Consider the following 286,703-nt stretch of genomic DNA (forward strand, 5'->3'; position numbering starts at 1 on the left):
TTGTTTATTTATTTAGGCTTATTAGCATTTTAGATGTAACAGAGCCGGATTTTAATCGTGTACATGTCACATATTTCGTCGTATCTATAAATAGCACATTACACAGTTGCCATTTTTAGGCATAAGGTATTCCTTCTGTTCTTCCATTGTTCAGTTAGACCACCGGCGTAACGTTCTAGGAATTTCAATCAACCCGGGTGGACTCCACAGCTTCGAAATACCCGCAATTGGGCGCGAAAAGCAACAACAAAACGGTTTCATACAACAAAAACTTCAAAACCAAAAGAGAACTGCATGAGACTGAAGAAAAATATTAAAACTTGCAGCTTGCAGAAGCTTTCAAAGCTTCCATTAGTACATAAATTCTCTTCAAAGAGGTCAAAAAAAATCCGTCATTTTTTTTCCCCAAAACATGTATGAAAGCAGCTCATTTCAACCATCATGTCGGTGCACTGACACTCTACCATCTCACAATCTCCGGTTCCTGGTTTATAACCAATCTCAACGTGAGGGTATCTTTCCTGACGCCTGGAAGCTTGCGTCGATAACTTCTTCCTACAAGAAAGGCAGCTTTCGTAAACTACTGTCCGATACCTATTTTAAACTGTCCAGCGAAAGTGCCCAAGCATTTACTTCATAGTGCACTGTATCCAATTGCACAGCCTGTGATTTCGGAGTTCCAACACGGCCTAATTTAAAAATTCATGGCAACCTCGTACCTTATAGCATATGATCAACAGAATCGAGTGGCGGCAACACATAGATACTATGTAGGTCGATTTATCCAAAGTTTTTGACGAAGTACCCCCACGATCTGCTATTCTTAAAATGGATCAACCTGGCTTATTATCCTGGATCATAAACTTGCTGTCTTCTTACCTATCATCTCGCAAAGCTTTTGTCAAGATCTGAATCCAATGAGCTTATGATTCCATCTGAGGTGCCACAATGAAGCATTCTTGGTCCTCTGATTTCTATATTATTTATTAACGATATGTGCGATAGCTTATGTTCGGATAAAACATATGCGGATGATTTTCAAATTTTCCGAGTGGTACAATCAACTCTTGACCGCTGCATACTGGTGCAAGCTGACATTGAGCGGTTAACTCTGTTGCCAGGAAAATACGAGATCTCTTAAAAAGTATCGCGACTTTCGAATTTACGCGGGTACTCGATTCTAGATTTTTGTGGCATTATGTTGGTACTCATGCTGATAAGTACGGCTATTTTGAATGTTCAGTTAATTTTTGACAACTGCTGTTCTTACACATGTTTTGGTTCATCTTCGATTTTTGCCTATTGGCTATCTATCTATATATCTATCTCCCTTCTAGAGTTTCAGCTTCATTTATTAATTTATTCTCAAGTTGGACTATGCAAAAAATTCATCCGGATCGCGTTAAACGACAAACGTGTTAAACAATATGTAAAGGGTAATCCATTAGCGACTTGCCAGTTTTGTTCTTTAAAACGTTAGTCAAAATCAACATTTTCATCATGGTTAAATACACGAACGAGCAACGCTTGATTATTAAAAAAATATTTCAAAATAATCAAAAAATTTAAAATTTACTACCGAATACCACTATAATACAAAATTACTACCGAATACTACGTAATAATCGTCCCAGCCGGCAGGCTATGCATAGGTTAGTGACCAAATTTGAGTCACCATTTTCGCAGTTGGATGTTCTCGTGCCAACGAGAAGCCGCCCTGCACGAAGCAACGAAAATATTATAGTCTCAAGTGAATCCATCCGAAATGACCCAAATCAGTCAATTGTACGGCGTTATCAAGAATTGGGCATCTCCCAATCCTCATTGTGGCGTATTTTGCGGGAAGTTTTTAGGCTACATTCTTACAAGATTAAATTGACTCAACAACTAAAGCCACTTGATCATATGATGCGCCGAAACTTCTCTGATTGGCCTCTGGCGAATCTTAAATATGCGTTGTTGGTCAGATGCAATCCCACATAAGCTTCAAGAAACACTATTGCATCCGCAAACAATTACTGTTTGGTGTGGTTTTCATGCCGGAGGAGTTATTGGGCCGTATTTCTTCGTCGATGAGAACGACCGTCATGTATGTAAATGAAATTTTGAAAGAATTAAAAAGAGTACACAGTGATATATTTTTTCCGAATTTATTAACTTTTAACATAGATTATACTATCCTTACTGCTAACACGTACAAAATATTATATGAGAAAATCCGACTGAGGGAAAGGAACATTTGGTTTTTACTTGCCAAACCAAAGCTGATCGATTGAAACTCCACAACACTACGTCATCACCGAGCTTTGTGACAACAATTCGACACTGTGGAATATAGATGCTTTCTGAGGTTGTGAGCAATGGCCATCTTTTACTCGGTTCTGCTGCGATTGATGGTGGTTCTCCGGTGTAGTAATATTACGCTCCACTTGGGCCGGGGCATATGCTTCGTCAGCCGAAAAAGATGAATCCGAACGTCCCGAAGGAGACAAAGATGGAGACTTCGCATTGTTTTTCTTGTACGGTCCCCTTTGTCTCCGGGGTTCTTTCTTGTTCACAGGCTGGCCCATCAGACCGGGTAGAAGTGATTCCTCCAAAATTTTTGCCTGCTGGTTCAATACGTACAACGCCGGAGTCAGTTGATAATCCATTGTGCTGTATGGCTGGGCCGGTGCCATCGATGCGGCAATTTGTAAAACTGCTTGGTAATTTTGATACAACGGATTGTTGATATACATCGGTTGACTGCCGTGCCGTAAACTCATCGCATAACTGTGTTGTTGCGACTGATAATAGTCCTGGAGTGGGTCACTTTGACCAGGCAGATATACCATTCCTTGGGCATACATTTTTCACACTTGTTTTCTAAGTTGACTAATATGATGTAACTGGAATGATATCTTGAAGTGTACTGATCAGACTGCTTTAGTGTAGGACTTTTTATACCAGACCGCCCAAGCTACATAGCTCCCAAAGCTACTGCCTGTCCTAGAGCAGATGGGGGCTCTCCAATGAAAATAAAAAGTACTACCTCTACGACTATCACAGGTAGCGGGACTATAATATCGCATCAGTGAAAGTATATTTGATGCATTGTAATTTCAGTAAATATGAACAATTTTTTTTAGAATGTTTTTAACACATTCACACATTCGTATCGAATATGTGTCCATTCAGTAGATACTTACAGAGCTCATTAGTTTAAATAATCCAAAAAGCCAAAAGGCTTTGAACCCGAATGATCGTATTTGATGTGAAAAATGGTGTTCTTTCCAGCGATGCCCGAAAAAATCAAAGCTGTCGACCACCATATCGATATCGAAAATCAAATCCCTGGTGAACATTCCAGTGTGCGAGAAGATGATTCACAAGGTTTTGCCTGCCCGTCCCAACATAACTAGACCAAAAATGAACCGGAAACCAAATCCTATCCAATGCATAAACAGAATCATTGCACGTCAGTTCCAAATGGTATGGTTTTTTCCATTTTTTTTCAACTGGCAATCGTTCCGTTTTCTCTTCTCAAACTTCCCTAATTTTTTTCCAACGAAAATAAACTCAATTCGACCTCTCCGACGGTTTCACACGATGCTGACGAGATCTACGGTTGAAACTGGAGAACGTTATTACGACGGACATCACTAATGCTTGGTTTTGTTCTACAGGCAAGTTTGAATTCGCGTTTACATCTTAAACTCATCAGTTTCAGATTGTGAAAAGCTGCTCGACTCCATTTATAAACTTTGGGACAAAATACAGCCCCGAAAATCGATTTCAATAAATTATTAGTAATCAAAACATAATCATTGAATTGAATATTGGGCCATGTATCGATTATTAAAGTTAGTGCGGCTATAGGAAATAGCCTATTAGTTTCATGAATTTGTCAATGGAAGCAACCAACAACAGCTTCAACAACTAGTGGGTCTCAATTGTTTTTTTTAATGTCTTATAATAACAAGCTCAATTTAAATCCCAGATGCAATATACCTGAAGTGTGTCTGCTACTATAAAAAATGGTCGTATTATACTGATAGTTGACTCGATATGTAAAAAAAATATTATCTTATCTTTCGTTCCATAGCAGATGATCTATGCTTTCGATTTGATTAGCGTGTTCACAAATAAATAAATTTACGAATGATAGCTGAGAAACAGAGAGAAGAAATTTGAAATTTCTTCTAATTTTCCAAATATTCCCAAATTAGTTTTCCCGAATGACGTAATGGATAGAATTCTCTAGATCTCGAAATTAGATACTGTTTTCCGTTCTCAGTGGTTATTGTATTACTCACAGGTACACATCGCCAAATCAAACAAGCAAATAAATTAAATTTAATACCCAAATGAAGCAGTTTAAGGCGTAATCTTCGAAGCGACGAGCGGACACAAGTAGGATTATCCTAGATCTTGCAAAGGCAGACAATATTTACATGAAGAATTAACTTTTTAAACCAAAAGACGGTGTTTCCATAGCTGCGTGCTCAATTTAGTCCTGTCGGTGCGCATCCTATGCTGAAAACGCCCCCCTTTTTATTCAAGTACTACTCGCCCGTTGGCTGTGGCAGGTAAATCTCGTACGGAAATGTTGAGGTACCATAAATAATGCAATAAAAGGGTGACTTATATGGGTAGATAGAATCTAGAGCGACGGGTATATTAAATTAGGGGGAAACATTTTGTGATGGTGACTTCTCATGCGTTTATTAACATCAACCAAGATAGTAAACTAATATATATTATACCTGATGTATGAAATCTAATATATCCGACTTCGAGTTTTAGTTCACCCTGAATGAAAAAAAAAATCCGGTATAAGTGAAGTGAAATTTATCGCCGTTTTGTTTGATGTTGCGTATGGTTTTTGCCGCATTATCCTGCTTAATGAATCTGAGATTCACCCGAGGTCACAAAGTATATAGTCAGTCTTCAGGTTTATGGAGATCTTATTGCCGCATTATCCTCCTTAATGAATCTGAGATTCACCCGAGGTCACAAAATATATAGTCAGTCTCCAGGATTATGGAGATCTTATGCCGTTGCATACGGGTATATCCAGAAAAATCAACGTATGATAAATCACGAACTATGCGGACACGAATTTCACCCGGTTGCCCTTGAACAGACGTTCGGCGGTCAACAATTCGATAACACTTGAGAAATTCGTGACACAGTTACATCGTACCTCAAAAAGTTGGACGCTACGCACTTCGCGCTCGGAATAGAAAAATTCATGCCACGCTATGAAAAATGCCTCGAACGTTGCGGCGATTATGTAGAAAAATAGAAAATAAAACATAGATTACGAAAATCACCTTGTTTTTTGTCCTAACTTTATTTTTCCGCGATTTCTGAGGCAGTGAAAATTATTTTTTGAACGACCCTCGTACAATAAATCACCAAATTTAAAGTTTATTCGGATTATTTCAAAAAAGTTCTCTCGGTTGCCATTATGGAGGAATAAACGCACGATAAATCAAGAGATATATAGTCGGTACATTTTGTTATAGAAGACTATCTGACTCGGCAAACTTCGTCCCGCCAAAATTTTTTTTTTGTTATCAATACCTTCAGAAATTCACATTTTTTTACTATGAGCAAGTTCATGGGTCCAATCGCAGAACTGTTCATTGATTGATCTTCTATTTATCTTGGTTGAATTTACTTTTCACTATAAAATTCCTAGTATTTCTAACAAATCTCATCATTATAATATCAGATTATTTTCAGACACAATTTTCGTTCAAGATTTTTCAACCACTTGCAAATAACATGTTTCTTCGTTACATGGAATAAATGTTTTATACAGAAAATATGATAGAATAAAGACAGCCCTAAATCGGACAATTCCTTCCCCGAGTTCTGCTTTTATCAACACATCTGGCAATCCTTTTTTTGGTATGGTTAGAAGAAGATATGGAGTGCGTTTCATCACATTAAAATCCATTTCCAGTTTCGAACAAAGATCAATTTCGCTAGCGCAAACATCAAATGGAGTAACAGCACTTGTCACTATGTAATTGTAGAACATATGGGAATTTAATTTTCCCTTTTTCCCTTTTTCCTTCAGAATTTTCCGAAAATTTTCAATTGTCATGTTTGGCTGGAATATTTTTGGTTGAAATATGTGTAATATCTTTATTGGACCCCCTCTCCATTCCAGAGAGGGAGGGGTGTCGTACCATTATAGAAACGTTTCTCATACCCAAAAACCCTCACATCCCAAATTGTGCTTGATTAGCTTTAGAGTTATGCAGAAATTTGTGTTTCATTTGTATGGCAGCCCCCCCTTAGAGAGCGGGAGGAGTTCTAACCATCATAGAAATATTTATTGCACCCTAAAACCTCATTATGCCGAATTTGGTTTCATTTGCTTGATTAATTCTCGAGTAATGCAGAAATTTGTGTTTCATTTGTATGGCAACCTACCCCCCTCCCCCCCCTTAGAGAGGGAGGTATAGAGTCTAACCAACATAGAAACATTTATTGCACCCTAAAACCTCCAGATGCATAATTTGGTTGCATTTGTTTGATTAATTCTCGAGTAATTCTAGAAATTTTTGTTTCATTTGTATGGTAGCCCCCCCCTTAGAGAGGGGGGAGGAGCCTCAAACTATCACGAAAACCTTCCCCCAAAAACCCCTACATACCAATTTTCATGTTGATCAGTTAGATCAGTTAGTAGTTTCCGAGTCCATAAGAATCAGATAGACAGACAGAAATCCATTTATATATATATATAGATTTCTCCCGGTTGATGATTTGAAAACCATATCTGGTAGTTTGAAGCTTGATATAATGATTAAATATAATTGATTGAGAGAAAACAAGTGTAGCTCAGTGTACAATGTGTTTTTTTATTCATTTTTCATCTAGGCCGTATTGGTTCAGAAATATTAAGCAATTTGCTTAGATGGTACAAATTGCCCCCACTTACCCTACATATTGGTTATCTTTCTGAGGATGGCATAATGACATATGCGGAATTGCACAGAATGCTGTCAAAGAAATCTAGCATTCCTGCTCACCGACGAATACTTACCAAATTTGTATAATACAGATCTGTAGGTGAAGAAAAATACGAATTACTGTGTATTCGCGCAGCTTATTACAGTGCAAGAAGTTCATTAAGCAGACAAGAAATTTGGGATAAACTTTACAATATCGACAGTCTGTCAAGATCTAACATTTTCCAACAATGAGACCGTTACAATACGAAGGGACGCCATCATCGCCAACGAAACGTAGCAGTGACCTTAGCGATCAAAGGGCGAACTTGGCAGTAGAATTAAACACTTTATATCAGATCGATAACGGCATTTGCAAAATAGATTTTGACCGCTTGATTAGGCAGAGACTGGACGGAATCGATCGGTCTGTGCTACCGTTGGCCAAGTCCAAAAGTTCAATTCTTCCTAGCGACATTATCTGCAGATTCGATTTTGATCAATTGATCAAGGAAAGATTAACCAAAAGTGCCCCTCCAAAGATGTGCAGTGGAAAACGACAGGAATGGAAGTTTTCCATCTTCGAAAGCGTTGAAGCGATGGCAAAGAGTTCACAATCGGACACTTTTTGACCCACAGTTATTTCTATGATATGTTCGAAATGTCATCTTTTTCATATTGGATTGAACGACTTGTAATTAAATGTTAATATTACCGAATATAGGACAGAATGGAATAATTTGTTGTATTCACTTGAAATCTTGTTTACTGAACATTTTTATTCTCAATATCCAATCGCAGTACAATGTTCAATGCCTCTGAGCTCGAAGTACTAAAGATGGATATTTCTGTTTTCCAAGAATTTATATCAATTAGACCAATTTGATCTCGCGAGATGGCTATATTCTAAGAGCTGGCATTACTTCTTCAGTAAATCTTTACATCAATTAATTCGCCTTACTTCTCTACCCATACAACAGTCTTGTCCAGGTACGTAGTTTACCTGACACGAACCGAATATAACGGCACATTTGTTTTGCCCGAATAACATACGTCGGTTGCAAACGAATTATAAAAAAATCATAAAAATCCAAGATATTAAGTAGTGGGCGTCAATTTCACGAAAGTCTACGAAAACAAACCATAAAATATGTTGCCACCAAAGTATTGCAAAGATGAGTTTTTTACGGTTCGGACTGATGAATGTGAGGGGGCGGTTTGTTTACGAAAATTATCATTGGAATTGAAAAAGTTCTTCGCTTTCTTTTGTTTCTGTTTTATGAGACATTTTATGACACAGTGAAACGTTTGATTGCTTAGAGCCGTTACCTGCGAAGCTGTCCTTTGGGGGACTACCAGATTTTACAATACGAAAATTGGATCGGTTTTCCAGATATGCTTTATGGTGAGACTCAGACGAAAAACAAGACAAAAAAGGCAATAGAATGCAAAACATTTAGACATTCAAAAGACACCTAGAGGCAGAATGAATATATTTTTAGCAATACATTATTGTTATTAATATGAAAACTATGAATTGTGTCCGTGATTTATATCGGTATTTCGGCCAATTTCGTTATTACCATGTTTTGATACGACTTTCAGTTATTTTGCTAAGGTCAGTCAATATTTCAACACCCTATAGTCAATATCTCATCAATGCACGTGCTGCTGCATTGTCATTGAAACATTTAAATTCGCCGTTTTGTAAGGGATTGTTTCGAAAATCCGAACTTTGTTTGCTTGTTGACGTAGGACTACGTCTAACCGGAAGATATAAGGGGTGAAATGGAAATCCAGGCACTGAACAAGTAGGAAAAAATGCAAGATTTGGAACGCTTATAACTCGAGCATTTCTCCATAGATCGCAAAGGTTTTTGCATCAATTGATAGGAAATATATCTACGCATCTATCATAACGAATAACATTTTATTTTTCTTGAGATAAATAATTGAATAATTGTGAAATATCAAGCATTGTCAAAATGCACTATGTGCCCATTTTTGATTGGTCCATTTTGTGCTCCTCAAATCGTACCGACCAAAACGGGCAACCAGAACAGCAGCGAAATAGAATGAAGCACGATTGGAAAGGAAAAAGAAAAAAATGAACGAAACGTTGGTCGCAGTCTCACACATGCGTAATTCTCGAGCCAGCCAGTCAGCTTAAAAATCCCCGCTCCGCTGCCGTAACGATCATTCTCATTCAAACCGTACACCACATCGGTTCGCATCACAACACATCAACAAACCAACCCAAGCAGCCATGTCTGGACATGGTAAAGGAGGAAAAGTGAAGGGAAAGGCAAAATCCGGCTCGAACCGTGTTGATCTGGAGTTCCCCGCAAGAGTAGCTAGGCCGAGCGCGTTAGTACCAGTGCACCAGTCCACCTAGCCGGCGTTATATAGTTTCGGCCGCCGAAGTGATCGAGTTGGCTGGTAGAGCTGCTCGCGACGATAAGAAAAACCGCATTCAGAACAGAACACATCAAGACAACAACAGGCAGTTGCAGCGAGTGGCGAGTGGCAAACGCAATCGCAAAACGGCATCAGGTAGCAGAAGAAAAAAGTTTGTTCTTTATACAAACTGCTGTGGTGGCTAATCCAGAACAAGGCGGCATCGAGGGCGTTCGAAATGGTTTTTTTCAAAACCACGAGTACTAAGTTTTCTAAATTGGAACCATTCCATAAAACAAGGCGCTCTTCAGGGCCATTAAACCTTCCAAAAAGAGTTTAGGAGATACAGTTCAATGCTTTCTAAAACATTATCCAAAATAATAATAAAACACAAATTGATTTTTTCATAATTTGTTTGCCAGGATCTGATGAGTATGTGAATTTGGCAGTTGTTCTGAGCTTATTGATAGTTGGGGACTTTCCTGATTATTCAATTTTCACCAATTCTTAAATTGTTTCCAGATTGAAAGTACAGTAATTTACAATTAGTTCGACATTTAGCTAATTGGACGGACATGTAATGCGACTTATTTATTTGGACATTTTTGTAAACATAGAGATCCAAATTATGACCCCAAATTGAAAGTCGACACTGTACCACTGTCATCGTAAATATTCAATTACAGGTTGAAATCGCCTCCAATGCGACACTGAGTGGCGCTTCGGCACGTCGCATTGAATGTAATTTACTGTAAAATATGTCACAAGCTGGATGGGAAGAAATTTTCCAACTGTGAAAGCTGTGGCGAGTGGCAAATGCAATCGCTAAACAGAAAGGTTTAGCCGAACAAGATGGGGATATCGAGTGATAACAAAACAATAAACTCTTTAGATTGAAGATAATTATGTGATCCTGAAAAGGACCCTTTTTAGCCTGCATGTGAATCCAACGAGCGAACAAATCGTAATGAATGTATTTTTTTGCCATCGCTCCCTTTTAACGCTCATTCGTTCGTCTCGTTGGACTCGCCCCTCTGGCTGAGTCTGCCGATTTGTCTCTATCCTGTGAGTGTGTACCGCTAGAGTATAAAACACGCGGACCCCAAAAAAATATCTTATTTTCTTTCAAACCGTAAACCCGTGAGGTTGTACGGCATCGGCATCGTGGACGTAACAAAGGAGGACAAGTTAAGGGAAAGGCAAAGTCTCATTCGAACCGTGCAGGTCTCCAGTTCCCTGTTGGTCGCATTCACTGATTGCTCCGCAAGGGTAACTAGGCCGAACGGATTGGTGCCGGAGCACCAGTATACCTAACAGCGATTATAGAGTTTCGGCCGTCGGAGTGCTCGAGTATATAGTGCTCACGACAATCAGAAAACCCGCATCAAGAACAGAGCAGCTTCGGTTCGGCGCTCATCAAGGCAACAATTAGTTTCAGTGAGTGGCAAAGTGTTTCTCCGGCACGTCGCATTAAATGTAATTTACTGAACCACTTGTCCCAAGCTGGATGGGAAGAAATTTTCCAACTGTGGAAGCTGTGGCGAGTGGCAAACGCAATAGCTAAGCAGGAAGGTATAACCAAACAAGATGGGAAATCGAGTGATAACAAAAACACAACACCAAAGGTTCTTTTCAGAACCATCAACATATTCATAAAGAGTAAACAGTAAACTAATCCATTTTTCAGGTAGATAGGTAGGTATTCACGTATTCAAAATAAAACAATATATTTAACAAAAGCTGTCCCCTTTGTATTGTCCTACGTCACTCCGGTTATGTCCCCGACATTACCCACCCGTCTTTTTTTAACTTGTTTTCGGTGCATTGCATTAGTATTCTTCCGCTAGCCCATTCTCTATGGAGAAGGTCGAAACTACAAACTCGAGCAAACGTTCATTCCCGTTGTGCCGTGTTGTGTTGTGCCTACCTCAAGGCGATTCGCTTGGAAATATCGATGATCATGGAAAAAAATGTGCCAAGTGTAGTCGAGCAATTAACCCCTTGCTCCAACATACTTAGACAGTTACCAGGTATGCTATAAGGGCCCTCTCATTAGATTAGTAAATAGCGTGCAGAATTGTCTATATTTATATGGAATTTTTAGAATTTTTGTAAATTAATGAAAAACGGATTTCTATTTATTCCTAAGAAGTCTTATAGTTGATTTAAAAATATAAGTCTTACGCGATTGCATATATTTTTCTCTGTATATTTACATTGGAAAATATGGTTTCTATCAGCCATGGTCCGAAAAATCAACTTTTCCCCATTTTCCAAAAATCACTGTTTTCAAAAACTCATGGCTTTAAAACTACTGAGCCGATTCAGATGATCGATATATCAAACATATAGCAACTTGTTACTAAAATGTCCACGCTTGTCCACGTGGACACGTAAAATAATTATTTTTATTAATACATTCACATCTTTTAAAAAAAATAGTAGAATTCTGTTCTACGTTTTTATGGACTGTGCTCGGGAAGTGCCAACTGTCAGTGGGGAACATCACGGGGCTGGTTAAAGCGCCTAAGAGTGCTGCCCGGGGGAGCATCCACTTTTTCCTCATATCAGCGAAGGAATGAAATATGTATTCTCGAAGTAACACGCGTAAACTGTGAGCGATCGAATTATAATTCGGTAGTAGAGGACTATTCATTTCAATTTCACACCAAATTAATCGGCCACAGAATTACATGGCTGGCTATGAACCTTTATCGTAATGTCCAGGCAATATGCATATTTTATTATTTATTATGAAATAAATAAATTATCTTCAAACATTGACGCTGTCAGACATACCATTCGGTTATACTAGTTACCGATTTTTTTAGGTCGACATTTTTAAATGATCGCCCTTATTCTAGAATCAGATTGAATCAAAATTACTGGCACGAAACGTAATTTTGCATTCTGAAATCCGAGGCGTCGTTTTCGTCAATGTAAATCAAGGTATTCGACAACGTATTCATCGTTCAGTTAGTTTCATGCTTGAAGATTGTTTTGGAACAGAATCTAATTGGTAAGGATGTCCTAAAGCTTCAATTTGAGCGAATCCAGATATTCAAAAATTAATGCAAGCTAGCCTCACTTACTCACATTACAAATAATTAAATTACGCAGTGGATCGTAGGAGCAAACGGAGTAAGCATCTTCGGTGCTTGCATGGCGATTTTGTGCATGATTCACCGAAACCGTTTCAAATCATTTTTACAAACCGAGGAATTATTTCCCATATCCCAATATTCATACTGTAACTTATCAAGAAGACTACGCACATCCAAAGAGGAAGAAAACGAATTACCGTTGGAGAAATACTGTTCAAATAACTTATCCAGGAAGTCCGATCAGGAATAATTTCCGAATCAAGATTTCAATAAAGCATCTTCGTCAGTGATACATTAAAAAATGCCTTAGTTCTAAAGCTTCGAGTCTAGCGAGTTCAGACGCTCAAAAATTTCTACAAGACGTCTCCCTAAAATTTGCAAGGAAATATTTTTTACCTTGAGGCTTCCAAGACAATTCAACCTTCTCCTTCAATTGTAAAACACAGATGAGTACCAGCGCACGGTAGATTAGAGAAAGGAGGGCATTGAACCTTGGATCATTTCTTTAAACGATTGTTATTATTGCAATTAGCAACTCAAGGCATTGTAACGCTTACCGACAACGCAGACGTTTGCATCAGAATGTAGGACATCGGAAAAAGAAGATTCTCATTTAAACATATTCAAAGACTGTAGAGGCTGAGTAGATGGAAGAAGGGAGGTGAGATGGGAAAAATATTATTAACAGCTAGCCGTTACTATTATTGGAACGTTATTTTAAAAAATCTACATATTCCGCATAAAACCCAAAAAATCTGTAATCTGTATCTACAGATTCTTGGTTTCAAAAAATCTTAGAAAATTGTAGAAATACAGATTATTTTATAAGGTTACCATGGTGAGACAGCGCTTCAGACATACAAACAGAGCAAGCTGAAAACCCGTTTAAAAAAAGTGTTTTCATAAGAAAAGCGCACAAATATAATTCGCCAATTCCACGATTCAACGACGGTGGTCCACTTAGGTTTCCACAAAACATGGCGGAAAATACAAAACCACTTCTTTTGCTCAAAATTGAAGGAGAAAGTTGAGCACTTCGTGAAGAAATGCAACATTTGTAAAGCATGAAAGGCTTCAAAGGTGCGAATGATGCCGCAAATGGGAAAGCTTAAACCAGCGAAAACACCATGGGAACTCATCTCTGTCGATTTTATGGGTCCCTTCACACGTTCTAGGCGGTGAAACACTGTAATATTAGTGGATCACCAAATACGCTATCACACATCCCATGCGCAGCGTTGACTCAGGACTTTCTGGAGAAGGTGTTCTACCCATAGGCAGCCCAGGATTTGCGCTTATCGACCATTCGGTAGATCCTGGAATTCCATGAGAAATCTAAGCAAATATACAATATACGCAAAAGCGTCAAATCATTCAAGATAATCGATTTGGTAAGGCGGCGTTCCTTCAAGCAATCTTCAAAGACGAACCAGTTCAACTACAAGTTAGATGCAAAATTCATTCCAGCCACGGTAAAAGAACGGTAACGGGATCGAATTAAAGAGACTTTAAACTCAGAGAGTTCATTCGTCTCTGGTAAAAGAAACAGTCGGCACAAACTTATATATCTTAGAAGACATCGTAAGTGGTAAAAGGAAATATATATCGCATCAAGGCCGACTAAAACTCTATAAAGTTATTTCGACAGGCAAGGCCTGTCAACTAAGAGCTATATGCTCACAAAAACAAAATTTCGTCTAGGTGTGGTGAGCAACCACAATTTAGAATTTTACCTTCCCGCCAACACAAAATTGGAAGGAACCCCAGCAGCACAGTGAAACCTCGTTAACAATGCACTCAACCATCCGACATCGCTGTAGCCTAATAGCGTAGAAAATCATGTTCAGAGAAATGTCGAACTCAGGGAATATAATACGAACGACAACGGCCCCTTCGCAAGCATTCTCAGATGCAGCGTCATTTTCTAACATGTTCCGGAGTGAACGGAGACCAGGACCACGACCTTGAGTACATATTACAATACGTTCCTATACGTTCTATACTTTCCACCATTGGGATCCGCATTTTTCAACGAAACATCACTAGTGACAATGCAACGACGAGGTCCATCACACCACCTGTGGATCAATCGAGACTCCAGCATCAGCGCTGCTCCTGGAAACCCTGAATCGCGTTTCAACGTCAAGGTTTGGGCTTGCCGTTCACAAAGCGTGAGAAATTGCACCTTGTTGAACTGGAAGCGAGTCGCAGGGAAATCTTGCCCTTGCTGCACGAAGCTGCTTGCCCATAAGAAGCTGAACTCTGCCGAATCAAACCAAACACTAAAAACATCTACATTGGTCTAGTCGTGCAAAAGAGAAATGGGTTTTTGTTGATATCTGCCGTCAACGATCGGTCCACTCGCTAACAACGAACTGTCGAACTCGCTGACAACTAACTGTCCACCCGCTAGAATTCGACAGAATAAAGTTAAATAAGAATATTATATTAAGCCAAAATTAAGTCAAGCGGGAAAATCATTGGTGAAGTTATCTTGGTACGAGTCGGTCGATCATGAGTGCAAAAAGTTATATATCTGCCTCTAAGCTTGAGGCCGTCCAATTTAGAAGAACTAGTTGAGTTTTTAGCGAGAACTAGCAAGTTTTTGCGAGTCGCACTGGCTGGTGGCGGCATTTTTTATTAGTGTGGTTCCGAAAAAGCGCCGGAAACCGTCCGGATAATTCCTCTCAGGTGGAATCGAGCAACGAAACTTTCCTCCAGGACAGCGGACGCGGTTTTGCACAGCGTATGACAGTTGAGCGCGGTGTGAATGCATATACGTGTGTTTTGTTCAATTTTGAAAGAACCACGTGAAACAAAGCATGAAACAAGACGAGAACCGAGATAGACGGAAAATTCACATAACTGAAGATAAACAATGCGTTCAGGTTGAAGCAAACAACTTGATTCGTTCTATAACTCGCAAACAGATCGGACACGTTTTGCAATCGAGACTTACGGCCAAATAAACCACTAGGTGGTGACCGATTGGAGATAGAAGCAGATCAGCATGTCGATGGTGCTCATCCTATCCTTTTAATGAATCCCAGTTGCTGTAATGAATTAAACATTATTTTGTCAATCAACATCATCGACACTCAGGTACACAAATCCTCCCAGTTTGCTTGTAACGATTTCATCATGCTCCTTTATTTTATAGTCCGCGTTGGGGAAATCTAAAACCACAGCTTCCTGAGCTTGCTCTGGATTAGATCTTTTGCAAAAGCAACATTTTCGCGGTTATGGCAAAGCCTTGACACCAAATTGCAAAATTAATTGAGTATGATTCAATTATTGAATCCAATATTGCATGAAATCAACCATTAAATTCTCACATAGAATCGAGAAATATAGGTTTGTATACAAGATACAAGAACAAGCACTCAAGTTTCGAACCGCGAATCATCTTTCCTCGAGATGAACATTCAGATCTGCCTATGAAGGTTCATTATTATTTTGTTGGTTTTACTATAAGACTCGAGATGCCAGGTAATTTTTGACGTAGGATTACGTCTTTCGGCAACATATTGGGGTACAAATTGAAAAATGAAAATCGATCGCATCGTGAAAAATGTCCAATTTCAAACGCTTGTTACTCATTCATTTCATGATGGATTGATGAGATTTTTGCATCAAACGATTACGGCACTCCATAACATTTTTTTACATTGAATAAAATAGTATATATCATATAACTAACTATCGAACAATTGAAAAAATTCAACCCCTATCCAAACAGAGATACCCAGTCCTGATTGGTCGAAATTGACGTCATTTCTTTCGCCCGATTCGTTCTCTCACCGGCAAGCTGCATGGTAATCGAGTAGGAGGCGTCTACTTCACACATACCAAATGATATAAAAGGAAGGAGCATTCGTGGATCTCATTCATTCTTACAACGGACGTGGAACAGACAACAACAAGTGGAGAGCAGCAGCAGTGAAAGCGGCTAATATTATTATTGTCTTTATTATTTATTCATCATTTGACATCAAGGTCTTTATGAAACTTACTACATAAATTAAAATGGACACGCGGAAAATAAACGTTGACGAAATGTACAAGTAGACACATTAAAATCAAACAAATTGTATGCTACATGAAGACGTCTACAAACAAAATTAATTGGATCGTGTGAGCCATATCGGGTATTCCTGCGTGTAGCTTGGATAATTTGCCTAGATCGCAGAACTAGTTCAGGTGCATATATGCGCATGCGACCCAGTAGCTCAGAACTGTCAATTTCAGACCGTAGGATCTTCGCTCCGAATACAGCTTGATTGATAGCACGCCGAATTTGAAGGGGTTCAATATGCAATATAAAGGCGAGCATAGAAGTTGAGCGGTCAAAATGCGAGCTGTGTCTCACATCGAGCTTCTATGGCAGCATAAGCAGCGGCAAACAGTAGCAACGGTTGTTGAAACCGGTCTACTACTAGTGGCAGCAGCAAGTATCACGAGCGGATCGTTTCAGGCACGCTCTCTCCGTCAGAAGTGCGAGAACATTTCTTGGCATCGTGAAAGTGCAGTATCGAATCTGGGCGGCCAACAATTGAGCTGTGTCTCACATAAGTGGCAGTAGCAGCAGCGGCGGCGGTAAACATCGAGGCTGAACCTCAACAATCGAGCTGTGTCTCGCATCGGTCCACTACTGTTGGCAACAACAAACATCATGAGTTTCAGGCATGCTCTCTTTCTCTACTGCTGCTGCTGCTGCTACTCAGTCAGATTTCTCATTCTTGTTGGACGCTCAGATCGATAAACATATGTGTTTCTAGTGTGCATTGCTGGTACTCCTGTTCACATCAACCAATACAATTGGATGCGGTTATGAAGGTAAAGGAGACAAAGGATCCGGTTGAGGAAGAGTGTATCGCAAGGTTCCACATGACAACATCCAGTGTATCAAACCCGCTATCCGTTGTTTAGCTCACCGTGATGGTGTCAACGAAACCCTTGCAAACCGACGCACAGAAGCCGAAGATGCCAAAGCCAAGGAAAGCTGCAGCGACTCCGAAAAAACTACCGTTGCCAAAAAGTTAACAACTGCTACATCTGACTGAAACCTCACATTAGCACGCAGCAGATTCCGTACAACCCATTTAACCATTCCAGTCCTTTTCAGGACTTTCGATATTGCTTTGAAACGAAAGAGTTTAATTTATTGTTTTCCACTTATCATAAAAATGATATAAAACTACGATCAAAAATACTGTTTACTTTTACATTTTCTTTGATCATGTGCAACTAACAGGAAACTTATCACGTCAGAAACATACTTTCCATCAACCAACCTGACTGGATGCGGTAAGGGAGGCGAATGACATATGTATGCATATATATATAGCGAAACGGCTCCGGTCATGCCTCAAGGAATTTTCTAAAATAATATTTTGCCGATGCCTTTGCGCGAACTACACGGGCGAGTAGCACCATAATAGCAAATCAAATGTCGAAGTTCGTGATATGGGTGCGTTCATCGCTATTCGGTTCGGCGTCGGTTTAACCCTTTCATTACGGCAGTGTGCTCCGCCGAAATGCTACCCCTGTACGGAGCACTGCGCCGAAAAGTATACACATCGCGCTGGTGTGATCGAAGAGCAGTATGAATTTCATGTCATCTAAAGACGACGCTCGTACACAGCTCGTCGCGCGGATGTCGTCTATAGACGACGCTCGTAACGGAAGGGTTAACCATCAATAACTATGCTTGGCAACATTGACATCTGGCAATTTTCATATAAGATTAGTCCCCCGCATGTTAAAAGTGGTTTTTCATGTACATAAAAGCGCAGCGTAGTATGTCAACTGCTTCCCGGTTAGAAAATAAATGATCGTTAGAAAATAAATGAGCGACCCGTCCAATTTCAAACGCTTATTGCTCATTCGTTTCATGATGGATTGATGAGATGTTTGCATCATACGTTGTCGGCACTCCATAATAATTTTTCACATTGAATAAAATAATATATATCATGTAACTAACAATCGAACAATTAAAACATCTCAACCACTATCCAAACAGAAGATACCTAGGCCTGATTGATCGAAATTGATGTCATTTCTTTTTCGCGCCCGATTCGTTCGTTCACCGGCAAGCTGCATGACAATCGAGTAGGAAGCGCCTACTTCACACATACCAAATGATATAAAAGGATGGAGCGTGCGTGGATTTTATTCATTTTTATAACGGACGTGGAACGGACAACAGTGGAGAGCAGCAGCAGTGGACGCGGCTAATATATAGACGAGCATCGAAGCTGTGTGGTCAATAGGCTAGCTGTGCCTCACATCAAGCTTCTATGGCAGTATAAGCAGCGGCAAACTACTACTACTCTACTAGAGGCAGCAGCAAGCATCGCGAGCGAAGCATTTCGGGCACGCTCTCTCCATCAGAAGTGCGAGCACACGCTTCTTGGAATCGTGAAAGTGCAGCAGAGCATCGAATCTGAGCGGCCAACAATTGAGCTGTGTCTCATATCGAACTTGAGTGGCAGTAGCAGCAGCAGCGGCGGTAAACATCTAGGCCTAACATCATGTTCTCTCTTTCTGCTGATGCTGCTGCTCAGTCAGATTTCTCATTTTGTTCGACGCTCAGATCGGTAAACATATATGTTTTTAGTGTTTTAAGTGTGGTCACATCAGATCAGCATCAACCAACATGACTTCATGCGGCAAGGAAGGCAAAGGAGGATCGAAGCGTATCGCAAGGTTCTACATAACAATATCCAGTGTATCAAACTCGCTATTCGCCGTTTAGCTCGACGTGATGGTGTCAACGAAAACCACCAAAATAAAAACAGAAATACGCAGCAGCGGCTCCGAAAAAGCTACCGCTGCCAAAAAAAACAACATAAGTGAATTGTTGTTTTTGTTGCTCCATAAAGTTTTACGCGAGTAAATATGTCGGAATATATGTTCACGCAATATGAGCGCCAATCTCGTAAACGTGCCTCGGAGCTGAAACAACTTTCTATCACTGATACCGAAAGCTCGATTGTAACACTGGTGAAATAAACAAAAAATACTCAACAACCAAACCAAACCCTTTTCAGGGCCATCAGATCATTATCAAAGAGTTTAACAATATATTTTTTCAAACATCCAAAATCAGCATGCGACAGATAGCCTAACGTAATCCTACGTCAACTATGCGGTCGTGTCTCGGACACAACCTTCTGTGACTTTTTTTTTTGTCTGTATTATAGTGATTTTCAACTCATTTGGCTGGTTCGTCACTTTATACTTCCATTTTTAGAAGAATGTCGGGAGTGAGAATTGAACTCGTGACCTTTAGCGTGAGAGGCATGGATGTTACCACTACGCCAGATCGCCTCCACAGAGTGTGTGTATGTATTGCCGCGACTAAGTAAAAGTTTATAGATCGTTCATGCACATTTTGCAAGTCTGATTAAATAATCCTTGGTTTCGTTCAAAGAAAACATTCTCTGAATAGAAAGAAGCTTTCTATTTTTTTTTTGCGTGCTTGTTGGCAATTAAAGTATGGGGAGCCGATTGCATAGCGGGCGACGTCGTACAAATGCTGACCAAAAAAATAAATACCCAAAAATTAGTTTTAGATGCAACCTTCAGCGGCACACAGCAGAATCAGCAGAGAAATTTCAGCGGCTAAAACACACCGTTAATTTCTCGATTTTATCACAAACTGAATGAAGGAAAAACTAAAAGCTACACTTACACTGCACTACTTATGCTATGTGTGCATGCGATTGCATCATCCTTTTTTCTCCTCTTCTCCGCTCGTTTTATAGCTCGGGTCGCGATCGTCGCGAACAAGCAGTATTGGCCAATTGTATTCAAAGATCCAGCCAAAATTGTTGCTCCCGTGGTCGAGTGGTTAGCGTCACGCCTAACATGTCACTGCTGAATAATTCAATTTTAGTACTTGTTCAAATAGCTAATAATAGCGAATGTTACATGAATTCAATATATAAATTGATGCGTGCACTAAATAATGATATCAAATGTGAAAAACTCTCATATCAATCGATGTTTATTTTGTTCAGAACAGAAAAAGAGGTTTATTTTATTTGCCCAATATTTTAGACGAAGCACCCATTGTCATGAAAGGAAAGCATTTTTTCCATGTCGACATACCAACACACCACGCGTTGAGTGGTGGTGGTGTGGTGTCCGATTCGCTTCTTCTACTCTACGCACTGCCGGTACTTGGGGTGAAAATGCAAGAGAAACTGTACACCATGTTCGAACATCATGTGAAACATTGGGATTAAACATCGTATGTCCAAACATACCACGAATACAAACATGTCACATTTTCTAACATAGGTACGAAAAAATCATGTTTGTACTCAAACACAAAACTGTGAATAGCAGCGTGGACATGTTTATTCCGGACGCAGTGTTTTTTGTGAAACATGGAAGACTGGGAAAAACCTTATTTTATATATAAAAATTATTTTCAGATACAATTTTTGAAGGGGTTATTTTACCACACAAAACAAAAGTTTTGAACAATTATTTGACATGGAGGAGTCAATTTTCATTCATAATTTCTTTTTGAAAGATATTCATACTACCTGAAAACCCATTATTATCATTGACGCTTCACTAAGTTCGAAGTTCATTTCGTTTTCACCATGAAGTGTATACGGGAATAAGACCTACTGGCAAAGAATAAATACAAGAAAAGTGAACTGTTTGAGAATGAAATGAATAAAAGAATGAAAGGAATGCGTCACTTTTCAAATCTTATTTTGTTTTCACGAAAATAATGATTTTTTTTATCACACTTCATTTTCTTTTACAGATATCACCAGAAATATTCGAAGAAAAAAAGCACTGACCACTCCCACAAATACGTTTCAATTACCCAGAGAATGACGTTTCTTGTTTTTTTCCTTCGTACGGAATTGAGGAAAAAAGAGGAAGTGGGTTATATCTATGGTATAACCGCAAGGGTGACGTAGGACTATCGTTGATTTAGAGATCATTTGTTTGAAGTTGAATCTAAATTTATTCTGAATGAATGAATAAATGAATATTTGGGAGACTTCGAAAACGAGAGCGTTACGTTGGAGGCACAAGGTTTTATGCATCCAATATAGGATACGAAAAACCTTGTTCTGAAGAATAATCTTCAGAAGCTAACCTGCTAACTGTACTTGATTGACAAATCACAAACCCAAATGTATTATATGGATATTTTATGGATAGAAAACATTAAAATAAACTCTTTCTCATGAATGTAATTTTAAATTCCCAGAGGAACTGGCAGATTATTTTCAGTAACGATTAGATATTTCCACATTTTCCTCGATACTGGAAGCCCACCAGTGGTTAATACTAACTCGATAACCACCTGTTAATAGTACTTGATTGAAAAATATTTGGTCACAGTGTTACATGAATAGAAAACATTCAAATAAACTCTTTCACATGAATGTATTTTTAAATTCCCAGAGGAACTGGCTGATTATTTCCCAGCAATGATTAGATCTTTCCGGAACTTTCTCGATGCTGAATGGCATCCAAACGGAAAGAATTCTGCGCGTGTATGTGTCGATCCTTCGCCGTCCACCTCCTCCAGCACGTTAGGCAACGATGTTGTCTTGTCGATGTCCTCACGAAAAATGAATGTGTCTCACCACCAGAATATCGCTTAAGTATGCTTTTTGTGTGTGATTGAATCGAGAGAAGGTGTGGTTTACGATGGCAATTTGGAAGGCAAACTAGAGGGGAATGAACTCTCTGAGCTCGGAACTTTCGGCGACTGAGCAATAATCGATTGCGGGCGCATACAATATTGGATACGGAAATATCCTACTGATGGGGAAGAATAATCTTCTGAAGCTATCCTGTTAATTGCGATTGATTGAAAAACCACAAAACCAAATGTATTTGATCACAGTGTTACATGGATAGAAAACATTCAATTAAACTCTTTCACATGAATATATTTCGAAAATTCCCAAAGGAACTGGCAGATTATTTTCAGTAACGATTAGATATTTCCACATTTTCCTCGATACTGGAAGCCCACCAGTGGTTAATGCCAACTCGATAACCACCTGTTAATAGCACTTGATTGAAACATATTTGGTCACAGTGTTACATGAATAGAAAACATTCAATTAAACTCTTTCACATGAATATATTTTGAAAATTCCCAAAGGAACTGGCAGATTATTTTCAGTAACGATTAGATATTTCCACATTTTCCTCGATACTGGAAGCCCACCAGTGGTTAATGCCAACTCGATAACTACCTGTTAATAGCACTTGATTGAAACATATTTGGTCACAGTGTTACATGAATAGAAAACATTCAATTAAACTCTTTCACATGAATATAATTTGAAAATTCCCAGAGGAACTGGCAGATTATTTTCAGTAACGATTAGATATTTCCACATTTTCCTCGATACTGGACGCCCACCAGTGGTTAATGCCAACTCGATAACCACCTGTTAATAGCCGTGCGTGTATGTGTGTGTAGCGATGTCTTCCCAGGGAACCGTTTGTGGCATCACTCTCCTCCTGATAGATTCCCTTCTGGCCTAGGGTGCACAAACAGGCTCTTGGTGACACCGTTCATCCGCGCTTTCATGATAAATAAAGAGCTTCACCGCAACAGCGACAACATGCTCCAATCGCTGAATCGCTGAGAACTGAGTGGATTTCCGAGCGCCGCTCGCTTATATACCGATTGGTAATTTCAATAGCCTGTTTTGAAAGCAATTTTAAGACTATTGAAACAAGTTTTTGGATCAAAAAGTAACAAGTAGTGTTTATGAAGTGTTTATCATACCATTTCGTTCAGTTGTTTAGGAGCTATTAACGCTCAAAATCTCGGTCTCCGGCGTAACGCTTTCGTTTTCGAAACTTTGATTTTACACCCCGGTATAGAAATGAAAGACGTAGTCCTACGTCAAAAAAGATTCTACTTGTTTCCTCGATCACTGCGAAGCACTACGTTAATTTGAAAATTGTTGCTGATAGAGTCTTCTTTAGAGCCTAGGATGCTAGAAAACGCGCCCTTTTAGCCGGTATTCGCGAGATGCCGATGTGAGCCGGTGGATGGGAGACACTTGTTACCGCAGCGGCAGCACGAAATGATGGTCGGTGATGCTCCTTTTCAACTGATCGGAAAATTAGAATAGGTTAGCCTGCATAAAGGTTGTTCAATAGTATAAAGTGGAAAACTTTTTTGTAAACTCTCTATTTTATTTTCCCCAGTTGACAAAAATTTCAACGTTCCTAAAATATTTAATATCAAATAAATGGAAATTTCATTATAGCTTAGCATTAATAGAACTTCTGTGAACAACATCATGCCACCAATCGGATCGTTCAAAAGTTCCAGGCGCCTGTGTTATCGCTGATTCCATGTGTTTGTAGGCCTCACCATCGCTCATACCGAGTGGTGAATTCAGCACAAAATCTGGCGGTGCAATCGCGTCCACCAAAGCGACTGCATCATCTTTTATCAACGGCAACAGATCGAGAACACCTTGCTGTAACAACTTAAGGGCCGCTGGTGTATGAGTGAAGTATCCACCTTGATAGAAGATTCCCACGTGTTTCAACACAATATTGGCGCCATAAAGCGATATCAAACGCATGATAGCGATCTTTTCGGGTCCTTCTTCCAGATTTCTCATGAATTTCTCAGCGGTGAACAGAAGGAGTCGCTAAAAATAAGACCTTTCGTCATTTGAAGCAGATGATACATATGTTTCTTATATTGTACGATAAAACGATGTGATTTCCAGACAACAAAACTATGTAGAGTTGAACTATATAAGTGTAAGCCCTTCAACGTCAGTCCTTCACAGTACAATATTGTACGAAGGATCATGAACTGTTTCTCTAATTATGAACATATATAATTGAATATTACACTTACCTCTCCGTAAGCTATAGATAGAGTCCTTGCGTAGAATGTTTGCATTTCGTTTCTGACTTCAAAGGGCGAATGGCCTTTCTGTTTCAAATACATAGCTTTTTTGTGGGATTCTTCTAGAAGATATGTAACCAGCCAATTCAATGCATTCAGCAAACCTAAAAAACACATCAAGAGTTTAAAGACGTACACATAATACATCATAAATATTCGATATACCATTAACTTCCACTGCATCGTTTTCTGTTTGCCATTTTGCTTTGGAGTTGTAAATTTGGTCAAAATGCTGAAGAAAACTCGCTGTCCCTAAAGGTGATGCTTCGGAAAACTTCTCGTAACCTACAGATCGGATATTCAGTAACCAATTTGAGGTCTGCTGTACGAGCACATTGTTTTCTCCCTCGTAAGTGCAATTGGGATCATTGTCGTTACGAAGGTCTCCGAGTGTGGACAACTTCAGATAACCATGCCCACCGCAAGCTTCTCGACATTCCTGAATCCCATCTCGTGCGGCCCAGGTACAAATTGGTTTGGCGGCGGATGACAGAGCGTGTATTTCCATTCCAACATGCTCCACTCGTTCTCCCATTAGTGTTTTAAGAAACACATCGCCGTAAATTTTAGCAAGCCATAAATTAAATATTTTCATGGTGAAACCTGTTGCAAGGTGCGGCAATAATCGAAACTGTTGCGACTGATATTCCAACACTGCCAATTCCGCAGAGTCCTCATCAGGGCCAAACTGTTTACGACTAGCTGAATATCGGATGGCAATACATATTGCCTTAGTCAAATACATATTAGCAATACCTGCGAATACACTTACTGGTTATTTGTTTGTTTTAAATACAGAAAACCTACCGCAGATTCCGACTCGTCCACCAGAAAGCGCTCCAAGCGAAGCTCCAAATCGTTTATTTTCATTCTTGTATGGAGAAACGAATATACCATCGTCATTGACATCGCCAGTTCGTGCCAATAAATAATCTTTCGATATACGGTAATGTCTGAATATGACAAACCCATTGTCTACACCATGTAATCCAGCTTTCTCGCCGAGGTCGCCAACAATAACACCTGGATACGGTATCAAAGTTTTTGGATCTCTGACTGGAACTACGAATGCATTCAATCCATGATGCTTCCCATCCTCAGTATACAGTTGAGCATAGCAAATCATATGGGTACAAGTTTTACCCAAATTTCCAACCCAGCATTTCGCAGCTTCGAAATCAGGACTGTTCAGTACATATTCCTTTGTTTTCCTATCATAAGTAGCGATGGTGCGCATTCCCTTCGCATTGCTTCCGTGAGATATCTCCGTTAATCCAAATGATCCAAGAATTTCCCCACGTTGGCTTTGCTCTATGAGATGCGTCAGACGACCAACGTCTAGTGCCTGTATCACGGATGGAAACATACCAAACCCAAGCGAAAATTTGACTGCAAAACTGGGCTCATACGCCATCAATACGTGATTGAAGAACGCCATGAAATCAGGTCGCTCCAGCAGTTTTTCGATGCCGAAGAGGTTTGCCTTCTGGATCACGTACATTCGTTTGGTTGCCAAATGACGACACTCGTCCATCGATAGTGTTCTGTTGGGTCGTTCAAACACGGGATGATTTTGTAAAAAATCCCACGTTTCATACTGTAGCTTGAGAGAAGCTTCATCGTTCAACGAAAGTTTCACTTTTCGCCAATCGATTTGTGTACGTTGTCGATATGTAGCCAATGGACCTCTGGCGGGTAGATCGGGAAAGTATTGCTTATTGCTCAGAAGTTTGGTATGTTCTGAAGGCCTGTAATAGAATTGTGCGATATAAACAAACTCGTTCATCTGGTATTGTAAATAGTTGATGTATATCTTTGAACAAGGATGAACGATGTTCGAGTAGAAAAGCGTTGGATCAGGCGAAGCAGGACTTAGCGAACGTTCGTGAAGCACGAAATCAGACAAGGACAACCATGGATCATCTTTGGGGTCTACTAAGCGCTACTAAGCGAACAATCATGAGCTCAGGGCCCTCAACTGACCATCTTTGTGTGTTATTCCACCTACTACGTCCACTCAACAATCATCATGTGTCGGTAATCCCTGTCCCTTACCGCTCACATTACGGACTGCTGCATCGGTAATTGGTGCTGTTTATAACACAACAATGGAAGCCTCATATCAATAGTCCCGCTGTGTACATAGTCCAACTGTGAACATTCGAACAATAGGAATATTCTTACGCCGAAAAAGGCGACATGTGTTGTGTATCGATAGAATAAGAATATTCTTACGCCTAAATGGCTACTGTGTAATACACTGCGTTTCACGACTATAGAACCACTCATTTTTTCTGGGTTTCCAGAGATATGTAAGAAGTCGGTTAAATTGAAGTATATCGTGTAGAACACAATACCTATCTTCATTTATGAGACTGGCCATTTCAACTTTATTGTTGTGTTCAGGCACGAGACATTGAAAAAACTAAAATTCAGTGTTTCATAACTGTAGAACCAGATGGAAAAACACCTCACTCCTTTACTAAATAAACGTCAATTTAACATGAATTACGATAAGTTTCTAATTCGTAGGTCATCTTTAGTTCTTAATCAGTTCAAATAACCCATTCGGGGTGGTTTTGACCAAGTTATTGCCACGTAATCAAAGCTAAACCACGTTTTAATTTAATAATGACATATATTTAATCCCTACAGATCTTATAAAAGCAGTCTTTCTCTTTGCTTTCTGCCGCCAGACTAAAGGTTTTCTTTTACAATTTTTTGCCAGATCGCGATGGAGTCCTTCTCACCAGACTGTTCAGTGACGTCGTACAAAGGGGGCAGTGATGCTGCGTTGAAGATGCTCTCATTTAATTTTTTTAATGTGATTTCATAGTCTACGGTGGCCTGTCGTGCATTTTATCGGCATAATCTCGAAAATTGTAACAAAGTTGCGCTATGTTGTAGTGTGTATCTCGTTCTACGCAGAGGGTACTGCTCGTTCAAGCTCTTCAAATCACTCATATTGCTTGTAAGCTGCATCTACTATTCGTCCGATCACTCCTCATAAGTTCTGGACAGGGTTTTGATTTGGTAAACAAGCTGACCAGTCTAGAATCTGAAGCCCCTATTCATTAAACCATGCCATTACTTTCTGGATTTTACGAATTGATGTCAACTTATCCAATTATTACGGTGTTTCGATGCAAAATCAGAAGTAAATGATTCTGAGGTACTTCGTTGGACTTCTGACGGTGTTGTGACGGTTCGGTGACGGTTCGTGTTGACGGTAAGCTTTCTCAAAAAGGGATTGTTTAGATTCCGAATTTTCCGACCTTCCTTTAGAGTTTTCCGAAAATTTTCCGATTTTTCTCTCCATAACATTGACCTACGGGCAGAAACGAATACTTAAAATAAATGTGGCTCAAATCAGACGACTCCTTCTTCCGGTTTCGCACTTAGCAACACATTTGGCCTTATATTTTTATTTATATGGATAGATAGATAGTTAGGTAGAAGATATTGGAGTGCGGTAATTCTCCTGAAAATCCATTTCTACTTTCAAACAAAGATCAATTTCAGAATAGCGCAAACATCGAATGGACCGACAACACTTATCATGAAAATTCATTCGTAACATAACTCAAACACGAAAAAAAAAATCCTCTATGGTTTCGACATATGTTATGTGAAAAATCTTCAGCTTTTCAGAATAAATATAACAAAATATATCACCCTTTATCCCGAGACTATGAAATATAAAACAATAAAAAACGAATACAATCAATAATAACGAGAACAGAATTCTAATTTTCTGCAGGTGTATTTTTTCAAAAAAGACCAGCTTTGATATGTCGATGATCTGAATCGGTCTAGTACTTTAAACGTTATGAATTTTTGAAGAAAGTCATTTTTGGAAGAAAAAAAAAGAGGAAAAAGTAGAATTTTCGGACAACCCCAAAATGGAAATGGTCACCCTACTGAAAAAATAAAAAATTACGGGTTTAATGTTTTGCGGTAAGGAACAAAACTACCACTTTTCACGAAAATCTGAGAACCACTTTATCGGGTTGCAAAGGAATGGCTGTATAAATATATAGACAGAAGATATAGGAGTGCGATATTTCACCTGAAAATCCATTTCTACATTCAAACAAAGATCAATTTCAATAGCGCAAATATCGAATGGACCAACAACGCTTACCATGGTTTAATTTTAAAACATATGAGAAATCAATTTTCAAATTTTCCGACCTTCCTTCAGAGCTTTCCGATTTTTCTCTCCATAACATCGATCTACGGGCAGAGACGAATACATCAAAATAAATATGGCTTAAATTGGACGATTCCTTCTTCGGGTTTCGCACTTAGCAACACATTTGGCCTTCCGTTTTTATTTATATAAATTGTCTGCCCGATTCTAATGTTCTTCTTCTTCTTCTTTTTAAATGGCCCTAACATTCCCAGGGGATCTTCGCCTTCTCAACATAGTATTACTTGCGTCATTTTTAGAGATATTTAGTTGGGATTACTATGTCAAATAACACGCCTTAAATGCATTCTGGGTGACAAGTTCTAGAATACGCGTGACCACAGTGCAAGACGGAGGAAATTTCTTTGACGAAAAATTCCCCCGACCAGAACGGGAATCGAACCCGAACCCCCGGCATGTTCGGTGTAACGCTAACCACTCGGCCACGGGAGCACTATATTGTACAAGTGATTCCCGTTAAGTGCGCTTTTGCTCTTTTGTTGCGGACTCAATGTGTTAAAAATATCTGCCCCATCGTTGATCGCAAATTTTTAATTAATTTTAGCTCTGATAAGCCTCTCCTCATGATGCACCAGAAACGTACACGGTTGGAAACAGTTTCAAATTTTCTGTAAAATTTGGAACCGATTTATGGATAATTGATAAATCATGATAAATTGTAACACATCCAATGCAATCTCGTTAATGACATCATTAGAATTAAATACAGCGGCCTTCACATAACTACGGAGTCCTGGTATCTCAAGCAAAGGCTGCCTTTCCGAAGCTTCGTGGTTGCCAGTTTTTCAGATTGACTTTTTCAGTTCGCTGTCAGGTACTCATAATATGTGTCAAGCTTGAATTGTTTCAAAAATTTCAGATTCTTCTTTAGGCAATTTTGACTCTTCTTGTAATTCCCGATGAAAATGATCAATGTACTCCAACATCCCCTCTTTCATCATTGGACCGGGTCCGGAAGATCTTTCGCCTGGTTTGCTAATTTCATCCTATCTAGCTATCTAGAAGTATCATAGGAATTCTTCTTTCAGTAGCAAATTTTTAATTAATGGATTTTAATAAAACCTTCTTAATGGCCATTTCGACCAGACTGTTCCTTTCAACAGCGAGAAGAATTACCAGTTTATTGAGTCTGGTCACAACATTACTCAGAGATGTTCCTTTGATTTGCAAATATTATGCGCTAGATGTACTTCATGTGGTACAATGCATCAGAAGTACAGATAACACAGAAATAGTTAATCATAAACTTCTGATAGGAGGGGCCGTGCATTTTTTTTATTTGAGTCGCACAATACTCCAGTGGCTGTGATCACCATCACTCCATCGAGTTTGCGACAATCTTATACAATAATACTAGCTAACCCGGCAAACGTTGTTCTGCCATATAAATTATTCCAAAAGAATAAGTTGTTGAATAAAAAATACCTAATTAACGGTCTTCAAAAATTGATCCAATGTGATCCAAGATAAAGAACGAATGAAACGATTTGAATGAAAATGTATTTGGTGTTAAAGTTGGCGGAAATATTTTGTTGTGCATATTTGTGTTTGGCTTATCGAAGAATAGAGCGCTCAGAAGTCTGTGTCATCGGCTAGCTTTACAATAAATAAATAACACTGTTTATTTTTCCTACTAAAGCACAGTGAATTCGAATTTCTACGTGGATACCATCAAAATCGTCAAATTCGTAATAACTATGCCAATCAATGATAGCAAAGTTGAGATTATGCTTCGAAATTGAACTCATGAATTTAATACAGATTTCGATACAGATTTTCTGAGAAAAAACTAAAATAAAAAGATTTTTTGAGACCAAAAATACAGATTTTTCTATGGCAACCCTGTTCGCAAGTGAATGTATTCTTCCTCACGTCGCTTCTTTTTATTGTGTCGTAGGAATCATAGTCGTTTGCTCTCTATATTTGCGTATATGTTGACTATGGATTATTGGCGAACCATCATACAACACTCATAAAAATCCATCAAGCGCCTGTTTCACCGATTTATGGATAATTGATAAATCATGATAAATTGTAACACATCCAATGCAATCTCGTTAATGACATCATTAGAATTAAATACAGCGGCCTCATAAAAATCCATCAAGCGCCTGTGAGGTGCAGGAAAGTCCTATCCCTCGCAGTTGACAGTATAACAGTGATGCTGATATTATATCCTGGCAGTACTAGTGAGCCATACATTGGGCATAATTTCCTCGCACACAGACAGCTATCGAGTCGGTAAGTCATACTCAATATTTACTCCCTGTGTCGGGTGATTTCACTGTAGGTTTATACTGACGACATTGAGGAACCTTTTACAGGAGATATAGGAATGCTTCACATTGGCGATCCTGCCGGTATATATTTAAATATGCAGTGAAATCACCCGACATAGAGAAAAGTAATTAAAAAACAGGAAGTGGGTTATATCTATGGTATAACCGCAAGGGTGACGTAGGACTATCGTTGATTTAGAGATCATTTGATTGAAGTTGAATCTAAATCCATTCTGAATGAATGAATATTTGGGAGACTTCGAAAACGAGAGCGTTACGTTGAAGGCACAAGGTTTTATGCATCCAATATAGGATACGAAACACCTTGTTCTGAAGAATAATCTTCAGAAGCTAACCTGCTAACTGTACTTGATTGACAAATCACAAACCCAAATGTATTATATGGATATTTTATGGATAGAAAACATTAAAATAAACTCTTTCGCTTGAATGTAATTTTCAATTCCAAGGGGAACTGGCAGATTATTTTCCAGCAACGATTAGATATTTCCACATTTTCCTCGATACTGGAAGCCCACCAGTGGTTAATACTAACTCGATAACCACCTGTTAATAGTGCTTGATTGAAAAATATTTGGTCACAGTGTTACATGGATAGAAAACATTCAAATAAACTCTTTCCCATGAATGTATTTTTGAATTCCCAGAGGAACTGGCAGATTATTTTCCAGCAATGATTAGATCTTTCCGGAACTTTCTCGATGCTGAATGGCATCCAAACGGAAAGAATTCTGCGCGTGTATGTGTCGATCCTTCGCCGTCCACCTCCTCCAGCACGTTAGGCAACGATGTTGTCTTGTCGATGTCCTCACGAAAAATGAATGTGTCTCACCACCAGAATATCGCTTAAGTATGCTTTTTGTGTGTGATTGAATCGAGAGAAGGTGTGGTTTACGATGGCAATTTGGAAGGCAAACTAGAGGGGAATGAACTCTCTGAGCTCGGAACTTTCGGCGACAGAGCAAGAATCGATTGCGGGCGCATACAATATTGGATACGGAAATATTCTACTGATGGGGAAGAATAATCTTCAGAAGCTATCCTGTTAATTGCGATTGATTGAAAAATCACAAAACCAAATGTATTTGGTCACAGTGTTACATGGATAGAAAACATTCAAATAAACTCTTTCACATGAATGTATTTTTAAATTCCCAGAGGAACTGGCAGATTATTTTTAGTAACGATTAGATATTTCCACATTTTCCTCGATACTGGAAGCCCATCAGTGGTTAATACTAACTCGATAACCACCTGTTAATAGTACTTGATTGAAAAATATTTGGTCACAGTGTTACATGAATAGAAAACATTCAAATAAACTCTTTCACATGAATGTATTTTTAAATTCCCAGAGGAACTGGCTGATTATTTCCCAGCAATGATTAGATCTTTCCGGAACTTTCTCGATGCTGAATGGCATCCAAAGGTGCACAAACAGGCTCTTGGTGACACCGTTCATCCGCGCTTTCATGATAAATGAAGAGCTTCACCACAACAGCGACAACATGCTCCAATCGCTGTTCAATTAGACAGTGGATTTCTGAGCGGCGCTCGCTTATATACCAATTGGTGATTTCAATAGCCTGTTTTGAAAGCAATTTTAAGACTATTGAAACAAGTTTTTGGATCAAAAAGTAACAAGTATAAAACGCGTAGACATTTTATCTTTCGAATGAAGTGTTAATCATACCATTTCGTTCAGCTGTTTAGGAGCTATTAACGCTCAAAATCTCGGTCTCCGGCGTAACGCTTTCGTTTTCGAAACTTTGATTTTACACCCCGGTATAGAAATGAAAGACGTAGTCCTACGTCAAAAAAAGTGGCGCGTCGGGACAACCGCCAGAGGTACTGCGTGTTGGAATTACCGCTTGGAAAATAGGCGATTTGGGACAACCGCTTGGAAAAATGGCGCGTCGGGACAACCGCCTAAAAAAATTGCGTGTTGGGATAACCGCTTGGAAGTGGCGTATCGGGACAACTGCCTAAAAACTGCATGTTGAGATAACCGCTTGGAAAAGACGTGTCGGGACAACCGTCTAAAAAAGCTGCGTGTTGGGACAACCGCTTCCGCAAAAGAATGGTGGCGGAGCAGCCACCCAATGTCGGCGAGTTGAAATGGCTGCAGAAGTGATAATGCGAGTTGGGTTGATAGCATAGACTAAATGCTCGTTCAGTAGCCAGGGAATCAAGATGATTCGTAGGACAACGCTTGAGGTGGCACATGCCGAGCATCCTTTGATATGGAAACTGCAAAGCATTTTTTCGTTTGCGAGTATGGTGACCTGACATGGCTGCAGATTCTGATCTATCGGTGAAGTCATGTGAGACTGGTGCCATAAATAGAAGACCGGAGGAATCAACTCCAATGCAATGGATATTCGCCCATGAAACGGTTTGAGATACGATTGTGCTCAATTTCATGGTCCATATGTGAGATATTGCGGCGTCCTGGTAGTAGTTGTTATCGACTACAGATCGAGGTGTGCGAGAGCCTACCCCATAAGGTCTAATTGTTGAAAATACGAAAAAGGTTCTGGATGCGATGCCTGGCAGAGAAGGGTTTTCCGAAAGCGATAAAGTCCGACAATGGTCCGCCATTTGATGGTGAGTAATATGAAAGTTAATGTCGTGAAAGAGGCATTCAGGCAAAAGTTAGAGTTAGTCGAAAATTTTATTGGAAATTGCGGAAACAATGTCAACCGCATCGTTAATCGGGAACAATTAAAATAATGAGCTGCATGCTGCAGTACAGGTGCATGATGCTGCTACCAACTCAATCACCAGAGTTTTCTACAGAGAAAGAAATGCGAGAAGGAAGATCCAACGAGATTTGCCTCTATTAGACAGTGGAGGAGTATATGGTCACTTTAATGGTCGACTGCCGATCTGAAACTAAGGGAAGTTCCTGATTTGACACCAAACGTTACATTGTGGAGAGCATTGTATACCGTTTCATTATTGATAATCAGCTGGATGCACCTAAAATAGAAGTGTTGTTCATTTCTGTTTCCATTTCTTTTTAAGATAGCTGGAAGTATGTATCTTCTCCCGTTAATAACGTGGATATTTGTTCCGGTTTGCAGCGTATGAAGAAACTACGGATATTTCAGTTGCTATTTCCTGGTAGGTTTTTCTGTAAGCGAGTATTTATAATTTAAAATTCAGTGGAAATGGATGATAAAGGAACAAGAAAAGAATAAACAACACAGAACAGTTGCGTGTTATTGAGTGCGTACGGTACTTTCTTATAACTATTGAGTGCGTGCAGTACTTGCTAATATCTAGCCCAAGGCGCCTAGAAGTATGTCCTAAGGTGGGCCAACTTGCTAAAACCACTCTTCAGCCATCTTGGAAGTCTACTGTGTTTTGTTTGTAAACAAAACACAATACGCTAGTCCTGAAGCTCGCTCCTGATCAGTTTGTCTCTTACGTCAGCATTATCGAACTGCTTTTATAGAGAACAGAGAGTTTGCCGTCATTTTTCGTTCCTTTACTATAGAACATATGTTGCTAGTAACAAAACACCTATCTAAACTATAAACCGTATTGCAAATGCTACGCAAATGATAAGAATGAAATCATAGATAGAGTATGCAGATCAGTATGGACCGTGGGGATCGTAATTAGATAAAATGCACGCAGCAGTAGATTTTTTTTAATCCGTTTACACTGTTTGAAGTATTCTATATCGTTGATTGGAAAAAATAAAATACATTGAAATGACAAATCATGACACAAAAAAAAGGAAAATAACATAAAAAGAATAAGGGAGAAGGAAGATGTGAGGTGCAGGAAAGTCCTATCCCTCGCAGTTGACAGTATAACAGTGATGTTGATATTATATCCTGGCGACACTAGTGAGCCATACATTGGGCATAATTTCCTCGCACACAGACAGCTATCGAGTCGGTAAGTCATATTAATATTTACTCCCTGTGTCGGGTGATTTCACTGTAGGTTTATACTGACGAAAAAGGTTCCTCAATGGAGATATAGGAATGCTTCACAGCGCCCTCTCTTATTTGCTTCGTCTCCTCTCACCACATGTTTATAAATATTAATTCAGAATGAGCAATGATTTTCATAAAGTTCGATGTATCTGTGATGGGATCTCGTTGTTTAATGTTAATGCAATATCCGTGATGTCCCTACAGAGCGGCCGTGATTTTTGGTTAACAAAATTTATTTTGACTTACACTGTAGTCCCACATATTGCCATTGCTTGTTACTCAGAATACATTCAAGGCGTGTTTCATGGCATATAAATCTCAACTAAGTACTAATAAAACCGACACGACCCAGCAATACTACGCTGAGACGGCGAACGCTAGGAACGTTAGGAATTGAAGAAAAAGATGGAGAGCATCATATGACAGATGCGTGTCAACGATGGACTCTAGATTATTGCTTCCTCGTCGAACCGCAATTTCTCCGGTCGCTGTGCATTTGCCTATCTTGATCCCATCAATATCTTCAACATTGAATGAAAGTTCCATGGAGCGGACGTAGCGTCATATGTTATTTAACAACGTAACGTAAAATTTGAACACAATATTTTTTTCAGAGCATTTTTTTCTGCATAGGACCACCCTAATCGATATTTAATATACTGTAATCGGTACCCTAGCGGCATCATATATAGTTTACGACCTTTTCTCATGCCTACGAAGTTTTTTAAGCATAATTTCATACAAATCGGTCGGACCGTTTCGGAGGAGTTCGACCACGAACATCGTGACACGAGAATTTCATATACATAGATTCTTTCGTTTGAGGTCTCTTTTTGATGTTCGATACTCAAATCATCAAGGCAAGCTTATTCAATCCTCCGTACATCCGAAATATCTTTTCCGTGATATAAAAAACAGAAAGTGGGTTATATCTATGGTATAACCGCAATGGTGACGTAGCACTATCGTTGATTCAGTGATCCTTTGTTTGAAGTTGAATCTGAATCCATGCTGAATGAATGAATAAATGAATATTTGGGGAAAACGAGAGCGTTACGTTGGAAGTACAAGGTTTTATGCATCCAATATTGGATACGAAAATATCCTACTGATGGGGAAGAATAATCTTCAGAAGCTATCCTGTTAATTGCGATTGATTGAAAAATCACAAAACCAAATGTATTTGGTCACAGTGTTACATGGATAGAAAACATTCAAATAAACTCTTTCACATGAATGTATTTTTAAATTCCCAGAGGAACTGGCAGATTATTTTCAGTAACGATTAGAAATTTGCACATTTTCCTCGATACTGGAAGCCCACCAGTGGTTAATGCTAACTCGATAACCATCTGTTAATAGCACTTGATTGAAACATATTTGGTCACAGTGTTACATGGATAGAAAACATTCAAATAAACTCTTTCACATGAATGTATTTTTAAATTCCCAAAGGAACTGGCAGATTATTTTCCGGATCAGCATCCTCAGCAACGATGTTGTCTTGTCGATATCCTCACGAAAAATGAATGCGTCTCACCACCAGAATATCGCTTAAGTATGCTTTTTGTGCGGGATTGAATCGAGAGAAGGCGTGGTTTACGATGGCAATTTGGAAGGCAAACTAGAGGGGAATGAACTCTCTGAGCTCGGAACTTTCGGCGACTGAGCAATAATCGATTGCGGGCGCATACAATATTGGATACGGAAATATCCTACTGATGGGGAAGAATAATCTTCAGAAGCTATCCTGTTAATTGCGATTGATTGAAAAATCACAAAACCAAATGTATTTTGTCACAGTGTTACATGGATAGAAAACATTAAAATAAACTCTTTCTCATGAAGTATTTTTAAATTCCCAGAGGAACTGGCATTCGTTCGATAACTCGCAAGTAGATCGGATAGGTTTTCGAAACGATCCAACAAAGGTGTTTTTTCCACAGCGAATCAGACTGTGTTTTTTTTTCATCGGTTGCGCTTGCGAGTAGAGCGAAGCTCAAAGTGGTGCGCGACCGAGACGCAGAGGATACAATTCAGACAGATTTATCACACACGCCACACAGCAGCGGCAAGTATAAGTTTATTTTTCTTTTGTCCTCCTATCATTCCTTCTACCATCTGTGCTCGATTTACACCATTGTTCATCTGTGTGTTTACCAAATCGGCAAACGTTGGCATTACGGGTGTCTATTTTTTCTTGGTTACATTACCGTTGAAATTTTATTGGACCTTTTTTTCATTTTAGAATTTTATATAAATAAAATAAATTAATATATTATCCGCAGCATAACCTTATAATATATATATTTTTTTTTACTTATTCATTTAGATAATTATTATATTCTGTTCATATCGAACAGTTGGCCGATTTTTCTAATATGGCTGAGGGCGGAAAGGACCCCCCGTTGACGCAATTGAATATTTCTGATACCGAACCTCCTCCTGAAGAGCAGGATGAAGCAGAAATTGAGGTAGAAAATTCTGTTTACGAAGTTGATAGTTCCGAAGATGAGGAAATCGACGAGAAACAGGATTTTCGTCCTAAAGAATACCCTGAAGGCTCCAAAGGCCCATTCATTGTGTACTTTAGACGAAAATCCAAACCTCTCAATGTCATTCGTATCTCGAAGGAACTAACTCAACATTTTTATGACGTTACCGAAATTACACGGATGGGGCCAGACAAACTACGAGTTGTCGTCTCAAGCAGGACCCAAGCGAACAAAATAACGCGCTGCGACCTCTTTGCGATTGAGTATCGTGTATACGTACCCTGTTGCAACGTCGAAATAGACGGCGTAATAACCGAAAAGGGTTTGACCCGAAAAGCGATAATCGATGGTGTCGGTCGCTTCAAGAACTCCACACTAAAAACTGTGAAGATTCTTGCATGCGATCGACTGAAATCTGTGTCACATAAAAATGACAAAAGAATTCTCAATCGGACAAACTCTTTTCGTGTAACTTTTGAGAGTTCCGCCCTTCCAAATTACGTTGCAAAAGGGGCACTTCGTTTAACTGTTCGATTGTTTGTACCCCGGGTAATGAAATGCAACAAATGTATGCAACTCGGTCACACGGCCGCCTATTGTTGCAATAAAAAACGTTGCGCAGATTGTGGAGAGAGTCACGATGAGAATCCTTGCGCGAAAGAGCACAAGTGTCTTCATTGCGGCGGGACTCCTCATGATCTTATTCAATGCCCGGTGTACAAACAACGAGGGGAAAAACTCAAGCGTTCCTTAAAGGAACGTTCCAAGCGGACTTTTGCAGAAATGCTTAAGAGTTCCGTGCCAACGACACAGGACAATCCCTACTCCATTCTGCAGAACGACGAGCCTGTTGCTGACGCTCCCAATGCCGGATGTTCCGGTACATCGCAGGGTGCCATCAGGAAAAGAAAAATTACTTCTTTTCCATCACTCCCCAGAAAGAATACCGAAACTTCCCAAGTTGGAATGAAGCCTCGAACTAAACGTGCTGAGAATAGGCCGAAGCAAGTACCTCCCGGTTTACGTGGTCATGCTACCAACCAGGGGTCCTCAGCACTTCCCGGAACAACAACGAACACGTCTGTTCCATTTTCGCGGTCGAAGCAACAGCCACTACCTGGCCTGCTTGCGCTTTCAGACCTTGTGGATAACATTTTAAATGCTTTAAATATAAATGATCCTCTTAAAAGCATAGTATTATGTTTGCTTCCGGTTGTGAGAACATTTTTGAAAGAAAAATGTGGTTTTTTAGCAGCGTTCATTTCCCTCGATGCCTAATTCAGCGCAAGAGGTCAAGGATTTGACCACTGTCATACAGTGGAATTGCAGAAGCATCATCCCTAAACTAGACCAATTTAAATTTTTAGTTCACAGTTCTAACTGTGATGTATTTTCTCTCTGTGAAACATGGCTTTGTTCAGCCGACGAGCTGAATTTTCACGATTTCAACATTATTCGCCTAGATCGTAACGACTCGTTTGGTGGCGTACTATTGGGGATCAAAAAACGTCACTCCTTCTATAGAGTCACTATCCCATCGATTACAGGCATTGAAGTTGTCGCTTGCCAGATACAAATCAATGGCAAAGAACTCTGCATTGCTTCGATATATATTCCTCCCAGGACTACTGTAGGCCGCCATCAGTTCTTTGATATTATCGAGGCATTGCCGGAGCCGCGGTTAATCTTAGGTGACTTCAACTCCCATGGAACAGCATGGGGGTCACTCTACGATGACAACCGTGCCACGTTGATTTATGATCTGTGCGACAACTTCAACATGACAGTTTTAAATACTGGGGAAGCAACTAGGATAGCCAACCCTCCTGCACGGGCAAGCATGCTAGACATATCTCTCTGCTCTTCTTCATTATCCCTGGATTGCACATGGAAGGTAATCCAAGATCCCCACGGTAGTGATCACCTACCAATATTTTTTTTTTTTTTTTGACGTAGGACTACGTCTAACCGGAAGATATAGGGGGTGAAATGGAAATCTAGGCACTGAACAAGTAGGAAAAAATGCAAGATTTGGAACGCTTATAATTCGAGCATTTCTCAATAGATCGCAAATGTTTTTGCATCAATTGATAGGAAGTATATCTACGCATCTATCATAACGAATAACATTTCATTTTTCTTGAGATAAATAATTGAATAATTGTGAAAATATCAAGCATTGTCAAAATGCACTATGTGCCCATTTTTGATTGGTCCATTTTGTGCTCCTCAAATCGTACCGACCAAAACGGGCAACCAGAGCAGCAGCGAAATAGAATGAAGCACGATTGGAAAGGAAAAAGAAAAAAATGAACGAAACATTGGTCGCAGTCTCACACATGCGTAATTCTCGAGCCAGCCACTCAGCTTAAAAATCCCCGCTCCGCTGCCGTAACGATCATTCTCATTCAAACCGTACACCACATCGGTTCGCATCACAACACATCAACAAACCAACCCAAGCAGCCATGTCTGGACATGGTAAAGGAGGAAAAGTGAAGGGAAAGGCAAAATCCCGCTCGAACCGTGTTGATCTGGAGATCCCCGCAAGGGTAGCTAGGCCGAGCGCGTTAGTACCAGTGCAGCAGTCCACCTAGCCGGCATTATATAGTTTCGGCCGCCGAAGTGATCGAGTTTGCTGGCAAAGCTGCTCGCGACGATAAGAAAACCCGCATTCGGAACAGAACACATTCGGTTCGGTGGACATCAAGACAACAGGCAGCTGCAGCGAGTGGCGAGTGGCAAACGCAATCGCAAAACGGCATCAGGTAGCAGAAGAAAAAAGTTTGTTCTTTATACAAACTGCTTTGGTGGCAAATCCAGAACAAGGCGGCATCGAGGGCGTTCGAAATGGTTTTTTTCAAAACCACGAGTACTAAGTTTTCTAAATTGGAACCATTCCATAAAACAAGGCGCTTTTCACGGCCATTAAACTTTCCAAAAAAGAGTTTAGGAAATACAGTTCAATGCTTTCTAAAACATTATCCAAAATAATAATAAAACACAAATTGATTTTTTCATAATTCGTTTGCCAGGATATGATGAGTATGTGAATTTGGCAGTTGTTCTGAGCTTATTGATTTTCACCAATTCTAAATTGCAACTAGATTGAAAGTACAGTAATTTACACTTATCTCGACATTTAGCTAATTGGACGGACTAAATATGTCGTATATTTAGTTGGAAATTTTTGTAAACATAGAGTTCGGGGTCCAAATTATGACCCCACATTGAAAGTTGACACTGTACCACTTGTCATCGCAAATGTTCAATTACAGGTTAAAATTACCTCCAATCCGATACTGAGTGGTGGTAATGCGACGTGCCATTGAATGTAATTTACTGTAAAATATGTCACATACTGGATGGGAAGGACCCTTTTTAGTCTGCATGTGAATCCAACGAGCGAACAAATCGTAATGAATGTATTTTTTTTGCCATCGCTCCATTTTAACGCTCATTCGTTCGTCTCGTTGGACTCGCCCCTCTGGCTGAGTCTGCCGATTTGTCTCTATCCTGTGAGTGTGTACCGCTAGAGTATAAAACACGCGGACCCCAAAAAAATATTTTATTTTCTTTCAAACCGTAAACCCGTGTGGTTGTACGGCATCGGCATCGTGGACGTAACAAAGGAGGACAAGTTAAGGGAAAGGCAAAGTCTCACTCGAACCGTGCAGGTCTCCAATTCCCTGTTGGTCGCATTCACTGATTGCTCCGCAAGGATAACTAGGCCGAACGGATTGATGCCGGAGCACCAATATACCTAACAGCGATTATAGAGTTTCGGCCGTCGGAGTGCTCGAGTTGGCTTGCAAAACTGCTCACGACAATCAGAAAACCCGCATCAAGAACAGAGCAGCTTCGGTTCGGCGCTCATCAAGGCAACAATTAGTTTCAGTGAGTGGCAAAGTGCTTCTCCGGCACGTCGCATTAAATGTAATTTACTGAACAACATGTCACAAGCTGGATGGGAAGAAATTTTCCAACTGTGAAAGCTGTGGCGAGTGGCAAACGCAATAGCTAAACAGGAAGGTTTAACCGAACAAGATGGGAATATCGAGTGATAACAAAAACACAACACCAAAGGTTCTTTTCAGAACCATCAACATATTCATAAAGAGTAAACAGTAAACTAATCCATTTTTCAGGTAGATAGGTAGGTATTCACGTAGGAGAAGAAAATAAAACAATATATTTAAAATATATATTTAACAAAAGCTGTCCCCTTTGTATAGTCCTACGTCACTCCGGTTATGTCCCCGACATTACCCATCCGTCTTTTTTTATTAAATCGTTTATTTTTACAGGCTCAGTTACATAAGTTTAAAGGAGCCAAACTCCTGACTGTATTGTTACAAGTATATATAAACATTTTTCCTTAATTCTAATGTTAATGGTGTAGAAAACCGATTACTCGCGGTCTACTCGAGTTTAGAAGGGTGACATATTTTCTTCAGGAAAAGGAAGGGATAAAAGGATATGTTGACAATGTTCACTCTCACATTCACACTCACATTCATTACACTCAATTCTAAAGCCTATCTTATATCTAAAATGTTTTTACAGTTCACCTTATTCTATTGTTAATAAGAAGGGATTTGATTTCTCGCGAAGAAAAAGGAAAAGGAGAATATAAGGATATAAGGATAATCAGACACGAAGATCGATAACTTTTAGGAAGACATATATTTGGGACATGTAATCAAGGTCTAAACCAGCCAACACATCTCTCACCGGCACATTGGGCTGCCTTCCTCTAGCCCGAAGAGAGTTTTCTAAATTCGATCTGGCAACAAGATACTCCTCGCAAGACCAAACAACGTGTTCGACGTCGTGGTAACCTTGGCCGCAGGCACAGATATTGCTGTCGGCAAGATCAAAACGAAAGAGTAGCGCGTTTAACGAACAGTGATTGGACATGAGTCGGGAGAAGGTGCGAATAAAGTCCCGACTCAAGTCCAGACTTTTGAACCATGGTTTGAGGCTAACCTTAGGGATAATTGAGTGGAGCCACCGGCCCAATTCATCTTCGTTCCATTTGCGTTGCCAGTTAACGATGGTATTTTTACGAACTAAAGAATAAAATTCATTGAAGGCGATTTGACGCTGATAAATTTCGCCTTCAATTGCACCTACCTTTGCTAATGAGTCAGCCCTCTCATTACCCGGAATTGAGCAATGTGAAGGGACCCAGACAAAGGTAATGACATAACAGCGTCTGGATAAAGCACTCAAAATTTCTCGTATTCTCTCAAGGAAGTACGGCGAGTGCTTTTCCGGCCTCACTGAACGGATAGCTTCGACAGAGCTAAGACTATCTGTTACAATGTAATAGTGTTCAACAGGTCGTGAGGCGACGCTGTCCAGCGCCCAGTGTATTGCTGCCAATTCAGCAATATACACTGAGCAAGGATACTGAAGACTGTGTGAGGTGCTAAAAAAATTGTTGAACACTCCAAATCCTGTGGACTCATTCATAGAGGACCCATCAGTAAAGTACATATTATCACAATTGACACGCCCATACTTTGCTTCGAAAATCGTAGGAACGATCCCCGATCGATGATAATCTGGAATTCCATGGATATCCTGCTTCATGGACAGATCAAAATGTACAGAGGAATTGATGTAGTCAGGAAAACAAACACGGTTGGGAATATACGAAGAAGGATCAACCTGCATGGAGACGAATTCATGATATGAGCTCATGAATCCAGAATGAAAATTTAGCTCGATCAGCTGCTCAAAATTTCCGATCACCAATGGGTTCATAACCTTACACCGGATGAGGAACCGAAGAGATAATAAATTGAAGCGATCTTTTAGTGGGAGTAGGCCTGCCAAAACCTCGAGACTCATGGTATGCGTTGAGGGCATACATCCCAACGCAATACGGAGACAAAGATACTGAATTCGCTCGAGTTTAATGAGGTGTGTTTTGGCAGCTGATTGAAAACAGAAACTGCCATACTCCATCACTGAGAGAATAGTTGTTCGATACAACATTATAAGATCTTCGGGATGGGCTCCCCACCAGGTGCCGGTAATTGTACGGAGAAAGTTTATTCTTTGTTGACATTTTTTACTCAGATACCTAATATGGGCCCCCCAAGTACATTTGGAGTCGAACCATACCCCAAGATACTTGAATGACATAGCATGAGTGATCGGTTTACCCAAAAGTTGAAGCTTTGGTTTTGCTGGTCTATGCTTCCTAGAAAAAACCACCATCTCTGTTTTCTCCGTGGAGAATTCGATCCCTAGCCCAATGGCCCAGGTTGAAAAATTGTTCAAGGTATCTTGTAAGGGTTCTTGCAGGTCGGATTCGTTTGATCCTACGACAGACACCACTCCATCATCTGCAAGTTGTCTTAGGCTGCAATTTTGTGTAAGGCAATTGTCGATGTCGCTTACATAGAAGTTGTACAAAAGGGGGCTTAAACATGAGCCCTGGGGGAGGCCCATGTAAGAGAACCGACTTACTGCCGAATCTCCGTGAGAAAAGTTCAAATGTTTCTCACAAAGCAAGTTATATAACATATTATTCAATAGAGGCGGCAGACCCCGAAAGTGTAATTTGTCTGACAAAACCTCTATTGAAACAGAATCAAAGGCCCCCTTTATGTCCAAGAATACTGAAGCCATTTGTTTTTTTCCGGCGTAAGCCATTTGAATTTCTGAAGAAAGCAACGCAAGACAATCATTCGTCCCCTTGCCCCTGCGGAACCCATATTGTGTATCTGAGAGTAAGCCATTCGTTTCAACCCAACGATCAAGGCGAAACAAGATCATTTTCTCCAACAATTTCCGTATACAAGACAGCATTGCTATTGGGCGGTACGAATTGAAGTCGGACGCGGGTTTTCCGGGTTTTTTAATAGCTATAACTCGTACTTGTCTCCAATCATCTGGAACAATATTATGCTCCATAAACCGATTGAATAAATTCAACAAGCGATGTTTCGCCACATCAGGGAGGTTTTTCAGCAAGTTGAACTTAATTCTATCCGATCCCGGCGCAGAATTGTTACATGAAAGGAGAGCAAGAGAGAATTCTACCATCGAAAACTCGGAATCAAGATCGCACCTATCTTGTGAAATATCTCGAACAATTTTTTGTACAGGAACGGAATCGGGACAAACCTTCCGTGCAAAATTTAAAATCCATCGATGTGAATATTCCTCGCTTTCATTCGTTGAAGAGCGATTTCTCATGTTTCGAGCCACTTTCCATAATTTTTTCATTGACGTTTCTCGTGACAGACCTCCCACGAAATTTCGCCAATAAGCACGTTTTTTCCCTTTGATCAAGTTTTTAAATTGATTTTCAAGGGATAAATACGTTTGAAAATTCTTAATGGTTCCACTTTTCCGAAAAGCTTTAAATGCATTCGATTTATCCTGATAAAGCTTGGAACATTGGCTATCCCACCATGGATTGGGAGGCCTTCGACGAATAGTGGAACCTGGGATGGGTTTCGTTTGAGCGCGAACCGCGCTGTCATAGATCAAACGAGAAAGGAAGTTATACTCCTCCAATGGAGGTAAACCATCTTTGGAATTGATGGCTAGAGCAATCGCGTCCGCATATTTTTTCCAGTCAATGTGTCTTGTGAGGTCATATGCCATGTTTATAGATTCAGAAGAATTCGACCCAATGGTGATGGAAATTTCGATTGGCAAGTGATCACTACCGTTGGGATCCTGGATTACATTCCACTTGCAATCTAACGATAGTGAATTCGAGCAAAGCGAGAGGTCAAGAGCACTTGGGTTAGCAGGAGGTTTAGGTACACGTGTTGTTTCCCCAGTGTTCAAAACGGTCATATTGAAGCTGTTACAAAGGTCATATATCAACGATGAACGATTGTCGTCGTACTGTTCCCCCCAGGCAGTTCCGTGAGAGTTGAAGTCTCCCAAGATCAATCGTGGCTCAGGAAGGAGTGAGCACATGTCAACAAGTTGCTTGCGGCTAACCGCAGATCTCGGAGGCCAATACAGGCTGACTATACAAAGGTCTTTGCCTCTGATGTTTGCATGACAGGCAACAGCTTCGATCCCTCCAATAGGTGGAAGGTCAATTCTAAAAAAAGAGTGACACTTATTGATCCCCAATAGTACCCCTCCGTATCTGTCATCGCGGTCCAAGCGTATTATATTAAAATCGTGGAAAGAGAGATCATTTTGAGAAGAGAGCCAGGTTTCGGACAGTGCAAAAACATCACAATTGACTTTATGAATTAGAAATTTGAATGTATCCAATTTAGGGGTAAGACTACGACAATTCCACTGTAAAACAGTGATATCTCCGACCTCTCTATTTAAATTAGACATCAAGAGAGATAATCATTGCAAGGAGGGGCCATGTTTGCATCAATTGTTGCAAAATTGTCTTTAATACTGGAAGCATTGAGATGACAATGGTTCTGATGGAGTCGGAAACATTAAAACACTTGAAGATTTGATCCAAAAGGTCAGACAACTTTATAAATCCCGATTGGGAAGTTGAGCTGGACGGAAAAATAGGGACAGTTGGGGTTTTTGATGTCCCCTCGAGTGCTGGGTCGTTCGAAGATGAACTATTCCCACGGAAACCAGGGGGAACCTGATTTTGCTTGTCCGCTGCACTCGATTTTTTAGGCAAGCTAACAGGGGGTATCACCGGAGGGACTTGTCCTTGAACTTTGGGAGTGGTCACATTTTTGCGCCGGGGATTCCCTTTGGAAATAACCGTTGTGCCCCCGCTAGCTGTGTCCGCTTCTATTTCGTCAACTGGCAACGTAGCGAAAACATTATGTGTGTTGATTGGTTGTTGCTCTTGAGCCAGTGGAGAAGCGCCCTTCAAAATTTCCGCAAAAGTGCGCTTCGAGCGTTCCTTCAAAGAGCGCTTCTGTTTATCCCAGCGACTCTTGTAAGTTTCACAAGCTGAGAGCTCATGTGGGGATCCCCCGCAATATGGACATTTATGCTCAGTCGCACTGCAGGATTTCCCCTCATGTTGCTCTCCGCAAGTGGCACAGCGCTCCTTGTTGGCGCAATAATCTGCTGTATGACCAACTGACTTGCATTTGTTGCAAGTCATGGGCTTTGGCACGAAGAGTCGCACTGGAAGCCTTAATTTATCCACCATAACGTAGTCAGGGAGGGCGGAACCAGCAAAAGTTACTCGAAACGAGTCGGACGGCGTGAATTTTTTTTCTTCCCCATTCTGGGAAACTTTTCCTAGTTGCTGGCAGTCCAAAATTTTAATTTGCTTCAAAGGGAGCTGTTTAAATCTGCCATCTCCCTCTTTTATTATTTCGCTCGTCAGACCCGTTTCTGTAATCACCCCCGCAATTTCTACGTTATGGCAGGGCACATATACGCGATATTCTATTACAAAACGATTGTCGACAACAATATCGTTAGCGTGCTTCCGATTAGCCACGACAACACGCAGTTTGTTTGGTCTAGCCTTTCTAATTTCGACCACGGAGGAATAATATCTTGCTAGATCTTTAGAAATTTGAATGACATTTAGAGATTTTCCTTTTGGTTTGGGCCGGAAGAAAACAACCCATGGGCCAGATCCAGGTGAATCTTCTGGATAGACCTTGACACGAGGAGAGGAAACAACTGAGGGGGACGAGGTCGATTGTTGAGCGGGATCAGGAACAGTAGGGCTGGGAGGCAAGTTCGGGAGTTGATCGGAAGCGGGAGCAGGAGATTGAGGGGGTGAAGAGGAAAGGTTTGCAAATTTTCTTGAGGGGGGCTTGTTTAGGTGACTTAACTCTCCCTCTAAAGAGACATCCGAGGGGGGAACGCGTTTAAGCGACTTTCCAGCTCCCGTAGATATGAAGGGGTAGACAGTGGATTCAATCTCCATGTCAACGGTTCCTTCTTCATCTGCCATTTAAAGTGGCAGATGTACACTTTTTAGTTAATTTTTCAATTTTTTGTTTGTTTTTTCTTTCTAAACCTAATAAACTTAACCTAATAAAATTATTGATACTTATAATGCACACCACACCAATGCGGATAATCTCCAACGCGTATCAATCCTTCGGTGCAGCTGAACCGGTGTATCGCACCACAGCACGATAATGGTGTCGATGACGAGAGGCGATAAATTCACCAGCACACAGCACACAGCGCCCGCGCTGCAGGCCTTCTTCCTCCTGCTTGTTGTGTCCGCTTCAATGCAATCCAGCTACAATCTAGGGAATCCCGTTATTGCGCACAATCACTTGACCAGTCACGAGAATAACGGTATCACTTCAACGATACACGATCACGAAATATATGCGTCCGGCGGCTTCGAACTTAGGAAGACGAATGGTACCAATAATTTTATCGATCGCCAATGAATCAAAATCTAGTGAGTCAGTCGATATTGCGTATGACCTCACGAAGAATATTGACTGGAGAAAATTTGCAGAATTAATATCTGAAGCAATCATTTCGATGCATGAACTTCCTCCCCTTGAAGAGTATAATTTTATATCAAGTTTGATTTACGATAGCGCACTTCAAGCTCAAAAGAAACGTGTACCGGCTACCACTTTCCGACGTCGTCCTCCATCACTTTGGTGGGACAAGGAGTGTTCAAAGGTCTACCTTGAAAAATCATCCGCTTTCAAAAAATTCAGGAAAACTGGATCAGTGGAATGGTTTCGAAAGTACCAAGCTCTAGAAGCCAAACTAAAAGGTCTGATTAAAGCAAAAAAGCGTGGATATTGGCGGAAATTCGTCAATGGTTTGTCAAGGGAGACCGCTATGAGTACTCTTTGGAATACGGCTAGGAGAATGCGTGACTGGAACCATACCAAAGAAAATGAGGAATACTCTGACCGTTGGATTTTCAAATTTGCAAGGAAGGTTTGTCCCGATTCTGTTCCTGCACAAAGCGTCGTACGCGATATTTCGCTCCAATGCGATTATGAGAATTTTTCGATGGTGGAATTCTCAATTGCCCTCCTCTCATGTAACAATTCAGCTCCGGGGTCGGACAAGATTAAATTCAACTTGTTGAAGAATCTTCCCGACATGGCAAAACAGCGTTTGCTGAACTTGTTCAACAAGTTTCTGGAGCTGAATATTGTCCCGCATGACTGGAGACAAGTGAGAGTGATAGCCATACGGAAACCCAACAAGCCGGCTTGCGATCACAACTCGTATAGGCCGATTGCAATGTTATCCTGTATTCGCAAATTGTTAGAGAAAATGATTCTACTTCGTTTGGACAAGTGGGTTGAAGCGAATACGCAGTTTGGCTTCCGCCGAGGTAAAGGGACGAATGATTGTCTCGCGCTGCTATCTTCTGAAATCCAAATCGCATTTGCTCGCAAAGAACAAATGACTTCCGTTTTTCTCGATATCAAAGGGGCATTTGATTCAGTTTCCATGGAAATTCTCTCAGAGAAGCTTCATAATCGTGGACTTTCACCAATTCTGAATAATTTCCTGTACAATTTACTGTCAGAAAAGCACATGTTTTTCAATCATGGCAGCTTGAAATCTTCTCGATACAGTTTTATGGGCCTACCGCAAGGCTCCTGCCTAAGCCCCCTCTTGTACAGTTTTTACGTCAATGATATGGATGATTGTCTCACTAGAGACTGCACGCTGAGACAACTTGCAGACGATGGAGTTATTTCCATCATGGGTACTAATCCCGTCGCTCTGCAAAAGTCGTTGCAAGATACCCTGAACAATCTGTTCACGTGGGCCCTCAAGCTGGGTATCGAATTCTCTACGGAGAAAACTGAAATGGTCGTTTTTTCTAGGAAGCACGAACCCGCCCAATTCCAGCTTTACCTATCCGGCAAAACGATCCAACACTCTATGTTTTTCAAATACCTGGGTGTATATTTTGATTCTAAATGTACCTGGGGGAGACACATTGCGTATTTGAAACAGAAATACCAGCAAAGAATCAATTTTCTCCAAACAATAACCGGAACATGGTGGGGCGCCCATCCAGGAGACCTCATTCAGTTGTACAAAACAACGATATTGTCAGTGTTAGAATATGGCAGTTTTTGCTTCCGATCAGCTGCCAGGATTCATATTCTCAAGCTGGAGAGGATACAATATCGTTGCTTGCGTATAGCCATGGGGTGTTTGCATTCGACACATACGATGAGTCTCGAAGTTTTGGCAGGAGTACCCCCGCTTACTCCCTAAGGTCTCGACGAGTGCATGGTTCAAGGGATTGAATGTAGGTCGTGATTTCATTCGCGTGATATCTCGGCTTATGTCCAATCACTACAACCTAAACGCGCATCTCTATCGCATTGGGCTCGCAGCAAACAATCTTTGTGATTGTGGCGATGGCTACCACGACATCGAGCATGTTGTCTGGTCGTGTATCCGGTTCCATGCTGCTCGCTCTCAGCTCTCTAGAGCACTGAGAGCACAAGGCAGAAAATCGGATATCCCCGTCCGGGATATCTTAGGTAGCCGGGATCCTGATCTTCTGCTTCATCTATACCTGTTCCTCAGAAACGCCGATGTCAACGTTTAATGATGTTTCCTTCGTTGTGTCCCCGTTTCATATCCCTCCTATCCGATCGATAAACTTTTACATAGTCGCGGCAATACATACACACACTCTTTACAGATGCACGGGCCGAAGGTTGTGCAGTCCACTGATCATTCAACAAGAGCCAAAGGTTGTACCGCTCATGACAACTCTACACGAACTGATGATTGCGCCGGCTAGTGACCATTCTATCCTGGATTCCTCGAGTCGAGAAAGACACACCACGCTAGATATGGGGTACAGACTAGGGAGCGTTGCTGATTAATGGTCAGCTGCATCCCAATAGGAAGTAGCCCGTGTCGGGCACACGTATAGAGCATCGAAGACTGCAACATACCAATTATGAGAACACTTGTAATACTAACCTCGAGCCAACCGCGAGTAATCGGTTACATATTACTAACATAGTTGTAAGACAAAAATTGTCAAAATATTGGACTCCCGGCCCCGTCAGGCTAACGCCACATGTGCCTTAATAAAAAATATATTTTGGAAAAAAAAAGAGGAACTGGCAGATTATTTTCAGTAACGATTAGATATTTGCAAATTTTCCTCGATACTGGAAGCCCACCAGTGGTTAATGCTAACTCGATAACCATCTGTTAATAGCACTTGATTGAAACATATTTGGTCACAGTGTTACATGGATAGAAAACATTCAAATAAACTCTTTCACATGAATGTATTTTTAAATTCCCAGAGGAACTGGCAGATTATTTTCCGGATCTTTCTTGATGCCGAATGGCATCCAAACGGAAAGAATTCCGCGTGTATGTGTGTGTGTGTGTGTAGCGGCTGCTTCGAGATCTTCCCGGGGAACCGTTTGTGGCATCACTATCCTCCTGATGGATTCATGTATGGCCTAAGGTGCACAAACAGGCTCTTGGTGACACCGTTCATCCGCGCTTTCATGATAAACGAAGAGCTTCATCACAACAGCGACAACATGCTCCAATCGCTGTTCAATTAGAACTGAGTGGATTTCCGAGCGGCGCTTGCTTATATACCGATTGGTGATTTCAATAGCCTGTTTTGAAAGCAATTTTAATACTATTGAAACAAGTTTTTGGATCAAAAAGTAACAAGTATAGAACGCGTAGACATTTTATCGTTCGAATGAAGTGTTTATCATTCCATTTCGTTCAGTTGTTTAGGAGCTATTAACGCTCAAAATCTCGGTCTCCGGCGTAACGCTTTCGTTTTCGAAACTTTGATTTTACACCCCAGTATAGAAATGAAAGACGTAGTCCTACGTCAAAATATCACGGGAACACCTAGTTAACTGCACAAATGTTTGTGAAATCATATTCTACCCCTTGGGTGCATTCACAAGCAAACGATTTTGTATGTAAGTTCAGCACGACAGTAAACGCATCATGTATCATGCATCAACCGCAGCCCAATCGAGACTGAAATTAAATTTCAAGAATCGCTATTAAAATTTTTTTAATAATTTGCTTTCGAAGCAGTTTGAGCTACTGAAACAAGTTTTTATGGGCAATAAGTAAAAAACCCCTCGTAGATCTTTTATCTTTCGTATCATGTTATTTTCATACCACTTCGTTCATCCGTTAGAGAGATATTAACTCTCAAAATTTGTACTCCGAACGTAACCCCTTCGTTCTCGAGACTTTGAATTTACACCCCAGTACAGAACTGAAATATGTAGTATGACGAAATAATTAACATAAAAAACCAAGAAAGATTTCATGGACTTTTCCATAGTGATTTGTTTTGTTAGATAATACCATAAGTAATAACCGGTTACCTTCATTCAAAATCATGATTTTTTTCAATATAATAGACTTGTCATGGTCAGAGAGGGGTGACACCCGGGGCGGACCGCCCGCCTTCGCCTCTCCTACACTACGCCACTGCTTAGAATAGAGATTGTTTTAATTTTTTTGGAATAAATAATCAGCAAAAAACTTTTCGCGAAATTTTCTTGCGCGCATAGTTAGCTAAATGAGTGTGTTATTAATATGCATCAACAGAATAAATGTATTCAAAATATTTTGTAGTGAGAAGTGAGTGCGTAGAATTGTCGAGGAAGTTATCGAAGGAACAGATGACATCGTGGGCAAGCGATGGTTCGAACAACGAAAGGAGTGTTTAGGAGAGCGGTGGCCAACCTGGCCGTGGTCGAGATAGCTGATAAAACCGGAGCTAACGAAGCGGAACCAGAGTTTCGGGCTGAGGTGTAAAGAAATCTACTGATCTGGCCACATGGTTTGGAATGAAAGTAGGTCTAATAGAAATAGACTTCGCTGATAGATAGGAAGAGTTAAGTGAAAGGGGGAATAACAGAATAAAAAAAAGCAAAACGAATACTCGAATACGAATACACTTGAAGAGAAAATAAGTGTTCGTTTTCTGGAATATTATTAGTGGTGAGGGGCGGCAGTAGTACAACTATTGCCAATAAATTTAGGCATAAATAGCACGGTTATACCGGGAGACAAGAGCTGATTACAAAGCGGAAATCAATATTCTAATAACTATAAACTAGATCTGGCTACTGTTTATTCGTGTCGCATAACAGGTCTGTCGAATTAGGGGTATCTTACTGTTACTGATCACGAAACGGCCAACTTAATCTGAATCTAGCTGAAGTCTCGAACTCATAGGTCCCCCGTGCAGGTCGAAAAACATACTCAAAATTTTGCTGGATTTATTAAAGCCATTATTTTATTTATTTACAATGATCCTCCTTTCAAGAGAGATTAGATCTGATACACAACTTTGTTACACCAATAAAACCGACCCATGATTGCAGACCCCTAACCCCGAGCTACACTAATTCTTGCCAAACCCACAAAGTCAAAGGGTCTTATTTCCGTATACACTTTACGGTAAAAAAGAAATGAACAGCACGCCATTGAACTACGTTCTACGAGTTAGGCCAAGGACATAGTAAACGCGGTGCGGTGTGATGCGATGCGATGCGGAGCGATTAATTGCGTGCTATGACATACTGATCGCTTTAGATATCGCGTTTCTTGATGTTTCATTCCACTCCATTCTACATGTAAACAACCCAGCACAAGGATGGCAAATATGATATCATGTCTTCATTTTGTAAACAGTTGAATTGTGAGATCGTTTTTATCTGTGAACATGGTAAATGGAAAACCCCTAACGTAACGTTTTCTTTAAATGCATTATGTGAATTAGAATAAAGTTATATAATTCATCGAACAAAACGAAAATAATAATTCAACACCTCAATCTTTATTTTCGTTCGATGAATCGTCTGGCAACCACCACTTCGCGTTTGCATCGCATTTACTATGGGCCCTATTCCAGAAAACGAGACGAGCAATTCGTCTCGTCTCGTCTCGGTTTCAGTCACTGTCGAGACGAGCAAAATATCCCATTCCAGTACACGAGTTTCATTGAAATGTTTTATTTGGTAGACTGGAGAGGCTTCAGTCAGTTTTTCTCGGTATAATCAGTGATGTCAGATGAGAAGACATGTTTTTGTTTTGAGAAAAACAACAAACAGTTTTAAAATTGATTAATCGATACTCTTTTCTCAGTGTCAAAATATTCAAAAAACATATTTTTCCTCGAGCATTTTGTTATGAATTTATATATATATATATATATATATATATATATATATATATATATATATATATATATATATATATATATATATATATATATATATATATATGTATTTCTAATAAAGTAGTTGTTTTAAATTACTCATTTTCGTTTAATATGTGAAGACCTTTTTCGTGCTGTGTTAATATATTCAAAACAGTCATTTAGTATTCCTGGATATGAGTGTGTAAGTGTAAGTGTGAGTGTGTAAATGTAAACATTGTTGTGTTGTGTTGTTTGGAAGAGGCCCATTTGAAAATCTGTAAAATCTTGCAATTACTGAGTTGAATTTGATGGTTGCAGCTCAAAACTACATTGCTTATGCAATACTAGTTAAGCCGTGGAACAATTTTTGAAGATAAAGACGGAGCAGAAGAATACCGATGCTTTCAATCAACAAGGTGAACAAAGACATCAAACAAACTAGACGATTCGACTGATTCATCGACGAGCGCGGCCAAACGGTCGTCGAGCCAGACGAGCTACTCGTCTGTTTTTAGTCGAGCTCGGCTTCTGGAATATGAAAACAAACGAGACGAGCGCTCGTCTGCTCGTCTCGCTTTCTGGAATAGGGCCCTATGTCAGGTCCGGGCGGTTTGCATTTGATTTCCACAGTCGTAAGCAAAAGGGCTTTCCCGCAAACGATCCCGCGCCCGCACCTGCATCGCATCGCATTCACTATGCCCTCGGCCTAAGTGAAGCGTCGTTTCCTCCGCGAAAACGAAACGCCGACACTTCAGATTGCGATTGGTATCGATCAGTTACAAAATTATTCTATTCTTTGTTTTTAAGAGGCTATAAACTTTGCAGTTCATTAGCCTCTAAATCACAGAACAAACTGAAGATTGTATATTGCAAAAAAAAATCCGAGAGAGAATATCGAGATTAATTGTTTACGGTTGTAAGAATCTCTCACGATTATTTGAAAATGAAGTTCTCACGGAAACATGACAGTTGATTCGTAATTTGTGTTCGATGAAAAACATTATTTAAATGGTTTTCGTTCATGTCGTATCTTATCATTTTTACATACCTATTAATAGTGTTGAAATCAGTCATTTTTCTTGTCCCTTTTTGTTCAGAAGCAGTTGCTGAGCACCGTATCGTTATCAAATGCTTACAATTGTCGACTTTGTTTTGGAAGATTGTTTTCAATATCTTTCTAGATACCAGCGAAAGTTGACTAAACCATACCATACTGATGTTAACAACAATGCCCTAATTATTCTTAATTTTGGTTTATTTTTGAATGATCCAATTAACAGACGATACAAAGACACAATTGAAAGGTCTCATCAACATCAACAGTAGAATCTCGATTAAGCGCGATCGAGTTCCATAGTGATTCTATAGGCCTTGCCAAAATTTGTCAGTGTGTGTGGTAGGCTTTCGCACTTTTGTTTTGATCATGACTTTCACATTATCTGACGACTGACAATATAGATGATAGTTTAATGATTCATGTATTGATAAAACATAGTTTTCATGCTGAAATATCTTCTTTTCTTCATGTTTTTACTATATTTTTAGTCCTTAGTTCTTTTATCAGCGATTTTCGTTACCGCGCTGAATTTCCCATTCAATACCACGGATAATCGAGATTCTACTGTATTTGTGGTTTATAATTGAGAACCTTGGTTTCAAAATAAAATATTAACAACACATATGTTTACACTTTGTTCTTCATGTTGTTAATATATAATAAGGATTTTTTTTGCATTTATATATTCAACATATTCCAACATAACAGATCTGTTAGTTGAAATTAACGTTGTATTAAGAAATCACAACCATATAGTAATTGTTCCAGTAATATTCGCACTTTAAATGTTTGACACTGAGAACCTTATAATTATTCTTCACCGATTTTTGTCAAGTAATGATGATTTACTTTAATCAGTAGCTGTTGTTTGCATTATCACACTGATATTAGCATATTATCCAGGAGAGAGAGAGTCTAATGACACAAAAACGTTCCCTACTTAAGCGGCCGATCAACACCGACTAAGCTACACACAAAAATTGTCGTTCACGTCACACTGAAGTGAACACGCACCATTTGATGTATTTGTTGCATTGATTCATTCGAATTAATGAATGAAAACTTGCTTACAATGTTGCATCATTCATTTCATTCTCAATACTCATTCATTTCAAAGCATGTGGAGGAACTATGCTTGTAGGGGAACTGTGGGTTAGAAGGACAGCGATTGATTTGAATAGTTGACAATGGAATTTTTTATTTGTACCAGCTGACCCGGCGAACTTCGTCCCCTCGTTGATATGAATTCTTTCGAACATTCCCGATTTCTTACTAAGCGAACATTACATGCTTGATACAGAAAAGTAAATTTTGATTCATAATTTTTATTTGCAAAGCGCGTTATTCCACCTGAGAATTTGTCGCCATTTTCGCTTCACACCAACGAAACACGAAGCTTAATTCCGCAAACGTGAAATTCAACTGGTTTAATAAAGATGTCATTGCAGAACATATAAGAATTTTTTTGTTTGAACTTTCCCTCAAAGCTTTTCAAATCGGACGATACCTTTCTCGGGTTTTCCACTTACCAACAAATTTGGCCTTCCATTTTTTTTTTCGTTCGGATAGGAGTGCGTCATTTCGCCTGAAAATCCATTTTCCCTTTCCAACAAAGATCAATTTGTTTAGCGCAAACATCGAATGAACTAAGAATGATGTAATTGTAGAACATATGGAAATTCATTTCAAATTCAAGAGATGAATACAACAACATAAAGGCGGCTCAAATCGGACCATTCCTTTCACGGGTTGTGCACTTACCAACAAATTTGGCCTTCCATTTTTTTTTCGTTCGGATAGGAGTGCGTCATTTCGCCTGAAAATCCATTTTCCCTTTCCAACAAAGATCAATTTGTTTAGCGCAAACATCGAATGAACTAAGAATGATGTAATTGTAGAACATATGGAAATTCATTTCAAATTCAAGAGATGAATACAACAACATAAAGGCGGCTCAAATCGGACCATTCCTTTCACGGGTTGTGCACTTACCAGACATTTGGCCTTGCATTTTCATTAATTTAGATTTAAAATATATTGAAAGGCTTTTGATTCCTCTATATTAGAGTTGAAAGCTTTCATTGAAAAAATTTATTTTGTAGAAGCACCATGATTTTCTTCAAAGCATAGCGTAAACAATAAAACCTTTTGTTGTTTCATCAAACCATTCGAATCATTCAATACTCGTAGGGGACTGTGATATTGTTTTTAAACAAGTATTTAAGAAGTTGAATGTTTTATTGACAAAAAAATCGAATAATCACCAGCGCTTTGCTTCATTAAATACGGAATTCGTTGATATTCAGGTTTTGTAAGCCAAATTCGTGACCAAAAAGAAAGATCCCCCCCCCCCTCTAGGCTGTTTCATGTTTCACCCTGCAGTATCATCACATTTTGTAGCGTTCGAAAATTACGATATTAAGTAGTAAGCTAAGTACACAATTTAGTTTCGATGGAAGTTAGAACGAATACGGCTTATGAATCGTGGTTATCGTTCGTGAAAATTTAGTATTAGCTTATTGTGAGCATATTGGGTTTATACCAATAGACATTTGTGTTTTGCCTTTCTGTTTTCCTCGTTACATTTGTTTCTCATCCCTAATAATTCAATTTCCATCTTAACAACTACATTAAGGTCGTTTTGTTGATATGTTCAGGATTTTACGTTAAGCTTCTGTTTAATTATCTATGATTGGAACAACCAGAATATACTATAAACCAAATTTACGAATGGTACACACATATATAACAATCAATACGATAAAAAAGACACCCCTTTAATTTGATTTTGGTCTACCTACAATCAGTCATTGTTGTTATATTGGTTGTTGAAAAAAGATTGTGGCGGTTTCCCAATAGATGAATTCATCTTTGACTATTGCAAAAAACAGTTCTTCTTTTTGTAACAGTCTCAGTTTAGTGTATTTCAATCGCGATCCAAGATGCTGCTCGAAACTTATTCATAGAAGGAAATGTAAAATAATTCAAATAAAATTAATATGATTACGAGAATGATAAGAACTTTTTCAACTTTTTTCTATGATTCCTCAAATTTTACGAACACGCGCTCGATCACAATCGATTCCGCAGAAACGTTGAGTAAAAGTTGGGAAATTATTCACTTTATAGTCTGAGTGTAATTTTTTAGAATCAACCGATTTTTAACCATAGAACAAAATCCTTGAACCACATTATTTCCGGCGGCGAAAGGCGAAACTATCGTGTGTCATTAGATGAGATTTGCAGTCGTGTGCTCTTTTGTTATTGAATCGGGTATAAAAAAGGAGGTAAATTCATTTTCACACTATCAATCCAACTGGTGAACTGCCCAAATATGCATAGTTGACGTAAACACCGACTCCACTCAATAATGGAAAACCATTTTTTCCTTGTTTTTGAATGAATGATCACGACTGTGAACAATTTATATTTATTATCTATTTAATAAATATTAACGGTCAAAAGTGGGTCGGAGAAGTTTTATGATTTTTGTTATCTCATTTCAACTCATTTTGGGCAGTGAATATTAACATGAAAACGTCACGAACTTTTCCCAACATCCGATATTATGTAAATTCAATTTCAAATCACACAATTCCTCCACGATATCTGATGAAGCCGTTTAATTTTTATCAAAACGATTGACACGGAGTCGAACATTTATTATGACGAGCTACGATTTTTTTTCTGTATGCTGAAATCGACAACAGTAACATTACAATCGTCGATCTTATTGGTTTCTGTTCGCCACTGGCTATAGATTATGTTTGCCACGTCTTAAAATACAATGTACATTGTACAATGAATGAAGGTATAAATCAGATCAACTGGTGGACACTGGATAAAAACGAAGCAAAACTAATCATGTTTAAACATCAAAATGGGTACTAATACTGGTAGAAATGATATTTCTATGTGACGTTTCCAATTCGCTAGAAATGTTTTCTATAAGACAGTTATTTCACCTGTTCCGATCAGACTCTGTGAAATGCTTCGTGATTCAAAAGGGTTGTGGAATTTTGGAAAACTCATTTTTCGGAGTTCGTTACTGGCGCATGTTTTGTGTTGATCGTAAATTCTGAATATATGTTTTTGGAGATCTCGTATTGATTCAGCCGACAGATTGCGTATTCCTGCGAAAAATACAAACTATAGAATCACGATAAGGTTATTAATGATTGATTAGGCTTACCCTATATCCAAACTCAATTTCCTGATACATGTTCACAATAGCCCACAAGCTCCAGAATAAATGGGATGCTAAAGTGAAGCACCGTACTTCACGTTGAACTTCCGCTACATCAGCAGCGCTTGGACAAGGCTCCTCAACACAGCTGGATTTCGTCAAATATGTTTCAATGAACTTTTCCTTGAAATTAGAAAGTGAGAGTGAGAAAAAAAGTTAATTGTGTATCATTCCGAGTAGGTACAGAGTAGGATACAGAGGATGGTCATATAACTCCAATGAAACCAACGAATAAGGTTATCAAAAATTCAACCTTAAAGGGGACCCTTCTCTGGAAAGTCAAACAATAACGGATTTTCGTGACGTGACGTTTAAATTAAAGTTGGGCATTGGGACAATTTGGTGATTAGTCAAGGTATATTTGAAGATGGATTTATTATTTTTTATGTAGGACTGCGTCTTTCATTTCTATACTGGAGTGTAAGTTCAAAGCATTACGCCAACTTGCTCAATGCTAATGGAGTGTAAGTTCAAAGCATTACACTAGGAGTGCAAGGTTTTGAACGTTAATACCTTCTTGCCGGCTGAACGGAGTGGTATGATAATCACTTCAATCGGAAAACAAAATGTCCAAGCTTGTTAATTATTGACCCGGAAACTTGTTCCAAAAGCTTGTAAATTGCTTTGAAAACAGGCTAGTGAAATCACACAAATCTGCGTATAAGCTGGCGCTGATAAAGAACCCTTTAACCAGAGCTGCGATTTGTCGTGAGAATCAAGTGATGGTACTCACACAAAGATAATCAACAAATTTTGTACGACGATTATCTTTGGTGACCATCTCAAAGCCAGTTCAATAGTGTGAGAAGAGTATTATCACAACACTAACACATGGTGAGCTTTTACTTGACAGTAGAAATCCGAGCTCTTTGGTGAGTGTCCTGTTGCTGAAATGTCAGAATAGTGCGACACTCAAAAGTCTAGCTGATGGTTTGGTGTTTGGCGATATTCACAACATTCGCCTCTTTGTGTTCGTTCTTTACGGCCAGGGATGCCAGATGTGAATATACAGTTTCATTTTAAATACAATTTGAAGAATATTGTATTTTCAGGCATGTATTTTCTTTTCATCTTTTCAGATGGCCTTAATGTTTTTAGTGGCACTTCGCCGACTCTACGTAGTATTACACGTGTCATTTGTATTAGTACTTAGTTTGTGGAATGACACGCCTTGATTATCCCCTCTATTGCGGATCCCGATCGGGTTTGAAATTAGCAAAATGATGCATTTTGAAACACGTTCGACTTCGATTTTTTTTACCAAATTTGTTTCTCATCGTTGCAACGATGCTAAATTTGTAGACATATTCGCAATTTTACTGATGTTTGATGTCCTGCCTATCCTGTTGCAGACTTATATTTTCAGTTGCAAGCTGCAGGGATATGGCATTTCTACTCTTTATTTACTCTGGAGGTGATGACATTTACTTTGACAAAGGCCAACACGAAAACAACAAGTCACCAAGTATTTTTGTATACATTATACATCAAATATTTTTATGTACAATGGCTCTCTGGGTTGACCGCTACCGACCGCGCCAGCTATCCAAACTGGACTACCACAAAACGCAAGTTACGCATCTGATCAATCTTTGCTCCCAGGGAGACTTCCCGCATGTTCTACGGCCCTTCCAGGCCAGTAACAAAACTCGCATCATGTGTCTGCTGCGGAAACTTTACCAACCGGGCGCGGAACGGCTACGCAATGAGATAATGAATTTCACAACGCCCTCGAACCGGAAGGTGGAAATCAGGAGCATCAGCAGTAATTACCACATCGAGTTGAATTCATCGGTTGCCGTGATATATAACAGGGTGGTCGTGTCGAATTTGATCAAGCAAATTGATCCCAGTGGGTAGAGGGAATATGAGACTCGTCTTGTCCGAAGTGGATTAGCTGATCAAAGATACCCAGGATGCGCTGAGAAGAACCATTGAAAAGTATTTGTCTACGTGCAGATTGATTTTGTGCGCCAATTCTACTTCGCGGGTTATCCCCGCGGTTAGGAGTCGTTGCTTGAGTAAGAGTGCCGGCTCTATCTTAGGAGGATATTCTTAAAATTTTCTATGTAAGATTGTCATTTGTTTGTTTCTTGAATGTAACAACACTATTTGCATTTCAGCACATTCCTTGAAAATTGTTGAATTTTGCCGGGTACTATGAACACCGGATGCAACAAGGAAGCAAACATATATTCCATCTGGAATTGTTCGTGGCGCAGTTAATGACACGGTATAAGAAGTTTTTCAATAAAGCCTCAATGCAAGTGGATGATTTTTAAGCGATTCTTCGAGATCGCAATTTTCTTTCGTTTTATGAAAAAATTAAATTTTTGTGTTCATCACACGTTTATTAACTAAACTTCAATAGTTCTGGTAATGATTAACACAAAATAAAAAAAAACACGCATTGTCGGTTTTCGATCGGTTCGTTTTCATGATCCGCAAAATAATTATGAAATGGTAAATTTATCAATATACTTAAATACCATTTCATTCAAAAACCATTATGCTGCACCATGTTCATTTGAAAATTATATTTAATGTAATTTTTAAAATCATGACACCATAATATTTTTTATTATATATGTCTGTTCATTTTAACTACAAGAAATAAATATTCGCTCGATTAATCGAATACTGAAAGACAATTGTTCGAATGAATCGAATATTGGCCCCACGATTAATCGATAATCGAATAAACGAATCTAAACAACCGTCGCGATTGTCAAGAATGATTGGAACTGTCTGATCACTCACATTTCTACTACCATCATACGCCACAACCACCGCTCTCGTAACGTAAAGTTGTAAACAGAGCGATCGGCAGTGAGAGGCATTGGAACCAACCGTCATTTGGTTAGGTGTCAGAAACAAAATAGTGAGTATCACTACTGAATATTTGGATATCACGTGCCGTGAGAGGATTTGAGTGACTATGGTCAGCTTTTTTGTGACATTGACGGTGATGGATTGCAGCTCTGCCTTTAACAGTTGAGAACCAGAGCAGAGGGTTCAAAGCCCCTAAGGAGGATGGTTGTAATAGCTGTTATCCATGGTTTTTTGTTAATTTGTTTATTTGTTTAAATTAAAGTTCATCTGACAGCATCGCCTTAATGAAGTAAGATAATTACAAATACAGGTCGGACTCGATTATCCGGAAGTATCAAAAGAAAGGGCTTGATTAGTAGAATGCAGTTATTTATGAAAAATGCAAATCCAAGATGACGGCCACTACAAAATGGCGGATTACATATTTTCTCAGAACCCCATCAATATGGGTATCAAATGAAAGGGCTTGACTAGTAGAACACAGTTATTTATGAAAAATGCAAATCCAAAATGGTCGCCACCGCAAGATGGAGCCATATATATTTTTTTCACAACCCCATCAATATGGGTATCAAATGAAAGGGCTTGACTAGTAGAATACAGTTATTCGTGAAAAATGCAAATCTAAGATGGCGGCCACTACAAAATGGCGGATTACATATTTTCTCACAACCCCATCAATATGGGTATCAAATGAAAAGACTTGACTAGAAGAATACAGTTGTTTATGAAAAATTAAAATCCAAAATGGCCACCACCACAAAATGGCGCCATATATATTTTTTTCACAACCCCTTTAATATGGGTATCAAATGAAAGGGCTTGACTAGTAGAATACAGTTATTTATGAAAAATGCAAATCTATGATGGCGACCACTACAAAATGGCGGATTACCTATTTTCCCAGAACCCTATCAATATGGGTATCAAATGAAAAGGCTTGACTAGTAGAACACAGTTATTTATGAAAAATGTCCAAAAATGTATCAAAAGAAAGTTCTCGACTAGTAGAACATAGCAGATAATTAAAAATCCAATTTCAAGATGCCCGCAGTCCCCAAACAACTAATTACTTTTTGAATGGTTTCATTCAGCTTGACCTGTTTCTATGTATGTTTGAATGTTTGTTGGGTTGTCCCACATTAATAGAAAATTGACCCCGTTCCTGTTGAATGATTGATCTGAAATTTGGAACATACATTTAATTCTACTGTCATTATAAAACTGCGTATTCCATGATCTTGAAAAATTCAATTTGGCCGCCGCAAAAAAATGGCAGAATGGCTTGATTTGGAGAATACACTACACTATGAACAACGTAAATTCGAAAAGGTCGCCGCCACAAAATGGTCGACTATGTATTTTTTGCAATTTGCAATATTGGTGTCAAATGAAATGATTTGACTAATAGAATACAGTACAGGTTGGACTCGATTATATATAGACTAGATTATATGTGATTCGATTATATACAATTTTTGACTCGATTATATTCAGTTTGGATTTTTTTTTTTATATTTGAAATATAGCTTATTTCATGAATAAATGTAACCTTTCAACCTTAAGGTGAAGTTTAAGTGGCTATTACATGTACAGTGGGGTAAAAATCGTGATTTTTGAAAATTTTGCTTGAATTTTCACCAGGAATTGATTATATCTATATTGCAGCCAAATTAAGAAAGATAGAAGTTGTGTGTCAAAGAACAAATTGTGGAGCGGTTAAAGAACTTCATTTTAATTGATAGAAACAATCTAGTTTAATATAAATTTTTAGGATAAAATTAATAATAACACATTAAAAATTATTAACTTTTAAGTGTTTTACTTCCAAACTGTTTTTAAAATTCACTAATTTAGTTGTTCCACTACTATATCCTGTACTAAATTTTCTCATCTTTCAAATGAAACCATCATAATTGTCTTCCGTAGCGTACTTTTTAATGTAGAGCCAGTTTCAAGCAACATAGTCTGAAACCAAAAAAAAGTTCTGTAACTCTGTCATTGTTGAAATTCGAACATATGCGTAGGAGGATTTTTTTCATCAAATATGATCGTCTATCACCTCCTGAGAGAATCTAAATTAATTTTTTTTTCATGTGAGAAAGGTGTTTTCTGACTTTAAGAGGATGAATCAAAAACCAAATTCCTCTTTTATTTTCAAAAAAACGAAAAATACATGCAAAAAAAAAACAAATAAAGAAAAAAAATTGTTTTGACTCGATTATCCGGAGGATTCGATTATACGGAGTGAAAAAAAATCAATACTCCGGATAATCGAGTCCGACCTGTATTGGGTTGGGGAAAAATAAATGTCGTATATTGTCAATATATGGCAACACTTAAACATATCTTGTGTTGTACTTATCGAATCGGGTCATACTATACGGCTATTTAAAGACGAATCTGTGCTACAAGTGTCGTTTTGACAGTGTTGTGATTGTCCTTTTCAGTCTCAAGTTATAGCGCGTCAAATATGGAATCTACCAAGCAAGAAATTCGCCATATTTTACTTTTTACTACCTGCGAGGTAAAACTGCAACGAAGGCGGCCAAAAAAATTCGTGTAGTTTATCGACCGAAAAAATTCGTGTAGTTTATGGACCCGATACTTTTTTTTCATCCAGTTCATTTATTTGTAAGGCTCAATCGCATAAGCTTTGCGGAGCCGCTAATTCAAGGTTTGTTTATACAATGTTTCAACTAATTTCTATGTTTAGTAGGATTCGACTGAATACTCGCGGTTTACTCGAGGTTAAAAGGGCAACATTTTTGTGGGACGGGTCAGGTTGGGGATATGGATATGAGGTATCGTTGTCTCAACCGAGGGTTGCCGCACGCACTGTAGCATTGTGCATAACGACCAGGGATAGCATCTGCTGTTCGACTAGCTGTCGAGGGTGGGCGACGGTGAGATGGGGGGACAAGACAAACAAACTAATAACGAAAAAGAAAAACACAAAAGCATTAAATACTTATACTAGACCGTTTCACAAACATATAGATCAACTGCATATAGCAGATGTCGCGAGTTCCCAACACGTCTCTAACAGGAACATAGGGTTGTCTTCCTTGGACCTCAAGGGCATTCAAAAGGTACTCTCTGGCTGCGTAATTATCCGTACATTGCCAAACTGCGTGATCGATGTCATCGTAACCGTTTCCACACCGACAGACGTTGCTTTGAACAAGATTTATTCTGTGGAGATGCACATCTAGCGAGTAGTGGTTGGACATAAGTCTACTCATTACACGAATGAAGTCACGACTTAAGTCCAAACCTTTGAACCACGCTCTCGAAGAAACCTTTGGAATAATTGAATATAACCAGACTTCCAGTGTCCCAATCGGTTTGCCAACTCAAGAGGGAACTCTGACGCAGTAATTGGAAAAATTCATCGTATGAAATCTGTCTATCAAACAATTCGCCTTCCTGGGCACCCACCTTTGCGAGAGTGTCCGCCTTCTCATTGCCAGGAATTGAGCAATGAGAGGGGACCCAAACAAAGGTTAACTTATAAGATCTTTCGATCAGTGCACTCATCTGCTGTCTCACTTTTGTGAGGAAATAAGATGGGTGCCTACTAGTTTTCATCGACTGGAGAGCCTCAAGCGAACTGAGACTATCCGAGAAAATGAAGTAATGGTCTGCAGGCTTGTTGGAGATCATCCCCAATGCGAAGTCGATTGCTGCCAGCTCAGCAACATAAACGGAACAAGGTTCCTGCAGTTTACGGAAGGCGCTTGAATTTTCATTGAAAACACCGAAGCCAGTGGATCCATTGAGGCGAGACCCATCAGTGAAGTATCTTTTCATGCAATTGACTTTTTGGTACTTTCGGTTAAAAATACGGGGAATGAAAGTTGGTCGAAGCTGATCTGAAATCCCAAGTATTGCTTGTTTCATCGACAGATCGTATTCAATTGAGGAACTGCTGATGGTGAAGTGAGCACGGTCTGGAGTAAACGATGGAAGACAAATATCTGATGAAATATAGTGATGATAAATTCTCATAAACCGAGATTGTATATTTAGATGAAGCATTTTATCAAAGTTTTCAATCACAAGTGTGTTCGTGATACCGCATTTCACCAGTATTCTGAGAGAAAGTTCCCAGAATCGGTTCTGTAGAGGAGTTACTCCTGCTAGAACCTCGAGACTCATGTTATGCGTTGAGTGCATACAGCCGAGAGCTATACGCAGACAATGATATTGAATTCGTTCCAATTTTAGAAGGTGACTTTTAGCTGCTGATGGACCCGATACTGTAACGATTCGCACAGCGCAGCGTTGGTTTGATCGATTATGTGCTGGTGTAGTGGCTTTCGAAGATACACCCCGTACTGGTAGGCCAATCGTCGTGGAAACTGATAAAATCGTTGAAATCATCCAAATAGACCGGCATGTGAGCACTCGTTCGATTGGCCAGGAACTAGGTATAGACCATAAAATCATTTGGAACCATTTGCAGAAGATTGGATTCTAAAAAAAGTTGTATGTATGGGTGCCACACGAGTTGACACAAAAAAATCTTTTAGACCGAATCAACGCCTGCGAGGCACTGCTGAAACGGAACGAACTCGACCCGTTTTTGAAGAAGATGGGGACTGGTGATGAAAAGTGGATCACGTACGACAACCTAAAGCGAAAAAAGTCGTGGTCGAAGCGCGGTGAGCCGGCCCAAACCATCACCAAGCCCGGATTGACGGCCAGGAAGGTTTTGCTGTATGTTTGGTGGGATTGGAAGAGAATTAACCACTATGAGCTGCTCAACTATGGTCAGACCCTCAACTCGGTTCTTTACTGTGAACAGCTTGACCGTTTGCAGCAGGCGATTGACCAGAAGCGGCAAGAAATGATCAATAGGGCACCATCCCTGTGTTGTTTTCCACCAGAACAACGCTCGGCCTCACACATCTTTGATGACCCGCCAGAAGCTACGGGAGCTCGGATGGGATGCCCTATTGCACCCACCGTATACTCCGGACCTGGCTCGAAGTGATTATCATCTTTTCCGGTCCATGCAAAACGCTCTTGGTGATACGAAGTTGGCCTCAAAAGAGGCTTGCGAAAACTGGCTGTCTGAGTTTTTTGCAAATAAGGAGGGTGGGCTTTATAAGGGTGGGATAATGAAATTGCATTCTAAATGACAACAAGTTTGCGAACAAAACGGCGCATATTTGACTTAAATTAGATAATTTTAAGTATGTTAAATAAAGCGTCAAATTTCGATCAGAAATACGACATTTATTTTTCCCCAACCCTATAGTAAAAAAAACACACACACATTAAAACATAACACTAAGCACATCTGAATTCTCTATCCTGTTTCTGAAGCGTAGTGACGTCTCTTCAAAATCGAAAAATTCCTCTACTAACGAAAATGTCCTTATCATTCCCGTAATCGGCTCATGATGACCAAACGTTGAACGATGCGGGAGTGTTTGCAGCAAATACGAGGATAGCAGAATGCGACTGGAAGCGCGAAAGTTCACCATCTGGAGCAAATTAGGTGCATCAATTCCACCAAAAATTAGTTTTGCAACGAAAGTGGCTTGCTGTATACATCTACGTCGCTCAAGCGTATCCAGATGCAGCAATTGACATCTAGTTGTATATGGCGGTAGGTTCCGCGGATCACGCCAAGGCAGATGCCTGAGCGCTCTGCGGATGAAGCATTTGTGAATTCGTTCAATCCTGTTGCTCCACATGTGCTGGTAAGGGTTCCATACTACAGATACTGTTTCCAGAATTGGCCGAACAAGAGAGCTGTAAAGCGACTTCAGGCAGTAGGGATCAGTGAAGTCTCTAGAAATTTTTGAAATAAACCCAAGCTGACGATTGCGTTACTGTACTGTCTACCGAAGATCCACAAAAACCCTGTGGGAATGCGGCCCATCTCCTCAAACATAAGAACGCCCACGGAAAAAATGGCGGGGTGGTTAGTAGAAGAGATGAAGAAATATCCCGTAACCCACGGGAAAAGCGTTAAAAATTCGGTGGATTTTGTCAAACAGCTCGAAGGATTTAAGGTAAGACGCGGGGAAATATTAGTATCGTTAGATGTTGCAGCCCTTTTCCCTAGCGTACCCGTCGTAGAAGCTTTAAAAAGCCTACGCCGACACTTGGAACGAAGTCGTGCGCCACATCATCACATTGAGGCTTACCTTCTTGTTGCCGAAGTGTGTAGAATTTTTTCGCATTCAGGGGGAAAATTTACAAGCAAACGTTTGGTTTGAGCATGGGTAGTAAACTTTCACCTCTTCTGGCGAATATATTCATGTGCGACTTTGAGGTTGAAATTGAAATTGAAAAAGAAGAACTCTTCCCTCGAACATGGAGACGATACGTAGACGACATTTTTGCATCGGTGAAAGAGCGCTACCTAGGCAAAACGCTCGATATGCTGAATTCTCGTCACGATTCGATCACATTTACTTGTGAAAAAGAGGTGGATGGAAAATTACCGTTCCTGGACTTGGAGATTACCAGGAAAGAAGACAACACCCTGAAATTTGAAATCTACCGCAAACCAACTTCCACTGACCGTTTTATAAAGAGCGATTCCAACCATTTTGGTGCGCAAAAACAAGCCGCCTTTCATTCCATGGCACATCGCCTTTACAATGTTCCCATGGAACAAGAAGAGTTTGCGAAATAAAAAGAAAATATTTACAAAGCGGCCAAATGGGTACGGGAAGGAATTTGTGGAAAGGATTCTTCGAAAACACAAACGCAAAAAATACACACTAGACATCACAACACTACAACCGGAGATAGACGACATAAAGAGAATTACTCTGCCAATCTACCCCAAAATAACGAATCCGATCAAAAACACACTTAAAAGACAAGCACTACACATAGTGTATAGCGGACCTTACACCACAGCAGTGGAACTCCATACAATTCACTGACTAAAAAGTGTCCACATTTTCATCTCTTGTTTACGTGAAGAATATAATTTTTGACGTAGGACTACGTCTAACCGGAAGATATAGGGGGTGAAATGGAAATCTAGGCACTGAACAAGTAGGAAAAAATGCAAGATTTGAAACGCTTATAACTTGAGCATTTCTCAATAGATCGCAAAGGTTTTTGCATCAATTGATAGGAAATATATCTACGCATCTATCATAACGAATAACATTTCATTTTTCTTGAGATAAATAATTCAATAATTGTGAAATATCAAGCATTGTCAAAATGCACTATGTGCCCATTTTTGATTGGTCCATTTTGTGCTCCTCAAATCGAACCGACCAAAACGGGCAACCAGAGCAGCAGCGAAATAGAATGAACCACGATTGGAAAGGAAAAAGGAGAAAAAAGAAAGAAACATTGGTCGCAGTCTCACACATGCGTAATTCTCGAGCCAGCCAGTCAGCTTAAAAATCCCCGCTCCGCTGCCGTAACGATCATTCTCATTCGAACCGTACACCACATCGGTTCGCATCACAACACATCAACAAACCAACCCAAGCAGCCATGTCTGGACATGGTATAGGAGGAAAAGTGAAGGGAAAGGCAAAATCCCGCTCGAACCGTGTTGATCTGGAGTTCCCCGCAAGGGTAGCTAGGCGAGCGCGTTAGTATCAGTGCATCAGTCCACCTAGCCGGCGTTATATAGTTTCGGCCGCCGAAGTGGAAAAGCTGCTCGCGACGATAAGAAAACTCGCATTCAGAACAGACCACATTCGGTTCGGTGGACATCAAGACAACAACAGGCAGTTGCAGCGAGTGGCAAACGCAATCGCAAAACGACAGCAGGTAGCGGAAGAAAAAAGTTTGTTCTTTATACAATCTGCTTTGGTGGCAAAACCAGAACAAGGCGGCATCGAGGGCGTTCGAAATGGTTTTTCTTAAAACCACGAGTACTAAGTTTTCTAAATTGGAACCATTCCATAAAACAAGGCGCTTTTCAGGGCCATTAAACCTTCCAAAAAAGAGTTTAGGAAATACAGTTCAATGCTTTCTAAAACATTATCCAAAATAATAATAAAACACAAATTGATTTTTTCATAATTTGTTTGCCAGGATCTGATGAGTATGTAAATTTGGCAGTTGTTCTGAGCTTATTGATTTTCACCAATTCTTAAATTGTTTCTAGATTGAAAGTACAGTAATTTACACTTATCTCGACATTTAGCTAATTGGACGGACCTGTAATGCGACATATTTAGTTGGACATTTTTGTAAACATAGAGTTCGGGGTCCATATTATGACCCCACGTTTAAAGTCGACACTGTATCACTGTCATCGCAAATGATCAATTACAGGTTTAAATTACCTCCAATCCGATACTGAGTGGTGGTAATGCGACGTGCCATTGAATGTAATTTACTGTACAATATGTCACAAGCTGGATGGGAAGAAATTTTCCAACTGTGAAAGCTGTGGCGAGTGGCAAATGCAATCGCTAAACAGAAAGGTTTAGCCGAACAAGATGGGGATATCGAGTAATAACAAAACAATAAACTCTTTAGATTGAAGATAATTTTGTGATCCTGAAAAGGACCCTTTTTAGCCTGCATGTGAATCCAACGAGCGAACAAATCGTAATGAATTTATTTTTGTTTGTTTGTTTCTTTGTTTTTAAGAGGCTTAAAGCTTTGCAGTTCATTCGCCTCTAGCCCAGTGAAGAGCCACAATAAAACCAGCCCAGAGGGGACTGGCGAAAGGGAAACCAACAAAATCACTCATCAGACCTGTCCGCTCGACTCTCGGTTAAAGAAGAAGGTAGGAAGGGATCCTATGCTTCATAAGATATTTAATATATGCTGTAAAGAAAAGTAAAAATTTACTGATCCGAGGACCAAAGCAGTAACGAAGCACAAGTGACCCAGCGAAAGGCGCGTTCCAAAGCCAAAAAACAAAAAGGCCCTTCTCAGGAGGATAGGAAGGAAAGGAGTGGAAAGGATTTGGGTGGGATTAGTGGATTGGGAGGGGGTGGGAGTGGTATGGGAAGGAAAGAGGGGAGGAGTAGGTGTGGGGCGGGGTGATATGAAATGAAATACAGTTTGAATAGATAATAAAATATAGTGGTTTTGAATTTAATGGTATATAGTATAGCTGAAAAATGGAGAGGTTTATTTAATGAATTTATCCTCCTTGGTGAGTGTGGCTGTAGGAATAGGAAGTTCATTAAAGTATAATGTAATGGATAGAAGATAGATGTGGGGATGAAAGTATATATTATATTATTTGTTATTTATTATTATTGAATGCGTGTATATACATGTATGAAAACCTTCCTTCCGACCCGTACATACATGTGTATACACACATAAACACGCATACATGACTGTGAAGTGGCGAACTTTAATAAGCACTTTCCAAGGTATTTAGTATTTCGGTTTAGATTTTACCAAAGAAGTCGGTTTCTTTCAGAAACGCAATTAAATTGGTTTCTTGGGTCTCGTCTCTACTGAGGATATCTCGGAGACTCTGACCTATGTTGTGTCGGACTCGAGCATCTTTGGTATGTTGACATTCAAGTAAAAGATGGCTAACGGAAACCGGAGCTTCGTTGCAAGCACATTGGGGTTTTTCGGCTCTGCAGAACAGTGAGTGGGTGAAGTTAGTGTGCCCAATTCGAAGACGGGTAAGGACTTGCCTTTACCTACTATTGAGGTGGTCATCCCAAGGGAGAGTGGAATTTTTAATTTTATGAAGATGAGTGGGACGGCTGTTTATCCAGCCTATGTCCCAGCTTTCACGGACTTGCTGTTTTACCCAGCGGACAATGTCAGATGGAGGACAGGGCATGTCTGGGGGATCTATTTTGCTGCCCTTGCCGGCCAGTATGTCGGCGGCTGTGTTTCCGCGGATTCCTGAGTGACCAGGAACCCAGCAGAAGGAGATGTTTTTATTTGAAGCAGCCTCTTCTGTTTGCTTAATCCATGGGTGTTTGCTGTTTCCACTTAGAAGATCGTGGAGACAGCTAGCTGAGTCTGAGAATATTGTGGTAGGAAGAAACTCATGGGTGCATTCTTGGGTAGCTATTAAAAGGGCGAAAGCTTCCGCACTGAAGATGGAGCATTGCGGTGGAAGAGAAAAGCTACCAGTGTATCTACTCTCAAAGATTCCACATCCAACTCCATCGGCACTGACTGAACCATCTGTGTATACCTGGTGGTTGATTTGAAAATTGGATGCAACGAGGTTATTGAAGCAGGCTTTGACTTTTGGAGAAGGGTCTCCCGCCCGAACTGCCTTGAGAAGTTCAAGGTTAATGTTCGGCGGTTTGACGTTCCAATTTCTTCCCGTCGCAGATGAACGTTCACATATATCGGGAAGATCTTTGTTCGTGAGATTTTTGAACCATGTTTTAGCCCTATGTATTAATGGGACATTGTGGTCGCTTTCGGGGAGTGACAAGTGACGGATGGCTTTATTGGTGATGGCTTTTGTTACCAGGTGGGTGAAGGGAAGTTGCCCACTTTCTGCCATTACAGCAAGAGTAGGACTGGAGGGAAAAGCGCCAATTGCGAGCCTAATTGCTTTATTGTAAATTGGTTGAATGGTGTTTAACACCCTGTCCCCTCCACGGCTGAAGGTGCCTATTCCGTAAAGGATTTGTGGGACCAACCAAACATTTACAACATTTAGCAACGTCTTTCTATGACCAGAGGCTAGGTTGCCTGCGATAGACTTGATGATGTTCAATTTCTTTCTGGTGGCTATTTTGGTCTTTTGGGAATGTGATAGGAAGTTGAGTTTCTTGTCGAAAGTAACCCCTAGTATTTTCAATGTCCTCATTGTAGGGATCGGGATTTTGTTGAGCTGAAGATAGGTTCTCCTTCTGAGAGCTTTTCCGATATGTATGTGTTTGGATTTCTCCGGGGAAATTTTAAAACCTGTTTTTAGAGCCCAGTTTTGGATGGAGTCTAAGGTTTTTTGAAGTCTCTTTCTCTGAATTAAGCCGAAGCAGCTCGTAGAGATAAGAGTGATGTCATCTGCATAGACTATGACCTTTATATGGTCCGGGATAATCTCGAATAGAGATTGCATGGCAATGTTGAAGAGGGTTGGTGAAAGTGCTGAGCCTTGTGGGAAGCCGTTTTCTGGGATTTTTAGAGAAGATTGGTGGTTGTTAATAACGGTTTTGAAAGACCGGTTTTCTAGAAAACTTTTAACGAAGAGACCTAATCTCCCACGAATCCCCCAGTCGAAAAGGCTTTTCAGCACTGGGTACCTCCATGCCCGATCGAAGGCCTTGGATAAATCCAGGGAAACAATATCAATGTGGTGTAATTTTTCAGTTGCGTCGTCTAGGATTTTTTCGATTGCTACGAGGCAATCTTCTGTACCTTTTCCCGCACGGAAGGCGAATTGTCTGGGATCAATCAGCTTATTTGACTCTAGAAAAGTCGTTAAGCGTCGATTGACCATTTTTTCCAAGACTTTCCCAACACAACTTAGAAGAGTGATGGGGCGGAAATTGTCAAGAAGATGGTTGTTCATGTCTGGTTTCGGGATACAGATCATTAAACCCTCTTTCCAGCAACTGGGGAGGGTTCCACTGTCCCAGACTTTGTTGAGGAGCTTCAGAAGTGCTTTTTTCCCGAGATGGGGTAGATTCTTAAGCATAGGGTAGCTGATGTCATCAGGTCCTGTGGATCCTTGTTTGACTTTGTTCAGTACCCAATCGAGCTCTTTGAGGGAGAGGTTTTTGTTGAAGTCAAATTCCACATCGGTATGAAAATCGATGGGAATTCTTTCGCATTCCGTTTTGTGGGTTAGAAAGGTTTGGTCGTAGTTTTGATTGGAGGAGGCGGAAGCAAAGAAATCTCCAAACGCCTCGGCGATGATTTTCCGGTCATTGGTGTATTGACCGTTAATTAGAAGATTATATTCTTTGCTTCTTTTCTTTCCATGAAGCCTGCCAATCTTACTCCATAAATCCTTTGTTGACGCGTTGGGATTAATTTCGCTGACGAATTTAACCCAACTGTTGTGCTTGGCTGTGTTGATAGCAGTCTTAGCTTCTTTGCGAGCCCTTTGGAACTCTGCAAGCAGAGTGGGTCTCAGTGGGCTGTCCGGATGGGCCTTTCTTAATTTGCGTAGGGCCTTACGTCGACCTTTGATCGCTGCCTTCAGCTCAGGCGACCACCATGGGACACATTTCCTGCCAGGGATGCCACTGGTTCTGGGGATGTGCACCATTGCAACTTCTAGGACAACTTTGGAGAATTCCTCGGCTGTCCAATCTCGTTTAGCGGAGAGGCGGTTTTCAATGTCAAACTGATAGCCAGCCCAGTCAGCGTATTCAAATTTCCATCTTGGCCTTGTTGAAAACTCTGGAGAAGTTTGGCCGAAGGAAGTGAAGATTGGAAAATGATCGCTTCCGCAAGTATCATCGTGGATGTTCCAAGAAAGTTTTGAAGAGAGTTTGTCTGATACTATAGTGAGATGGCTGAAGTAGTACCAGAATAATGGATTCTGGTGTGTTGGCCGTTGTTAAGAAGGAGAAGAGAATGGTCGGATATGAAATCCTCAATGATGGATCCTTTTCGATCGAGGTATGCACCTCCCCAGGCGTATGAGTGGGCGTTGAAATCACCCATAAGCATGATTGGGGCGGGAAGTTGGGCGAACAGATGGTCCAGTTGTCCGTGTAGAGTGTTCGGATCGGAATCATTAGTGATGTAGATGCTAACGACGGTGATTGGAAAGGGGTGTTTAATGCGCACTACCACTGCCTGAAGATCAGTGGTAATGGGAAGAAGATCATGTGGAGTGCCATCTTTGATTGCGATTGCAACTCCGTTTTTTGAGGGGTTGGGACCCTCTTTAAAGTATGTGATGTACTTTGAAATAAAATTTTTATCGAAGTTGTTTGGAGTCATAGTTTCTTGAAGGGCTATGACTGTGGGATTAGAGTTTGAAATAAGCATTTTCAATTCTAGAATATTTCGTCGGATACTTCTGATGTTTCATTGTATCCCGAATTTCTGTGTTGGAGTGAATGTGTTGGTGTTTTTGACTCTAATTCCTAAGTCTTAAATGTGTGTATGTTTGAACTATTCAAGGAGAATTATTTCGATGGTCCTTTACCCTTGGAAAGAGAAGCTTTCTTCGAGGTATTGATGTCGTTCTTGTTTGGTGTAGAGGTATTTGGAGAGTTTGTTGTGTGTGTGTTGTTTTTTGTGGAATGTGCCTTGTTGTTGTTGTTTTTTGTTTGATGTGTGTTGTTGTTGGTGTTGTTGTTTCTTGTTGGTGTGGTAAAGTTGTTATTTGTTGGTGATGTAGTTCTTAGATCGTTTTTTGTTCTTTTCTTGTCTTTGTTAGTTTGGGTTTCATCTTCAGATTTTGGATCTGAATCTGAGGATGAACCTTTCGAAATTTTTCTTTTGTTTTTTTTCAGGCCTTCAGAAGTATCCATTGAAATTACCGATTCACTATCGGATTCGGTTGTTGAACTTTCAGTAGACGATTCTGTCATGGTTGTGTCTATGATTGAGGGGGTGCTTTCGCGACTAGAAGCGGCCGAAACGGCCGAGGCGCAGCTGCATTTGCACTTGCAGCCAGCTACTGGTTCCCGAATGTTGAGCCTGTCTTGCAAGACGCTCGAATAAGTTGGACCATTTTGGGTGTTGGAATTGATTTTTGCTTCTTTGTAAGAGATACCACGATCGATTCTTATTTTTGTTATTTCATTTTCCTTTAGCCATACGGGGCACTTCCTGCTGGAAGAGGAGTGGTTCCCTTGACAATTAATGCATAGTGCTGGTGTATTACACAATTTAAAATCAAAATCTTTGGGGTGCTCTTTGCTGCAATTTCTGCAAAGCGGATTCTCACGCTTGCATCTTTTGCTGGTGTGTCCGAAGTTGAAACATTTGAAGCACTGCATTGGATTCGGATAGTAATTCCGAGTCCCAGCGCGAATGAAACCGAAATAAATGAATTCGGGAACAACAGTTCCACGAAGCGTTATGATTAGTGTAGCTGTGGGGATAATTTCTTCTCCTACCTTTCTGGTGATTCGCTTGACATCGATCACTTTCTGATCGGAAAGCTCTTTCAGCAATTCGGTTTCGGTGATATTAATCACGTCTCTGCATGTAACCACGCATTTGCGTTGGTTTAGGGTGGGGTGGAAAATAATCTCTACAGGTGTGTTGTCAATAAGTTTGTTAATTTGGAGAAGCTTACCTACTGATTCCTCGTCCCTGGTGGTAAGAATATATTGAAGGTTCTTTTTTTCGTCTCTCTGTGGTTTGGCACTGTTGAAGTTACTGAAATTTTTGATTGCCGACGTTAAAGTCTTGCTGACTACGAAGGGGTTGGATGGGAGAGCCTTGTCTCCTGTAGCCCTCAAGAGCAGTATCTGCAGGTTGCCATTCGATGGGTCCGCCCAAAGTGGAGCGGTGGCTTCGGTTGGCTTACCTTCATAGAAGTTTGTAGCCCGGCCTCTCGGAGGCCCTGAGCTACTGGAAGCCATGTTGATTGTCGGCTACACCTTAGGTGTAGCCGGAGAATAGATTTTTCTTTTGCAGAGCACTTTATGAAAAAATTGAATATTGGGCTAATCACTTGCGGATATGTACCAAGAAATTCACACTATTTTTTTGAAAGCACTTATAAGAACCACCAATGTGCTCGAAAGAACGCGAGCGATTCACTATAAAATTTTCGTTTTTAGAATTTTTCTTCACTTCACCGTCAGTATGCGGATATATTTTTAAAATATTATTAATAATTATCACTACCAAAAACTAGTCACTATCACACAGCTTATGCCTTTCGAACGGCTTCCGCCGATCCAGAAAGGGGCGTGATGCCGAAAAAGCGCGCGCTTTTTCCGGCGAACCGGTGAGCACCGCCACCGCAGTGAACGTTTGTTGATATCCTCTTCTGCTATCCTCGGGTTGCGATGCTGAAAATCAATTTGTATTTAGGACTAATCAAGCCTTCAGAAAGGCTGCTCTAAGCATTTGATTAGTTGTGCGAGAAAACTCCTATTTTTCCGTACTCTTTTACAAGGGCGCTAAAAACACGACCGAATCGGTTGAATGTCAGTAGCACCTTGATTTATTTTTTTGCCATCGCTCCCTTTTAACGCTCATTCGTTCGTCTCGTTGGACTCGCCCCTTTGGCTGAGTCTGCCGATTTGTCTCTATCCTGTGAGTGTGTACCGCTAGAGTATAAAACACGCGGACCCCAACAAAATATCTTATTTTCTTTCAAACCGTATACCCGTGTGGTTGTACGGCATCGGCATCGTGGACGTAACAAAGGAGGACAAGTTAAGGGAAAGGCAAAGTCTCACTCGAACCGTGCAGGTCTCCAGTTCCCTGTTGGTCGCATTCACTGATTGCTCCGCAAGGGTAACTAGGTCGAACGGATTGGTGCCGGAGCACCAGTATACCTAACAGCGATTATAGAGTTTCGGCTGTCGGAGTGCTCGAGTTAGCTTGCAAAGCTGCTCACGACAATCAGAAAACCCGCATCAAGAACAGAGCAGCTTCGGTTCGGCGCTCATCAAGGCAACAATTAGTTTCAGTGAGTGGCAAAGTGTTTCTCCGGCACGTCGCATCAAATGTAATTTACTAAACAACATGTCACAAGCTGGATGGGAAGAAATTTTCCAACTGTGAAAGCTGTGGCGAGTGGCAAACGCAATAGCTAAACAGGAAGGTTTAACCGAACAAGATGGGAATATCGAGTGATAACAAAAACACAACACCAAAGGTTCTTTTAAGAACCATCAACATATTCATAAAGAGTAAAAAGTAAACTAACCCATTTTTCAGGTAGATAGGTAGGTATTCACGTAGGAGAAGAAAATAAAACAATATATTTAAAATATATATTTAACAAAAGCTGTCCCCTTTGTATAGTCCTACGTCACTCCGGTTATGTCCCCGACATTACCCACCCGTCTTTTTTCAGGCACACTTGATTTGAGAGTGTATGGATTTCTACCTGTCTTGACGCAAGGTCTTTAATGAAAAATGAGAAGATGGGAAGGTTTATATAAACATGTTTATAATTACATAAGTTTATTCAAATATTAATATTGCCCTTATTTAACTATTCAGTGCAATTTTATCAAAATTTGAAAGAGAAATGAAAAAAGGAATGTTTTTTTTTCAATATTTTTATGAGATTAATCTATTAAAAATCCATGATTACCTTTGCTTTATTATTTACCCCCCATTATTTGTTAATTTTTCCTGCTTTTCGTTCTTTGACCTATCATTTTGAGAGGTTTGAAATTGCGACAAGATAGAAATTTGGTGTGAAAGAGCGAATTGTAGAAAATTAAGTCGCAAATTCTCTAAACTTTATAATTAAAGTTTTTATGTAGTATTTAATTTTTGAGTTTGTTTGAATGACAGATTGAAGTTGATTCATAGAAGAATAAGATTTCATTTGATATTACGATTTTTGAAATCGACTCAATGGTTGTAAAATTATGACGTTTTGGAAGAAATCTTACTTATTTAATCAGCAAAAAGCCCACGTGGCATGTGCTGTACACAAAAATCGTCTCCATTCACATGAATTTTATTTTGACGTAGGACTACGTCTTTCATTTCTATACCGGGGTGTAAAATCAAAGTTTCGAAAACGAAAGCGTTACGCCGGAGACCGAGATTTTGAGCGTTAATAGCTCCTAAACAACTGAACGAAATGGTATGATAAACACTTCATTCGAAAGATAAAATGTCTACGCGTTATATACTTGTTACTTTTTGATCCGAAAACTTGTTTCAATAGTCTTAAAATTGCTTTCAAAACAGGCTATTGAAATCACCAATTGGTATATAAGCGAGCGGCGCTCGGAAATCCACTCAGTTCTAATTGAACAGCGATTGGAGCATGTTGTCGCTGTTGCGGTGAAGCTCTTTATTTATCATGAAAGCGCGGATGAACGGTGTCACCAAGAGCCTGTTTGTGCACCCTAGGCCAGAAGGGAATCTATCAGGAGGAGAGTGATGCCACAAACGGTTCCCTGGGAAGACATCGCTACACACACATTCACGCGCGGCTATTAACAGGTGGTTATCGAGTTGGCATTAACCACTGGTGGGCTTCCAGTATCGAGGAAAATGTGGAAATATCTAATCGTTACTGAAAATAATCTGCCAGTTCCTCTGGGAATTTTCAAAATATATTCATGTGAAAGAGTTTAATTGAATGTTTTCTATCCATGTAACACTGTGACCAAATATGTTTCAATCAAGTGCTATTAACAGGTGGTTATCGAGTTGGTATTAACCACTGGTGGGCTTCCAGTATCGAGGAAAATGTGGAAATAACTAATCGTTACTGAAAATAATCTGCCAGTTCCTTTGGGAATTTTCAAAATATATTCATGTGAAAGAGTTTAATTGAATGTTTTCTATCCATGTAACACTGTGACCAAATATGTTTCAATCAAGTGCTATTAACAGGTGATTATCGAGTTGGCATTAACCACTGGTGGGCTTCCAGTATCGAGGAAAATGTGGAAATATCTAATCGTTACTGAAAATAATCTGCCAGTTCCTTTGGGAATTTTCAAAATATATTCATGTGAAAGAGTTTAATTGAATGTTTTCTATCCATGTAACACTGTGATCAAATACATTTGGTTTTGTGGTTTTTCAATCAATCGCAATTAACAGGATAGCTTCAGAAGATTATTCTTCCCCATCAGTAGGATATTTCCGTATCGAATATTGTATGCGCCCGCAATCGATTATTGCTCAGTCGCCGAAAGTTCCGAGCTCAGAGAGTTCATTCCCCTCTAGTTTGCCTTCCAAATTGCCATCGTAAACCACACCTTCTCTCGGTTCAATCAAACACAAAAAGCATACTTAAGCGATATTCTGGTAGTGAGACACATTCATTTTTCGTGAGGACATCGACAAGACAACATCGTTGCCTAACGTGCTGGAGGAGGTGGACGGCGAAGGATCGACACATACACGCGCAGAACTCTTTCCGTTAGGATGCCATTCAGCATCGAGAAAGTTCCGGAAAGATCTAATCATTGCTGGAAAATAATCTGCCAGATCCTCTGGGAATTTTCAAAATATATTCATGTGAAAGAGTTTAATTGAATGTTTTCTATCCATGTTACACTGTGACCAAATATGTTTCAACCAAGTGCTATTAACAGGTGGTTATCGAGTTGGCATTAACCACTGGTGGGCTTCCAGTATCGAGGAAAATGTGGAAATATCTAATCGTTACTGAAAATAATCTGCCAGTTCCTCTGGGAATTTTCAAAATATATTCATGTGAAAGAGTTTAATTGAATGTTTTCTATCCATGTAACACTGTGACCAAATATGTTTCAATCAAGTGCTATTAACAGGTGGTTATCGAGTTGGCATTAACCACTGGTTTAACCAGTTCCTCTGGGAATTTTCAAAATATATTCATGTGAAAGAGTTTAATTGAATGTTTTCTATCCATGTTACACTGTGACCAAATATGTTTCAATCAAGTGCTATTAACAGGTGGTTATCGAGTTGGCATTAACCACTGGTGGGCTTCCAGTATCGAGGAAAATGTGGAAATATCTAATCGTTACTGAAAATAATCTGCCAGTTCCTTTGGGAATTTTCAAAATATATTCATGTGAAAGAGTTTAATTGAATGTTTTCTATCCATGTAACACTGTGACCAAATACATTTGGTTTTGTGGTTTTTCAATCAATCGCAATTAACAGGATAGCTTCAGAAGATTATTCTTCCCCATCAGTAGGATATTTCCGTATCCAATATTGTATGCGCCCGCAATCGATTATTGCTCAGTCGCCGAAAGTTCCTCAGAGAGTTCATTCCCCTCAGAGAGTTCATTCCCCTCAAGTTTGCCTTCCAAATTGCCATTGTAAACCACACCTTCTCTCGATTCAATCACACACAAAAAGCATACTTAAGCGATATTCTGGTGGTGAGACACATTCATTTTTCGTGAGGACATCGACAAGACAACATCGTTGCCTAACGTGCTGGAGGAGGTGGACGGCGAAGGATCGACACATACACGCGCAGAACTCTTTTCGTTAGGATGCCATTCAGCATCGAGAAAGTTCCGGAAAGATCTAATCATTGCTGGAAAATAATCTGCCAGTTCCTTTGGGAATTTTCAAAATATATTCATGTGAAAGAGTTTAATTGAATGTTTTCTATCCATGTAACACTGTGACCAAATATGTTTCAACCAAGTGCTATTAACAGGTGGTTATCGAGTTGGTATTAACCACTGGTGGGCTTCCAGTATCGAGGAAAATGTGGAAATAACTAATCGTTACTGAAAATAATCTGCCAGTTCCTCTGGGAATTTTCAAAATATATTCATGTGAAAGAGTTTAATTGAATGTTTTCTATCCATGTAACACTGTGACCAAATATGTTTCAATCAAGTGCTATTAACAGGTGGTTATCGAGTTGGCATTAACCACTGGTGGGCTTCCAGTATCGAGGAAAATGTGGAAATAACTAATCGTTACTGAAAATAATCTGCCAGTTCCTCTGGGAATTTTCAAAATATATTCATGTGAAAGAGTTTAATTGAATGTTTTCTATCCATGTAACACTGTGACCAAATATATTTGGTTTTGTGGTTTTTCAATCAATCGCAATTAACAGGATAGCTTCTGAAGATTATTCTTCCCCATCAGTAGGATATTTCCGTATCCAATATTGGATGCATAAAAAAAAGACGGGTGGGTAATGTCGGGGACATAACCGGAGTGACGTAGGACTATACAAAGGGGACAGCTTTTGTTAAATATATATTTTAAATATATTGTTTTATTTTCTTCTTCTACGTGAATACCTACCTATCTACATGAAAAATGGATTAGTTTACTGTTTACTCTTTATGAATATGTTGATGGTTCTGAAAAGAACCTTTGGTGTTGTGTTTTTGTTATCACTCGATATTCTCATCTTGTTCGGTTAAACATTCCTGTTTAGCTGTTGCGTTTACCACTCGCCACAGCTTTCACAGTTGGAAAATTTCTTCCCATCCAGCTTGTGACATATTGTTCAGTAAATTACATTTAATGCGACGTGCCGGAGAAACACTTTGCCACTCACTGAAACTAATTGTTGTCTTGATGAGCGCCGAACCGAAGCTGCTCTGTTCTTGATGCGGGTTTTCTGATTGTCGTGAGCAGCTTTGCAAGCCAACTCGAGCACTCCGACGGCCGAAACTCTATAATCGCTGTTCGGTATACTGGTGCTCCGGCACCAATCCGTTCGGCCTAGTTACCCTTGCGGAGCAATCAGTGAATGCGACCAACAGAGAACTGGAGACCTGCACGGTTCGAGTGAGACTTTGCCTTTCCCTTAACTTGTCCTCCTTTGTTACGTCCACGATGCCAATGCCGTACAACCACACGGGTTTACGGTTTGAAAGAAAATAAGATATTTTTTTGGGGTTCGCGTGTTTTATACTCTAGCGGTACACACTCACAGGATAGAGACAAATCGGCAGACTCAGCCAGAGGGGCGAGTCCAACGAGACGAACGAATGAGCGTTAAAAGGGAGCGATGGCAAAAAAATACATTCATTACGATTTGTTCGCTCGTTGGATTCACATACAGGCTAAAAAGGGTCCTTTTCAGGATCACAAAATTATCTTCAATCTAAAGCGTTTATTGTTTTGTTGTCACTCGATATCCCCATCTTGTTCGGCTAAACCTTCCTGTTTAGCGATCAATTCGGCAGCCGAAACTAACGGCGGCTAGGTGGACTGGTGCACTGGTAATAACGCGCTCGGCCTAGCTACCCTTGCGGAGCAATTGGCGAATACACCTACGGGAAACTACAGTCCAAAATGGTTCGAGCGGAATTTTGCCTTTCCCTCCACTTTTCCTCCTTTGCCATATCCAGACATGGTTGCTTGTGTTAGTTTGTTGATGTGTTGTGATGCGAACCGATGTGGTGTACGGTTTGAATGAGAATGATCGTTACGGCAGCGGAGCGGGGATTTTTAAGCTGACTGGCTGGCTCGAGAATTACGCATGTGTGAGACTGCGACCAATGTTTCGTTCATTTTTTTTTTCTTTTTCCTTTCCAATCGTGCTTCATTCTATTTCGCTGCTGCTCTGGTTGCTCGTTTTGGTCGGTACGATTTGAGGAGCACAAAATGGACCAATCAAAAATGGGCACATAGTGCATTTTGACAATGCTTGATATTTCACAATTATTCAATTATTTATCTCAAGAAAAATGAAATGTTATTCGTTATGATAGATGCGTAGATATATTTCCTATCAATTGATGCAAAAACCTTTGCGATCTATTGAGAAATGCTCGAGTTATAAGCGTTCCAAATCTTGCATTTTTTCCTACTTGTTCAGTGCCTAGATTTCCATTTCACCCCCTATATCTTCCGGTTAGACGTAGTCCTACGTCAAAAAATCACTCGATATACCTATCTTGTTCGGCTAAACCTTCCTGTTTAGCGATTACGTTTGCCACTCGCCACAGCTTTCACAGTTAGAAAATTTCTTCCCATCCAGCTTTGTGACATGTTGTACAGTAAATTACACTTAATGCGACGTGCCGAAGCGCCACTCAGTGTCGCATTGGAGGCGATTTTAACCTGTAATTGAACATTTGCGATGACAGTGGTAGAGTGTCGACTTTCAATGTGGGGTCATAATTTGGACCCCGATTTCTATGTTTACAAAAATGTCCAACTAAATATGTTGCATTACATGTCCGTTCAATTAGCTAAATGTCGAAATAAATGTAAATTACTGTACTTTCAATCTGGAGGCAATTTAAGAATTGGTGAAAATTGAATAATTGCGAAAGTCCACAACCATCAATAAGCTCAGAACAACTGACAAATTCACATACTCATCATATCCTGGCAAACAAATTATGAAAAAATCAATTTATGTTTTATTATTATTTTGGATATTATTTTAGAATGCATGTTATACAACTGTATTTCGTAAACTCTGATAAGCGCCGTGTTTTATGGAATGGTTCCAATTTAGAAAACTTAGTACTCGTGGTTTTGAAAAAAACCATTTCGAACGCCCTTGATGCCGCCTTGTTCTGGATTTGCCACCAAAGCAGTTTGTATAAAGAACAAACTTTTTTCTTCTGCTACCTGCTGCCATTTTGCGATTGCGTTTGCCACTCGCTGCAACAGCCTGTTGTTGTCTTGGTGTCCACGGAACCGATTGTGGTCTGTTCTGAATGCGGGTTTTCTTATCGTCGCGATCCTTGGTTTGGTTTTGGGATCCTTGGTCCTTGGTTTGTTGATGTGATGTGATGCGAAAATATGTGGTGTTAGGTTTGGATGAGAATGATCGTTACGGAATGAAGGAAGGTATTGTATTATAGAGACTTTAAACTTTTTCAGTTCATTCGTCTCTAGCCTTGAGAAAGGCCCTTTGAAAACTCTACTCTACTCTACTCCAGCGCTATCACCTCCACCCTCTTGCCTTGAGAAAGGCACTCGATCCCTCGCCGTCCAGCTCGTCCAGCAACGATGTTGTCAAGTCGGTGTCCACACAAAGAATGATCGTTACGGCAGCGGAGCGGGGATTTTTAAGCTGACTGGCTGACTCGAGAATTACGCATGTGTGAGACTGCGACCAATGTTCCGTTCATTTTTTTCTTTTTCCTCTCCAATCGTGCTTCATTGTATTTCGCTGCTGCTCTGGTTGCCCGTCTTGGTCGGTACGATTTGAGGAGAACAAAATAGACCAATAAAAAATGGGCACATAGTGTATTTGGACAATGCTTGATATTTCACAATTATTCAATTGTTTATCTCAAGAAAAATGAAATGTTATTCATTATGATAGATGCGTAGATATATTTCCTATCAATTGATGCAGAAACCTTTGCGATCTATTGAGAAATGCTCGAGTTATAAGCGTTCCAAATCTTGCATTTTTTCCTACTTGTTCAGTGCCTAGACTTTCATTTCACCCCCTATATCTTCCGGTTAGACGTAGTCCTACGTCAAAACCTTGTGCCTCCAACGTAACGCTCTCGTTTTCGAAGTTCTCCAAATATTCATTCATTCAGAATGAATTCAGATTCAACTTCATACAAATGATCTCTATATCAACGAGAGTCCTACGTCACCCTTGCGGTTATACCATAGATATAACCCACTTCCAGTTTTTTTTTTTCCAATTGTCAACTTTCATTCTAATATCAAGGATCAACATATCATATGTTTCCATTAATCCGCAAACATGCCTAGTAGTAACTTAAAAAAAACAAACTCATAAACGACAAAACGAGTTTTATAGTAGTTTTATAGCGCTTTTTTAGTTGGAGTGCCTTTTAATTGGCAGTTCGCCAGTTGGAGCACGCGTCAATCAAGAAGCAATCATCCGTCATAATCGTATGTCAGTTTTACTCAGTTTTTCAATGCCATTTTTATTGAAGAGTCTTTAAACGTTAAAATCAAAAAATTAAGGCACAGTATAAAAGTATTTAGTTTTGCAGTTTGTTTGACAAATGTATTCGTTTGAAAATATTTATTAATATATATACATATATAAAGTGGATTATATCACATACACTATTCAAGGAAGTTAATGATATTTTCTACCATCAATCCAAATGCAGTAATCTTAATTATTATTATGGCCGCACTAAAAGACATGAAAAACAACAAGAAAAACGCGAACTTTGAAATTTGTGAACTATTGCAGTATTACTGCAGTATTATTGCAGCCATTCCATGCCAAACTGATATAGTGGTTTTCAGATTTTCGTGAAAATTGGTAGCTTGTTTTCTTTATGGTAAAATATTGAACCTGTATTATTTTTTTGTTGGGTCCCAGCAAACATTAAGTCGTATGAATAGCTATAATTGGAGGCGATATACATACAACCAAGACACATTTGTATGATATATGATGCATATAACTAGCATATACACGCAAAAGTGGAGGCTATATACGTATATGCCATATTGTGTACGCATATAAAGCAGTATATAACGATATGCGATGCTTTTTGGACTGATATGCGATTTGATCCGACAATATTACCACTCAATCCATCGATGACATGGAAAATCGTGTTTTTGCATTTTATTCGAGTTTAGATATACATGATCGATATTTTGATTGATATTTTATGCGATTGTGATTTGATACGAATTTATGTAACTTATCATATGCAAAGTTATATGATTTAATGTTTGCTGGGGTGATTCGATTTTTTTCACTTTTTCCCAAAAATGACTTTTATCAAAAACTCATAACTATTGAACCACTAAGCCGATTCAGATAATCGATACATCAAATTGAAGTTAATGAGCTAGTCTTTTTTGGAAAAAATGTCTGTTGGAGCAACCCTAGAATATTAAGAGTTTTCGCAACGAAACTTTCATGATCAAAAAATCCTACAACAGTAATGAACTTATATGTAGTCATCTCACTAGAATCAGCTTGCATCTGCTATAATTAAGCTTCAGATAGGAGAGAAACTGATCTCGATAGAGAGACAGGAATCAATTGAGATGAATCTCTATTTGCACTTAATTCCCATATCTATCAATACGGAAACGAGTAGCGAATAGGCCAAGGAGAACGCTTGAAACGTATCTGTATTCGTAGTCAATCAAATAAAAAGTTTTCTGAAGTATAATTCGTATCGTGTGGTTAAAACAGTGGTGAAAATAGTTTTAGTTCTATCGTAGTTCCTGTCCGACTTTTCAAGTGCGCAAACAGTTCAATTCCCACCGCGGAAACAATGTCAAACTTGCAAGAAATTTGAATTTTTTTCTTGTAATTCTTGATTGTATCCGTTTTTATAGTTTACATGGTTTCGGGACCAACGGCGCTATATTTTTCTATATTTTTTCTTGAAAACTGAGGATTTTTAACTCAAAATTAGATATGTTCTTTTTTTTTGAGTTATAATTTTTTAAAGTTAACCGATAGTTCGGAATATTAATTTCTTCCCCTTTTTCCTATTCTCAAAAAATTTAAATTAAAGCCTAGAATTTTTTGGAAAAATATTGCACTTGCGAAAAAAATTAATTTTGTTTTCGTGATTAATAATCGTATCTGTTTTTTTATAAATAAAAAAATTTTTTTTTGCAAGTGTGAAATTATTGACTTGAATTAACTATGTCGATTATCTGAATCGGTTCAGTAGATCAAAAGTTATGAATTTTTGAAAAACGTAATTTTTGGAAAAAAGGAGAAACATGATTTTTTGAACCATCGGTTAAATTTGAAAAATCATAATTTAAAAACGAAGAAGGACACATTTTTGGATATGTTATCTAAAAAATCCTCAGCTTTCGAGAAAAAATATAAAAAAATGTAGCGCCCTTGAATGAAAACTATAAAGAACAATTACGAACAATAATTGGCATGGAATATATATAGTATATAGTTTGGTGTTAATTTCCCCGGCAGCTAAAAAGCTGTTTACTAAAAACTAACTGACGTTAACGTTTCATTACCTTGTAAATTCTAGATACAATACCAACAGAGGGTATTTAAAAAAATGGCTTTTTACGGGGTGTGTTCGAAACTGAAAAAAAATAAATTTATTCAGAAATCATATTTTTAAGTTGTTTTTTAAGCGTACATACATTATTTAGTCGTATAATTATTGTATCATTCAATTTATTCCGATGAGAATGCTTTAAAATATTTCAACTGATGCTCTTACCACATTTAAATTTTTTTTCAATGTTCAGTTTCTATGGCGAAGCTTCATTCGTAAATTACACATTTGTCATCATTGGTGAAATACGACCATAAATGTTGTTATGAATAGAACAGCAAGTTATGATTACAATACATATGGGTTTATTTTGATAATGCATTATACATAAGCCGATAAAAATGCATTATAATATTTGTTCACAGCGTTTCAGCGTGTATATGTATATTTTATTCAATTTTCAGTTCATAATTTCTATCCCATTCGCCGTGTTTATCATGATGATGCTAACATTATATACGAACCTCCCACCTTATATATGATGTCTCCCACCCTCTTAGAGACATCTTAACAATATGTTCAATTTTTAGAGCGTAAACCATCTGTCAATTTTTTCACTGTTTACATTTTCTTGCCACAAATCGTTGCCACTTTTTTCTCTCAAGTTCCACTTCTCTTCTCTGCTTACACGGTCAACTTTATTGACAATATGATGACATTTGAGAGCATAATGACAGCTGAACATGGCCGACGACGCAGATATCCGGATTTTCTGATTTTCGAGCATCAATATCGTGACATTTCATATGGATGCATGATGTTGACGTTTTACCTCACGGACTTCCAGACTGAGTTGCCAGATATGCAAGCGCACATTTAATTTTTGTTAGGTTTTTTTGCGATTGCAATTAAAATTTATAAACTACTGAAATTGTAGGAATCATAAATGGAAGCTTTTGGTTTGGAAAACCGATACTTTGAATAGCAAAATACGGTACTTTTCACGATACAAATCAAAACTTCAAAGTAAACTGACAATGTGATGGTGAGAGAGTGGATGAAACTTAACAACGTTTTAGAAATTTTTTAACGTTGAACTCGGTCATTCTTTGCGCTAGTGAGCGGGTTGTGTGTTTCTTCACACTCCGCTATAAAATTTGGAGAATGAGAAGATCTGGGAAAATCACAGATGAAAAAGCATCATGTGTTAATTCAAGCTACAGTAGAATCCCGATTATCCGCGGAATAGTCGGGCAAACTCATCGCGATTAGCGAAAATCGCGGATGACCCATTAAAAGACAAAAAAAAATGCAAACACGAAAAGAGATGTTTCAACATAAAAACTATGTTCTATCAATACAGAAATCAATCAACTATCCATCTATAAGGTCGTGTACACCAGTGGCTAAATAATGTAAAAGCCATGACCACAACAAAAGAGCATGGGCCTACCACTCACTAACAAATTCCGGAAAGGCCTATTGATTTACTATGGAACTCGCAGTCACGAATAATCCACAGGGCGGATCACCCGCTCGCGGATAATCGGGGTTCTACTGTCATAGTCTCATTTATGGAATAAAAACATTTGCTTGCAGATAAAATAACTTGCATATATTTTCGCAAACTAAAATAATCTGGCATCTCTGAAACTGAAAAGAACAGTCTGTATTTGTGAAACGAGTATTATGATGTATTTTTGAGAAGAAAACCCGAATTCAAAAGTGTAAATTATGAATGAAAATTAACTTTTACGAATCAAATTGGTATTCTATGTGAATACAAATCACTTTTTTTCTGCAAGTGGTGAGAAAATCCCATACAAAAATTATGTCTGAAATTGACGTTATATTATAATAATACATTTTAGTAGGAATATCTGAAAATTCAGGGGAAATAGGTTAAGTTAAGGTTAGGACTACGCGCTTCAACTAATTAAATAATACCAAGTAGATATTTTCATTCAAATTTTACCAATTGAGAATTGCATTTAGCCATTTAGTTTGGATCCCAAACTCAAATGTCGCCAGTAGGCATCGTGGATATTTTCGTTGTCTCGGGTTGAGGGCGATATTGACCGTGTAAGGTGGAAAAATATTGATTGAGGTTAGATCAGATGTTGAAAGCCTAGCTGTCACGATATTGAAGACACTTATTGTCAATCCGGTTGATCGTGTAAGGTGCCCATATAAAAGCGAGAATACCCTTCGTGATTTGCTATGTAACCTGAAGGACAAGATTTCTCCCGATGATCAATCCGGGATTTATGAAATACCGTGCGGAGATTACCCTGCTGTATACATCGGGCAAACTCGTCGAAAAATTAAGGTACGCATAAGGGAGCATAGAACGGCAGTAGATAACAGCAAACCAAATGACTCAGCAGTAGCGGTACACACTCAGCAGTAGCGGTACACACCACCAGCTTTGACCACAACGTCTATTGGACGAAAGCAATGCTGATAAAATACGTCCGAAAGTCAACACAACTTAACGCATGGGAATCAATGTTCATCAGCAGATCCCAGAAGCTGCTGATGAATGAAGATGATCCTTCCATCACATCATGTAACTTAACGCTTCAACCTTCGGACGACTACACAACACGCACGAAAACAACGAATAATCAGTCGGACATTGTCCCGTAGATGGGCAGCTTCGCGCCCGAAACCGATCGACATTTAAGGTAATTTTTGAACCGTTTGAATAATAAAGACGCGTCCACATTACGCCAATCGGCCTTGGCTGCCCGGTAAAGCCGACTAAATGTGGACGCACCGCCCGGGTTTACCGACGTGCCAAGTGGGTCCGGACGTAACAAGTGGGTCCGGTTCGAGAAAGTCGAACCAAAACAAAACGAAGTGGAAGTAAATTAGCGTTGACGACATAGTGCTTCGTGTGTTCGTGACGGCTTCGTGCATCCGATGGGACTGTGCAACTCACCTTCTCGAGCGTTGATCCAAGAATGAGGAGATGTGGAGGAAAGTCGCTCACGAGAGTGTGTGTGCGCGAGGACGAGTTCGGCTCGATGTGTGTGTTAAGACATTGTCCGTTCTGCCGCTGTTTGCTCACACGATAGCAACGGGGGACAAGTTCTGAATTAAGTTCTATTTGCACTTTTACTCTATATGCCACACATCTCCCTCTCTCTCAAAAAAAATGATGTAAATAAACGAATCCAAATAAAAGGATTCCTATCCCCCATTTTTGCAGTCACTGAAGTGTCTTACCCTATCTTACCGCTATACGACTTTGCACCGTTTTTTCGGTTCGTTTGCAAATTAGGTGGTGTAATTAGTGGTGATGTAATTGTATGAGTCCACAATTTGCAATTCGCCTTTTTGACATTTGACAGTAAACAGCGAGAGGAAGGATGAAAATAAAAACAACACGGGTTGTAAGTATGTAATGAGCCTGATTCTCGAATACACTTCACGAATTGTTCAGTGAGTAAATTATTCTGTTGTACAGCTACAGAACTTCAATTGACCCCGAACATCAGCCGTGTAAAACGATACATTCCGTTTTCTGTGAGAAAGGTTGTAAGATCCCTTGATTCTTCGCTTAGTTCCAGATGATAGAACGCATTTTCCAGGTCCAATTTCGTGAAATATTTTGCGCCATGAAGTTTAACTCGCATTTCATCTACCAGGGGCAGCCTGAAATACTCTCGGTTTATGGCCTTGTTTGGCGCCCTCATGTTAACCACGAGACGGAAGTCTGACTTGCCTTTCGTCACGGCAGACACGCCACTTATCCAGAGCGGCGCTCTCGATACTTTCTCGATTATCCCGTTTTCTTCCATCTCATGTAATCGGTTGCGGGCGGCCTCCCTAAAGGCTGCTGGGACATTATAATATGCGTTCTTTGTCGGGGGGTTCGACTTATTCACGCTAAATATGACTTGCACTCCAGACATCTTAGGGAAGTTATTACTATTTACGCTTTCAGTGTTGTTAACAGTTTTGCCCACATGCAAGAGCTTCAAATCATGAGCAGTGGAACGGCCTAGCAGCGATCTCGCACTGGCAGGAACGACATGGAATGTAGCATTTACCGATGGTTTTGTTGTTCCTGGTACTTCGATTGTGGCTTTGAATGTGCATTCTATCAACATTGGTTTAGAGGAAGCATAGGCATGTAGATTTTGCTGAGGTTGTTGGGCGATGTGAAGTTTCGCCAGGCCCATGTCGTATTCTCGTTTTAAGTGTAGCCAATTAATACCACCAATGACGTTAACGTCGGCTCCAGAGTCGATAAGGAAGCCAATAGGATTTGTGAATCCTACACTGCAACCGACTATTGCTTCCTCCAAACTGAGGGCACTTATATTCTGCTATTTGTTGACGATGCGTTCTTCGCTTGAGGATTCGATTTCGAGGGGCTTTATGATCTGCTGAACAGTACGTCCTGTTCGACAAGCGACTGCAAAGTGTCCTCGTTTACCACACTTATCGCACGTTCTGGATAAGGCGGGACACTGCGGATTCCAATGAAAAGCGTTGCTGCATCTTGGGCAACGTGACCGACGACCTCGTGTTGGCGGGAATGATTGGTTCTCTCTCGATTGCAGTTTGAAATTGCGTTTTTCTCTTGACGGGTTCGACCGACGGTCTGATATTCGTTCAATAAACGTGTTTGTTCGCCGATATTTAGCGTTTGAGTACACATGATCTTGGAAAGTGTTCAATCTCTTCCGATCAGCTCCATATCTCTGTCCTATCTGTAGTATGCTATTATCGAGTGCATGGTCAGTCGTTTCTGCGTCGTATGCTACCTTTCGAGTAGCTGATTGCACGATAAAATTTGTGTCATATCCATAAGTACGTGCTATGTGAATGTGAACCCTGAGTGCTTGAGCTCTGATGGCTAATGTTCCAGTTCTGTTCAGCTTCAGTATGCACTGGCTGTGAAGGATTGATACTGGAAACAGGATGTTGTAATAGTGCGATAGCTTTGGATAGGTCGACTAGCACTTTCTCGATTCCAGATTATACTCGCTATGGAGATCCTCATTATCTTCCATCGATCGAACATATTCACCGTTGTTTGCCATTTTTTTGCAGCTTTTCGGATGATTTGTTTTGGAGATTTCGAAAAAAATTTTTTTGCCTGTAATTTCTGACACAATTTATAATCACTGATAGATTGCTAAAGCTATTCAGTATTATTAATAATGATGTATTTGTTCCATAACAACAAACAGAAAAAAAATGAGTTTCTGCATTTTTCTCGCTTTGCATTATTAGGTAGCAAATTTACGTTTTTTGAAATGGCCTCGTTTTTTTACGATTGAAGCAGATTCGCATTTTTGCAATGGCGTCATTTCGAAGCGATTGAACCAAGTTTTTCAACACTTCAAAAAATGTCGTCTTTTTGAAACGACTCTAGCAGATTTCTTTTTGACATCAGGAAAAAATAGCATCGTTTCGAAACGATTAAGCAAGCATTCTCAACATTTTAGAAATGGCGTCGTTTTGAAACGACTCTAGCAGATTTATTTTAGCATAACACATAAAAATTAGCATCGTTTTGAAACGATCTGAGCGGCAGCAGTTTAACCTTCAGGTTTGGCAATGCATAATTACGCGGTTATCCCAATCCGCTTGCTAAATGTGACTTTTATTCACAAATTTATGAGCTTGCGCATGAAGATTCCGTTCGCTTTAAAATAATTAAATGGCAGGATCGCCAAATGTGCAACTCACCTTCTCGAGCGTTGATCCAAGAATGAGGAGATGTGGAGGAAAGTCGCTCACGAGAGTGTGTGTGCGCGAGGACGAGTTCGGCTCGATGTGTGTGTTAAGACATTGTCCGTTCTGCCGCTGTTTGCGCACACGATAGCAACGGGGGACAAGTTCTGAATTAAGTTCTATTTACACTTTTACTCTATATGCCACGCAGGGACTTCGGCTTCGTGCACCCGATGGGGCGTCCACGTTACATAACGAACCGAATATGCCGCCTGGTACAGGCCGATCGGCATCATTCGGCATAATGTGCCTTAATAACAATAAGTGTTTGTTTTGTCTCGCGTTGCGTCTTATAGCGAATTCGTTTTTAAAACTGAGTCAGTGCCACACTGACTCTGTAATAAAAAAACGTTTTCAGTTTCACGAATGCGGTGGTTTGTTGGTGTGCGTTATATAGTCTGATTTGTTTATATTTGCGAGGACAAATGTACAGCGTCGACGTCTGGTGGCGATATTAGTGCTTGGGAGGTAAATTATTCTCTATCAGATCAGAAGGGCCAAGTGCAGTGTAAAAATATAAAAGTTTGAATGACAACTTTTACTTCATATTGTTTGTTTACCTAACACATGTAGTCCTGACACTCACTTAGCCATTTGTGGATGCATTTCCTGTTTGTTCCACAAATAATTACTATTATAATATAAAATCATCGTTAGACACAGTTTTCGTTCAATGTTTCTGCGATATCGAAAAAAAAACCTCTTATTTCATCACATGAAATAAATATTCGATACGTTAAAGTAAATTTTCATTCATAATTTTGATTTTGAAAGCAGGTTTATTCCACCTGAATATCCATCTTTATTTTCGCTTCCCAATGAAAGCACACGTAGCTCAATGCCGTCTACTCGAATATACTCTTCAGAATCAGAATTCAGAATTCAGAATTCAGAATCAGAATCAGAATCTGAATTGGATTACGATTCCAATAATACAAAAGCAAAAGCAGCAGGTTTTCCATCTTCATAGTTTTTATTTTTAGATTTTCCAAAACAATACTCGGAACTTGACAGTTCAGTATAGTTGTATTGGTGAACTCGAGTGCCAACCCGTGAAACATCTCAGTGCGAAACTAACAGCTTTCGGGGCGAACCAGTGCGACACTGAGTGCGAAACTGAGTGAATAAAAAAACGTTTTGACAGCAGTTAGTGCGGCACTGAGGTTGAAACTGAACAAAAACGAATTCGCTATTAGTGAATGACTGACGATTGGCTTTAGTTATCAGCGCAGAACGGTGTGCATCGAAAGTGAATTTAGGGTCGAGCACTGCGCGTCGTATATAATTGGCTGTCTTTTTCGAAAGAAGCTCATGATCACACATTTAGTGATGCTGATGGTATGTTTATTCAGGCGGCACCAACACAGGAACTGGTCAAGCAAGCTCTGCAACCGATGGCAATCCTCAAGAGCTTTGATATAGTTTTAAGTCGTCTGCGTAAATCGATACACAACCGGATGCTAGAATAAGCGATACATCATTATAAAAGATCGCGAACAGCAGCGGTCCTAGATTGCTGCCTTGCAGAACTCCAGAAGAAACAGCAAACGGAGATGAGGTGTGAGCCTGAAGTTTGACACCGAGCGTTCTTCCAGAGAGGTATGTTTTCTCAGTAGAATCCGGTGGTCAATTCGATCGAAAGCGGCTTTTATGTCGGTGTAGATAGCATCAACTTAAGCACGTTTCTCTAGGCGGTTGATACAAAACGATGAAAACTCGAGGAGATTGGTGCTAACCGAGCGTCCTGGGCCCTCAACATAGTTTCCTTCGAGGGCAATACACTTGGTATGGCGAGTTTCAAACACTTCGATTCCCTTTCTGTAGTACGAAACGTCTAAGTCTTCGAAATATGCTTGTCAGCCACTTTTCAAAATGCCTATTGGACTCAGGAATAATGGTAATGGATCCTCGTTTCATCCATTATCACAAAACGTCGATTACGCTTCAATAAAGACAAACCGGTTGTTGAATCATCAACGCGCCGCTGTTCTTGGTCCACGGTCAGCAAACGCGACACCTGTCACGCGGATAGTTATTTCATGTCCAAAATGTATCCCACTCGTTCTCAGTTTAAATCCACTAATCACTGATAAACTGTTGTTATCGATGGATCAGAAATGGAATAACATTTCATCAACCACTGCATTGATTGTTCAGGAGTTTTTCTATCAAAAACAATGTTTGATGAAAATACGATATTTATCTTTTTCCATTTTCTATACGAATGCTCAGGCAGTGACACTTAAACAACTGTAGTTTGTGAACAAATAAACGAAATGTCATGAAACTTCACACATAAGTTAGTGACAGATGAACCTCTCTTCTTAAATCTTGCTCATTTTTAGTGGCGCCATCTGTTGAAAAAATCCCGGGATTTTTCAGCCCATGTAGTCGATTACACTGGATTATTTTTTCGTGCGATTTTGGGAAGATAAATTCTGCGAGTGGGATATTGGTTGCGACGAGCGCGCGCCAATGAAGCGAAAATTTTTTTTATGCCATTTTTTACGCGATTTGATCGGAATTACGCGATCCGTTATTTTTCGATCATCCAGAGTAAATACTCCTTCTTATGTGATCAAACTATAATAATAATGTAGCGTTGAGCTTCTAAATAAATGTTTTCCCCCAAGATTTGTTTATTTCTGTTGGACTTCCTGTAATTTTTTTCAACTCAATTTATGATTTATGTGGAACGAGAATACTTGACTATAGAATGATATCTACATGACTATTTTGCGTACCTGTTGCTCTACAGATGGATACCGTTCTGGTTGATGGTGAAAATAAGGCGATCTCGAGTTGGTATAATCAAAGGTCCATTCAAGAAAGTGATTCGCTATGTCGAAGCCACGGTAATTATAGGCACAGTATTCGAAATCGATTATCATAAGCTCGGGTTCTCCCTCACTCGGCTGGTCCGAAATTGCTTGAGAATTACCGCTGAGTACCGAATCTCTTGTGTTGTCGAACTCGTTTTCAATGTTATCGTCCAACAAACGTTTCCTGTAAGAATTGAAGAAGAAATATTATGTTTAAACTATTTGTATGAATAATACACAAATGAAGTTCTGCCAAAATCAGTCAATTGTGCTGACCTGTTTGTGCACCTCTTTTATCACAATTTAATTTTTGAAAATGGTCCAGAAAACAACATTGACTGGATGTCCCTTCCACCTGAGATGATGATGTTATTTGTGATTTAATGAAATGGCCAACTGTTAATCAATGAAACACTGGAATCTCTGGTAGAATGTGTTGAAATAATCCAAATTCGCCGTTTGCTGGAACTCTTGAAGCTTGTCAATCTTCACGATCGAGAATAATTGTGTTCAATCATTTTTGATGATGTAGAAACACAACAAGATGAATGGCTATACTAGATTTATTAGCGTTTACCTTACCATTGGTTAAATTGGGTATTACAATTTATTGCAATTTTTGTACTAACCTGGGGTTTTTATTACAATCAACATCGCCACTTTCGTGATCGTTTCTCGCAGCAAAGGAACCGTTTGTGTTGCAGCTGTGAGGATCGCTATTCCTGTCAGTGGAATTTGAAATTAGAATAGATCTAAAATGAGAACCTAATTGCGCGGATTCGTCAAATTGATCCAGGGTACTGAAAATTTGGAGTAGCAAGTTAGCTCGGACTTACGGGTGCGAACAAGCGTGAGTGTGAAATAACGCAACGTGTACATACCAGTAACTATCGACGACATTCGAAGCGGGGAAATCTTCCATTAGCAAAATGTTACCTTCCTGTAGATCGTTGTGTGAAAATACAACCGGATGTTCATCATTCACAATTATTGATTTGAGCCAGTCCACTTCAGCTCGTAAGTCTAGCCTTGTGATAATGTCATCACAATTTTTACCGGTACGTTTACCCTCGAGTGTTTTCAACGTAGTTTCGGCGCTCTTCAACCAACGATTCATCGTGTTCCATAACCAATCTGGCTCTTTAGATACTGGAATATCTAAACTATGAATGGCTGCCATTTTCTCAGCAATCCTCGTGGAAATTTTGGTATCACTCAATTCAGCAGTCAGCAAAGCACGAGCCTAAAATTAAACAAAAACTATCACTATTGTTCTGAGTTTTATATGATTACAACATACGGGTATATACTGTTCAATTCTGCCGCCAGGAAAGATACCATGAAGCTTCGGTCCCAATTTTCGTTCGCTGAGGAGCGTAAATACGACAGATTCCGTAAGCATAGTTTCCAAAGCATGTTCGCCATGCGTTTGCCCATAAATGCGGAGCAAAACCTACAATTATCGAGTGTATATTGTGTATTGTTAGACATGAAAGTGATTTTTTGTATAATGTATAAGTTGTGTTACGTGATCCAAATTGATTTCTAGTAGAAAGTATTATTGTTTTCCTTTGCAAAAACTCAACAAATAGATGAGCGCGCATAAGTTTCTATAAGATGATAAATTTGACAAATGCATTTGGCATTTGTGTTCTGAAATTTGTTGGAACATGAATACACTCATTTACTAATTTAATTCAAGAGATTACATTAGTAGAAAAAGAAATAAAGTCACCAAGTTCATCTCATACACTGATTTAAAAAAATCAATATTGACGTTCGATTTTTATATTTTTTCTCAAAAATTAATTGCCTACTCCAGTATGTGTGAGTAATTTATATGAACATATTTACCAATAAATTAATATTTATATAATTTTACATCTATTTGTTTTGTTTAATTTTGATGAGAAAATGATGCCGCTTAACCCACGGCTGCCAGACTTCCAGATTGTCCTGGAATCTATGATAAAGCAGCCAGATACCCTCACCTTCCTTTGTCTAGTTCACCTTCCTTTGTCTAGGCACTTCTGCCGCTCTTCAATTATCAACAGTAGCAAACAATGTCAAACATCGAACATGGAAAAAATTCGACTGAAATATTTAAGGTAACCTTACTGTGTACCATGTTACCATGTGGTTCGAGAAACAGACCAAAAAATATTTTAGGCATTCAATAACTGAATATTTGCTTGTCGTGTTTTGTGTCGGATATATTTGACCAGTACACGTTGATCAAATTTTATCGGTCAAAAAGAGTGAAATATTTGGCTTCGGCCAAACAGTGCATGAGCCCCTTAGCGGTAAAGTTCTCGCCACAACTACCCGTGGTGGTGAATGGCATTCCCGAAATTAAGGAAACTTATCCCAAAAAATTACTGCACGCCGAAGAGAGTGGTTTAGTGCACATGTCTGCAACCATCAAGTTTAAGTATAATGCGTCGATATATGATAAGAGGAGTCGCGATCGCACAGGCATCGGTGCAGACGTATTCTCTTTTGTTCCGCGCTCTGTTTTATTTAGCTCGCTATAGTTCGACAAGAACGAACGTGTTCGCGATTTGTGTTGACATTTGAAATTAGTTTTTCGGTTCGAATTTTGTGAAATGTGAAGTGTACAAATTAAAATTTAATCCGAGTGCTTCACCATAGCAGGAATTTACTATAATCAAAGTCAAATCACCGTCCATTCCCCGTATTTGTGTTGTACACGGCCAGTGTTTTTCGGAGACGAATTCTCCTACCTTTCAAAGCCATGTTTTCTAGTAATTCGACAGCGGGAGAACATAAAAAGAAAATGTGTGATGGTATTTTATTTATTCCATCGAAGAGTGTGACTGTGGGTAAATTTGTGTACATACTCAGAGAAAGCGCAGTGAGAGAAGCGCAACTCTCCCGGGTTAAATGTATTGTTGTGGTGTTAATTAGTCGAGAAACACATACGATATGCAAGTGAGGCCAACGTTTCTCTCCGCCTTTAGAAGCGCATCTGTGTGTGCAGTAATGCTTTTTTTCCAGCCGTATGGCACCCGCCATGTTTTTGATGCCAACATCTCACACGTCAGAAGTATTTGTTTTCTTCAAAACAGCGATCCGCGTTGACGGCAGTGAGCTTCGTTTACTAGTTTAGGGGAGCGTCAAAGAACAGCTGATTTTCAGTCGGAGTGAACGTTTTCAAAATTAAAATTATGAATGAAAATTAGCTTTCCCATACCAAATTAGTATTCTGTTTAAATTAAAAACATTATAGAATATGGCAGTTTTTGCTTCCGATCAGCTGCCAGGATTCATATTCTCAAGCTGGAGAGAATACAATATCGTTGCTTGCGTATAGCCATGGGGTGTTTGCATTCGACACATACGATGAGTCTCGAAGTTTTGGCAGGAGTACCCCCGCTTACTCTTCGGTTCACAGAATTATCCTACAGATTTCTCATCCGTTGCAAGATCATGAATCCATTGGTGATTGATAACTTCGAAAATCTACTCCAACTGACTCCTCATTCAAGTTTTATGTCTTCATACCATGAGTACCTTACACACGACGTGCACCCTTCACCAGGCATCTCCAACCAAGTTTGCTTCCCATACTTTTGCAATTCCTCTGTCAATTTTGATCTGTCCATGCGACAAAAGATCCATGGAATCCCAGATCATCTACGCTCCGATTACATTCCGGAGATATTTTCGGCAGAATATGGGAAAGTTAGATCTGATAAAATGTTCTTTACTGACGGTTCATGCATAAACGGGTCCACTGGCTTCGGCATCTTCAATGAAAATTCCAGTGCCTCTTTCAAACTCAAAGATCCTTGTTCCGTGTATGTCGCTGAACTGGGTGCGATATATTACGCATTAGGGATCATTGAAACATTGCCCATCGACCACTATTTTATTTTTTCAGACAGTCTCAGCTCAATAGAGGCAATCCGCTCAATGAAAGTTGATAAACGCTCATCTTATTTCCTAACAAGAATAAGACATCTATTGAGTGTTTTGGTCGAAAAATTATTCAAGATTACCTTAGCATGGGTTCCCTCTCATTGCTCGATTCCGGGGAATGAGAAAGCGGACTCGCTAGCTAAGGTGGGCGCTTCAGAAGGCACACTTTTTGAAAGGCAAATTACTTATAACGATTTTTTTCACATTCCTCGTCAGGACACACTCGTTAGTTGGCAGCGCATGTGGAGTGAAGATGAGTTCGGTCGTTGGTTACACACGATTATCCCTAAGGTTTCGACGAAAGCTTGGTTTAAGGGATTGAATGTAGGTCGTGATTTCATTCGCGTGATATCTCGGCTTATGTCCAATCACTACAACCTAAACGCGCATCTCTATCGAATTGGGCTCGCAGCAAACAATCTTTGTGATTGTGGCGATGGCTACCACGACATCGAGCATATTGTCTGGTCGTGTATCCGGTTCCATGCTGCTCGCTCTCAGCTCTCTAGAGCACTGAGAGCAAAAGGCAGACAATCGGATATCCCCGTCCGGGATATCTTAGGTAGCCGTGATCCTGATCTTCTGCTTCATCTATACCTGTTCCTCAGGAACGCCGATGTCAACGTTTAATGATTTTTCCTTCGTTGTGTCCCTGTTTCGTATCCCTCCTATTCGATCTATAAACTTTTACTTAGTCGCGGCAATACATGTGTATGTATTACACTCTTTACAGATACACGGGCCAAAGGTTGTGCAGTCCACTGATGATTCAACAAAAGCCAAAGGTTGTACCGCTCATGACAACTCTACACGAGCTGATGATTGCGCCGGCTAGTGACCATTCTATCCTGGATTCCTCGAGAAGACGCACCACGCTAGATATGGGGTACAGACTAGGGGGGCGTTGCTGATTAATGGTCAGCTGCATCCCAATAGGAAGTATCCCGTGTCGGGCACAGGTACAGATCATTGAAGACAGCAACATCACAATTACGAAAACACTTGTAATACTAACCTCGAGCCAACCGCGAGTAATCGGTTACATATTACTAACATAGTTATAAGGCAAACATTGTCGAAATATTGAACTCCCGGCCCCGTCAGGTTGACGCCATATGAGCCTTAATAAAAAAATATATATTTTGGATAAAAAAAAAAAAAAAAAATAAAAAGGTTCTCAAATGGGGATCAACATAGGGTAGGAGCCTGCCTGTTGGTCTCAAATGTTCCTATCTCACGCCTCCACGAAGATCATATGACGACATTTTTAGATCGGGCGTGAACTGGAAACACACACCTGGTCTTGGCTCCGAGAACGGGTGTCGAAAGTGGCTAAGTGAGGGGGTGCGAGCGAGTCAGAGCGCTATATCTCTCCCGGGGAAGGCCTCCCGGGTCATGGAGGCCTTGCCAACCCGCTGTCTCCCGGGCAAAGGAGATACACCCAGAAAATGGAGCTACGTTCACGAAGAGTAATTAGAATGCGATCACCCGAGGAGGGTCCCCGAACTGGAGCTGGTCCTGGAACGGGCGTAAGAGCGAGCGGCCAGCGGCTGGAGGGCGATGTGCAAGAGCGGGCCACCAGCCGGGTTCAACCCGAAGAGCTACCGCCACACGGAAACAGCAGCCATCGACATCACCCAAGAAACGCTGCGCCTACGAGACGTGTTGCGACTGCCAGACGACAGTCGTCCACACTTGTGGGTACCACTAGGCGCCGGATCATGTGGACACACGAAATGAATGAATTCGTGATCCGCGCCTATTACATCTGCACTGCTTTGGAGACGGACATGAGCGGTCGCCCTCGAATACTAACAATGTTCGAGGAAGCGTATCCAGAGTTCGTCGGGAGGCTTGATCAGAACGCGATGAACGCGAGGCGTAGAGCGATAGTACGCAACAACATGCTCTCCCAAACGCAAATCGACGAGATCAAGCAGCAGGTGCAGAGAGAAATAAGCTCCAGGAACAACAGAGCAAGCGATGTGTCGAGACGAAGTTCAGTACGGCTGAGCAATTCATTCGCGAGTGGGGCACGCGAATCAGCACCAGTGGAGGCCACAGTACTACAACCCCCTGAGCCGGAAGACCCACAGCCAGATCAACAACTACTACGCGATCTGGTCTTCCACTACGACGAGGCGATCTCACAGTTCCGCGACACAGACCCATTGTCGCGCCCCAGGATCCCGAAGTTGCAGCATTCCCGCAGGCTGACAAGTGCAGTAAAGCTCATGAACGAGCACGTTCTTCCGCTGCACTTGGTTGATGCTGAGAACATGGAGGAGCTGCAACTGAAAGTTTACTGTGCTGCTGTGGCGACCGCCAAAAGTTTAGGATACCGTATTAGGCCAAGAGGCGGACTGCTCCAACATCTCCGTGAAAGGCGTGAGCCTCCATGGCGAAGGAGATTGGAGCAACGGATCCTAAACAAGCGCGCCGCAATTGGAAGACTGATGGCGTACAAAAGAGGCAACAGATCGGCGAAATTATGTCGCCAAGTTGCTGTGATCGTGCGGCCTACTGAACTTCGCCAGCTGGGAGCTCACCAGCTGACGGAAAAACTCGACACACTGGTACAGCAATTGAGCGTCCTAACTAAACGGCTGAAACGTTACTCTGACTCTGCAAAGCGCCAGGAACAAAATCGGATGTTCAGAGATAACGAAAAAGCGTTCTACGACCACATTAGCGACGAGAAGCCCGACTACCGCGAAGGTTTGCCAGATATTAGCGATGTGACGAACTTCTGGGCTGGTATTTGGGAGACCCCAGTACAACATCGCGACGGGCAAATGTGGTTAAGACGGGAGGAGGAGAGTTGTGGTGAAATTGGAGAGATGCCAGCTATCATCGTCGAAGAGAACGATGTCCGCGAAGCCTCGCGGTACCTGAGGAACTGGGCAGCACCGGGCCCCGATGGTGTTCAGAACTTCTGGCACATGAAGCTGACCGTCGCACATCAAAAGATAGCTGAGTGCTTCAACAAGGTGCTACGTGACCCACACAACCTCCCTGAATTCGCCACCCGTGGCGTCACATTCCTCCTCCCGAAAGACAGCAACACATTGAACCCATCAAAGTACAGGCCGATAACGTGCCTATCGAGTCTGTACAAGATATTAAGCAGCATCATAACCGCCAAAGTTTCTGCCCACTGCGAACAACACCATATCATCGCAGAAGAGCAGAAAGGATGCAGGAAAAATACGCATGGCTGCAAAGACCAGGCCATCATCGACGCAGCCATAGTCGGCCAGGCGGTATATAACCAGCGGAACCTAAGTATGGCCTACATCGATTACAGGAAGGCTTATGACTCCATACCTCACTCGTTTCTCGTCCGGGTATTGGAGCTATACAAGATTGATCCCGTCGTCGTTAGGTTCCTGCAGCATGCGATGAGGCAGTGGAGCACGTCTCTGCACCTCAGTGATGGGGAAAATGTGTTGCAGTCTAGAACGCTGCAGATAAAGAGGGGGATATTCCAAGGCGACTCTTTCAGCCCGCTTTGGTTTTGTCTGGCACTGAACCCCCTCAGTAGGACGCTCAATAGAAACGGTCATGGCTATAAAATAAGGTATGGCGACGGCGCCCACGAAGAAGTGACCCATACCTTCTACATGGATGATCTCAAGGTCTACGCTGATTCACGTCAGCGTCTAGGTGTAGCTATCCGGGTTGTCGAAGACATAAGCAGGGACATCTGCATGGAGTTCGGCCTCGACAAGTGCCGCTGTGTCCATCTGCTGAAAGGGCAGCTTACCGAATCCGGAGGTTACGAGGTCTATGACGGCGAGTTCATAAGAGACATGGTTCGTGGCGAATCCTATAAATATCTTGGATTCCGACAGCTCACCGGGATTCGCCACTCCGACATCAAGACGGAGCTGCGAGACAAGTTCTTGAGTCGAGTGAACTGTGTCCTGAGGACTTTCCTCAACGCGGGGAACAAGGTACGCGCGATCAACACATTCGCGGTTCCCCTACTGACCTTCAGTTTTGGTGTAGTCAAATGGAGCAAAACTAACCTAGAGGACCTTGAGAGGAGGATGAGGAAAGCATTCAAAGAGGCCGGAATGCACCATCCTCAATCGGCACTGGAGAGAGTTTCACTGCCACGCAAAGAAGGGGGACTTGGAATAGTCGACATATCTGCACTGTGTGTTGCCCAGGTACGACAACTGCGCGAGTACTTCGCAGAACGCGCCAACCAAAACGCGCTATACCGGGCTGTCTGCGCCGCCGACAGAGGATACAGCGCTCTGCACTTGGCGCAAGCGGAGTACCAACTCAACTGCAATCTGCAGACAGTGGAGGAGAAGATTGCAGCTTGGAAGCAGAAGGCAGTGCATGGTGCCCACCCCCATCAACTGGACCGGCCACACGTCGACAAGGCCGCATCTAATCTGTGGCTAACGCGTGGTGAACTCTCTTCAGTAGTAGAAGCCGACATGATAGCCATCCAGGACAGGATAATGCCGACGAGAAACTGCAGGCGGTACGTCTGGCATCAAGACGTTGATGACATTTGCCGGATGTGCCATCAACCAGGTGAAAACATAGAGCACATTATGGGAGGCTGTCCCGTTTTGGCCAACGCAGCCTACACCGAGCGCCACAACAACGTGGCCCGTATTGTTCATCGACAACTGGCGCTCCAATGTGCTCTACTGGAAGACAACGTACCAAACTACCGGTACCTGCCTGCACCTGTCCTGGAAAATGACCGTTTCAAGCTGTACTGGGATCGCACTGTTCTGACCGACCTCTCGATCCACCACAACCGCCCAGATATAATGGTTTACGACAAGAGCGACCGCAAAGTCACCATCATCGATGTCGCTATTCCACTGAACCAGAATCTGGAGGAGACCCACGGTCGCAAAATCTGCAAGTACCGACCATTGGCCTTGGAGCTCAAGGAACTGTGGGGGCTAAGGGAGGTCCCAAGAATTGTTCCAGTCGTTCTCTCTGGAACTGGAATTGTCCCGAAGACACTTCTGGAAGCGCTAAAGGTGTTGAACATGGAGAAGGAATTGGCCGGCATCCAAAAGTCGGTCATCCTTAGCACCTGCGCGATTGTCCGACAATTTCTCGGTCAGGACTGAAACAGCACGAGCATGCAGATACGTGCATTCCGCAGAGCCTAGTCCCCCTTTGGCATTCAGAAGCCCGGGGGCAGGTGAAAATTCTGGCTAGGTTCGCCTAGTTAAGAAGTGAGATAAGTCTGCCAATAAAAAACATTTTTGTTTGCAGGTGGGGAAAAAGTCTCATACGAAAATTGTTTATGAAGACAACTTTATATTATAAAGAAAAAAATTAGCAACAATGTTGGAATTGTATGACCATATGGTTGAATGAAAGTCAGAAATTCGTAATTAAATAACATAATGTGAAAATTTTCATTCAAATTTAAAATTTGAAAACCGGCTTCGTGTCTTCTAATCTGGTAGAGATTACACTAACGATTTTGGGACCCAAATTATTACTCTAACTTGAAGTCGCCACCAGACGTCGACGTTATCGCGAATTGACAATTTACCACCATCTGACATATCGTGATGTCGATGATGAACTTTTACAGCAGAGGGATAGTGAGATAGGCGGTGACGGTAGGTAGAGTGAGATAGCGATAATCGTGTCATACACCTGTTTTTTTCTGAGCGCAAGAGTGTGAAGTAGGAACATTTGAATGAGCGTCTACAGGAGCGACATGGTGCAGCAACACGATAAGTAAGAAAACATTTGTTTTCTTTAGCACCTGCATCTTTTTTTGTTTGTATGGATGATTTCTTTTTCTTAATAACAATGCAGGCTCGATGATGGTTTGCTGTCCCAGAGGAAGTGCGCAACGTGCTTCCGGAATATACAACGCGATTTCGCATCGATGTAAAATAGAGAGCGTGTTCTCTATGCAAATTGTGCAGATATATGTATTTATGTTCTGTTTTTCTTTGTTACAAGTGCACACCAGAGCTGCCATATTTATATCTGTATTTCTACAGATTATTCAGACCTTTTAGAACCAATAATCTGTGATTACAGATTTTTTGGATTTTCCATTACTTTTCTAGTGAAGTTTTTGCATAACCTCACACATGAATTTTTTTTGTTATAGTCTTGGCTATAAAATAAACATCAAAGTGCTATATATTCGTTCTAAGTTTCGTATTTATGTGTGTACTGTAGACTGTGTTGTTTTTTGTAGATATTCGTGTAGGTATGTATGGTGTATTGAGAACCCTCGTTACTCGGTTACCTTCTCAGGTTTCCATAAATAATATTCCGCCGTCGCGATTGATATTTGATACAAAGATCGCGCGATGAATAAGGGAATATATCACCGGTCCGTTGATTTTGGGAGAGTTCTTTCGGCTACCTTTTCAGGTACCCTACAGTTAATTCTCCATCGTCGCCATTGAATTTGCCCATCGACCACTATTTTATTTTTTCAGACAGTCTCAGCTCAATAGAGGCAATCCGCTCAATGAAAGTTGATAAACGCTCATCTTATTTCCTAACAAGAATAAGACATCTATTGAGTGTTTTGGTCGAAAAATTATTCAAGATTACCTTAGCATGGGTTCCCTCTCATTGCTCGATTCCGGGGAATGAGAAAGCGGACTCGCTAGCTAAGGTGGGCGCTTCAGAAGGCACACTTTTTGAAAGGCAAATTACTTATAACGATTTTTTTCACATTCCTCGTCAGGACACACTCGTTAGTTGGCAGCGCATGTGGAGTGAAGATGAGTTCGGTCGTTGGTTACACACGATTATCCCTAAGGTTTCGACGAAAGCTTGGTTTAAGGGATTGAATGTAGGTCGTGATTTCATTCGCGTGATATCTCGGCTTATGTCCAATCACTACAACCTAAACGCGCATCTCTATCGAATTGGGCTCGCAGCAAACAATCTTTGTGATTGTGGCGATGGCTACCACGACATCGAGCATATTGTCTGGTCGTGTATCCGGTTCCATGCTGCTCGCTCTCAGCTCTCTAGAGCACTGAGAGCAAAAGGCAGACAATCGGATATCCCCGTCCGGGATATCTTAGGTAGCCTTAGATACACCTGTTTTTTTCTGAGCGCAAGAGTGTGAAGTAGGAACATTTGAATGAGCGTCTACAGGAGCGACATGGTGCAGCAACACGATAAGTAAGAAAACATTTGTTTTCTTTAGCACCTGCATCTTTTTTTGTTTGTATGGATGATTTCTTTTTCTTCATAACAATGCAGGCTCGATGATGGTTTGCTGTCCCAGAGGAAGTGCGCAACGTGCTTCCGGAATATACAACGAGATTTCGCATCGATGTAAAATAGAGAGCGTGTTCTCTATGCAAATTGTTCAGATATATGTATTTATGTTCTGTTTTTCTTTGTTACAAGTGCACACCAGAGCTGCCATATTTATATCTGTATTTCTACAGATTATTCAGACCTTTTAGAACCAATAATCTGTGATTACAGATTTTTTGGATTTTCCATTACTTTTCTAGTGAAGTTTTTGCATAACCTCACACATGAATTTTTTTTGTTATAGTCTTGGCTATAAAATAAACATCAAAGTGCTATATATTCGTTCTAAGTTTCGTATTTATGTGTGTACTGTAGACTGTGTTGTTTTTTGTAGATATTCGTGTAGGTATGTATGGTGTATTGAGAACCCTCGTTACTCGGTTACCTTCTCAGGTTTCCATAAATAATATTCCGCCGTCGCGATTGATATTTGATACAAAGATCGCGCGATGAATAAGGGAATATATCACCGGTCCGTTGATTTTGGGAGAGTTCTTTCGGCTACCTTTTCAGGTACCCTACAGTTAATTCTCCATCGTCGCCATTGAATTTCGATCAAAAGTACGTGCGATAAATAACATTATATAGCCGGTCCAATTATTCTACAGGTTTTTCTTCTCAGGTTATCTAAAAAATGAATGTTCTGTGTTATAACACGATAGATTTTCGTTTTGTCGAGTTGTAGTTCGCGTTTACATAATCACATCATGCATCCGAGCTTCATCGTCGGTGATTTATTGCCTTTGATTTGTTGGTGGTTCTAGGAATTCCAAAACTGACTGATGCTGTCCTGATGGACATGCCGTTATCCACTGTCACTTTAGCCATATTCAGCTTATCCAACATCCATCTCCGTAGTCGTAAGGTAGTCGGAAGGGAGGGTCTTCGTAGCCTAATTGGTTGCGTGTCCGCTACTAAGCGAACAATCATGTGCTTATAACTCAGGGCCCTCAACTGGCCATTTTTATGTGTTATTCTCGCTACTACGTCCATGCATCAATCATCACTTGTTGTATTACCGCTTTTACCCCGTCGAAAATGGTCCGTCTTCCCCTCAGAGCATCTTTTGCATTATTTTGCACTTTACACTCATTTTATATTATATTTTACATACCTTTTCACGCAGGTAGAACCAGAACAATCTACTGAAGGATTGGGATACTGGCAACTAACGGAATATACAGTTTTTGCTGGAGAAATCCTTATTTCGGTTACCTTGAAAATTAGATCGCTTGCAACCGAAATAGACGAAAACATTGTTTTGTTTACAATTTTGATATTTCGTGCGCTCAAGTGTTGCAAGGAGTTTCGAAATGACAAAAATATGATATCAATGTTTCTTGAGTATCATATTTGCCAAAATACTGAGGATTTCTTATAAAACTAGAAGTGGTCCGTCTTACTCCGCCGGAAGGTCTTACCTCGTCTTCCCCTACCAGCTAATTTTTCGTTACATACCATGTTATACTTCTGACAGACATACAGCTGTACTAGTCTATCACCATGTACAGAGCTAAAACCGACCAGTTTCACGGTTGTACATGGTTCCAGCATGTCAATTCAGCAACAAAATCAGCGCCATAGACGGATAGTGGTGGGTAGCATAAACATACCGAATCGAAACATTTGGTAAACATTTTTTTATTGACTGTCTCTTGAGTCAACAATGTACCACACTCGCTAAAGCTCGGTTGGACCTTGCTGAAGGGTCGTATCCTATGTTTCAAACTAACCGGGCAATCAGTGAAACACAGGTTTACGTGCGAGACATCTCTGCTTCCGACGACGGGTCGGCGGTGAACTCGGATCGCGTCATCTTGGCAGTTTGGGCCGCCTCGATTCCTTATGCTCGTTAAATGGGGCCCCCATAACATTAACATCAGAATAAATCTAGAAATAGAAATTAGGCTTTTTCTGTGATACACATGTTGTTTTCCCCGCGTCCCACTATTTGTAGGTAAATTTGTTGAACTTGTATATATACTATGAATAGAAAAACCGATAAGGTGTTAAGTGAAGCCACCAAGTCAATTCATCTTCATTCCACTTGCGCTCGCAAGGGTAAAAATGCTATGGTCAAGCAAACTATGTGTGACTGCGGAAAAAAATTGCAACCGTTTATTACAACTGCTTAGATGAACATTGAAAAGTACATCAAGGAGTGTTTACAAAAATGACTTGAAATGAGGATCCCTTTGTCCAGATTTAGAATCTTGCATTACGCGGAAGTGATATACTTCAAAATGTAGTTTTCATTTCAAAGGATATGAATACTCCTAATTGTCCGCAAATTCGACCAATTGGGCATTGCCAGTGGCACATATTAGGAAACATGTCTCTCAACGGAAATCATTAGATCGGAAATCAATTCGAAAAGTAAGGGAACTTCGGGGGAATATGGTCACCCTAAGAAACATGCCCATTTTCTGTATCTCTTCGAAAATGTTGTAGCTCAACTTATTGTAGTTCAAGATAGTAAGCGGTTTTTACTATGTAAATTGAACATATCACGCTATAAGGGATAGATTTATGCATGTTTTCTTAGCCAAATTTGTTAAAATCATTATTGAAATAGTAGGTACATGTATGAAATGAGAACAGAACATTGTCAGTAGTAATCCTCCACTGACCATTTTGACCCCCAAACAACGAAATGCGAAATATACGAAGTAATCGCTGAAATTGAACAAACAGTCGTCCAAACTATTGATTTGTCGAAAATATCAGGTCAAATAAACTAAATTTCACTAGAAATTTCTTAGATTCGAAGAACATCAAACTACGGCCGAATGGCTACCGAGAGAGCGATTTTTGTTTTTATTTATACACTCGACAAAAAAAATTAGAGGAACAGTGTGCGAAGTCGGATATTTTAAATGATTTTTGACATGCTGTAACTTCGAGAAAAATCAATACATATCGATGAGATGTGCATCATTTTGAAGCTACAACTTTCAGGTATTAGAATATTTTACGTGCATTTTTTTATCTAGGTCTGTGTAGGTGTAGTGGGCAACAATATCGGGAAGAAATGAAAAATCGATTTTTCTTTGTTTTTTCAAGAATATTCTGGACTAATACATTTTTTTTTGCTAACCAACTCAACAGCAAATCCAATTAACCTTATCAACCAGCTTTTATTTGGTTCTAAGAACGTTCCTATAGGACTTTCTGTGTGTTCTTTATGCAATTTGGTTGGTTCAGGTCAGTCACGGAGAGCAACTACGAATTGTACAGTCTACCCAAGCTCAAGCTCTAAGAACGTTCCTATAGGACCTTCCCACACATAGATATTTCAGTTTGAATGAAAAATTACCCCTTTGTTTTTGATGATGAATAATTAGATAAACAACCATCGCACCACAAATCGAAAGGCAGTTTTGAAAACTGTGATAATATCTACACAAGGATAATTTGTTACTTTGCCGAAAAAAAAATATTTAAATTTTTTGCATCGATTTCAAAAAAGCGCCAAAAACAGGATTTTGATAGTACTTAACAAAATCCACTGTAATTCTGCAAATATCGCTGTAAGCTCTAATGTTTGCAGGCAAATTTTTAGCCTAGTGTATTTCCTAAACAACCGTGAACGTTTCATATTTATACGCTCAGCAGTTTTTTCTAGCCGATTTTTTCAAAATTTGGAGTAAATTAGAGGAGCGTTTAATCGCAAAACATATCAGAAGTACAAAATCCTCTCAGAATGAACGATTCGTAACTTTCGTCTTTATGAGTTTATGGTGATACGTAATACAGGGTCTTGCAGATTAAACGCTCACGCAAAAAAATCGAATGGCTCCTTATAAAAATTTATTTTTTCGCTCCGTCAATGGTAACACTGCATTCCCCACTTCGGTACGATAATATTCGGTTACTCGTTCAGTCTGATCGAATGGTTTTTAGTGTCAAGATGTACAATTTACAAGAACGTGGTGGAATCGTATTACTCGAGCAACCGAAACCTTTACAAAACTTTGTCCTCTTTTGGTAAGAATTTCATTTTTTGTCGTCGATTACTTCCTCTGGGGGTACGTGAAGGACCGTTGCTATTTTAATAAGCCATAAAATTTGGAGGAACTTTAAAAAGAAGTAACACGGATTTTCAACAGCAAAACGGGTTATCGAAAAAAAAGGGGTGGTCACATCCAAAATGTCCTAAAATAAGCTTTATTTTCTTTTTTTTTTTCAAATAAAAATCGGTTCACTGAATTTTTTAATTGTAGAAATTATAAAAATTTGTAGCGTGAGCGTTCAATCTGAAAGACCCTGTATAACAAAGAAAAATCCGTGTTGTGCTCATGTCGTATAGCATACTCTATTGCGGCGTAATGTTGCCACTCAACGTTACATAGTTATTTAGAAAATGACACATTCCGGAAGTCGTGACAGGTACATATGAAGAGGAACAAAACAACTACATTATCGTTAGTGATTCACGTTCACTTTCAATGGACGACGAAATGGTGAAAATAGTTTACAATGAAATCTTGTACTGATATCTTACCTCTTTCGGTTGATGTATATTAGGACAGCTGCCCTTCCGAGGCCGTTTGGAGTTATTACCATTAAATGCAGGTTTTGCCGAACCGCTGTCATGATTGTCTGGCAGGCTAACATAATAAAGAAAGTTTGAAAGGCCTCCACTGATTCGCTTTAGCTGTAATTGGTCTGCGGGGATAGTTTTCCAGGCGCCAGTCAGGTAATCACGACAAATTCTAGCTGCAACATCACGCATTTCAGTCGGTGTTTTAGACGCCTATAAAAATTAAACTATCAGATAAGGCGGCCGGTCATATTTTCGCAAATGCATTTTTACTGATCGTATAAAACTATTAGTTGTAGAATCGCTCTCTACGTACTATGTCTAGTGTAACAAACAGCAAATTAATAACAATCACTTGTTAAAATATCCGCACTCAAATATCTGTTCAACAGCAACTCACTATGTGCTTTTCCGTGCCGTCTTGCCACGAAAATACTTTGCAAGGTTCAAAAATCGATACGGACCTGTTGTTATTTTACCGGAACGCAAAACAGTATTGTAATTATATAAAATCGAACGACACAATGTGACGACTTCATCTTCTTTTATGTTATCATTGACCTTCATTTGGTGCGAAAATGATAGGAAACATGTGTATTAATAAGTTACACGTAGGCGCTATTAATATACCACTATCTGCTTTGTTCCAAATAAGCATTAGCATTGTCATTAGAACACATTATCAAACCAGTTCAACTTATCACAATCACAATGAGTGTCATTATATAATTTAGATCTGCATTTTCGCGAGTAATAATAAACATACTATCATTACTTATCTCTGTGGAATGTTTTCTGCCATTCAATAATTTGCAAATGCTTATATAATGCTGATATAGAGAAGCAAACGTTGTTTTTAGAAATTATCATTCGCTCTAAATCATCCGTCAGAAACCATCAATAACTTATTCCGAAACATTTGTTTTTCGAATCGAATATTCGAAGAACAGGTTAGGGGCTGCGGATTATTCATGACAGTGAGTTCCATAGTAAATCTAAAGACCTTTCCGGAATTTGTCAGTGAGTGGTAGTCTTATGCTCTTTTTTGACATGGCTTTAACATTATTTGGCCACTGGTGTAAACGACCTTATCGATGAATAGTTGAATGATTCCTGTATTGATGAAACATAGTTTTCATTCTGAAACATCTTTTTTTTTCATTTCATTTTATTCGCGGTGAGTTTGCCCGACTATTCCGCGGATAATCGGGGTTCTACTGTAATAGTATCTGTTTCTTCTCAATTCTTTGAACAACTTTGGGGAACAACAATCCGTGCAGTTATTTGCATTGTTGTTTGTTTTCTTCCAAATTCCATTTACGTTGTTATCACGTTATATTACATTATATTTACGTTATAGCAAAACATAACATATGAATCTAATCTCGGACACTTTCTGTCACAAACCAACGCATGCTGGCTGAACTGTTTGAGTTTTCAAACAGTTATCAAACAGCTTTGTTATTGGAATTCAGTTATTGGAAATCATTGAAGAATACTGAATCTCGAAAGAAGACAGCAGTAGCATGAACATCGATGTTGATATTATCATGCCTTTGATGATATAAACATGTTGTGTTGTGTTATGTGGTTTTGGTGAGTTCAACTCCAAAATTGACAATCAAAATAATAAACGAAAGTGAGTGCCTAACATCTGATTCCGTGCACTTAGCTGATCTACAAATACATCATTCCATTAAGACCAGTTTACTATTGCAAAATCTTTCCTCGTCTGAGCTCAAAAATTAAGTCCCAGCGTTTCATCTACCAATGATCTTTCATCGTTCGACTTCATGAATCTTGGGAAATATTGAGATGCTTGGAATAATCATGCCGACTTTGAAGAAAAAACGAGAGTAAAATAGTTCAGACACACATTTATTCGATTCTATGTGTACTGTTTTTTTTCACAATTATTCGTCATCCTACACGCAACTTGTAAAATCCATCGTCGCAGAACTTTCTTTGGGCATTTCAATGAGTCCCTCAAACATTTCTTTTTGGAGACCTAATCAAATGATAATCAGAAGATGCAAAATTTATTCTAGAAGATGCAAACGATGCAAACGTTTATTCTAGATCGCCGATTGATTCATTCTCTATCGCATAAATCAATAAAAATCATAAATTTTGGTTTTACTATTTTTAAAAACATCGGGAAATGTAAGGAAAAAAAACCTTTTAAACAGCATTTTTCCTTAAAACGGACGCCATTTTGTTAAAAAGCATGTTTTTGACTTATCCGAGGTTCATTGTTCTTTTTTTTTTAGATAACCGGAAGGGCTGGAATCGTGTATTGCACGACCTTTTTTTGAACCCCTTCACTTCATCTACTTGTAACTATTTTAATTATGATTTTTTTCCGTCCAATTTTTGTTTTATTGTTAACAGATAATAAAACAATAATGACATAATGGATAGTGAAAATATTCTTGGTTTTATTTTTTCGGAGCTCGACAATACTTCCGAAATTCGTGCCCCTACGCTAGAATACCCACCTTAAATGTAAAATTTCCTATAAAATAATTGTGAAAACTACTACCCCACACCTTTGAGGATCAAAACACTGGGTAGCATCGAGCGACATCGGAGTGACAGCGAGAGTTCCGGAAAAAATAGGCCGTCGAGAAATAGGAAATGGAGAGAAAGAAGAGGAACAGCGGAAATTAAAAACGATTGAGAAAAGCGAAATCGGAAAGAGTTGTAAATAAGGAGGAACAGAAAACTGGAAGGAAGTGGTAAAAAGTAGAAAGCACGGAAGATCTTGTATGTGAGATTGGAGGCGCACCAGGTAATCTCATTGTCCAAGGCGCGCAACCACTTTTCGACCATACCATATTCCACTGAGCATCCATATTCAACAGTGACCAGCACCAATTTCGAAAGGTGCAAGGTACGTGACATCCTTCTCTTTCTACTGTCAGCAAGAAGACCAACGGGCCTCTACAAGTGATATCCGACGCCGCATCGATACTAACCCATGTTAAGAAAAAATGTATACACAGTATAACACCGATTATCCTCGTAATAGTATAGCAACTTTACCACGGATAACGCAATAAAGGACTAAAAACCAACGCGAAAAAAAGATATTTCATCATGAAAACTATGTTTTATCAATACAGAAATCATTTAACTATCCATCTGTAAGGTTGCGATATCTGTGATCAGATAATGTGAAAGCCATGACCAACAAGGGAGATCAAGAACCTACCACTAAGATAGTTTTTTAGAATAATTATAAAACTCGATTCAGTGGACAATCCACACTCCGGATCATTCACTCGCGGATAATGGGAGTTCTACTATACATCCATACAACCAACCTCTCTTCAATTCATACCATTTAAAAAGGCGAATTTAGGTTTACCTTTCGAGAAAATACGGATTGTAGGTTGGAGGCCGACCCTGAGAATCTTTACATATAAAAGAAGGATTTTCCCACGTACGTGTAAAATATCATCACGGGAGAACGGCTGATCTGATCTGCGTCATCCGTATATTTTGCGAGTTCATCTTCACCCAAATTACAATGATAGATTACCTTAGAAAATATTTGAGAAGATCAGAAAAATTCGGAAAAATTGACTACGCATATTTTTATATAAAAGAAGGATTTTCCCACATTCGTGTAAAATACCATTACGGGAGAACGACTGATCAGATCTGCGTCATCCGTATATTTTGCGAGTTTATCTTCACCTAAATCACAATGATAGATTACTTTGAAAAATATTTAAGGTGATTAGAAAAAATTGACTATGCATTCCTTCATACATAAAGAAAGATGTTTATAATAAAAAGGGAAAATTCGGAAATAAGAGGTACGCAGTGTTTCGCCGTGAAAATCATCATTTGGATCAATTTTACAGATCCGAACCATTACATCCAAACACTCTTGAAATATATTCGTTATTTTTTGCTAACCAAAAATATTCTCCAAAAATAAATTGTATGGTAGAACAACGTTTGCCGGGTCAGCTAGTATAAAATAAAAGGGGTGAGGATGAAGTCGCAGAAAGTTTCAAGATCCAAGCAAAGAACCCGGGCTAGAAATTGGAAACTCGGGACAAAGAATTAGCAGTCTCTCAACTTCCCTGCAAGTTTCCGAAATTCTTTCGGGCATATTATGAGCCCTCAATTTCATCATCATAGTGTGCAGGTATGATGGGACGATTCGATGGTGCGATCACTCTAAGGTGATTATATCATCTACCAGAGATTTCTAGATTTGGTTCGATGGTCGGTACTTCTCAGACACCATCAACGCAGAACATATTGTGGCACTGACGTCGATTCAGACCATTACCTGGTGATGGCCAAACTGGGTTCTAAGCTGTCAGTCGTCAATGACATAATACATCAACGCTCATCGTGATACCACCTAAGATGATTGATGAATATTCAATTAAATAAATATGTAAATAAATTGAATGTTTCTCTCCTCAATGAATACAGGAGTATACTGATGGCAAGAATTAACAGCACAGCAGAGACTTTCAACATCGTGAGTATCAGAGTGTATCAGGCGTGCCCCAAAGAAGCAACGTTGGACTGCTACTCTTCTCGATTTACTACAATGATGTTTGCCCCCAGGATGCGGAATCGTGTACGCTGAGGACCTCAAAATATTCCTTAGTTGCTGTTCGATGATTTTGTTAGTAAGTAAATTAAAAAAAGTAAATAACCAACTCTTAGTTCTATCAACCTGAGTAAACAGCAAGCAAATGAACGTTAGAGTGATCCTATGACTGACATATTATGCCGTATAATAAAGAGATTATATTGAAAACAATAAGTATTTCAAAGAAGCACCATGAATTCGTAAAAGCATCCTGATAGGTGAATAGTTCCCCTAATGTGTTTTGCCAATATCACCTCTGGCATTCAAGTACAAACACACTCGGACCGAAATGGCATGCCGTCTCGTCGGAGGGATGGAAACGCATGCGTAAATGCCATATGATGGAGTGAATGCAATTCGGCAAGTGAGACATTACGGAATGACAAAATAAACAAAGCAGACATCAATCTGTACCAGATTGCCCAATCTTCAAAACTGTAATGATTTACTTTCATAGCCTTGTGGAAATGGTCCGTATCCACGAGGTTCGCCCTAAGCGGACATGTTCTAGTTGTTTTCTGATTGTCTGTTGAATCTTATTGTAGTTATGAATTATACCATCCGAATTAAAACTTATAGGAAGTTTCAACCTAAGCAGAACGTAAGAGTATTTGCGTAAAGTTTTGTTGAGACACAAACTACAACTAGAAAACCGTCGAATTTCCAGCGTATGAATGGAAATTTAGGCAAGAATAGTTTCCGAGTCAAACGCAAGAAGATCCTACTATATTATTAGGCAAGTACTATTTGGGATTTGGGAAATATGTAACCAAATATAATGATAATATTTCATTATGACAAAAGGCGAATGACATTTGTGGCTTGAAGTCTCTATAATAGAAAAAAAAATCAACCCATTATGACAACGCTCGGTCTCATGTTGCAATACCAATTAAGAAATATTTAGAAAAAGTGAAAGCAAGCAGAGCGATGCAAAGCGTTCAAACTGAGATATGCTCCACTTCAGAACTAGATATCAACCATTGGTTTGTTCTATTCCCTCTATTCTAGTTCTAGTTCTATTCCCTGTTCTATTCAAATGACAAACGGTTCGTTTGGCGGAGAATCCATAAATCAAGAGAAAAATTGAAAAATGTAATGGAATGCGACAATGATGAAATAGGTTCGGTTATGTAAATCGTATGCCTATCGATCCCTACCATTAATCACACCGAGAAAAGTTTAGTGTTTTGTAAGTCGAGAGAATCTAATCGGGTCGAGATGTTACTCTCAACTAATGATTTCTTCATGGGTTGCGAATTGCAAATTTTGAAACGTTTCTGAAATATTAGGTTGTGTAAAAAGAAATCCATTATTTTCTCGGTAGCTGGCTGTAGTGATCGATATCTCGCGTAATATCGATAATACAATTACAAGTTTAGGCTCATTGTAAAGGTGACATTTCACACGAAAAACAATCTTTTGCTGTTTTTTTTTTGTTTCTTCCATTCAGTTGTGAGTAACAGGGTGTTAACAATGGAAGTCAACAAAGAGAAAATCCGGTACATTTGAAGTTAGCGATTAACCAGAAACGTCCACAAACGGTCAACAGAAGAGATGTAGGCCACGCGACTCCGGGAAGTTTAGAATTAAACGCAAAAGTGATGGATTACTTTTTCCCCCAAACTAATCTTTCCCAAAACATGCAACAAACAACCCGAACCGCTCGAAAAATTAAATTCATTAAATTCAAGTCATTAAAATCTTCAAACATAAGGTGACTATTGATACGGGGTCAGTAGTCAATAGTTCTTCTTCTTCAATGGCACTAACGTTCCTAGAGGAACTTCGCCGTCTCAACGTAGTATTACTTGCGTCATTTTTATTAGTACTTAGTTGAGATTTCTATGCCAAGTAACACGCCTTGAATGCATTCTGAGTGGCAAGCTCTAGAATACGCGTGATCACAGTGCAAGTCGGAGGAAATTTCTTTGACGAAAAATTCCCCCGACCAGAACGGGAATCGAACCCGAACACCCGGCATGTTAGTTGTGACGCTAACCACTCGGCCAAGAGAGCACTAGTCAATAGTTATAATACCAAACAAGCAGGTGACAACTTTGCCCCCCATGACCAATTTGCGCCCACTACCACTATATTTTGTGGTATTTAATCCTAATACTTCTCCTTGCAAGGAGTACAACTTCATTTTCATATGGAAGTATACTTTCAAACCGATAGGTTTTTCAATGTAAGTAATTCTCAGAATCTACCTAATTGTCGACATTCATGTTCAGTGTTATTTAACAGGTGTTCTGTATTATCCCAAGAACAATATAATAGTTTCTCGTTTCGGTCTCAACGGTCTCCCTCAAGAATGGCCGATTTTGTCTGATCACAAAAGACAAAATCGGCCATTCTTGAGGGAGACTCATGAAATCCAAAACTGTAATGAAAAAAGGCAGTGTTAGGCATTCTCCTCGGCTACCTTAACGTTCAACAGGCGAACCTTTTTTTGCGCGAGGGATAGGAACCACACAAAAAAATCGTACTAAACTTCAAAAGTAGCTTTGAAAAATGGTTTTCGCTATACAATTTAAAAAACATTTTTATGTTGTAAACAGGGATCGCATAAAAAAGGTTCCTTAAGGAAATGACCCAAATGCTAATGATTCCGTTCGTCATCAACGTTCGATTTTCTTTTGTTTTCCTTCTGTACTTTGAGATATGTTGCCACTTCGTATGTATTTTCTAAAGAAAATCGCATAAAAAATCGCACATAAAAAGCGCACAAAAACAGGTTTTACTGTAGTTCGCAGACTCACTGTAGTTAATGGATTATCATCAAACAATGTGAATCATAATTGTAGGAAACATTCATTGTTCTTTTTCGCCAAAAGATAATATGTAAAAAATCAGAAACATACCACTACCTGCATTCGATCCATGAGTCCAGTTTTTTGAGTTATATGTGTCTATAACTAATGTTATCACTAATTATTATTAACAAACCCACTTGAATGATAACAGTTCAGGTTGTCGTATACGCCAAATTACACAGATGTTTAGCTACACACAAATTTATTTTGTATCACAAACAGTTCACATATAAATAAATATTTCGTTGATTTCGAAACAATTCACACTTTTTCGATAACTGTGCCAAATCTATGTTGAACACTATCAATATTTTACCACAGCCTGTGTGTATCGCAGATAAATTCCATATATATCATCGTATTTCATCACAGCCACTAGAATTATAAATAAACCATCGAACAACAACAACAAACGATATTCGATATTTACAAAATTCTTCGAATTTTGAACGTTATCGCAGAGCTGAAAGATGAAAGCAGATACTTCTAGGACAAACACTTCCGTTCGACTGAACAGTTCGTTTTGCTGCGATGCTTTCTACAGGGTTTCTCTAGTGTTCACCAACACTTATCGAACAATCAACTGTGCTTGTTTGATGCACAAAGTGGGAAAAAGAACTCGGATTTCCCCCGGTATCGTTTGTGTTGGTGTTATGGCAGTCTTGTTGTTGGCCTTTGAGTTTTATTTTCTGTTCATCGAATAGCGCGCAAAAAATATTCACACGCATAATCTTCACAGTGGTATCATCACAGCATTATCTTGAACAGATCAGAAAAGCGTTCATTCAGGCATATTTACTAGTTAGCGTTTGAACCAGCTACAATAATCATAGTTTGAAAACATATTAAAGTCCAAACATTGTTACAAGAACGTATTTATTTAAACTGAACATAGTAAACTACTACTGAAGGCGCAATATCGGAATTCACACATGATTTAATAACGTATCACAGTATCTTAAAACCTATGACCATGTGGAAGTCACGTATTGGAATCTTATATAGTAAAAACAAATTGCATCATCGTGGGATTTCAAGCGTTTCAAACTTAGTCATACGAGTCTTCTCGAGCGTCAATATGTGATTTACCTGAACGAACGTTTATCATTTTTTATGAATGAATTGTACTGAATTAAACAAAGGATGTCAATTGTTTCAAACAAATACACTATTTGTGCTCAATAAACATAAACAACAAGTTTGGAATTGTCCTTTCAACTCAGACACTCTAGTCGTTATTTGCAATATTTCAATGCGCTTTCTAGGCGCACAAGAAAACCTTGTTAACACGTTCCATACCGCGTGTGTCACCGGTGCAACACTGTAAATTTGATCTTCAGACCACATGTACTATCGACGGTATAGGCTCAGACAAATTTATTGCTCTGAAAATATAGGTTCATGATACATTCAATTCATTTGCACCATCTCTCCAATGATAAGAAGTTAGAAGCTAATCTGTTCCTAACAAAAACGTGTTGAAATTCCGAAATCAAGACAATATTTTGAATAGAGAGCATTAAAATTCTTCGAGCGTTACATGTGGTGAATGTAATATTAAACTGATTTCGTACATATTAATTACACTTGTTACCACGCACCAACGTAGAATGTTCTGAACCCCTAGCGTTCAAAAACACTTAGTTCTTGCGAACCCTATTCGAGCTTCGCCCATGTTTTGTACCCATAGACTCAATGTTGGAGGTGGAAATTTGGTTGCTTTTACATCAATAAGAATGAGGAGATAGGGGACGACGAGGTAAGACGGCCATCCTAAGCATGGAGTACAATGAAACACAATGTATAAAAAATTGAAGCATTTCATTATGTCAGCATCAATCTTTAGGCTGTTCCGCAATAACCGCAATAACGATGATTTTCAGAACGTTACGTTTCATAATGTTATATGTCGCTAGATGTCGATTACTGAATCTGGATACGCTTGAACGACGTAGACGTATACAACAAGCTACTTTCGTTGCAAAACTAATTTGTGGTGAAATTGATGCACCTAACTTGCTCCAGATGGTGAACTTTCGCGCTCCCAGTCGCATCCTACGATCCTCGTATTTGCTGCAACCGCTTCCGCATCGTTCATCGTTTGGTCATCATGAGCCGATTACGGGAATGATAAGGACATTTTCGTTAGTAGGGTATTTTTTTTTTATTAATCCGATTATTTTTACAGGCTCAGTTACATAAGTTTAATGGAACCAAACTCTTAACTATATTTCAACTAGCATATATCAACATGTTGTTTCCTTAATTCTATGGTTAATTAAATAGGAAACCGATTACTCGCGGTCGACTCGAGTTTAGAAGGGTGACACATTTTCATTAGGAAAAGGATGGGATGTAAGGAGATGTGTGTTTACACTCGCACTCATATTCACATTCACATTCACATTCTCATTCACACTGACACTTCACACTCAATTCTTAAAACTATCCTTACATTTAATATGTGTTTACAATTTAACTTATTCTAATGTTAGTAGGAAGGGAACCGATAGCTCGCGAAGGACGAAAAGGAGGGGAAAAGGATGTATGAACATCCTGAACATCCACTCGAAGATCGATAGCTTTAAGGAAAACATATATTTGGGACATGTAATCAAGGTCTAACCGAACCAACACATCTCTCACCGGCACATTGGACTGCTTTCCTCCAGCCCGAAGGGAGTTTTCTAAATTCGATCTGGCGACAAGATACAACTCGCACGACCAAACAACGTGTTCGATGTCGTGGTAACCATGGCCACAACCGCAGAGATTGCTGTCCGCAAGATTAAAACGAAAAAGCAGCGCGTCTAACGAACAGTGATTGGACATGAGTCGGGAGAAGGTGCGAATAAAGTCCCGACTCAAGTCCAGACTTTTGAACCACGGATTGAGGCTAACCTTAGGGATAATTGAGTGGAGCCACTGGCCCAATTCATCTTCGTTCCATTTGCGTTGCCAGTTAACGATGGTATTTTTACGAACTAAAGAATAAAATTCATTGAAGGCGATTTGACGCTGATAAATTTCGCCTTCAATTGAACCTACCTTTGCTAATGAGTCAGCCCTCTCATTACCCGGAATTGAGCAATGTGAAGGGACCCAGACAAAGGTAATGACATAACAGCGTCTGGATAAAGCACTCAAAATTTCTCGTATTCTCTCAAGGAAGTACGGCGAGTGCTTTTCCGGCCTCACTGAACGGATAGCTTCGACAGAGCTAAGACTATCCTTTACAATGTAATAGTGTTCAACAGGTCGTGAGGCGACGCTGTCCAGCGCCCAGTGTATTGCTGCCAATTCAGCAATATACACTGAGCAAGGATACTGAAGACTGTGTGAGGTGCTAAAAAATTTGTTGAACACTCCAAATCCTGTGGACTCATTCATAGAGGACCCATCAGTAAAGTACATATTATCACAATTGACACGCCCATACTTTGCTTCGAAAATCGTAGGAACGATCCCCGATCGATGATAATCTGGAATTCCATGGATATCCTGCTTCATGGTCAGATCAAAATGCACAGAGGAATTGATGTAGTCAGGAAAACAAACACGGTTGGGAATATACGAAGAAGGATCAACCTGCATGAAGACGAATTCATGATATGAGCTCATGAATGCAGAATGAAAATTTAGCTCGATCAGCTGCTCAAAATTTCCGATCACCAATGGGTTCATAACCTTACACCGGATGAGGAACCGAAGAGATAATAAATTGAAGCGATCTTTTATTTATTTTTATTTTTTTATTTAAATCACCTTGTTTGTCTTTGAGCGCATGGCTCTTAGAGACTGTCTGAATATATATATGCCAACATGTAGGCGTATTATTACAGGAGTACAAGTATCTTACTATTTGAATTTGATTGACAAACTAATAACAAAAATTAAAAGACATTTCAAACTTACAAACTTATACAGAGGACTGTTCAATAAGAAACAAAGGTAATGACATAACAGCGTCTGGATAAAGCACTCAAAATTTCTCGTATTCTCTCAAGGAAGTACGGCGAGTGCTTTTCCGGCCTCACTGAACGGATAGCTTCGACAGAGCTAAGACTATCCGTTACAATGTAATAGTGTTCAACAGGTCGTGAGGCGACGCTGTCCAGCGCCCAGTGTATTGCTGCCAATTCAGCAATATACACTGAGCAAGGATACTGAAGACTGTGTGAGGTGCTAAAAAGTGGGAGCTTTTAGTGGGAGTACGCCTGCCAAAACCTCGAGGCTCATGGTATGCGTTGAGGGCATACATCCCAACGCAATACGGAGACAAGGATACTGAATTCGCTCGAGTTTAATGAGGTGTGTTTTGGCAGCTGATTGAAAACAGAAACTGCCATACTCCATCACTGAGAGAATAGTTGTTCGATACAACATTATAAGATCTTCGGTATGGGCTCCACCAAGTGCCGGTAATTGTACGGAGAAAGTTTATTCTTTGTTGACATTTTTTACTCAGATACCTAATATGGGCCCCCCAAGTACATTTGGAGTCGAACCAGACCCCAAGATATTTGAATGACATAGCATGAGTGATCGGTTTACCCAAAAGTTGAAGCTTTGGTTTTGCTGGTCTATGCTTCCTAGAAAAAACCACCATCTCTGTTTTCTCCGTGGAGAATTCGATCCCTAGCCCAATGGCCCAGGTTGAAAAATTGTTCAAAGTATCTTGTAAGGGTTCTTGCAGGTCGGATTCGTTTGATCCTACGACAGACACCACTCCATCATCTGCAATTTGTCTTAAGCTGAAATTTTGTGTAAGGCAATTGTCGATGTCGCTTACATAGAAGTTGTACAAAAGGAGGCTTAAACATGAGCCCTGGGGGAGTCCCATGTAGGAGACCCGACTTACTGTCGAATCCCCGTGAGAAAAATTCAAATGTTTCTCACAAAGCAAGTTATATAACATATTATTCAATAGAGGCGGCAGACCCCGAGAGTGTAATTTGTCTGACAGGACCTCTATTGAAACTGAATCAAAGGCCCCCTTTATGTCCAAGAATACTGAAGCCATTTGTTTTTTTTCGGCGTAAGCCATTTGAATTTCTGAAGAAAGCAACGCAAGACAATCATTTGTCCCCTTGTCCCTGCGGAACCCATATTGTGTATCTGAGAGTAGGCCATTCGTTTCAACCCATCGATCAAGGCGAAATAAGATCATTTTCTCCAACAATTTCCGTATACAAGACAGCATTGCTATTGGGCGGTACGAATTGAAGTCGGACGCGGGTTTTCCGGGTTTTTGAATAGCTAAAACTCGTACTTGTCTCCAATCATCTGGAACAATATTATGTTCCAGAAACCGATTGAATAAATTCAACAAGCGATGTTTCGCCACATCAGGGAGGTTTTTCAACAAGTTGAACTTAATTCGATCCGATCCCGGAGCAGAATTGTTACATGAAAGGAGAGCAAGAGAGAATTCTACCATCGAAAACTCAGAATCAAAATCGCACCTATCTTGTGGTATATTTCGAACAGTTTTTTGCACGGGAGCGGAATCGGGACAAACCTTTCGTGCAAAATTAAAAATCCATCGATGTGAATATTCTTCGCTTTCATTCGTTGAAGAGCGATTTCTCATGTTTCGAGCCACATAATTTTTTCATTGACGTTTCTCGTGACAAACCTCCCACGAAATTTCGCCAATAAGTACGTTTTTTTCCTTTGATCAAATTTTTGAACTGATTCTCAAGGGCTAAATACGTTTGAAAATTTTCAGGAGTTCCACGTTTCCGAAAAGCTTTAAATGCATTCGATTTTTCTATATAAAGCTTGGAACATTGGCTATCCCACCATAGATTGGGAGGCATTCGGGAAATGGTGGAACCTGGAATGGGTTTCGTTTGAGCGCGAACTGCGCTGTCATAGATCAAACGAGAAAGGAAGTTATACTCTTCCAATGGAGGTAAACCATCTCTGGAATTGATGGCTAGAGCAATCGCGTCCGCATACTTTTTCCAGTCAATGTGTCTTGTGAGGTCATATGCCATGTTTATAGATTCAGAAGAATTCGATCCAATAGTGATGGAAATTTTGATTGGCAAGTGATCACTACCGCTCACTACCGGGTTCTGGATTACATTCCACTTGCAATCTAACGATAGTGAATTCGAGCAAAGCGAGAGGTCAAGAGCACTTGGGTTAGCAGGAGGTTTGGGAACACGTGTTGTTTCCCCAGTATTCAAAACGGTCATATTGAAGCTGTTACAAAGGTCATATATCAACGATGAACGATTGTCGTCGTACTGTTCCCCCCAGGCAGTTCCGTGAGAGTTGAAGTCTCCCAAGATCAATCGTGGCTCAGGAAGAAGTGAGCACATGTCAACAAGTTGCTTGCGGCTAACCGCAGCTCTCGGAGGCTGTCGCCGCACAGGTCATGCATTAAGACCGCGATTCATCGCGGAACGATAGAGCGGGTGTTTAGACCACGCTCTATCATGAATAGTCAGGAAACAACATTATTCCCCGGCTTTCCGCCGGAAAGATAAAGGAAAGGAAAGATAAACAAAACAGATGCTGCGTAGGTTGTTTATTGCACCGGAGCTTATTCCGGTGGAATGACACAGAGTAGGAGAAATATGAGTAAGAGCTCGTTAGGAGCTCATTAGGGCAATAAACAAAGGGAAAAGATAACACGCAAGCGAGCGTGTAAATAATCATCCCTCGTTTGCCCGCCTGGCTTAGAATAACTAATTGTTTTCTTTTCTCTCTTTCTCTTATGCTACGCCCTTCTAGGGTAGACAAGACCTCACAAGGAGGCAAATATGTTTATTGCGATGGGTTGCGCAGGCAACTTTTAATCAAGCCAAAATATCACTTTTAAATCAAGCCAAAATATCACATCCCGGACCACCGGCAACCACATTTGGTGGTTGCAACGAGGAATCCATTCCTCGTCCTCTGAGCTGCGCCAACATTTGGTGGCTCCAGAGAGGACTAGTTCCAAACTAGCCTAGTCGTGGAGCGACAGAGGCCAATACAAGCTGACAATACAGAGGTCTTTTCCTCTGATGCTTGCATGACAAGCAACAGCTTCAATCCCTCCAATAGGTGGAAGGTCAATTCGAAAAAATGAGTGGCACTTATTGATCCCCAATAGCACCCCTCCGTATCCGTCATCACGGTCCAAGCGTATAATATTGAAATCATGGAAAGAGAGATCATCTCGCGAAGAAAGCCAAGTTTCGGACAGAGCAAAAACATCACAATTGAATTTATGAATTAAAAATTTGAATGTATCCAATTTAGGGATGAGACTACGACAATTCCACTGTAAAACAGTGGTCGGAGATCCTCTCTATTTAAATTAGACATCAAGAGAGATAATCATTGCAAGGAGGGGCCATGTTTGCATCAATTGTTGCAAAATTGTCTTTAATACTGAAATCATTGAGATGACAATGGTTCTGATGGAGTCGGAAACATTAAAACACTTGAAGATTTGATCCAGAAGGTCAGACAACTTTATAAATCCCGATTGGGAAGTTGAACTGGACGAAAAAATAGGGACAGATGGGGTTTTTGATGTCCCCTCGAGTGTTGGGTCGTTCGAAGGTGAACTATTCCCACGGAAGCCAGGAGGAACCTGATTTTGCTTGTCCGCGGCACTCGATTTTTTAGGCAAGCTAACAGGAGGTATCACCGGGGGGACTTGTTCTTGAACTTTGGGAGTGGTCACATTCTTGCGCCGGGGATTCCCTTTGGAAATAAACGGTGTGTCCCCGCTAGCTGTGTCCGCTTCCATTTCATCAACTGGCAACGAGGAAAAAGTATTGTGTGTTGAGATTGGTTGTTGTTGTTGTTGGGTCAGTGGAGAAGCGCCCTTTAAAATTTCCGCAAATGTGCGCTTCGAGCGTTCCTTTAAAGAGCGCTTCTGTTTCTCCCAGCGACTCTTATAAGTTTCACAAGCTGATTGCGCGTGTGGAGTTCCCCCGCAATATGGACATTTATGCTCAGTCGCACTGCAGGATTCCCCCACATGTTGCTCTCCACAAGTTGCACAGCGCTCCTTGTTGGCACAATAATCTGAAGTGTGACCAACTGACTTGCATTTGTTGCAAGTCATGGGTTTTGGCACAAAGAGTCGCACCGGCAGTCTCAATTTGTCCACCATAACGTAGTCAGGGAGAGCGGAACCAGCAAAAGTTACTCGAAACGAGTCGGACGGCGTGAATTTAGTTTCTCCCCCTTCCTGGGAGATTTTGCCTAATTGGCGACAGTCCAAGATCTCGACTTCCATCGAGGGGAGCTTCTTGAACTTTCCATTTCCTTTTTTAATAAATTCACACGTCAGACCCGTTTCTGTAATCACTCCCGCAATTTCTACGTTATGGCAGGGCACGTATGCGCGATATTCTAAAATGAACCGCTTGTCGACAACAATAGCGTTAGCTTGCTTCCGATCAGCCACGACAACACGCAGTTTGTTCGGGCGAACCTTGGAAATTTCGACCACGGAGGAATAATTTTTTGTCAAATCTTTCATGATCTGAATGACATTCAGAGATTTTCCTTTAGGTTTAGGTCGGAAGAAAACAACCCATGGGCCAGTTCCAGTTGCATTTTCTGGATAAACCTTGACACGGGGTGGAGACACAACAGGAGAGGAAAACGGGGTCGATTGTTGAGCGGAAGCGGAAACAGCAGGGTTGGGTGGCGTGATCGGGAGTTCAGCGGGAGCGGGAGCGTGAGGGGGAGCGAGAGGAGGAACGGGAGCAGGAGATTGAGGGGGTGAAGAGGAGAGGTTTGCAAATTTTCTTGAGGGGGGCTTGTTTAGGTGGGTTAATTCCTCCCCCGAAAAGACTTCTTCTGAAGGGGGAACGCGTTTAAGCGACTTCCCACCTCCCGTAGATGTGGAGGGATAGACAGTGGATTCAATCTCCATGTCAACGGGTTCTTCGCATTCTGCCAGATGTACAATTTTTCAGTGATTTCTCAATTTTTGTTTCTGATTATTTCTTAAACTAAAAACCTTAATCTAATAAAAAATATACTTATATCGCACACCCGTGCGGTTGAAATAGAACGGTTCCCAGCGAACCGCGTGTCGATCGTACAGCACAGCTGCGGTGTATGGCTCCACAGTGCGATGATGATTTCGATGACGATGATATGGCGATAAACACGCCAGCACACAGCGCCCGCGATGCAGGTCTTCTTCCTTCCGCTTTGTTTGCTTCACACTATTGCAGTCCAAAAATCCCGTTTGGGTGAAACAATTATTTCACCAGCAGCGAAAGTAACGGTATCACAACAGTATCACAAGATAACGGTATCACCAGACGGGAGAAAATACACCCGGCGGCCTCGACTTCACGAAGACGAATGTTAGTAGGGTAACACGGGGTGATTTGGACCACCCTTTATCTCAAAAATTACGGCTCAACTTGGATTTTTTATAATGTCATTTCCTTCTATTGTTGAACCGTATGTACCTAAAGTAAAAAAACCTTTGGTAAAACTTCACAAGAAGATGAAAACGGTAGCATAAACACAGCAAGCACTTTGATCGTCAAAAAATGTGAGTTTTCCAATAGTGGTTTCAAGGTTTTTCCCGCTTATTAAACAAACTTTTGATATATTGTGCAGTACAATTCTGTTCGCCTACAGAAGAGGAACAATTTGATGTAGCGAAACTGTAAGTTTGATAACAATAAATGATATTAATTGCATTTTAATTTTTGCGTGTTGTGTGGAGTGACATGGACACGTTTCTGTGGGGTGAATTGGTCCTACAGCTTTGAGACTTTTTTTTTTGGTCTAATTGATTCCAGATGCCTCTGAATTACAAAAAGAGGATGGACAAACAACGTTGTAAGAAGGAGGAGCTTGAAAAAGTAACACAGGCCATCGAGAACGAATTTTCTTTGACCAAGCATCAAAAGTGTTTGAAAATGCTCGACCAACAGTGAAAAGATTCATGCAGAATTCGAGATGGTGTCAATCCAACTTTTCTGGTCTGAATCTGGCCAAGACACCTGGTATCGATCCCAAAACATTGTTACTGATTGTAACATTATCCCAAAATACTTTACATAAACATAAGTATGTTTTTTTCGATGAAACACACACTGGACTAAATCACCATGCATCAAATTTTAATCTCCAGAAATCATCTCTTTTATTGTATGATATATTTGGTAGATTGAAGCATTATATAATGATTAAACATTATTTATTGAGAGAAAACAAGTGTAGCTCAGTATACAATGTGACATTTTTTTATTTAGACCGTATTGGTTCGGAAATATTAGGCGATTTGCTTAGGTGGTCCAAATTCCCCCCCTTTTCCCCTAGAGGAATTTTTCGATTTTGAAGAGACGTCACTACGCTCCAGAAACAGGATAGAGAATTTAGATGTGCTTAATAATATGTTTTCATGTGTGTGTGTTTTTTTTACTATTTATAAGTATCTTACTTCATTAAGACGATGCTGTCAGATGAACTTTAATTTAAACAAATAAACAAATAAATTAAAAAAGGTATGAAAATTGTGCTACTTCGGCCACATGAAATAACTCGTGATTCTAGACGTATAGAGGATGACTGTTTTCGGCAAAAATTGTAGTACAAATCGAGGTCGTTGTACTTTAGATCAATCGTGACAAGAGTGGGAGTGGTTATTTTCCTTGAATTACCTATAACGTGGTGGTTGAATTACCTATTAGAGGAGGTTCAGGTAAGACGGACAGTGGGCAATGTCCTGGAAAAAAGGTAATGAAGATGGTGGTTTTTCAAGCGACATAGCATGCGCTGCCATAACTATTTCTCAAATAGTGACGTCAGTCGTTATGTTTATATTTGATTTCCTACCACATCCTTGTAAAAATGTTATTTTTAGGAAGTGTTTTATCAATTAAAAACGTACATTTTATTAGAGTTTCCGCTGAATATGAAGCTAATGAGACAGCGTGCAGTGAATATTTGTGAAATCACGTCGAAAAGGACGAATAAAAGTGATATTTCCATGTGCCATTTTCACTCCCCCACGTTCATAGAAACAAACGAACTTTTATTATTTTAATGTTACGAAGTTGGTGTCTTGAAGGCTTTCAGTGTCGGTGTGTATGTTGTGAGAAAACAATCGGCAATTAATAAAAATTTCACCGAAAATGTTACGGCTTTCGAGATCTAAGTATACGACTGCTCTCTGGAATTTTAAACGGCATAAATAATCGAAATAAGCCACAATACAATTCTCATCTGTTAAAAAACAGGAAGTGGGTTATATATATGGTATAACCGCAAGGGTGACGTAGGACTATCGTTGAATTAGAGATCATTTGTTTGAAGTTGAATCTCAATCCATTCTGAATGAATGAATAAATGAATATTTGGGGGACTTCGAAAACGAGAGCGTTACGTTGGAGGCACAAGGTTTTATGCATCCAATATAGGATACGAAAAACCTTGTTCTGAAGAATAATCTTCAGAAGCTAACCTGCTAACTGTACTTGATTGACAAATCACAAACCCAAATGTATTATATGGATATTTAAAAATAAACTCTTTCGCTTGAATGTAATTTTCAATTCCAAGGGGAACTGGCAGATTATTTTCCAGAAACCATTAGATATTTCCACATTTTCCTCGATACTGGAAGCCCACCAGTGGTTAATACTAATTCGATAACCACCTGTTAATAGCACTTGATTGAAACATATTTGGTCACAATGTTACATGGATAGAAAACATTCAAATAAACTCTTTCACATGAATGTATTTTTAAATTCCCAGAGGAATTGGCAGATTATTTTCAGTAACGATTAGATATTTCCACATACATGATTAGATCTTTCCGGAACTTTCTCGATGTTGAATGGCATCCAAACGGAAAGAATTCTGCGCGTGTATGTGTCGATCCTTCGCCGTCCACCTCCTCCAGCACGTTAGGCAACGATGTTGTCTTGTCGATGTCCTCACGAAAAATGAATGTGTCTCACCACCAGAATATCGCTTAAGTATGCTTTTTGTGTGCTCCCGTGGCCGAGTGGTTAGCGTCATAACTAACATGCCGGGTGTTCGGGTTCGATTCCCGTTCTGGTCGGGGGAATTTTTCGTCAAAGAAATTTCCTCCGACTTGCACTGTGATCACGCGTATTCTCTAGAGCTTGCCACTCAGAATGCATTCAAGGCGTGTTATTTGGCATAGAAATCTCAACTAAGTACTAATAAAAATGACGCAAGTAATACTACGTTGAGACGGCGAAGTTCCTCTAGGAACGTTAGTGCCATTGAAGAAGAAGAAGGATGCTTTTTGTGTGTGATTGAATCGAGAGAAGGAGTGGTTTACGATGGCAATTTGGAAGGCAAACTAGAGGGGAATGAGCTCTCTGAGCTCGGAACTTTCGGCGACTGAGCAATAATCGATTGCGGGCGCATACAATATTGGATACGGAAATATCCTACTGATGGGGAAGAATAATCTTCAGAAGCTATCCTGTTAATTGCGGTTGATTGAAAAATCACAAAACCAAATGTATTTGGTCACAGTGTTACATGGATAGAAAACATTCAAATAAACTCTTTCACATGAACGTATTTTTAAATTCCCAGAGGAACTGGCAGTTTATTTTCCAGAAATGATTAGAACTTTCCGGAATTTTCTCGATGCTGAATGGCATCCAAACGAAGAATTCCGCGCGTGTATGTGTGTGTGTGGCGGCTGCTCCGAACTCTTCCCGGGGAACCGTTTGTGGCATCACTCTCCTCCTGATGGATTCTCTTCTGGCCTAAGGTGCACAAACAGGCTCTTGGTGGCACCGTTCATCCGCGCTTTCATGATAAACGAAGAGCTTCACCACAACAGCGACAACATGCTCCAATCGCTGTTCAATTAGAACTGAGTGGATTTCCGAGCGGCGCTCGCTTATATACCGATTGGTGATTTCAATAGCCTGTTTTGAAAGCAATTTTAAGACTATTGAAACAAGTTTTTGGATCAAAAAGTAACAAGTATAGAACGCGTAGACATTTTATCTTTCGAATGAAGTGTTTATCATGCCATTTCGTTCAGTTGTTTAGGAGCTATTAACGCTCAAAATCTCGGTCTCCGGCGTAACGCTTCCGTTTTCGAAACTTTGATTTTACACCCCGGTATAGAAATGAAAGACGTAGTCCTACGTCAAAACAAACAGTAAAATGATTTCATGAGAATTTCGGATCAAATTATCATGCAACCGTGAGTACTTTGAACATTATTTTGTTTCTCCCATATACATTCCATATTAAATGCCAATAATTACGACACGATACTTCGCCTACTGCTCCCCCTCGATATGTACCTCATTGGACAATGGGGGTAAGATGAACAGGTGGTTGATTTGTATAGTAACATTATGAATTTCAAATTTCTGTTAATGAGACATGTTATTCTATAATATTTGAATCCCCCTATGACAATGAATACTGTTCTTAAGTAGAAATAAGAAACAAAAACTGAAAATCATACATGATTCCGCGTGTAGATGTTATTTTTGCGGCTTCGATATTAAGCATTTTGGGTGGTTTAATTTCAAAATTTAACTCGCTGATGGTTTTATTTCGGTTTGTGAGTTAACAGAGAAGGGTATTGGGTGTGTAAGGAAACATAAATTCATTTGTAAGTGGAAAATTTTAATAATTGAAATAATTGTACTGGTGGGGTTGAAATGGACAGTGAAATATTGAGATCACATCCAATGCATGATCATTGGGAAGAGTATTCAACTTTTTTTCTATTGCTTTCTCTGTTTGTTCTATTTCAGTTACTGGACACACGAACACTGAAGGAGACAGTGTAACCGTTGATTAACAGGCACAATTTAAGTTCCACCCAAATTCAAATTAATGCATGAAAATTTCATTAAACTAGATAATTTCCAGCTATTCATAGATGGTTTGAGTCTAAGGTAAACAATGCCCACCGAGACACACTATCCAGTTTGTCAACCGTCATCGAATGGAGCTGACAACTGGACAGAGGAAAAATAGATTGTTTCCCTACACAAAAAATCTGTAAAAAAAATAAAACGAAAAAGCTCGGCGAATGAACAGTGCCGGCAAACTTCAACTTCAACGACTTCAACGGTTTAACCCTTTCGCTACGGCAGTGTGTCCCTTCTGAGTGATACCGCTGAACGGAGCACTGCGCCGAAAAGTGTGCATATCTCGCTCGTGTGATCGAATGTGCAGTATCGCCCTGATGTCGTCTGTAAGCGACACTCGTACACACAGACCGTCACGCGGATGTCGCCTATAGGCGACACTCATAGCGAAAGGGTTAAGTAAGTCAGAAGTGCGCGACGGAAAATTTAATCTAAAATCGGAACAGTTGGAAAAATTGGAAAAGAGATGATTAGAGGTAGTAAAAGAAAACCGATAGAAGCGATACAAGAAAAACAAAATAATAGAAAAAAAAGAAAAAAAGAAAAGGAAAGCTGAAAAAAAGATCGGTCCAGCGGGCCTTTTACTTTTAGAATTTGCAGAGGCAGCTGGAAGACTGAGTTTGGGAGACATTACCAGAACACACAGACAGAGAGAAAAATTTAAACAACAGATGCCGCATATATTGGGTTGGGGAAAATAAATGTCGTATATTGTCAATATATGGCCTACTTAAACATATCTTGTGTTGTACTTATCGCATCGGGTCGTACTATACGCCTATACGGCTATTTAAAGACAATCTGTGCTACAAGTGTCGTTTTGACAGTGTTGTGATTGTCCTTTTCAGTCTCAAGTTATAGCGCGTCAAAGATGGAGTCCACCAAGCAAGAAATTCGCCATATTTTACGTTTTTACTACCTGCGAGGTAAAACTGCAACGAAGGCGGCCGAAAAAAATCGTGTAGTTTATGGACCCAATACTGTAACGATTCGCACAGCATAGCGTTGGTTTGATCGATTTCGTTCTGGTGTAGTGGCTGTCGAAGATACACCCCGTACTGGTAGGCCAATCGTCATGGGAACCGATAAAATCGTTGAAATCATTTAAGTAGACCGGCATGTGAGCACTCGCTCGATTGGCCAGGAACTGGGAATAGACCATAAAACCGTTTGGATGGTGACTGGTGATGAAAAATAGATCACGTACGACAACCTAAAGCGAAAAAAGTCGTGGCAAATAAGAAGGGGGGTTTTATAAGGGAGGGGAATAATGAAGTTGCCTTCTAAATGGCAACAAGTTTGCGAACAAAACGGCGTATATTTGACTTAAATTGGATAATTTTAAGTATGTTAAATAAAGCGTCAAATTTCGATCAGAAATACGACATTTATTTTTCCCCAACCCTATATAACGTATGAAAAATTTACGTCACAAACAGGGTAAATAAGGAGAAAGAGAAAATAGGGACAGGTTAAAAGGAAATCAAGAATAGAAAGAATAAAGAGAAGATATATATACATATGAAAAACGACATTATCGTGCTCTTATACGATCGCTATCCCTCTATTGCTTTCGTCCTCCGGACTCTAAAGGAGTCATCAGCCCTCGTTCTCAATCGGGCAAAGGTGCGTGGGTTAACACTGCACGGCCTTTGTTTTAATTTCAGTAAAAAAAAAAGACGGGTGGGTAATGTCGGGGACATAACCGGAGTGACGTAGGCCTATACAAAGGGGACAGCTTTTGCTAAATATATATTTTGAATATATTGTTTTATTTTCTTCTGCTACGTGAATACCTACCTATCTACCTGAAAAATGGATTAGTTTACTGTTTACTCTTCATGAACATGTTGGGGGTTCTGAAAAGAACCTTTGATGTTGTGTTTTTGCGTTTTTTTTTTAAACTTTCTCAAATTTTTCTCGCTGTCTTATAGTTAATTCTTGATTTTTTTCCGAAGGCTTTGTACTTATTAAATGTTCAATGCCGGGCATCTTTCGGCGTATGCACATATCGTACAATCAAAATGATGGCTGTGATAGGGGATGCATAGGTGGTCATCAGCTCATTCACTATCATATATTTCACTATTGAGCACATTACCGTACCTTAAACTGTTTCCGTGTTTCGGAGACGAATGAATTGTATGATTTGTAGTTTCCGCAAACAAAGTAAATAAAAATGAAAAAGAACTGAGGTTTTGGAGACGAACTCTACGATCTGTCGAGAAATAAACGAGCTATAAGCATTCTGAAAAACCAACAGTAAATACATGGACGAATGACCTTCGGATTAAAGCCCTTTAAAATAAGAACAGAGCAGCAGGAAATACATAGAGGCGAATGAACTGCAAAGTTCAAAGCCTCTTAAAAACAAAGAAAGAAGAATAAGGAAATACATAGCTCATCATGTTGCTCCTTAGTTATTTTTCTATACAATGCAGATGTAACGTCATTCATTTTTCAACATCAGTTATCAACCAAAGAAAGCAGTTCTTGCTACCGAGAAAATTCGTTAATGCCATCCTGCATACAATGTGTTGTAATTTGAAGCCATTTTTAATTCGGAAACCATGCATGGGTTTGTGAAAACTGAATGATCAATTTAAAAGACCCCAACCACCAATAAGTTCAAGAACAAGATAAACAAATCAGTTTATATTATATGTCATATTATGTCTCTTTAGAATGCATTGGTATTGTGAAAAACTTTCAATAACTCTTCTTTGAAAGGTTTAATGGCCCTGAAAAGCGCCGTGTTTTACGGTGGCTGGTTTTGCCACCAAAGCAGTCTGTATAAACAATTTTTTTCCTTCTCATACCTGCTGCCGTTTTGCGATTGCGTTTGCCACTCGCTGAAACTAGTTGTTGCCACCGAACCGAATGTGCTCTGTTCTGTTCGGTTTTGCGGGTTTTTTTTATTGTTGTGAGCAGCTTTGCAAGCCAACTCGAGCACTCCGGCGGCCGAAATTCTATAACCGCTATTAGGTATACTGGTGCTCCGGCACCAATCCGTTGATGCGATGTGATGTGAAACGATGCCACACAACCACACTGATTTACGGTTTGAAAGAGAATGATATATTTTTCAGCGGATCCGCGCCTTTTTTACTCTAGCGGTACACACTCACAGGATAGAGACAAATCAGCAGACTAAGCCAAAGGGGCGAGTCCAACGAGACGAACGAAAGAGCGTTAAAAGGCAGCGATGGCAAAAAAATACATTCATTACGATTTGTTCGCTCGTTGGATTCACATGCAGGCTAAAAAGGGTCCTTTTCAGGATCACAAAATTATCTTTAATCTAAAGAGTTTATTGTTTTGTTATCACTCGATATCCCCATCTTGTTCGGCTAAACCTTCCTGTTTAGCGATTGCGTTTGCCACTCGCCACAGCTTTCACAGTTGGAAAATTTCTTCCCATCCCATTGTGACATGTTGTACAGTAAATTACATTTAATGCGACGTGCCGAAACACCACTCAGTGTCGCATTGGAGGCGATTTTAACCTGTAATTGAACATTTGCGATGACAGTGGTACAGTGTCGACTTTCGATGTGGGGTCATAATTTGGACCTCGAACTTTATGTTTACAAAAATGTCCAACTAAATATGTCGCATTACAGGTCCGTCCAATTAGCTGAATGTCGAGCTAAATGTAAATTACTGTACTTTCAATCTAGAAGCAATTTAAAAATTAATGAATATTGAATAATCGGGAAAGTCCCCAACCAGAAATAAGCTCAGAACAACTGCCAAATTCACATACTCATCATATACTGGCAAACAAATTATGAAAAAATCAATTTGTGTTTTATTATTATTTTGGATATTATTTTAGAAAGCATTGAACTGTATTTCGTAAACTCTTTTTTGAAAGGTTTAATGGCCCTGATAAGCGCCGTGTTTAATGGAATTTTAGAAAACTTAGTACTCGTGGTTTTGAAAAAAACCATTTCGAACGCCCTCGATGCCGCCTTATTCTGGATTTGCCACCAAAGCAGATTGTAAAAAGAACAAACTTTTTTCTTCTGCTACCAGCTGCCGTTTTGCGATTGCGTTTGCCACTCGCTGCAACTGCCTGTTGTTGTCTTGATGTCCACCGAACCGCATGTGTTCTGTTCTGAATGCGGGTTTTCTTATCGTCGCGAGCAGCTTTACCAGCCAACTCGATCACTTCGACGGCCGAAACTATATAACGCCGGCTAGGTGGACTGGTGCACTGGTACTAACGCGCTCGGTCTAGCTACCCTTGCGGGGAACTCCAGATCAACACGGTTCGAGCGGGATTTTGCCTTTCCCTTCACTTTTCCTCCTTTGCCATGTCCAGACATGGCTGCTTGGTTTGATGCGAACCGATGTGGTGTACGGTTTGAATGAGAATGATCGTTACGGCAGCGGAGCGGGGATTTTTAAGCTGACTGGCTGGCTCGAGAATTACGCATGTGTGAGACAGTGACCAATGTTTCGTTCATTTTTTTCTTTTTCCTTTCCAATGGTGCTTCATTCTATTTCGCTGCTGCTCTGGTTGCCCGTTTTGGTCGGTACGATTTGAGGAGCACAAAATGGACCAATCAAAAATGGGCACATAGTGCATTTGAACAATGCTTGATATTTCACAATTATTTAATTATTTATCTCAAGAAAAATGAAATTTTATTCATTATGATAGATGCGTAGATATATTTCCTATCAATTGATGCCAAAACCATTGCGATCTATTGAGAAATGCTCGAGTTATAAGCGTTCCAAATCTTGCATTTTTTCCTACTTGTTCAGTGCCTAGATTTCCATTTCACCCCCTATATTCTCCGGTTAGACGTAGTCCTACGTCAAAACATGGGAAAACAATTTTTTATAAAACATTTGGTCAACTATTTCGAAAACCAGTATATTCAACTGTAAGAAACAGCTTTTAAGTTTTGGAACACATGAGTTTCCAAAGATAGAATTGAAGTTCTTCTTAAGTTGTCCGTCTTACCCCCACTTCCCCTACCTGCTACCACTTTCCGACATCGTCCTCCATCACTTTGGTGGGACAAGGAGTGCTCAAAGGTCTATCTTGAAAAATCATCCGCTTCCAAAAAAATCAGGAAAACTGGATTAGTGGAATGGTTTCGAAAGTACCAAGATCTAGAAGTCGAACTAAAATGTTTGATTGAAGCAAAAAAGCGTGGATATTGGCGGAAGTTCGTCAATGGTTTGTCGAGGGAGATCACTCTTTTTGGATTACGGCTAGGAGAATGCGTGGCTGGAACCATACAAATGAAAGCGAGGAATACTCTGACCGTTGACTTTTCAAATCTGCGAGGAAGGTTTGTCCCGACTCCGTTCCTGCACAAAACGTCGTACGCGACATTCCGCTCCAATGCGATTATGAGAATTTTTCGATACAATTTTATGGGCCTACCACAAGGCTCCTGTATAAGCCCCCTCTTTTACAGTTCTTACGTCAATGATATAGATAATTGTCTAACTAGAGATTTTTCGCTGAGACAACTTGCAGACGATGGTGTTATTTCCATCACGGGTGCTAATCCCGTCGTCCTGCAAAAGTCCTTGCAAGATACCCTGAACAACCTGTTCATGTGGGCTCGCATGCTGGGTATCGAATTCCCTACAGAGAAAACGGAAATGGTCGTATTTTCTAGGAAGTACGAACCCGCCCAATTTCCGCTTCACATATCCGGCAAAACGATCAGGCACTCTATGTTTATCAAATACCTGGGTGTATATTTTGATTTAATATGTACCTGGGGAAGACACATTGCGTATCTGAAACAGAAATGCCAGCAAAGAATCAATTTTCTTCAACCAATAACCGGAACATGGTGGGGTTCCCATCCAGGAGACCTCATTAGGCTGCACAAAACAACGATATTATCAGTGTTAGAATATGGCTTTTTTTGCTTCCGATCAGCTGCTAGCATTCATATTCTCTAACTGGAAAGGATACAATATCGTTGCTTGCGTATAGCCATGGGGTGTATGCGACAGATACGATAAGTCACGAAGTCTTGGCAAGAGTATTAGTCTTCGGTTCACGGAATTATCCTACAGATTTCTGGTGATTGGTGATTGATAACTTCGAAAATCTACTCCAACCGACTCCTCAATCAATTTTTATGTCTTTATACCATGAGTACATCTCCCACGACGTGTACCCTTCACCGGACATCTCCAACAAAAGTTTAAGACAAGAATAAGACAACTATTGAGTGTTTTGGTCGGAAAATTATTCAGGATTACCTCAGCATGGGTTCCCTCTCATTGCTCGATTCCGGGAAATGAGAAAGCGGACTCGCTAGCTAAGGTGGGCGCTTCAGAAAGCACACTTTTTGAAAGGCAAATTGCTTATAACGATTTTTTTTACATTCCTCGTCAGTTTACGACAACTTGACAGCGCATGTGAAGTGAAGATGATTTCGGTCGTTGGTTACACACGATTATTCCTAAGGTCTCAACGAGTGCATGGTTCAAGGGATTGAATGTAGGTCGATATTTCATTCGCTTGATAACTCAGTTTATGTCCAATCACTACAACCTAAACGCGCATTTTTATCGCATTAGGCTCGCAGCAAACAATCTTTGTGATTGTAGCAATGGTCACCACGACATCGAGCATATTGTCTGGTCGTGTATCCGTTTCCATGCTGCTCGCTCTTAGCTCTCTGGAACACTGAGAGCACAAGGCAGACAATCGGATATCCCCGTCCGGGATATCTTAGGTAGCCGTGACCCTGATCTTCTGCTTCATCTATACCTGTTCCTCAGAAACGCCGATGTCAACGTTTAATAATGTTTCTATTGTGTTTTGAATTAGAATTTAGATTAGTTGAATTTTATAATGTTTTCGAACATCTATCAAATGAGTATATTGTATAGGCACTTTAGATAACTTCAATTATTCGTGTATTCAGCATTCGGCGGGATAAACATACTGCTGTCAAGTAGTTGTTGAAATGAGGCCTTTTCCGACTTCGACTCCCAAACAAGTCACACACTTTTTTATTATACTCCGGAGAATTTGATTAAGTATTATTTAGTAGTTTCCCTTGGATTTTCCTCGGCGATCCGGAACACATTAGTGGCGACGAGAATAAACGAGAAACGATCAGCGACCGTTTTGAAGAAGCAGCGGCAGTTTCCTAATCAGCCACTTTAATCCGGAAAAACAAAACAAGGTAAAAGATAACAAAACAATTGTAGGCCAAAGAAATTGTTGGTAAGGTATTGTGCGATCATTGTTCAGTGGTGACAAACGCTTTTGTAAACCAATGCACCATTTGCTTTTCGCGGACGTTCGTTTCTTTAACAAAGGAATACAATTAACACAACTAAATATTCTATTTCTAATGAAATGCATTTGAAGGAAAAGTTTTCTTTGTTCAAGTTAATAAAAGTGGTTTTTCTTTTTCTTCTGAGTTTGGAAGCACTCGTGAACAATCGGCAAATTAACTGGCGATAATGATTTTGATCGACGTAGAAGTTTGCTGGTGTTTGCCATTGACATCGCGGAGGAAATTTTGCTGAAAATCGGTTGGTGCTCGTTTTTGGCATCGGATGAGAGTGGCAATTGGTTTGGTGAGTTGTATCATTTGATTTATAGACAACTAAGAGAAATTCAAAACAGGCATTCGAGCATTTTCGAGTAAGCAGCTTATTTTGACTGACTTTTATATTTTGACTTAGAACTAGACTTTCCGAGATCTCGCACAGTACGCAAAAGAGACAGTGTGCATTGCGTTATCCAGTCTCGCATCTCACAAAGTCATTGGGAGCTGTCTGCAACAAATGAGCGAGGTAGAAGGCAGCCGAGCGAGCAGACTTCCTGTGCGCGCTGAAATTCCGAGAGACGAGTATCGATTCTTTCTTCCTCACAGCCCTTCCCTGTGCAAGCGATGAGACCGGGCTTGAGCACGCGAGCTTGGGATTGGCTCTTTCTCTTCTCTTACGTAAAATTTTGTGATATGTTCAGGAAATGCCACGTCGCGTTTCGATGCGAACGATGCACATGTGTTGAGTATACGAAGAGATGCTCGTGCTTTAGTGCTCGCGAGACTTCCTCGTGTACCTACCTCAAAGTAACATTTGGTTAGGTCTTCTGAAATCTCACACAGCACTTAGAAGAGACAATGTGCTTTGCCCTATTCATTGCAAGCTGTGTGCGACAAATGAATGAATTGATTGGATGACTTTAGCAGCGATATTTATGTGAAACAGTTCTTCATCACTAATTGTTCTACGTGCAATATTACGAAGATTCTCGCGAGCACCAACACATGTGCATCACTCATGTTGAGGTGCAACGATGTATTCTTGAGCACATCTCAATATTTTACGAAAGAGAAGAGAAGGAGCCGAACCCAGGCTCGTGTGCTAAAGCCCGGTCTCATCGCCAGGGTTGCCACATATACAGAATATTCTGTGTTTTACAGATTTTTCGCCAAATTCTAGATACAGAATCTGTATATACAGAATTACAGATTTTCAGCAAAAATACAGAATTTACAGATTTTTTTTGAAATTCATTTTCAAATATTGAATTTATTACAGTGCATACATAGACACCTTGATTCATAACAATATTGAACGGCACGCAACGAATGGCTTTCGTTGGAGGCAGTTTTTAAACGAAATCTTGAGCGATTTTAAGAGTTACTCTATTCGTTCCAAGTTGAATATGACCATAATCAATACACCAATCGTATACTGATTATGCTGTTTCTAAACATTGTTCTACCGCTCATCAATATCGACAATTACACTTTTCAATCAGAAAGTTCTCAATTTTGCGAACTTTGTAATGAGACCAAAATGATATTGCTGATCATGTTGGGTAACTTATGTTTGGCTACGTGCAACCATTCGCTGATGCTGACATTGATGTGAAAGATTTTGAAGACTTTCAGTAGAAGTCTGAGGATGTTTACGTTTGTATTGATGCAGAAGAAGCAGAAAAAGTATTGGATGCAGTTAGAAATCTGATATTCAAATCTATTTGTCGTGACTTCTATATTGAACTCGTGAAACAGATTTCAAAGCGATTTGATTTTAGCAATCCGGTTATCAAAACCACGGCCTTGGTAAACCCTCAAAATTTCGTCAAGCTACCAAACCTTAATGATTTGATGCACCAATTTTCTCAATTCGTTAAAGCAGGTAATAATAATCCTTTGAATTGTAAGGCTTGGACAACGAATTCAGGCAGCTCCAGACGAATCTTCTTGCTCAAAAATTGAGTGACTCAGATATAACTTGGTCCCAGCTGTTGGATGCCAAAAGACGTAATGAGAAAAACTCATAAATAAGAGAAATAATATTAAATTAAAAAATAAATTTTCATTTTTTCCATACAGATTTTTATACAGATTTTTGCTAAATATACAGATATACAGATTTTCTCAGAAAATTTTACAGATTTAAATGTGGCAACCCTGCTCATCGCTTGCACATGAAGGAGTTGTGAGGAGGAGAAAATCAATACTCGTCTCTCGAAATTTAGCCGCGCGCGCACAGGAAGTCTGAGAACCTATCAATATTTCACGAAAGAAAAGAGAAAGAGCCAATTCCAAGTTCGCGTGCTAAAGCCCAATCTCATCGCTTGCACATGGAAGGGTTGTGAGGAAGAGAAAATCGATACTCATCTCTCGAAAATAATGCGCGCGCAGGAAGTCTGCTTAGAGCGCATGAATTTTTTATAAATAAGACTAGCTAACCCGGCAAACTTCGTCCCGCCCAAAATTTGTTTTTTGTTATCAATACCTTCAAACATTCACGTTTTCTTACTATGAGCAAGTTCATGGGTCCAATCGCAAAACTGTTCATCGATTGATCTTCTAATCGACCCCGTTGAATTTACCTTTTATTATAAAAAGTTTTCGAGTTATGCAGAAATTTGTGTTTCATTTATATGACAACCCCACCTGAGAGAGGGGTGAGGAGTATCTTACCACCATAGAATCCTGTATTGTACTCTAAAACCTCCACATGCAAAATTTGGTTTCATTTGCTTGATTATTTCTTGAGTAATGCAGAAATTTGTGTTTCATTTGTATGGCAGCTCCCCCTTAGAGAGGGGGGTGGAGAGTCTAACTACCATAGAAACATTTATTGCATCCTGAAACCTCAATATGCCTAATTTGGTTTCATTTGCTTGATTAATTAATGCAAAAATTTGTGTTTCATTTGTATAGCAGACCAACAACCACTTCAAGGAATGTTGTTACGGCATGAAAAATTGGAAAATTGGAAGAAAAATTATTTTGTATATGACCAGAGTGCGTTTCTGAAATTGAGCTTCTAACGAAAATCGACTATTCAGCAATGAATTATGTTCTTTATGAAGGAAACATTTTTTTTCCACGTGTTTGACAAAATCATGAACTGAAATTGTGTTTCGAAGTGATTTAAAATTTAGCGATTTCCCTCATCTAATCTGTTTGTTTGTGTACGCGTCAAAAACTCGAAAAGTGCCGGACCGATTTGTGAAGCATTCATATATTTACTGTACAGGTTCCTCAATGTAGTCGGTATAAACCTACAGTGAAATCACCCGACACAGGGAATAAATATTGAGTATGACTTACCGGCTCGACAGTTGTCTGTTGTGAGAGGAAATGATGCCCAATGTATGGCTAACTAGTGTTGGCAGTATATAATATCAACATCACTGTTATACTGTCAACTGCGAGGGATAGGACGTTGTGTCTTTCACGCACCTCACATCTTCCTTCTCCCTTATTCTTTTTATGTTATTTTACTTTTTTGTGTCATGATTTGTCATTTCAATTTATTTTAATTTCTTCAATCAACGCTATAGAATACTTGAAATAGTGTGAACGGATTAAAAAAATGTACTGCTGCGTGCATTTTGTCTGATTACAATCCCAACGGTCTATACTGATCTTCATACTCTATCTATTCTTACCATTTGCGTAACACTTGTAAAACGGTTTATAATTCAGAAAGGTTTTTTGTAACTAGCATGATTTTTTAAAGGAACGAAAAATGGCGGCAAATTCTCTGGGTGATATCCATAAATGCAGTTCGATGCTGACGTAATATATTTACATCCAAATTGAATGTCTACTTGCGGGAATGGACTGCCTTGTTTTGTATACTTTGGCTAGTGCCTATATATACCAGATGAAGCAATCATGTGGCATTCTCGAATTTATGTGAAAGAGAAGGAAGGATTTTGTAGAATTTCATTCTCACACAGTTCATCTCTCGTATCTCGCTCTCGCATGTGAAAATGCGAAAATGGCATACCCTAGCAATAACAAAACAAACAACCCCCGCTCGACAAACCGTAATCCTCTTCCTATTGAAGTAATGATGTTGCTTCACTTGTATATATAATCATGGGCTAGATCTAAGTAAGTACTGCACGCACTCAATAGGTATAAGCAAGTACTGTACGCACTCAATAACACGCAACTGTCAACATTGTTCATTGCTTGTGTTTTTTTATTCTTTTCTTGTTCCTGTATCATCTAAATTTCCACAGAGTAAAATTATAAATACTCGCATACAGAAAAACCTACCAGGAAATGGCAACGAAAATATCCGTAGTTTCTCCATACGCTGCACACCGGAACAAATATCCACGTTATTAACGGGAGAAGACACATACATTCCAACTATCTTAATAAGAAATGGAAACAGAATTGAAACCTTTCTTGGTGCAGGCATGTCAGTTGTGGATACATGATTTAAAAATATATATACTGCTCGCTAAAACCTCTACTTTAGGTTATCCAGCTGATTATCATTAATGAAACGGTGTACAATGCTCTCCACAATGTAACGTTCGGTGTCAAATCCGGAACTTCCCCTAGTTTCAGACTGTCACTCGACCATTACAGTGACTATGTGCTCCTCCACGGTCTAATAGGGGCGAAAACCTTTGGATTTTCCTTTCCGCATTACTTTCTCTGGAGAAAAACCCTGATGATTGAGTTGGAAGCTAATATGCTATCAACCCAACTCGCATTATCACTTCTGCAGCCATTCCAACTCGCCGACATTGGGTGGCTGCTCCGCCACCATTCTTTTGCTGAAGCGGTTGTCCCATCACGCAGCTTTCTTAGACGGTTGTCCCGACACGTCTCTTCCAAGCGGTTTTCCAACACGCGGTTTTCAGGCGGTTGTCCCGACACGCCACTTCCAAGCGGTTTCCCAACACGCAGTTTTCAGGCGGTTGTCCCGACGCGCCATTTTTCCAAGCGGTTGTCCCAACACGCCTATTTTTCTAGCGGTAATTCCAACACGCAGTACCTCTGGCGGTTGTCCCGACGCGCCATTTATTTTCACAGACGGTTGTCCCAACACGCCATATTTTTAGAATTTCTTTTCTCTATGTCGGGTGATTTCACTGCATATTTAAATATCCGGCAGGATCGCCAATGTGAAGCATTCATATATTTACTGTACAGGTTCCTCAATGTTCCTACAGTGAAATCACCCGACACAGGGAATAAATATTGAGTATGACTTACCGGCTCGACAGTTGTCTGTTGTGAGAGGAAATGATGCCCAATGTATGGCTAACTAGTGTTGGCAGTATATAATATCAACATCACTGTTATACTGTCAACTGCGAGGGATAGGACGTTGTGTCTTTCACGCACCTCACCCGATTGAGCTCAAAGTTGGACACAATATACAATCCACTTCAAGGAGTGTTGTTACGGCATAAAAAAATTGGAAAATTGGAAGAAAAATGATTTTATATATGACCAGAGTGCGTTTCTGAAATTGAGCTTCTAATGAAAATCGACTATTCAGTAATGAATATGTGTTCTATGTGAAGGAAACATCTTTTTTCCACGTGTTTGGCAAAATCATAAACTGAAATTGTGTTTCGAAGTGATTTAAAATTTATCGATTCCCCTCATCTATCTCTATATATATATATATAAAAGTTTTCCTTTGTGTGCTGTTCCTTTGTGTGCGCGTTAAAAACTCGAAAAGTACGGAACCGACTGAGCTCAAACTATGATACAATAAACAAAACAACCAAACACATCTAGGGTTGTTGTTACAACATAAAAAAATGAAAAATTCAACTCAACCAAGCAACCACAATGTGCCACAGCAGAGCGTGGCAGGGTACAGCTAGTTTATATAGATAGATATAAATATATATATATATATATATATATATATATATATATATATATATATATATATATATATATATATATATATATATATATATATATATATATATATATATATATATATATATAGATTAGTGGTCCCAGCTTGTTAAATGTATCTATTGGAAATGATCCTGTAAAGATGGAGATTAATACAGTTGAATTTCACTCGTTGGGCTATCTTTAGTTGGGCTTCGATTTAGTTGGGCTCCCGTTCGTTGGGCTATAGCCCAACTAAATCGAAGACAAACGTCAATTCTGACAACGCAAAATTTTTTTCGAGGGGCTCGTGGATGGTGTTTTTAGGTTTAAAATAAATTTTAAATGAATCATTGAAATAAATAAAATCGAATATTATTCAACAAAAACAATATTTATTTTAAACGTTTCAAACAAAATTAAACAAACCACGTAAATTCATTTTCAACAAAATGGTAGAGTTCTTCAACATGCTCGTTTTAGCCATTCAACTTCAGTGATTTTCGAACGTAGCGCGTTCAAACGGCATACTTCTGCAACATCATGCTTCATATAGCGAACTAGGCAATCAATTGACTTGATTGCATCGCCAAAATCAGGATCTCCGGTACTAGTAATGGAAGTATCAAACGAATTACTTCCATCTTCTGTGTCTACCAACCATTCTTCTTGCATTTCAGGTTGATCTTTCTTGAGAACTGATGACAAAATCTCGTCATCAGAGAACACTTCACTGGTTACCCAATCTGGATTATGATCACCATCATACACCTGATCTTTGATCCACAGATCAATATCTTGCTCAGATGTTTTTGTTCCTGCCAAACTGTCAATCCTGGACACAAGCGCTTTGAAGTCATCATCGGCCGCTTTCGAGTCTACATTAACAGCATCCTCCGGCAAACCATCGATCAATTTCTTCCACGAATTACGTATAGTTTTGTCAGATATCTCCTCCCAAGAGGTTGCCAACCACGAAATACACTGTTGAAGATTAATCTTCTTCAATCGTTCTTCGAAACTAAAGAGGAAAGTACATAAATAAAACCTCAATTAGAATTTGAATTTAAATTTCGAAAAAGCACAGACGAAAAACTATCGTGCGCATAGTTTTGTGTTTATATTTGGAATCAATTACAAAAGTTTAATGTTTAATATTTGGAAATTTACCTTAAGTGTTCGTTTTCCAGAATTAATGCGAGCATCAGTTTTCTTTTATACTTTCGCTTGATTGCATTGATGACCGATTGGTCCATCGGCTGGCATTCAGCAGTTACATTTGGTGGGAGGTAGATCACTTGAATCAGTCCATCGTCACTCTGTAGAGATTCGTCAACGTCATAATGACTGGTGCAATTATCATGAACCAGCAATGCCTTTGGCTCCAATCCTCTCTCGGCCGAAAATTTTCGAACAGCGGGGACAAACTCTTCGTGGAACCATTGACGGAACAACAGTCTGGTCATCCAAGCCTTTTTGGAATGATTATATGAAACGGGAAGTTCTTCGATGTTGATTCCTCGTGGTTTTGCAGCAGTGCAAATGAAATACAACGGAAGCTTTAGGGAACCATCTATGTTGGAGCAAGGCATAAACGTATACCTTGTCTTGTTTTGCTTCCGTCCGCTTGCCACGGTCTCATCACAGGTAACGACAGAGCGTGTGGCTAGGAGCTTGATGAACAAGGCAGATTCATCTGCATTAAAGACTTGGGATAGTGATAGCTGCATTTCCTGAATCTTCTTCTGTAGAACCTTCTTGAAATTTAGGTACGCTTCAACGTTTACCGATGCCTTTTCTCCTGTTACGGCTTTCACGCGCAATCCAAACCGCTGCTTAAAACGATGCATCCAGCCATCCGAAGCAGAAAAACCGTGCACCGCATAGAGCCCCCGGTCCTGGAACATCTTAAACAGCAGCTCCGCCTTTGCTTTAAGAATATCCACTGTCAACAAAATGTTGGACTGCCGCTGCTGTAAAATCCAGATGTAAAGAGCTTCTTCCAGCAAAGGGAACGTCTGCTCTTTCAATGTTTTTCGATTATTTACACCATATTCCTTGAACTTGTCCACCGCCTCACGAATTGCTTCTTTCTTTTGGATTATTCTCGTGACCGTAGAAGATCCTACGCCGTACTTCTTCCCAAGAAAGTCATGCGTACCACATCCTGCTTCAAAATCTTTAATTATGCGAACCTTCTCCACCAGCGTCAGGAAATTGCTCCTCCGTTTCCGGTTAACGTTCGTACTGGATCCTTGCAAACCATCCATTTTGAGCCTGGCGATCGAAATGAACGTATATTAAATCTACGCTAATTTTAATATCAAACTTCATTAAGAACTTACCAATTAATCCAACCTAGAACGAAACTCAACCACGAATGAAATAAACGTCAGTGGTGTGAAAACTTTTTTGCGTTTCCCATAACAACAAACAATCGGTGTGACCCTCGATCGATTTTCGACTTTGACAGTTCAGCCCAACGAGTGAAAGTCTTTCACAAATTGGGCTAAGAGCTTAGTGCAACGAGTGAAATTCGACTGTAGTGGCTCTTCTGTATCAGTGATGAGTGAAAATTTGTTTGTTTCAAAATTCAACATTCCCTTGGTGAAAAGTTAAAAACAATTAGTTGTAATTTACGGTTCCAGGTTGAAGGTTTCTGGGAAAGTTGAAGTTATTGTTGAATACAAAGGGAAGAAGGTGAAATCTTTTGGTTCTTGACTGTGATTACCAGTTTATTGCTTTGCTGGGTAGACCGTGGATGGATGATTTTTTACCAACTGGAGACTTTTTTTGGTGATTCTATGTCAATCCATAATTTTACAGAAGAACAAAATAACGCATTAACTGCTGAAATAAAATTAAAGTTTTCTGACGTATTTGTCGAGGATTTTTGTACTTCAATAAAACATTTTGAAGCCGAACTGGTTTTAAAAAGGTACATTCCAATTTTGACGTAGGACTACGTCTTTCATTTCTATACCGGGGTGTAAAATCAAAGTTTCGAAAACGAAAGCGTTACGCCGAAGACCGAGATTTTGAGCGTTAATAGCTCCTAAACAACTGAACGAAATGGTATGATAAACACTTCATTCGAAAGATAAAATGTCCACGCGTTCTATATTTGTTACTTTCTGACCCAAAAACTTGTTTCAATAGTCATAAATTTGCTTTCAAAACAGGCTATTGAAATCACTAATCGGTATATAAGCGAGCGCCGCTCGGAAATCCACTCAGTTTTAATTGAACAGCGATTGGAGCATGTTGTCGCTGTTGTGGTGAAGCTCTTCATTTATCATGAAGGCGCGGATGAACGGTGTCACCAAGAGCCTGTTTGTGCACCTTAGGCCAGAAGGGAATCCATCAGGAGGAGAGTGATGCCTCAAACGGTTCCCCGGGAAGATCGCGAAGCAGCCGCTACACACACACACACATACACGCGCGGAATTCTTTCCGTTTGGATGCCATTCAGCATCGAGAAATACCCGGAAAATAATCTGCCAGTTCCTCTGGGAATTTAAAAATACATTCATTTGAAAGAGTTTATTTGAATGTTTTCTATCCATGTAACACTGTGACCAAATATGTTTCAATCAAGTGCTATTAACAGATGGTTATCGAGTTAGCATAAACCACTGGTGGGCTTCCAGTATCGAGGAAAATGTGGAAATATCCAATCGTTACTGAAAATAATCTGCCAGTTCCTCTGGGAATTTAAAATTACATTCATGTGAAAGAGTTTATTTCAATGTTTTCTATCCATGTAACACTGTGACCAAATACATTTGGTTTTGTGATTTTTCAATCAATCGCAATTAACAGGATAGCTTCTGAAGATTATTCTTCCCCATCAGTAGGATATTTCCGTATCCAATAATGGATGCATAAAACCTTGTGCCTCCAACGTAACGCTCTCGTTTTCGAAGTTCTCCAAATATACATTCATTCAGAATGAATTCAGATTCAACTTCAAACAAATGATCTCTAAATCAACGATAGTCCTACGTCACCCTTGCGGTTATACCATAGATATTACCCACTTCCTGTTTTTAAGAAGGTAAATGACGTTCCCTATCGTTTAGGGGAGTAGGTTTTAAATGGTTTAGGTAAAATGAAGAAAGATAACGTTATAATTCCTAATCTATTGAGTGGGTATCACCTGTGGTTATAGTTGTCAAGAAAAACAATGATATAAAATTAGTAATTGACTGCAAAGTTTATTATCAAGGTAATCATACCGAATACCTATCCATTACCAATTGCTCAATATCTTTATGCTAAATTAGCCGGATGTAGCGTACTCTGTGCGTTGGATTTAGAGAGAGCGTACACAAAGCACGATTAACACGATTAAAGGAGTTTTTTCATATAATAGATTGCTACAGGGCGCTTCCTCTAGTGCATCTATTTTCCAGCAAGTAATGGATCAGGTTTTGTACGACATTGAAAATCTTATTGCTGCTTGTGATATTTGTGCAAGTATGGCAATTTTTCCAAAGCAAAGCGTTACTTCAAAGTGGATACCTACTGCGAGACCATTCAGTAGAATAAGTACAGATTTCACTAAAGGGACAGTAAAAGACGCACTCAAAAAGTTTTTGCTGGTATACTGGATTTAAGCTTAGATGATCAGATTAATATTTTTCCATTTTTATTATAGAAATAATAACATGGCATTAGAGGGTAGTTTCCCTTCTGAAAGAATATTTAGTTATACACCAAAGATGTTGATCGATTTGATCAACCTAAAGAAAAATTATAAGCAATCGTTAGTACCAAATTCGCTTGATGGTGCTTCTAAATCTAATAATAACAACCATCAACATGATTCTTTAGATACACAGACGTCTGGGGATATCGTGTTGTACAAGAATAAAATTCCGCATTTACGTGAAAAATGTATTAACGCATCATTTTCGAAACGATTTTCTAAAAAAGTTATTACAGATCACGGTTGGAAACGAGACTACGATTACCGTTCATCCAATGCTGGTCAGAGTCGTAAGGGATACACAGGAAACATCGAGTCAGCCCAGGCCGTCGTTGAGATTGATCGAAGCTGGTCAGCCAATACCGACTACCTCTGAAACCGAGATACCAACCGTGGAGGAGAGAAATGGTGTTCGGCAAACACCGGTTCGAAGGGAGATTCAATCAACAGTAAATCGAAACAGAAAGAGAAAGTATCCACCTGAATCGGTAGTGCTAACTGGCCTACCAAGGCGTCCGAAGAGAGAAAAGAAGCCAAAAATAGAAAAGATAGTGATTATGAATATTTTTAAATTATTGTTCTTATTTCTGAATTTTTTAAGGGGGAAGAGCTATTGTGTTTTGAATTAGAATTTAGATTAGTTGAATTTTAGAATGTTTTCGAACATCTATCAAATGAGTATATTGTATAGACACTATAGATAAGTTCAATTATTCGTGTATTCAGCATTCGACGGGATAAACATACTGCTGTCAAGTAGTTGTTGAAATAAAGCCTTTTCCGACTTCGACTCCCAAACAAGTCACACGCTTTTTTATTATACTCCGGAGAATTTGATTAAGTATTATTCAGTAGTTTTCCTCGGATTTCCCTCGGTGATCCGGAACACATTAGTATCCTTCGTTGTATCCCTGTTTCATATCCCTCCTATCCGACTTAGGAACTTTTACTTAGTTGCTTACACGGGCCGAAAGTTGTGCAGGCCACTGACCAAGAGCTGAGGATTGTACCGCTCATGACAACTCTACACGAGCTGATGATTCTGCCGGCTAGTGACCATTCTGTCTTGGATTCCTCGAGTCGAGAGAGACGCAACACGCTGAAATAGGGGTACAAACTAGGGGGCGTTGATGATTAATGGTCAGCTGCATCCCAATAGGAAGTATCCCGTGTCGGGCACAAAAACAGAGCATTGGAGACCTCAACATCCCAATTATGAGAACATTTCGTAATACTAATCTCGAGCCAACCGCGAGTAATCGGTTACATATTACTAACATCGATGATAAGAAATTTTTTTTAAATATTGAACTCCCGACCCCGTCAGGCTGACGAATATGAACCTTAATAAAAATATATACATTTTGGAAAAACAAATTCGAGGGGTCGTATCCGTAACACGACCGCTTAGGGTGTAAGACTATGCAATCTTTTTTTCATTTGTTGGTTTATCATTTCGGATATTATTTGCGAATACGTCGAAATTTCATAAATAACTCTTTGGTTAAAAGCTTCGGGGACCCTGAAAAGGTTTAATAGCTTGCGTGGTTTTGCAGAATCATTTCGAAAAGCAACGATTATTTCTTGGCTTTGCGAGAACGATACACTTATTGGTCATATGTCGCAAATTATTTCTTTATATCAATGCACGCATTGCACTGAGTATTTAACGAGAGGCATATTCTATGCATCGCCATTCAACAAGCATCAAACACGCGTTTAACAGGTGAACACAGTTGCAGCGATAAAAATTAAACATCGCAAGAATGACCGTTTTGAAAAATCATCAAACAGATACTGTGGAATGGTGAACAGTTCAAGAGAGGTTCTGCAACGATTTGAAGTCGAAGACACATGAATGATTTTGGAAATATGTGGAAATCCTCGTTTATTTCATTGGTTTCATTCAGTTTGCATGTACAAAAAATAACAATGTGATCAAAGTGATTGGACTGCAATTTCACGTTACTCAAATGAATGATGTTCATAATTTTTAGTTTACTTGCTTCTCCAATTGATAAAAGATAGTTACTGGAATCACTGATGTCTCATCGACGTTAAATTGCCTTACTGGTAAAATTTCCCGACTGCAACGTGATTGAATTCTTGTGCCCTGGCGACGGAGATTGCTTGTGTCCGTAGTGAGAGTTGTGGATGGCGCTTTCGAAAACCAGCCAACTAATTTATTCCGGCTCATGCCTTTTTGGCTATTGGAAGGGTGAGAAACACCATTTCTTTCGGCCAAATCATACGCCAGCTTCCGCATTTCTCTCGTCGTAACACCCATAAACTGTTGTTCCATAACAAGAATACCATCTACAAGCTTGTTCTCTTGCGCCGTCGTAAAAAGATTACTGAATGATCCCAGCAGCTGGAGCTGCAGAGGATCTACACAATTTAAATAAAGTTAACGTGTTTCTCGCGGGACACAATGCACTAAGGCTGCATGTCACCCTGACACACCACTCTCAACTGCTTCGATGGCCGCATTCAAGCTGATCTGTGACCACTTTTTACGATCGGATGTTCTGGTATAATCCCGCACTATGATTCCGCAGTAGACACCCGCAGTAGAACCCCGATTATCCGCGAAATAATCGGGCTAGATCACTACGTATAACGAAAATCGCGGATAACTCAAAAAAGGGCTAAAAATGAAGTACAAACACGAAAAAAGATATTTTAGCATAAAAACTATGTTTTATCAATACAGAAATTGTCGGATTATCCACATCAGTAAAATGAAATGTGAAAGTCATGGCAAAACAAAAGAGCAAGACTCTACCACTCACTGACAAATTTCGGGAAGGTTTATAGAATTACTAAGGAACTCGCATTCGCGGATAATCCGCACCGCGGATCATCCACTCGCGGATAATCGAGGTTTTACTGTATATCCAATTATGTTTACAAATTTTGACAGCTGTATTTACATGTTATGTTGAAAAAAATACCTGGTCATACTGCCCCAAGCAGGTATGCCCATTCCGCCCCGTACATTTACGCCCAATAAAAATAAACTGAAATAAACGACAAAGCAGCGCCATAAATAAGTGGAAATGTTCAGAAATAATACCAGTACGAAGTGATATAAAGAGCAGAGTCATAAATTTCAGTATTTCAGTAAACAATTTTTCGCCTAGTCATATTGCCCCTATCTACCATATATCGGAAAAGCAAAACCTTACGGGAGGTGTCATTTTCAAGAAACTCGAATTGTGTTTGCATCAATTCGGATTGATTTCAACATGTTTGTTTTTATTCGATCACAATGCACCTTATTCAATTTCAACCTCCGCTTCATATGTCGTATCATCTAAAGTCTGTGTATGCATTTCAGCATGATGATCAGCAAGGTCTTCAACCGATGCCAACCATTCTTCACAAAGATCGCATGGCAACATTGGAGAGGTACCGGGACCTCCAATACTTCCCGTTACTTGTTTGCTATTTTTGGTCGATGGAAGATGCCTCCTGAGAACGCGTTTGCCACAACTATTAATATGCTTACTTAATAGCGTCCTTCTGGTAAATGGTTTGTTGCATAGTTCACACTTGTAAGGGTAATTCCCTGAGTGCACTATTTCATGCCTCCGCTTATCCGATAAATGGGCGAATGTTTTGGAACAAAAAGTACAAAAATATGGCCTCTCTTTTGTGTGAACCCTCATGTGAGTTTTCAAATTTGTGGAGCACTTAAAACTTTTATTACAAACCGTACAACAGAATGAACTTTCTGCCGAATGTGCCCTCAACATATGTACTTTGAAGTTACTCTTTTTTGAAAAATCTCTTTCGCATATGGTGCATTTGAACGATTTATTGGATGCATCATGAAGCAAGCGGTGGGACTTCAGATTTCCTTTTGTCGAAAAATCCTTCCTGCAAATATCACATATGAAGCGATGTTTTCCATCGATTTTAGCGGAAGTAACATTAAACGATGCTTCAGGTTGTTTAGAATTTGTCAACTGAGTCTTTATATGGAAGAAATCGTGTTTTGCCTGGTGACTTTCAAGTCTCTGCTTGAATTTACAATCCAGAAAACAGACCTCGCAAACAAAACTTGTTCGATGTATTTGGTCGACTCTTTTGTGAACACTATCCGAGTGCATGCCGAGTTGTTTAAATGGAACTATTTGATCACATCCACAGCATTTAATTTCATGATCAGCGGGAAGTGTCTTATGCAATTGTTCATGCTGTCTTTTTCTACGTATACTATGCAAAACTAGATGGCAACATGCACACGTGCGCATTTTTTTATTATAACGATTAGCATTATGAAACTTCAGAGCTTTTAGAGAACTATGCTTCTTATAACAAATGTCACACGAGAACCAATCTTCTGTGGTGCACTTTTTATCCTGTAGTGGTAAGTGCACGGATATTGAATGTGTCTCAAGCTCTTGTCTTGTCTGGAACTCTATTGAACACCCACAACAGTTGATACTTTCTATAGAATGTTCCGATTCGAGTTCCTTGCTGTCATGTTGCTCCTCCTCTATTGCTTCGTAATTTTCGTAATGCTCCTCATCCAGAGTTTCAACTTCCATTTTTATGGCTAATTTCTCATCCGCATCATTAATAATCTCAGAACCATCCACTTCAATACCAAGATTCGTGTTTTCCTCCATATAGCAATGATTATCCATATTTTGAAACGGATTGCATTTTTTATCCGCAACATCTTGGATATGTTCGTCTAGAGATTCCTTAAGTTCTTCAACAAGATACTCTTCTTCATACACTGGAAAATTTGGTTCGTTGTCCTCTTTTATAAGGACATGAGCGGATGGAATACATTCAGGTGTTTCTCGATTCTCTGTCTCGTTTGTTATGGAGGATACCGAAGCAGCATTAGAACCAGATTTCTCTGATAGAGTACCTTCATTTCCCGCCTTCTGAACGCTAGTTTCTTCATTCAGCAGTGTTTCACATATGGAAGGACCGTTACTTTCTACCACATCCTGCTCTGAATAACACACTTCTGAATCTTTTATATCTTCCCCAATGCTACATTCTTGTTTTCCTATCACATTTGTCATGTTGCTCAAACAAAGAATCTTTCTCAATTTTCTGTCGCTGTTCCGACATTTGGAAATAATCGCGTTCGCATCGTTGATGGCGCGTAAACATCCGTTGCAAATCATTCCCGGTAAACCATCGTGTTTCTCGACCTAAAAGATTGAGGAATTCATTGGATTGCATTCGGGCAATAGTATCTTTTACACGGTCAAACATACCGATATACCCGCACAGTTTGCTATGATATGTGCAGGAGATAATCCACAGTCTTCCTCCGAATGGAACAATGATGTGAAAATCCCGTCATCCTCCATACACACGCGACATATATCTGATGCATCCATAGGTTCACATTTATAAAATCAATGTGCGAGCTTTAAAAATGATAAACTACAAATAATTTATATACAGATCACACAAATAAATGTATAATATATTATGGAGCAAATCGCATAAGTTCAAGTTGTACACTGTTTGTTTACGTTCTTCTTCGCAGGGTTATCAGATTTTTTTTTCACAAAATCATTTTTTCGTAAATCATACAGGGTGTTTCGTATACAGACATAACACTTTAAATTGGAATATGTATTTTTAATAAGGCTTTTTTGACGTTAGAATAACGGGCACAGAATTAAATATAGATGTACAATGATTTTTTTATTGTTCATTATTTCAAGGGGCTATTCTAGTGTAGAGGCACGAATTTTGGACGTGTTTTTTCAGCTCCGAGAAAATAAAACAAAGAATATTTTTACTATTCATTAGGCCATATGAATAAAAACAAAATTCAGCTTTCTTCTTCTTCTTCAATGGCACTAACGTTCCTAGAGGAACTTCGCCGTCTCAACGTAGTATTACTTGCGTCATTTTTATTAGTTCTTAGTTGAGATTTCTATGCCAAATAACACGCCTTGAATGCATTCTGAGTGGCAAGCTCTAGAATACGCGTGATCACAGTGCAAGTCGGAGGAAATTTATTCCCCCGACCAGAACGGGAATCGAACCCGAACACCCGGCATGTTAGTTATGACGCTAACCGCTCGGCCAAGGGAGCACAAAATTCAGCTTTACTTTACCTGAATTAAGCAGTCGAAAAGTGAGATTGAGTTTTTACTAGGTTTAGTATGAATAAAAGTAACAACTAAATATTTACTTTTCAAAAATGGAAGTTTACGTAAGGGGGTATTCTAGTGTAGAGACACGAATTTCGGACGTTTTTTCGAACTCCGTAAAAATAAAACAAAGAATATTTTTACTATCCATTATATCATTATTCGTTTATCTATCTTTCAACAATAAAACAAAAATAGGACGGAAAAAAAATATTCATAATTAGAATAGTTACATGCTGGTGAAGTGAAGGTGTTCAAAAAAAAGTTGTGCCATGGCGTACACGATTCCAGTCCTTCTGGTTATCTGAAACAAAAAAATCGAACAGATTCTGAATCAGTAAAGATGTCGCTATGGCATGAACCTCGGACAAGTCAAAAACATGGGTTTTAACAAAATGGCGGCCGTTTGAAAACAAAAATGCTGTTTAAAACGTTTTTTTTTGCGTTTACCGATTTTTTAAAAATAGTAAAATTAAAAAGTTATAATTTTTTATTGGTTCATGCGATAGAGAGATGTATGTAGATTATTTTCATATAAATTTGACATAAATCGGTTCAGTAGAACTTGAGATATCGTGTACGCCAGTTAGAAAAAAAACTAGTTCCGAGAGAAACGCGTTTGAAGTTCATTGTGATGGCCGTAACAGGTTAGATACCACATCACTAAGATGGCTCTAACTAGGTAAATAATAGGATTTTCGATAAGTCCTTTCTAGAGTATATTCTTGAATGCCTAAACTACAGAAATATGGTAAAAAAAAAAATCGATTTTTTCAGATTTCTAGACTAGAATACCCCCTTAATTTCGTATGAATAAAACAAAATCTATCAGGTATTTACTCGTAATTACCAAGTGTGCCCATGAGCATACTTTACGTTTGAAAACACTTTCATTCGTTTTGATATCACATTCGATTTATGTTTAATGCTGCTATCTGGCACTAAATTTAAACAAGTTGAAATGTACATTGAAGCTCCAAACATTCCGTTCCACTAGTTTATGAAACTGGTCCTGAATTTGCCGAAATCGGATTAACAAAACTTACAAATTACGCAGAGGGGGAGATGATGATAATTTTATGAACATCCACAAATACAAAATCTATTTCTTCTTGCTTGCATTGTTTCTATCTCTTTCTGCCACGGTCTTCCGGTATATTCTTCAAGGTCGATGTCGATTTGTCGTCAAAAATCATCATAATTGCACTCTCTGTCCAACAAAAGGAACAAATCACAAAACGGGCAAGCAAAGTGCCGTTTTGCAACCAAACCGAAACAACCAGCTGACAGATGTTTGACAAAATGAAAACTATGTTCGAACATGCGTTAAAATGGAATTAGTAAAGTAAACTTTTATTCATACGGATTCAAGTAAATTTTAGGAATGTTTACTTTATTTGGAAACGGATAGAATAAGCAAATACTTCTTTTTATTCATACGGCCTATTATATCATTATTCGTTCATCTATCTTTTAACAATGAAAAAAAAATTGAAAGGAAAAATATATTCATAACTGAGGGGCTCAGAATGAAAGGGGTGTAAGTGACTTGATCGATTTCTCTTCATCAACTTTTTCTTTAGTTAATAACTCAACTGCAAAAACGATCCAATTTGAGTTTGTTATAGAATCCGATAGATCAGGTTCTGACCTATCTTCCACATTGTCAAAACAGATGGGAATGTGTTTGCAGCTAAGCTATGACCAAAAGAGAGAGTCGATGTAGAGAAATCGATGATGTCACTTACACCTATTCGTTTTAAGCCCCTCAATTAGAATAGTTATACTTATGACAGACATACAACTGTATTAGCGTTGTACTTCGAAAATTGTATGTCTATCACCATGTACAGCACTAGTACCATGCAAGCAACTCGGTACAATCGCTGTACCTGTACCGATTTGTTTTACCGCTGTACATGGCTACAATTGTACTGTGGGCAGCGCCATAGACGGTTAGTGAGTAGCATGAACAAACCGAATCAAAGCACTTGGTAAACGTTCTTTTCATTTACTTTCTCTTGATTTCATAACTCAGATTGGAAACTTGTTTGCTGTGTTTAGACGCTAAATAAAAACCTTTTTCATTGAAATATGTGGTGAAAATTTAATTGTACAATGTACGATTAAAGTATGTCTGTCATGGTACGATGGTACCTGTACAACGCTGTACACGCTGTACAACGCTAGTACAGCTGTATGTCTGTCCATGATATTACAAGCTGATGAAGCGAGGCGGCTCAAAAAAAAGTTGTGCCATGACGTACACGATTCCAACCCTCTTAGTTATCTGAAAGAACAGAAAATCGAACAGTTTCTAAATCAGTAAAGGTGCCGCTCTAGCATGAACCTCGCACAAGTCAAAAACATTTTTTTTTGACAAAATGGCAACGGTTTGAAGAAAGAAAAAAAAGATTTTCAAAACGTTTTTTTACAATTCCTCATTCTTAAAAAAAATATTTTTAAAATATTTTTTATTGGTTCATGCGATTGAGAGATGCATGTCGATTGTATTCATCTAAATTCGACATGAATTGGTTTTGTAGAACTTAAGATATCATGTACGCTAGTTTGAAAAAACTAGTTTCGAGAAAAACGCGTTTGAAATTAATTGTTATGGACGTACTAGATTAGATACCGGATCACAAACATGGCTATGACTCGGTAAATAATGAGATTTTCCAAAAGTCCTTTCTAATGTATGTTCTTAAAGCCTAATCTCCAGGAATAAATTAGTTATTTCGTCATCACATCAAACAACAACACGTTTTGGCAACAACAATGGGGCGTAGCACTAGGCTGCTGTGGAATCGTCTTGAAATCGTGACGACGGCGTGTGCTATTGTTGTTTTTCATATCCAGTACACCCTCTCTAATTGTGGGTTCACTAGTTCTCTCGTCGTTCTCTTTCTCATGGCGGGTTTACATTAGGGAGATCTATAGATATAGATGGATTTATTCACGTGAAAATATATGTAAAGGGGTGAGAATAAATATGATACACTTATTCGAGGTATATATAAATAGAATAAATTCAGCATATGTAAACGCTGGTGAATTTCTCACTGGTGAGAAATCAATGAAGTTGACCGCAGTTCTACTTCAGGTTAATAAATCACCGAAAAAGAGAGAGACAACTCATTCTCACTTTCTTGCACTCGTCCTCATAGGCAATCGAATGGGTTGCTATCAGCAGATGTAAACAACGCTCATTGTAAATCAATTTATATTAATTTGCTTCTACCATCGATGGTTAGATTATAGCCATGACCGATAAGAGTGAGCAGAAAGAATTGACGAGAGTCGAAATTAATTAACTGATCCAGAATTGCCTTTTACTGCTCTTTATTCAAGTGGTAGAAGGATGCACAAATCAGAATAAATATATGCATATGTAAACGGGTTGTAGATTTATCATAACATCAAATTGTATGAAGGAATTCATGAATATATTCATTATAAAAATTCACGCTAGTGTAAACGGTTGATGCGATTTCTATAAATCTCATCATATTTTTTCCCATGAATATATCACTAGTCTAAACCCACCGTTATTCTTCACTGACCAAGATGGATCCATGGTACTAGGTGAGGCCGTTTCGTCACTAAGTTGATTAGGGGAGCGGTATATGAAAACAGTACGGAAGAAAGTAGAAGGGGAATTATTTGCTTGTGGCGTGAAAGAGACAGACTGATCACGAGCGAGCTTCGGCACTAGCGTATTGTGTTTTGTTTACAAACAAAACACAGTAGACTTCCAAGATGGCTGAAAAGTGGTTTTAGCAAGTTGGCCCACCTTAGGATATACTTCTAGGCGCCTTGATCACTGACAGCTCTCACTTCGCACGTTTGTCGTTGTCATTTGACATCAAATTGAGTTAGGGTGACCATTTTGAACAAATACTTAAAACAGTGCACCCAGCGCCAACAACCACAGTACAAGACGAAGGAAAATTCTTTGACGAAACATTTCCTCGGCCAGAACGGGAATCGAATCCGAACCCCAGGCATGTTAGGTTTGACGCTAACCACTTGGCCACGGGTGCACTTTTTAAATTTTACTATTTCAAAATAATTGGGAAACGTAAAAAACGTTTTAAACAGCATTTTTCCTTCAAACGGCTCGAGGTTCATGCGATAGCGGCATCTTCACTGATTCAAAATCTGTTCGATTTTTTTTATTTCAAATAATCAGAAGAACTGGAATCGTGTACGCCATGGCATAATTTTCTTTGAATCTTTTCACTTCACCAGCTTGTAACTATTCTTTTTTTAATCCCATCTGTTTATTTTATTATGCTCATTTAGCAATTCAACTGTAACAAAGCCGAATTTATTCATGTACATTTTTATCTTAAGATAATTTTTGTTGCATACTACACTCTAGCCATTTTTAGGCGTAACAGTATTCCTATCTATCGATAAACATTTGTTTTATCCTTTACACAGTAGCCATTTAGGCGTGAGAGTATTCCTGTTCTATCGATACACACGTCGCCTTTTTCCGGCGTAAGAATATTCCTTTTTTTCATACAATTATTCATTGAATCTTCCTTGATGTGGAAATAACAATATTTGGTTATGCATTTGGTTTTAACATTAGTTATCAAATCTTATAGCTAAAATTTAAGATATGTGCTGGAGCACAACAATAACGTTTGACCACGTTCAAAAAGTTTTTTTTCTTCAAGCGTGTTACCATTGGTTGACCAAGTCGCTTTGCTCGTGGATTTGGATAATTCCTCAATTTTTCCGCATAGTTTCTTCTCGTTTTATAGAGTTCTTCTTTAACCGTCGCCGTCCCTAAGTATCTACGTATGACACTTTTGCGGGTGTACCAAGGGGCGCCAGTAATTTGTCTTAGCTGTTTATTTTGTACTCTTTCGATGATTTCGATGTTACTCGCTGAAGCTGTTTGCCATAGTTGACAGCCGTAATGCCAAATAGGCTTCAGCATTGTATAGAAGTAGTTTGAACTCTAGTTTTAATTTCGACTTCCTCCCGATTAGCCAATGTATTTGATTTACTCGCATCTTCAGTTGCGTTTTCTTTGCTTGTTTCTTCCAGGTTAGACGGCGATCTAGGTGATATTTAATTTCATTTGATTAAGGCATCTCCATTTTTTGAAGCCTTTTTTCCGTTACTGTTATATGTTCTTGGTGATCCCGTGAGACAATCGTTGTTTTTGTGACTGCTAAGGATAGCTGCGTCATCTGCGAATGTTGTAGTCACTAAGTTCCGCGCGGTCGGGAGATCAGCTCTGTAGATAAGATAGAGAATCGATCCAAGGACACTGCCCTGTGGAACGTCAGCATAAATTTCTCGACACGATAATTTCTTAATTGGACATTTTTGTAAGCATCGAGTTCGGGGCCCAAATTATGTCGTTGACACTGTACCACTCTCATCAAACATTACAGGACAAAACGCCTCCAATGCGACATTGAGTGGTGCCTCGGAATGTCGCATTAAATGTAAATTACTGTAATATAATAATAGATCACAACAAGGCAAACATTTGAACGTAGTATACTCTACAATTAGAGGCCTAAACCTTCGAAATCATATGGATTACGTAGTTTTGTCTTTCAGAAACGCAAAACAATCTCGATATTACTAGGTAATTCTATATTTTTTTGTCGAGTGTATTATACGAACAACATATGTTAGGGGTGTGGAAAAATATTGTACAGACATTTTATAACATTTGGAAAGTTTGACATCTCGCGTGGTTCGGCATCCCTGTTATTTTCATTTGGTCGAGGAAAAAAAGCAACAGGAGAAGTAGGAAGCCAGTTGTCAGGACTCGTTTCAGGATCTCATAAGTGAACATTTATTAGTGCGAGACAATTGTAAATAATCTCAACCGATACTTTACAAAGTAAAAAATCTGTGTTATATTACTCACAGAAAATTTGTTTTAAGTAAGGATATCTATAAAGTTTATTGAGAGTAGGTTCAATATTCTTGGGTGGTAAGTGGATATAACAATGGGTTGTTCGCTTCTGCGCCAGAATGACTTGTTAACATCTTCTCATTTGCTTATGTTTTAATTGAATTTTGATTGTCAAGGATCATGCGAAGCAGAACAGAGCTTGTTACGACACGACTAGAGGACTCGGACTTCGAGGATGAATCAGATTTTGAGGATTCAGAAGAGGATTGGCAACCGGCAAAAGGCGAACAGGTATGTATTGCACAGATTTTCCTAACAAAACATTTACAATTCCATATTTTAGAAAACAAAAAAAGTCAGGACCACATATCGTGCTAAAAAAGTAGACACTGCCGTCAAAGGTAGCCCGAAAAAGCAACCCCGCAAACCGGGTAAAAGATCGAAAAAAGTAGCTAATTCCGATGGGGAGAAAAATGCCGATGAATCGTCCTTATCTGGTCAAGCATCAACTCCTGCGAAAAAGCCAAGAAGATCGGTAAAACATACTTCATTTTCTGCTGCAACACATCTCATTTACATTTTTTTATAGCTCAAAGAAAAGGCGAAATCGACAAACACAACAGCTCATGCTACGACGCTTGAACCAACGCCGGCCGTGAAGCATGAGCCAACGACTTCAGCACCTGTAGTACTGAAGCCACAGCCACAGCAACGTAAAGTTGTTACACCTTTAAAAAGCTTTCCAGACAAATGCGGATATCTAAATCTCTACATATTTAAAGGAGATTTAAAAGACGGAATTATAAACAATCCACAGGTCTGTTTGTGGCGACGAGACGGATCGAGCTTATTGCAAAAATATTTGCGCGACAAAAGTGCTGATGGTGACACACCACAGTTCAATTCCTGTATGGTGGTACGTTGTTCATGCTACGTTAAACTACTTTTAGTCAATTAGTTGTCTAAAATATCTTATCTTTAATTCAACAACCTATTCTAATCCTATTGAAATTGGTTTTGCTATTGAAACAATGAATTGATACATGTGGTATCTAGCACAAGGAATATAAACTAAGTATTTTGATTGATTTCGTTCTAGTATTCGTGCTGGGAAGACAAACGGGCCGATGAATACTTGGAGATTAAAGTTAAATGTATCGATCTGACCAAACAGATCAGGGTGGAATTGACGAACGCAAGCGAATTGGAAGCCAAATCACGTGTAGAGTATGATAATTATGTGGCTGTTCACGGGGTTCCACCTCCTAGAACAACTCCATCCAAAGATTTTCAAGGATCCAATCATCATGAAGATGACGACGATGATGATGATGACGATGAAGACGATGATATCGACGAAGGCAACGATATCGAAAATGATGATGGTAACGACGATCCGGAGGATGGGGAAGGAGAAGGTAGTGAAGATACAGCACAGGAAGAATGAAACAAACCGTATATCAAATAATCTGACCGTTGGATGGTAGAAGACTGTTCGTAAAAATCATGATTCCACATATAACCCATTACCAACTGCGTCGAATACAGCTTGATATTTTCATAATAACATATACTTTCGCCAATCATTGGAAAAGGCAGATCCTACCTTACGTCTCCACTCAGTCGGCGTTTATATATGGGAGTTTCCCTACAGCACGATGAAATAAATTGTAACCAGCTGTCAATAACTAAATACACCCCACTCCAGCCGTAGCTGATCAATAGATTCATTGTTATAAATGGAAATTTGTGAAAGATAAATTATCATTGTCATCAGGATTCGTTGGTATTTACTTTCAAGTACAATCCTGATCTGCATTTTTATTTCAACTTTACAATTGTAATAATGGAAAAACTACTCGGAGAATAATAAAACTTATGAAAGTATTTCAAAAATTTTTTTTTATGTTTCTGGTGGGTTTTTAAAAACTAGAGCATTATAGATGCTTCATTTGAGAACCATTTGGAGATGAACTCAACAATAAATGATTCGATGCGAGAGGAAACGATGAGCCTGAACAGTTACGTAGTGATGGCAGGCAGTGCCCCGGTAAATTATAAAAATGGAGCCCCAAAAATACCCTTTTTTATTTTTTCACTAGTTTTGAGATTAGGGATTGTTAACCGGTTTCACCGTTACCGGTTTTACCGGTAATACCAAGTCAATTTCCGTTACCGAATTACCGGTAATTTTACAATCAATAACCGGTAATTTCGGTATTTTTTATCTTTATACCATAAATAATATTTGCCTTTATGCCGCTTCGTAATATTACTCGAGAATCAAATAAGATCGATAAAACGCAACTGGCAGTATTGCGCCGATTCTACGACCTCCGAGCATCAGTTCAAAAATCGCTACCTGGTCCGAAAACGAGTCCCAGGATTAGCTTTAGCGACGAACAGCGATAAAGGAATTGGTAGATGCCCTCGTACCAGTTCTGGTCGCTGTTGAACTGCTATGCCGGAAGAAATGCACCCTTTATAAAGCTGACGTCAGATTGTAATTTATGTTAGAACAGCTATCGGAGCACCAGAAATTTCGAAGCAACTGCTTGAAGCCCTGATTGTAAGGTTTGCAGAAAGACGTTTCGTATATGCAGATTTGGTCCCATATATGAATAATAATTCTACTCGTGATCGTGACACAATTAATGATGATTTTGGCGTTTTCTATTGAACGTCACGGATTGAAGTGATCAAACAGACATTTGAAATTGTTCTTGACTTGATCAAATTTGACGATGATGATATTGATTCAGTAGCAGGAAAAAATTCACTGAACGATGCGAAACCTGCAGAACAATTGAGCATCAAGGAAAAACGATGCTCTTCGATGCTCTTCGTACTGTATGCCCATCATAATTGGACTCTGAACGGGCGTTTTTTCTTTTCTGGAAACTTTGTTAATGAGATCCGATCTAGATTAGAAGACGAAAAATTTTACATTCTCTGTGCCTTAACAGTGGCGTCGAGAGATGCTTTCACACCCGAGGTGGAAGAGTTGAATTGCGCCCAAACTCCCACCAGAAAAGGAATCAATCATATTTATCCCATTTCTTCATATAAATTCGGTTCATTCTGCACCCCTAAAATCGTGTACCCGGGTGTAACCGGTTATTGAAATTTTGGCACGGTAATGCAATCCCTAATTGTGATATTTTGGGAAAACTACTCACTTACACCAATATTCACTTTGAGCAGATCATTCGTATTTAGAAGGCTAGAAATATCATTACCAGCTTCGCTTATTCTCTAGCCAAATCTTTGCCTTGTGTGCTTTGGCTGAAGCAAAATGATCCACAATTGCATCTAAATCAAGGTCTGCTAGCGATTCATTCTCGATCGAAAGAATTACCAAGCCATTGAGTCGGTCTTGGTTCATTTTAGAACGCAGTTGATTTTTGAACAATTAAAACTTGCTGAAACTGCGTTCGCACATGGAATTGTTGTAGTGCCGTCTCGATGTTAGGACAAACTGCTTCAAGAGATTATTTGAGAATAATTTTCAAGATGCTAAAAGGCGTCGAGGAGTTCAGGTCAGGGAATAGATCATACATCTGCGTCTTGAACACATCCGCCTCTGATACAAGTTCCTCTGAATCAACGTCTGAAGAATACTGTGGCTGTGGAGTTTCCAGTTTTTTCGTTTTTCGTGGTCGAGTAGCCTTTATATTGTCAGAGATATCGAGTTGAATAAACTTTTCTTTTGCGTACTAAATGGCATGATTAAATACTTCCTTCTCCATCTCCTCGAATGATTCACGCAAGGCTTTAAGGATTTACTTGCTTCGTCTAAGGTCATGCCTTTTGATTGTAACGATTCATTCATTTTGTCCATAAAATTTAGGATTCTTTCTTTTTTTTCGGTTCGTCGATGGTAACACTGCATTCCCCACTTCGGGACGATAACATTCTGCTACTCGTTCAGTCTGATCGGATGGTTTTTTGTGCCAAGATGTACAATTTACAACATGCAACATTTACATGTATGTCGAGCAACCGAAGCCTTAATAAAATATTGTCCTCTTATGGTGAGAATTTCAACATTTCTCGTCGTCGATTACTTCCTCTTGGGGTACGCGAAAGACTGTTGCTATGTTATTACGCCATAGAATTTGGAGGAACTTAAAGAAGAAATAACTCGGATTTTCAACAGCATCGAAGTCGTAGAGTTGTGCATGTTGAATTTTGTTCACCGTTGAAAACGCGTTATCATATCGAAAATGTCCTAAGATTATTAGCTTTATTTTTGTTTTTTTTAAATAAAAATCGGTTCACTTTTTGTAGAAGTTATTAAAATTTGTTGCGTGAGCGCTTAATTTGAAAGACCCTGTATATCAGTGAGAACAATAAAGACGGAATAAATGGATAATTTCAACGCTAAGGGTGGGTTTAGACTAGGGATATATTCATGTGAAGAAATAAGATGAGATTTATAGAAATCGCATCAACCGTTTACACTAGCGTGAACTTCTATAATGAATATATTCATATCTTCGGTGAATTTATTCACCTGAAGTAGAACTGCATCCAACTTTAGTGATTTCTCACCAGTGAGAAATTCACAAGCGTTTACATATGCTGAATTTATTCAAGTTATATATACCTCGAATAAGTGTATCATATTTATTCTCACCCGTTTACACCTATTTTCACGTGAATAAATCCATCTATAGCTATAGATCTTCCTAATGTAAACCCGCCATAATACTGCTTGCCGTTTTGACTACCATCTCGTATCGGAATGCCCTCCCAACGATACTCCCAAGGACTCAATAAGTACGTTCCAACGCGTAGTTGAACTGCTGAAATATTTGAACAATTCTTATACGGTTCCAAAGAACGTTATTATTATAGGTGAAATGCTACTTGCGTGTACTCCGACGAGATTCTAACTATAGACAGCACAGGGAACGAAACGAGCTAGATTGTTAACCAGGAGTATTTTCGACTTGCAGTTGCAGGTTCCCAGCATACATTGAATCGTATAACTTTGGCACACGCCAAAGCAAATATCAATCAAAGGATGCATCATGTGTATCCGAAATCGTATAAAATGCAAATACCCGATTTTCTATATCATTAATGGATTAAGTCGTATATCGGTATAACGATCATCCTAGTATCGCGATATGCAGTATTATATACGCACATTAAATTCATTTCATATGGCATTGTTGGGCCAAATCGCATATCAGTCTAAGAAGTATCGTATATCGTTATATAAGGCTTTATATGCATATAGAATACGGCATATGCGTATATCGCCTCTACTTTTGTGTGTGTATGCCAAATGTGTTTTGGATGTATTGTATCGCCTTGAATTATGCCCATTTATACGATTTAATATTTGCTGGGTTGTACAATAAATGCTTAATCAATTGAAAGAGGTCATTGCACAAAAAGGATTGAATACAAGCTATGGTTCATTTTAATAGTTTGTTCAGCTACTATTGTTAACATACATCTCCTACATGACGAATACTTTTGCTCACTTAAATTTGGAGTTTTGGTTATTGTTTTTATAATACCAGCTTTCTATATCCACTTCCATGATTTCTGAATAAAGCAAACAATTAATTACACTTGGTTATTTTATTTGAATATCCTTTAACAGTTAGTTGAAACCACACGGCATAGTAAAATATCAATCATAATACAAGTCGGAATCTCTTATATATGAACACGATTATATAAGATTCGATTATATACAATTTAGGACTCAATTATATACAGCATGAAGAAAAATATATATTTTAAATATGACTTATTTCAATGAAAAATATAATATTTCAACGTTAGGTGAAATTTTATTGGGTTTTATATATACAGTGAAGTATAAATCGTGATTTTTCCAGATTTTGATAGAGCTCACCATGAATTGCCTATAACGATATTGCAGCGAAATTAAGAAAGACAGAAGTTCGGTGTCAAAGAACAATTTATAGAACGGTTTGAGAACTGCAAGAACTTCAAGTTTATTATTATTATGCTTATTATGAATGTTTGGGTTAAAATTGTTAATAACACTTTCAAAATCACTATCTTAAGTTTTTCACTTCCAAAAAGTTTCTTTTGATCCACTTATTTTGATTTTTGACAACTATACCTTGTACTATATTTTCTCATCTTTCAAATGGAAACAACAGAAACGTCCTATGTAGTGTACTTGTACGGAAACCTCTTTAATTGTTGAAATTCAACCATATGCGTAGAAGTATTTTTTTCATCAAATATAATCGTCCATCACCTGCTGGGAAATTCTAGATATTTTTTTTTCATACAATGAAAAAAAAAAATCGGAGAGTGTATATATTCGAGTCAGCCCTGTATTTCAAAACAAAAATCAACCGGGCAAACGTAATGCACCAGGCAAACGTATGCCGTTCCTTTGCTAAAGGATCGTTTTTTATGTTTCAAGCTAACTGGGCTATCCGTGGAACACAGATTTGCGTGCGAGAGACCGCCGCTTCCGACGGCGGGCCGGCGGTCGATTCGGATCGCGTGATCTTGGCGACTTGGGGCGCCTCGATTCCTTCTTCGCGTTAAATGAGGACTTCTTCTCCATTACATTGACCTCCAAACAAAATTTGGAAAAACGAGAACGAAAAAAATAATTTATAATAGAATTTACGCTTTATTCTGTGAGGCATTTACACCTATGATTTTCTAGTCTACTTGTGACATTACACTTTTTCTGAGCGGTTGTTTCTGTTGCAATTGTTTTCTAGCGATATTTTTTTCGGTCACGGCTCGTGACATGATTCCTTCTGGTGTATTCTTTTTCCTCTTCTTAGCTGGTACTATCGTTTCTAGAGATACTTTGCATTATGTAATAATACTTACGTAATGTTCAATTAATACGTGGTTGAAATACATATACAGGCTCGAGAGTACGAGTGTATCAATGCAAGTTATTTCACGACAAAAAACACGAACCAAATCGGAAATCATTGAGGAAAATTCCTCTCCAGCTTAGTGTAATCTTTGATGCTTCTCCAAATCTTTGTTCCGTCCTGCAAGGAAACCTTTGCTGCAAATTGCGCACTTCAGTGGGTATCTTTTTGTATGACCAACTTCATGACGCACTTTGTCCGTTAGCTGAGCGAAAGTCTGCTGGCAAAATCGACACGCATAAGGCTCCTCTTTAGTATGAACCCTCAAATGAAATTGTAGCATATGTTTCCATTTAAATTGAAGGGAACACAGACTGCAAGTGTATGGTTTATCTTGTGAATGGATAGATTTCATATGGGTTTGAAGGTAGTGTTTGTTTTTAAACAGTTGTCCACATGCATCACATTGCCAATTGTGACTAGCAATTTCGCAATCTTTCTTGGGCAATTCATGTTCATTCAGGTGTTTCAATCTGATATGATTATGTAATAATTTTGAAGAGCGGAATGATTTCTCACATTCTTTACATGCATATTTACGAGTATATGGAACAAGTCGATGTTGTTCCAATCTCACAACGGTGGGAAACTGCTTGAAACATATTTCACACTCAAATGGTCTATCACGAGTCGCCTGACGCCTGTAAAGCTTGTGATGCATCTGAGAGTGCTGCTTGAGAGAGTCTAACGAAGGAAATTCGGCAGAGCATCCACAACATTTTCTACTTACAGTGCCATTTTCGATTTCAGTTCGCTTTTTTATTGCTCTGCAACCGCGTCTTCTAGTAACTAGTTTCTTTTTATAGCTAAAGCTAAATTTCTGATGAAAATTCATTGCACGCTTATCGCTGTAACGCTTAAAACAAAATTGGCACTCAAATGGTCTAGATGGATCTTCATCTTTTCTATTCAAAATATGCTCCTGAGAATGTTCGAGAAGCTCTTGCTTTCCGGAAAGCATAACGTCGCACGAACAACATTGCACTATTTTTGGAAAACCAATGGAAACTAACCGATGTTTAAACGCATTCAACATATGAATTGAATCTAAATAAGAAATGCCGGAAAATATTTTATAGCAAATAATACATTCAATTAAATTATCAGGTACAGGTCCACAGATAGCCTTATCGGAAATATGACACAGTCGCGAATGTTCTTCAAGATCCTCTAATGTTTTGAAATGTTCTATACAACCGCAGCATTGTGTGTAATTAGCTTCCTGATTTTCTTCGACTTGTGCAAGCGGATCCACAATGATAAGATCGTCTATGTACGAATTCATGTTTGTAACTATTCTTACAGTATCCTTCGCGATGTTCGCCTCGTTATTCAAAGATTCAAACACTACATTTTCATTTACATCTTCATCGATAAGAGGAGACTGCCGATCATTTTCAAGATTGTCTTCCTGATTAACATATTCTTCTTCCAAAACTTCTATTAGTCCCACTTCCATTCCAGACCCAATGGAGCAGCTTTTCTCATTGTTTCCCTTCAAATTTATCAGATTTTTCCTAAAATAAAAATTCACCAAATAATTATATATGCCAAATCAAAACTTCAACTGGTTTTTTAGATTCGTCGCGCGGATGCTCAATTACAAATTACAAATGCAAGTTGAAATGATTTAATGTAGAGGTAAAATTTACTCTCGTCAACGGAAATGTTGATGTTGGTATATTACATCGTACCGATGCAAAAAAAACTGTTTTCGTAACATACCTTACTACACGCTGCTTGAGATATTGGTCAGTATGTTTGCACTTTCGAATAAGGATTTCCGTCGACTTTAGAGCTACAAAGCACTGACTGCAAATAGATTGAGGTAATCCATCGTTTTGCTCGACCTGTTCATGAGAGAAGAATACTCAATAATATAACAGTAACGTTCCATCAAGACGACCTTTATTTGTGCTATAGCGACAAGTGTATTCGTCAGATCTACAGCTTTCCTAGAGTCGAACAGTGAAAACAGAAAACGACCCGATTCCATGCATATTCGACATAAATTTTCTATATTAAGAGACATTCTAACAAATTTATCACAGAAACATAAGTATCAACACAAAATCACAACATTGGTCAGAATCTGAATGACATAAATGCCACAGAATTACAGGGTTCAGACTCTTAAGATGTTTAATTTTCATTCGATTCGTGTGTGATATTAAGCACAATGTACACTTCTTCTTAAACTACACTAAATAAATAACGATATATGACTAGGTTCCCGACAAACATTAAATCGTATAACTTCGCATATAAATTTGTATCAAATTACAATCGTATAAAATATAAATCAAATAATGCATGATACACATGATGTCATATAAAATGTAAAAAAACATTTTCTATATCATTGATGGATTAAGTCGTATATCAGTATAACGACCATCATAGTATAGCATACAGCATTATCGGGTCAAATCGCATATATGTGTAAAAAGCATCGTATATCGTTATACACGGCTTTATATGCATATAAAATTTGGCATATACGTATATCGTATACACTATTGCGTGTATATGTCAGTTAGATGCATTATATATCACCCAAATTTGTCTTGGATGTATGTATATGGCCTCCAATTATAGCTATTCATACATTTAATGTTTGCTGGGTCGAGGTGAGGAATCGAATGTGATTCACGTACAACATCGTCACGTTAGGTCAATTATTCCCCCATGCAATTGTTATGTAAACATTCACATACACCAGCAATGGCAAGTTAGCCGTCGGCAAATTAAGTCCAAGTTCTCTAGTTGAAGAAACGGTGACGGGACGTTGTATGTGTAGTCAGAGATACCAGGTTTGAAGACATGTCTTTATTTTGAAGACATTTGACTTACTAGGAAGACATTTGATTTTGTGAAGACATTTTAAAGACATTATGAAATATGTGAACACATTTCAGTATGATAGCGCGATATGATTATTTCCATGAAATTCCAGCTATTGGCCGAAAATATCGTCGAAAGAAGTAGGGCCTCAGTGTCATTCCCTCGCTTTTTTATGAGTGTCACTTGTTTACTTTCGTTCTTAATAATCAACGGAGACTTTCGTCTCGGGGTCATTCATATGGTTTTTTAAACTTTTCCAAGTAGAGAATCCACAAATATGTAGCATAAATTCAACAAAAAAGCGATATTTATTTCAAATTATGGAGAACTCCATACGGTTTGAATACATATTGTCATATTGTGAATGATTGTGACATATTATTTTTATTATTTTGGGCCTTTACTACACAATAGATTAACCTAGATCTTTCAAACGACCACTCCAAATCGAAGGTTTCCAGATTACATACAGTTTCAATTATTAGTTTCATGGATTTATGGATATGGTTTGAGTTACAACCAAAACTTCAATAACAAATTCAAATGGCCTGATGGGGTAACCGTACGTATGTTTGAGCCTAACCAAAAAAACGGATCATCCATCCGTCACCTTACTGCAACTTAGATCATCGCATCACAGGACGCACAGAAATAAGCACTATGGAAGACTCCTCTCCGTCTGACACAGTCGTGCTGCATCCTGAGTCTAACCAGCAGTGTCCTAGTCGTCCTGGCTCTGTGTTCAGTTCTGGAGACGGGGTCTTCCGTGCTACCCCCTCTGGCAAGTACACTCTAAATACGAACATTTCATACGTTGAAAATCCTTCACATCGCAGCTTCTCCAACTCTGATAGTCTTCATCACCTGGGACGCAAACCGTTCAGTATTATGGGAGACTCTGAGCCCCCCAGCACAGTCGAGCATTTCCTGCCTGCGTTCAACAGTCGTCCCAGGCCTGTGCTTGGGTCTGGTGGAAGAGTCGCCCAGCCTGTAATATCAGGAAAGTATCCATTGTTTTCATCTTGTTCTCCACATAATGGATCTTCGCGTTACAGCGACCGTGTCCCGTGTAACTATAACACACTACTGGAAAATAACGTACTCATCTATTACCAGAATGTTGGAGGCATCAACACGTCAGTGGCTCAATACAGATTGGCTTGTTCAGACGCCTGTTACGACATCTATGCATTCACGTAGACATGGTTAAAAAGCAGCACACTCTCTAGGCAAATATTCAGCACGGAGTTCACAGTATATCGCACTGATCGGTCACGAGACACGAGCCCCAAAAGTAATGGTGGTGGAGTTTTACTTGCCATTCGGTCAACTTTTCAATCTCGACAGCTCCTTCCACCGAATTGCACTGGTGTTGAACAACTGTGGATGTCCTTCACTCTACAATCAAAATCTGTATTCATCTGTGTAGTATATCTGCCTCCCGACCGAGTAAGAGATTCTGAATTGATAAATCAACACATAAATTCTCTCTTCTGGATTGTATCGAAGATGAGTACAAACGACGACATTCTTGTTATTGGTGATTTCAATCTATCTTCACTCAAATGGTGTGTAAACGATGCCGGATACCTCTATACTCAATCCAGTTGTTCAAACATTGGACCCTTAGCGGCTGCCCTTCTGGATAGTTATAGTACTGCAGGTCTCCGTCAACTGAATAGTGTATCCAATGCGAATCATGGACTGCTCGATCTATGTTTTCTCAGTCAGGAGCTAATTTCCAACTGCTCAATTTTTGAGGCACCTGAGCCACTAGTGAAACATTGCATCCACCACCCACCTCTACAAGTATCGCTAAAATTGTGCCAGGCTTTTCCTTACCGAAACGCCACAGGAAGCATCTCATACGACTTTTGGAAAGCTGACTTCGTTAGAATGATCGCTTTTCTCGACAACATTAAATGGGATGAAGAAATGCGAGGTTGTGACGTGAATGTTGCATCGAATATATTTACAAGTATAGTTGGTTACGCAATCGACCAGTTCGTACCAAAGAAAATTTCGCTCTCACTAATTCACCCTCCATGGTCCAGTCATCGTTTGAAGCGCCTAAAAACCTCTAAGCGGGCTGCTCTGAAGAAGTTTTGCAAACTGCGAACAGAAGAATCGAGAAAGAAATACATACGAATCAACAAACAGTATAAGGCGCTCAACAAACATCTCTATCGCAATCATCAGTATCGTCTTCAACATAAGCTTAGATCTAATCCCAAAAGTTTCTGGAATCACGTGAAAGATCAACGTAAGGAATCCGGCCTTCCTTCCACGATGTCCAATGGAGATCGGGAAATGTCTACCGTTGATGGAATCGCCGATTTGTTCATGGCACATTTTCGCAGTGTTTTCGTTAGCGAAGTGGTTTCTGATGAACTCGTTTCAAATGCTGCAAGAGAAGTTCCCATGCACTTAGCCATTGAACCCCTTCCACATTTATCGATAGATGACGTCCGTAAAGCTGGTCTTCGTTTGAAAAACTCCACCTGCATTGGTCCTGATGGAATCCCCGCCTTGGTGATTAAATACTGTATAGACGTCCTGAGTACACCACTTGCAGCCATATTCAACCTCTCATTAAAATCTGGAATTTTCCCTAACGGTTGGAAGGATTCTTTCATTTTTCCTGTTTTTAAGAAAGGCGACAAGCATTCTGTTACGAACTATCGAGGCATTGCCGCTTTGTGTGCTGTGTCCAAACTTTTCGAGTTAATCGTCCTAGACTACGTTAAACACAGTTGTTCCAGTTATATAGCTGCTGAACAACATGGATTCATGAAGAAAAGATCAACATCAACAAATCTAGTGCAATACACATCATTTATAATCCGCGAGCTTGATAACGGGAAACAGGTTGATGCTGTCTATACTGACTTCTCGGCTGCGTTTGACAAAATCAACCATAAGATTGCTGTTGCCAAACTAGAGCGGCTTGGCTTCCATGGTGCACTCCTCAACTGGCTTCGATCTTATCTCACGGGTCGTCAAATGTCCGTCAAAATAGGTGATCATGTTTCTCAATCTTTTCCTGTGTCATCTGGTGTACCACAAGGCAGCCATCTCGGTCCATTCGTATTTCTGCTGTATTTGAATGACATTCACTTCTCAATCAAATGCCAGAAGCTGTCTTATGCGGATGATTTCAAGCTGTACTTTGTCATAAACGATCGTACTGACGCAGTTTTCCTTCAACAACAGTTGGACATATTTGCTGAGTGGTGTCAAAACAATATGATGATACTGAATGCTTCGAAATGCTCTGTCATCAGTTTCTGTAGGAAGAAATCACCCATCTGCTTCACATACTCTCTTCGTGGGCAGTCACTAAACCGAGAGTCTATTGTGAAGGATTTGGGAGTAATGCTTGACTCTCATCTCACCTTTAAACAGCATGTGTCATATGTCGCCAGCAAAGCATCTTCTCTGCTTGGATTTATCTTTCGCTATGCAAAGGATTTCAGAGACATTGCATGTTTGAAAACCTTGTACTGTTCAATAGTCCGCTCAACTTTAGAATACTGTTCAGTAATTTGGGCACCGTTCTACAATAATGCAGTCAATCGTATTGAGTCCATACAGAGAAGATTTGTACGCTTTGCTCTTCGAAAACTACCCTGGAGGGATCCCGTTAACCTGCCAAGTTACGAAAGTCGATGTAATTTGTTGAGCCTGCAACTTCTAAATGTGCGTCGAGACCTGTCTAAGGCAATGTTTATTGCTGATCTATTACGGTCAGATATAGACTGCGTTGCACTTCTCCAACAGTTAAATATACACATAAGACGAATAAATTTACGTTCCCACCCGTTTCTGAATATTCCGGCATCTCGTACAAACTATGGTGCAAATGAACCTCTGACCAGCATGTGTAAAATATTCAACAAATGTTATCATATATTTGACTTTAATCATTCTCGTGCTAGTCTTAAGTTTATGTTTTACAATATTTTATCACCATGACTATTGAATGTATAACTTGTTTGTAATAATGTAATAATGTTAGTGTTATGTATAAGATAGTTTAAGTAAGTTGTATCTGTTGGTTTGAATGTAATCTGTGTTAATCTGTCTGTAGGACTACACCAATTATTCGAATATCATGGAGCACAGATCTCTGAATGATCAACTTTTCATGTACAAAATTACAGAAAAAAGTTAAAGGATAAAATAAAACCTCAGCACTAAGCAAACACTCAAACCCCAGCAAATATTAAATCGCATAACAAGCGTATATATAACATCATATGCCCTAAAATTTGGTTGGATGAATATGCAACTTTGACCGGCTATAATAGCGATTATGTTGGAATTGAATTGCGATCTAATATGAATATATTCATGAATTGTCAAAGCACCAAATACGGCTTTTGCCATACTCATATACGATTTATTACAGACATAGAAAAAAAAAACAAATGGCGCAAAATATTTTCGTGAAATGTTTATTATAACCTCTCGAATCGCCATTTTTATATATGAGTATTTATGAATAGAAATAATAATTGATTGATTGACTTATGTTGGGTGTGGAATATGAATGTTTAAAATGACAAAGATTGATGTTTGGTGGAAACTGCTCCGATGTGGGTTCGAACTCCGGTCGTCTGGATTATCATCCACCAGCTATCTCGCGCGGCTATCTGAAATTCAATTCAACAGCGGTTAAAACTTTCGAGTTCATCAGCATTTCATTGACATTTCAATATGATGTGATATGTTCTTTATTAGGATCTAATATGATTACTGTTTCATGATTTTCTTCAGCATGCAACACGATTTACTACAGTACTGAATCGATTTAAATTATACGCTTATACGACACATAAACAGCATCAGCGTAATATACGCACATGATGCGGATTAAATAAATTTGACGACAATATACATCATAAAATTGATGTTTATTATACCGAATTGCGACTTAATTTGATAATGATATATAAAATCGAGTTTTTACATTTTATGCGATTTCAAATATACACGATACATACTTTGATTGATATTATATGCGATTCTGATTTATTCGGATTCCTTGTAAGACTTGGCACGTGCAAAATTATACGATTTAATGTTTGCTGGGACGTCTAGATTCAAATACGAAAAAATCTAAATTTGTCGTGCAAATGTCGTGCGGTGCAAATGTTGCAGGGGTTATTGTTCATCCGGCAAAAATGTAATTGCCATTTTGTGGTGGCGGCTATTTTAGATTTGCATTTTTCCTAAATAACTGTGTTCTACTAGTCAATCCCTTTCATTTGATACCCATATTAATGGGGCTTTGAGAAAATATCTAATCCGCCATTTTGTAGCGGTCGCCATCTTAGATTTAAAATAATAAAGATAATGAAATATGCAGTTTTATAATGACTGCAGAGATAATGGTGTGTTCCAAATTTCAGATCAATCGGACAACAGGAAAGGGGTCAAATTTCAATTAATGTGATACAGCACCATAGACAAACATGTTACATACAAACATACAAATATGTCACAGCTAAATAAAACCGCTTAAAAACTCCAGCATTCTATCGAATCGGGCGCGATTAGCCACTCATTCACCCGGCGCGACGCTTCCACCGCTTTTAACATACTTCGATAGGCTCTCCTGCTCCACATCCCATTGAAACTCCTGTCACTTAGGCCGAGGACATAGTAAACGCGATGCGGTGCGGGCGTGGGCGCGGGATCGATTGCGGGAAAGCTCTTTTGTTTACGACTGTGGAAATCAAATGCAAACCGCCCGGACCTGACATAGTAAACGCGATGCGAACGCGATTTCAATGCGGCGAAATTGTGTGTGGAGAGTTCTGCCGCTAGTGAACGCAAGTGGTGGTTGCCAAACGATTTTCATAAATATCTTCACAAACGAACTCATCGAATGGATTATTATTTTCGTTTTGTTCGATGAATTATATAACTTTATTGTTATTTACATAATACATATAATGAAAACGTAACGTTAAGGGCTTTCCATTTACCATGTTCGCAGATAAAAACGATCTCACAATTCAACTGTTTACAAAATGAAGGCATGTTATTATTTTTGGGCCAAGCAGACAGACACAAAGCGGAAAGTTATACGGATTAAATAAATACTCAGACGAAATCAAACACGATTTATCACTTTAATAATATAGCATGGAATGGATTTTACAGGAAGTACAAAATGTCAAAAATATACACTGGTATAAAAAAGGTAGTACATGTTAAGGTATGAAAAGATAATATTGTAATCATCAAATATAGGTATGACGAAAGCCGTGTTGCCAATATCTCTACACTCCTCCTCAACATCGGCTTGTTAATCCGCCAGACTACTCAAAAATCGAAGCTGTAGAATACGAACACGAGCTACTGGTTTGGTGAGCAAATCCGCTGTCAAACTTTCCGATGGGCAATACATATAGTGGATAGCTCCGGATTGATATAGATGTTTAACGAAATGATACTTTATATCGATTTGTTTCGTTCTATTGCTAAACTTTTCCGAATTCAGCGTTTTCAGACACGACTGATTGTCTTCATTTATCTTTACTGTCTGGATATCCTCGTCGAGATCATGTAATAGTCGTTGGAGCCACAATGCCTCTTGAGATGCCTCTGACAAGGCGACAAATTAGGCCTCAGCAGTCGACAAGGAAACGCAGGTCTGCTTGCGACATGCCCATGATATGGTACCGCCACAAAACTTAAACAAGAATCCACTGTTCGACTTCCTATCAGTTCTGCATTCAGCCCAATCCGCAAAGTTTACGACTGAGAATCGATATAGGAGCTGCTATGTCAGGTCTACTATTGACAGACAAGAAGAGCAACTTTCCCACTAATTTTTGATAGTCCAAGTTATAAGGAAGCGGTTCGTCTTCAGGGTTCGACTTAAAATATCCAACGTCAATGGGAATCGGAGACGATTTTGCGTCCTGTAAGCCAGCTGACTTCACGATATCTGTTATGTATTTCCGTTGCGAAATGTGAAAATCCCCAGCACTATCGCGCTCCACTTCAATTCCGATGTAATTGCGAACTTCTCCCAAACTAACTACGTCAAAATTCCGCTTAGGTGTGTTTCCTACAGTGATGGTAAAAAATCGCATCATGCGATCAATGAATAGGTATATTTCTCTTATCGGATTTATTGACATCCCCATCAGCAGGCGACACTCTTTCACTCGTCAATCTCCCACAGAGAGTATATTTTGAACGGTGAGCTACCAAGATCTCAAGAGAGCAGTATGAGCAGTAATTCGCTGATGCCTGTACTCTCCAGCGCAATGTTTCTACTATGCAAGCTTTATCGTGAGTGATTGCTACCAACGATTAATCGCAGAGTATAAAGCCTGCGATGAGCACTTGTTCCGACAATGTACATCTCACGAACAACTGTGATCATAGGATGTTAGCCCTATGATTTTGAATTCTCCTTTTACATTGCCTCTGCTTTGACCGGAGTGAGTGTCGTGCAATAAACTTTGTTTGTTTCAGTTTTGTATTGCTCGTCTCTCGCCCCGCAGTGCAATTAAATATCGGTGCAATTAAATATTTAAAAAAAAATCATTCAAAAATGAATAAATCAAACGTTTCCGAAACAATCCGTCAAATTTTCATCGCACATCGGAGAGTTTCGATGTAACGCAGGTGAAGGCTGCGGTTACCACCCGAAATCTCTCATGATTTCGAACTGTGTGAGGCACGTGAGGGACCAACATCCACTGAAGTATAATATCCTCAATTTGGGAAAGAGGGTATCAGATGAAGAAATTGAGGCCATTTCAAAAAAGAAAAAGGCTAAGGTGGGGGGGGGGGGGGGGGCTCATGATGATTCGGCTTTAGTGCGAGTTTATCGTCAGAAGTTAGTTGGTGGGCTCATAAAGTTATGCACCGTGCATAATTGCCCTTTTTCCACCATGGAGTGGGAAGGTTTACGTGACATTATTAATCCAATGTTTCAAGTGCTGAAAATAACGGTCAATAGTCATAACATAGTGTGAATGATCAACAGCACCAGTGACACTATAGTAAATCTCATCAAGGTAGAAGTGAAAGGTCAACTGCTTTCTCTATAATTTGACTGTACATTAAAAATGAACAAAGCTGTCCTTGGAGTTATCATTCAATTTTATAAGCAGTTGAATCTGGTTAGTCGATCTCTAGGTAAGAAAACATTAGTTAAAAGTAGAAAATAACCTTATAGAATATATCAACTTTGAATAACTTAACATTGCTTGATAAACGCCTGTCATTATTCATTCGAGTGTTAAGAGTATTGTTCCCGACAAACTATGAAAAGTATAACTGCATACAAATAGGGTTCCATACTTTTTTCTTTTTTTTTAAACACTGGCATTGATTGACATTGGAGCATTGACGACAACCATAAAATTAGTGATTTAGAATGACAATATGCAATAGAATAAGAGCAATTTTACGCCAAATCAGCCACTATATTCATGACTATTTAATGAAAATAAATTTTAAAATACACTGTTGAATTTTTTTTTGAAAAGTGAATTTAATAAAAAAAACTTGTGTTTCTCAAATGACCTCAAATTTTCAATACTTTGCGATTTTTTTAATACAAAATGTCTACATTGAATTCTACTAACTAGAACTAACCATTTTCAAGATATAACGAGATTTATATATTTTTTTATATTTATAAATAATGTTTGTGAAATTTGCATACTATGTCGGATCCTAGCTCGTAGTGGCCAGCAGCAGTATGCACTTTTTAATATTTAACGAACATTATTTTAATTATACTGAATTGATTCCTGTATATAATCGAGTCAAAGAAATTATTCGTTTTTCATGCATATATGTTTTGTTTTTGAATATAAAAGATGATTTAATTTTTGATTCATCCCCTTAAAATAAGAAAACATTTTTCACACGAAAAAAATAATATCCGGTAACTATCAGTTATCCGGCCTATCCGACCAATATTTGTTATCCGACCCGATTTTACCTAGCCAACACATCCCCCGCTGGAATATTGGATTGTTCCCTCTGACCCAAGGGAGTTTTCTAAATTCGATCTGACGATAAAATTTGCCTCACACGACCAAAAAACGTACTCGATGTCGTTGTTGATGTTGCAAACGCATTAGAGGCCAGTGCAAATAGAACATTAAATCGTTTAATCCTAATGAAATCATTATTACATTTACAAATAAATGTCTGCCGAAGCGCATATTGTTTTTCTTCTTTCTGGTCAAAGCAAATGCACTCGGGGTAGAATATAGAATGTCTGGGAGAAAAAGCGAGAGTGCTCAAATCGTAAAACATGAAGATACTCATTCTCGTGGAGCAAATCCCTGCTGCAAGGTGCACACAAAACGAACGAGGAGAGTAACTCAATAATCTGATCTAGATTCAGTCTAGCAACGCATTGGTGAACTCAGAGTTACCTAGACAACATTATTTTGTTACGATGGGAGACGATTCAAAGTTAGTCGCAGTTTGTACAGATTGCGATCTGTGCAGTTCGAGATTAATCGTTAATCACATCATGCTCCCTTGTTTTCCATCCTTGGTTTCCTATCGATTCGATAAGTTCCTCTTCCTCGCTAGCGATTAAATCATCTACATACACCAGAATGTAACACCGTTTTTCATTAATTTTCATGCTGTATAAACACGGATCCGCTTCGCTTCTTCTGAAGCCATCGCTTTCCAGCACCTGGTGAAGCTTGTTATTCCACGAACGAGCACATTGCTTGAGTCCATAGAGGCTCCGTTTCAAACGACAGACCTTGCCTTCTGCTCCTTTAACAACAAAACCAGGAAGCTGGCGCATGAATAACTACTCCTCAAGGTCACCGTTTAGATACGCTGTGTTAATATCGTATTGCTTTACGATCATTCCTCGCTTTGCTGCGACTGACATGTGCGCCCGAAATGTCGTCTGACGAACAACAGGTGCAAAAACTTCGTCATATTCGTTTCCGTATTGCTGCGTATAGCCTTAAGCTACAAGCCTTGCCTTAAATCGAATGACCATTTACACCTCAACACGCGTTTTCCATTCGGTGCATCCACCAAATCCCAGGCATCCCTACCTTTAATCGAATCGAGTTCTTCTAACATGGCTTTCTTCCAATTTATGTAATCGGGTTCAGAGAGAGCTTCCTTCAGTGTTTTAGGCTCCTCCTGAACTTCAACCTCCACCGAAGAAACATATCAAGCCGGAAGTTGACCTTTCGTTGTCCTTGAAGATCTTCTTAAGACATCCTCTTCATCAACAGGGACTGCATCTTCCCAGATATCCTCATCATTCTGATCCGCTACAGGTGCATCGCATAACACAGATACAGGTGGAGCCACCTTCGAAATCGGGATCATCACTTCGTTGCACTGGATTATATCGTCAGGAGAATGCGCAGAGCTAAAACTGTTCAAAAATTTCACATCACGGTTAAACGTAATTCTTCTTGTACATCAATTAAACGAAACGCCTTTGAAACATCACTATAACCCATAAACTTTAACTTTTTCGCTTTCTCGTCTAGCTTGCTACGTTTTCCATCTGGTATGTAACAGTACACATCAACACCGAAGGGATGAACGTTGCTCAGATTCGGCTTTTCTCCATTCCAGCGCTCATACGGCGTCACAGAAATTGTACGAGATGGAAGACGATTTTGAAGATAATTCGCTGTTGATATGGCTTCACCCCAGAACCTGTCATCCAATCCGGCCTGGATCAACATGCATCGAGCCATTTCGACCAGATACCTGTTTCTTCGTTCTGCAATGCCATTTTGTCTTAATCGCTTGAAATTTTCGCGCTCAGCTTGCTCAGTCACCAACGAGACATTTTCGTCGCAAAGTTTTAGCACAAACAAATCGTTCAACAGTTCAGCCACCGCACAAACTGTTCCGTTTCGATTAATTGTAGCACCTTTTGCATCAAAGTTAACTACAAATCCCCTGCTTACTAATCGCCTCACGGATAGTAAGCTGTATTTCATTCCTGGTACAAACAGTACATCGTACACTGTAATTACACGACGCTGATCTGTGCCATCAATTGCTATAAATTTTCCAGATCCTCTCCCGGTGGATCTCACTTTTATTCCATTAGCAACACTAATATCTTAATATCTATATCTAACGTTTCGAAAAATTCACTGTTGTTCGCGATATGACACGTTGCACCTGAGTCCAGGATCCAAACAGACGAAAATTCCGTTTCAACGGCTCCGAATGCCATTTCGGTTGATTGGTCATCATTCTTCACTATACAGTGTGCCTTATTATCATCTTTTTCTTCTTTTGTTCTGTTTTTCTCCTTATTCTCTTTCCATATCTTCCATTTCACACAGCTCGCCTTCTTGCGTCCCGGCTTCTTACAAAAATAGCACTTATCACTGCCATTTCCAGTCATTGTATGCAAAGCTGCTTCGTCACTGTTACCACCATATGCACGATTCGCCTTTTTCTGCCACTCGTCGATCAATTTACCCTTTACGAGATCCAAGGTCAAATCTGCGTCCGGACGCGCCTCCAAAGCGGTAACCAACGTTTCGTACTCCTCCGGAAGGCTGCTAAATAAAATGGCCACTAACCACTGGTCGTCCAAAACTGCGTTTTGCTGCATCCCATTCAATTTTTCCACCAAATCTGTCAGCGTCGCGATGTGTGCTTCCATATTGCCGTTGTGCTCCCTACTTTCGTACTCAGCGTGTTTTTCACGTGTACCTTTTTGAGGTTATCCCAAGCTTCCTTGGCTGTTTCTGCTTTACGGATGTGAATCAGCTGACTATCGTCAACAGCTAATCCGATGATTGCCATTGCCAGCTGATTTTTCTCCTCCCACTCCGGTGTGACTGGTTCCGGCTTCGCATCGTTGACGGCCTTCCAACATCCGTCCTTTATCAAGAGTAGCTTCGTTTTGAAGCTCCAATTGTCGTAATTGGAAGCATTCAACTTCACGAACGACACCAGTTTTTCATTCATCACGACCGATAGTGAAAGCAACCGCACGAAAAAAACAATTTCAATTACTCACTCGCAAATCCGGTGTCTTGGGCCCATAACCTATTGGAGCAACCAGAAAGACACAAAGCGGAAAGTTATACGGATTAAATAAATACTCAGACGAACTCAAACACGTTTTATCACTTTAATAATATAGCATGGAATGGATTTTACAGGAAGTACAAAATGTCAAAAATATACACTGGTATAAAAAAGATAGTACATGTTAAGGTATGAAAAGATAATAATGTAATCATCAAATATAGGTATGACGAAAGCCGTGTTGCCAATATCTCTACAATTATATCTGGCATCCTTGTGCTGGGTTGTTTACATGTGGAATGGAGTGGAATGAAACCCTCCTTCGCCTTGTCCAAACGGTTCGCTCGTACCCGTGGTGGCTTGTAATGAATAGCTGTTTGCTGCGGGAGAACGTTGTTCTGACCCTAGTTTCAGATTTTCTCACCAAAACTTACAATATAAAATCTAGAACAACATGACAAAAGGGCCTAACTCGAAAATGTAAACAAACTTTTTATTGCATTTTTTGTTTGAGAACTCCATCTATCAAAATAATTAACACCATCTATCAAAATAATTAACAAAAACTTCTAAGGATACATTAAAAACACACATAAATCATCTTGAAAATACGGCCTAACTGACAATGTTTGACAATTTTCTTGATAGACCCTTTTGATGCAAAAGGATCTAACTTCAATTGAATCTAATAAAAAGTTAGGCCCTTTGATTGAATGCATCCTTTTCATACTTTCTGTTTACTGTCTGATTACTTACAGAAGTTGCAGTGATCAAATATTTCAACGTTTCAACTAAATTAACACTATGGAGTGCAATTACGGAAACAATCAAGGATTACAGATGTTATTGGGTAGATAAATTTTCAATTCATGTTTATAAATACGCTGAATGTGCTTTGTTTTCAGAAGCGAGGTTATTTTCAATGAAGAGCTGGCTAAAAATATTGATATAGGTATTCTTTGCGAAACTACTGACGTAGCGCATTACGAGGAAGTGATCACTGGTTTACCATCATCAGGAGATTGTACTCGGAATACAAGTGTCAGAGCGAGTGTATCATTTACGAATATCATAGCTTCCACCCCTAAACAACAATATGGGAATCCATCTGTTTTGTCAGCTCTGGATCTGTCGTTGACCTTGATGGAGGATCAGCCACTCGATCTATCGTACAAGAGTGGCGAGGCGAACAATCAAGACGGTCCACTGAATTTAGCACCAGTGAATCGAGGCGACCGTATTGCATCGATCGTGTCTGACGCAGCAAACGTACCCTCGTGTATACCACTCAATTTAGCTCCCGCAAATAAAAACATGCCTAGATCATCTGAGTTCCATCTACAGCATGCTCATAATCCAAGATTGCTCACATCGCAGGATATGAAAGCTGATACCCATCGGGCAAGTTTCCGATTTGAGAACCCCACAATACAACATCCTTCGCCGGAATCCTGTCCATATAAAGACAAGTATGCCACCGCTATAACAAACCCACCAGCTCGTACAACGAGTAATAGTTCTATTAGTAACGAGCGAATGCTTCCAATATTCAATCGCCAAAGTGATTGCGGCATGGAGGTCAACAAGCAGGAAGCTTCGCTATTAATAGATGAAGAGTGGACTCAAGAAAGCGATGATGAAGACTACATTGGAAAAGTAGGTGATGCTACGCTTCTGAACGATTTTTCAGTGCATGAATACTTTGAGGTCTATCGCAATGAAGCCGTAAATGGGTATGTAGATGAAGATCATACCAAAGAATGTGCTACTGATCTAAAGTTATGCAAACAAAGCAATAATTCCGCTGGTAATTTATATTTTTAGTCCTTGTAAGTTTAAATACTGATCATTATTATTATGTACAGGTTCATCCTCCCGACATGCAGCAATTGATGATCCTGGAAAACCGAATCTCGCACATCCTAAAAAGCAAACAGCTTTTCAAAAACGGATAGAAAACAGAAGTCTAAAAGAAAAAGGCTTGGAATACAACCGTTACAATGGAGCCAAGGTTGCAGCGCGCAGTGTGAAGCAAGCATGTTCTTGTACAAAGCTACACTGTGGCGACAAGTACCAGGAAAATATACGAAAGCAAATCTTGAAACATTTTTTGATGCTATCATTTTTCGCCCAAAACTAGTTCCTAAGCTGCCACATCGCTGTAACACATGTGACCAACCATACAGTAAGCTTACAACCAGCAAATTTTGATATCTAAATTCTTATTTAATTTGTTTGTTCTAAGTTGTTAATTCCAGAAGGGAGTACACGGTGAGATATTATCTCCCAGGAGTTGGTGGGATGGTACGAGTGTGCAAAGCAATGTTTTTAGCAACAATGGATGTTACATCCAAAAAAATAAAATGTTTGACATCGAAAAAAATACATAACTTGGGAATCAGTTCTGATGATAAACGAGGAGACAACTGTAACAGAAACCCGATCAGCGCTGAAGCCAAGAAATATGTTGAAAATCATATTCTGTCTTACCCTGCCTACACCTCTCACTATAGTAGGAAAAAGTCGACAAAGCTGTATTTGTCGGGTGATCTAAACATCTCAAAGTTGTACGAAATGTATAAATCTAAATGCTCAGAAGATAAGTTGGATTCAGTTTCTTATAATAGTTTTCGACTTATCTTCAAGCAGTTCAATATGAGCTTCAGGAAGCCTAAAGCAGACACATGCTGCGAGTGCGACAAGCTGAATATACTTATTAAGCAAAATGCGAAATCGGAGGAACTAGATAGCATCCTTACAAAACAGCGTGACCATCAAGAGCAGGCGCAGCGGGTGTATGCGGAGAAGAAAAAAGATGTGCAACATGCCAAGGACGATCAGGCTGTATATACGGCTTCCTTCGACTTGCAGAAATGTCTTCCGACACCCCATCTGTTGTGTGGTCAGGCTTTCTATTGACGACAATTATACACCCTCAACCTCACCGTTTTCGAAACGCACCGGTGCCAAAATTCCGCTCGATGCTTTCTTTGGGATGAATCCAAAGCTCGCCGGGGATCGCAAGAAATCGGTTCGTGCGTACTGCAAAATCTTCGGTCGCTTCTGAGTGAAGATCGGTTTTCAGAAGTTCGAAAAGTAAACCTTTATTCAGACAGGTGTGGTGGACAAAATCACAACTTTACATTGTGCATGACTATGTCATATTTCATAGAAGAGTGCGTCAGAGCGAAGAGGGAGATAACCGTTTGACATACTTTCATGGTTAGTGGCTGAAAAATTTCTCTATTGAAAGAAAAATTTTAACGCTTTCGCGTGAGTTCTGTTACAATACTAAAAAATTTATTCAAAAGTTTCACAATATATACATGGTTCCTTAAACTAAGATTGACGAGGAACATCTCCTCTCTCTCTCTTGAAAACCGATAACATATCGGTTTCGTTTAGATCATCTACCTTCCTTGTCCCTTCTTCTAGCGTATGGTAACGTGCAGTCTGAGACGGCTGCACTACCCTAAGAAAATACCTTAAGTTTATAGCACCTCGTCGGTGCGCCTATCTTATTCTTGGATTTCCCCTTTCCATCCTTCGCTCTAAATAACATCCTTTTATTTTATTACACCCTGCTGGTGTATCTGGCTGAGCGCAGCTAGGGATGGAAAAGGGTAATAAAAATGCATCCTAAATGATGCATGCATTAAATTGTTTACCGGACGCTATTTAAATATTCGTCCATTCTGAATTTATGACCGGCAATAATTTCGAACTACAAGCGTTTTCTAGCCTAACAAAACACTTGAGCTCTTACATCTTTTAATTGCCTTACATTGGTCCTTTCTAAACGTTTCTATACCTCGCTTGGAGGTCTTTTCTAAATATAATCTCAAATATTGCTTATCTTATGGATCTGTAACTCGATCCGCGATAAGCCTCAGCTGTCCGTAACATTCCGGACTCCGTAAATCTACTACATAGATTTACCAAATTCTTCAGTATTATCATTCTTTTCTACATTTTAATTTAAATTTTTGATAGTCGTTCTACATGTTCTAAATCATATACATTTGCTTGAACATATTTCCATCTGTAGCTGTATCGCTTTATTCTGTGTTTTATTGTGTGATTTGATTTCACTCACATTATTATCTTTTCCTTACACTTACACTTACAAGTTTATACTAGAAAACATAACTTATTATTTGTTTTATTAATAATAGTATTTTTTGTTTCATTTTTATTCTGCATACAGTTATGCAAACTAATCGTAAACATTCGTAAATTTCGAATAATTGCTCTCACTAGTAATTTGATATAACCGTTAATTATATAAACTAACTTCAAGTTTCTTTTTGGAAAATTATTCATTGAGGTTCAGTGTTATATAATATTTTCCATTAAAGGAAATGCAAATTACATTTTCTTTTCTCTTATAAGATTTTCTTTCATCAAACACAACGTTCCATTTTAATGCTAAGTTATCTCGTTGCCAAGAAAGGAATCTTGAATCCAACATCCCTTTGCTAGTTGTCTTGTTACATTGCTGATATTGTTTTTCTCAAAACATCCTTTTGAAATAATTAGTCAATGTGCTAATCTTTTGGTAGTACAATTACCGTTCCTTCAGCAAGTATTAACATTAAAGTTTGTCTCTGAATACTAAATCCAATTTTAAAGCCTCAGTTCTCATGTAACTGTTCCGACTAATCATATAATACGACTGATCGTAGCTCACATAAACTTTTTCAAGTCGTTTTCTTTATGCATGCAACTCATGCTCTCATAGTGTGATATACTTTGAAATACATTTAAAAATTTCATTCAATTTTTTTTCCTGTTACTTGTATTCAAATAACTCATAATGTCATCTACATTGTATAGTTAACCATCTCCAATCTTTCCCTCAGTTAAGACTGGAAGCTATGCTTTTAATATTCATTTGAATAATGCATTGATCATATTCTCAGCAACTCACATGCTGAGCTTCGCAAACCACTTGTTTAAAAAATCTTTCTTCAGCATCTCACATGCTGTATTTCATCAACCGACTTACTGGTGATGTTGTTACTCTCAGCAATCCACTTGCTGAGTTTTAAGCAATTCACTTGCTTAAAAAAGAAACTTTTGGTTTTGACCCCTTCAGCAAATCACTTGCTGAAGGTTAAGCAATCCACTTGCTAACAAATCAGTCTTCCAAATTCTTCATAGCTGTATTTTAATTTTTTCTACCATCAACTAATTTACAGTTGATATCGCTCCTTTCAGCAATTCACTTACTGAGCTTTTGAGCCAATCATTCGTATAGAAACTGGCTTCAGCATATCACTTGCTGCGCCATAATTTTTTCTTTAGTGGTCAATGTATATTTTTCAGCAGAATACTTGCTATACTTTTAACCCATCAGAGTAATGTTTTGAGCATTCCAAATGCTTGACGCTTGACCAGACAGTCTCTTCTTTTTTGCTCTAATTGATATTTTGGACCTTACAAGTTATCATTTTATTGGGTCCATTTTATAACGAAACAATTGTATCTTAAATTGTATTAAAGTCTTTCAGCAGCTCACTTGCTGAACTTCAAGCAAATCATTTGCCTAAAAATATTTTCTAATTAATTCAGTTAACAGTTTTGTTAAATTTCCATTTTAAGATTTTCGTCTTTATATTTTATCAAGCTTAAGATTTTCTATACTTTATATAGATATAAAGAATATCAACATATTACAAACGTTGAAAACAAACTTTCCAACCTCTATATTAGAGAGTTTATAGTTTTGATCTACGGTAATAATTTCCCTATCTGGGCCATAATTTTGCAAATTGCGGAAACATATAATGAAAGAATCCGAACTCATATCTTGCGCTAACTCAAGATGTATTGCTCTCGTTGTCATACAGGTAAATAGACGCCCCTAATACTTAGGAAACAGTCTTCTAAAGATTTGAAAGTTATTCAGAGCCATAATTTTTCAATTATAAGTAGTCCTATTTTATACGAATCTATGGCTTTTAACTATAACGATCGCATTATTTTATATGTGTTGCCCTATGACTAAATATTGTCAACATGTCACAAATTTTGCAAAATAGAATATTCATCATATTTCGTTAATGATGGTACAATAGTGTAACTCGCGGTTACAGAGTGGAAGTCGTTTTTGATACGACGTCGAGGATACTGGTAATCTGGGGTACAGTATTTATCGAGATTTCCAATACTATAATTATCGACTGAATATGATTTTCTATTGTGGGAATTATTTCTCCTTGGAAGAAATGAAGATTCATTTATAAACAATTCCTTTGGTGTTATTTCTGGCGCTACCTTCCTCGGAGGCTCAATAACACAAATCTCTATATTTGTTGAGTTTTCAAATTGTATGTTAGCATCTTGTGATGAATCATCCATCTTGATGATAACACTTTTGGTTTTACATTGGCTCCCAATTTTTGGGATGAACTTTGCACTTCTAAGGAATTTTTTAAAACCTTCACGCCAGGCTTTCGTCTTCAAATAAAATTTTGCTAATATTTTTGTTCTATTTCTGAGGACTACTTCCTCTACTGCTACAGGTGGTTCTATTTCTTCAAACCGTTTTTCAGTTGGGTATTTTATTTTCTGTTCAACAATCAGTGTTGCAACAGAATTCTTAATTAATCCAGTAGCTGGCCTTTCCCATTCTGGATCTTGAAGGTTGATAGATAGTTTTTCTATCTTAAAATTTTTAGCGTTTCCATTATTGGAATCCGCTATTTCTTTATTTGCAGATATCTCATCCGCCCTGACTTCATGCATCACGCATGGTTTTTTCTTTTCCGCCATAATTCCTCTTTCTGTGGAGGTTTTCGTATTTTCTTCTATCACAGCCCATACATCTGTGATGATACCCGTTTTGCCTATTGCGGGCAAACTATTCTCATAATCAGATTCGCGTTTTGCGACTGATATGGTTTTAAATGGCTCTTTCCTCACTGGGAATGAGCAGCCATCTTCACCGCTCTGAGGACTAACATCTCCTAGTTTTTCATTCATTTCAACTTGTATCACTTCAAGTTTGTCTTCATCATCTGAATCTTCTGACTCAGATGAATTGTCATTTTTCCTCCTCATATACCTAGCCAACTTAGGGTTCCACGGAGGAGGTGCAATTAATCTGGTTACTTTAGATGATTCAAATACTTTGTCATCTGAATCATTACCTTTCCTCCTGCAATCAACTAGATCAGGATTCCAAGGAGGAGGCATTTTTAATTGATGGCATTCCTCTGAGTTTCTAAACTCAGATTCAGAATTGCCATTTACTCGCCTATGCAATTCACTAATTACCCTAAATGGAGGCGGCTTGGTTGGCATATCCTCCTTATAATAATTTCCCCACCCACTAGGATATATGCTAGTAGCGAGTATTCCTATTAAGTCACTTATTCGCACTTTCTTCGAATAATTATATTCTAGATCTGTGCATTTGACACAGATCCACCGATCACCCGTTAGAGGGGCTTGCTTTAGATTAGTGCAACTCAAGTGGAACCATCGCTCACACTCGCAACAATAAATCATCTGTTCCTCATCAGACTCGTGACATAGGTGACAGTGACCCTTCACATTACGTGTGAAGTATTTAGTGGTAATCATCTTGTATGTGTTTTCCATATTCCTACTAATTTTATTGTTTATATTTTAATGTTGGCTCACTTGACCGTACGAATTTATTCCTTTATCATTTCTTTGCTCTCTTGGCCCCTATTTTAAAAACTCCCATGGTTGCTATCGCAACCCCTATAATTCTTAATATAGATTAATTCTATACCTGTTTTTCGATTAACTCATCTGGTGCTGGGATACTACTGCTGCTGCTGGTGCCGACTGGTTCTTGAGTGGTCCAAACCTTCTGGCTCGGATTGTTCTTGTCACTTCTGATAGTGCCAATGCTGGTGCTGCTGCATCTAATGCCACCGCTTGCTTCTGGTTCCGCTGGTTGACAGTTCCTGGTATCTCTAGCGATGGTCTCTCCGATTGTGCCGAGGATACTGCTGCTACCTCTTGCTTCTAACTCCACGACCACGTGCTGCTGCGGCAGTTGGTCATATTTATAATAACTGCCTTCTGGTACTTGAATTAACATATATTTATGTGTGTATATAGCATCCACTGCTTTAGTAAAGTTCGCGAAACGAATACACTCTTTAGGCATCCACTGCCTTAGGAAAGTTCGCGAAAAGAATACACTCTTTAGGCATCCACTGCCTTAGGAAAGTTCGCGAAAATAATACACTCTTTAGGCATCCACTGCCTTAGGAAAGTTCGCGAAAATAATACACTCTTTAGGCATCCACTGCCTTTAGGAAAGTTCGCGAAAATAATACACTCTTTAGGCATCCACTGCCTTAGGAAAGTTCGTGAAAATAATACACTCTTTAGGCATCCACTGCCTTAGGAAAATTCGCGAAAATAATAAACTCTTTAGGCATCCACTGCCTTAGGAAAATTCGCGAAAATACACTTTTTAGGCATCCACTGCCTTTTGATAAAATTCACGAAAGAAATGCACTTTTTAGGCATCCACTGCCTTTGAGAATTCACAAATTCACACTTCTCGCATTCACTGCTGAGAAGATTTCACGAACATCACCTCTGGCATCCACTGCCGAGAAGAGTTCGCAAATTAACACATTTTGTACTTAAATAAAAGGAAAAACTTGCTCCTCTCTGGAGCCACCATGAAAAATTTCTCTATTGAAAGAAAAATTTTAACGCTTTCGCGTGAGTTCTGTTCCAATACTAAAAAATTTATTCAAAAGTTTCACAATATATACATGGTTCCTTAAACTAAGATTGACGAGGAACATCTCCTCTCTCTCTCTTGAAAACCGATAACATATCGGTTTCGTTTAGATCATCTACCTTCCTTGTCCCTTCTTCTAGCGTATGGTAACGTGCAGTCTGAGACGGCTGCACTACCCTAAGAAAATACCTTAAGTTTATAGCACCTCGTCGGTGCGCCTATCTTATTCTTGGATTTCCCCTTTCCATCCTTCGCTCTAAATAACATCCTTTTATTTTATTACACCCTGCTGGTGTATCTGGCTGAGCGCAGCTAGGGATGGAAAAGGGTAATAAAAATGCATCCTAAATGATGCATGCATTAAATTGTTTACCGGACGCTATTTAAATATTCGTCCATTCTGAATTTATGACCGGCAATAATTTCGAACTACAAGCGTTTTCTAGCCTAACAAAACACTTGAGCTCTTACATCTTTTAATTGCCTTACATTGGTCCTTTCTAAACGTTTCTATACCTCGCTTGGAGGTCTTTTCTAAATATAATCTCAAATATTGCTTATCTTATGGATCTGTAACTCGATCCGCGATAAGCCTCAGCTGTCCGTAACAGTGGCCACAGCCACATGGAGGTCGATACAATACATGCGGCCATTGAAAGGTCAAAAAAGCAGATATAAGCGACCCAAACTCAATTCATTGGGGCAGCCAATCAAGTTCAAGGCTATTATGCAGTTTGAATATCGCACAGCATCTCCTGGCGTTATCTACTATAAAATGGACATAAAAGATCAACAGTTTTCCAGTTTCTCTTTGGGAGATGATGTAAATTCGCCTCTCCCAACACTTCATCCCATTGAAAAAGAACCAATTCCACTAGCGAAAGAGAAACTGGATGATCTTAGAAAGTTGATGCCATTTATCAAAAATAAACAATATTACGACACGATGCTTAAGAATCTCGTGGTACCCAAACGTGGCAGGAAACTCGACAAAAATGACCACTTCGACGCGGATTTGGATGCAGACGATGAGGACTGGCCGGTGGAATATTTGGATACTGAACTAGACGATGACGAGTAGTCAGTTTAGAGGAGACTATCCACAACATACTGTCTCATCAACCTACATATTTAACATCTATCAATCGTTGTTCTCAACACATGAGATGTCATCAAAGATTATCCATATGTACCAATGTAAATATATTGTTAACAAAAAATTTCTTCCGATTATAAAATCTCTCAAAAAAAAAATGTTCACGTTGATCAAATTGAGTTAAATCACAACTATTGCATATCGCATATATCTGGTATGCTTTTACATAGACATAAGTTTCATATGCTTCCAGATATGGAACAACCCACGCATTGATCTGGTCCGTTGTTAATAGTTGGATACTCCATCCAGTCGACGTACTCTTTGAATTCCATTTGGTCACCAAGTATACTCCTCTGTGGAATCGTTCGTTAGTGGCGTCAGGGCTTTACGGTGTAGTTGATTTCGAAAGGTTGCTCGTCCAGACATTATAAAAAGCGGTATTGATGAAAATTTGCTGAGCTGCAATGAAGTTAAAAATTAGGATTCGAACAAAATTGTCTGTTTTTATATTAACGTCATGAGCAAGCAGAAATTTAGTAATTTTTTTCCTTGTTTAAAGTACGATTTAAGTAAGTATTCATACCTTTGATCGTTAATAGTAATTGGGTTCACCGCTCAAAGTATCTCGAAAAAGATTTAATTGAAATGTCAAATCTCAAAAGGGCACATCTTAAAGGGTCTAACTGAAATCTATAAGTATAAAGGGACTACATATTTATGTTTTCGTTCATTTCGAAAATTTGTGATGTTAGTGTTGGATTTTCGTACAGTGCCGTATCAATAATTGATGTATACATTTTCGCGCTTACGTTGATGCGTCATTATGATTATAATTACGTTACTGTTTTAAATAGGATTTGAAAAAGAGAGTTGAATTTTCCAACCCATTTTTCTCGGAACTGTCACATTCGAGATAGCCCCTTTTGACATGTTGCTCTAGAAATAATCTTTACCTGTCAATACCATCAACGCGGATAGGTTAGAACGTGGTGGCAGCTGGGGTTATAAAAAGTGTAACTACACCTTCAATGTTTTTCCATTTTGCTCTGTGCAAGCCAACTCCGATCGCTTTGAAATTGTTCCCGAGGAAGAAACCGCGCAGTAAAAATATTCATATAAACTGTGTTTATGCTTCGAACCCGAATCAGATTATTTCCTCAGCCTACGGATAGCCTCGATTAACGATTGGAAACATTAAATTATTGAGCGATTCTATTGTTGGTCACAAGCCGGGAAACGCGCAACGTTAGAGTTATGTGCGATTTACATAGAACATTACGAAAAAGAACGTCTACGTTCCGTCAACGTCTCCACCAATTCACGCATGCAGTCAATGCTTGCACTAGCACTGTCACGTAAAATGTCAAACGAATGATTTTTTTAATGTTATTCAAGGTGTCGCCACCTACAACGATTTTAAATTATAATGCCCTCTTTCGAATCGGTATGCCTAGAATCAGTTCTAAATTTAGAAAAAATCAATGAAAATCATTGAATTATATTATTTAATTGCTTAAATCCCGAAGTCCCGACTGTTATTCATCAATAATAATATATATCTCAGCTAGTCGCGGAAGATTTTAACTCCGAAATTTGGAACTAAGAGATATGTTGTCATAGAAAATACAACCAAAATCAAAACAAAAGCCGAGACACAAAGCCCAGACAAAAACCTAATGAACGGTCCCTCTCCGTCAATTATTCTTGTCTACAAATCATGCCGTTCGTTTTCCTTGAAGGTATGCTGACGGGTCGTTACGTTGCCGATGTATGTGAATGTTTTCATAAGAATTGCATGGTAGAATAACTGACGTAACGGAACGTGACGGGACGTGAACGTGACGTGGATGTTGTATGTGAATCGCACTTTAATTGACCCTAATCTCTGTTAAATCATATGAGTAAGCCCAATCACAAGGAAATGCATGGATATATGATCGCGGGGGTTCAAGAAATACTCTGTTGCTAACAGAGCCTGTGTGGTACCATGACACCCTCACAGTAGTTTAACTTTATTGTGTCACAGCAGCGTACGGCTGAACCGTTATTTCCCTAGCAACTCGTGAAATGTATATGATGAGTTGCATATGATCGCATGCCCCCTTCATGCGCGCTATCGTGTATCCTTCTTACGCCGGCAGACGAGACTATGCTCCGCCTAGGTTCCACCACTCGGTTACCGCTTCGAATACACACTTCATACACACTTCATACCGTTCTTACACAGACTGCAAGGCTCTTACGCAGCCTGCAATACTATGCTCCGCTTTGCTTCTATCACTCGGTGAACGCTCCGCATGTACCCATCATACTTTCGTTCGTACCTGAGATGAGACTAGTCAATAGAGGGGTCGATTCCGGACCGATTGCTGGTAGGTAAATTCTAAAGAGTTGCCAATAATATTTGAAAATACACTTCCACATAATGTATTCATGGCAAATACTCTTAAATTAGTTTTCATGACAAAGCATAACAGAAAAAAAAATAATTTGTTGAAAAATATCCACCAATGTTGCACTAGATCAACCAAATGAAACTATTCATGAATATATGATACGAAATCATATGTTTCGGCGTCCCTATTTTTCGCGCTTGGTCGAGGAAAAGGCAAAAAGAAGAGTAAGAAGCCAGTTCTCATGTCTTGTCTCAGATTCGTACGTACCACCAACAAACAGGGTAAAAAGTTTCGCAACGCATTCATATATCAGCTGCCGAATCGGATTACGTAACTTCGGCGGCTTGAGCTCGCCTCTGTTTCTTAATCTCGTTAGATGGGGACATCGTCCTCCATTACTGTTACGACCCCTCGGTCGGCGCATCTCCATAACGCGAGCGGAGCTACAGAAAACTCGCCCGACAACGAGAAATGTCTTACATCAGCAATCCGTGGAATAAAGGTGACGTATAATTTTCATCATAACGAATATTGCAGATTTTCTTTGTGACTTTTTCTTGTAAGCCATTTCAGTGTTTGAAAGACTATTTCCGGAAGAAGTTGTGAACTTCCCGCTGTATTGACCCTTGGAGCAGAATTTCTGAAGATCCCCTGTCTCTGGAAAATCAATATTCAAAAATTTTTTTTTTGACGGAATTTCGAAAGAAGCCGGGACGATATACTGAAAAGAAAGGATTTTTCTTGAAGTCGGAATTATTTTTCAAGTGTTTTTTTGGAGTGTGAAGCTTCCATTGGACCCGCTTCAAGGATTTTAGAAGTTCTCTGACATTCATCTAGATACATTTAAGATAAGTTTTCGTTTTATTTTTCTTTCACGCATACGTATACATATACATATACATACACATATTTCATTTTATTTTATTTATTTATTTATTTTTTTTTAATTTTATCATTTAATATTTGCGTGTTCTAAAAAATCTTCTCTCTCATTTTTACGACTTTTTTTTTTTGAAAAATGGAGGGTAATGAAACCTCCGATGCTGAAATAAGGGTCTCAGACCCTCCTCCAGATGGTTTAACGGTTTCTACAGGAAAAAAACAAAAACAATCGCAGTCAAACTCTTCGTCTGTACCAAATAGTGACTCTGTTCTCCGCTCTTCGACACAATCTCTGCCTAATTCTGCTCAACTTCCACGTATTAGACAATACCAGAACGCCCCGGCATCATTGAAAAACCGTTGGGTGGTATTCTTCCGTCCCAAAGGGAAACCTCTAAGAGTATCTCAAATTTGCAAAGACCTGACGTCTAACTACTCAGGTGTCTTAGAAATGACGAAAGGCAATAAAGATAAACTTCGTGTTGTGCTCTCAAATTACAAAGATGCTAACGCGATAGTGAAAAACTCTTTGTTCTCTAATGAATATAGAGTTTATATTCCGGCTCACATTGTTGAAATCGATGGTGTAGTTACGGAAAAATCTCTTCAACTTCAAGATTTTGTAAAAGCTAAGGGTATCTTTCACAATGCAAATATTCCACATATTAAAGTTTTGGAGGTGAGATCTCTGAACTCTTTGATATCTGAGGGTACAGAAAAAAAGTATTATCCATCTGGCTCTTTTAGAATTTCCTTCGAAGGCACAGCACTTCCAAATTATGTGCTTATCGACAAACTTCGTCTTCCAGTTCGGTTATATACCCCTAAAATAATGATTTGCTTAAATTGCAATCAGTTAGGTCACACTAAAACCTACTGTTGTAATAAAACGAAATGCTCAAAATGTGGTATTTTTTGTGGAGATGTTCCTCATACAATTAAGGATTGTCCGAAATACAAATTACGTTCGATGAAACTCAAGCAATCACTTAAGGATCGTTCCAATCGATCCTTCGCTGATATGCTCAAGGCAGGTTCACCTCAGGTACCCGAGGCTTCAGAAAATCCTTTCTCTGTTTTATCAGAGGATGATGATTCGGATTCTCAATTTGATCCAGTAATCACAGGAAGAGTCAGGAAGAGGAAAATTGCTTCTTCCTCTAAGCCATCTAAAAAAAGAGGATTGATTGTTAATAGTTGGATACTCCATCCAGTCGACGTACTCTTTGAATTCCATTTGGTCACCAAGTATACTCCTCTGTGGAATCGTTCGTTAGTGGCGTCAGGGCTTTACGGTGTAGTTGATTTCGAAAGGTTGCTCGTCCAGACATTATAAAAAGCGGTATTGATGAAAATTTGCTGAGCTGCAATGAAGTTAAAAATTAGGATTCGAACAAAATTGTCTGTTTTTATATTAACGTCATGAGCAAGCAGAATTTTTAGTAATTTTTTTCCTTGTTTAAAGTACGGTTTAAGTAAGTATTCATACCTTTGATCGTTAATAGTAATTGGGTTCACCGCTCAAAGTATCTCGAAAAAGATTTAATTGAAATGTCAAATCTCAAAAGGGCACATCTTAAAGGGTCTAACTGAAATCTATAAGTATAAAGGGACTACATATTTATGTTTTCGTTCATTTCGAAAATTTGTGATGTTAGTGTTGGATTTTCGTACAGTGCCGTATCAATAATTGATGTATACATTTTCGCGCTTACGTTGATGCGTCATTATGATTATAATTACGTTACTGTTTTAAATAGGATTTGAAAAAGAGAGTTGAATTTTCCAACCCATTTTTCTCGGAACTGTCACATTCGAGATAGCCCCTTTTGACATGTTGCTCTAGAAATAATCTTTACCTGTCAATACCATCAACGCGGATAGGTTAGAACGTGGTGGCAGCTGGGGTTATAAAAAGTGTAACTACACCTTCAATGTTTTTCCATTTTGCTCTGTGCAAGCCAACTCCGATCGCTTTGAAATTGTTCCCGAGGAAGAAACCGCGCAGTAAAAATATTCATATAAACTGTGTTTATGCTTCGAACCCGAATCAGATTATTTCCTCAGCCTACGGATAGCCTCGATTAACGATTGGAAACATTAAATTATTGAGCGATTCTATTGTTGGTCACAAGCCGGGAAACGCGCAACGTTAGAGTTATGTGCGATTTACATAGAACATTACGAAAAAGAACGTCTACGTTCCGTCAACGTCTCCACCAATTCACGCATGCAGTCAATGCTTGCACTAGCACTGTCACGTAAAATGTCAAACGAATGATTTTTTTAATGTTATTCAAGGTGTCGCCACCTACAACGATTTTAAATTATAATGCCCTCTTTCGAATCGGTATGCCTAGAATCAGTTCTAAATTTAGAAAAAATCAATGAAAATCATTGAATTATATTATTTAATTGCTTAAATCCCGAAGTCCCGACTGTTATTCATCAATAATAATATATATCTCAGCTAGTCGCGGAAGATTTTAACTCCGAAATTTGGAACTAAGAGATATGTTGTCATAGAAAATACAACCAAAATCAAAACAAAAGCCGAGACACAAAGCCCAGACAAAAACCTAATGAACGGTCCCTCTCCGTCAATTATTCTTGTCTACAAATCATGCCGTTCGTTTTCCTTGAAGGTATGCTGACGGGTCGTTACGTTGCCGATGTATGTGAATGTTTTCATAAGAATTGCATGGTAGAATAACTGACGTAACGGAACGTGACGGGACGTGAACGTGACGTGGATGTTGTATGTGAATCGCACTTTAATTGACCCTAATCTCTGTTAAATCATATGAGTAAGCCCAATCACAAGGAAATGCATGGATATATGATCGCGGGGGTTCAAGAAATACTCTGTTGCTAACAGAGCCTGTGTGGTACCATGACACCCTCACAGTAGTTTAACTTTATTGTGTCACAGCAGCGTACGGCTGAACCGTTATTTCCCTAGCAACTCGTGAAATGTATATGATGAGTTGCATATGATCGCATGCCCCCTTCATGCGCGCTATCGTGTATCCTTCTTACGCCGGCAGACGAGACTATGCTCCGCCTAGGTTCCACCACTCGGTTACCGCTTCGAATACACACTTCATACACACTTCATACCGTTCTTACACAGACTGCAAGGCTCTTACGCAGCCTGCAATACTATGCTCCGCTTTGCTTCTATCACTCGGTGAACGCTCCGCATGTACCCATCATACTTTCGTTCGTACCTGAGATGAGACTAGTCAATAGAGGGGTCGATTCCGGACCGATTGCTGGTAGGTAAATTCTAAAGAGTTGCCAATAATATTTGAAAATACACTTCCACATAATGTATTCATGGCAAATACTCTTAAATTAGTTTTCATGACAAAGCATAACAGAAAAAAAAATAATTTGTTGAAAAATATCCACCAATGTTGCACTAGATCAACCAAATGAAACTATTCATGAATATATGATACGAAATCATATGTTTCGGCGTCCCTATTTTTCGCGCTTGGTCGAGGAAAAGGCAAAAAGAAGAGTAAGAAGCCAGTTCTCATGTCTTGTCTCAGATTCGTACGTACCACCAACAAACAGGGTAAAAAGTTTCGCAACGCATTCATATATCAGCTGCCGAATCGGATTACGTAACTTCGGCGGCTTGAGCTCGCCTCTGTTTCTTAATCTCGTTAGATGGGGACATCGTCCTCCATTACTGTTACGACCCCTCGGTCGGCGCATCTCCATAACGCGAGCGGAGCTACAGAAAACTAGCCCGACAACGAGAAATGTCTTACATCAGCAATCCGTGGAATAAAGGTGACGTATAATTTTCATCATAACGAATATTGCAGATTTTCTTTGTGACTTTTTCTTGTAAGCCATTTCAGTGTTTGAAAGACTATTTCCGGAAGAAGTTGTGAACTTCCCGCTGTATTGACCCTTGGAGCAGAATTTCTGAAGATCCCCTGTCTCTGGAAAATCAATATTCAAAAATTTTTTTTTTGACGGAATTTCGAAAGAAGCCGGGACGATATACTGAAAAGAAAGGATTTTTCTTGAAGTCGGAATTATTTTTCAAGTGTTTTTTTGGAGTGTGAAGCTTCCATTGGACCCGCTTCAAGGATTTTAGAAGTTCTCTGACATTCATCTAGATACATTTAAGATAAGTTTTCGTTTTATTTTTCTTTCACGCATACGTATACATATACATATACATACACATATTTCATTTTATTTTATTTATTTATTTATTTTTTTTTAATTTTATCATTTAATATTTGCGTGTTCTAAAAAATCTTCTCTCTCATTTTTACGACTTTTTTTTTTTGAAAAATGGAGGGTAATGAAACCTCCGATGCTGAAATAAGGGTCTCAGACCCTCCTCCAGATGGTTTAACGGTTTCTACAGGAAAAAAACAAAAACAATCGCAGTCAAACTCTTCGTCTGTACCAAATAGTGACTCTGTTCTCCGCTCTTCGACACAATCTCTGCCTAATTCTGCTCAACTTCCACGTATTAGACAATACCAGAACGCCCCGGCATCATTGAAAAACCGTTGGGTGGTATTCTTCCGTCCCAAAGGGAAACCTCTAAGAGTATCTCAAATTTGCAAAGACCTGACGTCTAACTACTCAGGTGTCTTAGAAATGACGAAAGGCAATAAAGATAAACTTCGTGTTGTGCTCTCAAATTACAAAGATGCTAACGCGATAGTGAAAAACTCTTTGTTCTCTAATGAATATAGAGTTTATATTCCGGCTCACATTGTTGAAATCGATGGTGTAGTTACGGAAAAATCTCTTCAACTTCAAGATTTTGTAAAAGCTAAGGGTATCTTTCACAATGCAAATATTCCACATATTAAAGTTTTGGAGGTGAGATCTCTGAACTCTTTGATATCTGAGGGTACAGAAAAAAAGTATTATCCATCTGGCTCTTTTAGAATTTCCTTCGAAGGCACAGCACTTCCAAATTATGTGCTTATCGACAAACTTCGTCTTCCAGTTCGGTTATATACCCCTAAAATAATGATTTGATTAAATTGCAATCAGTTAGGTCACACTAAAACCTACTGTTGTAATAAAACGAAATGCTCAAAATGTGGTATTTTTTGTGGAGATGTTCCTCATACAATTAAGGATTGTCCGAAATACAAATTACGTTCGATGAAACTCAAGCAATCACTTAAGGATCGTTCCAATCGATCCTTCGCTGATATGCTCAAGGCAGGTTCACCTCAGGTACCCGAGGCTTCAGAAAATCCTTTCTCTGTTTTATCAGAGGATGATGATTCGGATTCTCAATTTGATCCAGTAATCACAGGAAGAGTCAGGAAGAGGAAAATTGCTTCTTCCTCTAAGCCATCTAAAAAAAGAGGATTGATTGTTAATAGTTGGATACTCCATCCAGTCGACGTACTCTTTGAATTCCATTTGGTCACCAAGTATACTCCTCTGTGGAATCGTTCGTTAGTGGCGTCAGGGCTTTACGGTGTAGTTGATTTCGAAAGGTTGCTCGTCCAGACATTATAAAAAGCGGTATTGATGAAAATTTGCTGAGCTGCAATGAAGTTAAAAATTAGGATTCGAACAAAATTGTCTGTTTTTATATTAACGTCATGAGCAAGCAGAATTTTTAGTAATTTTTTTCCTTGTTTAAAGTACGGTTTAAGTAAGTATTCATACCTTTGATCGTTAATAGTAATTGGGTTCACCGCTCAAAGTATCTCGAAAAAGATTTAATTGAAATGTCAAATCTCAAAAGGGCACATCTTAAAGGGTCTAACTGAAATCTATAAGTATAAAGGGACTACATATTTATGTTTTCGTTCATTTCGAAAATTTGTGATGTTAGTGTTGGATTTTCGTACAGTGCCGTATCAATAATTGATGTATACATTTTCGCGCTTACGTTGATGCGTCATTATGATTATAATTACGTTACTGTTTTAAATAGGATTTGAAAAAGAGAGTTGAATTTTCCAACCCATTTTTCTCGGAACTGTCACATTCGAGATAGCCCCTTTTGACATGTTGCTCTAGAAATAATCTTTACCTGTCAATACCATCAACGCGGATAGGTTAGAACGTGGTGGCAGCTGGGGTTATAAAAAGTGTAACTACACCTTCAATGTTTTTCCATTTTGCTCTGTGCAAGCCAACTCCGATCGCTTTGAAATTGTTCCCGAGGAAGAAACCGCGCAGTAAAAATATTCATATAAACTGTGTTTATGCTTCGAACCCGAATCAGATTATTTCCTCAGCCTACGGATAGCCTCGATTAACGATTGGAAACATTAAATTATTGAGCGATTCTATTGTTGGTCACAAGCCGGGAAACGCGCAACGTTAGAGTTATGTGCGATTTACATAGAACATTACGAAAAAGAACGTCTACGTTCCGTCAACGTCTCCACCAATTCACGCATGCAGTCAATGCTTGCACTAGCACTGTCACGTAAAATGTCAAACGAATGATTTTTTTAATGTTATTCAAGGTGTCGCCACCTACAACGATTTTAAATTATAATGCCCTCTTTCGAATCGGTATGCCTAGAATCAGTTCTAAATTTAGAAAAAATCAATGAAAATCATTGAATTATATTATTTAATTGCTTAAATCCCGAAGTCCCGACTGTTATTCATCAATAATAATATATATCTCAGCTAGTCGCGGAAGATTTTAACTCCGAAATTTGGAACTAAGAGATATGTTGTCATAGAAAATACAACCAAAATCAAAACAAAAGCCGAGACACAAAGCCCAGACAAAAACCTAATGAACCGTCCCTCTCCGTCAATTATTATTGTCTACAAATCATGCCGTTCGTTTTCCTTGAAGGTATGCTGACGGGTCGTTACGTTGCCGATGTATGTGAATGTTTTCATAAGAATTGCATGGTAGAATAACTGACGTAACGGAACGTGACGGGACGTGAACGTGACGTGGATGTTGTATGTGAATCGCACTTTAATTGACCCTAATCTCTGTTAAATCATATGAGTAAGCCCAATCACAAGGAAATGCATGGATATATGATCGCGGGGGTTCAAGAAATACTCTGTTGCTAACAGAGCCTGTGTGGTACCATGACACCCTCACAGTAGTTTAACTTTATTGTGTCACAGCAGCGTACGGCTGAACCGTTATTTCCCTAGCAACTCGTGAAATGTATATGATGAGTTGCATATGATCGCATGCCCCCTTCATGCGCGCTATCGTGTATCCTTCTTACGCCGGCAGACGAGACTATGCTCCGCCTAGGTTCCACCACTCGGTTACCGCTTCGAATACACACTTCATACACACTTCATACCGTTCTTACACAGACTGCAAGGCTCTTACGCAGCCTGCAATACTATGCTCCGCTTTGCTTCTATCACTCGGTGAACGCTCCGCATGTACCCATCATACTTTCGTTCGTACCTGAGATGAGACTAGTCAATAGAGGGGTCGATTCCGGACCGATTGCTGGTAGGTCAATTCTAAAGAGTTGCCAATAATATTTGAAAATACACTTCCACATAATGTATTCATGGCAAATACTCTTAAATTAGTTTTCATGACAAAGCATAACAGAAAAAAAAATAATTTGTTGAAAAATATCCACCAATTTTGCACTAGATCAACCAAATGAAACTATTCATGAATATATGATACGAAATCATATGTTTCGGCGTCCCTATTTTTCGCGCTTGGTCGAGGAAAAGGCAAAAAGAAGAGTAAGAAGCCAGTTCTCATGTCTTGTCTCAGATTCGTACGTACCACCAACAAACAGGGTAAAAAGTTTCGCAACGCATTCATATATCAGCTGCCGAATCGGATTACGTAACTTCGGCGGCTTGAGCTCGCCTCTGTTTCTTAATCTCGTTAGATGGGGACATCGTCCTCCATTACTGTTACGACCCCTCGGTCGGCGCATCTCCATAACGCGAGCGGAGCTACAGAAAACTCGCCCGACAACGAGAAATGTCTTACATCAGCAAGCCGTGGAATAAAGGTGACGTATAATTTTCATCATAACGAATATTGCAGATTTTCTTTGTGACTTTTTCTTGTAAGCCATTTCAGTGTTTGAAAGACTATTTCCGGAAGAAGTTGTGAACTTCCCGCTGTATTGACCCTTGGAGCAGAATTTCTGAAGATCCCCTGTCTCTGGAAAATCAATATTCAAAAATTTTTTTTTTGACGGAATTTCGAAAGAAGCCGGGACGATATACTGAAAAGAAAGGATTTTTCTTGAAGTCGGAATTATTTTTCAAGTGTTTTTTTGGAGTGTGAAGCTTCCATTGGACCCGCTTCAAGGATTTTAGAAGTTCTCTGACATTCATCTAGATACATTTAAGATAAGTTTTCGTTTTATTTTTCTTTCACGCATACGTATACATATACATATACATACACATATTTCATTTTATTTTATTTATTTATTTATTTTTTTTTAATTTTATCATTTAATATTTGCGTGTTCTAAAAAATCTTCTCTCTCATTTTTACGACTTTTTTTTTGAAAAATGGAGGGTAATGAAACCTCCGATGCTGAAATAAGGGTCTCAGACCCTCCTCCAGATGGTTTAACGGTTTCTACAGGAAAAAAACAAAAACAATCGCAGTCAAACTCTTCGTCTGTACCAAATAGTGACTCTGTTCTCCGCTCTTCGACACAATCTCTGCCTAATTCTGCTCAACTTCCACGTATTAGACAATACCAGAACGCCCCGGCATCATTGAAAAACCGTTGGGTGGTATTCTTCCGTCCCAAAGGGAAACCTCTAAGAGTATCTCAAATTTGCAAAGACCTGACGTCTAACTACTCAGGTGTCTTAGAAATGACGAAAGGCAATAAAGATAAACTTCGTGTTGTGCTCTCAAATTACAAAGATGCTAACGCGATAGTGAAAAACTCTTTGTTCTCTAATGAATATAGAGTTTATATTCCGGCTCACATTGTTGAAATCAATGGTGTAGTTACGGAAAAATCTCTTCAACTTCAAGATTTTGTAAAAGCTAAGGGTATCTTTCACAATGCAAATATTCCACATATTAAAGTTTTGGAGGTGAGATCTCTGAACTCTTTGATATCTGAGGGTACAGAAAAAAAGTATTATCCATCTGGCTCTTTCAGAATTTCCTTCGAAGGCACAGCACTTCCAAATTATGTGCTTATCGACAAACTTCGTCTTCCAGTTCGGTTATATACCCCTAAAATAATGATTTGATTAAATTGCAATCAGTTAGGTCACACTAAAACCTACTGTTGTAATAAAACGAAATGCTCAAAATGTGGTATTTTTTGTGGAGATGTTCCTCATACAATTAAGGATTGTCCGAAATACAAATTACGTTCGATGAAACTCAAGCAATCACTTAAGGATCGTTCCAATCGATCCTTCGCTGATATGCTCAAGGCAGGTTCACCTCAGGTACCCGAGGCTTCAGAAAATCCTTTCTCTGTTTTATCAGAGGATGATGATTCGGATTCTCAATTTGATCCAGTAATCACAGGAAGAGTCAGGAAGAGGAAAATTGCTTCTTCCTCTAAGCCATCTAAAAAAAGAGGATTGATCTCTAACAAGCCAGAATCTTCAAATTATTCTGCTCTACCCAAGAATAACCCTCCTGGTTGGAGATCTTCAAATTATCCCTCATCTTTTTCAGGAGGTATTTCCTTTTCATCAATTGTTCAATGGATTCTTGATTTTTTCGGAATATCAGATTCAATGAAAGGTATCATTTTTGCTTGGCTTCCTTCTATCAGCCAGATAGCTAAACAAATGACTTCAAAGTGGCCCCTCCTCTCGTTCATTAATTTCGATGTCTAATTTATTGGATGATTCAGGTAAATCCTCTATTTTGCAGTGGAATTGTAGAAGTATTCTTCCTAAACTTTATTCTTTTAAGCAAATGCTCCATTGCTTTTTTGAATTGTGATGCGTTTACTCTTTCTGTAACATGGCTTCGTTCGGACAATGTGTTAAACATCCATGATTTTAATATTATCCGTTTAGACCGCGATGATTGCTATGGAGGAGTTCTCATAGGTATTAGAAAATGCTACCCATTTTACAGGATTACCCTGCCTTTAGTCTCAGGAATTGAAATTCTAGCGTGTCAGGTACGTATGAAGGGTAAAGATTTATGCATTGCTTCTATTTATATTCCTCCAAGAACTATGCTTAATTATAGAAATCTTGTGAATATAGTTGAACTTTTACCGCAACCTAATCTTATTTTGGGAGATTTCAACTCTCATGGAATTGGATGGGGTGAGTCTTTTGATGATCGAAGGGCCAATTTGATTTATGATCTTTGCGAGGACGCGCTAGTTGCTTAGATTTGTCTCTGTGTTCTTCCTCTTTTTCTTTAGATTGTAATTGGAATGTCATCCAAGATCCACATGGAAGTGATCATTTGCCAATCACTATTTCCATTTCTAATAATTCAAAATCGTCTGAAACAACAAATATTCAGCATGATTTATCTAGAAACATTGATTGGAAGAGATTCTCTTCAATTATTTCAGAATCGGTGGCATTAGTTCATGAGTTACCCCCGCTGGAAGAATATCATTTTCTAACTGGTTTAATTCTTGACAGTGCTTTTGATGCTCAGACGAAGCGCTTTCCTGGTAATTCGTTTCGTAGACGTCCTCCTAATCTGTGGTGGGACCAAGAATGTACGAATCTCTATAAAGATAAATCGAATGCGTTCAAGGATTGGCGAAAATTGGGCACCCGTGAACGTTATGATAACTACATTTACCTGGAGCGTAAATTCAAAAGCTTCATTAAAGCTAAAAAGAGAGGCTATTGGCGTCATTTTGTAAATGGGCTTTCACGAGAGACTTCCTTGAGCACTCTTTGGAGAGTTGCCAGACAAATGAGAAATTCATCTCATTCAAATGAAGAAGTTGAATATTCAGAAAGGTGGATTTTTGACTTTGCCAAGAAGATATGTCCAGACTCTGCCCCCGCACCTTCTCCCTTCTTAGAGACATCTGATGATGTTGAGCCTCCGTTCAGTATGACTGAATTTTCTCTTGCCCTTCTTTCTTGCAACAACACGGCTCCAGGGTCAGATAGGATCAAATTTAATTTGTTGAAAAATCTACCTGATAATGCGAAGAGACGTTTGTTGAAACTGTTCAATGCTTTCCTTGAGCAGAATATTGTTCCTCATGAGTGGCGAAAAATTAAAGTTATAGCTATTCTGAAACCTGGTAAACCTGCGTCTGATTATAATTCTTATAGACCAATTGCAATGCTATCTTGCATTCGCAAATTACTAGAAAAAATGATTCTCCATCGTTTAGACAGCTGGGTTGAATCTAATAATCTTCTCTCGCCATCGCAGTTCGGGTTTCGTAGAGGCAAAGGAACCAATGATTGTCTTGCGCTTCTTTCATCAGAGGTTGACTTTGCCTTGTGTAGTAAGCAACAAATGGCATCAGTGTTCCTAGATATCAAAGGTGCGTTCGATTCTGTTTCCATTGAAGTTCTTTTTCAAAAACTTCGTCTAAATGGGTTTTCCCAGAAATTAAATAGTTTTCTGTTTAACCTAATGCGTGAAAAACATATGAGTTTTTCTCATGGTTCTTCGTCAGTTTTACGCATTAGCTACATGGGTCTTTCTCAAGGCTCATGTCTTAGTCCAATTCTTTACAACTTCTATGTAAATGATATTGATGTTTGTTTATCGGGAAATTGTACTTTGAGACAGTTTGCAGATGATTGTGTTGTATCGGTAATAGGCAAAGACAACACCGATCTTCATAATCCTTTGCAAGATTCTCTTGACAATTTGGTTGATTGGGCCTGTAGATTGGGTATTGAATTTTCTACTGAGAAGACAGAGATGGTTGTATTCTCAAGAAAACACCATCCTGCACAAATACAGCTTAAACTTTTGGATAGACCTATTCGTCACTCGATGTCATTCAAGTATTTAGGTGTTGTGTTTGACTCCAAAGGAACATGGGGTAAACACATAGGCTACTTGAAACAAAAATGTCAGAAAAGAATAAATTTTCTTCGATCCATAACAGGAAGTTGGTGGGGAGCTCATCCTGAGGATTTGATTAGGTTGTATAAATCAACCATTTTATCTGTTATGGAGTATGGTAGTTTTTGCTTCAGGTCCGCTGCCTGTACCCATATTTTGCATCTGGAAAGGATTCAATATCGCTGTTTGCGTATTGCTCTAGGATGTATGCAGTCAACACATACAATGAGCCTAGAAATTCTAGCTGGCATACTTCCTCTTTCCGTACGTTTTTTCGAGTTATCATTCCGTTTTTTAATACGGTGTGAAACACTTAATCCGAAGGTGATAGCAAACTTAGAAAAAATGTTGAACTCAGGCGTTCGATCTAGGCGAATGTCTCTATATCATGAATTTATGACTTTGGAAAGTCCATCTGCTTTATCTGGTTTCCAGATCATTCCTTCAATTTTGTTCAATTCCTCTATTACTATTGACCTGTCAATGAAGGATTATGTGCATAATATTTCAGATGATCTCCGCCATTTAGTTATACCTGCGATATTCCTGTCAAGGTATAAACATATTGACCCAACCAAAACTTTTTTTACTGGTGGATCTAGTCTTAATGGATCCACAGGCTTTGGTATATTCAATATCAACTTCTTCACTTTTCGTAGGCTTAGTTTACCCTGTTCGGTGTTTGTTGCAGAATTGGCTGCAATATACATGGCCTTACTCCATATTCAGACCTTGGCCCCAGATCACTTTTTCATTTTTTCTGATAGTCTCAGCTCTTTAGAGGTACTCCGTTCAGTGAGAACTAGATATACGTCGTATTTCTTATCTGAAATCCATCAACTTTTAAGTGCTCTGATTACTAGTTCATTTAATATCACTTTCGTATGGATTCCGTCTCATTGTTCGATACCTGGAAATGAGAAAGCAGATTTTCTTGCTAAGAAGGGCACTATGGAAGGAGACTTATTCTATATGCCTATTACTTTCGATGAATATCTTCATTTTCCTCGTGAACGGGCATTTGTATCTTGGCAGTCAAGTTGGAATAGTAGTGATAAAGGCCGATGGCTATATTCTATCATTCCTAGGGTTTCTCTCAAACCATGGGTTAAAGGATATAATTTTTCTCGTGATTTTATACAGGTAGTGTGCAGACTCATGTCTAACCATTATTCTTCGAATGCACATCTTTTTCGAATTAACATCAGTGATAGTAACCTATGCGTGTGTGGTATAGGATATCAGGATATTGATCATATTGTGTGGTTTTGTTCTGAGTATCAAAATGACAGGTTATCTTTAATAGAAAATTTTCGCAATAAGGGAATGCCTCCTAATTTTCCGATTCGCGACGTTCTGGCTACTCGTAATATCGATGCTATTTCTTTAATTTATGATTTTCTCAAATCCATACACTTTCAAATTTGAATATATATGTTTAGTTTTCCTTCATTGTTTTGATTTTTTTATTAGCGTTTCCTTTTTTCTATTTCAACTTTTTCTTCAGAATTCGAAAAGTGAGCAGATTTTTATCCCTTCCCTAGTCCCAAGGAGATAACTAGTTCCTAGGAGATGGTCATCTCTGCAACAAGAAGCTTAAACAAGAAACCTATAATATTATCTTATTGTGAATTTTGTCATATTGTTTGTCCATATTGTAACTTTTTTCGAAAAGATAATAGGGTTTTTATGCCTTTTTGAGAAAGAACATTGGCATTGTTCTACTCAAAGAGGCTTTTCCCTATTCATAAACACGGCTCATTGTTACTTAATGTTGCTGAGCCATTTGAAAATAAATTTAGTACAAAAAAAACGAAAAATGTCAAACGCCAGAACAACAAAAAGTTATATCACTGTTAAACACAATAGAGTTGAACAATATTAACCATATGAATAAGAGTTTTTGAGGTGATACGAGGATACACTTACGTGCTACGTTACATTTACTTTTTAAACCTAGTTATAAACTAATTACGCTACTTACGGCCTACATACTTGGTAAATACCACTAAAGTGGCACTGTTTGTTTCTTAATTGCTATGTATCTATGCTAATTTAAGTACATTTATTATGGTTAGAATTCGCCACTATTGTATTGAATTTTATAGCTATTCGAATTCTAAATCTTAGTAAAAGGTAAGGAAACGAAATTAAACATGTACAACTAAATTTCGCTAAGGAAAACTCTTCCACTTTGTACAGGAGCATTTCCATCCAGTGTAAATTACATGTCACAACCCCTCGGTGTTGTGTCACTCCTCAGATATCCGTGCCCCCAGTCAAAACCGCACGCCCATGCCGTAGAATGACAGTTGGATAGGCGAACAACGAACTATTGGTTACAGAAAACATGAATCGATGTGATTTCCATGTGTAGAACGTGCAGTGCATTGTAGTTGAGTTGCTTATTTCTAAATTTCCAAAGGAACATGGGGTAAACACATAGGCTACTTGAAACAAAAATGTCAGAAAAGAATAAATTTTCTTCGATCCATAACAGGAACTTGGTGGGGAGCTCATCCTGAGGATTTGATTAGGTTGTATAAATCAACCATTTTATCTGTTATGGAGTATGGTAGTTTTTGCTTCAGGTCCGCTGCCTGTACCCATATTTTGCATCTGGAAAGGATTCAATATCGCTGTTTGCGTATTGCTCTAGGATGTATGCAGTCAACACATACAATGAGCCTAGAAATTCTAGCTGGCATACTTCCTCTTTCCGTACGTTTTTTCGAGTTATCATTCCGTTTTTTAATACGGTGTGAAATACTTAATCCGAAGGTGATAGCAAACTTAGAAAAAATGTTGAACTCAGGCGTTCGATCTAGGCGAATGTCTCTATATCATGAATTTATGACTTTGGAAAGTCCATCTGCTTTATCTGGTTTCCAGATCATTCCTTCAATTTTGTTCAATTCCTCTATTACTATTGACCTGTCAATGAAGGATTATGTGCATAATATTTCAGATGATCTCCGCCATTTAGTTATACCTGCGATATTCCTGTCAAGGTATAAACATATTGACCCAACCAAAACTTTTTTTACTGGTGGATCTAGTCTTAATGGATCCACAGGCTTTGGTATATTCAATATCAACTTCTTCACTTTTCGTAGGCTTAGTTTACCCTGTTCGGTGTTTGTTGCAGAATTGGCTGCAATATACATGGCCTTAGTGAGTTCCTTTCAAACGAAATCGAACGAGGAACGGAGTGTTAACACTCATCAAATGGAAACTGCTTTGGAATTGTTTCGCTATTTGCCGGTTACACTGTTTGGGCCGAGCAAGCAGGTGGAGTGCTACGCCTTTCTGGACGATGGATCCGAGTTGACGCTGTTAGACGAACAAATTGCCTGTGACCTAGAGCTGTCAGGAGAGTCGAAACCGCTGTGTCTTAAGTGGACAGGAGGAACTCATCGCTTCGAAGAAAAATCGCGGAAGGTGGATGTCGGAATATCCGGATCGAAAGAAGAAAGATTTGACCTTACTGACGTGCGAACGGTCGACGCACTTGAACTACCAGTGCAGAGCTTAAACGTCGATGAGTTGAAGAAAAAGTACAAACACCTGGAAGGAATTCAAGTTGAGTCTTACAATCTCGCGAGGCCTAGAATTCTAATTGGTTTGAAACATGCCAACGTTTCCTTGGTTCGACGTTGTCGTGAAGGAAAGTTGGGTGAGCCCATTGCCGTAAAAACTCACCTGGGCTGGACGATTTTCGGAGGCTGTTCGTCGCAGGGGTCAGCTGCCGACGGGAAGTACACTTACCACATTTGTGCGTGTAATCTGCAGAGCGACGATCGAATTCACCAAGAAGTTAAACAGTACTTTAGCCTAGATAGCTTGGGAATCGTGTCGCCGGTAAGTTCTCTGATGTCAAGAGACGATGAAAGGGCGCTATCGTTGTTGAAATCTTTCACACGAGTCGCTGAAAAGAAGTACGAAACGGGCCTTCTCAGACGTTTCGATACTATCCGTCTGCCTGACAGCCGTCCGATGGCCATTCAAAGGCTAAACTGTCTCCAAAGGCGTCTATCAAGAGATGATGATCTTAAGCGTGCCTTCACTGATAAGTTGGCAGAATACCAAACCAAAGGTTATGTAAGGAAGGTTAACCCAGAGGAACTCGTTCATAAACAGGGGCAGACATGGTATCTTCCCACTTTCCCGGTGATAAATCCCAACAAACTTGGGAAAATCAGGGTCGTGTGGGATGCAGCCGCTTCCGTGCATGGAGTATGCCTCAACTCTGTTTTGCTCACAGGGCCGGATATGATGACCTCTTTGGTATCAGTTCTGCTACAATTCCGAGAACATCGTATCGCTATATGTGGAGATATTCGCGAGATGTTTCTCCAGATAGGAATTCGACCCACCGATCAGTTCTATCAACTCTTTCTGTGGTGGGATGATACTGAACAGCAAGAGCCGAGCACGTTCGTCGTTGAAGTCATGATTTTTGGAGCACGTTCATCGCCAACCACGGCACAGTTCGTGAAAAATCATAACGCTCAGCGTTTCGAAGCCGAGTATCCAGCAGCAGCCGTCGCTATAATCAATAACCACAATGTGGACGACATGCTTGCAAGCACTGAGACGGAAGAAAAAGCCATAGAACTCGCGAAGGCCGTGAAATTCATCCACGCCCAAGGGGGCTTTGAAATACGGAATTGGACTTCCAACTCCTGTAGAGTTCTGAAAGCCTTGAACGAAGAACCTACTGAAGAGAAGAATCTAAACTTATCAGCAGAGACGGCAACGGAGAAAGCTTTGGGGATGTGGTGGAACACATCGACGGATTGTTTCATGTTCAAGATCTGCTATCGACGTTTAGATGCTGCGCTATTTGATGGGAGTCGAGCTCCAACCAAGCGAGAATTGCTTCGCATCATAATGACAGTTTTTGACCCGCTCGGTCTCATATCGCATTTCTTGATGATTCTCAAGGTTACTCTTCAGGAAGTATGGCGAATCGGATTGAAATGGGATGAGCAAATCACTGGAAAGCAGTTCGAAAGTTGGAAATCCTGGGTTAAATTGCTGCCGAAACTGGAAGACATTCAAATTCCTAGATGTTTTCATCACGCGACATCGATCGGGGATCAAACCCGAATCCAGATGCATACGTTCGTAGATGCAGGTGAAAACGGTATGGCAGCGGTAGTATATCTGCGCTTCGAGGAAGATGGTTTAGTAGAGTGCGCATTGGTTGGTGCGAAAACACGCGTAACTCCTCTAAGATACCTGTCGATCCCACGATCGGAACTCCAGGCAGCGGTCATCGGAACGAGGCTAGCTAATACTGTAACTAAATCACTTTCCCTTCGGATATCACAGCGCTATTTCTGGTGCGACTCCCGAAATGTTCTGTGCTGGCTGCGATCCGACCACCGTCGATACAGCCAGTATGTGGCCGCTCGAGTTAGTGAAGTGCTAGACACTACGGAAATAGATGAGTGGCATTGGATTCAGTCGGAGTGGAATGTTGCCGACGACGGTACAAAATGGACAGGACAGGTGGAGCTGAAAATTGAAGATCGCTGGTTTCTGGGGCCGGGATTTTTGAAAGGACCGGAGGAAAGCTGGCCAAAACGCAGTTTTATTAGGGAAACAACTGATGAAGAGATTCGGTCAAGCGCACTATTCCATGGTAAAAATGCAGAACCGGATGTTATGGCAAGTAACTATTCACGATGGATGCATCTAGTGAGAGTAACAGCATATGTACAACGCTTCGTGGATAACGTTCAGTCCAAGCGAAAGAAAATACCACAGCGTAGCGGACCACTAACGAATGACGAACTTCGACGGGCCCAGGAATACCACTTTCGCCAGGCACAGCGAGATGCTTACGCAGAGGAGCTAAGGCTGTTGGGAGGTTCTAATAACGAGGGGGAACGAATAACGCAGGTTACAAGTAGCAGCAAGATTCACAAGCTGAGCCCCTTTTTGGACCCGGCAAATCATTTACGAATGAACAGCAGGGCCGCGAAATGTATATTCCTATTTCCAGATGAAAAGTACCCAATCATACTACCCGATGATCATCCCGTCACTCATTTGGTGCTCGCCGATTTTCATGAAAGGTATCATCACCGAAACTATGCTACGGTTGCGAATGAAGTTCGCCAAAGATTTTGTATTCCACGTTTGAGACGAACGCTTCGTAAGATGAGACACAGGTGTCAATGGTGTCGGAACCGCGATGTAAGTCCGGTGCCACCAGAAATGGCTGAGCTTCCTCAAGCCAGGTTGGCTGCGTTCAGCAGACCATTCTCTCACGTTGGAGTAGATTTTTTCGGGCCGATTGAAGTCATTGCGGGTCGCAAAGTAGAAAAGCGTTGGGGTGTCCTGATGACGTGCCTTACGATTCGGGCTCTTCATATCGAGGTCGCCAGTTCACTTAACACGAGTTCGTGTATTATGGCGTTGAATAACTTCATTGCTCGTCGAGGAACTCCTGTTTGCTTCTATAGCGACAGAGGGACAAATTTTGTTGGTGCTTCCAAAGAATTGCGTGAGGCTGTCCGTGCTTTAGATAAACACCAGCTGTCGAAGGAGTTCACTACAGCTTCGACGTCCTGGCGTTTCAATCCGCCAGCTACCCCCCACATGGGTGGCAGCTGGGAGAGACTTGTCCAATCGGTAAAGCGAAATCTGACGGAAATCCTCAGAAGTAGACGGCCAACAGACGAGGAGCTGCGTAGTGCATTGACCCTGATTGAAGGCGTACTCAACAGTCGTCCCTTGACAGAGGTTCCCGTAGATAACGAGTCCGAACCAGCGCTCACACCCAACCATTTCTTATTGGGTTCATCGGATGGTTCGAAGCCTTTCACACTGTGTGACGACAATGTACAAACCGTGCGTCGTGGATGGCAGGTTTCACAGGTTATGGCGAACGCTTTCTGGAAACGCTGGTTGCGGAACTATTTACCTGAAATTACCAAGAGATCAAAATGGTTCAAAAAGGTAAAACCTATTTCCGTAGGGGACATAGTGGTAATTGTGGATCCTGAACATCCACGAAATTGCTGGCCGAAAGGCAAGGTAATTGGTACCGTGGAGAAGGGAGGTCAGGTACGCAGAGCTACGGTCCAAACATCAAGAGGAGTTTACGAACGCCCAGCCGTTAAATTAGCCGTCCTCGATATCTGGAGCGAAAGTTCGTAGGCCAACTCTCGGATTTGGCATACGGGGGGGAGTGTCACAACCCCTCGGTGTTGTGTCGCTCCTCAGATATCCGTGCCCCCAGTCAAAACCGCACGCCCATGCCGTAGAATGACAGTTGGATAGGCGAACAACGAACTATTGGTTACAGAAAACATGAATAGATGTGATTTCCATGTGTAGAACGTGCAGTGCATTGTAGTTGAATTGCTTATTTTTAAATTTCCTAATGTAAAACTAATTTCTTAAAACTATTGAGTATATCACAGTAAGAAAAATGAGTTAAAAATCGTTCGCCTATTGTAATCAAAATTTAAAATTCTATTTTAGATTATATATTAATTAAGACTATTGTTTGAGCTTAACCTAAAATTCTCATATACTACGAATCGAACAAAAGGTAAAAAGAATTATAATTTTGCTAACTAAAACCTTTAATTACGGAATATTAATCTCCTAGGACTAGTAATTGAGTGAATATAGGAGTAAAGGAAGGGAAAAAACGGAGAAGAAAAACTAAACGTAAGTCACATGAAATATAAATTGTGAACGAAACTTATATTTTGTTTATCACAGGATATTAAAATATACATTATTTGAAATCTCGGAACATCTTTATTCTTCTCCATCGGCGAAAAGTAACATTACACGTTAATAGATTATAATACCAGGGACAGACATACAGCTGTACTTGCGTTGTAAGAGTACAGCGTTGTACAGGTACTATCGTACCATGACAGACATACTTTGGTTGTACATTGTACCGCATGTCAAACTGACAATCAGGAATTTAAATCTATTGCATTCGGGTTGACGACGGAATGGTGTCGACATCTGGATACGACATTAGTTTGTGTGAGGCCAACTCTTCTCTATCAGATTAGTCGACCCTAAGGCAGTTTTCAATTACTAAAATTTGTATGAAATTTTTTTCTTGGCGTTGTTTGCCTACTAGAAGTACGTTGTTCTGACCCTAATTTAAACTATTTTCTATAAATTTCCAAATATTCTCACCAAAACTTACCATTATAATATAAAATTATATTTAGACATAATTTTTGTATGATATTTTTTCACTACTTGCATGCAAAAGTGATTTTCATTTACATGGAGTACTAATTTGATTTGGGAAAAATAATTATCATTCATTGTTTTTATTTTGAAAGTGTGTTCATTTCTTCTGCAAACCCATATTGTCATGCCTACTCTCCCGTTTCGTAATACGAAGCTCAATGCCGTCAACGTTCTTGCTTGTTTATTTTTTGCATCTTTATTTCTTCAGGATGCTGAACGTAATCAGAACGAAAATGATTCAAAATAACAGAAAAATTCAAATGCTGTTGAAGCAGAGCAGAAAATATAGGATGTTAGCTTTGATATCTAGGAAGCTCTGCAGGAAATACGTTTCGTTACTCTCTAGTCCGGTTAAATCCCGAAAACGTACGGTGTGGTCAACTGTAAGATGCATTTGAATATCAACTTTAATTTCTCTAACTATATCGGTCTTTCAGGTAGAAAATTCTAGATTTTGGTAAGATGAAGTACCAAAGTTTAGTGATAAAAAGTTCAAAAACACGTTTCGGGTTGACAGATGTACGTTTAATTTGTTGGTCAAAAAACAGGAAGTGGGTTATATCTATGGTATAACCGCAAGGGTGACGTAGGACTATCGTTGATTTAGAGATCATTTGTTTGAAGTTGAATCTAAATCCATCCTGAATGAATGAATAAATAAATATTTGGGTGACTTCAAAAACGAGAGTGTTACGTTGGAGACTCAAGGTTTTATGCATCCAATATTGGATACAAAAAACCATGTTCTGAAGAATAATCTTCAGAAGCTTTCCTGCTAACTGCACTTGATTGACAAATCACAAAACCAAATGTATGTGGTCGCAGTATTATATGGATAGAAAACATTAAAATAAACTCGCTTGAATGTAATTTTCAATTCCAAGGGGAACTGGCAGATTATTTTTCAGCAACGATCATTTCTTTCCAGGTTTCCTCTCGATAACCAGCAAACGAAAAGAGTTGCGCGCGTGTATGTGTGTGTGTGGCGGCTGCTTCTATGTCTTCCCGAGGAACCGTATTTCGATGCTGATACTCTCTTGGTCACGAGAGTATCAGCATCGGCTTTTCTGCGCTCCCTCACAGTTGAAACAAACTGATTGCATTTCAGGTCAGGTCAGGCCAGGTAATGAATCCCTCGATCCCTCGCCGTTCAGCTCGTTCAGTAACGATGTTGTCTTGTCGATGTCCTCAGGCGTCGTGCACAAATTACGTAACGCTAAAAATCCGTATTTTGAACCACCTCTCCCCCCCCCCCCTTTCGTAACGCAATTTCCTATCTCTAATAAACAGAAAGTAACGCAACATCTACCCCCTCCCCCCTTATCGCGTTACGTAATTTGTGCACAACGCCTCACGAAAAATGAATCGGTTTCACCACCAGAATATCATTTCAGTATGCTTTTCGTGCGTGATTGAATCGAGAGAAGGTGTGGTTTACGATGGCAATTTGGAAGGCAAACTAGAGGATAATGAACTCTCTGAGTATGAAAATTTCGGCGACTGAGCAATAATCGATTGAAAATTATATAATTTTCGCGATACGAAACATTTTCCGTTTTTCATGTTATGCATCCAATATTGGATACGAAAATATCCTACTGATGAGAAAGAATAATCTTCAGAAGCTTTCCAGCTAATTACACTTGATTGAAAAATTACGAAATCAAATGTATTTGGTCGCTGTGTTCGCCATATAATTAGAAAACATTAAAATAAACTCTTTCGCATGGATGTATTCTTCAATTCCCAGGGAACTGGCAGATTATTTTTCAGCAACGATTAGATCTTTCCGGAATTTTCTCGATGCTGTATGGCATCCAAACGAAAATTCTCGTTTCAGTTTGGCCTGCAAAAAACTTTTCTTAACTCTAATCCATCAAATTGGGAGCCCTGAAAAGGGCCGATGATTATATGCTAAGCTAATATAGCACCCTCTCCTTGGATTCGATGGGCCAGCTGAATGTCCTTGGGCATGATGTGACGCGTTTTGCGTGGATAGCACACAAATTTGTATCTTCGAATAAGCCTCCTGCAGCGTCATAACCGCGGAACTTTGGAAGCGCAAGTCGGTTTTGAAGTCCTGAGCAATTCCACGATCCAAAAGCTGCAAAGGTAGCTTGCGGATCAGCAATTCGGTCGACTTCCGATAGCGATGAATTTCACGCAAAGTTCCCGGTCGATAGCGATGTGGCTTCTTCACCTATCCTGCGGCTGGTGCGCTTATCCGAGCTGCTTTCGTGTGCCTTACCACTGAAAGACTAACTAGCTATCTGCTTGGTCCCAAACAAACGAGTCGTCACGGTGCGAGAGTAGAGTAAGAAATGAACGAAATGATTATGATGATGTTGAATTAAAGAGGCTTTAAACTTTTCAGTTCATTCGCCTCTAAATGAACGAAAGCAAAGGAAGCGTCATTTTATAAACCATAAAAGTATAGAATCTAAACCCCACCCTCTTTATTGTATAAGCTTACTGTATACTCACGAATATAATAAGGGTGGGATTTAGATTCTATACTTTTATGGTTTATAAAATGACGCTTCCTTTGCTTTCGTTCATTTCTTACTCTACTCTCGCACCGTGAGGACTCGAGCTCGTTAGTCTTTCGCAGACAGCTCGTTAGTCATTCGGTGGTAAGGCACACGAAGTCAGCTCGGATAAGCGCACCAGTAGCAGGATAGGTGGAGAAGCCACATCGCTATCGACCGGGAACTTCGCATGAAATTCGTCGCTATCAGATATCGACCGAATTGCTGATCCGCAAGCTACCTTTGCAGCATTTGGTTCGTGGAATTGCTCAGGACTTCAAAACCGACTTGCGCTTCCAAAGTTCCGCGGTTATGACGCTGCAGGAGGCTTATTCGAAGATACCAATTTGTGTGCTATCCATGCAAAACGCGTCACATCATGCCCAAGGACATCCAGCTGGCCCATTGTATCCGAGGAGAGCGTGCTATATTAGCTTATCATATAATCAACGGCCCTTTTCAGGGCTCCAAATTTGATGGATTAGAGTACAGAAAAGTTTTTTACAGGCCGAACTGAAAGGAGCATTTAGCGAAAATCGTGGTTTCGATAATAATTCGTTACCGATAGGTGCCATGGATATGGATTTCCTTATGAAGAATATGAAATACATGACATGATGTAGTGAATATATCCGAAGAAATCACTTTGGTGAAACTGCATTATAAAATTATTTGTGTACGAATGCCGCAATCGATAGGCGACTCTAATTTGCGCTGGGTAATTTCCTCGGAGGACTCGATTCCTCCTTTGAGCATTAATAATCTCTTTCTGGCAAAACGATGTGGTATGAATCACATTATTTGAATGATAGAATGAAGAAGTTTTCTGCCAATTTCCTTCAACCTCCAAACGTATCTTTCTCCCGTTTGTCATTTTCGCGTTCGCTAATCCTTTCTCACAACACCCATTTCTAGTTTGAGAAATTGTTGAGTAAACATTGTTTGCCAGTGCGCGTAGAGCGGGAATTCCTAAAGATTCATTGCACCTCTAATAAATTGCCGAAAGACGTGGTCTTACGTTGATCGCACTTGATTGAAACAATCCAAAACGAAATGTATTTGGTCGAAGCATTATATGAGTAGAAAGCAAATAATCGCTCGAAAATGACTTGATTTTCGCGAAGTGAAACATTTTCCGTTTTTCATGTTATGCATCCAATATTGGATACGAAAATTTCCACTGATGGGGAAAAAAATATTCAGAAGCTTTCCTGTTAATTGCGATTGATTGAAAATTAACAAAACCAAATGTATTTGGTTGCAGTGTTATATGGATAGAAAACATTAAAATAAACTATTTCGCATGAATGTATTTTTCAATTCCCAGGGGAACTGGCAGATTATTTTTCAGCAACGATGATAGCAACGAGAATTCCGCGCGTGTATGTATGTGTGTGTGTGGCGGCTGCTCCGATGTTTCAAGCGGAACCGTGGCATCACTCTCCTCCTGATGAATTCCCTTTTGGCCTTAGGTGCACAAACAGGCTCTTGGTGACACCGTTCATCAGCGTTTTCATGATAAACGAAATTAGCTTCACAACAACAGCGACAACATGCTCCAATCGCTGTTCAATCATAACTGAGTGGGTTTACGAGCGGCGCTCGCTTATATACCGATTTTTGATTTCAATAGCCTGTTTTGAAAGCAATTTTAAGACTATTGAAACAAGTTTTTGGATGAAAAAGTAACAAGTATATGACGCGTAGACATTTTATCTTTCAAATGAAGTGTTTATCATACCATTTCGTTCAGTTGTTTATGAGCTATTAACGCTCAAAATCTCGGTCTCCAGCGTAACGCTTTCGTTCTCGAAACTTTGGTTTTACACCCCGGTATAGAAATGAAAGACGTAGTCCTACGTCAAAATTACATCGCCTGCACAGAGAAGATGCTCTTTGGCGGTCTGCTATTCGGTTGGAGAAACGCATCGCTATTGCCCTGTATGCTTTCGGATCGTCAGCGGAATATAGAACTATTGGAAGTCTATTCGGTGTTGGAAGAACAACTACGGGTGAACTGGTCATTGAAATCTGCAATGCGGTTGTAGATGTTGTGCAACATGAAGTGTTTGACGCATACCCACCAACCTCGGAGAAGATATCAGAAATAGTCGGTGGCTTCGAGAAACTGGGTTTTCCACAATGCTACGGTGCCATTGATGGATGCCATATAGAAGTCAAAGTACCCCATGGCGTTTCTTTCGGATCTGTTAAAACTACACTATCTCAAAAAATTGCCCGTAGAGTGCTGACTCAAACGTTTTAACAGCCGAAAAGCATGTTAATTCGAGCCAAAATAAAAGCATATTTGGTCCGTATGCTTTGTAAATATGTCTTTTTAGTAGCTCTGTTGTCAAAATAATCACGAATGCCACAAAAAAAATATCTTATCTCTGGCATTAATTTCATGAATTTTTTCAGTGGATCAGGAATTTATGGAAATCAGGGGCACTTGTGATTATTTTGACAAAGGGCACATTTCCCCACGTAGGGACCAAATATGCCATTATTTTGACTTGATTTTTTTTTGCTTTTCAAAAAGTATCTACCTGTACTTCCGAGAGAGATTATTGATCCGGTTTTTCAATTCGACCGCCGTAAGTATAATGCCCTGGCCTTTCAGCTTCTCACACATTTGCTTGTAGATGTGGGAGTTCTTGGAAGTGCTCCGAAGGGACAGAATATTGTCCTTCCACACTTCAATGACGACCAGCATACCCGATTTGTCGAGCATCGTAGCCTTCCTTTTCTTTGCTAGCTCCATTACCGTTGTTCAACTACTCTTGGCCACAGGTATATATAGTTTATAGTTTTGACGTAGGACTACGTCTAACCGGAAGATATAGGGGGTGAAATGGAAATCCAGGCACTGAACAAGTAGGAAAAAATGCAAGATTTGGAACGCTTATAACTCGAGCATTTCTCAATAGATCGCAAAGGTTTTTGCATTAATTGATAGGAAATATATCTACGCATCTATCATAACGAATAACATTTCATTTTTCTTGAGATAAATAATTGAATAATTGTGAAATATCAACCATTGTCCAAATACACTATGTGCCCATTTTTGATTGGTCCATTTTGTGCTCCTCAAATCGTACCGACCAAAACGGGCAACCAGAGCAGCAGCGAAATAGAATGAAGCACGATTGGAAAGGAAAAAGAAAAAAATGAGGGAAACATTGGTCGCAGTCTCACACATGCGTAATTCTCGAGCCAGCCAGTCAGCTTCAAAATCCCCTCTCCGCTGCCGTAACGATCATTCTCATCCGAACCGTACACCACATCGTTTCGCATCACCTCACATCAACAAACCAACACAAGCAGCCATGGTTGGATATGGCAAAGGAGGAAAAGTGAAGGGAAAGGCAAAATCCCGCTCGAACCTTGATCTGGAGTTCCCGCTCGTGTTGATCTGGAGTTCCCCGCAAGGGTAGCTAGGCCGAGCGCGTTAGTACCAGTGTACCAGTCCACCTAGCCGGCGTTATATAGCTTCGGCCGCCGAAGTGATCGAGTTAGCTGGCAAAGCTGCTCGCGACGATAAGAAAACCTGCATTCGGAACAGAACACATTCGGTTCGGTGGACATCAAGACAACAGGCAGTTGCAGCGAGTGGCGAGTGGCAAACGCAATCGCAAAACGGCATCAGGTAACAGAAGAAAAAAGTTTGTTCTTTATACAAACTGCTTTGGCGGCAAATCCAGAACAAGGCGGCATCGAGGGCGTTCGAAATGGTTTTTTTCAAAACCACGAGTACTAAGTTTTCTAAATTGGAACCATTCCATAAAACAAGGCGCTTTTCAGGGCCATTAAACCTTCCAAAAAAGAGTTTAGGAAATAAAGTTCAATGCTTTCTAAAACATTATCCAAAATAATAATAAAACACAAATTGATGTTTTCATAATTTGTTTGCCAGGATCTGATGAGTATGTGAATTTGGCAGTTGTTCTGAGCTTATTGATAGTTGGGGACTTTCCTGATTATTCAATTTTCACCAATTCTTAAATTGTTTCCAGATTTAAAGTACAGTAATCTACAATTAGTTCGACATTTAGCTAATTGGACGGACATGTAATGCGACTTATTTAGTTGGATATTTTTGTAAACATAGAGATCCAAATTATGATCCCACATTGAAAGTCGACACTGTACCACTGTCATCGCAAATGTTCAATTACAGGTTAAAATTACCTCCAATCCGACACTGAGTAGTGGTAATGCGACGTGTCATTGAATGTAATTTACTGTAAAATATGTCACAAGCTGGATGGGAAGAAATTTTCCAACTGTGGAAGCTGTGGCGAGTGACAACAAATCGCTAAACAGGAAGGTTTAGCCGAACAAGATGGGGATATCGAGTGATAACAAAACAATAAACTCTTTAGACTTTTTGTGATCCTGAAAAGGACCCTGTACTCATCGTGTACTCAACAAAGGAGGAAAAGAGAAGGGAAAGGCAAAATCCCGCTCGAACCGTGGTGGTCTGCAATTTCCCGTAGGTGTATCCGCCAATTTCACCGGAAAAGGTAGCTAGGTCGAGCGCGTTAGTACCTGTGTACCAGTCCACCTAGCCGGCGTTATATAGTTTCGGCCGCCGGAGTGATCGAGTTAGCTGGCAAAGCTGCACGCGACGATAAGAAAACCTGCATTCGGAACATAACACATTCGGTTCGGTGGACATCAAGACAACAGGCAGTTGCAGCGAATGGCGAGTGGCAAACGCAATCGCAAAACGGCATCAGGTAGCAGAAGAAAAAAGTTTGTTTATACAAACTGCTTTGGTGGCAAATCCAGAACAAGGCGGCATCGAGGGCGTTCGAAATGGTTTTTTTCAAAACCACGAGTACTAAGTTTTCTAAATTGGAACCATTCCATAAAACAAGGCGCTTTTCAGGGCCATTAAACCTTCCAAAAAAGAGTTTAGGAAATAAAGTTCAATGCTTTCTAAAACATTATCCAAAATAATAATAAAACACAAATTGATGTTTTCATAATTTGTTTGCCAGGATCTGATGAGTATGTGAATTTGGCAGTTGTTCTGAGCTTATTGATAGTTGGGGACTTTCCTGATTATTCAATTTTCACCAATTCTTAAATTGTTTCCAGATTTAAAGTACAGTAATCTACAATTAGTTCGACATTTAGCTAATTGGACGGACATGTAATGCGACATATTTAGTTGGACATTTTTGTAAACATAGAGATCCAAATTATGACCCCACATTGAAAGTCGACACTGTACCACTGTCATCGCAAATGTTCAATTACAGGTTAAAATTACCTCCAATCCGGCACTGAGTGGTGGTAATGCGACGTGCCATTGAATGTAATTTACTGTAAAATATGTCACAAGCTGGATGGGAAGAAATTTTCCAACTGTGAAAGCTGTGGCGAGTGACAACAAATCGCTAAACAGGAAGGTTTAGCCGAACAAGATGGGAATATCGAGTGATAACAAATACACAACACCAAAGGTTCTTTTCAGAACCATCAACATATTCATAAAGAGTAAACAGTAAACTAATCCATTTTTCAGGTAGATAGGTAGGTATTCACGTAGGTGAAGAAAATAAAACAATATATTTAAAATATATATTTAACAAAAGCTGTCCCCTTTGTATAGTCCTACGTCACTCCGGTTATGTCCCCGACATTACCCACCCGTCTTTTTTTCCTCACGAACTGAATAGGAATTGGAATTGGAATTGGTGTTGGATTTAAGAGACTTTAAATTCTGGGAGTTCATTCGTCTCTAACTGAATATTTAACACTGCGGTATTTTGATTCGGTGTTGACAAATCTTGTTCATGGTGCCACCACTACCCGTCTATGGCGCTGCGAGCAGATGAAATTGACAAGCTGGAACCATGTACAACGGTGAAATAGGTCGGTACAGATACAGCGATTGTACCGAGTTGCTTGCATGGTTCTAGCGCTGCGAGATGAAGAATAGAAGGTGGGAAGATTCACGAGTTTTGGTTGTGTTAAACTTTGATTGTATTAGTAGCCTGGAAGATTGGAAGTTCACATATCAGGCATACCAGTCACAACATTGAGTGTGTCAGCGAATAAATTTGAAAGAGGATACATAGAAACTAATTACATATTTCCAAAATATATTTTTCGCATTATAAAAAAACAGAACATGTCACAAACTAAAATGTTTATTTTTTTCTTTGATTTCTTCTTATATCAGAAATAGTATTCTAATGTCTACTACGTTTGGATTTTAGAGCAACTTCATGGAAGTTTTTCTCTTGCCAGCAATTGTAATTACTTTTTTTCACAATTAGGGTGTTGAACACTTCATTCGTCTAAAACTAAGACACAAGCGGAAAACTTTTCGTCTCAATCTAGTTCATACGGAGTCAATTGAATTTATTTTTCAAGTGAATTTTACATGAAAAAAAAAAAGACGGGTGGGTAATGTCGGGGACATAACCGGAGTGACGTAGGACTATACAAAGGGGACAGCTTTTGTTAAATATATATTTTAAATATATTGTTTTATTTTCTTCTCCTACGTGAATACCTACCTATCTACCTGAAAAATGGATTAGTTTACTGTTTACTCTTTATGAATATGTTGATGGTTCTGAAAAGAACCTTTGGTGTTGTGTTTTTGTTATCACTCGATATTCCCATCTTGTTCGGTTAAACCTTCCTGTTTAGCTATTGCGTTTGCCACTCGCCACAGCTTTCACAGTTGGAAAATTTCTTCCCATCCAGCTTTGTGACATATTGTACAGTAAATTACATTCAATGCGACGTGCCGAAGCGCCACTCAGTGTCGCATTGGAGGCGATTTTAACCTGTAATTGAACATTTGCGATGACAGTGGTACAGTGTCGACTTTCAATGTGGGGTCATAATTTGGATCTCTATGTTTACAAAAATGTCCAACTAAATAAGTCGCATTACATGTCCGTCCAATTAGCTAAATGTCGAACTAATTGTAAATTACTGTACTTTCAATCTGGAAACAATTTAAGAATTGGTGAAAATTGAATAATCAGGAAATTCCCCAACTATCAATTAGCTCAGAACAACTGCCAAATTCACATACTCATCATATCCTGGCAAACAAATTATGAAAAAATCAATTTGTGTTTTATTATTATTTTGGATATTGTTTTAGAAAGCATTGAACTGTATTTCCTAAACTCTTTTTTGGAAGGTTTAATGGCCCTGAAAAGCGCCTTGTTTTATGGAATGGTTCCAATTTAGAAAACTTAGTACTCGTGGTTTTGAAAAAAACCATTTCGAACGCCCTCTTTACCGCCTTGTTCTGGATTTGCCACCAAAGCAGTTTGTACGAAGAACAAACGTTTTTCTTCTGCTACCTGCTGCCGAATTGCGATTGCGTTTGCGTCCGCCTGTTGTTGTCTTGATGCCCACCGAACCAAAGCGCAAGCAGTTTTGCCAGCCAACTCGATCACTTCGGCAGCCGGCGAAGAACTCTATAACGGCGGCTAGGTGGACTGGTGCACTGGTAATAACGCGCTCGGCCTAGCTACCCTTGCGGAGCAATTGGCGAATACACCTACGGGAAACTGCAGTCCAAAATGGTTCGAGCGGAATTTTGCCTTTCCCTTCACTTTTCCTCCTTTACCATGTCCAGACATGGCTGCTTGGGTTGGTTTGTTGATGTGTTGTGATGCGAACCGATGTGGTGTACGGTTTGAATGAGAATGATCGTTTCGGCAGCGGAGCGGGGATTTTTAAGCTGACTGGTTGGCTCGAGAATTACGCATGTGTGAGACTGCGACCAATGTTTCGTTCATTTTTTTTCTTTTTCCTTTCCAATCGTGCTTCATTGTATTTCGCTGCTGCTCTGGTTGCCCGTTTTGGTCGGTACGATTTGAGGAGCACAAAATGGACCAATCAAAAATGGGCACATAATGCATTTGAACAATGCTTGATATTTCACAATTATTCAATTATTTATCTCAAGAAAAATGAAATGTTATTCGTTATGATAGATGCGTAGATATATTTCCTATCAATTGATGCAAAAACCTTTGCGATCTATTGAGAAATGCTCGAGTTATAAGCGTTCCAAATCTTGCATTTTTTCCTACTTGTTCAGTGCCTAGATTTTCATTTCACCCCCTATATCTTCCGGTTAGACGTAGTCCTACGTCAAAACTTGCATCCTTTTTCCCATCCACTGTTGAATGTTTCTCCGTTAAAGGAACAAAAGATAATGTGACTCTGACTTTGTTCATTTACGTTTTTGGTCGACGAACAAGAAGAAAAATTGAATTGAAATTATGTTTAGAATACCTCAATAATACTGAAATTTCAGTTTCTGCTAAATTGTCAGTTGGGCTTTTATGATTTTGAACGCTAACATTGTTTTTAAGAAAAAAATTGTTGTCTGGGGCCGGGATTTTTGAAAGGACCGGAGGAAAGCTGGCCAAAACGAGGTTTATTAGGGAAACAACTGATGAAGAGATTCGGTCAAGCGCACTATTCCATGGTAAAAATGCAGAATCGGATGTTATGGCAAGTAACTATTCACGATGGATGCATCTAGTGAGAGTAACAGCATATGTACAACGCTTCGTGGATAACGTTCAGTCCAAGCGAAAGAAAATACCACAGCGTAGCGGACCACTAACGAATGACGAACTTCGACGGGCCCAGGAATACCACTTTCGCCAGGCACAGCGAGATGCTTACGCAGAGGAGCTAAGGCTGTTGGGAGGTTCTAATAACGAGGGGGAACGAATAACGCAGGTTACAAGTAGCAGCAAGATTCACAGGCTGAGCCCCTTTTTGGACCCGGCAAATCTTTTACGAATGAACAGCAGGGCCGCGAAATGTATATTCCTATTTCCAGATGAAAAGTACCCAATCATACTACCCGATGATCATCCCGTCACTCATTTGGTGCTCGCCGATTTTCATGAAAGGTATCATCACCGAAACTATGTTACGGTTGCGAATGAAGTTCGCCAAAGATTTTGTATTCCACGTTTGAGACGAACGCTTCGTAAGATGAGACACAGGTGTCAATGGTGTCGGAACCGCGATGTAAGTCCGGTGCCACCAGAAATGGCTGAGCTTCCTCAAGCCAGGTTGGCTGCGTTCAGCAGACCATTCTCTCACGTTGGAGTAGATTTTTTCGGGCCGATTGAAGTCATTGCGGGTCGCAAAGTAGAAAAGCGTTGGGGTGTCCTGATGACGTGCCTTACGATTCGGGCTCTTCATATCGAGGTCGCCAGTTCACTTAACACGAGTTCGTGTATTATGGCGTTGAATAACTTCATTGCTCGTCGAGGAACTCCTGTTTGCTTCTATAGCGACAGAGGGACAAATTTTGTTGGTGCTTCCAAAGAATTGCGTGAGGCTGTCCGTGCTTTAGATAAACACCAGCTGTCGAAGGAGTTCACTACAGCTTCGACGTCCTGGCGTTTCAATCCGCCAGCTACCCCCCACATGGGTGGCAGCTGGGAGAGACTTGTCCAATCGGTAAAGCGAAATCTGACGGAAATCCTCAGAAGTAGACGGCCAACAGACGAGGAGCTGCGTAGTGCATTGACCCTGATTGAAGGCGTACTCAACAGTCGTCCCTTGACAGAGGTTCCCGTAGATAACGAGTCCGAACCAGCGCTCACACCCAACCATTTCTTATTGGGTTCATCGGATGGTTCGAAGCCTTTCACACTGTGTGACGACAATGTACAAACCGTGCGTCGTGGATGGCAGGTTTCACAGGTTATGGCGAACGCTTTCTGGAAACGCTGGTTGCGGAACTATTTACCTGAAATTACCAAGAGATCAAAATGGTTCAAAAAGGTAAAACCTATTTCCGTAGGGGACATAGTGGTAATTGTGGATCCTGAACATCCACGAAATTGCTGGCCGAAAGGCAAGGTAATTGGTACCGTGGAGAAGGGAGGTCAGGTACGCAGAGCTACGGTCCAAACATCAAGAGGAGTTTACGAACGCCCAGCCGTTAAATTAGCCGTCCTCGATATCTGGAGCGAAAGTTCGTAGGCCAACTCTCGGATTTGGCATACGAGGGGGAGTGTCACAACCCCTCGGTGTTGTGTCGCTCCTCAGATATCCGTGCCCCCAGTCAAAACCGCACGCCCATGCCGTAGAATGACAGTTGGATAGGCGAACAACGAACTATTGGTTACAGAAAACATGAATAGATGTGATTTCCATGTGTAGAACGTGCAGTGCATTGTAGTTGAATTGCTTATTTTTAAATTTCCTAATGTAAAACTAATTTCTTAAAACTATTGAGTATATCACAGTAAGAAAAATGAGTTAAAAATCGTTCGCCTATTGTAATCAAAATTTAAAATTCTATTTTAGATTATATATTAATTAAGACTATTGTTTGAGCTTAACCTAAAATTCTCATATACTACGAATCGAACAAAAGGTAAAAAGAATTATAATTTTGCTAACTAAAACCTTTAATTACGGAATATTAATCTCCTAGGACTAGTAGTAGAGTGAATATAGGAGTAAAGGAAGGGAAAAAACGGAGAAGAAAAACTAAACGTAAGTCACATGAAATATAAATTGTGAACGAAACTTATATTTTGTTTATCACAGGATATTAAAATATACATTATTTGAAATGTTGGAACATCTTTATTCTTCTCCATCGGCGAAAAGTAACATTACACGTTAATAGATTATAATACCAGGGACAGACATACAGCTGTACTATGCGTACTATCGTACCATGACAGACATACTTTGGTTGTACATTGTACCGCATGTCAAACTGACAATCAGGAATTTAAATCTATTGCATTCGGGTTGACGACGGAATGGTGTCGACATCTGGATACGACATTAGTTTGTGTGAGGCCAACTCTTCTCTATCAGATTAGTCGACCCTAAGGCAGTTTTCAATTACTAAAATTTGTATGAAATTTTTTTCTTGGCGTTGTTTGCCTACTAGAAGTACGTTGTTCTGACCCTAATTTAAACTATTTTCTATAAATTTCCAAATATTCTCACCAAAACTTACCATTATAATATAAAATTATATTTAGACATAATTTTTGTATGATATTTTTTCACTACTTGCATGCAAAAGTGATTTTCATTTACATGGAGTACTAATTTGATTTGGGAAAAATAATTATCATTCATTGTTTTTATTTTGAAAGTGTGTTCATTTCTTTTTTTTTTTTTTTCCCAAAATATATTTTTTATTAAGGCACATGTGGCGTTAGCCTGACGGGGCCGGGAGTCCAATATTTTGACAAATTTTGTCTTACAACTATGTTAGTAATATGTAACCGATTACTCGCGGTTGGCTCGAGGTTAGTATTACAAGTGTTCTCATAATTGGTATGTTGCAGTCTTCGATGCTCTATACGTGTGCCCGACACGGGCTACTTCCTATTGGGATGCAGCTGACCATTAATCAGCAACGCTCCCTAGTCTGTACCCCATATCTAGCGTGGTGCGTCTTTCTCGACTCGAGGAATCCAGGATAGAATGGTCACTAGCCGGCGCAATCATCAGTTCGTGTAGAGTTGTCATGAGCGGTACAACCTTTGGCTCTTGTTGAATGATCAGTGGACTGCACAACATTTGGCCCGTGCATCTGTAAAGAGTGTGTGTATGTATTGCCGCGACTAAGTAAAAGTTTATCGATCGCTTGGAGGGATATGAAACGGGGACACAACGAAGGAAACATCATTAAACGTTGACATCGGCGTTTCTGAGGAACAGGTATAGATGAAGCAGAAGATCAGGATCCCGGCTACCTAAGATATCCCGGACGGGGATATCCGATTGTCTGCCTTTTGCTCTCAGTGCTCTAGAGAGCTGAGAGCGAGCAGCATGGAACCGGATACACGACCAGACAACATGCTCGATGTCGTGGTAGCCATCGCCACAATCACAAAGATTGTTTGCTGCGAGCCCAATGCGATAGAGATGCGCGTTTAGGTTGTAGTGATTGGACATAAACCGAGATATCACGCGAATGAAATCACGACCTACATTCAATCCCTTAAACCATGCACTCGTCGAGACCTTAGGGATAATCGTGTGTAACCAACGACCGAACTCATCTTCACTCCACATGCGCTGCCAACTAACGAGTGTGTCCTGACGAGGAATGTGAAAAAATTCATTATAGGCAATTTGCCTTTCAAAAAGTGTGCCTTCTGAAGCGCCCACCTTAGCTAGCGAGTCCGCTTTCTCATTCCCCGGAATCGAGCAATGAGAGGGAACCCATGCTAAGGTAATCTTGAATAATTTTTCGACCAAAACACTCAATAGATGTCTTATTCTTGTTAGGAAATAAGATGAGCGTTTATCAACTTTCATTGAGCGGATTGCCTCTATTGAGCTGAGACTGTCTGAAAAAATAAAATAATGGTCGATGGGCAGTGTTTCAATGATCCCTAGAGCATAGTATATCGCACCCATTTCTGCGACATACACGGAACAAGGATCTTTGAGTTTGAAAGAGGCACTGGAATTTTCATTGAAGATGGCGAAGCCAGTGGACCCGTTTATGTATGAACCGTCAGTAAAGAACATTTTATCAGATCCAACTGTCCCATATTTTTCCGAAAATATCGACGGAATAACATTGGAGCGTAGGTGATCTGGTATTCCATGGATTTTTTGTCGCATGGACAGATCAAAAATGACAGAGGAATTGCAAAAGTATGGGAAGCAAACTTGGTTGGAGATGCCTGGTGAAGGGTGCACGTCGTGGGTAAGGTACTCATGGTATAAAGACATAAAACTTGACTGAGGAGTCAGCTGGAGTAGATTTTCGAAGTTATCAATCACCAATGGATTCATGATCTTGCAACGGATGAGAAATCTGTAGGATAATTCTGTGAACCGAAGAGTAAGCGGGGGAACTCCTGCCAAAACTTCGAGACTCATCGTATGTGTCGAATGCAAACACCCCATGGCTATACGCAAGCAACGATATTGTATTCTCTCCAGCTTGAGAATATGAATCCTGGCAGCTGATCGGAAGCAAAAACTGCCATATTCTAACACTGACAATATCGTTGTTTTGTACAACTGAATGAGGTCTCCTGGATGGGCACCCCACCATGTTCCGGTTATTGTTTGGAGAAAATTGATTCTTTGCTGGCATTTCTGTTTCAAATACGCAATGTGTCTCCCCCAGGTACATTTAGAATCAAAATATACACCCAGGTATTTGAAAAACATAGAGTGTTGGATCGTTTTGCCGGATAGGTAAAGCTGGAATTGGGCGGGTTCGTGCTTCCTAGAAAAAACGACCATTTCAGTTTTCTCCGTAGAGAATTCGATACCCAGCTTGAGGGCCCACGTGAACAGATTGTTCATGGTATCTTGCAACGACTTTTGCAGAGCGACGGGATTAGTACCCGTGATGGAAATAACTCCATCGTCTGCAAGTTGTCTCAGCGTGCAGTCTCTAGTTAGACAATCATCCATATCATTGACGTAAAAACTGTACAAGAGGGGGCTTAGGCAGGAGCCTTGCGGTAGGCCCATAAAACTGTAACGAGAAGATTTTGAGTTGCCATGAGAGAAATTCATGTGCTTTTCTGACAGTAAATTGTACAGGAAATTATTCAGAATTGGTGAAAGTCCACGATTATGAAGCTTCTCTGAGAGAATTTCCATGGAAACTGAATCAAATGCCCCTTTGATATGGAGAAAAACGGAAGCCATTTGTTCTTTGCGAGCAAATGCGATTTGGATTTCAGAAGATAGCAGCGCGAGACAATCATTTGTCCCTCTACCTCGGCGGAAGCCAAACTGCGTATTTGACAGCAAATTGTTTGTTTCGACCCACTTGTCCAAACGAAGTAGAATCATTTTCTCTAACAATTTACGAATACAGGATAACATTGCAATCGGCCTATACGAGTTGTGATCGCAAGCCGGCTTGTTGGGTTTCCGTATGGCTATCACTCTCACTTGTCTCCAGTCATGCGGGACAATATTCAGCTCCAGAAACTTGTTGAACAAGTTCAGCAAACGCTGTTTTGCCAAGTCGGGAAGATTCTTCAACAAGTTGAATTTAATCTTGTCCGACCCCGGAGCTGAATTGTTACATGAGAGGAGGGCAATTGAGAATTCTACCATCGAAAAATTCTCATAATCGCATTGGAGCGGAATATCGCGTACGACGCTTTGTGCAGGAACAGAATCGGGACAAACCTTCCTTGCAAATTTGAAAATCCAACGGTCAGAGTATTCCTCGCTTTCATTGGTATGGTTCCAGCCACGCATTCTCCTAGCCGTATTCCAAAGAGTACTCATAGCGGTCTCCCTTGACAAACCATTGACGAATTTCCGCCAATATCCACGCTTTTTTGCTTTAATCAGACCTTTTAGTTTGGCGTGTTCATTTCTTCTGCAAACCCATATTGTCATGCCTACTCTCCCGTTTCGTAATACGAAGCTCAATGCCGTCAACGTTCTTGCTTGTTTATTTTTTGCATCTTTATTTCTTCAGGATGCTGAACGTAATCAGAACGAAAATGATTCAAAATAACAGAAAAATTCAAATGCTGTTGAAGCAGAGCAGAAAATATAGGATGTTAGCTTTGATATCTAGGAAGCTCTACAGGAAATACGTTTCGTTACTCTCTAGTCCGGTTAAATCCCGAAAACGTACGGTGTGGTCAACTGTAAGATGCATTTGAATATCAACTTTAATTTCTCTAACTATATCGGTCTTTCAGGTAGAAAATTCTAGATTTTGGTAAGATGAAGTACCAAAGTTTAGTGATAAAAAGTTCAAAAACACGTTTCGGGTTGACAGATGTACGTTTAATTTGTTGGTCAAAAAATTACATCGCCTGCACAGAGAAGATACTCTTTGGCGGTCTGCTATTCGGTTGGAGAAACGCATCGCTATTGCCCTGTATGCTTTCGGATCGTCAGCGGAATATAGAACTATTGGAAGTCTATTCGGTGTAGGAAGAACAACTACGGGTGAACTGGTCATTGAAATCTGCAATGCGGTTGTAGATGTTGTGCAACACGAAGTGTTTGACGCATACCCACCAACCTCGGAGAAGATATCAGAAATATTCGGTGGCTTCGAGAAACTGGGTTTTCCACAATGCTACGGTGCCATTGATGGATGCCATATAGAAGTCAAAGTACCCCATGGCGTTTCTTTCGGATCTGTTAAAACTACACTATCTCAAAAAATTGCCCGTAGAGTGCTGACTCAAACGTTTTAACAGCCGAAAAGCATGTTAATTCGAGCCAAAATAAAAGCATATTTGGTCCGTATGCTTTGTAAATATGTCTTTTTAGTAGCTCTGTTGTCAAAATAATCACAAATGCCACAAAAAAAAAAATCTTATCTCTGGCATTAATTTCATGAATTTTTTCAGTGGATCAGGAATTTATGGAAATCAGGGGCACTTGTGATTATTTTGACAAAGGGCACATTTCCCCACGTAGGGACCAAATATGCCATTATTTTGACTTGATTTTTTTTTTTGCTTTTCAAAAAGTATCTACCTGTACTTCCGAGAGAGATTATTGATCCGGTTTTTCAATTCGACCGCCGTAAGTATAACGCCGTGGCCTTTCAGCTCCTCACACATTTGCTTGTAGATGTGGGAGTTCTTGGAAGTGCTCCGAAGGGACAGAATATTGTCCTTCCACACTTCAATGACGACCAGCATACCCGATTTGTCGAGCATCGTAGCCTTCCTTTTCTTTGCTAGCTCCATTACCGTTGTTCAACTACTCTTGGCCACAGGTATATATAGTTTATAGTTTTTTTCCTCACGAACTGAATAGGAATTGGAATTGGAATTGGTGTTGGATTTAAGAGACTTTAAATTCTGGGAGTTCATTCGTCTCTAACTGAATATTTAACACTGCGGTATTTTGATTCGGTGTTGACAAATCTTGTTCATGGTGCCACCACTACCCGTCTATGGCGCTGCGAGCAGTTGAAATTGACAAGCTGTAACCATGTACAACGGTGAAATAGGTCGGTACAGATACAGCGATTGTACCGAGTTGCTTGCATGGTTCTAGCGCTGCGAGATGAAGAATAGAAGGTGGGAAGATTCACGAGTTTTGGTTGTGTTAAACTTTGATTGTATTAGTAGCCTGGAAGATTGGAAGTTCACATATCAGGCATACCAGTCACAACATTGAGTGTGTCAGCGAATAAATTTGAAAGAGGATACATAGAAACTAATTACATATTTCCAAAATATATTTTTCGCATTATAAAAAAACAGAACATGTCACAAACTAAAATGTTTATTTTTTTCTTTGATTTCTTCTTATATCAGAAATAGTATTCTAATGTCTACTACGTTTGGATTTTAGAGCAACTTCATGGAAGTTTTTCTCTTGCCAGCAATTGTAATTACTTTTTTTCACAATTAGGGTGTTGAACACTTCATTCGTCTAAAACTAAGACACAAGCGGAAAACTTTTCGTCTCAATCTAGTTCATACGGAGTCAATTGAATTTATTTTTCAAGTGAATTTTACATGAAAAAACTTGCATCCTTTTTTCCCATCCACTGTTGAATGTTTCTCCGTTAAAGGAACAAAAGATAATGTGACTCTGACTTTGTTCATTTACGTTTTTGGTCGACGAACAAGAAGAAAAATTGAATTGAAATTATGTTTAGAATACCTCAATAATACTGAAATTTCAGTTTCTGCTAAATTGTCAGTTGGGCTTTTATGATTTTGAACGCTAACATTGTTTTTAAGAAAAAAAATTGTTCGTTCATTTCATCTGCTTATTTTTACTTGTAATAACAACACTTTTCCTATGTAGTGGACTATTATAAGAAAAGTAACATGCATTAACAAAATCTGTGACGTCACAGATTTAAAAATCTTCCCACCTTTCATTTTCCATCTCGCTAGCGCTGTACATGGTGACAGACATACAATTTTCGAAGTACAGCGGTAGTACAGCTGTATGTCTGTCATAAGTATTTTTACTTGTAATAACAACACTTTTCCTATGTAGTGGACTATTATAAGAAAAGTAACATGCATAAACAAAATCTGTGACGTCACAGATTTAAAAATCTTCCCACCTTTCATTTTCCATCTCGCTAGCGCTGTACATGGTGACAGACATACAATTTTCGAAGTACAGCGGTAGTACAGCTGTATGTCTGTCATAAGTATAAGTGAATAGAACCATCAGGGATAAAAGAAACACTAAACGTAGGTTGACGATGGATTATAATCAACACCCAATTGTAACGTTTGTAAATTACAGGAAGTTTTTAATATACGTTTCTACGTTATTCAAAAACTCGGACCTTTCCTCATCCCTGCTGTCGTTGACCTAACGTCAACAATTACATTGACCTCAGAACGAATTTCATCACGAAAAAATAAAATTCATGATAAAAATAGCGCTTTTTTCGTGTGAAATTTCTACACATGAGCTGTGTTTTATTCCATGTACGCAATTTTCCATTGCGGTTATTTTCGTTGCGCTTATCTCTTGCAATTTTTCCGGACAAGGAAAACCAAGGCGCCTAGAAGTAGAGATGTGCCATCCGCTCATGAGCTGTTCCGAAGAATCGACTCTTTGAAGTGAGTTGACGCGGAACAGCTCGCAAAAAAAATCAAACAGCTCTTCAGCTCACTTTGATGATGATGAAGGAGAGAAAAGAGCTGTAGAATTGAAGAGAGTGTGTGAGCTGTAAGATTCAAATGAACTGACCGTCTCTCGCTCTTCGTGTTAAGACATCAGTTTAGTTTCATTTGTCCCTCGTCTTTTCAACTGTTATATTCGCGTTGACGGCATTGAGCTTTGTTTACCAGTTTAGGGGGCGCCAAAAATAATAATTGGCTCTCAGGCAGAATGAACACGTTTTTAAAATTCAAATTATTAATGAAAATTAACTTCTGTGTATCAAATGAGTATTCTATTTCAATGAAAAACACTTTGTTTGCAGGCGGTGCAAAAATCTCATAAGATTTTTTTTTTGAAGAAAACTTTCTATTGTAATGTAAAGCCTCAGTAAAAATGTCGGAAATGTTGTACTCGCCGAGTCTGTTGTAAATAATAGTCTGGAATACGTGTTTCAAGTAATTAATAATATGGTGTGAAAAATTTCATTTGAATTTTAACATTTTCAAACTGGCTTCGTGGCTATCGAGTTTGGAACCCAAATTGAAAGTCGGCTCTGACAACTGAGCTGAAGAGCTGTTCATAAAGAACAGCTCATTTAGATGAGCTGATATGATCAGAGCTGTTCATCATGATGAGCTGATTCGCACACCTCTACCTAGAAGTATATCCTAAGGTGAGGCCGTTTCGTCACTAAGTTTGTTAGGGGAGCGGTATATGAAAACAGTACGGAAGAAAGCAGAAGGGGAATTATTTGCTTGAAGCGTGAAAGAGACAGGCTGATCACGAGCGAGCTTAGGCACAAGCGTATTGTGTTTTGTTATAAACAAAACACAGTAGACTTCCAAGATGGCTGAAGAGTGGTTTTAGCAAGTTGGCCCACCTTAGTATATACTTCTAGGCGCCTTGCGGAAAACATACATCATATTATCATTCCACCTTGATCGTTGTACCTTGACTAAATTTCATCTGCTTGCCAAATTCTTTCCTATTGTATCGATACGTCATTTGTTTGTCGCCATTTGCCTTGCGACAGCTGCATGTGAAATCGTAATTTTCGTTTGTGGGTTTTTGTGCGCCGTGCAACGGTTCGAGGATCTGTCCAACAGTGATTGCTGGTCAGATATCATAATTGTGTACTTTTCTACTCGGTTTGGGTTTCTTACTTCATCCGTTTGCCGATTATAAGAATAATCGTCTCGCAAGGATTATTTTTTTCTTCGACGGATCTAATCATGGCCAACTAAAAATGTCTGAACGTAAAGGGTTATTTGTTAGCAGCAGCAGCAGCGCTCCGTTTTGTGGAGATATACCCTGTTCTCTTGATCCGGAATATTTCCGGGCTAAAACAGCTGATTATCAGCTGAGTGCATCGTTCTCGCTTGTAATATTAAGTGCTAGATTTACTAATGGAGAAAAATCGTTTTTCGAACCAGAGCTTGCCCAAGGGGCAGATTGCTGATTCGAAGAAAAGTCAAGGTGGGTTTTATTTCTTAATTAATATTTTTTTTATCGCAAATTTATTTTTGCTAGGTAAATAGCTTATAATTTATGTACCTACTTCATTTCGTTTCTTCTGTTTGTTTTGAACAATAATTCTAATAGGAAATTTCGTCGATATTTTAATGTGCATGAAAAAAATCGTGTACATAATTGCAGCAAAGAACGACAAATCTTTTAGAGGCAAATGAACTTTATAGTTTAAAAGACTCTCAAATATAAAAAAAATCAATGCTGTGGTGCTGTTTCAGTTACTTTTGCAACATGTCAAACATGTATGTATAAACATGATATGATTGTCACCGTGGTGTTTTGAAAAAACACCGAAACACCAACAAGACTACGATATTATCAATGATCTGGAGGATAGAAAGTATGCAACCATAAATGAGATCAACCTTCTAGTTTTACAAAATATGCAGAGTGGAAGGAATATATGCTTTAATTCGTATAAAAAATGGAATGAGTTTTGCGGATTTGTTCGTTCTTTCTTGTACTGTCTTTATTTGGGTATAGATAGAGCAAGATATCTATAGGAATTTGTTTTTCATGTATAGGAATTCATTAATGGAAATTATTTTTTTTTTCAGAAGCATCGGCCAAGTGGCCCCGTCACTCCAAGCGTCGTGAACAACCTAACTTCAACGGTTCTAAATCGGATAATTATCGTAACAGCAAAGCGACAACAACTGGAAAGGCTCGTAGCCAAACAAACTTCAACTATGATAAACGCTCGAGGCAGCGACCGGAAGCAGTTGGAGAACTTTTTCCGGAAGCTGCAGCCTCGGCAGTTGAATCGTTCGACCAAGACGATGTGCAGCACGAGGGAACCGGATTAGCGTCTTCTTCTAATGGTGGCTTAAGCCATGCAAGGCATGAATTACATTCGGTATTTTCACCGGGGTCGAAAAAACAAAGTTTGAATTTTTTGTTGAACTTTCACTACGCTCCTCGCGAACGAGATCAACCGATGCGTTTCAGCAAGACTGGTAACAATCGTTGTTACGTGAGGAAAACAACTTACAATAAAGAACAATTTCTTCAAGCCACATGCCAATTTGTTGTACGTGCTGACGAAGATTACACCGATTTTTTAGCGTCACCTGATCAATTGGTCGATTGGGCGAACGTTGAACAAGTTCATGTACTTAGCTCTGAAGAACCGCAATGTCCGATATGTTTGTATCCTCCGGTTGCTTCTAAGATGACAAAATGTGGTCATGTTTTCTGCTGGCCTTGCATCTTACACTACTTGGCCCTATCGGACAAAACATGGCGTAAGTGTCCAATTTGTTATGATGCTATTCATTTGCCAGAATTACGGAGCGCTGTATCGAAACCATTTCACTCATTCGTCGTTGGTGACATCGTAAACTTCCAACTAATGCGGCGTAAGAAGAATTCAATGAATATTTCTATAGTTTCGGGAAACATTGTGGAGAATGTTATAATTCCTCGCTACAACTCTTTCGCTGAAAATACCATTCTAACCAAGTTACTTCTTGTTGACACGACTGGAATCTTAAACATTATAAAGCGAGAGCAACAAGAACTGGAAAACCAGATAGTAATTGAAGGCGTTGATTGTCCTGAAAACGTATTTGTGCAGCAAGCTCTTGACCAATTGGAACAGCGCAAAGAAACTATAATGAAGATGAAACCTATTTCGTTTCCGATGAGCTCGCAAAAAATGGAAATATCAACGCAACCCAGGGTAAATGCTAAACATTCAATCGATGGTAAGTACATTGCTTTCATTTCCGGCTGTAAACCAATTCCATGTAATATAATATCGCTTTAGAATGTATCATTCATGTTCAACGTATCGTTTTACTAAATAGGAAAAATATAAATGTTAAATGTTCACAGAAAAAGACACAGTTTCTACGGAATCAACATTGAATGCTGCTGCGTGTGTTCAACATTCTGATTTTCTGATCGACGAGGAAAGTAATTTCTCTTTGAGCGATATCGACATCGTCCCAACAGCATCATCTGATTACTTCTATTTCTATCAATCTACCGATGGACAGCCGTTATATCTTCATTCAATAAACACTCGTATGTTACAAGTTATGTACGGAAGTTTGGATAAAAGTCCACTGAGGTTTCGTGGCAAAATTGTTCATAAAGACAGTTGTTCGATGTGTGAAGATTTGAGAAAGAGGTTGAAATATTTACAACATCTACCAGTGTGTACCCAATTCGAAGTGGTCGAAATCGAAATCCAATCGAACGTTATTTCTCCTGATGTTTTGGCACAATTTAAAGGCAAGTAGAATAGTTTGCATTGTGTGAAATTACTATTGAGTATAGTATGTTTTAGATGAGATAAAAAACCGTCGCCAAAATCGCCAGAAAAGGGCACGTGCAGAGCGGATTCGTGAGAAGAAGATATTTGAAATCAACGAGCGTAAGATGGGAAAAGCACTTTCGCGGTTCGTTGACATTGATTCAACTAAGCATTTTCCTGTGGTATTTATTTTCTGTCAAAATCAATACTTTTTTAAATCTAACGACAATATTACTTTTAGTGGTCGAAAGAATTTAATTTCCCTCTTGAACCAGCATTGGCAGTGAACCCCTCAACCTCAACCTCAACTACAACAAAGTCAGGCTTAACTGCTTCTGGTTCTTCATGGTCAAAGGTATAGCTTTTGATAAATATTTTAAACATATATATATATATATATATATATATATATATATATATATATATATATATATATATATATATATATATATATATATATATATATATATATATATATATATATATATATATATATATATATATATATATATATATATATATATATATATATATATATATATATATATATATATATATATATATATATATATATATATATATATATATATAATATATATATATATATATATATATATATATATATATATATATATATATATATATATATATATATATATATATATATATATATATATATATATATATATATATATATATACATAACGCAAACATGTGTTTCTTATTTAGATGTTGTCAAATTCTACTAATGCTTCCCGCTGGCCATCACTGCCACCTGCTACAGCTACAGCAGAGGCAACCTCTACTTCCTTACCACAAACATTGATTCAGGCTAAAGATTCAGCAACGCACTCGAAATCAGAAGGTGATTACAAGGAGGCCGAATCCTTAGAGGAATCCCAAGTCCGCTCGGAAACTAAAACTGATTTGACCATGGTAATTGGAGCAGCTCTGGAAAAAGCGACGTTGAATAGCGATACCAATTCGGGAGAGAATTCCAAAACGTCTAATATTACCGTTGTTAACGAAACTAAACATACCGGGACGAAGAAAAAGAAAAACAAAAAAACATTGCTATTGTTGTCCGGTATGAAGTTAAATTGATTGATTTTATTTTAAAAGTTCTATCGTTTTTACATACCCAAAATGCTAAAATCATTGAACCACACAAATAGCATTATTATTTGCAGAACATTATGGGCCTGATTCTCGAATACACTTCACAGTGGAAACGGAATGAAACGTATTCGCGATGACAACGGTACGGTGTCGATATCTGCATACGAGATTAGTTTCCCACTAAACTTATCATTATAATATCAAATTATCTTCAGATGAAATTTTTGTATGAGATTATATCACATGAAGAAAACAAAGTTTTCCACTCACATTGAATACCAGTTTGAAACGAAGAAGTTAATTTTCATTAATGATTTTTTATTTGAAAAGTGCTCATTCTGCCTGAAAACTCATTATTATCTTCGACACTTCACTAACTCGTAAAACGTAGTTCAATGACGTGCCGTTTATTTCGTTTCCACCGTGAAGTGTATTCGAGAATCAGGCCCTATATTTCGTCGGAATATTTACGCAATAAATGAACACTACTATGCGAAGCATCATAACATTGCTACAGCAATTCGTTGTTTGAATCCTGTTAAGATTATTCCTTTGATTATATACATAATAGTTCTAATTCTCGTATAATATTACATTAAGGGCCTGGCTGGGTAGGGGAGTAAAAAGTGCCCCCAAATCACCAGCCCTATGGAATATACAGTATTTTCCATAGGGCATCAAATAAGAAATTTAGAACCCCTTTTATTTCATCATAGGATCTATGATGAAAAACGTACCGTCGATGGGGTTCAGAATGGGTCATGCGGGTTTGATTGGGTCAAAAACGGAAAAAAATGATGAATTATTGAACAATAACACAGTTAATTTTTATACATTAGAAGTAGTGAAAATATATTGAACGGTTCACAGTTTTCGAAAATATTCGCAATATTTGCCAATCTCATCCCCATCGATGGTACTTTTCATTTTTTTGCGCGCCATTCTCAATAGCTTTGAGATAAACATTTGAAAAAAAATACTGGAATTGCATCTTACTATGGTGTATTGGGAAATATAGTCAACTCTCCCTAACTCGATGTTCTGTATCTCGATATGTTCCCTAACTCGATGGGTTTCATGGCACCTTTGATTGATTTTACAAGCATTCTTCTCTCCATAACTCGATGGTCCCTTGGATATCGAGTTAGAGAGAGTTGACTGTATTACTAAAAAAAATTCATCAAAAATTTAAGTACCGCCATCCGGGGCGAAATTGATCAAACATACTAATGAAAACAAACTTAAATTTTTGAAGGTATCATTCAATTAAATCTAAAACTGTTTTATATGACACGTTCAACAATCATCTGTAGGTTGGTCAGTGGTTCTCATCGCTTTTTAAATTCAATTTGTTTCCATTTTTACGCATGATCAAGAAACATATTTTCAACATATCAAAACGTTAATCATAGATGCTAAACATATTAATTCACACTCGGCGTATTATTTACGAGTTGAAATAGCAATCAGATTGATAGAACTACTTTTGAAACAATTGAAAAAAAAATTACCAAAAAGCACCATCAACTTTTTTCTAACCAGACAACCAATGTTTGCTCAATTTTCTCGGAAACGGCTGAGCTAAATTACGCACGACCAGGTTCATTTGAAACTCCATTTAGTTTGGCTTATTTGAGAAGTTTTGTCGGAATCGGTCCACAAGTTCCGGAGATATGGCTGGTACAAGTTCAGTAGCCATAAATTACAGAACTCAAAACAACATAAAACCCACCAGTTCCAAACTTTTTTTTTTTTCAAAACTAGCCTATTTATGATAAATTCAGGCCCCTATATGACTTCATTGGCTTAACCCGTAACCAAATCCCATCATGCGACATATCGAACTTTATGATTTCTCAATACTAATACACTCCAATGGTTTATGGCCACATTAGGAAAACCCGGACTGTCTCCGGATGACCTGCAGCTCTAACTTTAGACCGAGATAAGAGAAAGGCACTACTACACCTTTAGGGGAATTACATTAAATTTGGTATCCTCACCCCTGAATTATAATTTATGTTAACATATAAGAACAAATCAGCGAATACAGTTTAGTGCATATCACACTAAAAATCGTTTAAGCAGTAGATGGACCAATTTCACCCCAAAGGTATGTTTTCAAATTTTTCTCTAAAAATTTTCCAAATTAACGTTTAACTATTTTTTTCACCACACTCTTCGGAACATTTTGTGATCTTGGTACCAGTACTGGTTTAAAAAATAATTGGGTATAGATTGAACAAAACATTTCAGAAATATTTACATTTTTCTGAAAATCGTGTTCAATTCCCCCCCGACTTACGATACTAAAAAATCTTGAAATATTGATTTAAATATATTCGTATGTGTTGTTTGATATTTGTGATTCTTTTTCAGAAAATTTCGAGAGCTGCGCGGTACGGTAATATCTAAGAAATTTTTTTAATTGTTTTTGTTACAGACACGGTTTGGTTCCTCAAGGCAAACTCGTTTTATTTTGAGTAAGCTTTTAGCTGAAATATTTTTATTTTTATTTTAATTCGTATTCGTATTCATAGTTCACTTACAATTTATGTTCCTTCGTTTACTTATTCGTCTATGGATACAACCGTTTTCTTAATATAAATGTTTTTTTTTTATTTTTTTATATATCCCTCCTCTCACCCCCATCTCTAAGAAACTCATACTCGAGCTTCCTAGAGTTGGTCTCCTTTTTTTTGTTTCACAGGACGCTACAACACTTAGAGGTAAGAGTACAACACATAACAATTAGTACCTGTTGGATCCCAGTGAAGTGATATTCTTTTAAGGGATCCAAAAAGAGTGCACAATTAAACTAATTATTAAGATCAGACTACTGTATGTCTACAATTATGTCTGTCTGTCAGTCTGTCTACATAAAAAATTGAAATATCTATATTAAAAAAGAGTTAATTTTCGTCTTCAGGAGCAATCGCAGCTTTGCCCTGAACAAGTCTATACTGGTTATCGACCTGATATGCGAAGGTAAACTGTTGAATAGCGACGGTCCATTAAAAAGAAAACGCTGTTGACCAATGCTAGATGTTGCTCGAGTTCGTAATAAGTGTTGTGCTTGTCGTGTAACGTAATGATGACTCGCGGTGGGGATTGTCATGTTATGGTGTATGTTGTTATTGTGTAATATGTTATGTATAAGTTTCAAAGACTGAAGCTCCCGCAATCCAATAAGAGGCAAGATACTGTGAGTCTCATTTTGATACAGGTCTAGAGTTGAGTACAAACTCGGTAGCCTATAAATTATTTTAAGACACCTGTTCTGCAATGTTTGTATTTTTTTAAGTCTTGTTTTGCATGCATAGCCCCAAACCAGTAGCCCGTATTGGAGTTGAGAATGGATGCATGCAAAATAGAAGTTAATCAGAGCTTTGTGAGGCAGGAAAGGTGATACTCTCTTCAAGATACCACAAAGGGATGCGAGTTTTTTACGACGAAATTTACATGGAAGCTCCACGACAAGGTTGAGTCTAAAATGACACCCAGGTATTTGAGGCTATGCACCTTTTTAATAGGTACATTTAAAATATATGGATCAGTACCTATCGTTATTTTCTTCCTAGGAGAATGGAAGAACATGTATTTAGTCTTCGTCAGGTTGAGTGACAGTAGATTGGACTGAAAGTAATCCCCAAGAAGAATGTTGAGTTCTGTAAGAACTAAATAGAAAAAATCGTATTCACCAATCGATTTAGTTTATAAATTTCGATCCACTTTGTACTCCTGCGCTATTACTGTTGTGAATGAGGTATATAATCTGTTCCTGACGTATTAACAACGAATGACAGTGAAGCGTTAGTTTCGTATAAAGAATTTATATAAATGAGAAAGAATCAGAAGCGTTTTACGTTGACGAGGGGTTTTGTACCGTTGCGCACAGTTTTTATTTTCCCAAAATCTATTATTGTATTGTATTCGTGTATTCATAAAAAGAGTCTCAAACCTTATCACAAGCGCAATGGAAAACATTGTATAGTATACCAAATTAAAACATTTTGTATTTTTTTTTTGAATCTCTATAGAATTTACTATAAAAGCTTTGTTAAAAACGTAGTTTATCTTTTTTCACGCCATCCTTAACTCAACGTTCCAACATGGACGGCAATACTCAAAGTGCATCTTATTGTGATGTATCACGACATATCGTCAAATAAAATTACCATCAAAAATTCAATTTTTTGTGGCATTTCGCAATTTTGTTTTTATGGGGGTATTCTAGTGTAGAGACACGAATTTGGGACGTTTTTTCGAGATCCTTAAAAATAAAACAAAGAATATTTTTACTATCCATCATCTATCCTTTAACTATAGAACAAAAATCGAACGGAGAAAAAGTATTCATAAGTATTCAATAGTTAAGAGCTGATGAATTGAGAGGGTTCAAAAAAAAAGTTGTACCATGGCGTACATGATTCCAGCCCTTCTGGTTATCTGAAACAAAAAAAATCGAACAGATTCAGAATCAGTAAAGATGCCGCTATCGCATGAACCTCGGACTAGTCAAAAACATGTTTTTTGACAAAATGGCGGCCGTTTGAAAAACAAAATGCGGTTTAAAACGTTTTTCTTACGTTTTCCGATTAAAAATAGTAAAATTTTTAAAATGTAATTTTTGAGAGATTCGGTGATAGAGAGATGCCTGCAGATTGTATCGATATAAATTTGACATGAATCGGTTCAGTAGAATTTGAGATATCGTGTACGCCAGTTCGAAAAAACTAGTTTCGAGAAAAACGCGTTTGAAGTTCATTGTTATGGCCGTACCACACCCAAACTTGCGTTGGCTGAAAACATTTCATCTTTGGTAGAAATAATGCCATTTCGTGTACTGGAGAGTCAAAGCAGTACTGTGTCTTAAAACTTATTTCAATAAATTATCAAAGATTCCTCTTACTAAAATCGATACGCCATATTGAAAAGTTACACTTGAGTCAAAATATTCCCAATCCGCCCTGACGGCATTGAGCTTCGTTTACCAGTTTAGGGGAGCGTCAAAGAATAATTGATTTTCAGGCAGAATGAACACATTTTTAAAAGTAAAATTATGAATGAAACTTAACTTTTCCGTTTCACATTAGTGTTTTATTCGAATAAGAAACATCTTCTTTGCAGATGGTGAAAAAATTTCACACGAAAATTGTTTTTGAAGACAACCTTCATCTTGAATGGTGTTAACGTTCCCTGTGGAACTTTTGCCGTCTCAACGTATGCATTAATTAGCGTCATTTATTAATACTTAGTTGAGATTTCTTAAGCAAAATAACACGCCTTGAATGTATTCCGAGGGGCAAGCTCATGAACACGCGTGACCACAGTGCAAGTCGAAGGAAATTTCTTTGACGAAAAATCCTCCGGCCAGAACGGGAATCGAACCCGAACACCCGGCATGACAATGTGAGACGCTAACCACTCGGCCAAGGGTTTTTGAAGACAACCTTATATTATAATGAAAAGATTCAGTAAGAATTTTGGAAATGTATAGGCAAATGGTCAAATAAAGTTAGAAATACCTGTTTGAAGTATTTTTTTTCTCTATTATAGTGACTTTCAACTCATTTTGGCTGGTTCGTCACATTTACTTCCATTTTTGGAAGAATGTCGAGAGTGAGAATTGAACTCGTGATCTTTAGCGTGAGAGGTATGGATGTTACCACTACATCAGATCGACTCCACTTCAAATAATTAAATAACACGATGTGAAAATTTTCATTCGAATTTTAACATTTGAAAACTGGCTCCGTGTCTTCTTGTCTGATATAGATTATACTAACGAGTTTGAGACCCAAATTATGCCCCTAATTGGAAGTCGCCATCAGACATCGACACTGTCGCACTGTCATCACGAGTTGCTGTGGAAAACTCATATTTCCTTCAACCCAAACGGAATACAAACTTTCATTCGAATCAAAAATGCTCATGTTTTGTCATTTGTCAATTTCATTTGGAATTGCTCATAAGTTTTATCTTATCTTTTAATATGGTATAAACATATCACATTTCTATTCAAACATCAAAGGCATTTTATTTTGATTCTCAGCACGAAGGTCTCATAAAAACTTGAAAGCCCGGAAAAATTGTATCAGGTTGGGTAATCCATTATTTTCTCGATAGCGGGCTTTAGTGATCAATACTGATCACACAATTTCAAGTTTATGCTCGTTGTAAAGGTTATATTTCACACTGAAAAAAAATCTTTGGCTGTTTTTTGTTTGTTCCATCAGTTGTGAGTTACAGGGTGTTAACAATGGAAGTCAACTAAGAAAAAACTCGTAACATCTCTTTTCTTTCATAAAGGCGAAAATGCAAGCCAGATCGCTGAAATTGCGAACTGTGTTTATGATGCCGATACTCTTTTTCTCATAAATGGCACTAACGTTCCTAGAGGAACTCCGCCGTCTCAACGTTATTACTTTGCGTCATTTTTATGAGTACTTAGTTCAGATTTCTGTACCAAATAACACGCCTTGGATCCGACTGGAACAATTCTTCCTTAAGTTCCACGGCCAATGGTCCGGTCGTTGAGTACGTTGTCTTCCAATAAACCACATTGGAGCGCCAGTTATTGCACGGCTGATGCATGTATTTTTGTTAACTTTAATTTTTTAATAGTTTTTGAAAATGGTGTCAGTGCAATACACTCAGGGTTTTTCACGTTAAAAAAATCCGCGTTGATTGGAAAATACACGTAAAAAACCGCGTTAGTTCGAAAATCCGCGTAAAAAACTGCGTTAATTAGAAAATTCGCGTAAAAAAACGCGAAGGTGTTGTGTTTCATCAAGTCACACATGACTCGCCAGAAACTCCTATAGGATATGTAGAAAATCATAAAATCATAACCAAATCCAGAGTAGCTGAAAAGATCTAGAAAATAACGCTTCGGCTGGACCAGATTGGGGTTTCACGCAGATCTTAATTAGAAAATCCGAACGAAAATTGTCAAGTGGAAAAAATGAAGCATTTCTTACTATCCTGAAATCCGCGTTCCCAACATTTCCATCGGGTTGTAAACATGATTTCACTTCGAGGCACTTTATTCAAGAAAAAAATAAACAATTCAGAGTTAATTTCCCTATTGTTTATTGCTTCAAATTTTACACATCGAATGAAATATTATTCGCGAACCTGTTCCGCTGTTTCTAATCGTAATTCGGCTATTTCATTAAAAGGCCAACAAGAAAGGAAGGCTACTTCATTTTTTGCATATGCATCAGATGTTTTCTCAGCGCTATTTGTTTCTCACGGAAAGATTTCTTCACCTTTCCGCGAGCTTTATGGCGAATCATATTAAAGTTTTTGTTTTTACGCTTCTCGGAATTTGTTTTCGAACAAAAAGGATCATGGCGGTTGTCTTTATAGCCAAACTTGTCCCGACCCTCACGGCCTTTCTTCATACTCTCAAGACGTGCCTCCTTATCCGTTTTTCTCTTCTTGTAAATCATTTCGATATCATCCAGCTTAACGAACTCACTTTTCTCTTTCTCGAGTTGGCGTTTCTTACTGTTATGGGTCATCTTTTTCTTGATCTGCTCTTGTTCTATGCGTTGAAAATCTGCGTCGGTAAATATTTTAGTAAGAGCCAGCTCTTGAACCGCTTCTTTAGAAGTCAACGTAGTTACATTTTGTTCAGTTTGTTTTCTCTCGTTGTGTTTCACCTCAGATTCCGTGTTTTGTTTTTTCGAACCTTTTTGTTTATTATTACTTCTATCTTCATTGGATGTTTTCACCTTTTTCTGTTTTGGTGCCTCTTCTTCTTCGTCATCGCTGGAGTCGCTGCCAGCATCCGAGTCTGTTTCCCACTCACCTTCGCTTTCGCTATCACCATCATCATCAGAGTTATCATCTTCAGGTGATTGTTTTATCATTGTTATCCCTTTTTTAGGCTCAGGAAGCTCTTCATCGCTTTCAACATCAACCCAATCGGAATCTGACGAATTATTGACTTCTTCATCATTATCTATCTCAACAGCAGGAGATGTGTTCAACAATGCTTCTGTTCCCGGAATGTAATCCAACGCTTGGACTTCGCCGTACTTCTTAGGTTTTATTTCGACGCTTGCCTCTGTGGGGCGTCCTCGATCTTTTTTAGCTAAAAGCGTAGGAATCTGCTCTCGATAGAGCAAGATAAGAGACTTGGCTGCCATCATGACCGACTTTTCTTTGTAGTTTTTATACATCGTGAGATCACGAAGCAGATCTTCGTTCATTGCTAATGGACATCGAATACAGATCTCACGAGCGGCATTCAATCCAATTGCCATGACATCACTCGAGTTGCGTTCGGTTACAAAGTTGTTCACTAAGGTTTTGATAACAGGTTCAATCAATTCTGGCGGCACAAGTTCATGGGATGATTGTGCAGCGAATTGTAAAATCCTCGTCACTTGTCGTTGGTGAGGTTGGATGAATCTGTGTGAGATCAAAAGAAAATTAGCAAAGTACGAGATTTGTTCTACGCTTGATTTACCTTGTAATATATGGGTAGAAAGAGAATAAGAACAATTCATGTATTCCAATCAAACGAGAAATCATATCCAAGTGCATTAATTTCACCTCAAATCGTTCATTTCCGTTTTGTAATTGTTTAAACAAATTTTCAGCCAAACCCTGCGGATTATGGACTAAGTGCAAAGCCGAGAAATTGAAGCTGACTGCTTTAGTCTTCTTCTTCTGAGCTTGATTGTACAGTTTCTTTGCTGCATCCAACTGTCTCTTACGTTTTTTAGTTTTTTTGTTTACGCGATTCGTCATCATGATACCCTTCAGATCCACTTCCTTATCGCTGTCGTCCGATTCTTTCTCGTTCTCCTCGTCTGTTCCCAAAAAGAACTTCAGTGCTGCAACCATCACTTTGGTAACTTTCGAAAAACAGCCGACCGATGCGATGACATTTACGGTCTTGGTATCATCCCATATTCGTTTCTTGTACAGTTCAATCATAATGTCTATAGACATTTTTGCTGCCTTTGGGTTGGCATCCTTCAGCATTGTGTACATGAAATTTTGTAATGTTGAATTCAATTTCATATCCTTATGTTTGGCATTCATGTTTTTGATATCTGTAATTATGTGACCCTCAAGAAATGTCCGGAGCGCTTTATCTGGGCAACGAAGTAACTCAAAAAACAGTTCTAGTAGATCCAATGGAGATATTAAGTTTTTATTACGCAGCAAAATTAATGCTCTGCAGAACGTGTTTCTCATTCCCGGATCAAGTGTTGTTGAATGCGTTTTCAATAAATCCACAATAGTTTGTGGAAATGTTTTTAGTTCTTCAACATAGCACTGCGCAACCTGTGAAATAGGACATGAGTTAATAATGTCTTTAAACTGTCGCCAGATCATTTTTATTTCTTCAATTATCACCTGAGCTAAAAACATCATTGATTCACATAAGCCTTTGCTTTCCTTGTCCGGCTCTAAACGAAATACATCCAACACGCTCAGGAAGTGTTGGTATTGTTGAAGGAATTCTTCCCGGTACGACTCAGGATCCCTTTTGATCAAATTCTGCAATTGCGGGAGATTATCCGGCAATTGATTATTGTGTCTCACCATTTTCCAGTTTTATTTATGAAATGAAGTACGAATTCGATGAAGCACACGAGAACCCAAAAACACGCTGGTTCATTATGACATTTTGATTTGTCACATTGTCAAAACATATTTTTCGATGTAATGTGATGCCAATGGTGGTGTTCAAGAAGTATCAATATTGCAAAAAAAACATAGACCTTGCGGTTTCCTGGTTGAACTTAATCCACATCGATATCTGTGAAATGTTTCATAGATTTTTCTAATCAATTGGAAAAAAATGCAAGATGCTGGCCTTGAAAAATGTACGTTTTGAGTGCGCTACACACGGTAGTTTTGGCTGACCGCGTTTGTACATTGGACAAAAAACGTTGCATGATAAGAATTTGAAAGTGACTACTGAACAACAATACACCCAGCAAACATTAAATCGTATAATTTTGCACGTGCCAAGTCATACAAGAAATCCGAATAAATCATAATCGCATATAATATCAATCAAAGTATGTATCGTGTATATTTGAAATCGCATAAAATGTAAAAACTCGATTTTATATACCATTATCAAATTAAGTCGCAATTCGGTATAATAAACATCAATTATATGATGTACATTGTCGTAAAATATATTTAATCCGCATCATATGCGTATATTATGCTGATGCAGTTTGTGTGTCGTATAAGCGTATAATTTAAATCGATTCAGTACTGTATTAAATCGTGTTGCATGCTGAAGAAAATCATGAAACAGTAAATCATATTAGATCCTAATAAAGAACATATTACATCATATTGAAATGTCAAAGAAATGCTGATGCACTCGAAAGTTTTAACTGCTGTAGAATTGATCTTCAGATAGCCGCGCGAGATAGCTGGTGGATGATAATCCAGACGACCGGAGTTCGAACCCACATCGGAGTTTTCACCAAACATCAATCTGTGCCATTTTAAACATTCATATTCCACTCCCAACACAAGTCAATCAAACAATTATTATTTCTACGAACATAAATACTCATATAAAAAATGGCGATTCGTGAGGCTATAATAAACATTTCACGAAAATATTATGCGCCATTTGTTTTTTTTATATGTTTGTAATAAATCGTATATGAGTATGACAAAAGTCGTATTTGGTGCTTTGACAACTCATGAATATATTCATATTAGATCGCAATTCAATTTCAACATAATCGCTATTATAGCCTAACAAAGTTGCATATTCATCCAAACAAATTCGGTAAGCATTTGCCATGTATGTAAGTTAACACCCACATCCCCATGTACTACACGAACAGATCAACTAACCACCGAACAACAGCGGTGACCCACTTCCAATAGAGCTAACGCATCAGTTCTCCGGGCGACACATGAACAAACAGCGCATCATCATTGACGGCGCATCGACCTGAATATTTGCACCGTCAACATCATCGATACCAACGACCCATCGAAACATCGACCTATCGTTCGATACACAATCCTAAGGCTCAGCGCTTTGGCCAGGTCGAAGTCCACCACGATCGAGCTCACCGGAACCAAACTGGAGAATCAGCATAACCGTACGCCGCGTTAGGGAACTCAGCTCAGGCTAATTAGTAAGGAATAAAGTCAGTCATAATTCGATGTTCAAGTGAGGTAGTTCGTTTATAATTTTTTAAAAACCTTCCCAAAGGCCTAACTTCTTTAACTGGCGCAGTCGGTAGGATGCGATTACCGCTCAAGTGTTTCGAAATAGATATGAAATAGTGATCGAATTGATTAAGTGCAGAACAATATCGGATTAACAGAAAATAGAAATAATCTAGTGCAAAGTGAAGTTTAACTGAATAACGAGAAAAAGAGGCCCAAATACAAAAGACAATACGTGTGCTTCGAAAAAGACTTGAACATTACTAATGTTTGTTTCAAAGAAGAAATTTATCAGATCAATCAATGAAGGTGCTATCGGGAAGAACCACTCTGCGAATATTAGTTTTATTCTCCATGTAAGTAATTCTCCACAATTATTATCTTATACCTTCTATATAACTAAAGTTAAAACACCCAATGTGGCAGAATTGATATCTGCATAAATATTAATAATATCATTATCAAAAGAAATTAAACGTATGTGCAAGTAGACCACCTCGCGTAGCGAGTAACTAGTGTGTAACAAACAGAGAGCATATCTGTAGTTCCACTAGTGCGGAAAGTTCTTATCAGACCATCCAACGGTGAAGTGCTAATCTCACACCGCGTAGGAGACTGATCGCATAGCAGAGTGAATATCTGTGGTAGATGCGATCGGTACAATAAGATTTCCCCCGGTCGAAAGCACAGTGTCTACACAGCAGAGAGAATATCTGCGCCGTGTGTAGCCAGCCGCGTTTAGATTGTAAGAAACAATCGCCATATAAAATATCGCGTTTAGATTTAAGATCTGCGCCGTGTGTAGCCAGCCGCGTTTAGATTGTAAGAAACAATCGCCATATAAAATATCGCGTTTAGATTTAAGAAAATTCTAAAGAAAAACTAATCAAATTTCTTCACCCCCGAGATATAGGATTTGATGGACCGTTTCCATCCCTATAATTTAAGAAATCGAGAAATGAACACGGAAATGAACAATTCTCCTAACCCAATACCTCCTCCTCCACCTCAACCGAATCCTTTACTACCCCCTAGACAGAACATGAATCGAATTGAAGAAACAAACAGAATATTCGAACAGGCTGAAAAGATTACGAAATCTCTCCAAACACCCCAAGCGGTGAGAGAACTGCAACCATTCGACGGCAATCCCGTTAAGTTGCATAGTTTCATTAGGTCCGTCGAACATTTTATGCCATTCATGGAACCTATTAAAAATACACCTTTCGAGCAAATTTGGCTTCAAGCTATAAGAAGCAAAATAATTAATGAAGCGGACCAAGTCCTAGAAACTTATGGAACTTCTCTCAACTGGGATGAGATTAAAGCAAATCTCATCGCTTATTATAATGATAAACGTGACTCAGTCACACTTACCCGCGAGCTGTTTCAACTTCAGCAAAACGGATCAGTTGAACAATTTTTTGGACAAGTACAAAATCTTCTATCCTTACTAATTAATAATACTAATATTTCTCCAAGAGAAGAGAATATTAAAAATGATAGAAACTCGACGCATAAGGAAAATGCTCTACAGGTTTTCCTAGCAGGGCTGAAAGAGCCGATTGGAGGGAACGTGCGTGCACGTCAACCCAGAAATATAAAACAAGCATTTGATGCTGCGGTAGAAGAACGTAACTATCAAAGTCGTACGGGCTTAAGTAAACCGACTTTAACACCACGTTTACCCAAACCAATACATTTTTATCCTCAATTACAAACTCGTCAACCGATGTTTAATCATCGACCATTTATTCCCCGTCAACCATATCAATCATATCAGCATGAAAGTATTCCAACCAGACCAAACTTTACGCCTCGTTTTCCAGCTCCACCTCAGGGCAATAATACCAACAATGGACAACTTCGGAAAGCATTACCGAGTCCAATGAATGCTGATAAATCCATTCGCTCTAAATATGTAAATTACGTTAATAGACCACCGCATAATTATAATGCAAGAAGCCAATTCTTTCCTGCTGTCCCACCGAGACCAGCACGGATAACGGAATTAAGAAATATTGAACAAACTCAACAAAACGCTCAAGAGTATCAATACGAGTATCAATGTTATCCCTTGGCAAGTTATCACCACGATTACTACCCAACGCCAATGGATAATTATTCATACGAAGAAGACCATTCAGAAATACATTTAGAAAATGAGCAAGAAACTTCCAATGAGACCTACGAACAAGAAACTTCTAGCGAAGCAGTCGATAACCTAAATTTTCAACTGGAAAGCACATCCCATTTCCCCAGGTAAACTCAAAAAATTTCATCCCTTACATGGAAATTCCCACACGTCAAGGGTTTGGATTGAAATTATTGATAGATACGGGAGCTAACAAAAATTATTTATGCCCCCGATTTGTGAAAAAATCCTTTGCGCTGCCTACACCAACTGTTGTCTCCAACATCTCAGGCACTCACAAAATTGAACGATATGTCGACTTCAATCCATTTCCCGACTTAACTGATAAATCGTTCAAATTTCATATTTTTGATTTTCATAATTTTTTCCACGGCCTTATTGGGTATGAAACGCTTCAGGAACTTAAAGCGAAGATTGAAACAGATGACAATTCCATAACCATATTAGGAACAAAACTTCAGATGCTCAGAAAACATCCAGAACCTTTCTCAAAGGAAATTTCAAGAGAAACCATTCATAATATAGAGATACCAGTTTCCGAGCAATCAGGTGATTTTTTACTAGAAGATGATCTCGAAATCAATACAAACCTTTTCATATGTGCTGGTTTATACCAAGCAGTAGGTCATAAAGCCATTGTCAGTCTCAAGAACAGTTCAACTGAGAATCAAACACTTTCATTAGATTATCCACTTGAGATCACTCTTAATAACTTTGAATGCTTGGTTGAGCAAAACGAATTCAATTTTTTGGAAGCTCGTCCTGACAGATTCAGAAAACTTATGGACCAACTTCGTCTGGATCATTTAAACAGAGAAGAGAAAAATAGTTTGATCAATGTCATTGAGGAAAATCAAGATATTTTTCACCTCGACAACGAACCCCTTACAGCTACTAATGTTGTGAAACATAAAATTTTGACCCATGATGAGATACCTGTGTATCAGAAAAGCTATAGGTATCCTCATTGCCATAAAGAGGAAGTCGGCAAACAAATTCAGAAAATGCTTGATGAAAACATAATTCGTCCTTCTACGTCACCATGGAATTCACCCATTTGGGTCGTTCCGAAGAAAGCGGATGCTGCAGGTATTCAAAAATGGAGAATCGTCGTTGATTACAGAAAGCTCAATGCTAAAACTGTGGATGATAAATTCCCCATACCGAATATCACGGATATCCTAGATAAATTAGGGAGGAGTAAATATTTTACAACCCTAGATTTAGCTTCGGGATTCCACCAAATTCTGATGGAAAAAGACGATATTCAAAAAACTGCATTTTCAACTGAGAACGGCCACTACGAATATCTAAGAATGCCATTCGGGCTGAAAAACGCCCCGGCAACATTTCAGAGAACAATGAATGCTGTGCTGGTAGGCCTAGCCGGATTTATCTGCCTAGTGTATATGGACGATATCATTGTATTCAGCAGCAGTTTACAAGAACACTGCAACAACTTAAATAAAATTTTCGCTGCTCTTAAAAAAGCCAACTTAAAAATACAGCTCGACAAAAGTGAATTTTTGAAGAAAGAGGTCTCCTTCCTCGGTCACGTGGTGAATGAAGAAGGTGTAAAACCAAACCCAGAAAAAATTGAAGTTATCCAAAATTGGCCAATTCCCAAAACCGAGAAGGACATTAAATCCTTCTTAGGAACACTGGGATACTATAGAAAATTCATAAAGGATTTCAGCCGGATAACGAAACCGCTAACACAATGTCTTCGGAAAAATGAGAAAGTAGAACATACTCCAGAATTTCTAAAAGCATTCAACAAGTGCAAACAGATACTTTCTAGCAGCGCTATTCTAATACACCCAGATTTCGAAAAAACCTTCATATTGACAACAGATGCATCCAAATACGCAATAGGAGCTGTTCTCTCACAAGGTCCAATCGGAAGAGATAAACCTGTTGCTTTTGCATCGAGAACACTCAGTCAAACCGAAGAAAAGTACTCCACTATTGAGAAGGAGTTACTAGCTATTTATTGGGCAACCAAATATTTCCGACCGTACCTTTTCGGAAATAAATTCATTTTATACACAGATCACAAGCCGCTTACTTGCGCCGTGAACTTGAAAGATCCTTCAAGTAAAATTGCCAGATGGATGATTGCTTTAATGGACTATTCCTACGATATAAGATATCGTGCCGGAAAACAAAATGTCGTTGCCGATGGCCTCTCTAGAATTCCCCAAAATTTAAATCTGAATGAAGAACAAAATGATTCTTCATCAGACGCTGCTACGCAACATTCGGCAGACACCGATGACTCGGAATTTATCGCATGTACCGAAAAACCGGTAAACACTTTTTCCAATCAGATCATTTTGAAAATAGATGGAACTGAGAGTGAGACCACCGGAGAACAAGTTTTTCCCAAAGTCCTAAGACACACGTTTACAAAAGTGAATTTTGGTGTACCAATATTACTAAGAATATTCAAAGAATTCATGGATCCTAAAAGAGTAAATTGCATTTACTGCCCAGAAAATCTCATCAACACCCTTCAAATTGTGTATAAAAACTATTTTTCTCGCGTCAAAACGTTTAAAGTAGTTATTTCACAAAAGTTCTTAATTGACTTAAAAACTGAAGAAGAACAGAATGAAGTCATAAATACAACACATACAAGAGCTCACAGAGGCATCGAAGAAAATCTGATGGCTATCAGCCAGAAATTCTACTTCCCGAACATGAAAAGGAAAGTTAGAACACACGTCACATTGTGCAATACGTGTAAAACTGCTAAATATGAGCGACATCCTTATAAATTGAACCTAGCCCAAACTCCAATACCTAAAAAGCCGCTAGACATAGTTCATGTTGATATATTCATATGTCAACCAAACACGTTCATATCCGTGGTAGACAAATTATCGAAGTTCGGAATGCTTTTTCCAATTAAATCGAGATCGATTCCTGACGTCCGTTCAGGACTGACAAAATTCTTCTCAACATATGGGATACCCAGACTTTTGGTCAGTGACAATGAACCAGCACTAAAGTCTGTTGAAGTAAGAGGCATGTTAGAAGAACTAGGAATTGAAACATATTTCACACCATCTAATAAAAGCGAAGTGAATGGAATCGTTGAACGATTTCACTCAACAATTGCAGAAATGTTTCGCTGTTGTAGATCGAAACATGAGGGATTAAGTAAGAAAGAGTTGTTTAGAGTCACTGTAGCACTTTATAACGACACTATTCACTCTTCAACCAAGATGCGACCCAAAGAAGTATTCTTTGGAATAAAAGAGGGAGAGGTGAGACCGAGTAACATTGAAGAAATTGTTAGGAAAAGGAATGAAATATACAATGAAGCAACATTAGCTCTCATTAAAAAACAAAAACAAGATTTACAGCACCACAACAAAAACAAGGAAGCTGACCCATCACTGGAAGTGGACGAAACTGTATACGTCGCGCGCCAAGGGGTCAAAAGTAAAACAAAGGATAAGTATAAACGATATCAAATCGCAAGAGATAACACAAAAACCTTCCAAGATCAGAATGGAAGAACGATACATAAAACAAAAATAAGACGTCAAAGAAAATGACGTCTCGAAACCCAAAGTAGTACTCACATATTTCTCTATTCCAGATTAGCCCTTGATGTTACAGCAGAAGTGACGATAACAGACCTCTCACGACATGATGGAATAATAGCATTTAGCGAGAGAGAAGCGAAGATTATCACATCTCAACATTTCCATCTCCACATCGTGGATTTGGAAAAGTTCGAAAGTAGTTTCACCAACCTCCAGTATACGTTACACCAGTTCGAACGACAAAATTTCACGAAACCATACCTTAAAACATTGGACATTAGGATGAAACAAATTTCCGACAATTACAAACAGTTGAAACCCATACACCGACAGAAACGAGGACTCTTAAACCCATTAGGAACGTTTATCAAATCATTGACCGGCAATTTAGACGACGACGATTTACAATTAATCCGACAAACGATAGAAAATTCAAAAACCAAAACCAACACACTTATTGACAACAACAACCGACAAATCAGAATCAATCAGGAATTCGAAGCTAAAATTAACAATTTAATTAGCCACGTAAATGAAAACCAAATTGAGGTTTTAAGAAGAATATCGAGAATTGCCAATAACGTAAACACAGAATATGAAAATCATTTAAAAGGAATAGTTCACGATCTATTTTTCAATCTAGATCTACTAAACAACCAACTAAGAGACATTTTTGAAATTGTACAACTATCGAAAATAGGGATTTTATCTAGGGCAATATTAAACAATAATGAAACAGAGTTTGTACTAGAAAAGTTAGAAGAACAAAATATTCACATTAACAATATTGACCAAATTTATGAATTTCTTAGTATAGAAACACATCATGAAAGTACAAAAATAATATTTGTGATCAAGATCCCAATATTTATGTCAGAAAAGTTCCAATATATTAGATTTGAAACATTACCAAGAAAAAACAGAATTATATCGACACCCTACAACTCAGCTGTTCTGAGTAAAACACTGACACTAGGAATAAATAACGAATGTACAATTGTTGAAAATTATAGAATTTGCCAAAGACAGGAGCTCACGAATTTAACAGGCGACGGTTGTATCGACAACGCATTAAGAGGAATCAACGCATCTTGCCCCTACGAGGAACATCGCATCGGAATGGACATTAAGCCTATCGACGACCACACGCTGATCGTGAGAAACGCTGATAAATCCGTTCTTCTGGATTCAAATTGCAACATCAAATCGAGACAGATAACGGGAACTCTACTGATCAAATATCCAAACTGCTCTGTTTCAATCAATGGAAGCAAATACGACGACAAGAGGACAATTAATCATCACGAGATCAGAACTATTTCAACAATTGGAGTGAACTTTCAGCCAACAGTAATCTTCAACCAACCTGATCTGCAACAAGTAAACCTGCTTAGAATTGAAAACCGAGACCACATCCATAAACTGCAAAGAGACCACATAACACTGCAACATACTACGATTGGATTCCTGATTCCACTCGCAGCCATGATCATAGGATTGGCAATCATGAGCCTGAAGAAACATATTGGAGTATACACCACACCACGAAATGTATCAACAGAGGTAAAACCCTATGCTAACACAAAAAGCATGACATCTTCCCTCTCCTCAGATCAAACCCAACAAGACAAATCACTAGAAAACCCAGCACAAACAACTTCAACGATACTCGCAGAAGTTCATCTATGCAACAATCAACAACAGCGGTTTCAATTCTAGCAGCCTCATCGAATTGTACCTCCGAAGAAAACAACTTAAGATTCGAGACGAATCTTCATTAGGGAGAGAGTAGTTAACACCCACATCCCCATGTACTACACGAACAGATCAACTAACCACCGAACAACAGCGGTGACCCACTTCCAATAGAGCTAACGCATCAGTTCTCCGGGCGACACATGAACAAACAGCGCATCATCATTGACGGCGCATCGACCTGAATATTTGCACCGTCAACATCATCGATACCAACGACCCATCGAAACATCGACCTATCGTTCGATACACAATCCTAAGGCTCAGCGCTTTGGCCAGGTCGAAGTCCACCACGATCGAGCTCACCGGAACCAAACTGGAGAATCAGCATAACCGTACGCCGCGTTAGGGAACTCAGCTCAGGCTAATTAGTAAGGAATAAAGTCAGTCATAATTCGATGTTCAAGTGAGGTAGTTCGTTTATAATTTTTTAAAAACCTTCCCAAAGGCCTAACTTCTTTAACTTGTATATGGCCTCCACTTTTGCATGCATATGTCACTTAGGCGCATTATATGCCAACCAAATTTTAGGGCATATGATGTTATATATACGCTTGTTATGCCATTTAATGTTTGCTGGGCAAATACCTGCACTTCGTGTTAAGTGACAGTGTATTATTGTTAACATTCGTTGAATTGTGCTAAAAATGATAAGAACATCCGGAAGAAACAACAATTTTAAATGACCGAAGTACAATTTTGTGTTGTTTTGATTGCTTTGTTACTTCGGACATTTCGAGCGTCGGAGAAAAATGGCGTCCGAAGTAACACTCGAATGCTTAAAATTCGAATCTGTACACTGGACATTTATGTATCGGTTATTAAAAGGTGAAAATGATACATACTTGAACGATTGTTCTTGTAATACAGTTCTTCTTGTTGAATGGCACCAACGTTCCCGGTGGAACTTTGGCCTTCAAAACGTAGGTATTACTTGCGTCATTTTTATTAGTAGTACCGTAGTTGAGATTTCTATGCCGGAAAACACGCCTTGAATGTACTCTGGAGTGGCAAGCTCTAGAATACGCGTGACCACAGGGCAAGTCGGATGAAATTTATTTGACGAAAAATCACCCGGCCAGAAAGGGAATCGAACCCGAACCCCCGGCATGATAATGTGGGACGCTAACCACTCGGCCACGGGAGCACGTGTAATACAGTTAATGACTGAATACTAAGAGTGTGCATCCAATAACTCGATTTGTTTACATTTATTACATAGGATCCTTTCAAAAGTTACGCGAGATTTGACATTTGATTCGTTTACGTTGACTTTAAGGTAACGGGACGTTGTATGTACCCCAGCTAGCATTTCGAATACAACTAGATTAGAAAGCATCATATACCTCGTCTTTGATTGGTACGTATATAAACGAAACGTGAGAACGACATATTAGTATGTTTCAAAAGTTTTTACTCTCCATGGACAATCGCCACCATGCTGAATAGAACATTCAACTTCTCTTGTTTGTTTTTCTTCTTATGTCCTATGCATACCTGTTGTGATCGCAGTAGACATTGCCTAAACTGTAACCAACGAAATGTACTTCTGTTATATATAACGTAGCAACGTAGTTTGTTGATTTGAATAAAATTTTCATTAGTCTTCTAACACCCAACCTGAACGGTCTAGTTTTATATTTTTATCCGCAAAAGGTTATGGGCCCAGGACAGGTCATAGCCGGAAGAAAGAAGATTTTTTTAAAGAAGTAATTAGTCAACCCAAGATGAGCCACGGAGGAGACGGCAATGGAAACGGTGCTGGAGTTCCTGCTCCTGGAGTACAAGCTGCTGGGAGCAGACGAATCAGCGGAGTTTCGTTACCGTTTATCGAGAGGCTCAATGGACGAGAAAATTACACCACGTGGGCGTTCGCTATGAAGATGATGCTCATCCGCGAGGGATCATGGAACGCTGTGTTGCCGCCGGAAGGACAGCAAGTCGACGCAGAAACGAGTTTGCGAGCGATGGCCACGATCTGTTTGAGTCTGGAGACGACCAACTACAGTCTGGTCCAGGACGCGAAGGAAGCCTGGGAGAAGCTGCGGAATGCTTTCCAGGACAATGGTCTGACATGGAAAATCGGGTTGCTGAGAAAGCAAACGTCGATTCGGTTGGACGAATGCGGCAGCGTGGAGTTGTACGTCGATGAATTGATGTCCACGGCACACAAACTTGCGGGAATCGGATTCAAGGTCGACGACTCATGGCTGGCTGCGTTGTTGCTGATGGGGCTTCCGGACCATTACGAACCCATGATTATGGGGCTCGAGGCATCCGGCACTGCGTTGACGTCGGACGCGGTGAAAGCAAAAATTTTGCAAGATGTGAAGCTGCAGAACGGACCTAAAATCGCCGGTGGAGACGGAGCGTTGTATTCAAGTTCAAGACGGCGTGGAAGCAAAAATGGTGCGGCCAAGAAGGACGACACGTTCCACAATTGCAAGAAGCGTGGGCATTTTGCAGCGAAGTGTCCACAGAAGCAAAATACATCGAAAACGTCTGGCAAAGCTTTGTGCAGCGTTTTTGCGATGGGCGATGTGAGCCAGAAGGAGTGGTACTTTGATTCCGGGGCCAAGTGTCACATGTCTCGAAATGAAACTGGATTTGTGAAGCAACAGCCAATGGCGCATCCAGTGAGAACGGCGAACAACGGTAGCATGATGTCTGTCGCGAAGGGTCTGGTCAAGCTGGAGCTCAATGAAGGACCCATCGAAGTGAAGGAAGTGCTGCAGATTCCGGAATTGGCCACGAATCTCCTTTCGATTAGCAAGATTTGCCAGAAGGGAATGACGGTGGTCTTCGATGTCGAAAGGTGTGAAGTTCGCGAGAGCAATGGCAACGTGATCGCATCTGGTACACAGGTAGGCGGCTTGTATATGCTGAACCAGAAGCACGAGGAAGCTTTGCTGGCACCGAGTAACGGAATTTGGCACAGACGTCTGGGACACCTCAATTGTTGAAGTCTACGAAAGCTTGCGACGATGGCAGACGGCATCGACTTGGCAAATGATGTCATCCCAGAGTGCATCGCTTGTATCGAGGGTAAGCATGCACGTAATCTGTGGGGGAGTTGTGGGTCCTTCCTTCGATATTCCGGTGACTTCTCCCTCACATAGATGGGAATTGAAAACAGGACTCTTCCGTGATTTTACAAATTCACACACTTTTTATTGTTTCACAGTTTTACATATAATTCACGAACTATTTATTTTACATTTAACATTTAACATTTAACATTGAACAAACTATTTACAACAAAGAATATTTAACAAAGTCTTAAAACTGTTCGGTGAGCCTGGGTCCTGGGTTCCGTGTGGTTGGTTTGGCGGTGCTAAGTCAACTCAACTCTATCGTTCGATACGAGTTCTCCAAGACCTATCGATTGGGTTTTGCGATGTTTTTCTCGTTGAGATTAGCCGAGGATTTTTATCTCTCTCCGATCGATCTCACTGCTGCTAATGCGAATTAGCGGCAGTTGATGATTGCGCGATGATTGTGGTCATCTCTCTCCTATTGCGTTACGTAGTTTGGATGATGAGATATATCTACTCGTTCAGGGCCGGATTCTTCGCTAAGCTGGGTATATGTACTTGCAGACATCCTGGCCCACCCAGAAATAGCCGTATTTCTGAAAAAAGAATAAAAGAATTCCTCTTCGATTGGGATAGGAAGGGAAGGGTAATGACTGGTTTATTTATTTGATTATGACTTCCTTCTCGTTATCTGGATCTGGCAGGATACAGATCTTCTCCACTGGACGCTTCAGCAACCCTGTTGCCGTCTTAACGGTGACCACCCGGACCACCCCGTCGGTGCCTGGATGTAGCTCCTGGATTCGGGCCATCTTCCAACGGGTTGGAGGTTGATTCTCGTCACAAAGGACTACAAGTTTTCCGATCTCGATGTTTACGGAGGCACGCCACCGTTTCGATCGCCCTTGAAGTTGGCTGAGGTATTCCCGATGCCATCTGCGCCAGAAATCTTGCAGACGACGTTGAACTAGTTGCCAGTGCTTGAGCCTATTCACTGGAATCGTTTGGAAGTCCTGATCTGGAAGCTGCTGTATGGAGGCTCCAATCAGAAAATGTGCTGGAGTCAATGGCTCCAGATCGTTGGGATTGTCTGATAAAACTGTCATCGGCCGTGAGTTGAGGCATGCTTCTGCTTGCACTAATAGTGTCTGCATGTCTTCGATGGACACAGGATGATTTCCAATCACCCGCAGGAGATGAAATTTTGCACTGCGAACGGCTGCTTCCCACAGTCCGCCAAAGTGGGGCGCACTAGGGGGGTTGAAGTGCCAATTGATGCCCTCCGCAGAGCACTCCTTTTGTATAATTTCATGGTGATTACGGTCTTTCAGCTTGACTAAAAGCTCTTTCAGCTGATTTCGGGCTCCGACAAAATTGGTGCCGTTGTCGGAGTAGATATCAGTGCACCGACCTCTGCGACCAATGAACCTTCGTAACGCCTGCAGGAAACGCTCCGTAGACAAATCTGATGCCAACTCCAGGTGCACCGCTTTGGTGCAAAGACACACAAACAAGGCTACGTATGCCTTGACCGCTGTTCGTCGTGGCCCTGGTCGAATATAAACGGGTCCGAAGTAATCGACGCCCGATTTTTGGAAAGGCCGCGCTGCTGTACGCGTTGCGAGGGTAGTTCACCCATCAGTTGTTGAGTGGCTCGTGGTTTAACCCGGAAGCACGTTCGGCATTGGTGTATTATGTGTCTCACTACACTTCTGCCACCTAATGGCCAAAAACGAAGACGACAGGTTCCTAGTAACAACTGAGGACCCGCATGCAGTAATTTCTCGTGGTAATGACGAAGCAGTAGCCGTGTAAACCTATGTTTAGCTGGAAGAACCATTGGGTGCTTCGTTTGCTCTGACTCCGCAGAGTGTTTGAGCCTTCCGCCGACTCGTAGAACTTGATCCTTATCAATAAACGGATTAAACCAACGTAGAGGGGATTTTCCGTGGACTAACTTTCCATTTCTGAGCGCCTTGAGCTCCTGTGCGAACGTCTCTCGCTGAACGCACCGCACAAGCGTTGATTCTGCTTCTCGCAGTTCAGATGTAGTTAGAAAACCAGCGCCCTTTGACCCCTTTTTCTGGAGTAGCCTTATGAACCTTCGGTATATCGCAGTGCTCCGTATCAACTGCGTGTAATAGTTGAATCTTGCAAAAAACGTTTCGTTGAAATCTGCATACGGACAAGCTATCGCTGTTGCTACACAGCGACGCATTTCCTCTCTCCCTTCATCGTCTGGCATATGATTCGGTAGGGATGGCCAATTTTCTTGGTCCATAGCCAACCAGCTTGGACCTTTCCACCATAAGCTGTTGTCGCGAATCTCGCTAGTCATGAGTCCCCTGGATATTAAGTCAGCGGGGTTGTCGATCCCGGGAACGTGTCGCCAGTGAAAATCTTCTGTAGCCAACTGTATCTTGGAAACCCGATTTGCAATGAATGTAACCCATGTTGCCGGAGGTGATTGAAGCCATCGGAGGACGCAGGTAGAGTCTGTCCAAAAGAATGCGTCTGCTTGTATTTTGAGTGCATGCTGTACCCTTTTGAAGAGCTCAACACCGAGAAGTGCACCGCAAAGCTCGAGTCTGGGGATTGTCTGCACTCTGAGAGGGGCAACCTTGGACCTAGAAGTCAACAAACGTATTAGAACGTTGTTTTCCTCATCTCGACTACGCAAATAAATGCAGGCACCATATGCCTTCTGCGACGCATCAGAAAAGCAGTGAATTTGGAAATCCACTGCATTTGGTATGACAACACATCGATCGAATTCAATGTCGTTCAGCAAAGGGAGTTGTTGTTGATATTTTTTCCAGTTTTCGCACACTGTCGGAGGCAGTGGCTGATCCCAGTCCAACCGATTTCCACCTTGATCGATCAATGTCCATAAGGATTGCATACATATTTTGACAGTTGTAATTACTGGACCAATATCCCCTTCTGGGTCAAAAAGAGTAGCAATTCGGGATAAAATAAGCCGTTTCGTAAGAACCTCGCTATGTTCCACAGGAGGTATAGTGAAATGAAATTTGAAAACATCCTTTTTAGGTATCCATATTAGACCCAATGTCTTCACAGAAGGATAAGCGTCCAAAACTATGCCCGTTGAATCGGGAATTGCCAAGTAACTCTTAGGAACATCTCTTAGAACATCTGGGTGATTTGACGCCCACTTTCTCAATCGAAAACCTCCACTTTCCATCATCTTTTCCAGTTCGAATCTCAGTCGCAACGCTTCTTCAACGTCATCAGTGTTAACAGGAACGTCATCCATATACGTGTCCTCGCTAGCGGCTCTTGCTGCGATGGGAAATCGTTGTTCCTCCTCCATTGCTAGCTGTTTCAGCGTTCTCGTGGCAAGAAACGGAGCTGATTTGGTTCCATACGTCACCGTGTTTAGTTCGTAGACTGATACCTCTTCGGACGGTGATTCGCGCCAAAGGATGCATTGTAGTGACCGATCTTCTTGGTGTACATTGATTTGGCGGAACATCTTTTCCACGTCCACAACCAGCATGATTTGCTTGATTCGACATCGTAGGATAATGGACCTCAAGTCATCCTGTATTATTGGGCCCACCAAGAGGCAATCATTTAATGATTTTCCGGATTTCGTTTTGCAGGAGGCATCGAACACCACCCTAACCTTAGTCGTTGTGCTTGCCTCCTTGATGACTGGGTGATGTGGCAGGTAACAACGCTGACATGGATTAATTTCCTCACCAACTACCTTCCGCATGTGTCCAAGCTGCTGATACTCCGACATAAACGCGATATACTGTTCCCGTAATCCGTCATCCCTGGCTAACCGTCGTTCGGTCCCATGAAGCCGTCGCAAAGCGATGTCCCTCGACTCGCCTAACTGCGCCAAAACGTCTCCATTTCTCGGTAGCGAAACAGTAAACCGCCCATCTGTCTCTCGCCGTACCGTATTTGCATAAAACAACTCGCACCGTGTCTCCTCCGGTGAAAACCCTTTGCTTGTCCCAACCTCCTCACAGGACCAAAATCGGGCCACAAGCTCCTCCAATTTTTCAGCCGTAGACATATTGCAATTTATGCGTAAGGGATGATTTACTACGGACAGTCCACCACAGACAATCCATCCAAAGACCGACTCATTCAGCGATGGCAAATTCTCTCCTAAGCTGATTCTACGACCTGTCTCGAAGTAGTCAAAGAAGGATTCGATCCCTAGAACGACATCCACGCTCTTAGATATACAGAAGGAAGGATCGGCCAACTCTACCCCTTCTGGTATCTTCCACCCAATTGTATTCACCTTGGCCGTGGGTAAGTTGACTGTCACTCGAGGCAGTACGAGGAAGTTCAACTCACGGGAAAAATTCGAAACTCTCGACTTGACGGTAGCATAAATGCGTTGATTTACCCTGGTTGATGTTTGTCCGATTCCTAATACTGAGATGTCCACCTTATCTCGATTAACCTTCAGGAATTGACTTAATCTTACGGAGAGAAAATTGCTCTCTGACCCGGAATCGAGTAACGCTCGAGCTGGATATTGGTTGCCATCGTCATCTTCCAACAGCACGACTGCTGTAGCTAACAGGACTTGTGAGGAATATTGCTGTACGGTGCCGGAAATCATACTGTTGGATGCTAGGTTTGCAACATGAGTGGAATTCGTTGGGCCCTTGCCCCCAATTAGATTGTTCGAGCTACTGGTTTTACCACTGTTAGCTGTGCTCGTCCCGCCATCCTTCCCCAACTTAAAGCACACCAGAGTAAATATGGTGTCGTCCCTTGCATTTGCGACATGAGAACCTTGACTGACAATCCTTCGCCTGATGGCCCGTTCTGAAGCAGTTTCGACACAAAGCGTGAGTTCGAAGAAGTGCCTCTCGATCTGACACGTTCATCTGGAGAAATGTTGAACATAGGTGTAAAAGATGATTGGAAGAACACGCTATACAGCGAACCACTGTCGCCGTACTGAAACTGGCCTTCACCCCAGCAGCTTTCGGTTTGGTTACAGGCTGTTGTGAGTTGGAAACGGTCTTCATAGGCATTGACTCCAATACGTGTATCCGTCTTCGAATGAACTCCGTCAAATCAGCCACGGTATCTCGTTCCTTACTAGCCGTGAATTCCTCCCAACCTTTGCGTGTAACAGGGTCCAACCGTGACGTCAGTATATTCACTAGCAGGAGATCTTTATATTCAACCTGTTGGATAATTTGATCTAACGTCTGCATAGTCCTTTCAAAACCTTCCAGCAGCTCATGCAGTTCCGCAATGGATTCCTTGTTGATCGTTGGTAGCGAAAAGAGTGACTGAACCTGGCGCCTTCTTAGCTGTTTGCTGTCATTGTATCGCTTCAGCAGCATCTCCCAAGCGATGTGGTAGTTTGTCGTCGTAATTTGTAGAGGATCGATTAGATTTCGTGGTTCCCCTATCAAACAGCCCTTCAAATAATGAAGTTTTTCTACCTCTGGAAGATCCGGCTTCGAATGGATCACAGAAATGAACAAATCTCGGAAGCTGATCCATTCGTCAATATCCCCATTGAACGTTTGTAATCGGATTTGCGGTAGACGAACGTGCTCATGCGTATGAGGAATAGGATTATCCTCTGAACAGACCGATTGGTTTTTCACTGGTAGATCCGTCATTCCTCTCATCTTATCCTTGAGAAAGGATTTGACGTGGTAAAACCGTTCACAGAATTCCTGTCGCTCCTCATCGTAGGTCCCATCGGAGGGATCAAAATCGTCGTGCACCTTGATTTCGATCAGCGTCTCACCATATTTTTCCAAAAGGTTTTCCAATCTCTCTAGGCGAACCTCCACCTCACCGATGGTTGTATCCTCCTTGTAACGATCAACAAAATGCTCGATGTCATTTACAGTAGCTTGCATCTCCTTCAACTTCGTTGTCAACACCTTCAACGACGACGGTTTTTTGGATGATGATGTACTCCTCATGGCAATGTGTATTTAAACCCAGTATGGAGAAACAGAAAGGATCGGATGCAGTAACCAATGTAGGATGCCTAGCCCGGCTAGACATACACTATTCTTTCACTGACCTGACGAAACAGTCACTGATGTCCAGTTGTAACAATTACGATTCCAGTCTCACCAACGATAGCAGTTAATGTTGCTCGGATACCACATCAGCATTCAAAAACTCGGAATTTTGGATAGGACGGGGAGAAAAACTTGGTGTAGTAACAATAGAATGCCAGCCTCGACTGGGCATATACCAGTGTATCTCACCTGGAGAAACTAGTACTGCTTCCAAATGTACAATAAACATACAAATTCGATCCGAAATGTGTGTACCCCCAATTAGCTCTTCATATATATTGCACAACCAGAATAAATATAATAGGATGTATTGTACCACAATACTTCCTTTATGTGCAATATCGAGTCTCAGTAGTAACAGAAGGTGATCAGCAGGAAAAGTGAATCGAAGAGGAAAATATTCTCAAAATTGTGTATTTCTCTAAACCTAGCTTGGCAGACATATACTGCTCTTAGACCCAGAGAAATATAATTTGATGCCTCCTCTTCTTCCGGAAATTGTTGGCAATTGTGATTGCTAGCATCCAAGGAATCGCGTTGATAACCAAGATCGAATTGAGCCAATAAATTTGCCGGGAATTATCCGAGTGCCAAAGCTCCTTTCCTGGTTCCAGTATCCAAAGGAGTATTGTCTTGTAGGGTTCCTATTGTTCCTTTGTTCCTATGGGTCCATTCAGCATGCACAATATCGCTTTGTTGTACTATTGTTTGAAGTCACAATGGCTGCCAATTCCTTTGTCCTCATACAATGAACTCACATGCCATTGTTTTCCGCGGGTAGATGGTAGACCATGCAGATGAAATCGAATGCCGGAATTAGAATCTACCTTTTTGCCTAGCTCGGCTGGACATATAGGTGTCGGTCCAACTCACCTGGAAAACCTTTTCCATCGACGGATGTCCAGTCCAGAGCACCTGATACAAAGCTGATGATATTTATTCTTCGTTGCGCCGTCGGTGTTCTTTTGATGAAAGCGTATGAATCCTCTTGATGCGTCCTTATCCGGTTCGAAGGACCAGCTTATGTGGGGGAGTTGTGGGTCCTTCCTTCGATATTCCGGTGACTTCTCCCTCACATAGATGGGAATTGAAAACAGGACTCTTCCGCGATTTTACAAATTCACACACATTTTATTGTTTCACAGTTTTACATATAATTCACGAACTATTTATTTTACATTTAACATTTAACATTGAACAAACTATTTACAACAAAGAATATTTAACAAAGTCTTAAAACTGTTCGGTGAGCCTGGGTCCTGGGTTCCGTGTGGTTGGTTTGGCGGTGCTAAGTCAACTCAACTCTATCGTTCGATACGAGTTCTCCAGGACCTATCGATTGGGTTTTGCGATGTTTTTCTCGTTGAGATTAGCCGAGGATTTTTATCTCTCTCCGATCGATCTCACTGCTGCTAATGCGAATTAGCGGCAGTTGTTGATTGCGCGATGATTGTGGTCATCTCTCTCCTATTGCGTTACGTAGTTTGGATGATGAGATATATCTACTCGTTCAGGGCCGGATTCTTCGCTAAGCTGGGTATATGTACTTGCAGACATAATCCATTTCCTTCCAGTGAGTCGCGAGCCGAAAGGCTACTGGATTTATTCCACTCGGACCTGGTTGGACCCATCGAAGTTCCTTCTCTCGGTGGCAGTCGTTACGTGATGACGTTCATCGACGATGCGAGCCAGAAGGTTTTTCTCTATTTCCTGGAACAGAAGAAAGAAGCTTTTGGAGCTTATGAAAGTTATAAGGCCATGAGTGAGCGCCAAACCGGAAGGAAACTCAAGGTTCTGAGAACGGATAACGGGACAGAATACGTAAATGCATCCTTCAGAAGCAGCATGGCGAAAGATGGAGTGCGCCACGAGAAAACTTGTCCGTACACCCCTGAGCAAAACGGTGTAGCGGAAAGAATGAACCGGACACTCATCGAGAAGGCCAGAAGCATGCTGAGTGATTCGCGCCTGCCGAAGGAATTTTGGGCCGAGGCGGTTTCGACAGCAGCGTACCTCGTAATAGAAGCCCGAAGAGGGCCATCGAAACAACACCAGAAGAAGCTTGGACCGGTAAGAAACCCGATTTGAGACACTTGAGGGTTTTCGGATCGCTTGCGCATGTCCACGTTCCGAAGGAAAGAAGGAAGAAGCTCGACGTGAAATCCCAAAAAGCAGTTTTCGTGGAATATGCTGACGGTACCAAGGGGTATAGATTGTACGATCCGGTCAAGCGTGACATCCGGATCAGCCGCGACGTCGTCATTGTTCAAGAGGGAGAACCGCAACAATTGGTCGAGATAAGCGAGAGTCAGCAGCAGATACAGTTCGCGGAGCTGTATTCAATCGACGAGTCGAACGTCCGTGTGGAACCGGATGTCGACGATGATGATTTCGATGATGAAGCTGAAGAAACTGCAACATCCGACAGCGATTCAAGTGATCCCGAGTTTCTTGACGCCGATAATGAACCTGCGCTCCCGTCGCGACTTGGTAGACCAGCTGTTGAGCAGCAAGGGTTTAGGCGCAGCGACCGGGAGCGCCGAATTCCAGGCAAGTATTCCGATTACGTTACCTATAGTTCGTTTTCTGGCGAAGTTGTTTCCCCCCAGCCCACACCAGTGTGCTCAAAGACATCGATCGATGACCCTCAAACCTACGAAGAGGCGCTGAATGGACCGGATCGCGAGAAGTGGATCGCGGCCATGCGTGAGGAAATCGCCGCTCTGGAGGAGAACGAAACGTGGGAGCTAACCAGCCTTCCAAGCGATAGGAAGGCAATCCGAAACAAATGGGTCTTCAAGACGAAGCGGGGACCAACTGGTGACATCGAACGATACAATGCACTGCTGGTTGTTAAAGGGTGCTCACAGCGGCCAGGCATCGATTACGACGAGGTGTATTCCCCCGTAGTACGGTATTCCACCATTCGTTATCTGCTGGCGCTGGCGGTGAAGCATGACCTCGATGTGGAGCAGATGAATGCGGTCACTGCATTCCTTCAAGGCAAGCTATCGGACGAAGTCATCTACATGGAGCGCCGAAAGGATTTTCTGGCACCTCGAAGCAACTCTGTCGGTTACGGAAGGCACTCTAACAGTCTGAAACAGTCAAGCCGTCTGTGGAACAACCAGCTGGATCACGCGTTCGGACTGAACCAATCAAAGGTTGGCTTCTTTCTGCCTGGGACTGAGGATCACGCGTGACAGAAAGAACGGCAAACTGTGGGTAGATCAGGAGCACTACATCGACAGTATTTTGCAACGGTTCAACATGGTGAATTGTAACCCAGTTTCGACACCAGCAGAGGCGAGCGTCAAACTGGACAAGTCCATGTCTCCGGCGACACAGGAGAAGATGCGCGAAATAAAAGAGATTCCTTACCAGGAAGCAGTGGGGTGTCTCACCTATCTGGCGCAGGCAACGCGGCCGGACATCAGTTTCGCAGTAAACCATATCAGCCAATTCAACGCGAATCCCGGACGTAGCCACTGGAACGCTGTCAAGCGTATCATGAGGTACTTGCGAGGCACGCGTTCGCAACGTCTAACGTATTCGAAGCAGAATAGCACAGGCTTGGTTGGCTTCACAGATGCCGATTGGGGAGGAGAACCGGACTCCAGAAAATCCACCACCGGATACGTCTTTACGTTCATGGGAGGAGCTGTGTCGTGGAACGTCAAACGTCAACCAACAGTCGCATTGTCCTCGTGCGAAGCGGAATATATCGCGCTTTCCCTCACAGTCCAGTTGCAGATTTTCGGCATGCATCAGATTCCCATCCGATGTGACAACAAATCAGCCATCTGTATCGCTCAGAACCAAGGGTACAATCCACGAACAAAGCATCTAGACATCAGGTATCATTTCGTCCGAGATGTCCTGGATCAAGGAGTAGTGGAGCTGGGATATGTGAACACGAAGCAGCAGCCCGCTGATGGGTTCACAAAGGCCCTGGCAATCCGGAAGCTGGAAGAAAATAAAAGGTTAATTGGATTCGTTGCTTAAGGAGGAGTGTTGTGATCGCAGTAGACATTGCCTAAACTGTAACCAACGAAATGTACTTCTGTTATATATAATGTAGCAACGTAGTTTGTTGATTTGAATAAAATTTTCATTAGTCTTCTAACACCCAACCTGAACGGTCTAGTTTTATATTTTTATCCGCAAAAATACCTCCATTTATATAGTCTTGAGTTGGTCTATACAGAGGTGGATCGAGTGACCTTAGCCTAACAAAACTAACAAACAAACAAAAGATGCTCTAATACCTGAGAACCTAAACCTGAGTATTCTCTACTGACTCTCGCGCTCTAGAGAGCCATTCGATGCCAAACCGATATAATGGTTCTCAGATTTACATCAAAATTGTTAGTTTTGTTCCTCATCGCAAAACATTAGACCCCTATTTTTAAATTTTTTTTGTTAGAGTGACCCTTTCAATTGCTCCCATTTTTCCTAAAAATGACTTCTTTCAAAAATTCATAACTTTTGAACCACTAAGCTGTTTAGACGTTCGACATATTAAAATCAAGTCAATTAGTTTTAGTTTTTTTTAAGTTTCATACTGGAAAAAAATGGATTTTGTTTTCGTAATTATTGATTGTATCTGTTTTTTCTAGTTTACATAGTTTCAGGACCAAGGGTGCTATATTTTTTCATATTTTTTTTCTTGAAAGCAGGAGATTTTTTACATAACACATCCAGATATCAGAGATATGTTCTTTTTCGTTTTTGAGTTGTGATTTTTCAAATTTAACATGTTTTTAGTCTTCGTCCGGTATTCCCATGCGACTAGACTAGATCTATGTGAATAGGAATTCATTTTTTGCAGGTGTAGTATTTTTTCAAAGAAGACAACCTTTTTTTTTATCCAAAATATATATTTTTATTAAGGCTCATATGGCGTCAGCCTAACAGGGCCGGGAGTTCAATATTTCGACAATGTTTGCTTACAACTATGTTAGTAATATGTAACCGATTACTCGCGGTTGGTAGACAACCTTATTGACTTCAATTTAATATGTCGATTATCGGAATCGGTTCAGTAGATCAAAAGGTATGAATTTTTGAAAAACGTGATTTTTGGAAAAAGGGGAAAATGATTTTCAAATCATCGATTAATTTTGAAAAATGATTTCTCGCATAACTTTTGAAAAGGTCCAATGTAACATTTTCGTCAACTCGAGAAAAACGAAGTTGAAGACCCAATCATTATTCCGCGAATTGTCTTAAAAGCTTCCGATCTTTATCGCTACTTTCACCACTAGCAGCCAAGAATAACTCTGAAAAACCAATCGTAACTGTTGTTCCGTGATTTAAGATTAAAGTTGAAGACTAGGAGCGAAAAATGTTACATTGGACGTTTTGTCTGCTCGCATTTGCACATTGGACATATTACGATGCACGACAAAAATTTGAAACTAACTTCTAAGCAACAACCCAAATAAAAGCATTTCATTCTAAAGGCGAATTATCGTTGTTATCACTCGTCGGATTGCATTGAAATCGGTAACAACAGCTATAAAAGGTGGCCGTACACTGTTTGCCCAGATGTCAAATATTTGATTTTTTTTTGACAGATAAGGTTTGATTTGATATTTGTACAAACACTATTTTGTTTGCCACTCTTCAATTTTAAATAGTAGTAAACAGTATCAAACACCGAACATGGAAAAAAATCAACTGAAATATCCAAGGTAACCTAACCATGTACCGACATGTTCGAAGAACAAACTGAAAAAATATTTTAGGCATCCAATAATTGAATATTTGCTTGTCGTGTTTTGTGTAGAATATATTTGATCAGTACACGTTGACCAAATTTTATCTGTCAAAAAGAGTCAAATATTTGGCTTCGATAAAACAGTGTATGAGCACCCTAAGAAACCACTATATCGGTTTGGCATGGAATGGCCGTAGTCAAATGGTTGAAAACACTTCTAAAAATTATCGTGTTTTAAAAACTTGCACTAAGGATGTTTACAAAAATGCCTTCTGGATCAAATGTATGGCAAATCACTGTATAATGTATCAAAAATATAACATGTGTAACATTCAATCCTGCTTCGTTACTGTTGAAGATGCTAATGAGCCTAAATCAAATAAGCAAAAAGAATAAAAATACCAATTGAAAATTACTGATAGTACATTTCGTTCCATGTTTCTATATCCTGATGAACTCCCCCGTCTTTGAAATAATTCAAGTCTTACCTACTTCAAATGATACATTGGTTTGTTTTGCTACGGCGGTTTATGTGACAGTCGATTAAAAATATAAACATTAAATCGCGCTTGATTCGTTGTTACAAACTGAAGTGTACTGAGGGCAATTGGTATCCACATTTATTCAGGAATTTTATATAGCGTCAACATGTTGATGGATTTGTTAATAAAAGACGAATCTTAAGCGATAATTTAAATCTCAGCAGCGACAAAAATGATCTCCAACAAAAATGTGAACATCGCAAGGGCAATCTGTGATCGGGAGAGTGGAAACAATTTGAAAAGTTTTAGACAAATAGCATTAGAGTTATCGGAATACACTTTACTGGAGCGTCTTGAGAATGATGATCTCTGCAAGGTACAATCTGTTAATAGCAATAATACATATTTTGAATTATATGCTCATATTTTTGCAGTCCTTGGGCGATTTGCCGAATGAAACAGAATCAGTGTTCAATATTGAACAAAGCCATAGCGGGTAAGATTTTGAGGACAACACATGATTTGCAAGGTTTTAAACATATTCTATACAATACAGACTTTATGCAGCTACGGTACAGACAAATAAAAGCGTGAATATATTTGAAGTAAGCTCAATGAAGAAAACAGGTAAATTTGTTTAGATAATCTAAATACGCATTGATTTTTATTTTAATTACATTTGCATTTGCAGCTGAGTATCGCACAAATGAGAGATCCGTGTGGACGTTGTCCTTCCATCCATCTAACCCTAATATAATCGCATTTGGTACGCTAGGGGGAAAAGTTTTCGTTTATGTTGATGGGGTAAGTATTTCTTGCAACCGCCTAATGTATAATTGAATGACAACAAAATTACCCTCGTGTGCCCTACAAATATTTCAGCAGGAGGTTGATTGGCTGGACGAACAAGAACCCATAGGTTCGCTGTGTTTTCATCCTCATCACTATTTCTTGGTGATCACTAGCGGAAATAAAGTGACTTTTTGGGATTGGCAAAACAATGCAATCGTCACAACGGCTACGTATAGTGATTGCAAGTGTCGGTTCCTACAAATCACTGCCAGTTCGATGCTCATTACCGGTATATCGCAAACGTCATTGTTCGCTTGCACAGGAATCGGGAAAAATCTCGCCAATATCGAACCTCAGTATCTGATGGGTTCATTTCTCAGGACAGTTAACTTTATGCTTGATTCATTTGAAGTTGGTTTCACTATAGAAAATAGTTTTACTGTAGAACTTGCAAAATACTTCCACTTTTGGAGTCATCTCTTGAAGACAATTGCGGCAAGAAAAGATGAATTCAGATGCTTTTCTTCGGTTAAATCAAAAGCAAGTTGTGCAGTTAGTATCAAACATAAGTTTTAAGCGGAATTTCACTAATTGATATGTATTTTTTTCAGAAATCTTACTTGAACACTACATTGAATATCCTAAATCGACGGATAGATGAGGTAATTGAGTACGTTGAACGTACACCAGTCAGCTTTGTTCCGGAAACGACAACCTACATTAGCGAGGAAATTATTGACAAATATTGCCACGAGCCTATGATTTATTTCAAACGCATTTGTTTCAATTTTGTCGAGCGATATAATGGATACATGAAGTAATAACTGTTTAGAATACTTTTTGAAATTAAGGTGATTTAATACATTAATGTGAGCTTCTTTTCCAGATATATATTTGATCTATCCTTGGTGCGAAGTATCCTGCGAAAGATTATTAAAATATATTCGGATTTCGGATTTTATTCATCACTTGAGACACGGCCCGTAACGGATTATCATTTAGATGGTTATTTCATTGCAAGGAAAACTTCCGAGAAGAATCAATACATCCTTCAAGCCTGGGACCTAGTCAGTTTCCCCGACAATAATGATTTACTAGATTTCAAGCAGGGTGATTATAATTAAGATGATTAGCAGATGAAGAATGTTGTAGAGATTTATTTTTTTCAGATTGGAGAAATGTTATATCGATTTGCTCAATTAACAATGATTCAAACGTTTCAATTTCGCAGTGCGAACGTTATATAGCTTCGGTGCGTTATATGGCAGTTAGGGAAATGGGTAGATATATTCAATGGTGTTAAATAGAAAAAAATACTAAACTATTTCAATTTCCGTACAGAGGTACGCAGTCTAAGTTCCGCAAATTTCGGTGAACGAATGTTTGTTTACAAATTTGCTGCGAATTTCGTATCACTTTCATTCTCACCCTCGAGTAGATTTATCGTGATCGGCTTACGCTGCAAAAAGCGACTTATATTTGCATACATAATAGATAGGAACGTTAAGTGGAAGATAGGCGTACACTTCCGTACTGATCTCCATTCTTCAAATGTCCGTGAAAACGACGCATCCACCCCAAATGGTAAGTTTTTTTTACTGCAAATTAATGTAGCTATACAATAAACATATTTTGTGATACACAGAGCGCGTTGGACTGAGACTGTGTCTTCCCAAAGATTCACTAAATTATAAAGAGATAAATTGCATCAAATGGGCAGTTTTACCTGGTCATGGACTTTTTGTAGGACTCAAATCACAATTTATCCAAATTTGTAGATAATGATTGTTAATAAATTTGTTTGATGAATTTCGATTTTCTTTTCTTCTGGATGACAATTCAATAAGAGTGAGTCAAACAAAAATTGTGAGTGCTACTGTACATACGACTAGTTTGAATCGATTCAGAACTTCAAAGGGTCCAAATACGGATTTTTAGTGTGACGTAATTTATGCACGACGCCTAACTCTGCGCGCCTCTTAATCCGCGTTGACGGCATTGACATTCGTTTTCTAGTTTAGGGGAGCATCAAATAACTGATTTTCAGAAACATGTTTTCAAAGTTAAAATTATGAATGAAAATTAACTTTTCCGTATCAAATTATTATTCTATTCAAATGAAAACGCGTTTCTCTGCAGTTGATGAAAAGATCTCATACGAAAATTGTTTCGTTCAAATTCTAACATTTTAAAACCAGTTCCGTGTCTTCTTATCTGGTAGATATTACATTAACGAGTTTGGGACCCAAATTATGGCCCCTAATTGGAAGTCACCACCAGACGTCGACATCGTACCATTGTCATCGCGAAATTCTGCACACCTTCGTTTTCTTTAGACTAAGTACACCAATTGACTATTGTTTGTGCGTATTAATACTGTTGAATAGTTAGATCCTTCTTTTGTCTTTATTATCAACCGATAATTCACCGAAAAAATTGACTTGTACAGAAAAAAAACTATGGGTCGGTTATACCTATGATCAGGGTTGCCAACTGTAATTTTGAAAAATCAGGAAGAATGAAAATAAAAGATAAATCAGGATAGCTCATATTGGGTTGTCCGAAAAGTTAATGTCGATTTTTGGGATAACAAAACATAATTTTCAATCAAAGCATTCTAATTTAATTTTATATCCATAGTTCTGTTTCACAATCTTTCGTCATCTTTCACACAGCTTAAATATTCTGTCCTCCCAGAACATGTTTGCCTCCTCGTCGAAAACAATTGCGAGCCATACATGTGAGAAACAGGTTGTATGGTAATAGCTTATAATATAGAACCCATTCCAAATCCCACCAGAAACAGAGTATATCTTTCTTCGAGCGGAGACCGGATATGTAAAAGAATTGATAAGCATGATATAAATTCTCACATAAGCGGAAATGCTAGTGTTTCGCCTGACCTTTTGATCGTTTATATTTTTTTCCGAAAACCTACAGCATCTCTATAGTCAATTGCAGACAAATCAATACTCAAATTTTCGTCCATGCTTTGGAATGAATCTTTACTCAATAAATGAGGAAAGCATATCAGCAGTGGAAGACTTGCTGAATTTTTCCTAATTTTTATGATATTCAGTACGGTTATAGATATATTTACCATAGTCCCAGCATTAAAGTTGATTCTACTTTGAATCAGATGAACAAATTACATATAAAATCTTTTTATATTGACTGTGGATTCAAAAATTTTATCGTGGGTATTTTTACACTCTGAAACGTATTCCTACAGAAAACTTTGGCATGGGAACCAGTATATTTATTACGAATAATGTGAAGAGTACAAAAATCAGGAAAAATCAGGATCACAAATCAGGATATTTTGAGTGTTCGTCAGGATATCAGGGAGCATGCTAAAAAGTTTTGGAAACCCTGAGAAATCAGGAAGTTTGGCATCTCTGCCTGATATAACCGCAAAGCTGACGTAGATTGATTATTGCTAAATTGATTCAATGCTAAATCCCCCAGGCTCCTTGGTTTTGAAGTCTGTGTCGCAGAAACACATTCCAGTTCGCAAAAAAATGCATGCGGATACAAAAGTACCCGCAGCTTGTATGTATTCTGCAATTGCAGGCTTCTTGGATTAGAAGTCTGTGTTGGGGAAACATCCTGCTCTGTTAAAGAAAGTAATACAATGACCCAACAGTAAACTGGAAAATGTTTAAGGATTTTAAAAGCGAGGTCAAGAACTTACATTAAACCCGTTTTACGAAATTCTCAACATTGGAAGCTGCGGATTCATTCTTATAATTCTTCTAAGGAGCGCCGAGAAAACCCCAATGCAATTGGATGGCTTTATAAAACCATTGTACAATCTGTTTATAAAAAAATCCTCGAGAAGGGCAGATTACACGACCGTAACGGGTAACTGTATTTTCGTTGAAGTTTTGTGATATTCGTTGGGTGGAGATCGAACATGCAGTTCGCATGCTACCACATCTCAGACGGTTTGTGGATGAGGTAAGTAAACAAGAGGAGAATAAGCTGAAGGAAAGCCATCCAAACTTCAAACGGATTTTTGCATATGTTTTTCGGTCAATAGTATTCGATATTGTCGCCAATACTGCTGGGACCGAAATTGACTTTTTGTATTACGGCAGCATCGATAGTTAAATCGTTTTTGCATGAATATCAGAGGCACCGATGGTTCTTTTCTTTCGATGACCTAACGGGACTTGTAAAAGCTGTTATGAAGAAAATTATGGAGCACTAACGACTGAATGTGAAATCTAAATCACTTGTTGAACTTTAATTCACAGAACACAATCTACTGCTGCCTGGAAGTATCAAAATTGGATTCGCAACGAAATTCGTAATCAAAACAGCAAGGAATTCCGCCGAAAAATCCTATAAAGATGTCCTAATATTTCGTACCAGGTGTTGTGAGTTTTTTTCTGAGATTTTTAAAGAAATTGTCCATACGATAATTTTTGACATATCTCATCAGTCGTTACCTAACGTGTATTATCCCGGATGTGATTTCCAACTTTCCGGATATAACGAAGAAAAAGATGAAGTTTTACTTGGAAGTATTCATCGATAAACAACATTTGCCTGGTGCAGATAAAATAAAAATTAGCATGGACAATTGTGTTCAAAGTCTTCTGCAAAAATTATATCATCGGCATATCAAAGCTTCCGTGGCCAAGTGGTTAGCGTCACACCTAACATGCCGAGGGTTCGGGTTCGATTCCCGTTCTGGTCGGGGAAATTTTTCGTCAAAGAAATTTCCTTGCACTGTGGTGACGCGTATTCTAGAGCTTGCCACTCAGAATACATTCAAGGCGTATTATTTGGCACAGAAATCTCAACTCAGTACTAATAAAAATGACGCAAGTAATACTACTTTGAGACGGCGAAGTTCCTCTAGAAACGTTGGTGCCATTTAAGAAGAAGAAGATGATATCAAAGATTGGAAAATTTTTGGATGGAACTTACCCCTCAGCCGAAGAAGGAGCTTCCAAATTTAACCTTGTTTATGAAGAAAGCTCTGATTCTAACGCATGGTAATGAATAATTGGAGAGAGGATTTTCTATCAACGAAAAGTACTTGATATTACACCAAACCGAGGAATGTCTTACGGCACAGAGAATCGTGTACGATGAAATCAGGAATACAGGAGGAGTTACTGGCGTTGTCGTAACGAAATCGCTCATCCATTACGGGTGCACTACTCATTCAAGATACGTGAGGTTCTTGAAGCGAAGCAAACTGAAGATGGTGAGAAAGAAATTGCTGCAAAACGGAAGCGGGAAGCATAAAGAGAAGCAAAGCAACTCGAGGTTAAAAAAAATTAAATCCTGGCGGACGCCCAGAGCTTTACGTTTAACCCCTTGCCATATTATTTGATTTCAAACAACATGGACCAAACTCGAACACAAAGAGGCTCTCTACTATGCTGTGTGTGCGTATCTGAGTTGTGCCAGTGAATGAGACAAGTTTTGAGTCTGGCTTTGCTATCCTACGGACGTCATGCGCCTGGAACTATGCAAACATTTCACAACGAGTGAAGTTCGACGTTGTACGTTCTGGCACAGTTTGATCGCCACGAGTGTCGTTCGACGTTGCACGCGAAAGGGTTGATATACATAATACAATTCATTCACATTCTCTTCTCTTATGGTTTTTATGGCATCCAATAGAGACATTCGTATCAATGAAAAAATAGAAGGTCATAGTTGAAATGTAGATCTAGCACAGGGGTCTAAGCCATAAAAATAAATCAATAAAAAAAGTGCTCGTCAAGTGCGAGTTAAGCTTTCGCACCCGGGGCGGGAGAGTTGATTTGAACCGCAACATTCTCGGACCTGAGCTCGCGCGATATAGACGTATCTGTACATTGTGTCCAACAATCGGTATTGACTTCAAACAATAGCCCTATGTGGCTATTGTTTTCGATAGTGATAGATTTTCTTTTGTTTTCAAACGGAACCTTCTTATCAAGGAAAAGCAAAAATGGCAAATAGCGTGCGAAAGAATACGGTGAAATTAATTTTTGGACTAGGAAACCGGACACCTTCGTACATGGAAGTACTAAAATTTTCCATGAAAATCTGCAAATTTTGGCAGCGAGTATTCACAGCATCTACAAAGATGAAAATGGGGGCCAGTTTTACATCATGTTCGCCGATGAAACTACGGTCACTAAGTTCATGGCGGAAAAGGAAGAATACTACGTTTTTCAGTATGAGGACAAAACTACGGTACACGTTACAATTGATCAGGCTTCGCGGGTTGTCAGGTACGTGCGAGTATTCAATTTTCCACCGGAGATTGACGATCGTGAGATACAGTACGTACTGGGGCAATATGGAACAATTCGACAACATGTTCGAGAAAAGTTTCCCAATGAAATGAAAGTCAGTATCTACACGGGGATCAGAGGAGTCCATATGGAGGTATCGAATGAAATTCCAGCACACATTGGTCACTTTCGAGCCCGTACTTTCTACGACGGACTGAAGAATAAATGTTTTTTCTGCAAGGATGAAGGTCATGTCAAATCTAAATGTCCAAAACTGGTGGCCATTTCGAAAGACAGTGTAAAACCTGACGAAAATCAACCTACTGGTGTGTTACTGAGAAAATCGGATAAACCGATTATTGATCGCAGTGAACCTCTTTCGCTAACAATGATTCCACTTGGTCAAAAAAATCGAAGCAGTACAATGGCTGAAAGCAGCACAGTGTCGTCAAGGTCAGGCTCACCACCACCATCTCAATCGTCCATGTTATCTATCGCGGCCACCTCGTGAACCTCCCGTATTCACCCCGTCGCACCAACGCAGATAGACGTAACCGATGCTAAGAACGATCACAATGCTAAAGTAATCAACACAACTTCCGAATACCAACGAGATGAACCGAATGAACACATAGACGATAATATTGTCGAGACGGATCGGCAAACGTCCCTGAAGCGTGCAAAAGCAGAATCAGGCAACGACGACGACCGTAGCGCATCGGATAATAAGCAGGATAGCGAAACATTGGCGACCGCTGGTCAACGGAAATGGGTCACCGTCGAGAAAAAACGTAACTGCAAGAAACAAAGAAGGCAAAGTAGATAAATTACATGTAAAAACAGAAAGTGGGTTATATCTATGGTATAACCGCAATGGTGACGTAGGACTATCGTTGATTCAGTGATCCTTTGTTTGATGTTGAATCTGAATCCATTCTGAATGAATGAATAAATGAATATTTGGGGGACTTCGAAAATGAGAGCGTTACGTTGGAGGTACAAGGTTTTATGCATCCAATATTGGATACGAAAATATCCTACTGATGGGGAAGAATAATCTTCAGAAGCTATCCTGTTAATTGCGATTGATTAAAAAATCACAAAACCAAATGTATTTGGTCACAGTGTTACATGGATAGAAAACATTCAAATAAACTCTTTCACATGAATGTATTTTTAAATTCCCAGAGGAACTGGCAGATTATTTTCAGTAACGATTAGATATTTCCACATTTTCCTCGATACTGGAAGCCCACCAGTGGTTAATGCTAACTCGATAACCATCTGTTAATAGCACTTGCTTAAAACATATTTGGTCACAGTTTTACATGGATAGAAAACATTCAAATAAACTCTTTCACATGAATGTATTTTTAAATTCCCAGAGGAACTGGCAGATTATTTTCAGTAACGATTAGATATTTCCACATTTTCCTCGATACTGGAAGCCCACCAGTGGTTAATGCTAATTCGAAAACCACCTGTTAATAGCACTTGATTGAAAAATATTTGGTCACAGTGTTACATGGATAGAAAACATCAAAATAAACTCTTTCACATGAATGTAATTTTAAATTCCCAGAGGAACTGGCAGATTATTTTCCGGATCTTTCTCGATGCTGAATGGCATCAAAACGGAAAGAATTCCGTGCGTGTATGTGTGTGTGTAGCGGCTGCTTCGATGGTCACCTTCTCTTCTCCTAAAGGATCGGCTTCTCTGTGCTCCCTCACAGTTTCAAACAAACTGCTCGCGTTTCAGGGCAGATCTCGATCCTTCGCCGTCCAGCATCCTCAGCAACGATGTTGTCTTGTCGATGTCCTCACGAAAAATGAATGCGTCTCAAGGAAGGAAGGTATTGTATTATAGACTTTAAACTTTTGCAGTTCATTCGTCTCTAGCCTTGAGAAAGGCCCTTTGAAAACTCTACTCTATTCTACTCCAGCGCTACCACCTCCGCCCTCTTGCCTTGAGAAAGGCACTCGATCCCTCGCCGTCCAGCCCGTCCAGCAACGATGTTGTCCAGTCGGTGTCCACACAAAGAAATGGCCGAATGCGTCTCACCACCAGAATATCGCTTAAGTATGCTTTTTGTGCGTGATTGAATCGAGAGAAGGCGTGGTTTACGATGGTAATTTGGAAGGCAAACTAGAGGGGAATGAACTCTCTGAGCTCGGAACTTTCGGCGACTGAGCAATAATCGATTGCGGGCGCATACAATATTGGATACGGAAATATCCTACTGATGGGGAAGAATAATCTTCAGAAGCTATCCTGTTAATTGCGATTGAATGAAAAATCACAAAATCAAATGTATTTGGTCACAGTGTTACATGGATAGAAAACATTAAAATAAACTCTTTCACATGAATGTATTTTTAAATTCCCAGAGGAACTGGCAGATTATTTTCCGGATCTTTCTCGATGCTGACTGGCATCCAAACGGAAAGAATTCCGCGCGTGTATGTGTGTGTGTGTAGCGGCTGCTTCGAGATCTTCCCGGGGAACCGTTTGTGGCATCACTCTCCTCCTGATGGATTCATGTCTGGCCTAAGGTGCACAAACAGGCTCTTGGTGACACCGTTCATCAGCGCTTTCATGAAACGAAGAGCTTCACCACAGCAGCGACAACATGCTCCAATCGCTGTTCAATTAGAACTGAGTGGATTTCCGAGCGGCGTTCGCTTATATACCGATTGGTGATTTCAATAACCTGTTTTGAAAGCAATTTTAAAACTATTGAAACAAATTTTTGGATCAAAAAGTAACAAGAATAGAACGCGTAGACATTTTATCTTTCGAATGAAGTGTTTATCATACCATTTCGTTCAGTTGTTTAGGAGCTATTAACGCTCAAAATCTCGGTCTCCGGCGTAACGCTTTCGTTTTCGAAACTTTGATTTTACACCCCGGTATAGAAATGAAAGACGTAGTCCTACGTCAAAACTGAGGTGAAAAAATTCTCAATCGGATGATTTTTCTTC

The 286,703-nt window shown here is 39.5% G+C and overlaps 13 protein-coding genes and 2 long non-coding RNA genes across 32 annotated transcripts; 7 read left to right on the plus strand and 8 right to left on the minus strand.

The window, feature by feature from the left end:
* Window positions 1-23,643: 23,643 nt before the first annotated feature.
* On the minus strand, window positions 23,644-55,506 carry LOC129779711 (peroxisomal acyl-coenzyme A oxidase 3). 9 transcript variants are annotated; one of them, XM_055787340.1, is made up of 6 exons: window positions 55,374-55,506; window positions 54,516-54,709; window positions 25,197-26,137; window positions 24,555-25,145; window positions 24,339-24,493; window positions 23,644-24,123 (listed from the first exon to the last, which is right to left on the minus strand). In XM_055787340.1, exons 2-6 carry the CDS (start codon window positions 54,677-54,679, stop codon window positions 23,725-23,727), a joined length of 2,250 nt encoding a protein of 749 aa, XP_055643315.1. In that variant the 5' UTR covers window positions 54,680-54,709; window positions 55,374-55,506; the 3' UTR covers window positions 23,644-23,724. The 9 variants fall into 9 exon arrangements, with proteins under 9 accessions (XP_055643315.1, XP_055643319.1, XP_055643317.1 ...); XM_055787344.1 differs by having other exon boundaries at window positions 54,516-54,665; window positions 55,374-55,492; XM_055787342.1 differs by having other exon boundaries at window positions 54,516-54,700; window positions 55,374-55,487.
* A 1,328-nt stretch (window positions 55,507-56,834) lies between these two features.
* Window positions 56,835-119,323, minus strand: LOC129779715 (choline/ethanolamine kinase). Of its 7 annotated transcripts, none has more exons than XM_055787352.1 (8): window positions 119,125-119,323; window positions 111,327-111,578; window positions 96,882-97,034; window positions 96,463-96,824; window positions 96,211-96,381; window positions 95,504-95,765; window positions 58,717-58,893; window positions 56,835-58,657 (listed from the first exon to the last, which is right to left on the minus strand). In XM_055787352.1, exons 1-8 carry the CDS (start codon window positions 119,173-119,175, stop codon window positions 58,553-58,555), a joined length of 1,533 nt encoding a protein of 510 aa, XP_055643327.1. In that variant the 5' UTR covers window positions 119,176-119,323; the 3' UTR covers window positions 56,835-58,552. The 7 variants fall into 7 exon arrangements, 6 of the variants coding, with proteins under 6 accessions (XP_055643327.1, XP_055643332.1, XP_055643329.1 ...); XM_055787357.1 differs by having other exon boundaries at window positions 56,836-58,657; window positions 96,211-96,303; XM_055787354.1 differs by having other exon boundaries at window positions 56,836-58,657; window positions 118,863-119,268.
* LOC129779720 (uncharacterized) lies at window positions 63,972-151,326 on the plus strand. Its single transcript, XR_008743753.1, has 3 exons — window positions 63,972-64,279; window positions 115,824-116,026; window positions 150,766-151,326. It is a non-coding gene; the product is annotated as an uncharacterized LOC129779720 (long non-coding RNA).
* Window positions 146,203-148,507, minus strand: LOC129779714 (tigger transposable element-derived protein 2-like). The gene is made up of 3 exons (XM_055787351.1): window positions 148,173-148,507; window positions 146,998-148,104; window positions 146,203-146,848 (listed from the first exon to the last, which is right to left on the minus strand). The coding sequence occupies exons 2-3, from the start codon at window positions 148,095-148,097 to the stop codon at window positions 146,293-146,295; spliced, it is 1,656 nt and encodes a 551-aa protein (XP_055643326.1). The 5' UTR covers window positions 148,098-148,104; window positions 148,173-148,507; the 3' UTR covers window positions 146,203-146,292.
* Window positions 151,327-153,775: 2,449 nt separating the features above from the next.
* LOC129779713 (zinc finger protein 271-like) lies at window positions 153,776-156,045 on the minus strand. The gene is made up of 2 exons (XM_055787350.1): window positions 155,785-156,045; window positions 153,776-155,718 (listed from the first exon to the last, which is right to left on the minus strand). The coding sequence occupies exons 1-2, from the start codon at window positions 155,908-155,910 to the stop codon at window positions 153,817-153,819; spliced, it is 2,028 nt and encodes a 675-aa protein (XP_055643325.1). The 5' UTR covers window positions 155,911-156,045; the 3' UTR covers window positions 153,776-153,816.
* A 6,377-nt stretch (window positions 156,046-162,422) lies between these two features.
* LOC129779716 (phosphatidylinositol 4-phosphate 5-kinase) lies at window positions 162,423-164,470 on the plus strand. The gene is made up of 5 exons (XM_055787358.1): window positions 162,423-162,652; window positions 162,751-162,865; window positions 162,918-163,109; window positions 163,164-163,490; window positions 163,674-164,470. Exons 2-5 carry the CDS (start codon window positions 162,755-162,757, stop codon window positions 164,019-164,021), a joined length of 978 nt encoding a protein of 325 aa, XP_055643333.1. The 5' UTR covers window positions 162,423-162,652; window positions 162,751-162,754; the 3' UTR covers window positions 164,022-164,470.
* Window positions 164,471-168,078: 3,608 nt separating this feature from the next.
* On the minus strand, window positions 168,079-171,566 carry LOC129776065 (zinc finger protein 260-like). Its single transcript, XM_055781448.1, has 3 exons — window positions 171,380-171,566; window positions 171,199-171,323; window positions 168,079-170,990 (listed from the first exon to the last, which is right to left on the minus strand). Exons 1-3 carry the CDS (start codon window positions 171,503-171,505, stop codon window positions 169,553-169,555), a joined length of 1,689 nt encoding a protein of 562 aa, XP_055637423.1. The 5' UTR covers window positions 171,506-171,566; the 3' UTR covers window positions 168,079-169,552.
* A 22,713-nt stretch (window positions 171,567-194,279) lies between these two features.
* Window positions 194,280-203,460, minus strand: LOC129779591 (uncharacterized). 3 transcript variants are annotated; one of them, XR_008743711.1, is made up of 8 exons: window positions 203,329-203,460; window positions 203,144-203,250; window positions 202,878-203,018; window positions 202,532-202,823; window positions 199,330-202,478; window positions 198,694-198,834; window positions 195,146-198,639; window positions 194,280-194,651 (listed from the first exon to the last, which is right to left on the minus strand). It is a non-coding gene; the product is annotated as an uncharacterized LOC129779591 (long non-coding RNA). The 3 variants fall into 3 exon arrangements; XR_008743712.1 differs by having other exon boundaries at window positions 195,146-198,294; window positions 198,348-198,639; window positions 203,144-203,455; XR_008743710.1 differs by having other exon boundaries at window positions 203,144-203,455.
* A 9,164-nt stretch (window positions 203,461-212,624) lies between these two features.
* Window positions 212,625-216,632, plus strand: LOC129773720 (uncharacterized). Its single transcript, XM_055777366.1, has one exon. It carries the CDS (start codon window positions 212,625-212,627, stop codon window positions 216,630-216,632), a length of 4,008 nt encoding a protein of 1,335 aa, XP_055633341.1.
* Window positions 216,633-228,739: 12,107 nt separating this feature from the next.
* On the plus strand, window positions 228,740-230,239 carry LOC129773721 (uncharacterized). The gene has a single exon (XM_055777367.1). The coding sequence runs from the start codon at window positions 228,740-228,742 to the stop codon at window positions 230,237-230,239; it is 1,500 nt and encodes a 499-aa protein (XP_055633342.1).
* Window positions 230,240-238,829: 8,590 nt separating this feature from the next.
* LOC129777020 (RING finger protein 10) lies at window positions 238,830-243,264 on the plus strand. Of its 2 annotated transcripts, none has more exons than XM_055783066.1 (6): window positions 238,830-239,311; window positions 239,923-241,071; window positions 241,202-241,603; window positions 241,659-241,807; window positions 241,867-241,980; window positions 242,355-243,264. In XM_055783066.1, exons 1-6 carry the CDS (start codon window positions 239,242-239,244, stop codon window positions 242,727-242,729), a joined length of 2,259 nt encoding a protein of 752 aa, XP_055639041.1. In that variant the 5' UTR covers window positions 238,830-239,241; the 3' UTR covers window positions 242,730-243,264. The 2 variants fall into 2 exon arrangements, with proteins under 2 accessions (XP_055639041.1, XP_055639042.1); XM_055783067.1 differs by having other exon boundaries at window positions 239,926-241,071.
* Window positions 243,265-249,822: 6,558 nt separating this feature from the next.
* Window positions 249,823-252,404, minus strand: LOC129777021 (protein SDA1 homolog). Its single transcript, XM_055783068.1, has 3 exons — window positions 252,126-252,404; window positions 251,227-252,053; window positions 249,823-251,168 (listed from the first exon to the last, which is right to left on the minus strand). The coding sequence occupies exons 1-3, from the start codon at window positions 252,315-252,317 to the stop codon at window positions 249,947-249,949; spliced, it is 2,241 nt and encodes a 746-aa protein (XP_055639043.1). The 5' UTR covers window positions 252,318-252,404; the 3' UTR covers window positions 249,823-249,946.
* A 12,685-nt stretch (window positions 252,405-265,089) lies between these two features.
* LOC129773722 (uncharacterized) lies at window positions 265,090-270,375 on the minus strand. The gene is made up of 4 exons (XM_055777368.1): window positions 269,371-270,375; window positions 266,386-269,297; window positions 266,245-266,333; window positions 265,090-266,036 (listed from the first exon to the last, which is right to left on the minus strand). Exons 1-4 carry the CDS (start codon window positions 270,373-270,375, stop codon window positions 265,090-265,092), a joined length of 4,953 nt encoding a protein of 1,650 aa, XP_055633343.1.
* Window positions 270,376-273,750: 3,375 nt separating this feature from the next.
* LOC129773723 (uncharacterized) lies at window positions 273,751-274,485 on the plus strand. The gene has a single exon (XM_055777369.1). It carries the CDS (start codon window positions 273,751-273,753, stop codon window positions 274,483-274,485), a length of 735 nt encoding a protein of 244 aa, XP_055633344.1.
* A 2,244-nt stretch (window positions 274,486-276,729) lies between these two features.
* Window positions 276,730-279,285, plus strand: LOC129777599 (uncharacterized). Its single transcript, XM_055783972.1, has 10 exons — window positions 276,730-277,060; window positions 277,119-277,180; window positions 277,241-277,311; window positions 277,376-277,488; window positions 277,567-278,028; window positions 278,088-278,293; window positions 278,363-278,586; window positions 278,646-278,756; window positions 278,818-279,060; window positions 279,122-279,285. Exons 1-10 carry the CDS (start codon window positions 276,917-276,919, stop codon window positions 279,256-279,258), a joined length of 1,773 nt encoding a protein of 590 aa, XP_055639947.1. The 5' UTR covers window positions 276,730-276,916; the 3' UTR covers window positions 279,259-279,285.
* The last annotated feature ends 7,418 nt before the right edge of the window (window positions 279,286-286,703 follow it).

Source organism: Toxorhynchites rutilus, chromosome 3, assembly GCF_029784135.1.
Source record: "Toxorhynchites rutilus septentrionalis strain SRP chromosome 3, ASM2978413v1, whole genome shotgun sequence".
NCBI lineage: Eukaryota > Metazoa > Arthropoda > Insecta > Diptera > Culicidae > Toxorhynchites > Toxorhynchites rutilus.

What these genes read in the sequence shown, in the direction of transcription:
- LOC129779711 (XM_055787340.1), bottom strand. Translation starts at nt 54,679, where the DNA reads ATGGTATGGTTTAGTCAACTTTCGCTGGTATCTAGAAAGATATTGAAA. An exon ending in GATTTCAACACTATTAATAG is followed by an intron (nt 26,138 to 54,515) that starts GTATGTAAAAAT and finishes ATTCTATTACAG; the next exon opens with GCCTTCAGAACATACCAAAC. An exon ending in CGATGCAGTGGAAGTTAATG is followed by an intron (nt 24,494 to 24,554) that starts GTATATCGAATA and finishes TGTGTTTTTTAG; the next exon opens with GTTTGCTGAATGCATTGAAT.
- LOC129779715 (XM_055787352.1), bottom strand. Translation starts at nt 119,175, where the DNA reads ATGAAATACGATGATATATATGGAATTTATCTGCGATACACACAGGCT. An exon ending in AATGTCGTCGATAGTTACTG is followed by an intron (nt 96,382 to 96,462) that starts GTATGTACACGT and finishes CCAAATTTTCAG; the next exon opens with TACCCTGGATCAATTTGACG. An exon ending in GATTGTAATAAAAACCCCAG is followed by an intron (nt 95,766 to 96,210) that starts GTTAGTACAAAA and finishes CAATTCTTACAG; the next exon opens with GAAACGTTTGTTGGACGATA.
- LOC129779714 (XM_055787351.1), bottom strand. Translation starts at nt 148,097, where the DNA reads ATGGATGGTTTGCAAGGATCCAGTACGAACGTTAACCGGAAACGGAGG. An exon ending in CTGGAAAACGAACACTTAAG is followed by an intron (nt 146,849 to 146,997) that starts GTAAATTTCCAA and finishes TTTCCTCTTTAG; the next exon opens with TTTCGAAGAACGATTGAAGA.
- LOC129779713 (XM_055787350.1), bottom strand. Translation starts at nt 155,910, where the DNA reads ATGGATGCATCAGATATATGTCGCGTGTGTATGGAGGATGACGGGATT. An exon ending in CAAACTGTGCGGGTATATCG is followed by an intron (nt 155,719 to 155,784) that starts GTATGTTTGACC and finishes TCAATCTTTTAG; the next exon opens with GTCGAGAAACACGATGGTTT.
- LOC129779716 (XM_055787358.1), top strand. Translation starts at nt 162,755, where the DNA reads ATGCGAAGCAGAACAGAGCTTGTTACGACACGACTAGAGGACTCGGAC. An exon ending in AACCGGCAAAAGGCGAACAG is followed by an intron (nt 162,866 to 162,917) that starts GTATGTATTGCA and finishes TCCATATTTTAG; the next exon opens with AAAACAAAAAAAGTCAGGAC. An exon ending in CGAAAAAGCCAAGAAGATCG is followed by an intron (nt 163,110 to 163,163) that starts GTAAAACATACT and finishes ATTTTTTTATAG; the next exon opens with CTCAAAGAAAAGGCGAAATC.
- LOC129776065 (XM_055781448.1), bottom strand. Translation starts at nt 171,505, where the DNA reads ATGTCTCTTAATATAGAAAATTTATGTCGAATATGCATGGAATCGGGT. An exon ending in TCGCTATAGCACAAATAAAG is followed by an intron (nt 171,324 to 171,379) that starts GTCGTCTTGATG and finishes TCTCATGAACAG; the next exon opens with GTCGAGCAAAACGATGGATT. An exon ending in CTCAAGCAGCGTGTAGTAAG is followed by an intron (nt 170,991 to 171,198) that starts GTATGTTACGAA and finishes TTTTTATTTTAG; the next exon opens with GAAAAATCTGATAAATTTGA.
- LOC129773720 (XM_055777366.1), top strand. Translation starts at nt 212,625, where the DNA reads ATGGCCTTAGTGAGTTCCTTTCAAACGAAATCGAACGAGGAACGGAGT.
- LOC129773721 (XM_055777367.1), top strand. Translation starts at nt 228,740, where the DNA reads ATGGCAAGTAACTATTCACGATGGATGCATCTAGTGAGAGTAACAGCA.
- LOC129777020 (XM_055783066.1), top strand. Translation starts at nt 239,242, where the DNA reads ATGGAGAAAAATCGTTTTTCGAACCAGAGCTTGCCCAAGGGGCAGATT. An exon ending in TGATTCGAAGAAAAGTCAAG is followed by an intron (nt 239,312 to 239,922) that starts GTGGGTTTTATT and finishes TTTTTTTTTCAG; the next exon opens with AAGCATCGGCCAAGTGGCCC. An exon ending in TGCTAAACATTCAATCGATG is followed by an intron (nt 241,072 to 241,201) that starts GTAAGTACATTG and finishes AAATGTTCACAG; the next exon opens with AAAAAGACACAGTTTCTACG.
- LOC129777021 (XM_055783068.1), bottom strand. Translation starts at nt 252,317, where the DNA reads ATGGTGAGACACAATAATCAATTGCCGGATAATCTCCCGCAATTGCAG. An exon ending in CAATGATGTTTTTAGCTCAG is followed by an intron (nt 252,054 to 252,125) that starts GTGATAATTGAA and finishes CCTATTTCACAG; the next exon opens with GTTGCGCAGTGCTATGTTGA. An exon ending in TTCTACCCATATATTACAAG is followed by an intron (nt 251,169 to 251,226) that starts GTAAATCAAGCG and finishes GATCTCACACAG; the next exon opens with ATTCATCCAACCTCACCAAC.
- LOC129773722 (XM_055777368.1), bottom strand. Translation starts at nt 270,375, where the DNA reads ATGAGGAGTACATCATCATCCAAAAAACCGTCGTCGTTGAAGGTGTTG. An exon ending in GTTTCAGTACGGCGACAGTG is followed by an intron (nt 269,298 to 269,370) that starts GTTCGCTGTATA and finishes TGAACGTGTCAG; the next exon opens with ATCGAGAGGCACTTCTTCGA. An exon ending in AAGGCGCTCAGAAATGGAAA is followed by an intron (nt 266,334 to 266,385) that starts GTTAGTCCACGG and finishes TTTATTGATAAG; the next exon opens with GATCAAGTTCTACGAGTCGG.
- LOC129773723 (XM_055777369.1), top strand. Translation starts at nt 273,751, where the DNA reads ATGGTGAATTGTAACCCAGTTTCGACACCAGCAGAGGCGAGCGTCAAA.
- LOC129777599 (XM_055783972.1), top strand. Translation starts at nt 276,917, where the DNA reads ATGATCTCCAACAAAAATGTGAACATCGCAAGGGCAATCTGTGATCGG. An exon ending in ATTGAACAAAGCCATAGCGG is followed by an intron (nt 277,181 to 277,240) that starts GTAAGATTTTGA and finishes TATACAATACAG; the next exon opens with ACTTTATGCAGCTACGGTAC. An exon ending in AATCAAAAGCAAGTTGTGCA is followed by an intron (nt 278,029 to 278,087) that starts GTTAGTATCAAA and finishes TATTTTTTTCAG; the next exon opens with AAATCTTACTTGAACACTAC.